The sequence below is a fragment of the Peromyscus eremicus genome, chromosome 6, assembly GCF_949786415.1.
Source record: "Peromyscus eremicus chromosome 6, PerEre_H2_v1, whole genome shotgun sequence".
Taxonomy (NCBI): domain Eukaryota; kingdom Metazoa; phylum Chordata; class Mammalia; order Rodentia; family Cricetidae; genus Peromyscus; species Peromyscus eremicus.
Genome location: NC_081421.1, coordinates 80,686,144 through 80,972,787, shown reverse-complemented (window position 1 = coordinate 80,972,787; position 286,644 = coordinate 80,686,144). Strand labels below are relative to the sequence as shown.

At 46.0% G+C, this 286,644-nt stretch overlaps 6 protein-coding genes and 3 long non-coding RNA genes across 12 annotated transcripts in view; 5 read left to right on the top strand and 4 right to left on the bottom strand.

The window, feature by feature from the left end:
• The window catches only part of LOC131913441 (glutathione S-transferase Mu 2-like), a 5,376-nt gene extending 4,487 nt beyond the window's left edge, over positions 1-889 (top strand). The window contains exon 8 of the mRNA XM_059266074.1: positions 332-889. Coding sequence (XP_059122057.1) covers positions 332-421 — 90 coding nt within the window. The 3' untranslated portion in view covers positions 422-889. The remainder of the gene's footprint in view (positions 1-331) is intronic.
• Positions 890-9,958: 9,069 nt separating this feature from the next.
• Positions 9,959-12,988, bottom strand: Gstm3 (glutathione S-transferase mu 3). Its single transcript, XM_059264957.1, has 8 exons — positions 12,804-12,988; positions 12,375-12,450; positions 12,019-12,083; positions 11,338-11,419; positions 11,146-11,246; positions 10,633-10,728; positions 10,431-10,541; positions 9,959-10,153 (listed from the first exon to the last, which is right to left on the bottom strand). Exons 1-8 carry the CDS (start codon positions 12,849-12,851, stop codon positions 10,055-10,057), a joined length of 678 nt encoding a protein of 225 aa, XP_059120940.1. The 5' UTR covers positions 12,852-12,988; the 3' UTR covers positions 9,959-10,054.
• Positions 12,989-15,751: 2,763 nt separating this feature from the next.
• Positions 15,752-27,114, bottom strand: Eps8l3 (EPS8 like 3). Its single transcript, XM_059266606.1, has 17 exons — positions 27,084-27,114; positions 26,880-26,944; positions 25,222-25,380; positions 24,806-24,955; positions 24,661-24,716; positions 24,142-24,299; positions 23,941-24,059; positions 23,612-23,732; positions 23,469-23,530; positions 23,181-23,255; positions 22,716-22,864; positions 17,914-17,995; positions 17,689-17,723; positions 17,027-17,216; positions 16,721-16,849; positions 16,352-16,425; positions 15,752-15,896 (listed from the first exon to the last, which is right to left on the bottom strand). Exons 1-17 carry the CDS (start codon positions 27,112-27,114, stop codon positions 15,752-15,754), a joined length of 1,800 nt encoding a protein of 599 aa, XP_059122589.1.
• A 62,232-nt stretch (positions 27,115-89,346) lies between these two features.
• On the bottom strand, positions 89,347-212,498 carry LOC131913436 (uncharacterized). Its single transcript, XR_009379891.1, has 6 exons — positions 212,391-212,498; positions 206,557-206,610; positions 203,277-203,311; positions 194,258-194,393; positions 145,050-145,203; positions 89,347-89,545 (listed from the first exon to the last, which is right to left on the bottom strand). It is a non-coding gene; the product is annotated as an uncharacterized LOC131913436 (long non-coding RNA).
• LOC131913437 (uncharacterized) lies at positions 132,962-145,226 on the top strand. Its single transcript, XR_009379892.1, has 3 exons — positions 132,962-133,067; positions 143,829-143,950; positions 145,025-145,226. It is a non-coding gene; the product is annotated as an uncharacterized LOC131913437 (long non-coding RNA).
• Positions 148,450-167,023, top strand: Csf1 (colony stimulating factor 1). The gene is made up of 9 exons (XM_059266068.1): positions 148,450-148,672; positions 151,980-152,102; positions 153,271-153,333; positions 154,769-154,939; positions 158,101-158,248; positions 159,364-160,379; positions 160,995-161,047; positions 161,360-161,418; positions 164,958-167,023. The coding sequence occupies exons 1-8, from the start codon at positions 148,634-148,636 to the stop codon at positions 161,403-161,405; spliced, it is 1,659 nt and encodes a 552-aa protein (XP_059122051.1). The 5' UTR covers positions 148,450-148,633; the 3' UTR covers positions 161,406-161,418; positions 164,958-167,023.
• A 78-nt stretch (positions 212,499-212,576) lies between the features above and the next one.
• On the top strand, positions 212,577-247,557 carry Ahcyl1 (adenosylhomocysteinase like 1). Of its 4 annotated transcripts, none has more exons than XM_059266064.1 (17): positions 212,578-212,960; positions 233,847-233,958; positions 236,364-236,507; positions 237,427-237,527; positions 237,955-238,057; positions 239,424-239,518; positions 240,322-240,428; positions 241,237-241,353; positions 241,597-241,660; positions 242,407-242,495; positions 242,863-242,933; positions 243,272-243,366; positions 243,444-243,542; positions 243,929-243,997; positions 244,418-244,496; positions 246,371-246,491; positions 246,924-247,557. In XM_059266064.1, the coding sequence occupies exons 1-17, from the start codon at positions 212,841-212,843 to the stop codon at positions 246,928-246,930; spliced, it is 1,593 nt and encodes a 530-aa protein (XP_059122047.1). In that variant the 5' UTR covers positions 212,578-212,840; the 3' UTR covers positions 246,931-247,557. The 4 variants fall into 4 exon arrangements, with proteins under 4 accessions (XP_059122048.1, XP_059122047.1, XP_059122049.1 ...); XM_059266066.1 differs by lacking the exon at positions 212,578-212,960 and adding an exon at positions 213,115-213,334; XM_059266065.1 differs by lacking the exon at positions 246,924-247,557 and having other exon boundaries at positions 212,577-212,960; positions 246,371-246,495.
• Positions 247,558-251,473: 3,916 nt separating this feature from the next.
• LOC131912641 (uncharacterized) lies at positions 251,474-264,045 on the bottom strand. Its single transcript, XR_009379661.1, has 3 exons — positions 263,775-264,045; positions 253,468-253,575; positions 251,474-252,483 (listed from the first exon to the last, which is right to left on the bottom strand). It is a non-coding gene; the product is annotated as an uncharacterized LOC131912641 (long non-coding RNA).
• Positions 264,046-282,644: 18,599 nt separating this feature from the next.
• Strip1 (striatin interacting protein 1) overlaps positions 282,645-286,644 on the top strand; it is a 19,687-nt gene continuing 15,687 nt past the window's right edge. The window contains exons 1-2 of the mRNA XM_059266062.1: positions 282,645-282,846; positions 286,312-286,381. Coding sequence (XP_059122045.1) covers positions 282,667-282,846; positions 286,312-286,381 — 250 coding nt within the window. The 5' untranslated portion in view covers positions 282,645-282,666. The remainder of the gene's footprint in view (positions 282,847-286,311; positions 286,382-286,644) is intronic.

Sequence of the window (286,644 nt, the reverse complement as noted above, 5' to 3'; positions counted from 1 at the left end):
GAATAGGAGGGCGCTGCTTAACCTCCCTGGACTTCAGGTTCCCTCCGGATAAATGATCCGTTAGGACTGATTTTGCAGGGTCACTGAGTAGTTTTTCCAAACCCATGAAGTACTGTCTAGAGGACACCAAGCCCCCGGGACAGTGCTGCTTGTCCATCTGAGGTCCCTCTTAAGCAGGACACTAAGGAAAGGAACTTGAAGAGATTCTTTTCCAGCGCTGAGATTGACCGTTCTGCTCTGGATCTTGGGCCTACATGGAGTTCATGGGGTGGAGCTGGTCAGGCCAGCGAAGCTACAGGCCTGAGCTTTGCTCTCTCTTTCCCACTCACAGGCCCTGGAGAAGATCGCTGCCTACATGAAGTCCAGCCGCTTCCTCTCAGGCCCCATATATTTGAAGACAGCCCTGTGGGGTAACAAGTAGGACCCCTTAATACCAGGGCCAGGTGGCGATCTATGGCTACGCTTGCTGACCACTGGCCTGGGGCACATCTGGGTCCCCGCACCTCTGCGTCAGTCTTCCCATTCCTTCCCTTCATCCATTCCCTTCTCTGAAAGGCCTTAGCAACCTCCTTTTCCCACTCAGCCTCTCCCAAGCCAAGCTTTTGTTAACTCCGGCTCCCCATTCCTTCAGAGTCCCTTCCTCTCCTTCCTTGTCTTTGTGCTGGATCCAAGTAGCCCTCGGCTTTGCTGAGGGTAATGAAGGGATGCACTTGGCTCTGTGGCTCCCCAGCACTGCCAAAGAAACCAGTCCTGCCTATGTCCAGGTGCCCACCCTCAGTATGAGGCTGCCCAGCATTGCCCGAAAGACCAGTCCCCTAGTTTGTAGACCCTAGTCTCCCAATATGGGACTGTCCAGCACTAGCTGGTCCTCAGTAAAGTCTGAACCATGTTTGCTCTGTGTCTTCTTGCCTGTGGTTCTCAGGACTGCGTTGACTTGTTTGGGTGGTCATTGTTCTGTTGTTCATAGAAGGGACAGGTGTGTGTGTGTGTGTGTGTGATCTTGATGGTCATACAAAATATAAGATCGTTGAAAGTCCTTGATATTCTGGTCATTAATTCTGTGTTGCTCACCCTGGGGTTCCTATAGAAGGGTGCTTCTCTTCTTCTGTGCTGGGGTTCCTCACTCATTCAGTCGTCACAGTGCCTCCCTCACAGAAATGGGCAGAGAGGTTCTGGGCTGATGGGAGGGGGCTCCATTAGGCTAAGCACCTTTTCTTTCCTTCTCCCAGAAGCTTTTCCTAAACCAGACATCTCTCCTCCTATTCTCAGGATGCTTCCCCATAAACAGTCCCCACCGTTCGCAGTTTGTGTCTGGGGTGTCTTACTGAACTCCATCCTAAGATGATCAATGGGGAGATGCAGGTCCTGTTGGACTTTTCATCTCTGATATGTGTGAGAGAGCCTGGCCCGGCGTCATTGCTCTTGCATTTCGGAAACTGTAAAGCACCGTGCTCAGCAATGCTTGTGCTGAACTATACAGCCAGCGGCATTTGGCACTCTGGGAAGTATTCTCTTAGCCTGAGGAGGTACAGAATGAGATGCAGAAGGGTTTCCACATTCAGGCATTAGTCTGAACCAGAGTCTCTCCCACGCAAGGGTTTAAGAGGCTCCCCGGCCGCCCTTGGAAGAGCATGGTCTGAGATGGGGCAGGCCTAGTTTGCTGGCCCCAGTGCAGCCGTATGTGATCAGCTGTGCCGTGGGTATTTTGTATCAGCTTGTCCACAAAGGAGCTGGACTCACTGGAGAAGCATCTGCTGAACAGGTTCCTGTGACAGCGGCTAGACCATGGATTCTGACCTTGATGAGCACTGCCTGTACTAGGGAGTAGATCTGGAGGAGGTCCCTGCTGGGCATTGTTCCAACTGCCAGAAGTTACTTGCTGCCCTTAGGAAACTAAGGACCACAGGCAACTTGTGAGGGTCATTGTGAAATAAATGAGTCATTAAATGGGGAACTGTCCAGGTGTGGTGGACCTTTAATCCTCACACTCACAAGGCAGAGGCAGGGAAATCTATGTGAGTTTAAGGCCAGCTTTGTCTACATAGTGAATTCTAAACCAGCTTGGGCTGCATGGAGTGATTTGTTCTCTTGGGATCAATAAAAAAATAATAAGATAAAAAATAATTAGTAATATGAAAGCCCAGAGATGCTCAAAATTTGTGAATCTCATAAAATAAAAATTAGGCTAAAGGTTCATTAAACTTTACAGATAAATGAAATTTAAAAAAGGAAACAGGACTAGGGTATAAGGCAGTAGTAGAATGTTTACCTAGGATGCACACGGTAGATTCAATCCCAGAGCTTCAAAAACTAAACTAAACTAAAATGGAAAGAAAGCAATGGAAGTTAGGAGTGAGAGTACAGGAAAAGTTAAGTAGAAAGAATACATCGTTAACCCAGACTGCAGTACACGTAGATTTACAGCAGACTTACAACACTTCCCACAACAGGCTAATATTGTGGGTGGACGAGCAATCCCGTGTCCTTCACACGCTCCGTCTCTGCCTCGTTCCTGTAAAGCAGCCATAGGCCATGCATAATGAATGGTTAGAGCCGAGCCCAGCAGAACTTTCTTTACAAACACGGATGGTCACAACCCCATGAAGAGCAAACATCACCATTCAAAAGTGGACAAGACTGGAACAGCTGTTTCTCTTTAAAAAGACATACAAATGCCGGGGAGCGTTGGGAAAGTCATGAACCATGCATCATTGGAGAAAGGTGCAGCAAAATACAAGCTGAATCCAACAGCATACTAAGAAGATTATCCTCCTAGAGGAAGTGGGATCTATCTGAGGGATGCAACCGTGGGTCAATGAATATAAGTGAATATATAGCCTAGAACACATTTGATCATTTCAATAGATGTAGAAAAAGCATTAAAAAAATCCAACATCCCTTTGGGATTGAAAACGCTCAACAAATTAGGCATAGAAAAAATGCACTTCAACATAATAAGGGACTTATGTAATAGACCAACAGCCAATGCCATACTGAAGGGGGAGAAGCTAAGTGCTTTAATTTTAAGGTCAAAGAAGCCCATTTTCACCTCTTATTTCCCCTGCCATGTGCTCCCTCTGCTCTCTTCACCAACTGCTCTAGTAGCCAGCTTTGCCCAGGGAGGAGGAAATAGTCACTCCTAGTGGGGAGGTAATCTCTTCTATCCCCCTCACACATACGGAATGGCTCTGGCTATGGGAGCTTCTGGAGGACTTTCCCTCGGGAAGAGGCACCCCTGCTGGGCTCAAGACCCAAAGGTTCCCTTTTTCCTTCTTTCATGGTTTATGTTACCTTTTCAGATTAGGTCTCATATACAGCCAAGGTAACCTCAAATTCATAGCGATCTACACCCTCCTTAGATTACAGGTGTGTGCCACCACACCCACTACCAGGTACTCTTTTAAATCCTCTCTGCTTCTTTCCTAAATGATCTGCATAATTGGAAAACTCAGAACCCACCATGCTCTGAAAAACCTGAGACTCTTATTAGCTTTCTAGAACAGTCTTTTATATCCACCAGCTGACCTGGTGTGACTGTCAACAACTCCTGGCTACTTTCTTTGTGGCGGAGGAGCTAGACAGAATCTGGCTTGAGAGTTGAAAAGCCACCTTGGAGTCTTGTGGGGGATAGGTGCCTGACACCCTATTGCTCTCTACCTTATTTTTTGAGAGAGGAGGTCTCTCTGAACCTGAAACGTGCTAACTGTCTAGACTGGATGGCCAGCAAGCTCTAGGGACCCACTTGTCTCTGTGCTCCACAGTGCCCTGCTGGGAGACACTTTTACATGGATGCTGGGGATTTGAACCCAGGTCCTCATACTTGCATGCAAATACTTTACCAACTGAGTCACAGATTCCTATATTACACTTCAAAACAGAACAGGATTTTCTCAACCAAGTCACATCGTGAGGTAGTCCGACAGTCTCCCCAAAAGCATGATCCACCCGAGAGGCCTTAGGGTCCATTACATTACCTGTACCCCCATAGTTCTCTCATGTGAAACATGATTTAGGAAGGAAGCAGAGAGGATTTTAATCTCATTTTAAAAAGAGTACCTGGTAGCAGGTGTGTGGCGGCACACACCTATAATCTGAGGAGGGCGAGGATCGCTATGAATTTGAGGTTACCTTGGCTGTATATGAGACCTAATCTGAAACAACAACCAAAAATAATGTTGCTACAATTGGAAACATTACACCTTAATAAACTATACATACATCTAATAATTCTGATTTGCTTCAAACTTGTAACAATATATAACATTACCCTGTTTGTTCTACTGTTTGATTGAAGACACTTCCTTCTAATAACACAGCAGCATTTACTTAATTAAGAGTCAAATACACACATACACATCTACTTAATCTTTTCTTCCGGATTTAAGTCCCACATAATAAGTCACCTATAATTATTTCCATTGAAAATCTCATAAGCACATTACAAGCCCATCCCTGTCTGTTTTCAAAAGTATTGCATTCCATTTTGCCTAAGCGTGGACTGAGCCAAGCTATGATATCAAATAACCTGTTCTCAGGCCCCAGACTTCTGTCCTCAGGGACCTCCCTGAAGCTGAACTTCTGTCCCAACTCTAAACATTTCTGTCTGAATCACCTCCATTTATTTCAGGAACAAGGAGTCCTGCTCCTCTGTGTTCTGCCTCCAAGCAGAACAGAGAGAGCGTCACAGCACATGGGTAGGAGACTGATTTGGGGACTTAGGCACTGGCTCTTCAAGTTACTCCTTGGGAAGTGTGTAGAATGTCTATTGTGTTTAATAGGCCAAAGTGGGTGACGAGTCTACATTTAGGATTGAGAGGCTCACGGAGCTTTCTCACAGGGAAGCAGTGGCTTCCATAGGCTTCAGCAGATGTCAGTTCTAGGCTTGGAGGAGAAGGTGAATAGCATTGGGCAGGACAAAGGGGCTGCAGAGAAAGCAAAGGACAAAGGTCAGAAGCATGAAAAACAAAAGAAAACGTGTTTCATGGAATTTAGATTTATAAGTCTGTATACTATTTATAATATTGATCTCCTAGTGTTCTAGAAATACTGACTTAATGGTCAGAACAATTTAGGGAACAGTTCACTTATTAAGGAAGACCTGTACACAGGAGGCTACCATTGGTGGGGGACTGGAAGAGTCAGGGTGGGTAACCCAGGCTGCGCTTGTTCCACAGGGAATTTGGTGAGGTTGAACCCAGTACTCCAGGGCACACCCGGGGACGGTGGATGAAAAGATATACTGGAAAAGGAGCAGAGGTCATTAGGAAGGTAAGCTGGAGCAACAGTCGTTTTCCTGAGACCTCAGAAACTTCTAGATAGTTCAGCAGCAGAGATGTGAGCTGATTGGCACATTAGAAGGAGCACTGACTACATTCCTATTCCTTCCTCCGCCCCTTCTCCGTCCAGCTCAGTCATTCTTTCTCAGCATGGTCCTTGAAGAGATCTGCCCTGCAGCGGAGGAAACAGGAATGTGTAATTTCTATACAGAAGCCAGGTGCTCTCATAAGCCCTCTCAAGCTGGCTTTCCAGACAGATCCAAACCTAGGGTGTCAGTGTCTCGGCTCCGCCCACTGCATCAGGAAACAACTCCATCATGAATTGTCTTTTAATCCTGTAAGCAATTTTCCATTTGATTGGGAAATGCTTTAAGCTGGGTGCTAAAGCTTCAACCACAAAACCAACCAGCTTCCCTAACACTTTCGGGGAACTGCTCCACCAAATTGAAGGCTTTGATAATCAGGCCTTTTTACCTATTGCGGCGGCTCGTATAAACTCATCGCTAATTTATCGGTATTGGCACCCCTCTGTCGTTATGAGATAATAGTCTGTTCTTCACCAGAACCAACCAAAAGACGGCCGGTGCCACCGCATTGTTTTCTTGGACCGTGTTAGAATTAAGAGTTCAAAACTGACGGGGGACTGGAGAATCACCTCTCTTCCTTCGGAGGCGCTCACTGCTTTTTGGACCATCAACATAATCCCTAGGGAAAAAAATAGAAGATGCAATTTATCTATAATCTGAATATCTGGAATTCATATTCATCTGTAGACTTGTGCCCTGAAAACTTTTCCCTTACAGTTGTTGCATGGGCTGTGTGTTTTCTTATGTCACCTTTCTTAGAATTTATCCTCAGAAGCTGCAAGGTTCATTTTTGCTTTCCTTGCCTTCTGCCCTGTGGCGAGCAGACTCAGCCGGCTTCTACACCCCCAGTTTATGTTCCTTGGTACTCCCCTCCCCTTGAGTGGCTGATTTCCTTCCAGTGGTCTGTCAGCTTTCGGCCACTGTGACAAATACCCGGGATAAAACGGCTTTGAAGGGGGAGGATTTATTCTGACTCAAAATTTCAGAAACTGCAATCCCTGGTCACCTGGCCCTGCTGTTTTGGAGCTGTAGTGGCACAGTACCTCATGATAAGAGCATGTGGCTGCCTCTTAACTTGTGGCAGCCAGGAAACAAGAGACAAGGGGCAGGGAGGAAGAAGGGAGGGAGAGGGGATGGAGAGAAGGAGAGAGACAGGTTGGGAGAGACACAGAAAGAAGCCAGAGTCCCACTTTCCCCCAAGAGCCCTTTATCTTAAAATGGTCTACCACCCCCCAGAAGCACCATCAGCTGAAAGACAAGCCTTTAAAGTTGGCCTTTGGACGGCATTCAGTGTCCAAACCATAACAGAAAGGACAGAGACACAGGATGTAAGTGTGGTGGTTGTGTTACATACAATTACATCTCTCTTCCTAGGAGACTCTTGTACTGACTTCAGTGGCCATATTTTGGTAAGGCCTTGTTTACAGGACGAATGAATGCTTCTGTGGCAAATGCTCCCCGGGTCAGTGTTGTCTACATTTCTTTGAAAATTGTTTTTATTATTGAAACCATTCAAGATGCTAATGCTCTGCCTCTGGCGATATTATTGAAAGTGTTTATTTTCCATGTTTCATTGTGGGAGCCCGTTCTCGGGTTCCTCGTGGCTTTACCCAGCAGGTCCGAATAGAGGATGATTAGGGCCACGGGCCTGAGTGCAGGTGTCTGAGAGGGTCTGCACTTGGCTGTGCGGGGGAGGGGGGGGGAGGTCTTTTGCTCCACCCCTTGGCGTCTCTATAAAAACCCTGGGGCAGAGACAGTCGGGACCTGTTGGAAAAGGTTCCAGGCCTTCTCGAGGCTATCCTTTATTTTCTATCTGTTTATCTCCGCAAGATTCTCCGCAATAAATCCTTCTATCTAATATTTCCTGCTGCTTACACTCAAGAAAACTCTGGGGAACTGTGGGGGTGGTTGGGTAAACGCCTCATAATTTATGTTCTTTTTTTCTTCTCTGATAAGGAAGAGAAGGTGGCCTCTAGCTGTCACCCATCAAGAAACTGAGGTCTCTGTCTAGCAAGGTAGCAGAAACTGAATTCTATCAACATCACAAGCTTGGATCCTCATTCATTCGGGCCTTGAGATGGGATCACGACCCTCACTGCACATTGAGTACAGCTTTCAGATGGGAACTGATCTGAGTCTCAGGGAGGCTGAGCCCAGACCCCTGGCCCATTAGAAACCATGATACAGGAGGCATGTGCTGTATTAGGCTGATACACTTGTAACAGTGATACACAGCAGTGATAGCACATTTCCATTTGGTTTCTAGTTGTCTTGTCCAGCTAGTCACAGCAGTGCCCTCCACGTCTCCGTCCTTGTCAAATTCCTAAGGTCTTATCAGGGCATACCACACCCTCACACTCCAGAAGTTCATGTCCCCAAGACATTAGCCTCAACACCTAACTGCTGCTGGCAGGAATTCTGAAAGGTGGTAGTGGAGCCATGAACCTAAGATCTTGCATCTACACTGTCCCTCCTGAGGAAGCCCTCCAAATAGCACTGGATTTCAGGTCATTTAGGCCATGTCCCTTACTGGTGAGATCTTTGGTGCCTGGTCTCCAGGTCACTACTCTGGGGATGAAGGCTTCATAAAAATTGTGTTCTGGAATGGAAAATAATGCCAATTCTCTCTCTGTAGGAGTCAATTTTAAGTTGGCTTTCTTTTCTTAAAACTAGTTATGCATGAACACATTCTCATAGTTAAAAAGGGAAATCTTAGCTTATCTCTGAAATCTCCTTTAAGTCCTACTCTGGAAACTGGGTCATTTTTAGCTTTGCCTGAAGTAAGCCTCCTAGTCAGCTTGGTCATGTCCCTCTGTGCTTAGGTGTTCACTTACATAAATGTGTCTGTAGGAAAAGGCATGCCTTTAAACCATAAAAGATGACGTCCTGTGCTTCCTTATTTGTAAACTAATTTTGGAACTCAACAAGTATCTTGGAGATCCTTCCATGTTGGTTCCTACAGTTTATTGTGTGTGCACTCAAGCTGCACATGCATGTGTGTCCACATGTGCATGTGTGTTCACAGACATGTGGAAGCTGAGCAACCTCAGGATGCCATCCACCTTTTTTTTTTTTTTTCTTCCTTTGGATAGAGTTTCTTTCTGGCCAGGAACTCATTATTTGGCTAGACTTTGGGTAGCCCCCCTAACACCGGCATTGCCAGTGTGTGCCACCATACCCACCTTTCACCCTCATTCCTGCATGCCATGGCATACTCCCTAGCACTGCTGGGCATTTATATGGCATCTACTTGTTCCTATATGATACAATATACACATTTTTAGTGAGCTCAGATAGGAAGAACGATTGGGCCACCAGATAGGATTTGACTTTTAAGACTGATTATTTCCTCAGGTACATGTATCCATCTTCAGGTTCACCAGCAGTGTCCGTCGCCTAGCATGAAGTCTGGGGCTCTCTCATTTTTAGTTAGTAACCAACTGTTCCAATTCTATTGACAGGCCCACAGTTTGAAATGCCACCTTTATCACATTAAACTCTCTCCCCTGCCCAACCTGGGTCGTTTCTAAGGTCCAGTTCTGTTGAGTCTATCAGCACCACACAGTTTACTTGGTTATCTTCGCAGCTTCTTAAGAGCTCCACTGTTGGGAGCCATGCAGCCCAGTTTTGGACCAGTATATGAGTGCTCGTCTAACGGATCTCCAGATGAGGCAAAAGCCCATGGGGACAGTCTCACTCCTCAAGGACCAGTTTGGGACAGTGCAGAATACTGCTGGGACCACACAGCCTGCACACTCTCTTCTCTCTGGTAATGTTGATGATTCTCTTGGTGGTTTTTAATGTCATTGTGTCAATCATATATGGGACAGATGTGATTCCTGGAAACCCCATTTTGTCTCAAATAATTTTCCCCTAAAACTCTTTGGGAGCTGATGCTTCTCGGGTTTCTTGTCTGGGGATGCTAGCTGTCACTCCAGACCCTGTTCTGATTCAGTGCTGACAGGACCAGAGGCAGATCACCCCTATTTCTGTAAAGATGCTTTGAATAAGATTGTTGTTCTTGAAAATGTGTGCCTATGTTTATCACCTTTTAGTTTTGTAAAGACAGGATGTGGCTGGCTTGATATTTGGCCAAGCTAGCAAAATGATAAGTGCTGTTTTTGGTTTAAAGATGTCTTGATGTGAAAGTTGGGAGAAAACATATTTGACATACTTGTTTTTGCCGGAGGTTAATGATGGGAAAAACTTGTTTATTAGTATGGAAAAACATGCTTGTTTTCGATGTATAAATAAAGACAGCTGGAACTATTCAGGGTCAGCCACTGTGTGAAACTCATCTCGTGATCGGATTATTAATTTTTTCGTGCTGAAGCCCCTTCCCTGTCTCAGGACCTGAACCTAGGCTGCAGCTGGACCACTGCACTCCATGTCTATTTAAAGTAGCTGCCACCTGACACTGGGCAATGCCTCTACTTCCAATACCCACTCAGGCTTGGGTTAACTTCTGGCCCTTGAACTCAGCTGAGAAGGGAATGTCAACAGTTATGCATGGATTCATATCTCCTTCATCCTCAACATCTCCTCACTCTCCTCCTTTGGTCTTTACCCCTAATAAGAAATCCATCTAGACACCAGTTAACGTAACTGCTGTTTATTAGAAAGAGCAGAAAAGACCGAATGCAGGCCCCTTGGGACAGGACGGGACAAAGTGGGCAGTGCCAGGTTTCTCGCTCAGCATATGCACTTATTGCCCCACTTGGCCATCTTGTTATTGATTGGAATCTTGAAGAATCGGTCACACTGCAGGAATGCAGCAATTTTCTCCAAAGCCTGAAGGAAAAGCACACCAGGCCTTATTAGGACTCTAGCCCCGCCCAGCAGACCCACAACAAACAGAGTCATTCACTTGTCCCCTCCTTCACCCATTTCTTCAGTTGTTGCTTTCAGGGTGTACAAGCCAGGCTCTTCCCAAGACTCAGAAGACTGGAGGTGTCTAACCATTGATCCTTTTAGGCAGAAGTTGGTGTTGGGCACGTACAATGGGGCCCGCAGGGTATAGGGAGTCTGTGCTTATTTCTATGAGAAGGGGATATGGATGGAACATCACCTCAAAACGGCACATGAAAGCCTTCAGATTTGGGAACTCATCCAGGCACTTGGGCTCAAACATACGATTCTGGTCTAAGACATCATAGGTGAGGAAGTCCACAAAGGTAAGCTAGAATAAGGACAGTGAAATGTCAGGCCCGAGGCGTTCAGCAGTAAGGACCTGCAGGGACAGACAGGCTCCTCTCCCTGTGCCTTCTTACCTTTTCTCCTGCAAACCATGAGAATTTCCCCAGGAACAATGAGAACTGTCTCAGCTGTGAAGGTAGCTGTTCCAAGTACTGAGGCTTCAGGCTTTCCTTGGAGGGGAAAAGAGCAATAGCTGTTGTGGGATCCACAAGATGGTTCAACAGAGGTGACCAGAGTTTGATTCCCAGGTCCCACATTAATGCTGTCTTTGGATCTCTGCACACATTGTCCTCTCTTTCTCTTTCTCACACACAGAATAGCTGACAGCTGTAGTCAGGGCCTGGACGAGTGATGGACACAGCAGACCCTTCTCTAGCCAGCTTCTTACTGCCTTCTCTTGGAGGAGGCAGGATGGCGAGCTGGGCTTTGGAAAGGAGGAGAAGCTAACACCAGATTGACATGACAAAAACAAACCATACAATCTGTTTCCAATCCTTACGGATCGAGTTGATGGAAAGATGGCAACCATGGAAGGGGGCAGAACAATTCTTAATCCAACACAGCTGAGTCCAGATAAGGACACTTACGTGCTCGGAATTGTAGCAGAGTCGAACCAGCTGCATGCGGAAGTCCATTATCTGGTTCTCCATGATGTCCACTCGTATCTTTTCTTCTTCAGTGTCGCCACCTGTAGGTCAGAGGGCAACAGCTCAACCTCGGGATTACCCACCTCCAGAGGAGCAAACTGCCCGTCTCTCACACCAGCGTTAACCACTCACACATGTTGTGCTTGCGTGCGATGTATCGCAAGATGGCATTACTCTGGGTGATCTTATTCTTCCCATCCATAAGGTAGGGCAGCTAGAAGGAAAAAGGGAAAAAGTGAAATAGTGAACCTAGCTTGGTCTTGCCTCCTCTACTCTTCTGGAAAAGAGACTTGCAAGGCCGTAAAGATGAGATAATAGAAGCTAGGAGGAAGAACAAAACAAATAGAAATTAGCACTCGGTCCCCACCTGATTCTCAGTGTGAATGTACATGTGTGGCATGTTGACTTTCTCAGAATACTTTCAAAAAACAAACTGTAAATATTTTATATTTTAAAGTAAAACTGTAAGAGTAGTGTGTTTATGGATGCGTTAAAGAGCATTTAATAACCATGACACTTAAGATACTGGAACACATTCAGAAGAATATGATAATACCTGATTTCTGTCAGTGACAAAGTCACAGACCTGGCTAGTAACTAATGTCTCTTATAGCCTGTCTTTGAGAGGAAAATGTCTGGTAGTCGTTAGTGGGAATTACGTTGTTACTCACTCCTGTTCAATGGCCCTTGAATTCTATCCATTCTCTCCACGTGAAGAGCCTCTCTATTCTAGATTCTCCCAAACCAGAGATGAAGTAAAAGATGGATAACTAGAAGGCCTTCCCTTCTGCCCACTCCTCCAAAGCTACCTACATTAGGAAAATCCAGATCTAGCTTGAATTTCACATCCAGCCATTGGCTTTTATCATAATCAGGAGCTGTAAGAGAAAAGGGGGACACAACCTCCTTACCAATCTGGTCGAGAAATGACTTAGTCCTGATACCTCAAGTTCCCAATCCCCAAAACCCAACCCTTGGGCTTCTGCAGTCTACGTATTAAGATGAGCTTGGACAGCAAGAGGGAACCCCATGGATGAGCTTCTCTTGGCACAGTTCCCAGCTGACTGGAGCAGGAGACCCATACGACCTCGGTGTAGTGTTCCTCCCTGGGTGAAAGACTGGGCCACCTTGGCCCAGTGCAGAGGGCCACCGACACCCACAGACGTTACCTTCCCCACATGTGTACCGTTTCTCCTCATAGCTGGTATCAGTATACTCCAAGAGCATGCGGATGGCATGAGCCAGCTAAAGGTAGGGGATGGAGAAGGACCCCGGTCAGCACGCCTGCGCAGTTCCCAATCGCTTCCAACTCCCGCCCGTCAACGTCCCCAGCCCAACGCTGCCAAGCCCCTGCATCCTGTCGGGAGGCGGAGGGTTGAAATGGTCGTTAAGCAGCCCCTTCGCTCTGATCCGGAAACCTCCCGTCCCCTCCTCTCCCCACGGGCCTGGGGACCCCATAGGCTGGTCGGAGGTAGGCCTTAGCTGATGCCGGTCACAGCGGGGAGGCCACCTCTGCACCGGACACAGCCTCTCCGGTCCCTCGCTCAGCTGCCTGCATCTCTCTGTTCCAGCGGCTGGGCTGGCGAGGGGCCACTCACCCCGCGGATATCCCAGTAACCCAGAACCATAGACGACTTAGACGACATGTTGGAGGTCTGAGCCCCTGCTGGGATATGCGAAGGATTGTGGGCGCCCCTTTATACTGGACGCTATGGGCGGGGCCAATGCGATCGGACTGGCTCCTCCTTCCTCGCTCGGTGCTCCACCCGCTCTCCGCGTGGTCACTGGGCACGCGTATGCACGCATGCGCGTGGCTGCGGCTCCTGAATGCTTGGTGCGCACTTCTGCTGCTGCTAATGCATCCATCCACACCCAGGCGGCAGTGGAGACCTGGACCTTAGTTACCTGGGGAGCGTGAGGGTCATGCCGCATAATGAGCTGGCGTTGGTCAGCCTGAGTCGGAATTCTGACCACAAGCGAACAACTGTCTTTGGCTTCCTTGGAGGGACAAGTGAAGGGCTGTGAAGGAACGTAAGATAACAAGAACCAATAAATCGCTTAGACACATAAAACAGTGAAGTAGGAAGTGATTCAGGCATAAGGCAATACCTAAAGTACTTTGGGGGTAGAAATATCCTCCACCCAAGATACTAAGTGGCTCTGAAAAGACTTTGAGGGAGGCCGTGAACACTGAACAGGAGAGCCACTGCAAAAAAGGATAGGTTATGCACATCGGGAATTCCTCAAAGGACAGTTCAGGCAGGAGAAAGGCAGAACAAACGCTGAAAGGTGGGAAATAGATGTGCAAGACACACGGCAGGTGCTGCTGAGTTCCGCTGGTTTGTGAGGTTGTGGTAGAAGGAGACATCGAATGTTTAGTGTCTGGCAGCGGGTTGCAAAGGTTGCAAAGAAAATTTGAGTTTTTTCTCGGCTCTGTGGGGAGTGTATAAAATCTAGGTCGTGATGTCCACTAGAAGTATAACACATGACACAATGCGATTTTTAAATGTTTTACTCTAGTAAAAAAAAAAGGGGGGGGGCGGGGGTGTCTTCTAATCCTGTAGGTTTTCTCTAGTTTTCAGCTCTGAAATGAGCCAAGGCCGATGGGTTAGTGTCTTCTTCCATTCTAAGATCTTAACTTTTCTCTGAAGGTTCCCCGCCCCCGCCCCCCCGCCCCCCCCCCGCTTTTTTTTTGAGGAAAAGGTTTTGGTTTTGTAGTTTGTGTTCCCAGCTATAAGAGATAATTTCATGAGGCCAGGAAGTTGAGTGAATGATAGAGGACGTCTGGAAATAAGGTACTCAGCTCTGGATGATGTTGAGGTCTTGATAAATTCAGCCAAAAGAGATTTCCTGGACCGTCTTGTAACACGAATCTTAAAAGGTCTTATTAATAAAAACAAACCCGGAGCCAGGTATTGAGGTGAACGCTGAAAGATCAGTGAGACAGAACAAGCCACAGCCAACATCACCTTGACAACTCCTCAGCTGATCTGGTTTCCTCAAACTGAAAGCCTCTGAGTCCTCATCCGAAGGGATCTCAGCTCAACTACTGCTAAAAACCTAAAAGCTTAAAAAGGCTCTAGTTCCTAGTCCTCATGCCTTATATACCTTTCTGCTTCCTGCCATCACTTCCTGGGATTAAAGGCGTGTGTCTTTTCCAAGCAAGACATGAGGTCTCAAGTCCTGTGATTAAAGGTGTGTGCCGCCATGCCTAGCTTCTATGTCTATCTAGTGGCTGTTCTGTTCTCTGACCCCAGATAAGTTTATTAAGTTTACTGGGGTGCACAATACATTGGGGGACACAAGATAGCAACCACACCATCTCAATAACCTACAAGGGGCTCTTGAATCCATGAGAACACCAAACCTTCTCCATGGAGCATATCGATGGAGGCATAGCTCCTCTTCTGTGGAGATGAGATCATTTCATGGCTTTTGAGACTGAAAGACAGCAGGACACCACATACAACCCAAATGCTTCATTTGACCAGGCCAGAGGGACAGGGAGTGGACTGACTGGCCTGAGTTCACACAGTGGACCTGACGACCTTCACCTCCCAGTGCAGTCAGTGCTCCTGTGTTCTGCCACTAACGAGGCAGGCGGGAAGACGCTCAAGACTGACTCACCTAACAGACGCTGGCTGGCTGAAGTGTAAGTTCTCAAGGAGAGCAGGTAGCACCCCACTTCCTTGTTCACACTCCTCTGGATCACCAGCCAGTGTGAACAAAGCCCACCGTTGTCAGCAGAGGGTTCTCTGCTGCTGTTGACATGCCATGCCTTCAGCTGGACTAGGAGCCTTGGAGTAGACTGGGAGTCACGTTCATAGAAGGACAGCAGTGGTGAGCATGGCCTCATTTTGGAGTTTATTTAGAGAGGAGAAAGAGAGAATGGACCACAGTCCCCAAAGGCTGATCGCAGCTCCAGGTTGCAGTGAGTTCTCTCTTTAGCTCAGTCAGTCTGACCAGTAATGGTTGTAGGGTTGATGCTGTTTCATACCCAGTATCCCGGCTCCTGGCTCCCTCCCTTTGGTTCCCATCAGGCCCAGAATAAATGGCAAGGAGAGGGGCATATAACAGTCTTAAAGTTGCATTTTATTGGAAAGGAGTGGGACTGAAGGGATTAGGAATAAGCACGCCAAGCTTATGACAGGGGTAAAATAAATAGTAACTGGAGAGGAGTTCCAGCCCAACAAGGGTAGTATTTGCCTCAAAGTCTGGATCTGTTCCTCTTTGCTGTGCCATCTGTGGTTTGCCACAAACTGAAAGAGGACTTCTGGAGGGCTCTAACTGGGTACCAAATATTCCATCTTGGATATGAGAGGTGCTTGGTCTTGGAGGTGTTTGAGCTGGTATCTAATGAGTCATCTAAAGGAAGAAAATAATTCAATTGGAGCTGGTTCCAAGTGAGGGATCATGCCACCAATATGATTAGTGCTTCCAGATACACCTGAGTGGAGAAGCTGAGTCCCCAGAGGAATATCCCACATCTAGTGTTCCCAGCTTTCCCTTTCTTAACCCAAGAAGATTTAAAACCTCTGGGCAGGAGTCAGGACCTCACCCCCAGCATCCTTCTGACAGCATCCAGCCGGGTCTGGATCCTTGGGGCCTCCTGTGGACACAGCATCTGCAGCTCCCCAGGTCTCATGTGAAGTAGCTGATTCCCCATCAGGGACCCAAGGGTCCTTACAGTGCTGTAAATAACAATGGTGGAATCCATCAGAGGTGGGGTGGGGGGATGCTCAGGGTTAGTATTTGTGTAGAGCAGGAAAGTTGGGGTTCCAGGAATTAGGTATCTGCCGGTGCAGGAATAAGTCAGTTACAGAACTCCTAGGCTTGAGGGCACAAGCTCTTTGAAAGAGCATGTTCTGGAAGGGAGGGGTGGTGAAGGTGACAGCCCAGGTTCTTCCAGAATTCACTACCCTTGACTCTTTCACCACATATGGTCTCCTACTTGGTGCCTTACCCTGGGCTCAGCCAAGCAACCTTCTCCTGTCCTTCGTTTAGCAAAGAAAGCCTAAGATGGAGTCATCACGTACAGTGGAAGCTAGGTTCTACGTTTTGGTCTCTGAGGGGGAAGGGGTCTACAGTTCTCACCTGAGCCCTTCACGAGGCTCTCCCCTCCTCCCCCACGGGCCTGGGCACTCACATAGTAGAGAAGTTCTCTGCTTGTAGCCAGGCTGTGACTTCCTCAGGCTTGGAGCTAAGACGAAGCATTGGAGCCTAGACTCAAGGGAAACTTGAAATCAGAGGTCATCCCCTCTGACAGCCATGCACACCCTCCCATATTGGGTCCCGTCTACTGAGCTCCATCAAGCCACTTACCTTCTGTATTTCTGGTTTTCAGGGACCCTGACTTAGTGTTTGCCCAGACCCTACAATGAACGTGGCACCCAGGAAGCATGCAGTGATACTGATTCAATTGAACTATGATCGTCTTCGTTGGTCACCCAATCCTCCCTGCTACCCCCTCTGATTCAGGACTCAGGGCTTCTGGGTGTTCTAGGCTGGGTAGTACCCTAAAGGATGATGGTCTGTGGCTTCCAGGGGCTCCCGCCGGCAGGGGCTCCAGGATGTTGCTGGGAATATAACCAGTCTGTCCTGCCTCATTCTTCACCAGCCACCAACGCTTGCTCTGGTCCAGAACCTGACAAGAGTCACCCGTCATCAGCCCCAGAGTCCCTATCCTCCCATCCCCTCTGTCCCCAAGGCTTTGTCCTTCTCTGGTCTTCACACTTTCCTGTTCTCTCTGTAAGCCACCCACTCCAGGCCACTGGATCTCCCACCAACCACCTCTTTTTCTGGCTTCAAGCATAGGCCTCACCTCCAGAATCTCTCCCTGGGCCACAGTCAGCTCCTGTGCATTCCTTGCTTCAAACTCATACAGGACTTGCATTTTCAGGGTTGGTTTGGCAGGTCTGGGGCTGGAGGGGGGGAGGTGTGAGTCCTCGTGTTCGGAGCTGTGGTTATATGGCTCATCCTGAGGGAAATGCAGGCTGCTCCTCCTAGAAGCTCTGAGTTGAGGTGAGAGACAGAGTCAGGGTGGCTGGCAAAAGGGAACTGTGCCCGGCCACAAGAGCCCTAGAGCCCCTAGGTACGATCTGTTGGTGACTTTTTGGGTTTCCATAGGGTTTTATGGCAATAGCGTTAGGCAGGGATTGGGGTATGAGGTTTTGCATACAGGAGGGGCTCTGAAATGCCGTTTATCTCTCGGAACGTTTCCAGTAGTGGGATTTCCTGGATCTTGATTCTGCTCTGAGCACTTTATACCTGAACTGTGAGGGCTAGAGGCTACATGAAGAAGGATTTCAGAGGCTAGGAGGTAAGAAACTGCATTTTCATTCAAGGTAGAGGAGAGACATCTTGACACATGTCTGTATCTGACTAAGAGAAAGTACAGATGATCTCTGGGATCCACAGGTGTAAAGGCTCTGCCCTCTATCTCCCTTCCTGTGACTGTGAGCATCAACTAAGCATTTGACATACCCGAGGGAAATAGAATCCTGGGTTCTTAGGGGTTCCTGTCAGAAACAAAACCAGAGTGGGTTAGAGTAGAAGGGGTACCAGACCCTAACAGGCCTGCGACAGCTGCCTCTTGTCCATTGTCTACCTCCCCAAAAGGTACCCACATGACCCACCCCTTAATTGTCATGTGGTTTTGATCTGGACTGGAAGAGCTTTGTGTAGGTCTCAGTGCTAAGCAACTCTTACCATGGAGTAGGGCTCCGGAATCTGCCAGCCATCCGAGAATGTGGGTCGGTAGGGTGGTGGTTCATCGCCTGTCCAGTCAACCCTGAGGAGAAAACAAAGTTGGGTTTAGAGCCACTGTGTACCAGGCTGTGGGATGTGGAGAGGGAGTAGATGAGAAGGCCTAGCCTCAGGGATCTGTGGCTAATGGGGATATGGCACATGTATATAAATGAAAAGCTACAGAAAACCCACAAAGAAGCAAATGGTTAAGCAGAAACAAGCCTAACAGTGCAAATATCTGTGGGCAGCCTTACTTGGTCCCCAAGGTACAGCTGTGTTACCTCCCTAGGGGCACAGTGGACACTTGGTCACCCTCATTAGAGTTTAGAATTAAAGCAGTGTAATCTGGAGTATTGGGGCTGAAAGAGCCCTTGTGGGGACTTTCAAAGAGCAACCCCACCCCCTTTGTTTATTATTTATTTTGAACATAGATTTTTTTCCATAAAATACATTCTGATTATGGTTTCTTCTCCCTCAACTCCTCCTAGATCCTTCCCTACTCCCCAAGCACCCAAATCCACACCCTTTCTTTTTCTTTCTCACTAGAATACAAACAGGCATCTAAAAAAATGAAATAAAATTAGATAAAACAAAAACAAATAAACCAGAATAGGAGATAAACAAACAAATAGAAGAAAAAGAGCCAAAGAAAAGGCTCAGGAAACACATATAGATGTAGTGACACATACAGACATCCCACAAAAACACAAAACTGGACGTAATACCTCTAGAGTAAATGAAGAATAAGAATAATAAGAAGAGAGCCCTTATCAAGCATCATGTGACAAAGAACCTTCAAAAATGCCATTGATTTCATTTTGTGTTAGCCAACTACTGCTGGGCATGGGGCTTGGCCTTCAGAGTAGTTTGTATACCCCGTGAGACTCCATTAGAGAAAACTAATGCTTCCTCTGTGAGCAGTTATCAACCAGAGACAGCTTCTAGGTTATGGATGGAGGCTCATGTCCACTTCCCCTCTCAGCACTGGGACCCCATCTGCCACAGACCTGTGCAGGCCTTGTGATGCTGCCCCTGTCCCTGTGCCCCACCCCTTTTAAAACATTTTTGAGACAGGGTTCACTGAGTAGTCCAAGCTGGCCTTGAACTTGCAATCCTCCTGCCCCAGCCTCCAGGGTAGCTGAGATCACAGGTCTGTACCACCATGCCTGGTCCATTCAGTGTTTTTCTAACCTGTTTGCAGTGTCCCCACAGCCCCTCACTTTCCTGCTCACTAAACAGCACAAAGAACTTCATTGTAGAAGATACATCGTAGTGCAACCGCTCTGCCTGATGCCGGGACCTCCCCTTGCCCATAGCCCAGGAACCTGCTGTTCGTCCAGGCTTATCTGCCTGAGAATGCTCACTCACCTCTGAAAGTTCCTCTCCTTGCCTCACTGGGGCAGCTGCAAAAATTCCCTCTAAAGTTAGTATAGCCTCTCACTTGACGGTACACGATTCATACGTGTCTGTTTCTTACTGTGTTGTACTTCCTGGCTGGGGGTGGGGGCGGTTCTTTCTGTCACTATGGCTGAGGCATAGGCAGTAGCTAATATATGCTTATTCAGTAGGGGTAAATTCTTCTTCATTGGTGTTTTCTCTGTGTCCTAGAAACACGCTCAGGTCTTCTGTTGACCAGGTGACAACTTCCTTTAAGCGATGGTCGTGACTGTCTCTTTACCAAGCCTCCTGGGAATGTGCTTTTATGTCGTGCCTACACTTTGCTACATGATTGCAACCTCTACCGCTGCTGTACCGAAACCGGGCCGTTGAAAACCCTGAGAATCAGGCTGGAGATGCTTTCCAGCTGACTGGCGGAGTGCTTGCCTAACATGCTCAAAGCCCTGTGTTTGGTCTCCAGAACCAGGGGATGGGGCGATCCTGATAATCTCCTGGTCACCAAGTCCAGTTGCCAGCGTGTTCCCTATCTTTCTGGATTACCACAACTTTTAGTGTAACTTATAGCTTTGGGTCATTCTATCTAAAATCAAAGCACCCAAAATGTAATTTGACCGAAATTCGGCTCTTCTAAGGACTCTTACATGTCTTTTATTTTCTGTATTTCTTTCACATTAATCTATCCACTTCTAGCTATTTTAAGAAATTAGGAATCCTCTAAGGGCATATCTGACCTGATGGATTATTTATCAAATTTGTGTCATTTTATTAACACTGGGATTGTTTTGCTTCTTCATGGATATTGTTAGAATTGTATCTGCCGACCAAGTTTTCCAATGTTGCAAATGTATGCATGTGCGCGCGTGCGTGCGTGCGTGCGTGCGTGCGTGCGTGTGTGTGTGTGTGTGTGTGTGTGTTATTCGAATCTTGGTGTGGGGTGTGCACATGTGAATGTGTGTGCTTCTGCATATGGAGGCCAGAGGTTGATGCCATCTCCACCTACCTTTTTGAGACACAGTTTCCCATTTAACCTGCTGTGCTTCTCTTCAGCTAGGCTGGCTCTTCCACTCCAGGGACCCTCCTTCCTCTACCCTGACTCCCACACTGGGGTTACAGACTGATGCCAAGCTTGACTTTTATGTGGCTGCTGGGGATTCAAACTCAGATCCTTATGCTTTGTGCAGCAGGCATGTTATAGACTATTTCTCAAGAAAATTTAAATAATACTGGGTTTTGAAATCTAAAATGACATACCTAATGTTGTAGAGTATTTGTAGACTGTGTGAAGATGTGTCGCTATGATTGGCGTAGTGAAAAGATGAATGGCCGATAGCTAGGCAGGAGAGGATAGGCAGGATTTCCGTGGAGAGAGAGGAAGAGGAGGAGGAATCTAGATGCACAGAGTTGCCAGACAGACACAGAGGAAGCAGGATGGGCAGTATGGAGATGAGGTAACGCCACGTGGCAGAATATAGATTAATATAAATGGGTTAATTTAAGTTATAAGAGCTAGTTGAGGACAATCCTAAGTTAAGGCTGAGCTTTCATAATTAATAATAAGTCTCTGTGTCATTATTTGCAGGCTGGTGGTCTTGATGAAGAAGTACTCTACAACCTAACATGGATACTCATTGTTAAAGGGCCTGAATGAAAGCACTCGAGGCCTTGTCTCGGGCCACCGCAGGCCCTGCTCTCCTCTCTTGCTAGGACTGCATGTCAGAGCTGTCCCTATGGGTGATGTAAGCCCAGTGCAGCTCCAGGATCCAGGGTCTAAGACTGTTATAAGAGGTCCAGAATTTATAAATTCCTTCATCTTAGTGACTAGATAAATAAAGCACATAAAATAGATCATCTGAGTATGAGCAACCCAAATGCCCACTGATGAATAAAGACTAGACAAAATGTGGCTTGTCCATACAATGGAATATTAATTAATTACAATTCTGACACATGCTATAACATGGATGGATTTTGAGGACATATTGATAAAATCAGCTGGTCACGAAAGGATGAACCGTGTCTTATTTCACTTATATGAAGGATGTGGACTAGGCAAACTGATACGGACATAGAGCAAAGGTAGCCAGGAGGTGACCACAGGGGAAATGGGGAATTATTCTTTAGCAGGTATAGCCTTTCTGTTTGGGGTGAGAAACTTCTGGAGCTAGAGTGGTGTTGGTACACAGTATCGATAGATACTTAGCGCTACTGAATTATACACTGAAATCTGTACATTATCGTGTTACGTATATTCTACCATCAAAATAAGTAGGTTGCACTGAAACTATTCATGTCTTTAAGCAAACTGGACAGAACTTCACATGGGCCTGAGTTAAAAAGAATTGCTCTTTAGGCAGACACATGGGAGTTTCCTCCCAAGCCCCAGGCTCTACTTGTCTCCTTGCTGATGGCTCTGGGCTCTTGACATGTTTCTCTCTCTCTCTCTCTCTCTCTCTCTCTCTCTCTCTCTCTCTCTCTCTCTCTCTTTCAGTTTGCATCCCTCTGCTCTTTAGGTTCTCTTTTTAGATCTCTCTCTCTCCCTCCCTCCCTCCCTCCCTCTCTCTCTCTCAGACAAGGTTTCTCTGTGTAGCCCTATCTGTTCTGGAACTCGCTTTGTAGATCAGGCTGGCCTTGAACTCACAGAAATCTGCCTGCCTCTGCCTCCTGGGCTTAAAGGCATGCGCCACCATGCCCAGCATTTCTGTGATTTCTTTTTGTCTTCTTCCTACTTTTCTTTCTGCCTTCTTCCTGTAACCATTTCTCAGACCCTACCCTCTGCTACAAATCATGCTTGAGGAAGCTAGGTCAGGGGCTCCCGATGGAACTCCCAGGCCTCTCATTGTGGCCTGCCTGACACTATGATACTGTTCTATCACATAGTCAGGACCTCTCAGCTGGGGACCCAGATGTGTGGCCTCTGTAGACTGTTCCCGTGACATGTTAGCCCAGGTGTCCAAGTGAGTTTCCTTCCCAGTTCCCAGGGAACTCTAACTGGTCCCATGCCCACCTCTCCACCCACAGCAGCTTGGCATCTCTAACTCCTGTCCTGGAGCTTGCTGTTAACTTTCAGATGTTAAATCTGGCATCTCTTACGTCTGCATGCTTTAATTCTGAGCTGGACTGAGACCAAGTTTTCACTTTGTCCCTGGTGAAAACGAGCACACATTTTAGTAGAAGGTGTCATTGCTCTTTTTTTTTTCTTTAAAGTAATGTTTCTTTGCTGGGTAAAGGCAGTGTTTAGTGAAAAGTTGGGAACTCCATGTAGAGTCCCCATATTCTCTGGGTATGTCTCTGGTTTGTGATCGTGTACCACCAGGCTACACATCATGTCCTGCGTTGGGTCCTCCATGCCCCTTGTCTTTACTTACCAGCTGGTGGTCCAGGCTGTGCCTAGTGACTTCCAGAGAGCATTCTCAGGTGGCCTTAGACAGGACTGCAGCAGGTCTATGGCTTTGGGGGTGAGGAGGGGGGAAATCACTTTGGCTGCAAGGCCATCCTCGGGGCACTGGGGCAGGATCTGGAGGAGAGGTAGAGAAGGTATCAGTACATCCAAGTCAGAAGGGAGTGGGAATTGTCCAAGAGCCCCTCAGCTCTGTCTCCTAGCTTCCTGTCTGTCCCCCCCAAAGACTTGGTGTCCATGACTCTGTTGCCGGCCCATCCGGTCTGCTGGGGGTTTTGTCTCAAGTGGTATCCTGGCAGGAAGATGCATGTTGAATAAAGGGCAGGTCCCACAGCTCCCTTTACCCTGGTACTCCCCCTGCCTCTTGTTCCTTCCTCTGCTCCTCCTTGGCTTCAGCTTGTCCCCTTTGCCACCACGTCTGCCCTCCACTCACCAGTTTCAGGGTTTGGAAGATGAGGTCCACGAACTCGGGGGCGCTTGTTTCCTGCAGCCGTAAGGCCAGCTTCCCCTGAAGACACGGAACAGGGTTGGTTCCCATCCAACATTTACCTTCACCAGAACCCTAGCACCCCATAAATGTGTCGTGCCTTGGCTCAGAACCTGGTATCCTTCCAAAATCCCAAGAGAAGGAGGAGCTGGGGAAGGGAAAGGCTTGGGTGGTTGACATCAGAGAGAAGGGGAACTAGGGAGGAAGGGCCCAGAACTGGCCAGAGCCACTGACCAGGAGGTTGAAGCTCAGCTTGATCTTCTGGAAGCAATCAATGTACTGTGCTTCTGTTATCTCTGTGGAAGAAGGAATAAAGGTGGGGCTTCCAGGTCCCCCCAAGACACCCCGGCTCCTCTCCTCTGGCATGGACTACTTACTGTTTTGAGCCTTGGTCTTTTTTCTCCCAAGTTTTCTCTTCTTATGACTGTCCTTCGCCTTGGCCTCCTTCAGCTTTCCAGCGAACAGCTCAATGTCTTTCAGGACATGGTTCAGTACCTCCTGGATGCCCAACAACCCACGGCCTTGAGTGGACAGTCATGAAAACCCTGAAACTCCCCACCCTGTCCCTGCTATCATCCCACCATAAGCCCCAGCCTCAGTCCCAGCCCTGCCCTGTCTACCCTAGGAATCTGGGGTCCTGAGAGTAGGTTCTCCCTTTTCTCAAGCCCAGGAAGCCTCAGCAAGCCTCCAACCACCTTCGGTTTACCTCATCCCTCTCTGGGTCCTCAGGAGATGGAGCACGCCTTGGAGGAGGAGGCAGAGTGAAGACACTTGGTTCTCGGGCACTTGGGTAGTGTGTCAGGGACCTTGGGGATGGTGGGATGCCTGTGACGGATGTGGAGGGACCATGAGCCTAGGACTCCTTTGACTGGATCCTCCTCCACTTGCCCTTCAGACACAAACTTACTGCGTTCTGGGGTCATGTGGTGTGGCTGCTCTAGAGGAAACCTCTGCTCTGGAAGGGACCTCTGCTCCAGAGGGGGTGCCTGATGTATAGGGAGTGGCCTTTCCAGAGGATACCCCTTCCGCCTGTCCTGGCCTGGATGAAGGACTCCAAATCGAGGTCTGCTGGGGGCATGATGGAAGATAGAGCTTTGATAAAGTTCTTGAGACAGATACCTAAGCCCCCAGGGCATCACCATCTGTCTCCAGGAACCCCACTCCTGCCCCTTAGTCCCTACTTGAGCCTTCCCTGACTCCACCATGCCTGGTTTCTGGGCCTTCCTGGGTTCTACAACGGCTTCTGGAGACAGTATACAATGCACTCAATACATTCCCAACACCCTTCGCTGGTCTAAGCCTTTGATAGTTCTTGGCATGTGTTTGTTAGGTCCCAGGATCATGAATTCTCCAAACGTGTAGCCAGGATATGGCCCTCAGGCCTGAGCTAGGAGGCCCTGGATGCTGCTGGGTAGAAACAGCCTACCTTTCTTCTAGTTCTTCCTCCAGGGCCTTCTGCAGGCTTGTCCTCAGCTGCTCTGCCTGGAGGAAGCAGCAATCATTATGTGTGTGAGTGTGTGCGCGTGATGGTCGCCACACTCCACCCCTGATCACAATACCCAGTCGCTCACCCCTACTTCCTGGCATTGGAAGAGTAAAGTGCTGGTGCCCGGAAAGCCAGACTCCTGCACAGTGATGGATAAGATGGAGTTGTAGGAGCAGGTGTTGAGTGCTACATCCATGGCCTTGATGTTGTCCAGGCGGTAAGAATCCAGGTCCTCCTAAGGCAAGTGGAAAGGCCAAATGTGAGGAGATCACTGAGAGCCACTGAGACCCTGAAAAGGTCCCCCCTGCTCTCTGGTGGGCTGGGTAGAGTCTCCACCCTGATTCTTACGCCTCTGTCCCTAGTCCCCATCCTGCCTCTCCCTGGTTTGAGATGCGTACTGGATGTGGACAGGCACTGAGAGGCAGGTGGAGAGCCTAGTGCTTGCTTTTTAGCACGCTGGGTTAGCCAGGGCCCGCAGCGGGGTTTGCTGAGAAGGCTGACCTTAGTCTCAATGTCCAGCAGCTGGAGCCAGCCATCCCTGACCTGCAGGATCAGGTCTTGGCTCCACACTCGACCCTGTGCATCCATCTCCTGAAGCTTCTGTAGGGCATCCTTCGGTTCCCGGACTCTCTGTGTCCCCAGCTTACATGTCATCAGATGCTAAGGGGACAGGGAGAGACTGGTGTGGGAGAAGGTTTGGAGAGAGGGTCCCAGATGGCAGCAGGCAGGGGAAAGGCAGCCGAGGAAGAAGGTGTGTCCTTGGCTCCCCCTGTGGGGAGGTCAAGCTTTTCAAAAAAGCAAGAGCCTATAGAAGTTTGGTTCTTGAAGAGGCTTCCAGGGCTAGGGCTAAGGGGTTCTGGGACTCCAAAGGAGCCATCACATAAGGTGACTAGGTGATCAGGGGTGCGGGTTCCAATCATCCAGCAGAATCATCCGTGTTCCTCTGTGTGGGCTATGGGACCTTTCTGGTCCCTTTGCTGCATTTAGGAACTATTGTCTTAGGGTTGTTCTCCCCCTCACTGACCTCACATGCCTGACCCCTGCCTCTTTCCATACTCTTGCTCATACCCAGATGTCTTTCCAACTGTGCCAACCCAGTGCCACGGGGCTCTCAGGAAGATCGAGTGTCCTCCTTCTGAGTCTTGCACAGACAGAGCTCTGGCCACCTCTGACTCCCAGGTCCTTGCCTTCTGCTGGCCCCATGGTGTGGCACCTTTTCCCTTGGCCACCTTCCTCTAGAGATTCCCGCCTCCCCACAGAAAATGTTGCCTCCCTGAGGCGTCCTCCATTTGCTCTAGGGTTCTGTTGGAGAGGAGCAGTCTACTTCCTGCCCCTGGACCTCAAGGCTCACTCCTGCCCAGGTGCAGGTCCTCTCACTGTGTCCACACTTCCAGCACCCCAGCAGAACCCACAGGCCTGTTATCTTGAATGCACCTCCCCATGCTCTTGCCTGAGGGGCCTCAGTGAAGCCAGTTCCCAGCACCGCTCTACAGAGAAACTGGACAGTGGCTGGGAAGCCCTTTCTCCATGGTACTGTGGGTTCTCTTAGCACCCGAGGCTGCCAGGGTCGGGGTGGGTTCTGTGCCCCCCTGCCATGCACTATGGCCACCTTCGTGTCCCTGGTTAAGCAAGCTCTCTGACCACATCCTTGCATTTTAAAAGCCAATTCAAATGACCAGATCTCGAAGTGCCAGCTATGCACTTGGGTGGGGCCAGTGGCTCAGCCTGGCCTGGGAGTGCAGGATGACTCCCCTCTGTGACACTGTCCCTTATAGCCGCAACCTTCATACCTTCTTCCTCGCTCGCAGCCACATGCAATCCTGAACAATGTACAGGAGGTGGGTTGGACAACAGAGGTTGGTAGGATGGCTTTCTGTGGGTCTTGACTATTTACTCTGTCACTCCTGTCTAGGGACCCAGTAGCCACCCCCACGACCTCCAGCTGGGCCTGCTCTGCCCACCCTGGGACTACTCTCCACTCCCCTGACCCTGGCAGATGTTCAGGCCTCAGGCTTGCTGAATCTGACTCCCAGGAGTTCGGTCAGGTTGAACTGTTGTGTCAGGGTCAGGTGTGTCTGTTTTCGTAAGGCAGTGGACACACGGGAACTCGGAGCTTTACTCAGAAACTGCCTGGGCCCCAGGACCCCAGGGGTACTCACCTCCACCCTGTGCTGCAGGAGGGTAGGTTCTGAGGCCATGCTCTGGGAATATTCCTTCCGGTGCACTGTGGGAACAAAGTCAAGGGCAGGGGCAGCAGAAGTGAGGTGAGGCTCGGACAACTGCAGGGGGCAATGGAGAAGATGGGGTTCAGGGAGCTTGGCCCAGAGGGGGGCTAAGCAGGGTAGGGGAAGCAGGAAGCTTACAGTAGATGGCTCTGCTGCTGGGCCTGGACATGTTGACACTGCTGAGGTCACCCTCCTAGAATCACAATGAACCAGACAGTCATTAGACTAAGGGACAGAAAAACAAGGCCCAGCCGCTGTGGCTCTGACCTGGGGACTCAGACCGGATCTGAAGCCCTTAGCTCCAGGCGACCTATTCAGAATCATCTGCATCTAATACCCTTGTCCAAGAAGCCCATCTTGTTAGCCTTGGAGGCCATGGGCCAGGGAGAAAGGGTCTGGGGCAGGGGCACAACATGGATGGCCTCCCATGATTTGAATCTGGGTTCAGATCTTACTCTGGGATGAGATGTAAAAGATGCCATGAATGAGTTACTTCCGGGGGAAGGGCAGAGGACTCAGTTGCCATAACAAGCCTCTGCACAGCCCTGCTGTAATTCTGCAAACAGGGAGGAAGCTCCCACTAATGACCGTGCCAGGAAGAATGTATGTGAGTATGAGATTCTGTGTGTGTGTGTGTGTGTGTGTGTGTGTGTGTGTGTGTGTGTGTGTGTGTTAGATACAGATCTAGATAAAAGACAGACAGACAGACAGACAGACATATATGGGAGGGGGTGCCGTGTGGAACTTGCCAGGGACCGACAATGGTGTCTGACCCACCACTCCTGCCTCTTTCCTCCTGGTGTTCCAGATTCTCCCCCAGACACCCCTCCCTACTCTAAATCCAGCTCACAGTCAACTGGCCGGTAAAGCCTTTTTTAACCACCGCCTGCCCAGAGCGTTCCCACGTGTCTCAGCACTGACCATTCCTCTCTAACAACAGGAATGGCCATAGCCGCCCCGACAGCACCCTGAGCCCTGCTGCCCCTCCTGAGCCCACCCTGCTTGGGCTTCACCATTGTCCGTCCAGCACCAAATGGTGAGCACCACTCTAAGGAATTTGCCTTCAGACAGCCCCAGAGCTGGAGCCATCTCCCCCACTTCTCAGATGAGGACCCTGATATTCAAAGGGGACAAGAGGCTGGGAGGCACAGTGACTGTTTAACAGGGAAATGAGCCAGAACTGTCTGGTTTACAACTGTGTCCCTGCCACTAGGTGGTGGGCCACAGAGGGGGCCTCGAACACACATCTTTTGAAATGCAGTGGAGTTAAATGTCCTGAATTTGTCCGTGCTGGGTGTATGGAGGAGTCAAGGGAATGTGAATTTGTATGCATTCACCATGGTTTCTGTGCACCTCCACACATCTATCTGCCTGGCGCACCTTGGCTGTAGATCCCGACCAAAGTGTAAGGAAGCACCCACACCTGTTTATTGGGACTGTTATGAAAATGACGGAGATCTATTAAGGTGACTCACAGATGGAAAAATGATTAGCCAGTGAGCGTCATGGGAACATAGAGGAGGCGGCTGATCTCCGTTCCCTTGCTGGGGGAACCCCCTTCCTAGATGACTGCAAATGGTGCTGGAACCCTGACCCTTTCCTCTGCCTCCTCACCTCCCTGGCTGTGGCATTCAACTCCTGCTTCCAAATGGAAGAATAAAAAGCCCTGCTCTGCTCAACTCAGCCCTGCTCTTTCACACCAGTGTGGTTCCTGTAGATCACCACGGGTTCTGGTGGGCTGGTGAAGACAGTTCCACAGTTACTGCTAAAGACCCTGCATCGCAGGACTCAGGTGCTGTTGGACTTGCCTGGCCCCTTCGGTGTCAGGCATCAGCCTTTGCTCTCCCTGGTGTGGGTGTACAGAGCAAGGCAGGGGTATCCACGTGGCTGACCCTGGGGGAAGCCTGGAGCCCCTTGCTCTTCCTGGTCTCCAGCCAGTGGGGAGTCCCTGGGGTTAACCCTTCTTCCTAAATCTGAGAAGAGGCTGCAAAATGTCCCAACCCTGGGGAGCCACAGAGGTGCCCGTGTTGGCCCCAGGATCTCCAATCCTTGCCATTCCCTGGAGATAGGCTCTTACCTGAGTGCTCGTGCAGCCTGGTGCCTGGTTCCCCAAGAAGGCTGGTGGTTGTGCCAGTGGTCCTGTGCTGCTGGAGGGAGTTCAGGTTGGTTCCTCTGCCAGCTGCATCAGGCAGAGACCTACTGATGATCAGGTGGCCTGTCGGTGAGGAAGCAGGCTTTGAGGAAGCCACACCTGTGGTCTTTGGACTCTGGAGGGTGGGGAGGCCTCTCAGGCCACCAACCGCCCAGCTCTGAAGTGGACCTGAGGAAGTGTCTGTGCCGACAGGTGTCAGAGCTTGACCAGAGACCTCTGCTTCCCAGCTTCCTCCTTGTTGACCTCTGGCCTTGGGTGTAACCCTTCCTCTCTCTGCTTTTTATATATCTCCTCTGAGGCCCTGGGTTAGCATTCAGGCACTGGGGTCTCATGGGCATGTGATCATGTGTACCCAGGTCATGCCTGTGAATAGGACGTTGCCTGTCAGAGAAGATGGGGTGGAGCCCAGGGCCACTTGGGCATGACACACAGGGCTGAGGCTTCTTTCAGGGCTCATCCTGGTCATGCCCGTCTTCTGTCCCCTCCCCTCTGGTCACCCTTATTCTTTATTCTTTCTTTCCTCACCTGTCCCATCCCCCAGGCCCTAGTGGATGCCTTCAGTAAAGGTGGGTAACCAAGGCCTCCCTTTGCCACTACTCAAGAACATGCCTAGTTCCTGCAAGTTGCTTTATTTAAAAACCTGTGATACCTGGGGCAGGTCAGACTCCTTGCCTTCTGGGAACTCACAGCTCAATGTAGGACACCAGGAATCAATAGACAACCAAGGCTAAGGCAGAAGGAGAAGGACGGGGCATAGACGGGGATGGTGATGTGGGAGCTGAGTCTCTTGGGACAGAGCCTCAGGTTCTGCTGGGGTTAGGATCTGTGGTGGAGACTTCTTTGGAGCATAGAACTGTGGCCTGCAGTCAGGACTCTGTCTTTAGCTTTCCCAGGACCTACTGAGATATGTTGGCCTGTTCTACACCATTCATCCTACATCATCCTGATGGCCTAGAGTTCAGGAGCTGGACCCAGGGAGGGATCTCTCCCACCTGAATTGGTGTGGGTCCCTAGGAAAGTCCATTGAGCAGCCAGTTTCTGGGGTCTAGAGGTCAAACTGCCTGTTGGATCAGCACCTAGCCATGATTTTGTGTGAACTAGCCCCCTAGACCTCCCTGGACCTTTGGTTTTCTGAGTCTCGGCCACATGGACCTCTTTCAGATTTGAATAGCCCATTTTTCCTTGCCTTCCCAGGCACAGCTCCATCAAGGCCACAGTCATATTCCATTCTCAGCCCTGGACCGGGTGACCATCCAGGACCTCATTCTTTCCAGCTCAGACCAGACCCTGGCCTTCCTGGGGGCCTCTCCTCAAGTCAATGTGATCACATCAGGGATTCCTATAGGAGACCTGGGGCCAGGGCTGGGCAGAGACTCAACCCCTAACAGAGGCCTGGCTGACATCTCCAGGCAGAGAAGGATGAGTCACCAGGCACTCAGCATTGTGAACTGCATGGGATCCTTTGGGTGCCCTTAGGCACTGCAGATCTATCAGACAGGAGCCTGGGGTGGTTAGAGGCGGGGACTGGGGCTTTTTTTCCGTGTCAGGCATTGTGGAAATTGGCTACAGTAGGGGCTCAGGGGAGGAGGGTATTCTGAAGCATGGCTACTGGCCCATTATCCCACCCTTAGGGATGGATAATGGTGCTTCTTCAGGAAGACAGCTCTGGGTCCCAAGCAGTCCTGACTGTGGGATGAGGAGCTGGAGCTTGGGTGGGAAGGAAGCAGAACTCAGGGAGCATCTCCTTGAAATTATGAGGCTACAGAGACTGGGGGACCTCACTTTATTCACTCATCAATTCAATTATTCCTCAGCTTCCTGCCACACAGTGCCAGGTGCTCGAACACACTTGGAGGGGCCCAGCCACCTCAAAATGCACCCTGAGTTCATCACCTCCCCATCATCTCCACCATGCCCTCTGCTACATTCCCACTTCTGTGTGTCCCGGGGGGATCTGGAGTTATTGCTTAGTCCTCCTTCAGTCCCGACATGGGTCCCATCACCTCTTGTGTGGGTCCTCCCTCCTCCATGCATGGCAGGTCCCCTAACTTAGAACCTTGCATCCACCCTTGTTCTTCATCCTCCCTCTTGGCTCTGGGTGGAGGAGGACCTCCCTCGAGTGGGAATCTGATTATCAAGTTTTGAACCCAAACCACTTCAGCTTCAGGATGGAAGCCCAGCTCCATCTCAGCAGGCGAGGCTCTGCCTGAAGTCCAGCTCCTGCTGTAAATACACCTTATCTCCTACCACCAGCTGTCCCTTGCCCTTTACCCTCCACTCTGAGGACATCTTGTAATCCCATTTGAGTCATGCCTCTGCACACGCCTGGGTGCTCTCTCTGCTTGCCATGCCTACTGGGTCTTCAAGTGATGCTTGCCTTCTGAGAAGCCTTCTCCCTGCCGAGGGCTGTGATGAGTCTGGCCCTTGGCTCCCAGATACCTGCTGCATGTGCTAGTCTGTGACTGCCTGTCACACATCAAGGGCCATGTCCCCATCTCCAAGCCTCTGCGAAGACCCAGATGAGAAGAGAAGGACTCATAAACCAGCGTTGTGTGGTAGTATGGAAGGCACCAACGGCCAAGCTCTGTTTGAGTGCATCAGAAAGACACTCTAAGGAGGAATGGATGGGGTCAACCCTTCAGGCCAGGTAGGAGTTCAGTCAAGAGGAAGTGGGAAGGGAATGTGAGGTAGAGGCTGTAGTGATGCTGTAGGATGGAGAGGTGTGCACGGTGAGAAGCTGGGTGTGACCACAGCCCAAACTTACCCCCTCCTCCTCTCCTTCTTCCTCTCTTCCTCCCTCTCTTCCTCCTTCTGTCTCTGTCTCTGTCTCTGTCTCTCTCTCTCTCTCTGTGTGTGTGTGTGTGTGTGTGTGTGCATTCAGTGGCAGATGATGGGGCATGTGTATGTCTTCATCACCTATTAGTGAGTAGAGTCTTTAAGATTTTTACGGAAGTGGATGATGCGGTGACTTGTGCTGCGGTCCTGGAAGGCCTTGACATTTCAGGGTGGTCCTCATACAGAGAGGCTGCTGGTGGGGAAATCAGCATGCACATCGTTTTCAGAATGAAGGGACCAAGGAGCCCCTCTGAGCCATCCTAGCTTTACAGGAAGCAAACCTGGATCCCTTAGAAGAGCCAGAACAGGCTCTGCTCAGAGGTGGAGAACTCCAAGGGCTCTGGGGGAAAGATCTCTTTACTACAGGTGAGGAGAGGAGGCCGGGGCAAATCACTTCTCTGAGCAAACAAAGGAGTGGACGGGAGAGATGAAGTTCCTCCCCCAGGAGCTTACATTTCTGAGGTAGAAGAGACAAATTCACACAGTGATAATAACCAGGGTCTTGGTAAGTGAGGGAAGGCAATAAGGGGCGGGGGGGGGGGGGGGTGGTATGGATGAGAATGTGAGGGTGTGAAGGTTGAGAAGTCACTGGGGTGGGTGACCTCAGAGAAGAGCCTTGGGAAGAGGGAGTAGAGCTTCACGAGACAGAGCAGTGGGCAAGAGTCAGAAAAGGGGATCAGCCAGGCAAAGGTCACATGGCCAGGAAGGAAGCCAGGGCTGTTGTAGACTGGGTAATTGGAGTGGCAGCCTGAGGTGGTAGGCAGTGGCCAGAACACATGGTCCACAGGCCTGGCGGGAGTCTGGCTTCTGTTCAGGATTGTCAGAGGACACTGAAGTCTGAAGTGGAGGAGTGGCGTGTTCTGATCCGTTTTATAGTCCTTGCCTTTGCCTGGGCGGGGGATGATGTGCTGTGATGCGGGGTGGGGGAGGGTAGACCAGGAAAACTGTGAGCACTGGGACCTGGATGGTAAGTGGGCAGTGCAGGTGGAGGTGGGATGCAGGTGCACTGGAGACTAATGTGCTGTGGTAGGCTAGAGGATTGGGAGTGGGGGGAGAGAGCGCCGGGGAACCGGGTGTAGACTTGGAACCCTGGCTGGTTGTGGCACATTTGGTGCAGAGGTTTGGGAGATGGCTGAGCGAAGCAGTCCCGGCTCATCTCAGTGGCACTCACTTCCTCTTCCTGGTCCCTCGGATCCCCAGCTGGGAGTGTAAGGATGGCAGGAGCAAGACTGAGAGGGGATGTGCATAACACAGCCACCCCCAAAACACCTGGTAACAGTAGACACCGAAGGCCTGAGTTCAATCCCTAGAGCCCAGGTGGTGAAGAGAGAGAGAGCTGATTCCTGTAAGTTGTTCTCTGGCCTCCACAGCTCACACAGACTCTCTCTCTCTCTCTCTCTCTCTCTCTCTCTCTCTCTCTCTCACACACACACACACACACACACACCCACAACACACACACACACTGTGTAAAAAAATGCAATAAAAAATTTTAAAGATACCGTTTCAAACAAACAAATGGAGCAAAACAAAACAAAACCCAGGAAATACCTAATACAAATCCCATTAATTTTTGTCAGAGGTCAGACTGCTGATAAATATACTCTGTCTCACACTGATTGCTGTAGATGGTGCCTCAGCCATGAGGGTTGTGATGATGACATTTGCCTTGGTTAGTTTCAGGGACTTGGAAGCAACTTCTGTCAAAAGCATTGACTGGGGCTGAAGATGGCACAGTGGTTAAAAGCACTGGATGCTCTTCCAAAGGACCTGGGTTCGATACCCAGCACCCATCTGGCAGTTCACCACCATCTGTGATCCTCCTCCAGTTTCAGGAGGATCTGGTGCCCTCAGAGGGCACAGACATACATTCAGGGAAACACCCACTCACATAAATAAATAAATCTTTTTTAAAAAGCATTGACCGTCCCCCGGGGCTGGCAGATGTCGGCAGGAGAGTGAAGTAGGGTAAAAGTCTTGACATCTCAGTCTTCACCCCACAACTGAGTCATTTATTACCTAAGCATTGGTGTCTTAGGGTTTCTATTGCTGTGGTGAAACACTGGGACCAAAAAGCAGGTTGGGGAGGAAAGGGTTTATTTGGCTTACACTTCCGTGTATCTGTTTATCATCAAAGGAAGTCAGGACAGGAACTCAAACAGGGCAGGAACCTGGAGGCAGGAGCTGATGCAGAGGCCATGGAGGGGAGCAGCTTACTGGCTTGCTCTTCATGCCTTTTTCAGCCTGCTTTCTTGTAGAACCCAGGACCACCAGCCTAGGGATGGCACCACCCACAATGGGCTGGGCTCCCCCCCATTGATCACTAATTAAGAAAATAACTTACAGGCTTACCTACAGCCCAATCTGAAGGAGGCGTTTTCTCAACTGAAGCTCCCTCCTCTCTGGTGACTCTAGTTTGTGTCAAGTCAACATAAAACTAGCCGGGACAGTTGAGATCAGACTGATTCTGCTCGACTTTGCCCGGAGCCACATTCATCCTTTGGGAATGTTGGTCCAGAATGATATAACTCAGGGTTCTTCTGAAATGTTCCTAATCTGTCTCCCCTGGAGCTGGAGGCTGAGGGTACCAGCATAAGATTTATAGGGCATCAAGCAGTCCACAGTCTCCAATCTCCCTCTCCCCCCCAGATTAGCACCACAAGTGTCTGGTCATCTGTCTTTTCCTAACACAACCCCCTTCCCTCCCCATTGCCTAAGAGCAAAAGGAGCATGCCACAGGCTAAGTGAAGATGGGCCTTCAGGTGTGGAACTCCGTCCTGCTTTGGCCAGTGTGGGAATACACCCTTCTCCTTGCTCTTGACAATCTATCCTATCTAGACATGGGTAAATAGAGTTAGGTTCAGAAACAGGCCTTCAGATGCTCTTAGAAGCCACTGTCTGGGGACAGGAAAGAGAGTTAGGGTCTCAGAGGCACCCCATTTCCTAGTCCACTCTGGGTCCCTAAGTCTCTAAATCCTCAAGCCAGAAGCCATTGCTGAGAACTAGCTCTTACCATGTGGATCATGGGTAGCATGTCTGTGCCTTGCCCCACACATAACCCCTAAGGGCACCTCCCTCCTGCTTCCCAAGGCTCAGTATCCCAACTCTCATCTACACAGGTGATGTATGAGTTCGGAATTCCCCTGACTGCCTCACCCCGACAGCCCTGGAGTTTAGGTCCTCAGAGGCCTGGACCTTGGACTGTGACTCAGTGCAGGCATCTCAGGAGGCCCCGCAGGAGAGGAGGTCCTGCTGGGAAAGGGCCACTTCCGGGAAGGAAAAAAAATGTTCTCAGTGATCCCTGGGGTGGGGTGGTACCCTCTCCACCCGACCTGCGTGGGCCAGGTGGAGAAGGATGATCCCGTAATCACATGGACAGTGGCCTGGCTGCCAGAGCTAGTGACAGTGGAGCATCTGGCTTGTGACCTCTCCCTGGGTATGGTCAGCTTTGGTCATGATTGTGCCCCCACTCCGGGGCTTCAGCTCACCCCCCCCCCCAACTTCTAACTGGTCAGGTCGATGTAATGCAGCCATTCATGTCCCTGTGGTAAAAGAATACTCAAGGATGTGAGGAAAAGTTCATCATGTGACACTAAATGGGAAATGCAGGCTATAAACATAAGAACTGTCTTTTGTAACACAAACATGAGAACAAATAAAAAAAAAACCCAAGTCATATAAATTTGAACATAAAAAAAAAATCAAAACAAAACCCGTAATCAAATAAACCTAAATTGTTGCTGGGCAGTGGTGGCTCACTCATTTAACTCCAGCACCTGGGAGGCAGAGGAAAGTGGATCTCTGTGAGTTTGAGACCCAATCTGAGCTACAGAGTGAGTTCCAGGACAGCCAGAGCTGTTACACCGAAAAACTCTATCTTGAAAAGCAATAAACAAACAAACAAACTCAATTGAACTTTGCAATTATGCAAAATCTAAATTGAAAAAAACAGTAGCCACATGAGAGTTTTATTCAGTGGCTGTTCTGAGACATGCTTCACAGAGGCCTTTTGAAATAGATACAGTGGTACACTTCCTCTTCAACTTACAAACGAAGAAACTGAGGCACAGAAATGTTAGTGACTTGTCCCAGGTTCCAGCCAGTATATACCTGGAGCACAGTTTGATTCTAAGCAATGGGCTTGCCTTTCGGAAGTAACAACATCACCTCAAGATCTCTGAGAGGGAGGGGGGTTACTTGGTTTATGCTTCTTTGTTTTTCCACCCTTTTACCAAGGTCTGTCTTTCTTTCTTTTTTCCTTTCTTTCTTTTTTCCTTTCTTTCTTTTTTCCTTCCTTCCTTCCTTCCTTCCTTCCTTCCTTCCTTCCTCCCTCCCTCCCTCCCTCTCTCTTTCTTTCTTTCTTTTTTAATAATCAGTGCGTCTTTACTCCTATCCCAACACAAACAAAACAAATTTTAAAGTATCAAAATAAGTGTGTGTGTGTGTGTGTGTGTGTGTGTGTGTGTGTGTGTGTGTGTGTTGCTACTGGAGCACTCTCCATGGAAGCTCACCCCCCTTCCCCAGTCAGGGAGGCGGCACCCAGCTCCGGCTGCAGGTATGTGGCCTTGGAACTTCAGTTCCATGTGCCTGAGGTTTGTGGTTGGGCTGATGTAGGTCATGCTCTGGAACAGAAGAAGGGACTCCGCAAATACCCCCCAAAGCTGGTCTCAGAAATTCTTCCCGCTAAGGTCAGCTCTTTCTGTGGAGCCATGGTGGAGCAGACCCACTCACCCTCAGTGTCTCTCCTCCAGGCTCTCTCCCCAGCTCCCTCAGCTGCCCTGCACACAGGCAGGCTGCTATGCCCTGGAGCAGTTTCTCACCGTGGAGAGGCCTGGGTAAAAAGCAAACTGCTGTTTCTTCTCATGAGCAATCTGCCTCAGGGACAGGAAGGAATCTCAGAGTCCAGATGTTTACAGCTGCCTGAGGGTTCCGATGGGAGCGGGTGCTCTATCTCATAGAGTCTCTCCTAAACTTTCCTTCAGAATTAACCACAGCCAGGTTACAGCCTGACTAGCTTAGATCTGTTCTGAGAGGGGTCCTGACCAGTCTCCTGGGATATGCTGGCACCACAGGCATGTGATCACTCCAGGGTTGCTTGCTCTGTGGGACTGTGTTCTGAAGTTAAACAGTGGTGGGTCCAGGAGTCCTGGCCTCCCCAACTCAGTCCTCAGTGGCTTCTGCATCTATAACACTTCCCCATATAGAGGCCTGCGGACAACCTTGCAGGGTTCTTAAAATGAGTATGACAAGCATGGCCTGTGGCGGTTCCTCCATAGTCCGGTGTTATAGATCTCTAAATAGAACACAGAACCTGGGTCATTGAAAACCCTTCCCCGTGAGGCCTCTGCAGGATTTCTAGACAAGGCCTGAAGGAAGGTAACAGGCGTGGAACACAGGGGTGGAGTGCCTCTTGGGCTGTGACCGGGTCCAGAGGTCTGCAGAGAATACTCTGGGGTTTGTCACTCTGAGGCTGAGGTCCTAAGGCTAGAGTGAGCCGCTGTGACACTGAGTGGAGCCCAGCTGCTGGAAGGGTCACGGCCTCTGTGACTCAAAGCCCTGGCCTTTGGGTTATTACTCAGTGTGGCTGTCTGGGCTGGAGAGGGCATCAGGGACCCCACTGCTCATCTGTTTCCGACTCCTCACAACGCTCTCTCAGGGTGCTCACAGACAGCAAAGGTGGGCCCCTGGGTTCGAATGAACTCTCAGAGCCTCTGTCCTCATCTACTGAATGAATGACCTGGCTAGGTTCTGCAACCGAGCTGCTCACACCTGCACAGCCCTGGCACTGTTAGGAGGTGTGGCCTTGTTGGGGTGGGTTTGGGGGTTTCAAATGCCCAAGCCAGCTCTAGTCTCTCCCTCTGTCTCTCTGTCTCTGTCTCTCTGTGTCTCTGTCTCTGTCTCTCTCTCTCTCTGCCTGCTTCCTGCAGATCCAGATGCAGGACTCTCAGCTACTCTCCAGCACCAGGTCTGCCTGCATGCCGCCATGCTCCCCGACATGATGATAATGGACTGAACCTCTGAACTGTAAGCCAGCCCCAATTCAATGTTTTCTTTTATAGGAGTTGCTGTGGTCATGGTGTCTCTCCACAGCAATAGAACTTTGACTAAGATACTTGCTTTAAAAAATCTTTTTTTAAATTTATCAGTTTTATGTGTGAGAGTATTATGCCTGTATACACACACACACACACACACACACACACACACACACACACACACACGATTGAGATATCAGAAGGCAGCATCACACACATCTCCTGAAACTGGAGTTACAGATGGTTGTGAGCGCTAGGGACCAAACTTGGGTTCTCTGAAAGAACAGCAAGTGCTCTTAAGCGCTGAGCCATCTCTCCAGGCCCTCAATCCTCTGCTTTTAAATCCTTCAATTATTCTCTTTTCTTAAAACAAACGCTTTCACTTTGCCCCACATCACTGAGACCTGTCCCTGCCCACACACCAGTCCACATCTTCCCCAACCCAGCTACACAGACCCTCTGAAGCTCCCTGCAGACAGGACCAGCAGACCGATCCCCTCATTTCCTGCTCCCCACCCTTCTTTGCCCATTTCTCCTTTCAATCCGCCTCATTTGGAACCCCTGCACAAAGGCTCCTGGGACCATCCCCTCCCTCCGCTGGATGGGGGCTGATCTGAGACAGTGCGCTTCTGCACCAGCCCCTGGTGGGATACGGGTAGTACCTTCAGTGGTGAACTGCTGTGAAGACAGGGTCTGATGGCTTTTCTGGGTGACAGCTGTGGCCAAGCCAGTGTGACGAGGAAGGCAGAGGGGGAGAAAAGGGGGACGGGAGAGAACAGGGGAGGCTGCATGTCAGGGGATTCACCCCTGCCTCTGACAGCCAGTAACTCTTCTTGTAAGGTCAAGAGGTCTAGGCATGTCCAGAAACCTACCCTACAATCATGCCACCTCTCTCAGAAGGACCCTACCTGGCTGCACAATGAGGCCACTCAGGGGCCAATGGGGTGGGCCTGGAAATGAGCAAAGTGGGAATATGGTTTCCTTTCACAACTAGTCCAGGTTCTACACAAGTGTGCCCTGAGCCTATCTATGCACGCTCCACCGCAACACTAGCCTTTGATCTAGTTGAAATCAAGGCTGGAGGGGAGTTGAAATCTCAAGCAGTCTTGAACGTGGAGTAAAGACCAGCACAGTGTTGGCAGAGAGTTAGCTCGTAGAAGCTGGGATCAGGCTTCATGGACCAGCGTGTGAAGGTCTAGTTCCGGAATGCTCGGAAAGGGACATTGGATCTAGCTCCTGGAGGAATTTTCCAGGCTAGGGAGTTCAAACTTGGCCCAATAGGTTAAAAATGAGAGCCACAAGACAATGTGCTGGGGTTGGGTGGGTTGACTTATTGGACAATCGCAAGAGACCAAGCAGGCGGCCCCATCGCGGCTTTCGTCACTAGGGAAAGGGCAGTTCCAGAAGTGGCCAGCAGAGGGCAGCTCTAACTCACATTTCCTTTGTCCCAAACCCGTCCAACACAGCTAAGGTCCTGTGAGAGGCCTGGCGCTTTTGACAGTGGAGAAAAGTACAAGCGGCAAAGGGAACAGGCCAGCTGTGCACAGCTGGAGAAGAGGGATGCTGGCCATGTATGGCCAGTGTAGTGAGGTCAGGTGATACACCCCACACAGCCTGCTTCCTTCTCAGCTGCGCCTTTGGTATCCTCAGCCACTCTTTCTCAGTAAGGGACCCTCAGCATCCCTCCGGTGTCTGAATTGAGCCTCTGAGGGCCTCTAGCCTCTTTGGAATCACACCAAACCGAGGAACTCATGTGGCTGAGGATAAAGAAGAGCAGGGCCTTTGATCTCTCCTTCCCTAAGAAGGCTGGGGAAATTGTCGGGATGAGGAGAGGGTTTCTGCCCTGTGGGCATTTCACAGGTGCTCATCCAGCCAGCTCTGTGCTAGGGACAGAGAGACAGCATGCCAGGAAAATATCCCCCACCACAGCTCCTGCCCAGACCCTGTGGTCCACAGAGCAAACAGCTCCTGATGCAGCTGGTAAGGGTGGAAGGTGCCGTGGGGGCAGTGGCGAGCAAGAGGAGAAAGGACTGTTCTTCCTCTGGGCAGGGAGATAGAGGTTTTGGCAGAGGAGGACGTGGGAGGGAGGCCTTGGAATGTGAGCAGGGTTTTACCAGCTAGAGGAAGAAGAACAACTCTAAGAGGGACCTGCATGAGCAGAGACTCCAGGCTGACCCTGCCTGTGGACAGCACCGATGACCAGGAGTGGATGCTTTTAAATAACCTTTGGGCTTACGGCCAGTATTCTCACTCTCAAACCACCATCATCCCCACTTCACAGATGACAAGACTGAGGGTCAGAGAAGTAAAATGGCAGTCCTGGTATGGAGCCCAGGAGCTGGTGTCCCAATTCTGGCCCATGTGACCCCATGGTGCTTCTATCAGTCTGAAGTTAGGGAGGGGCATGTGAGATGTGTCTAGAGAACAAAGATGGAAGTCTTTCTGTCCTGGGGGTCTCCATCTTTGGCGACCCCTCTGATGGAGCTGTACGATCTTCTGGCTAGAAACCTGTTCTCAAACATCCACCCATGCATGTATTTCTCTTTTCACTTTTCCTTTACCTTTTTAGAAAATTTCTTGTGTGAATTGTGTTCTTGTGGGCCCGAGTTTTGGGATTCTTGTTTGTTTGTTTGTTTGTTTGTTCCAGGTAATGTCAATGGAGGAATTGCCTCCATCAGATTATCCTGTAAGCAAGTCTGCTGGGCATTTTGTTACTTAATAATTGATATGGGAGGGAGGTCCCATGCCCCGGTGGACAGTGGCATCCCCTAGGCAGGTGGTCCTGGGTTGTATAAAAAGCAAGCTGAGCAAGCCATGAGCCACCAGAGCAAACTGTACGCAGCTTTCCCCCATAGTTCCTGCCTCTGTTCCTGTTTGAGTTCCTGCTCTGACTTCCCCTGATGATGGATTCTGATTTGTAAGCCAAATAAACAAACCCTATCCACTCCAAGTTGCTTTTGATCATAGTGTTTATCATAGCAGAAGAGAACAAACTGATACAGCCTCCTTTCCTGGGAGCCATGTCTGCCTGTTTATTTGTCTGTCTGTCCATCTGTCCATTTGCCTGCTTGTCTTTCTGTCTGTCTAGATGCTGAGAGGACAGATCTCCCTACAAGGCCTCTTCTCTAGGCTTGTTCCTCTGGGGCTTCCCTCCCCTGCAGAACACCTTCTGGGTCCTTTGGTTGTGAGCCTAGCCTTTAAGTGCTGAGCTGTTTCTCTGTCTGCCCCTTCTGGGGTGTGGTATAGCACCTCCACACATTTTAGCTGTCTCATCTTGGTCTGCTCAGGCTTCCATAGCCCTGTAAACAGGAGAGAGATGATTCTCCAGATTTTGGAAACTGAGAAGCTTGCAATCAAGGTGTCGGCAAATTTACTGTTCAGTGAGAGCTTGCTCTCTGGTTCACATGTGGCGCCTCTGTGCTGTGTCCACACACAGACGGTATGCTCTAGTTCCTGGGAGTCTCTTTTATCAAGGCACATGGTCACCTCACAAAAACCCCACTTCCTGATGCCACCACCAGTGGGGCTAGAATTTTAGGATGTAAATTTGGGGATAGTGAAAATAATCAAGCCAGAGCGTTTTGTCTCCCACAAGCCCCTAAATTTATGTCATTCTCATGTACAAAATACATTCATTTTATCCTAATAGCCCAGAACATCTTAACTAATCCCACTAGCAACCTTAAAGTCTAAGCCCCTAAATTTATCCAATCAGATTTAAGTGAGACTGGGCTATAACCAGCCTAAAGCCAACTGCTCTCCAGCTGTGAGCTGTGAAACCAAGCAAGGTCTGTGCCTCTAAGACAGTGGTGGGACAGGCAGGGGACAGACATTTGCGTCACAGAGAGGAATCATGGACACAAAGAAAGCAGGTATAGGTCTCAAGTAATTCCAGAACTGAACATCATTCAATCTCAAGATTTGAGAACAATTTTCCTCAAAAATTGAAACAAAGAAAAAAAGGGGGTTTGGAGAGATGGCTTAGAGGTTAAAAGTGCTTGCTGCTCTCCCAGAGGACACAGATCAGTTCTAAACACTCAGTCCAAGTGTCCCACAACTGCCTTGTTATCCCCAGCTCCAGGGCATCAATACCCTCTTCTGGCATCTGGGGACACTCAATTCACACGGCACACACACACACACACACACACACACACACACACACACACACACACACAAATAGTGTCAAAAGAGATCATCTTCGGCTTGACTGTCTGCTCCTAAATGCATTGGTCTGTTGCTCTGGGGACCTTTCCTTTTCAAGTTGCTGGACACTGCCCATGTTGTGTTCCTGATGAGCTGTAGCTGGAAGGCTGTGGCTCTCCTGGACTTGGATTGCATCTTGATAGGTCACAAGTCTGGGATCTTGAGTGTCGCCCTCAACCTCATGACTCCGGGTAAACAAAAATGATTACAATCACGGTAAATAATGTAACAGCAGAGAGGGGTATGTAAAAACACAGAGCCTCCCTACCCACTCTTTGTCTCTATCCTTTCCTATTCCTCACAATTGTTTATCCTAAGACACATCTCTATGTAAACAAGTATATATAGCTGCTTGTCAGTGCATGTGCTCTTTAAATACACATGAAACATCACCGAAAACAGCCTGTGCTGCAGCTTGTCTCAGTTACCGCCCGGCCATGGCCATGCTGATATCAGTAAATCTGCCCGTTCTTTGTAGTGACTTTGAAGTCTACTGTGGAGCTATGAACGAGCAGATTTTTGTTAGGTTTTGATGGGCATTGAGGTTGTTTAATCAATGCAAACAGGGCTGAGATGACTATATTTGCAGATTAGTCGCCAGCTAACTAACAGTGTTCGGGTTCAAAATTGGAATATATATCCTCAGGTTGCCTTTCAGAGGCACCATGACGGTTTCTAGTACCATCAGAGTGTATACGAAAACCTTGTCCTTATATTTGTGCCAACGCTGATATTATCACATTTTAAAATCTTTGCTCATTTTGGTAGGTTAAAAAATAGGTAATGTTAAAATTTCAAAGGGCTTTAAAACTTAGGTTGAACATTTTTCTACACAGCTGTTCCCCTTAGCCTAAAGAAGTGTGTTCCAAGATCCCAGTGGCTGCATGATACTACAGAGAGTACCGAAATCTCTCTCTATACACGTACACAAATGAATGCCGTTTCTCTCTCTTCCTGCCCCTGACTCTAAGGATTGAATTTAGGGTCTGGCACACCCTGGGAGAGGTGTGCCCACCAGTGAGCACCGATCCAGGCCTGCTGTTTCCACTTTAAGCTAACTTTACCATGCACATGGTTGTAACTTCTGCTGCCTGGGATCCGGCAGCAAAGCTGCACAAATTTCTTTTTCCTTCTTTGCAATGCTGTGTATGACAGATCCATTCTTATTATGGATCTTAGCAGCTCTGGCTAGTGGCTGTTTTCTTCACTTGTTAGGTTGAGAATTTTCACCTTTCAGTTAAAGGGAACACTTTTAGGCCTCCCCCTGCCATACCCTAACTGCCAGCATCATACGTGGGGCACTTTGTGGTCATTATTAGTATACTAAGTTACTAAACAAAAGCACTGTGATACTACAAAGCATTGGTTTGATAACCAAGATGATCACCAAGTGATTAGCAGGTGAGTAGCATATACAGCATGGACATGCACAAAGAGATAAATTATATCCTGGACAGGATGGCTTAGTGGGCGTAGGGCTCCATCGAATAACTTAGAACAGTGTACAATTTAAAACTTCCAGATATTGTTTATTTCTGGAATTCTCCATTTCATACTCTTGGATTGTGGCTGACCGCAGGTAACTAAAACCCTGGAAAGCAAAGCGCACAGATAAGAGAAGACTACTGTGTGTGTGGACTGTCTGAGCTCTGTCCCTGGTCTGTGAATCCCACATTGTTGACCATTTAGGGGATATGTTAGCCTTTTCCTTTTTTTATTCGTAGGGGGTTTAGATTAAGCAAATAAGCCTCTAAAACTGGCTTTACTATTTCCGTCACTACAGAGTCCATGTTTGGAAAGAGTTTGCTGAACTCCAGTTTCAGTTATTGCTGCTTTCTTTATTTCTCCATCTGATCCATGTATACTTCCCTCCAATGTTTATTAGCACAAGATGGCCAGTGTTTCTGCATTGAGTTGTATAATAATTCCAGCCAAAAGCAAAGGCCGGAATTTTTGCTAATCCCAGAAAACTTGCCCTGTCTGAATGCAGAACAACCATTGGCTTTCTCAGAATTTTAAGTGGCTTGAGAAACCCTAGTGGTCTGGGGCCGTTGATTTGACCTTTTGGCTAGGACTGCCTTTGGCCAGCCCAGCTCATGCAAACCAGCAATGTGGACTGCACCTGTGTACATCCCTTTGTCCAGCTGTGGGTCCTTCTGCTCTGGACAGTGGTCCAAATGTTTACATATTTCCCCCTTTGTTTATAGGCACATGTGGGTGTGGGTCCCTCTTGCTGAGGCTGGTCGGAAACTGCTTGTGGCCGCTCAATAGGGCTTTATGGGATTCTGAGCCCTGGGAGCCGACGGGGAGATACAGGTGGAGAGGGGCAGAAAGAAGCTCTCCCTGGGAGGCACAAACTGACCCCCAGCCCTTCTGCTCCCCCATGGTGGTCTTCTTCCTTGGCAGGGGTTGGGGGGATCTCCAGAACTATTCCAGTCCCCTGGACAGAGGGCAAAGGCTTTGGGGCAATACAGGTTTGTAGAGTCCCAGACTGGGGAGAAAGGAGTGGGCAGCAAAAATGGCCCTGCAGAGGTGAGGTGAAAGAGCTGGGCTGGAGGGGGAGCAGGCTGGAGGAGGCGAGGTTTCAGGTTTCTGTCAACCATTTCTCATTCCTGAGGCAATGGGAAGGGCCTGCAGTCCAGACTTGGCTATTGGGTGTGTGACTTCCGCCCGTGGTGGGAGGGGAGGAAGCCACAGGTCCTGAGTGGGGGCTCACTGGGTCACAGGGTGCTACTGTGGTGGCATTCGAGGGATGCCAGAGACAGAGAGACAGAGAGAGCAGTTAGGAAACTGGTAGACAAGCTTCATTCCTTGCCCACTGGTTTGATAAATATTTATTAAGCACGCGCTGTGTGCCAGGCACTATTCTAGGAAGCCTCTATTTTAGGAAGCTCTGCCTCGCTGGTCCTACCTCCAGGACAAGGTCCGGCTCACTCTGCTGCCCCTTCTCAGCATTCTGCCCATTCGCTGTGGTTCCGACACCACACCTCACAGTACCGGTTCAGACCAGCCCTCTGCAGGGCCTCTTGAACCCTGCTGCTGCCTCTTCTCTGGAATTTGCTCTGTTCTGTTCACATCCCTTCCTCTTCTCTTGTGGAGTTATATCCTCTCTCTCTCCTCTCTCGTCTCCCATATACTCACCTCCAGGTCCTGGAACCCATCTCTCAGCTTCCCACGTCTTGCCACCAATAAGAAACCAACAGAGCTTTGGTTCCGGCCTGAGCACTTTGCCAGGGCCTGGGCTAGTCTGGGAGCACCAAAGCATGGATACAAGGGTTCTTGTTCTTAAAGCGATCACAGATCAAAAGGAATAAACATCGTCCACCACCAAAAGCCTCCTGATGTCTGAAAGATGGTTCCTATAAACTAGTGGAGTCCCTGGGAACACACAGAGGCCTGATTCTTAGCACTAGCCACTCAGTCTTCCTGGCAGCCTCACCACAGCCAATCAAGTCCATTTCTGTTATTGTCCATTTCCAGATGAGACCCGTGGCAAAGAGTGATACTTATCTGTCTGGTTGCCTAGTCATCATAAGCAGCACTTGGGGATGACCCCAGGATGGTTGGCTGCCAAGCCTAGTCCTATCAGAGGAGAAACACTCTTCCCCTGGGCTTGGAGGACCCAGTCTGAGGTGATGGTACAGGTGGTGTTCCCTTCCTCCTCCGCTTTCTCCATGTTCATATGTGTTCATTTCAAGAATGGGGTGTGAAAGCTGGGGAAGTACCAGATAGTGGGCATCTGTCTGCCCCCTCCCTGGGGCCAGGATTATTAGAGTTATGGAGACCCTGGCTGCCATGCAGGGTTCTGCAGTATCTGCACCCTCCTCTGGCCCCTCACTCTGCCTTTCTCTCTGGTTTTGGACCCTATAGCACACCCCTCTTCTCTGTCAGCCTGTCCTTCCCTCAGAGGTTGTGAAGAAGTATGGAGCCTGGGACGATGACTCACTCGCAACCCGACTCTGAGCCTGTATAATGAGTGTACACATGCACTTCACCATAAAGATCTGCCGGAGACCAAATGATTGAAGAGGACACATAGGAACTGCCAGAAAATTGACAAAGTGTGGATTATTCATTCATTCCATAAGAATTCATTGGGGATAGACTCTGTGGCATGCTTTGTGAGGGATTCTAGGGGTACCGTCCTGAGGAAGACAGACATACTCCACCTGCGTAGGGCATGCCGTCTAGGGAGAGATGCAGACTGTATGAGGTTGTATCAGTTCTAAACTACAGGGCTAGGGATAGAGCACATGTTAGCAAAGCCCCCGGTTCAATTCCCGACACCAGAAAACAACAACAGCAAACTCCCAAAAAACTAACTACAAGCCGAATTGCATCCAGCAAGACTGTTTAACAGAGAATGAAGGCCGGGTCTGGAGAGGCTCCTGAGGAAGTGGGATTTAAGCTGAACGATGAGGGTTCGTTGAGTAGAGCAGAGAAAAAGCCCCTAGGGTCGGGGTGCCAGGTCCTCAAGGGGGAGCAAGCCAGAGGATTGAAACAGGGCAGGAGGGGGCTGGGGACCTGGCTGGAGCTGTGTCAGTCAGTGCGCTCTCTCTCTACAACAAAGCACTCGCTATAATCGACTTAGGAAGAGAAAAGTTGGGTTTGGGCTCAGTTTTCGAGCCTGGACCCTTTAGCACCCCGATGGTTGTGAACCTGTGGTGGAGTATGGCAGGAGAGTGTGGTGGAGAGGAAACATTCACCTCCTCACATGAGAGGGTGCAAAAAAGAAGGATGGGGCATCAAGGAGGTTTCCAGGGTCCCCACACTCCCTCATGATCTAGACTCCCCGATCAAACCCACTCTTAAAGGTGCACCACCTTCCATGAGCGGCTCTCTGGAATCAAGCCTTCAGCACATGGGGCGTTGGAGGACAGGGCCGGACTGGCTATGTCCTTGCATAAAGAAGTTTTTGAAGAATTGGGTTTAAGTGACTCCACAAGCCTCTCTCAGATCCTTTGCTCTTGGAACTGGTTCCTGGAGGGTCTACCTGTCTTCTTTATCCTCAGCATCCTTTCTGGGTGAAGGGAAGCTGGGCCTGCTGAAGAGGCCTTCCCACCCCGCTTCCAGGGCTGAGGGGCAGCTGATTGGAAGCAGATGGCATGCCCTGGTGGGGCTCCATGGGAGTGGCAGGGCCGCGGTGGGCCTGACTCCCCTGTGCTGACCTCAGACCTGCACCACTGGCATGTCCAGGCCGCAGACTCTCAGTCAGCAAAGCCGCATCCGTCCTGCAGAGAGATGGTCACTGTGGCTGCCCACACCCTGACCCGGCAATTTCCTTGCCATGGTGAGAAACCTCCTGCATTCCAACTGGGTCTTCAGCCTGGTGTGGGGAAGGAGAGATGCCAACTAGGTTCTTGGAAAGTCACAAGGCTAGCACAGGTCTCTGTCGTCTTACCTGGTTCTTCCATGTACCTATACCAGGACAGGGCTACGTAAAGCCACTGGGGTCCCATTTGCCGTGCTGTCCTGGCTGATCGCGGAAGTCTTCCCACTCACTCCTCACTAAGCTCCATGAGCTCCAGCTGTTAGGAAGATGTGCGGCTCAGAGAGGATGCCTTGTCACATGGCCGCTAAGTACAGGACTAGGGGCTGGTCCTCTGTGGTGTCTGCCGCACCTGTCTCTCTCAGATGCTCCCTGTACCCATTACTCCTGAGGGAACTCAGGCTTCTTGTGCCCTGGGGACCCCTGGAAACCTGTGAACAGAGCACCACAGTGGATGCAGAGTGTGGAGCGGTCTCTGGGGGCTGAGCGGGACCGAGAGCTCCGTGAAGTGTGTTGGTTATTGGTTCTCTTTGGCTCTACCCAGGGCCCTACCCAGACAGAGTTATAGTCTGATTGTGGTCTCTGAATATGCTGGGAAGCCAGCTCCCACATGTTACCCCATCTTGAACCATGCTTGCACAAGGCCTTGCCTTCACAGCCTCAAGCCCCACTGGCACCTGGAAGGTCCATCGGCTTCCAGGGTTCATCCCTCCTGCGTCCTTCAGCTGCTCCTCAGGCCACTTCCCTGACCACTCTCTTGGGCTACCCAAGAAGGCATCTTCTGTCCTGGGTTCCTCTTGATTATCCCATCCCTGACTGCTTGTTCAGGAGTCCAGAAATGCACTTCCTGCTTCTAGAAGCATCCAGTGCTTCTGGAGCATAAAGAGAAAAGGCGGATCTCAAGTGCTGGACCCTCCCTCTGCCTTGCCTTCTCCCTGCTATCTAGTTACTGGGAAGAAATCTCTAAGGATGCTGAGGCTGTTGTGTTGTGGGATGTGGAAAGGAGATGCAGCCCCATCTCAGCATGAGGGACAAAAAGGGACCCAAGCCCTAATGCAGTCTGCAGGACTCCTCGCAAGCTCGGCAGTGGGGGAATGGCCACCGATGGCCATGGGCAGTCTTGAATGGGGGTGATGGCCCTGGGAGTGGCCGAGACAATAGGAAACCTCTGTCATCCTTGGCCATCGTTGGAGCTATCTGTAAGGTTCCCACAACTGTGTTGAACACTGGTCGGCACAGGGTCCACTTCCTCCTCTGACCACGTGTGACTCCCTCAGTAAAACCAGACCTCCGTTCCAGCTCTCTAAGCAGAGCTACCAAAGTTAGGCTCTCCACCTCTTTTGAGCACAGAGACCGAGATATTCTTGAGCAATCAAAGAGAAGCAGCTTCTAGAAGAAGGTGCATTCTTTTGAATACATAGATGCCTCTTGACTTACTGTGGGCCTAGGTTGCAATAAGTTTATCCTGCATTGAAAGTATCACTGCAGATGCAGTTCATGCACCCGGCCCTCCCCCCTCAAATCATGGCTTAGCACTTCAATATACTGTAGGGTCTCAGTGTTGCCCCTCCTGATCATGTGGTCCACTGGGAGCTGTGGCTGGCTGTCGCTGCCCCAGCCTCATGAGAGAGGATCAGAGTACATATCCACAGCCACAGAAAAGACCCAAATTCAAAGTGTGGTTTCTTGTTGAGTATGCATTGCTTTCACACCACTAAGCCATACAGCCCTTGTACGTTTGGAACCGTCTGTATTAGATTGAGTAGTTTTTAATTAAGTTACAAGTCAAAGACATGCAAAAATATTCATTTCTCAGATGTCTGCTTCTTCTTACGGCTGCTGGGACAACTGGTCCTGTTGAGCGCATACTACATACCAGGTACTTACAGAATCTTCCATCTCTGTTTCTCTTAATGTTCGTGATGTGGGTGCTTTCTGCTCACCGTTTTAAAGGTGACAAAACCCAAACACAGAGAGGCTAAGCACCTTTCCCAAAGTCAGTCATGAAGCCAGCAAAGCTGGGAAAGGGACTTCCGGTCACATCTCCCTCCTTCCAAAGGCCTTCAACAACACATTCTGCTCTCTTGCAGCATCTGGGGTATACACATGCAGAGCCCAGGATCCAGGCTTACAGGGAGGAGTTCTGGAAGGGCCCAGGCCTCAGCAGATGGTAGCCTCTATCAGATACACTTCTCCTCTCCCAGCCAGGTCCCATGGCAGAGAAGACACTTGGGTAGCAAGCGAGTAGGGTGACCACAGCCCATGAGCCCCAGGGGCCCTTGAGTTTCCACTGCCCACCAGCGGGTTTCACAAGCCTACTGACGTTGACAGGGTGTCCTAAATGGAGAGGGCAGGAAGCTCAGGGCCCTGTGGTCTGCCGGTATTGCTCAGAGTTTCCTGGGCTGAGCCTTTCTGTGGGGCCTCCTCAGGGCTCTGCCAGTGCCCCCATCCTGAGGCTTTGTGGGTCCCATCTGGCTCTGAAAGACATACTGTACTGACTACCAACCAGGAGGCCCTTTGTCTGGGTGCTAATTCCCAGGGGCCCCCAAGACTGCCAGTGGCCTTAGGGTGTCTGATGATTTATAGGGACCAGTTCTACCAGGGACAGGGCTACTTCCAGTCAATAGACCTGAGTCTTTCTCTGGGATTCAGTGCTACTGGCATTGTAGCCATAGGCAGGAAGGAGTCTTATCCCCAAGACTCCTGCCCTCATCCACTTTCCAGGACAATGGCAGAACCCTCAGCAACAGAGAGATGCACCAAGAGCTAGTGGCCCCCACAGAACCCCAGCCTGCCCCCAAACTGCCCCAAGTCAGTCTTCCTCCTGAAAACTTCTAAGAGGCTGGATTTCCAGGTCTCTGCAGAAGAGAGGAAGGGCATTCCAGGGAGGATAGTACCCACCCCCCCCCCCCCCCCCGCAAGTCAGGGGTGGGGGGAGAGAGGCGAGCGGTCAGCGCTTGCACTAAGGAGCTGCACTAAGCTTTCTCTCCTATTAACTCGTGTGCCTCTGTTTCAACCTCTGTGAGGCAGGGACCCCTCCACCTGCCTCACAGATGAGGCAACGGGGTCCAGAGCACTGCAACACCTTGCTCAGTGTTACCAAGCTAGAAAATCTACAGACGAGCGGATGAAAGGAGACGGCCAGGGGGGAACACTGGAAAGGATGGGAGAGGTACCGGGAGCCGGGCACATCCATCCTGCCTACTGCTGCGGGCCAGAGCCTGGTGCGGGGCTGGTACTCAATGGGCACTCTACACTTGTTCCTGAGGTGTTTACTCTGCAGAAGGCGTGTCTCCATTACTGGTCTGGGGACACATTTCACTCAGAAAAGGGATGTTGGGGTTGTTGGCTGGGGGTCAGTATGGGGCTGGAGAGAAGGGTACCTGCACTGCTCTTCTGAGGGGCCGGGCTCTTTCCCAGTGGGGCTCCTGACCCCACAGGCAGGACCCCGGGGGAAAGTCGGGGCTGTTTTGTTTGTTTGTTTTGGGTATGTGTGTGGTGTGTATGGTATATGTGTGTATGTGTGTGGCGTGTATGGTATAGGTGTGTATGTGTGTGGTGTATATGGTATATGTGTGTGGTATGTGGTGTGTATGGTATATGTGTGTGGTGTGTATGGTATATGTGTGTATGTGTATGGTGTGTATGGTATAGGTGTGTGTATGTGTGTGGTGTATATGGTATATGTGTATGTGTGGTGTGTATGGTATATGTGTGTGTGTATGTGTGTGTGTGTATGGTATATGTGTGTGTGTGTGTGTGTGTGTGTGTGTGTGTGTGTGTGTGGTGTGTATGGTATAGGTGTGTATGCTATAGGTGTGTATGCGTGTTCACGGGGAAGGGAGTGCATGCACACATGTATAGACCTATGTGTGGGGGTCAGATGTCTATGTCCGTGTCTTCCTCTATCACTCATCCCCTTATTGTTGGAGACAGTTTCTCACCAGGCCAGAAGACCTCTGATTTGACTAGCTGGCCAGTGGCCTCCAGGGATCCTCCTGTCTCTGCCTCCATCACACCTTTTATTACATGGGTGTCGGGAATCCGAACTCAGGTCCTTGCGAGCACTTTATGAACCAAGCCGTCCCCCAGCCCCAGGCAGGGCTTTTATTTTATTTTTGAATTATGTTTATGTATGCATGTGTGTACACATGTGTATGCCATGACCCAAGTGGGGAGATCAGGGGACAGCTCTCAGGAGTCCTTTCTCTCTTTCTACCACGTGGGTTCCCAGGAATAAACTCAGGTCGTTAGGTTTGGCAGCAAGTGCTCTTACCCGCTCAGCCATCTTGATGCAGGTCCACCCTCACCCTGGCAGGGTTGTAAACAGTTTCCACAGTTCCCTGGGACCCTGCTCCCTACAGGTCAGCCTCTCCTCCCAGAACACTGCCTTAGCTCCCTCTCTCCGCAGGAGATCTGGGTCCCAGAGTGCCAGAGGCTGCAGAACCTAGACAAAACTGAGAAACCGGTTTGTCCCAGGACTGCAGTGCTGGGGGTGGGTAAGGGAGGATGCTTCCGTTCCCTGCCGCATTCAGACCCCGCCAGGAATGTGGCTCTGGGCTAGGATCCCTCTGGACAAGAAAGGATGACTCTGCAGAAACAGTGTCCTGGCCCTGGGGATGAGTGGAGCCGCTATGCTGGAGGCTGGAGCCAACTGGCCTTGGAAGAATTAATGACCTCGGCTCTGCCTTCACCCCATCCTCCCTTCCCCCCTTTAGAAGTGTCCTCTGGGCTGCGGTTTTAAGACCCTCAGTGGCAAGAGCTGATCTCCTCCATTGACTCTGAGACATCTGGGAGGGGCCTAGAGGGGGAGTTGATAATGGTGGGTGGGTGGGTGGGGGAAGCTGCAAGCAGCCCTTAAGACAGTTCAGGCCTGGGCCCAAAGAGCTCAGGAGCCTGAGCCTGGTTGCAGGAGTGGAGGCAACAGGGGGCGTGAGCCTGGGCGGGCTGCTTGTGGGGAATTCCAGCCTTGGCTAGCCACTTGGAAGCACATGTGTTTGGCCAAGCACAGAAACCCGCAAAGCTGCTTCTTCATCCTTCCAGGCCTGCTTCTGAAAACTAGGGATTGGGAACCTTGGGAAATGTCTGTTACCAGAAGCACCTCACACATGGCACCGTGCAGTCACCACCAGGGCTATAATGCCCTTGCAATAAATGGCTCCAGCCTTCTGCACACCTGTAGACCGCTTAGCAGATCCAGACCATCTCATGGCTGGGCTGGCAATGGCTGCTGGCATGTGCTGAGGGTCCCCCACACACTCCTAACCACTGTAACTAATGTCAAGCATTCCTCCCAACGGTCCTATAAGGGAAGTAAGAAACTGCACAGCAGGTGAAGTCGTCTGTCCCAAGTCACCCGGGTAGTGAGTGGCCAGATAAATTCTAAGCCCGCTTGGCATGTGCCCTCCTGCCCCTACCCTAGGAGGAAGGAAGGAGGATAGCATTCCGACAGCCTTGCCCCCTCCTCTGTGCATCACACAGGGACTGAATCAGGTCACCAGGGTCAGTCTATGGAAACTCTGACCCCTTCCTAGGAAGCATTGCAACATGTGAGTTTCCAGTGTCACACGTCACAGGGTACTTGATGCTTTCAAACAGCAAAGACTGGGCCCTAAGGCTAGGTGACATGAACAGGTCTCCTGACTTACTGTCCTGTGACTTAGACTCTCTCTCTCTCTCTCTCTCTCTCTCTCTCTCTCTCTCTCTCTCTCTCTCTCTCTCCCCAGATCTGGGCCCCACCCCTGCAAAAAGAGAGAGGACTGTGAGAGTTCTCTGTCACCTACAAGCTGGAAACGGCACATGAGGCCACTGCAGCCAGGGACCTGACCAGAAAGCTAGCAGAGGGCAGTGGCAGACAGCAGGGCGGTGTGGAGGATGGGAGAACTCAGCAAGTTCAGGGCTGGCACCACGTGATGGGGTGCCAATCCCGGAGAGAGGCCAGCGTGGAAGAGGGGACAGCTCCTTTACTCTAGTCAATCTGTGTGATTGAGACCACTTAGGGGTGACTTAAAAGCCTTTTTTCGGCGAGGCCAAAAGCAGTAGAATGACTGTGTCTTCCCAGGAAAATCGAACGCACCAAGTGTGGTAGACAGGTGTCAGGTGATGGCCCGCAAGTGTCCGGTTTGCTGACATCCTTCTGTTCTGCTCTAACCTGGTTTCTGTTGGTTGACTGGTTCTTTTTTTTTTTTTTTTTTTGGTTTTCCGAGACAGGGTTTCTCTGTGTAGCTTTGCGCCTTTTCCTGGAACTCACTTGGTAGCCCAGGCTGGCCTCGAATTCACAGAGATCCGTCTGGCTCTGCCTCCCGAGTGCTGGGATTAAAGGTGTGCGCCACCACCGTCCGGCGGTTGACTGGTTCTTATTGCCCCAGCAACAGAGCAATAACAGAGGTGGCTGGCAATGGCTGTGCTAAGTCATTTAATTATCACAAACAGGCATGGTGCCAAGCAAGGGTGGTTACAGCTGTGGTAGGACTTAGTCACTCCTGCAACCAAATGTGGCCTCGAGATGGCCATAAATATGCACAAAACAATGGGCTCCTGAAATATGCACCTTGGCTAATCGAAGAACCTTTGAAATAAAGAAGGCATTATATTGTCCTACCACCGAGTTGATTTTATTATACTCTACTGGCAAGCCAGTGATGTGTACAGTTGGGCTACTTCCCAGTTACTCCACTCCCAAACTCTTTATAGAGATTTATCAACAACGCAAGTCCATTCTGTTTGGGCTGCTATTGTGGCTCCAATCTGGAACATCCTGTAGTGGTTTTTCTTTTTTGGAAGGATCGTCTGTCTCATAACCTCTTAGTAACGGGACTTTGAGGGCTAACGGCCGATGTATTATCCCAACAAATTATTATGACTCGTGGGCAAGCAAGCCCGCAGCAGCCAAGCCAGAGCACCCTCTGATTATGGGTTTATTTACTTTAGGTCATTGAACGTCACCAGCAGCCACCACGGGCCACACGTGCTTTGTTAGATGCCTGGGGAGATTTTCAAAGTCACCCAGTCCTCAAGGTTCTCAAAATATTGTTTCCTTTTGGCGGGGGGGGGGGGGGGGGGGGGGGGGGCAGCCCCTGGAGTGTGTTGACTTCATCTTGCTCTGCAGCACCCTGCAAGCTACCTGATTGCACCTTCAGAGTCCCCTTGGGCAGCAGCTGCATGTGAGGTAACAGCAGCTCTGTCAGTGGGATCCTTGGTTGCAGTCCCAGGCTGTCACCAGCAGAGCGGGAATCGAATCCAGACCCGCCGGAGCCTGCAGCCCCTGCTATTCTTACTGGTTGCATTCAAGCAGTGGTGCGGAGACGCAGCTGCATCTTGGAGGGATTTTTGGTCTCCATGAGGTTCTGCTTAGAGCAGAGCACACGAGGGTCATTGACACAGACTGATTCCACAGGTCGAAAGCCACAGAGACAGTATATACATCTGGCGCCACTAAGGCCAGCGCTTACAGGCCGTGTGGGGCTTGCCTGTCCTTCCCTTTGGATCCTAGTTCTTTCTGGTCCTGACGTTGAGACTGCTGGTTCTCCGTCTGTGTGGGGTAGGAATAAAATGTTTAAAAACAGGCATCATTTATTTCTAAGAGTCAGTCAAACATTTTCCATCTATGTCCTTATTCATACCTTAAAAACACAAGACTGTGCTATTGCTCTCGTCTACAAATCAGGAAACTGAGGACTGGCATAATGGCCTCTTGCTCTACACCCCGCAAGTGGGTTCTTACTGACACATAGCTGCCCTCTACGTCCATAGCTCCATTGCTCACAAGGGACTCTGGAGCCTGTGTTGGGAGCCAATACTGGTCCCTTCTAATGGAGATTTCTTCAGATTGTAACATCTTTTCTTAAACTTTGCAAGTATAAGATTTTTAAAATATTCTTTTTCTAAAGGGGAGCTATCCTAGACTGTAGAAACCCCAGAACCCTCTGAGAATCTTGAGCCATCCTACTCAGATGAATGCCCTACCTAAAAATGACTGCTTTCTTCTCTTACCTCCCAACTTTCTCCTTTGATTCTCCACTAATATACCATACACCTTATCTACTAACCACCTTATCTGTTATATACTGCAAGCATTGCTCAACACGTTTTTTTTTTAATTTTGGTGAATAGATGTAGCCATTATCTGTACTCTTATAGCATCCTGTGTAGTAAATGGAACTGTTATTACTTCCATAGTATGGACAAGTGATGTGCTCAAAAGAACCCACCACTTTCTATTTGCTAGGCTGCCTTTGAACTTGGCCCTGGCCAGGCTTCTCTAGCTATAACATCATAATTTACTCATGGAGTAGACATCATCTCATTGATGTCTCATCTTTGACTCTTCTGCCCCTCAGCAACCTTCCCTGTCGACTCAGACTTTACCAATTCCCTTCTTACTATCTCCCGAAATTAATGACTTCCATCACCATAGTCTCATCCAAGGTATCTTTACCAGGAACCTGCCCTAACCCCACTACATCAGTCTCCTGCTGGAACTGGCCTGGGATCTTCACCTCCCATAGATCTGAAGTCTCCAGTCTACCCCACAGTGGTCTCTTTCTTTGGACCCCTCAGTCTCCCCAACTCAAGGTCTTCCTGACCTGAGCCTGATACTTTTACACCCTCTGGTTCCAAAACATTCTTTTCCAAACTCCCTCTCATCCTTCCTGCTTTTCACTCATCTCTCTGGTGTGAACGTGAGCATCATTTCTTTGGGTTCACATTCCATGTCTATTTGGTTTGCATCAGAACCTGTGGCAGACTCCGTCTGTGGATTCTTAGGGGTAGAGAAAAATCCTCTTTTCCCTGTCATAGCATCTAATCAGATTTATTTACAGAACAGGAAACATCAATACATGTTCATTGAAAAGAATACCTCACCCCCTCAGCATCCTGAATTAATTCTTGATGGACTGAAGATTCAAATAGAAAAGACCAAAAGACAAAGGAAAACATAAAATTCTAGGGGGAAGAAGTAGGGACAGACAGTTCACAGAAGATAAACAAAAGGCCAGCAGTGGTACAAGCAGCCATGATCTTGAAGATGTGGGGAGAAAACAAACTTCCCTGTGCTCTAGGTAGGTGTTCAAGTTGGTCATTTTTAGAAGGCAAATTGGCAATTCCTTCAAGATGGCAAATGTTCAGCATACTTTTCTCCAGAAACTCCCCTTCTAGGTATGTATTCTACTGCAAGCAGAATCCCCACGAGTGAGCAGAGTTACAAGGCACAAGTGCTCTGTAGGCTTGTTTAGACTAACGCAGTGACTGGAAACCACCTAAGTGCCTGCCCATGGGAAACATTCAATAAAATGGAACCCCAGGCAGATGTTTAAGAGACTACTGTGCATTTACAAGTATTCACATGGAGAGATGTCAAAAAACATCGATAAGTTGTGAGAAAATGTCAAGTTGAAGAACAGTATGTGTATAGCAATCCTAGTTTTGTTAAGAAAGCAAGATAGTATCTTTCATTAGGATTGAAGCCAGCCTGGGATACATGAGATCTTACAGAGAGAGATGAGAAGAAGTGGGGGAAGGAGAGGGAGAAGGAGGGGGAGAAGAGGGAGGAACTAAAAGAGCTAGATAGCGGGTAATAACATTTCCTGTCATTTTCTGAATTTTTGAGATATTCCACAACTTCTAAAATCTTTTTAAAAAGAAGGATTCACTCAACCTAGCAAGATAAAACAAGTAAAAATGCAATCAATGGAAATACAGACAGTAAAACAAACAACTTCAAGTCCACCCCCACATCAGATGTGGTAGATAACCATCTTGCAAGCCACTCAAAACATTTCATCACAGTCTCGTTGGAGATATGGAAACGGAGTGTTTCCCATTTTCAGCTCTAGGATGCACCTCAGATGCATGAAAGACGAGATGATTGCCCATGGAAGACCCCTGCTCAGAGGCTGCATGGCAGTACGGCAAACCTGGGCGTGGGGTGGAGGTGGGAACAGGTTCAGAAATGAGGCCAGGGCTCTACACCTGAGCAGTTCAGGGACAGAGAGGCTGGGCCACGTCGGCTTCAAGTCCTCTCAGTTTCTCTAGGCAGAGAGGTCACCAGACAAGGGTGAGGTACTAGTTACTGGGCAGGGCAGGCCTCATCAAATATCTTTGAGTGACCCATGGCGTTCCATGCCTGAGAGCAAATCCCCAATACCTACACATATCCTTTGCCTGTCTGCCCTGGGCCAGTGGGCTCGGGGAGAAGGGGTCCCTCTGGCACTCACACCCTTTGTGCAAGCCCTTCTCCCCTCCATAGCTAGGGCCTGAATCTGCTGCACCTGCACCTCTTCTCTCCCTTCTGGTTTCCCTTCTCTTGAAAAAAACAAAACAAAACGCTAACCTCAGTGCAGTTCTGACTCTGAGGTTTTGAAACCCTCTTCCTGTGAACTCTGATGTGGGTGATAAGAAGCAAAGGGAAGAAGCCTGTGGGTCTCACAGAAGGGCCTTTGTTTTGAGCACTGAAAGATTAGAGGTGGGGCAGGTCTGGCGAGACTCTGAGGGTGTTGAACCTCTGCGTTCGAGACCCTAGGTTATCCAGGGCAGGCTGCTGCTTTCTAATAATCAACTGTCCAGCTGCCTCGGGTACCTACGAGGCTGTGAGCTCCTTATTTATATATGTCTGAACCTAGGATGCAGGAGTGTGGGAACCTGAGAGGGACTATGTGCTGCCAAGGGTCCTTATAGCTGAACCCATGCTGGTCTCCATTCCTCCATCCGACTCACAAGTCCCCTCAGGGCCAACCCTGGGTTTCTGAGCATCATGCTGTTCTCTGAGGGGTCGGGAGACAAAGCACCCTCCTTCTGCAGCTTCAGACCTAGGCACACATGTGGAGAGAAGGCCTCTGGCACCAGTCCTGGCAAAGATGCTGAGGCATCTGAGTCAGGCTGTCGTTTGTATGTGGTTGGTTCTCTTGCTGAGAGCTTCTGTGCCTGGTGTCTGGCTTCTCAGTGGTCCAGATCTTGTTTCTTGATGTTGACTCTTAGCAAATGCTCGCAGTCAGCCCTCTGCATTCCAGGGTTCACCTGGGACCCTGGAATAAATGAACTCACATCAAGTATGGAAAGTGAAAATATAAGGACACCCATCATTCCTGTAACAGAGAAGGAAACTGAGGCCTGAGAAGGTTTAGTAGGTGGTCCAGAGTCCTTAATTGAGGACAAAGTTAAGAGTGGATCTCTCCTCCTTTTTTTTTCTCCTCCTTCTCATCTCCGTCCTCCTCCTCCTCCTCCTCCTCCTCCTTTTCCTGTAATAAACCACAAATACATTTAGTTTAAAATAATTTTTGTATACCTATAATTTTACCACATATTGAAGATAAAAAGGAAATTTGCATATTAATGAGCTAGCTGTATCTGCTTGTTTTTTACATAAAATGTAAATCTTGGCTTAATATTTGACTTTTTAGGACATGAGGCATCTTAAATGTTTTTCAGAGTTGACCAATATTTTGTCAGTGCTGAGAATGCCTCTTCACATAACTATGTAGCTCAAAGTGGCAGAGGGATGGGTAAGGGCGTTTTAGAATTTGTTGGAAAATCTGTCTTAATCCCAAGTGGGCTTTCATGGGTTCCTACAACAGGGTCCGTGTGCACTGGTGTCCATCACCTAGGGCAGTGGTTCTCAACCTTCCTAGTGCTGCGATCCTTTAACACAGTTCCTTTAACACAGATCACAGGTGTTGTGATCACCTCCAACCATAACATCATTTTTGTTGCTATTTCAGAACTGTAATTTCACTATTGTTATGAATTGTAATGTAAATATTTTTAGAGATTAGAGGTTTGCTAAAGGGGTTGTGACCCACAGGTTGAGAAGCTCTGGTCTAGGGCATGGACTGAACATCCCAAAAAGAAAAAGATTTTTTTTTTTTTCCTCTCTGGTAGTGCTGGACAAATACTTTGCTACAATCTGCCTCCAACTTTGCTCTCCTCTGTTCCGTAGGAGGCTGCCCTGGGGAGGCTGTGCCAACAGGTGCCTTGCTCTGTTCTGACTCATGGGTGCACTCTCAGCCTGTTGGAGGCAGAAAGCAGGGCAAGGTCAGGACACAGGACACCTCCTTCAGGGTGCCACAGCCTGGCTGTACACCAAGTAGAGCCACAGTCCTGCCTGGTGCCCTATCCACTCAGCTGGGCTCCATGCTGCTCTGCTAACCTCCTGTGTTTGGTGAGGCCTGACGGTGAGCTGGGCTGCTGGTCCGGGTCAAGGTTCTTACAATCTTTTGTATATCCGCCAAGACCTCTAACAATAGTCTCTTTATGAAATGCTCTTCATTTCATAGACAATTTGCATGTGCTGTCTGCTTCCGGCTAGGAACCTGCGTGATCCATACTAGCCAGGCAGCTCATTGGCAAAGACCTCCACAGCTGCTGAGTCATCATCGGCCGAAACTTGGCACATGGAGGTCTCCTAAGGCCTGCTCTTTGCTCTGGCCCTCTTCGTCAGCCTCTGATTCATCTTCCCACTTTGCCTCATATTTCCCTCCACCTGCTATTTTTCCCCTACTAGATGTCTGGAGAATAAGAGTTCAGCCACACAGTCCCATGTCAACTGCAGCCACCTGTGATGCATGCAGAAGTGGTATTCAGTGAATCCTAATGTCTTTGAGCATCACCAGTTAGTCACAGAGGCCTTGGATGCTTGGAGCATGTGTCTTAGAAGCTAATACTTAGTTGGAAGCAGGGTGATCTCACACTGCAGGGAGAGTTCTTTTCTCTGGGGATCTTTGACCAGTAAAGCGTATTCACTTACCTACTCTTTTATACAAAATGTAGAGGGGCCGGCTCCCTACCAGGCCTACCTTCCAAAGAACTGCGTATCCCTTACTCAGGGAGTCTGGCCCTGGCCCTGGGCCAAGGCTGGCTGTCCCACACGCTTCCGTTTTACCCCATCCATTTGTATTTTACAACCTTCATCATATAAATATCCTGTCCATTGTCCGTATTCTCCATTGAGCTCTTTGCCATGTAGACACTGGTGTGTGTCTGTGTGGCATACCATTATTTCTCCTTGACTGGGCGTTGATCCTCAACAAACACTTGTTGGAAAGATGGTATTTCAATCAATGATCACGCAGGCCACTGCTTATCTAAGTGACTACTGAATAACAATGGCCAATTTGTCTGTCAAGCACATCAACATATGTGGTTTAGGGCAGACTCTGGTCCCTGCTGAGCCTCAAATTAAGGGTGGGACTCTTAAGTCTCTGAGCTTTAGGGTTCTCATCTAAAAGACAGATATCATACTTATATCCATGTTCTGTTGTTTCATGATGAATGCTCATAAACTCAGGACCTTAGAACAACATATATTTGTCCCACAGTTTCTATGGGCCAGGAGTCCAGATATGGCTTAGTAGGATGCTCTTGGCTGGATGTAATCAAGGTGTAATCAGGGGTGCATCTTCATCTGGAGGTTCAAATGGAGATGGGCCCACTTGCAGGCTCAGGAGCATTCCCTATGACTTTAGAATTGTGGTAGTCTTCTTGCTAGCCAACAGTTGTTCCTAACTCCCAGAGGTTCCTTGTCAGGAGGACTTCTCTACAAGTCTTTCTCAGATCACTGATGTGGACGTCTTCAGAGTGGGTCTCTGGCACCTGGCTGCTAGCAGGACTAGGGCTTTGACAACATAGTGATGGCAGTGACTATCCCACCTTTTCCTTATTCTATTAGCTATATGTGAGACACAGGTCCTGCTGCACTGGGGGGGGGGGGGGGGGGAGTGGTCACAGGAAGGCACCAATGTGAGAATGCGAGATAACGGTCTTAGCTATCTGACCTTTGCTCCAGATGGCTCGTAAGGGGCCGAGGCATGAGGTGGAAAGATGCCCTTGCACCTAACACTCAATAAAGGCTCCAGAAATGACACAGAAAGCAACAGGGAGCAGCTGCTTTTTCTTTGGCCTATTTTGAAATGCTGGCTGATAGTTAGTCCTGAGGCCCCACTATGCTTGATCATCCCACCAACCTATTTCTGTCATTTCTACTACTTTTCTGGATGTTGGGGTCAGTGGGATTTGTAGTATGGCATTGACCGGGTGATCAATAGACATTTCTTGCTATTGTAAATGACTGTTTTTAGAAGATAAGGCTAGTGGTGTCTTGATCATTTTTCCAGCCTCTCTGTTGACCTTCCCATGGGGAGGATGCTGGTATAGTTCAGCTAGTCCATGAGTGTTGAACTGTAATGCATATCAGGTGGTTTAACTAAGTCCAGAACTGCAGCCCCAGGGGACCTGGAGTAGTTGGAAGGCAGAGGGGGTGGGTGGGTAGACCTGGACTGGGAGGAGAGGATAACTTAGATAACAAAGCTGGAAGGAGTGGGGGAAAGTCTTGGCAGGTACCAGTGTCCAAGACCTGCCATGGGAAGCTCCATAGCCTGGTGGCCATGTTTACCCTTCCCCCACCCCACAGGCTTTCTTCAATTCTTCTTGCCCAGCTGTTTTTCCATCTCCTCTGAGTGGTGTCTCCATGGACTCTGCTGAAGGGGGAAGAAAAAGCTAACTCTTTCAGAGATGCAGACTGCCTGGGCTGGGAAGGAACTTTGCCTTGGAACCAAAGTTGTCTTCAGGTTGCAAGTGGAAGCCACTGAGCTCTCTACAGATTCTTTTCTACCATCTTTTTTTCAGTCTTTGAGGTGGCTAACCTGAGGCCTGGGGGAGGAAATGAGCCTTCCCCACTCATACAGCTTTGAGGTGGTGAGGTAGGATGCTGCTGGTCTAGGAGCTCCTTTCTCCAGGAGCCCTCCACCTGTCTGTGAGTTCACTGGTGTTAGCAGGACAGACCTGCCCTGGCTCCAGTCCGGTCCTTCCCACTGAGTACTCTGACTCGAGACCCCCAGTTTCTTCTTTCCTGCCCTTTGTCTTTCTCAAGGTACTGCAGCCGCCCGTTTGTCCTGTGTTCTCAATGTGTCCAGCGTCAATAGGAGTGACCACAAGGGTTCCCCCCTAGCCAGGACAGAAGCAGTTTGAGGCCTGCATACCTGCACAGCTGAGAGCTTCAGAAGCTAAAGCAGAGGGGAAGTCCTGTCGTTTCTGGGCAAGCTCACAGTCCTGTGAGTCTCCTCAGAGATGCAGAGGACCCCTTAGCTACAGGAAGGAGTGGTGGGGGTTACAGGGAGTTGAGGCTGTGGCTCACCTGTACAGAGGAGGGAGCAGCCAGACTTGGAGCTCTGAGGTGGAAAAGCAGAGGACCAAGGTTCCAGTGCAGCAGCCCCAAAGTCAGGGATATAAACATGCAAACATGGAAAGCACTGGAAATCCCTTGCGGGGGAGGATTTTTGTCAACTCCTGGAAAGTCTGTCTTCCGGGTTGGGAAGTGGGGGAACTAGGTGCCTATGTTTCTTCTGCAGCCAGAAGAGGTATGGGAAGTGTGGACAGAGACGGCCGGGCTGAGAGATAAGGGCTGTGTATCTCTGCAGGGCTGGAGAGCACCCTGGGCCGGGGTGAAGGCTATACTGAGACATTGTGAGCCCAGGGGCCAGTTGCTGTGAGAGCTCAGATGGGCTGGCTTTCCTCTGAAGCTCAGCCTGACTTCCAAGAAAACACTCTAAAAATGGTCAGTGACCCAGGGGAAGAGCATCTTACAGCCTGTTCTAATTCCTTTCATAAGTGGGAATCTTATGGCCTCCTCAGGGATAGGACTTAGAAAAGGAGTGTAACACACACACATACACACACACACACACACACACACACACCTTACCTTCTCTCCCCTACCACAGCATACAGACTGCAGACCCCTGATCTCTTTAGGACTAGGCCTTGGGATATGACGAAGTGCCACCCGCCTACACACAGCTACTTATGGACACATCCACCACATACTGTACTCAGCATCACACAGCCACTAGGAACACATGTAACCACAGACAAGTATTCCTGGGCTGCAGCATGCAATCTCACAAATCATACAGTGAGATGTAACCGTGTACAATCAACCATTTCTTCTGTGTGTAATCAGACCCAGCTGCACACAATTACACGGTGATTCTGAGTCACACATGGACTGGCACCACAGTACCCAACCACAATCACATTTAGCCACACTTGTCAGCACATGGTAAGCACACAGTCACAGGCGATCAAACTAGACTATCTCGGCTGGGGATCGCAGGTAATGATAAGGCTGATGTGAAGCGGGCTTTAATTCAGCATTAGGAGCAGAGGCTGGAGGGACCCCGTTCTCTGAGTGGGGAGGTGGTGAGGACCAGGTTGAGTCAGAGATGGAAAAGTCCACTCTGGCCTCTAGAAAGTCCACTTCCTGATCACCCCTTCAAAGCAGCAGAAACAGGAAGGTTCCTCTCTCTCCTGACAGAGTCCAGGATCCCGATGCAGCTTCCTGTGCTTCCCTCTGGCCCCTGCTGGCCTGCTGCAGGAAGCTGGGATCAGCCAGATTGCGGTGAGTCAGCAGGAATGGGGTCAGGAATGCCAGGCAGTGGGTGACCACAGGGCCTGTCTGGAGTTCTGAGGGTGGGGGTGCTGCTCACTGGCGGTTACCCATCCAGGGACAAGGGAGAGACACAGCAGTGGCCATTTCTAGCCTACCTGCATTCTCAAGGCCCTTGCTCTTGGCAGACTCCTAGGAAGCTGATGGGAGGGGCTACTATGTGGTCCTCAGCTAGACATGAAAAGAGCAGTCTTGTTTCCTAGACCCATGACCCACGCATTCATGTATCTTTGTGGTGCGCCTACCACACCAAGGTGCACGCCTATGCCTTCCGGTGCTTCTAGAACATGGACATGTCGAAACAGGTGTTAGTTTTATGTGGCGCTGTTTACCCTGCGAGAAAAAGTCACGAGGTACAACAAAACCCACTATAAGAGTTTATTAGATGGGGAGGGACAGGAAAGGATGTGCTTAGGCCTATTTGGAAGACATGTGCGGAAGAGAGGGGAGAATGCATGGGATCCGCCTTTTATGAACTCTCCCAACGCATGCGCATAGATTATGTGATCACGCTGCGTGCAAATTACTTGACCATGCAGCGCAGGGATTATGTAGGACTTACGGCCCCAGCACAAGTGCGGTCATGGGGGCATGGCGTGCGGTCATGGGGGCATGGCTAGAATTCCTATCAACAGGTACATGCACTCTGCTACCATGTTGAAGTCGCTAGGGCCAGTGCTTTGTGAGCCCTCCACATCCAGCCCTTGCTGTGGGGTCCGGTTTTTGTCCTTAAGCGGCACCCACTTCTCTAGAGTCCAGAATCACTTTTTTAAAATGATGACCTGCCTTCCCCAGCAGGGCCTCTGCTGTCTCGGGGTCGTGACTGACTTCCGTTATCACTGGGCCACGATATGGTGGTCCTTTCCTGGGCTCAGAGTAGTTGCTCAAAAGAAACTCATGTGCGCTAATGACGCCCCCATGAGGAGGGAGAAACAATGCTCCCTGGTGTCTGGTCCTTCGGTTGACTCCCCCACATCCCTGTCAGGATTCTTCCTAAAGAAGGTGGCTCCTCCACCATTCTTCCTTCTTTGCTGCAGGGCTCAGCCTGTCTCTTTCTCTGGGGCACCGACTTCAGAAGGCTGCATCCCGCTCCACTGAACTCCCTTTTCTGGCTATCCCTGAACTTAAGGAGACACACCAGCTTTCCTTCTAATCCCTCTAGTTAGATGTGGGAAAGCTGCAGAGCTTCTGCAGGTCACAGAGTTCTTCTCTCCTACTCACTAGCCAGGCATCTCGGCCTCCAACTGTAATCCAGTCACTCTCGGATAGAGACGGTGTATAATACAAAAGCCCACAGAAAATACCAACAAAACCAGGAGGCGTTATGTACATTATCATTATTTTTTATTGTTGGTTTTTCGAGACAGTTTTTCTGTGTAGCCTTGGCTATCCTGGAACTCATTCTGTAGACCAGGTTGGCCTCGAACTCAGAGATCTGCCTGCTTCTGCCTCTCGAGTGCTGAGATTAAAGGCGTGTGCCACCACCACCTGGCTCATATTATTTTTTTAATTTAGAGCAGGAAAGACAAGACCTTTCTAAGCAGAAGCCCATGGCAGTCTGACATATTTAAATACATGAAATTAGCCCAGTTTAGGCAACAAAAGCTCTCTCTCCACAAAATTAAAACACAAAGGACAAGCTGGGAGAAATGTCTGTGACAGATGGAACAAAAGGTTTGTGTCCACGAGCTACAAAGAGCTTTCACCAGTCAACAAGAAAAGGAAAAGATAAACAAACCGAGGAGGGAACAAAGGGCGGGGCGAGTGACTCCTAGAAGGTTTGTGATTGGCTGAGGAGTACACGAAGAGATGCCAGACCTTGTAATTTCCAAAAGCCAGGTCAGACTGTGAGGGCAGCAAATATGAAAAAAGATGAAGAATATTTACAATATAGGACAGAACAGACATTTCCAGAGGTTACAATTAGCAATATCTCTTACAAATTGGAAATGTGTGAGCCCTTTGACCTAATGACTCTATATGTAGAAATTTTTTCTAGAATAAAGACACACACATCATATTTTGATGTTCACAGAGCTTTGGGGAGGCAGTGTACATGGGGTTGTATTTAGGATCGCTCTACCCTATAGCACCTGGGGCATGGAATTTCATGGTCCAGAGCTTCTGCTTGGTTCTCCATGAGCCCACATACCCTTGCACCCCACCCTACCTACCCTTTCCCGACAAGGTTTCTCTGGAAAATTCCACTAACTTGAGAAAGCCATCTACTCCTCAACTCCAGATTGGGGTTGGCATGAACCCCGCCCCTCAGGACTTTCCCGTCCTCCCTGGCAGCAATTGATCTAGATGTGGGCACATGATCTAAACCTGTGTTTTTATGACGTATCTCAGGAGTTCAGTGGAAGTCCCAGGTCAGATTTTTTTCCCCTAGAGTGTGGCTAGATGTATGACTCTGACTACTCCAGCTATTTTTAATACAAGAATGAAGTCTGAACCAAGAGACTCTTAGGATCAAACTATACTCAAATTCTACGCAGACCCTGGGCTTTTCTGACCCAGGAGGCAATACATGCTCTCTGAGGTCTGAACTGGCTCGGGAGAAATGTTTGTGTGCTTCCCATGGAAGCTTCTCTGCAAATGCACAATCCCTCTCTCTGGCAGCCAATCGGGTTCCTTGTCTCTAGGAGGCTCAGTCACAGAGAGCAAAGTTTTGTCAGTTCTGAAGAGCTAGGGAGGCCCCCAGTTCCTCCACCCAAGGCTCAGTTGCTTTGGAATAGGTTTGGGATGGTGTGAGGAGAATGCCTCATCTCTTCAAGCCTCCTATAAGCAACGTGAACAAGTCAGCTAGGACTACATTATCTCACTACAGAAGTTTCAATTGAAACCCACCAACAGAGTAATCACTTGTGGTCTATCCATGTAGAGGATTCTCTGAGGCCTTAAAAAGATAGAGACTGGGCATGGAGGTGCACACCTGGAATCCCAGCACTCCCAGCACCCCAAAGGCAGAGACAGGAGGATTGCTATAAGTTTGAGGCTATAAACCTGACATAGAGCCAGTTTCAGGACAACCTGGGATTCATAGCATGACCTGTCTCAAAATATAAAATAAACCAAAAGAGATGGAAAAAATGTCCTTACCTACTGGCCAGAAAATTAGCCCCAAACTACCTCAGAGTTATCGCTAAGGCTGGATCCGTGACTTCACCGCAGAAAGGAATTTTAGGACAAGCCAGTATGAAGCACAGTTGGGGGTTATTACAGGGATTTTTAAACCTCAATAGAAAGAGAGGCCCCCGGGGAAGAGTAATACACATAAGTGCAGTTGACTTCCCTGTCTTCACCACAGCCATATATAGGGTTTTGGTGAGTTTCAAAGTCATTATCTCCAAGGGTTGCTAAGCAGTTGAACTGAGACCGCAGGGTGGTTCCTAGTGTGCCCTGGTCAGGATTACTGTTGATAAGGTTAAAGCCTAGATCACAGGGATGTGGGGAGTTAGGATGTTTTTACTATAAACAATTAACGGTCTCTTTTGTGAGATTCCTAGAAAGTATCCATGAGGAGGAAGGCCACACTGAGGCCATTAGTCCTGAGCATGGTTCATTGCCATTTTAACATTACTATTTAAAAAACAACAACAACAGGACTCTGTATAAAAGAAATGTTGTCTATGGAGGCAGTCTTCACAGTAAATGCTAGCTGGGCAGAAATTTTTGACTTTCAGCTATCCAGAGACTTCAACAGACCCTGGAGTGAGAGGCTTCGGTCCTTGCCCACATCCCTTTAATTTTCTTTTTTTCCCCCTAACTTTCCACTTTTATTTTTTTAAAACCCTGATTCTGGGGCTGCAGAGATGGCCCAGTGAGTAAAGTACCGAGGCCCTGGGTTCACATCCCCACCATCTATGTTAAAAATAAATAATCAAATAAAAAAAAAACCAGGCTAGGAGGCCGAGACAGGGGCTCTGAGGGCTCACTAGCCAGCTAATTCAGCCAAAATGTTAAGCTCCAGGTTTAGTGAGAAAAAACTGTCTCTAAAAATAAGATAGAGAAACAATTGAGGAAGAAATCTTGATGTGAACCTCTGGCGTCCTCAAGCACACATGTACACACATGCACACACATTCACACACACACAGGCACACACATTCACACACACACATGCACACACATTCACACACACAGGCACACACATTCACACATACACATGAAAACACATTCACACACACAGGCACACATATTCACACACACATGCACACACACAGGCACACACATTCACACACACAGGCACACATATTCACACAACATAAACACACACACACACACACACACACACACATAAACCTATGATGCTATCTCAACAGAATAAGATTTGAAGAAAGTTTTCTTTATACAACAAATTTTTTTCTAGCTCTGGAGAATTCTGAAGGATTTATATTTTATACCTTCATTTATTTACTGGTTTAAAATTTTAAGTACTTTTCCTTTATCACTCTTATTTATTTTATGTGTTTGTGTAAGCACAGAGGCTAGAGAACAACTTGTGGTGGTGGGTTCTGACCGTCTACCACGTGGGTCCTAGAGAATCAAACTCAGGTCATCAGGCTTATCGGTGAGCGTTATCACCTGAAGAGCCGTCTCGATGGCCCCTAAGATACAACTTTAAGGAGAGTTATTACACTCCTGGACTCTAGTCCAGGTAACTAGAGGTCTGGAGGGAGCTGCTAGGGGTTGAGTAAGCGTTCCCACACCCAGCCTCTGGAATGCACAGGTCCCAGTTGTTTGAAGGTCCACGCAAGACGACTTCCGGGTGGGTGAAATTCACAGTGGGGCTGTGTGCTCAGTCATGCTGGGCTGCTGTGTGGTGTCCAGCCATGGTGAACTTATTGAACATGCCAGGCAGCTCAGTGATGATCCACTGGTCAACTCTGTTAGACGAGAACAGTGTGTGTGTGTGTGGGGGGGGACTGGAGAGACGGCTCGGCGTTTACTGTTCTTGTAGAGAACCCAGGCTTGGCTTCTAGCACCCAAGTGGTGGCTCACAACCACCTGTGCTCCAGTTACAAGAGGTCTGAGGTCCTCTTCTGATCTCTGCATACAGCAGGCATGCTTACGGTGCACATGCATACATTCTGGAAAATACATTGTTGTTTAGCAGTTTCCTCCTAGAATGAAACATTCCATCTTACAGGGGAGCTAGCTCCTTAAGATAGAAGGTAAACAACTCAGATAGCTTTAGGAAGTCCCTGAAACTGGCCAGACTCACTAGGCCCCTCCCTCCCAAGAGTAACCAATAAAGACTCTTTAGCATCACTTTCAGACAAATTAGGCTGCAAAAAGGCAGACAGGCTTAGCTGCCTAGAAGCAGCAGAGACCAGGCAAGCAGCCTAAAAAGATGGCGACACCAGCTGAACTGCCTGAAGAGGCTTAGTCCAGCTGAGCCATCTGGAAATGACACTTTCAACCTGTTGAGCTGCCTGCAGGCTATGCACTGGGCTCAGAATTTTCAGCTTTTGTGAGGTGTCACCCGTGCTGGTGTTGGGTTTGGTGATGCAACTGTCTTTGAGCTGTTTCTGCTCCTGTAAGTGACCCCTTTCCCACATTCCTGTAAATGACCCCAATCAAACTCATTGGTTCACCGTGTTGAACTTTAGTGGTGTGTGTCCTTCGGTCTGTTGTGGTAGGCTCCCTATGTGGGGAGTAGTCATGTGTGCTGCATCTCTGCAGGGAAAGCCTGCCACACAACACATATACATAAAATAAAAATAAATAAATATTATGAAGAAAAAGAGGAGGAGGAGGAGGAGGAGGAGGAGGAGGAGAAAGAGGAGGAGGAGGAGAAGGAGGAGGAGGAGGAGGAGGAGGAGGAGGAGGAGGAGGAGGAGGAGGAGAACAGCAATGAAGACAGTGGCTGGGACAGTAGGCTGAATAATGATTCCCAAAGACCTGGCCTCCTCATCTTTTGGCATCCATGTAGCAGATGGAACTATTAAGGATCTGGGATGGGCAGAAATGCTTGAATTAACACCACAGTAGGACTATAGGAGGGAGGCAGAGGGAGAAGAGACACAGTAGAGATGTGGGGACTTGAGAGGTTCAGCTGCAAGCCAAAAGTGCCCCAGCTAGTAGACACCTAACATAAGCATCGGCGCACTGCCCCTACTTACCTGATTCAGTGGGCACTTGTGCCCTTTAGAAAGCATGCCTGCAAAAGCCACATGCAGTAGCACACACCTTTATTCCCAACACTTGGAAGGTAGAGGCAAGTGTATCTCTGTGAGTTCGAAGCCAGCCTGGTCTACAGAGTTCTAGGACAGGCAAGGATACATTGAGAGATACTGTCTTGTCTTAAAAAAAAAGAAAAAAAGAAAAAAGAAAAAGAAAAAGAAAAAGAAAGCATGCATGCGGCTGTACAGAAGATGGCTTTGATGCTTTTGGGTCCCACACTGTCAAGGCTGAGAAGAAATCTCAGTCCCTTTCCCTGGATACTTTTGAGAGGGGCTCTGAGCCAGCTAATGAGCTCTGGCTCCTGGGGTGGATAGAGGCATGGCGCCTACCCTGGATCTCTTCTTGCCCCGGCTGGGGAAGGGGAACATGTTGCCTAGCAACCTGGAGGTCTGCTGAGGCTTCCCACTGTGCCCTGATTTCCCTGCAATGGGGCATGCATGCGAAGATTGTTAGAATGCTGGAGGCTATTTTAAAAAACAAAACAAAACAAAGACCAGAAAACACCATGCCTCTGCTCAGAATAACTTTCCGGGTTCTAAAAATGGAATCTGCCTAGTAGTCAAATTTCCCTCTCCAGCAGTAGTAAAATTTGTCATTCCCTCAGGCTCTGGAGGTTTGTGCCTGGCTGCAGGGGAAATTGCTATTAATGGTTATTTTTACCTGATGTAAAGCGCTTGGTAAGCCACCTGTGTGGAAAATGACAGTCTCTTGCACAACAGACTTGACATCTCCCACAGACCTTCCTCGAGGAAGTGAGATTTTTGCCAGCCCTGATATTCATAGTCTCTTGGGTAATATAAAGTAATTATTAAATAAAAATAAGTTAGATATATAGCTCTTATGTCAGGGACTGCCCTAAGTACTTTGTGTGTATGAACATATACACTTATTACAACCATGGGGTAGGTACCATATTATTACCTTTACTTTTGATATTTGAGTTAATGCACTCTATAGCTCAGGCTGATCTCAAACTTGTGATCCTCCTGCTTCAGTCTCCTGTGCTGAGTTCACGGGAGTGAACCACTGTGCCTGGCTGCTGCCTTCATTTTAGAGCTACCTCAGGCACAGAGGCCGAGAACTTGCTCAAAGGCACAACTGCCAAGTGGCTGAGTTGGGATTTGAACCCAGACTGTAGGGCTCTGGGGGTCTGTGTTCTTATCCCCTGCACTATGTTGGCGACTTGTAGTGGGTGCTGGGGAGGCTTTTCCTCTCTCCAAAGTCAGGTACCTAGCCGAGACTTGGCTTTGTTAGTGCATGGGCTCTCCGGCAATCTTGGAACAGGGTTGTGGGAGCCTGGAGAGCCTGGAAGGCTCCCTGAGAAGCACATGGCCAACCTCAGTCCCTCCTTCTCTTATCGTCAGGGCCTTTACAAGTCTGTCTGAGCGAGTGAGCTGCAGCAGGATGCTTCAGCTTCTGCGCTGACTTCAAGCTGTGTCAGGGGGAGAAGAGATCCAAAGTCCCCAAGCCTGAAAGCCTAGGTCCATCCACCGCAGGTAGGAAGGTCAGTAGCCATGTAACCTCAGGGTAGCACAGATGCTGAGACACGGGGTAGCCAAAGAGCCTTCATCCTTTCCCTAGAGACGGGGTGTGACACAGGGAGGAAGAGCACCCCCAGGGCCACGGGCGAAGGGCACACGTGCCTTGCTTTCTCCGAATTTGCTGGCTGGCATGGCGAAGTGAGTCCTGAGGTGAAGGGAGCTTGGAGCTTGTTCCAAGAACACAGGAAAGGCGGTTTGCTGAGTTTCCTCTGTGCAGGGAGGTGAACTCCAGCTCTGGCAGCTCCGCGGCCTTGTCAGCTTGCTTACACTTGCCAGTGAAGGAGGGTTAAAAACCGCACACTTCTCCCAGAGACTGAAGGGCTTGCCGGGGGGAAGCTCGGTGCTGGGGGCCTTCAGAGACGAAGGGAAACCTGTGAAGGGCTGATTGCCAACAGATGACTCTGGTCTGGACAGGCTCACACTGCTGCACCCCCAACTCATAGCAAAAATAGCATACTTAAACATCCTGAGTGTTGCAGATGAGAGAGAATGGCTCTGCCCCCCTCCTCCAGGAGAGCCCACCCTCTCCTCTATCTTGTGCATTGAGGTATTCCAGGCTTGTAAGTACGGTCTGATTCTGCCTTCAAATAGCCAAGATCAGTAGTTCTGGGTGTCCTGAGGGCCAGGATGGTTTCAGCTTCCAGCCCCAGCCCCAACCAGGTCTCAGCAAGCCTGAGTGGGGACCCTGGGGGAGATCAGAAATGAACTACTGCTACCTTATCTGTCACCAGAGATGAGAACTCCAGGTTCAGTCCTGCCTGGGGCTGCTGCCACTTCCTCTGTCCTGGTGTCCTCAAAGCTCTCTTTCGCCAGAGAGGATCAAGGCAGAGGGAGGCAGTGGGTGAGTCTGCTGGGCCTGTGGAGAAGGCTGAAAGCTGGGTGTACCCTGGCCAGGAGCCCAACAAGCCTGAATGTGTTATGAAAAGATACTACCATCCGCCTTTTGGGCAAAAGCTCTTGGTGTTGTCCTTGCCCTGTGACTTCTGCCTGGGCACCGCGTCCCCTGTTGCCTGGCTCTGCTCTCTCTCTCTCTTTAGGTCTGTTCTGAACCCAGGAATTAAGGCCTGGCAACAGCACTCTGCAGGGTGATTGATGGTTATGCCTTCCATTCACAGACCCCGCTGCTGTGGGACAGCAGAGCTGAATTCATCTTTGGGATAGTATCCCAGTTTTATAGGATGAGCAAGCCTCGGGCATAGAACTGCTGTGGGTTGAACTTTGTGCTCCCCCATTCAGCTTCCTCCTGCAGCCAGGCCCAGGGGACCTTGCCATTGGGAGGGGGCAGTGAGACACAGCTCAGTTGGAAGAGAAATCCCTCCCCAATGTTCCTGCTTAGACTATGGGTTTGGGGAACCCGAACTGTTAGAGGACACTGTGACCTTTGCAAGTGAGTCCAGAACACAGGGGCGCTGAGCCGCCTCATGAGCAGCAGCCTTACTAGACAGAAGGAAATGAAGCAGACAAGCGTACTCAGAAGAGAAAGACACCAGCTTCGGGACACCAAGGATCATGAGGGGCAGGAGGGCAGAGGTCAAGGGTCAGGAGCCTGGGTGTCTGGGCAATGGGGAATACTCTCAGGCTGGCCACTGTGAGCTGTCTTTCCTCTTCTCTGCCTGAAGGTGTGCACAGAGGCTGAGTGGGGTGTGCACAGGGGAGCCCCAGCCTAGGAACCCACTGACTTCTGCTGTAGCAGGGGAGAGGGGAGCTTATGTGGGGTCATCTTACCACATAGTCTTCATGGCTGCAGCCTGAGGAGACAACCTGGCCCTGGTCTCCCATGCTGAGGAAGAGGAAGTGACTTTCACTGAACACCTCTCTTCCTAGCTGTGTGCTGTGTGTTTTGAGGACATCACTGTTAGCCTGGTTTACAGTTGAGAAGACTAAGACTCTGGGAGAAGGCCATATCAAGCCAGTGTCAGGAGCTGAAGGGAGTAAAGAACTGCTTTTCCAACTGTTCTTCCCAGCATTTGGGAGAGTTTCTCACTTTTTAGTCCTAGGGGCCATTAGGCTGCTTTTAACCTCTTAATTACAGCCATAGGAACCCAGGGGACTTGTCCTCTGCCTTTGGCCTGAGCCTCTTTACTGCTCTGGGAAGAGGGGCGGGGAGAAGATGAGGGTGGCTGGAGTCTCCTAGGGGAGGGCCTAGAGCGGGTCTCTTACCAGGCTAATCTCCAGGAGCCTTCTACTTTGTGACCCCAGGGAAGGGGGGCAGGTTGAAGAGGGGGAGCTAAATCGGAATATTTCCTGCCCTTTGCATGGCGTGGAGGTGGGAGTTAAAATCCCAAGGACGTGCATGTCCCACAGTCACTCAACCTTCATGCCTCGAGACTTATACAGCCTTGTCTCTGCCATTTCACAGGCCACCAATGGCTGGCCCAGCGGCTTGCCTCGATCTTACAGTGTAAGGCCTGGGGAATCTTGAAATCATGCTGGGATGAAGGTGTCCCCCCTTCCCAAGAGTGGCCTTGCCCTTTGAGGAGTCATGGGAAATGACTTTCTAGAAGGTCAGGGAGAGCCTAGAGAGAACATCCTAGAGAGCAGGAGTGAGTGTAATGCATTATGGAAGTGCGGATGGGACTGGGCAAGGGCAAAGTGCATTCAGGTCCCGATGAGCATTGTGGGCACAGGGCAGAAAAAAGCAGGGGAGGGGTAGATCATATGCCAACCATCTGAATACAGACTACTACAGAGCATGGGCTCCATGCCAGGGCAAAGGGGAACCAGTGAAAGTAGAAGCAACCTGAGCATGGTGGTACATGCTCAAGAGGATAAGGAAGGAAAGTTGTTGAAGTTCAGTCCAGCTAGGGCCACAATACAAGACTGTGGGGGGACGGGACTGTGGCTGTGCTTCAGGATTAAGGCAGGGAGAGCAGCTGGGAGGTACCCGTTGGTGCACACAGTGTCCACCACATTGTGGAAGAATTCTGTGATGAGCACCCTGTGCAACTTTGTCCTGTGGAGCAATAGTTCTGGCCTGGCCACAGCAGTCATCCTCCCGCAGCTGGAGTGAGGCCCGCTGGCTGGAGAAGGGACACACACATGTGCTGGTGTGAGTGCTGTTACAGAGGCCGCCGAGGCCGCCACTGATGAGTCAGTGGCCTGTGTCCCCTGCCAGCACTGCTTCCTGGGACTGGGATTCAGGGAAGAGCAGGGTGTGAGGGAGCAGGAGGGTGCTGCTTCAGCTCTGCTTCCTGCACCAACTTACACCCAGAGGAACAGCTTTGGAAGCTGCTTCTCTACAATGAGCCTGCAACCCAGGTCAGCATCCTGAGGGCACATAATCTCATGCCCAGTCCCCCATGCCCCTTACCCTCTTACTGCAAGCCTTAGCATCCAGGGGTGACTCAGAGGGACTAGGAGATGATGGAGGGACTGGGAGATGGGAGCCCGTGTTTCCTTTCTCTCTGAGGTGAGTGGGTCATAGTCTGCCTGCCAGCTGTCTTGCTTGAAGATCCTAAAGCCCTCTTGGTACCATTGCCCTGCCCTGAAGCCAGAGCCCTCCTGTAGCCTGCATACTCTAGAAGACTCCCTCATTGCCACTGGATCCTCAGAGAAATGTCAGCAATTGACCAATGTCAGTGGTCCTTCTGCTACAGACCTGGGATTCCTCAAAGGAAGGACCTTGGGTAGAGTGTCAAATGTGCAGGTAAGGACTCGATGAGGTTCCTCAGAAGACAGCTCTGAAGCCCAGCGGGTCCAGATCCCAGGTCAAGGGAGCCTTCTTTGGGGAATCCTTTGGCTCTCTTCTAGGAGTCCATGTGGAGTGGGTGGGCTGCTTCCATGGAAGGGAAGGCTGGGCATGATCTCAGCTCTAGAGAAGGAGGGCTGCTGGCACCACAGCCCTTACCCTACACAGGGCCTCAGCTCAGCATGCATCACTGACTCAGGCTTGTTGCCCCATCCCCCCACCCCCGTCCATAGCTGAGGTCTCTGGGAGGTCTGCAGGAGAAGTAAGGCAGGTGCCCTGGGGACACTGATGTGGGGACTGATGTGGTGAACAAGCAGGTGCCCCTAGGGAAATTCCAGAGGGAGGGGAAAAAAAGGATGGAGGCAGGCAGGAATGGTTACTCCATGAGCTGTCCCTTCCCAAAGAGAGTGGGTGGAGCTGAGGACTTGCTGAGTAATGTTCTCAAGAGACCGCCAGAAATGAGGAGGATGTGTGGCCCTTGATGGGCTCAAATGCCAGTGAACTCACTCTCCCGGCCTCAGATTCTCCAGTGGTCAAGATGACAGGGTGCAAACTCCTTCCTAAAGACCTGAGCTCTGACTCTTAAGACTATCCATCCATTCCCTCACTCCTTCACAAACAGCTGAATGCAGGGCTTGGGGAGCCTGGAGGTGAGGGCAGTGCTAATACATAAATGCTTGACACCATTTTAGCATGCAGATGTGGAACACATGCAGATGTGGAACACAGAGAGGACAGGGCTCTGCTGGTGTGGGGAAGGGGCGATACAGAGAAGACAGTCCCGAAGAAACAACGGGAGGGAGCAGAAAAGGTCATTCCAGGCGACGCTGCAGGGTCAGCGCAACTGATGGAGGCAGGAGGCCGGACCCACAAGTGTGAGGCAGCCTGTGACATACAGGCTTTGCCAGCCTTCTTGATGTTGGGTGGAGAAAGAAAGCCTGGTTCATGAAGTCCTGGGCTCGAACCTAGTTTCACAGAGGCTGCTGAGCCGGTTGTTGGTACTTACCCCCATACCTCAGTTCCCTCATCTGTGGAACGGGTGACCATGGCCCTTTAGTTCCTGTGAGAACGCAGTGTGATCCTGCTTTGTAAACTGTGAGGAGCTTTAACGACCCGGAGGCATCATTGGGTAACACTGCGGCAGCAGCCTTCACACCCAGGCGCCCTCAGCTTTGACCTTTTGGAGCACTATTTCCTGAGAAAAGGCCACACAGGCCACTCTCACCCTGTCACGTTAGTTCTCAGGCACTGGATGATGTTGATCTTTTGATCTTTTCCATTCACTCTTTTGGGGTCCCTTTGTTTGAGACAAGGTACAGCTGACCAGAGGTCTTGGAACCTGCTTGGGGAAAGTCGGGGGCAAGAGGCCTGGCCTGGCTCTGAAGGCTATAACTGCGGAGAAGAGCAAGGGGGAAGGTTAGCCCACTCAGAGTGGGGCGGGGGCCTGTGGCAAAGCAGGACGGCGAGGGGCAAGGTTAGCCCACTCAGAGTGGGGCGGGGGCCTGTGGCAAAGCAGGACGGCGAGCAGCTGGGGAGTGGAACCAGGGCAGTTAGCAACCCAGTCAGCTATAAGGATGTGGAGAAATTAAGTCAGGAAGACAGCCTGCCTCCATCCCTCCCCCACTACCAAGCTCAGCATCTCCAGTGTTGACCTTGCTAAGAGTAGGAGGGAGAGGAAAGCACCCTGTGACTCCACCTGACTGCTGAGGCTTCTCTTCAGACCAGCCTGCCCCACGCCACAGTTGTGAGAGCAGATATTGTTCTCGTTAGCCCCCGGAGTCACTGGGCTCTGCCTGGGCATGTCCCCAGTGGTCAATGACTCAGCTATCTTTTTTATTTTATTTTATTTTTTTTCTCTGCTAGAGGGTTGGGTCCACTAGCTGCTGAACTTGGGTTCCCAGGGGGTGGTCGCGCCTCTCCACATGAGGCCAGGTCCTTAGTATCCAGTCTGTCTCCTACAGGTCTTCCGTGGCTTTGTCACTGGCCCAAGTTCCCTTTGCCAGCAGCACCATAGCACCACGACAGAACTGGACCCAGTGACTCTTTGCACTGAGTAGGCGCCATAAATATTTGTTGAATGGAATTCATGCCTCTAGTTGGGATTTTCCACTGTAGCCGAAGGGCTGCTCCCATCCTTGCCATGGCCAGGCCTGTTTTGGAGTCCACCCTATATGTATGTTCATCACGACTTCTCCTCCTTACCACACCCACTCCCCCTCACAGACATCCCTTCAGAATGCTCCTCAGAGCCACAGAACTCTGTCACCCCACCCACTGTGAGCTTCTTGACCTCTGCCTTCTGTTTATCCCTCGTTTTTCCTTCCCTGCACATGTCTCAGTGGCGTGGCTGAAGAAAACAGGCCCAAAGCAGAATCTGTCAGAGCCTTAGGGAACCCAGGCACAGAGAGCTGACAGGTGCGCCCCATTGGCCACAGAATCAGTCCTGTGGGAAGCTTTCAAGGCTAGGGGTTAGGCTCCTATGCATTTAACCTTTGCATTAGAGTTTCCCACATCCAAAGTTTGAGGAACATCCTCACAGAGATTTGGTGAGGACGAGATAAGGTCAAGTACAGGAAGCTGCTTTGTAAACTATAAAAATACTGTGCAAGCATTAATCAGGGGTAAAATACTTTGGAAACAGCCACATTGTGTTAGCTGATAAAGTACTTGCAGTTGATTCTATTGTTTCCAAACTAACCAGGAACTGAAAATTTGCCTTTCTTTTTCTCCTTTTCAGTTGAATACATCAACTGAAATTTTCAGTGAATTTGGATTAGTGGTCATGTTCCCGGTTTATCTCTATGATTATCATTACCACATCCATTCTCCTCTGACTGCGTGGTGTCTCTTCCCTGGAGCACCTCCTTTCTGTTTTCTAGGCTCTTACCCACAGTCAAGGCACCCCCACACACGATGGCTCCCCAGCCACACCACACTGCTTCTTGCTACTCTTCTATCTTGAATCCATCCTTCCCAAAGCTGCTAAAAAATTCAGTTTGGCTATTGCCATTCCACTGAGCACCCCAAGGGCCTATCTTATAGCCAATGGATACAGCAGGAAGTAAAAATAGGAAGTGGGATTACGGGAAAAAGCACTGCCAAATCCGTTGTTATTCACTGATGATACAATCGCATACCTAGCAAACCCGGGAGAATACACTGAAAGGCAAATATAGCTCATGAGTTTTTCAGTTGGCTGCAAAATAACAATTGACACTTATGTAGAATGGAACTCTCGCCAGCCCTGTCCTAAGTGCTCTGTGTGTGCTCCCTTAGCTCCCCTCTGCTCACTGTCTTCATTCTGCAGGCAAAGAAACCGAGACCTGGGCTGCTGGGAGGCTGGACCCGGACCAAGAGGTCCGGCTGTTGTGCCTGTGTGTTCAGTTGCTCTGCCATCAACAGCTGTGCCGGGTGCCAGCAATTCTTCCTCACAAAATGTGTTAGGAAGCAAAGACACGGTCACCGCAGCCATCAGAGATGCTGGCACTTGAGCGGGTGTCCCCAGACAGCAGTGCTCTTCTTACCCCAGAGTCTCGTGAAACCTTTCACAAAGTTGTTATCAATTTCTGGCCTTTGAGCCACTAACAACAAGGGTCCTGGATTCTAGCTAGGAATCACTTGGGAAAGAATGCTACAATAAGCCCCCATGTCTCTTCCCTTCTAAGAGCACATTTTGTGCACAGCAGTCTGAGTTACAAAGGTCAGCTCTGCCTTCAACAGACATCCTTTGACTTACATTTTTGTGTTGAAAGTCCCACCCCTAACTGAGGAATTATTGGCAACTGATAGCTGATGAGAGAGGGGAAGTCCTTTTATTTTTAAGTATTTGGCTCTTGGGAGGTTGGCCACACTCCAGTGGATGGCCCCATAGGAACAGCCTAAATTAGACTTGGTTTAAAAAAAAACAAAAAAAAAAAAACCGAGGACTCAAAGTTGGGTGTGTAGGGAAGAGGGGTATTGGTCTGGGAGAAGCTGGGTGAGGGGGTGTGAATGTGATCAAATTACACTGTATAAAATTCTCAAAGAACAAAACTCTGCAGAGTTCTTGACAGAAGGACAGAGCGCTCTAATGAACACAGCAGCTTCTGTGTCTCGACAAAAAGCAGCTCCTTCCGAGTTTTCATGCATGGAACCTCGTCATCAGCAGACAGGGATGCTTCGACTTCTTCCTTTCCTGTGTGTATCTCCTTTGTCTCCTTCACTTGGCTCACTGGTCTAGCTAAGACTTCAAGTAGAATATTGAGTTCTAAATGAGGTATCTATGTCTATATCCTTCTCCCAAGGCCCAGAGATCACCACAGAAAAAGATTGTCAGAGCCTGAGGTGGTGGAGGACTAGAAATAGTGTTCTCCAGACACAATGGGAGAGCTGTACATATAAACTCACAGAGATCGTGCCATCATACTCAAGACCTGTTCAAGCTCAGCCAGACAAAATCTCAGCATAGAGGCCGAAGGTGGGCACGAAGTCCCACCCCTAAGTGAGGGGTCATTGGCAAGTGATAGCTGATGAGAGAGGGGAAGTCTTTTTGTATTTAAGTATTTGGCCCCTGGGAGGTTGGCCACACTCCAGTGGATGGCCCCATAGGAGCAGTCCAAATTAGACTTGGTTTAAAAAGAAAAGTGGGGAGGGACTCAAATTTGGGTGTGTAGGGAAGAGGGGTGTGGATCTGGAAGGAGTTGGGTGAAGAGGTGTGAATACGATAAAAATATATTATATAAAATCCTCAGGGAACAAAAATCATATAAAAAAAATCATAAAATAGTCAAAGAAAAAAGACTCCCTGCAGCCAGGTGTTCCAGGCAAAGAGCAGCCATCTCTTCTCCCTCTAGTCAATTTCAGGGCATGAAGAGCACACTGAAAGAAGTACAGTGGCTACAGGCCACTCATTGCCTGACTGATTTTAAGTTCTGGCCTGTGACTTTTCTATCCAGCAGGAGTGGAAGAAACATTTATTAAGTGCATTGAACGTGTGCCCAGCATGTTAGGAAGCTCGATAAGTCATCTTAATCCATGCCATAACCTTATGGAGTAAGTGTTATCAAATTCACTTTGAAGGGAGGAAATCGAGGGTTCCAGGCTTGAGGAGCTCTTGGCAGATTGAATGCTGGGCTGGAACACAGTTGGCTCTAACGCCTGTGGTCTTGCTTTTGCATCACTCTTCTCCAAGGTAGAACACCATCAGTGCAGTGTAAATCTGGATGGGGAGCGGAGTAAGGAAAGGGGCTGGGGTGGGGTGCTAATGGCCTGGGGGGTTCTGGGGCCTGGGGCTAGGGAAAGAGTCAGGACTTCTAAGGATAACTGACATCCTCTGGGAGGTCACTAGCCCACTAGTAGGAGTACACCGAATCCCCATCAGACTGAGCAGTTGTAGAACACCTCTGTTCTGGGCCTGTCCTCAGCATGAGTTGGCCCGTTGGGACCCAAACCAGGGACTTCCCTGGCTAAGAGCCTTGGCTGCATCTGAGGACTAAAGCAGAACCTTGGGCCAAGTTAGATGGTAGGGATAGTGATGGAATAAACAGAAAAGAGGGAGTTTGGTCCCCGATGCTGGGCCTGTGGATTCCACCTGTTTCCTCAAGGAAGAGATGTTCGGTAAGGATTCAGATGCAGCCTGGATCCTCTCTTGTCCCAGCCATCTCTGACTCACATGTAAATCCCAGTGGCCTCTTCAAGGATGGAAACTTGGCCAGAGCAGGACTGGGTGAGAAAAGAAGCTAGAAAGAGACACACAGTAGGACTGGAGACATGAGTTCCGTGGGCAACGGACGGAAGGGCTAAAGTAGCCAGCACAACAGCATCGGGATTGTACATGATCCAAGAGTACTATAGAGCGCGTTGTAATTTTTTCTGTTTAATTATGCGATAGGTGTATATATATGTCTGTGTGTGCACGCACACGCACCATTTCAGGGGTAGCTGCTCTTACTGCTCCCACTGCACTGATGAGGAACCAGAGGCTTACGGAAACTTGAGCCTGTATCTTCTGGACCCTAAGCCAGTGTGTCTGCAATATCACAGACTCCGAGAGTCCAGTGACCTCAAGGCAGGCCCGACTGGCTAGTCCAGGATTGAGATTGCCTAGCCCTGGTTTCCCCCATCCCTGTACGGAGTCATTCAACCTGCCATCACAACGACACACACCCCTGTTTGCTGGGCCTGTCCCTGTAGGCAGTCTCCTGCAATGATCTTTTCTTTGCTTTCTAGAAGAGAGCTGGTGGCTTGCACTGAGGTGAAAATGACTCAGGGAGGACCTGAGATGCTCAGAAAGAACCCCTGACATGCACGCTCTAGGTCCTGGTCCTGCCTGGGTCATGGTAGATGGAAGAAGGTAACATGGGAGAAGGAATCCAGAAGATTAATGGACTGATGGATGAGACATTGGCCTCCTTAAATGTCCTCGCAAGGCTCATGTGTTAAAGGCTTGGTCCCCAGATGATGGGATGGTGCCAATGGGGCCTGGTGGAAGGAAGTTAATTCACTGTGGCTATCCTCTTGACATGACCATTGGATCTCAGTCCTTTCTTCTGTCTCTTTGCTTCCTAGCTAGCACAAGGTAAGCAGCTTTCCCCCACCATGTGCTTTCAGCATAATGTGTTTTCTTACCACAGGTCCAAAGGCAGTAGTGTAAAATAGCCATGGACTAAGACCCTGAGGCAAAGTAAATACTTTCTTTCTTGTAAGTCAGTCTCAGGTATTTTCTCATAGCAACAGAAAACTGACTGAAAATGTTCATCAGTAAAACAGTGATCATAACCTTAATGCCCCAGTTTGGCTAAAGTTGGATGGCCATTCTGGATGTGGAAGTTCTTAGGAAATGGTAAAGTTATTTAATTATAGGAGTACTCGTATGATTTCAGGAATGTGTGTTTTATGAGAGAACAAAGCTTTGAGCCAAGAGATGAGGATTTAACTAGCAAGGGCGTCTTCCTGGGCACAAAAAGTCCCTACTGTTTTTCCAGAAACATACCTAACATCCCACAGCTGGCCTCTGGCTGCCTCCCATGAGGCCAGACACCAGAATGAGCTGGTAAAAGACCCTTGTGAGGAAGCTCAAGGCTGGGTCTCGAAGTTTCAGCGGGTTTTTTAAGGGCAGAAAGTCCTGTCTTCAGAGATTGTGGCTGAGACAGTGGTGGCCAGGAGGCTGTCCCCTAAGAGAGGGGCTTCCTGTGATTGACAGAATACTCAGGCCAAGTCACCACAGCTGTACAAGCTGGTCTCCATAGACCAGTGGACAGACAGATGGACTACAACAGTAAAGGGCTGTGCTATACCTGGAAGGTACAGCTTTCTGCTTTGCTGGACACCCAGGTGGCCCTCTTGGCAGCATGGAGACCACAAAGCTCTAAAAGAGGCACAGCAGGGCTTTATATCCAGCTTTGTCAGAGTCATCACACATCTGCATGTGTGTGCACACACATACAAAAAATAGACACATTCAAAGTGTGCACATACATGCCCACCAAGAGTAGACCCAGGAATAGCCTGCCTTTGGACATGTCTCATCATTTTAGTTTTATTTTTTGCTTTGTTTTGTTTGAGGAAAGGTCTGGCTATGTAGTCTTGGCTCACTCTGTAGACCAGTCTAGCCTCAAACTCACAGAGATCTGCCTGCCTCTGCCTCCAGAGTGTTGGGATTAAAGGCCCATGCCACCTTTCCCAGCATCATTTTGTTTTTAAGACGGGCATTGCTACATAGCCCCAAACTTGCAATCTTCCTGCTTCAGTCTCCCAAGTGCTAGGATTACAGGTGTGTCCTGTCATGCCTGCAAAAGCAAATTAACTCTTTTTTCAAACAGGTGTATTTTATTTTTAATGAGTGTTTTGTTGTGTGTATGTGTGTGCACCATGTCTTCCCCATTTCCCGTGGATCTCAGAGAGGGCACTGGATTGCCTGGAGCCGAGAATGGTTGTGAACCACCCTGTGGGTTCTGGGAGTCAAAACTGAGTCCTTTGTAAGAGCAATAGGTGCTCCTAAACCCTGAACCATCTTTCCCAGCCCCAAATTGACTGTTTTATATAACCCTGTTTTCATGAAATAACATCAGATATTTTAAAATTTTTTTATCAGATTAACAGAGTGCTAAAATATAATGGAAATATTTTTAAAGATTATTATTTTTTTTACTGAGTTCCAGTCTATTGAATTAATTAAATTGGCTTGGGACTTAGGCATTTTTAAAATTAGGTTCATTTTTGGAGCTGCCAGGCAATTTTTCTCAGGGCTTAGCCAGTGGTTCTTTGCTATGAGAATAGCTTTTACCATAGGTGTGTTTGTTAGGTAGGACAATGTCCCTCTTGACAAGGATGGCTTATTCTATTCTGATTGAGGGTGGATGTTAGGAGAATTGCAGTACTGAGAAAACAAATGTATTTTATGTTACAATCCAGAACACAGAAACACATATATCTAGCTGCTACAGTTTGGATCTACAATGTCTCCCAAAGGCCCCCGTGTTAGGCTTCTAGCTTGGCACTATTGGGTCACAGTGGAAACTTGAAGAGGTGGATCCTAGTGAGAAGTCTTCCTGTCATTGTAAAGTGACCTCCAAGGGAATTTTAGGACTCCAGTCTGTTTCTGTGGTGATGCATTATTATGAAAATAGTTGCTATGTTCAAAGAGACTGCAATTTTGCTGGACCTCACAGCCAGAGTGATACACACTGAAGTCACTTAAAGCTTAAGACTGCTATCCTACTGTGTTCCTATTTGTTTAACTTGCCTCAAAGAGAACAATTAACAACCAACCTTACTTGCCTGAGTTTCCCATGTGATGAACTTTTACAACCTAAGCCAATGCAGAGCTGCAATTTTAAATTATATACTCTTCCCTGCCTCTGATCCAGAGAGCAATGCGTGTGTGTGTGTGTGTGTGTGTGTGTGTGTGTGTGTGTGTGTGTGTGTTTGAATGTGTGCTATGATAGTTATTGTTGAAAACACATATAAGTTGAAAAGTGACCTTCAAAAACAAATATCCCCCATAAATGATGGATGCAGCATTCGGATATTTCCGTGATAGTGTTTGTTTGTTTATTATCTGGGTTGGTTGGGTTCAGTTGGTGTCAGTGACTTAATACTTGCAAAACTGTGAATGATTTCTGTAAAGTATCCTCATTTCCTTCCCATGTGATGCTTTCTATGTTGCTCAAGAAAAACAGCAAAGCCCTCTGCTGGAGACATACACAGACAGACACAGGGACAGGCAGATTCACAAGACACTTTCTAGCAGACACAGATTCAGACCCATACAACAGACAGATCGGAGACAGCAGAAGACACAGGGGGAGAGAAGCAGAGTCTAAACCTGGGTTTGCACTGGGTTAAATGAAGCCAAGTGGAAATGTTTTAAATTTAATTTCTGTTCCTTAATGTGATACCAACATGTTATTGGTGATTTTGAGTTTACTAATAATAATACATTCAAACTGATGTACCTTTCTCTCTCTTCCTGGCCATGAGGGAAGTGGTCTTACTCCACCACATACTTCCATTGTAGTATGCTGCCTCACCATAAGCCCAAAGGCACTGGGGCTGATCAGCAACAGACTAGAGATTTTCCAACTGTGAATCAGTATGTTCACAGGGCCCAGTAGCCATTACCCCCGTGAATTCCAGAACACTTTTATTGTTCCTGAAACAAACTTTCTACTTATTAGCAATGAATATGCATTTTCCTCCAGGCTACCCCTCCCATCTCTAAATAATCAGTATTCTGCTCTCTGTTTTCATGTCTGTCAAAGTCCAAACAAGCCCTTTCTCTTTATGTTACAGATCTCTAGTACTTGTTATAGTTATGTTACAGATCTCTAGTACTTGTTATAGTGGTGGGAAGCTGACTAACATACCAGCTGAAGCAAAGGCTCATGAACTGTCACGTGACCTTCCTCTGTGTGACACATTCATACTTTCCAGCCACTCTAATGATGGTAGCTAAACTGCCTACAACCAGTGAGGGACGAGACAAGTGGAGAAATGGAAGAGGGGGCGGAGCACATGAATCACTGATCACCAGGGAAATGGAAATCCAAACCACAGTACAGCAAAAAGCTGATAATAACAAGTGTTGACAAAGAAGACAGAGAAATTAGAAAGTCCTACTTGCTGATGGAATGTAAAGTGGTGCAGATTCTGTGGAAACTGGTCTAGCAGTTCCTCTAAAAGATAAACATAGAGTTATCATATGACCCATTGGTTCCACTCCTGAGTGTACACCCAAGGGAAATGAGTCTTTTTTTTTTTTCACCTCAAACCCAGTATGTGAATTCATAGGAACATTACTCCCAATAGCCAACAAGAAAAAACAAATCACACATCCATCAAGCAGATAGACAAAATACGGTGTATCTACACCATGGACTGACGACTAGTCAGCAACAAAAACCAAGGCTGCAGAGGCTGACCACGTGGGTAACACAGTAAGTGGCCTGTGGGCCAGTGAGCCAAGGAAGCAGAGGAGACACTGGACCACGTGAGAAGAGGGGGCCAGTAATCAGAGAAGACTTTAACTCATTAGAAAGATCGATAGACATCTGCAAACTTCTGAGTCCCTGTTCAGACAAAGGAAACCAGAGAAACAGTGGGTGCACCTGCTTAGCCACCAGGAAAAAGCGCCATTAGCCCACAAGAAACTGAACCGGTCATGACCCTGGCTATGGACAGATGTTCATTTGGGGGTGTTGTCTTCACAAGCATCAAGGAGAATTTTCCCTGCCTTGGCTAGCCATGGGCCTTCTCAAACGTGGGCTGAACCTGTTATTTCTCTAACAATCAGCGGAGGCTGGCACCCAGGGCATGTTCAGAGTGAGCTCTAGTGAGCTCCTGGGAGCCTATGCTGCAGTACTTGAGACACATGACTTGGAATCTGAACTCCTTCCTGGCTTCCTGCTGAGCCTTGTTCACAGTATGGGCATCCTCTCTTCTACAGCCCAGTCAAGAGCTTCTGCCCCTTTGACTATGGCACTCGGTGCTTAGCAAATGCTCATGTCAGAATTCCCTCCATCCCTGCCTCCCCTGGTAGGGAACTTGCTTCGCCATCCCCCTCCTATCCCAGCAGTCAGCCTCAACTTCCCTTCTCCTTCCAGGACTGGCCTCTGACACTGCCATGGGTGTGAACGCCAGCTCCTTCTCCACCCCTTGCTCCCATCTTGACCTCGTCTGCCTTCCTTCCTGCATGCCGGTTGCCTGAGCCGCTTCCATGCAGCCGCAGAGCAGTGCCTGCAGAGTCCGGACCGCTGCCTGCAGGACCTGAGCCCCGTCTCTGAGCATGCGCTGAACGTCCGCAGACTGGCTTGGCCCACAGACAGTGCTCTTTGCCTTGCACAATCTGTACTTCACTTATAGTAATTTTATTTTGTTTCAGTTTTTTGAGACAGGGTTTCTCTGTGTAACAGTCCCGGCTGTCTTTGTAGACCAGGCTCCTGTTGAACTCACAGAGATTCTCCTACCTCTGCCTCCTGAGTGCTTAAAGGCGTGCACCAGCACCACCTGGCTATATTAATTTTCTTAAAGGAAAGAATCACTCATTTTCTTGGATAGTGAGCCAGCCCAGCCAGAAAGCTATCCTGGAGGGTCTGGAAAGGGCTGTGTGGCTGACCTGGGCCTGTTGAGTTACCTCCTCGGTGGCAGATGTGAGTAGTCATTTCTGATACGTGTTCATACCCCAGGAATCACTTAGATTACGTGTGCCTTCTAGATTCCTGGGAGCTTTTCTGGAATTTATTGCCAAAGGTTTCAGCCGGCCTTACAGAGCTGAGGCCTCTCCCAGTCCCCAGCAGAGGAGACATTGGGAAACACCTGCCACTTTTGTCTGATTCCCTCTCTGGCATCCTTCTGCTGAAGAGAAGCTTCTCTATCCTGATCACAGACCTTTCATCTTGTGAGAGGGTAGAGAGTAGACCCAGGGCGGCAAGGTCCTGCCATGCAGTTTCCAGGAACCTTGGGAGCTGTCCCCAGACAAGCCGGCCAGTCTTCATTTGTCAGACAGGGGTGGGGGTGGGGGGAAGTGGGGGGGAGGGGGGAGGGGGAGGACAGGAGGGGAGGAAGTTTCTCAGGATTACTTGGGAGCACGGTGGGCAGTTGGCCTACAGTGTTTTTCCTGTGTCTTGGCTGTAACAGGAGCACAGGTTGCCTGTTACCAAAGGCACCACTGAGGCTGAGGTTCCAAAGAGCTGTGTGTGAAGGGAATCCCGATGGAATTCAAGTTGTCTATTGCAGAGTTCTGGCCTGCAGGAGATCACCGTGTGTACGAGGAATAGAGGAAAAGGTGGTGTGAGGCTCTTTTTCTCCTGCCTCCCCTGTGGGAAGTGGTTGACAGTTCCAAATGCACTGAGGATACCAGTGGAAAAGACACGCCCCATGCTCAACACTGCACAGAGACTGCTGGAAGCATTATGGAGCTAAAGCAGGGCCTCACCACATACACCTCTGCTTGAGCTTCTTCAGGAAGTGGGGAGACTTGGGGAAGTCCTGTACATTCAATGCTATCTAGGTTTCACAATTTCAGTAGCCATTTCCAGGCAGTAGAGACCTCCAATCTAGCCTTCATGACTTGGGGCTGGGGTGTGTCAGGAATTTGGTGGTATGGGTGCCAAGTAGTATGCTGAAACTGTCCTGCTCTGCCCACTCACCGACCCTAATGATGGCAATAATTGATTATGTTTTCAGATAGTCAGTTGAACTTCACAATAATTCTGAGAAAGTTCCATTAAGATCTTTGGAAATGGCCCTTACTTGGGATTCATTCCAATTTCTTTCAAGCTCTAAAAAGAATTTACTTGAAATAAAAATTATGCTTAAAAAAAAGTCAGGGAGGCCTGCTCTTTTCTGAAGGGACATGGAGGAGGAATGGTTCTGGGGGAGAGGGGAGGTGTGTGTGTGTGTCTGTGTGTGTGTGTGTGTGTGTGTGTGTGTGTGGACTGGAAGGAGTGGAGGGAGGGGAAACTGAGGCCGGGATGTATGGAAAATAAAAAAAAATAATAAAGATGGGGGGGGCAGTCATAAAAGGCCACACATTGAACTATCCCATTTGTGTGAAGTGTCAAGAACTGACAACTCTATAGAAACAGAAAGTAGGTTAGTGACCCCTAGGGCTTGGAGGATGGGAGCCTGGAGGGAAAGGGAGATTAACTCAGAATGGGTAGCAAGTTTGTTTTAGGAGGAATGGAAATGTTCTAGAATTGATTGTGGTATAATGTATGCATGAATGAATGTACTAAGAATCATTGAATCATAAACACTAGATGGGTGAATTACACAGGATGTTGATTATATCCCAATAAAACTGTTAGAAAACTAAGAATACTTTAAGCACTTAGAGAAATTTAAGACCATTGTAGTATCGAAGTGTGTGATCTTTTCTCTAGTACACTGTTGCTGTTTTATTTTATTTTACAAAAGGATCAGCCCATGACAGACTGGAAGACAAAAAGAAGATCCCCAACCCTACCAAGCCAATGCTCAAGTATATTGAATTATTGAAAAATGTGAATTTTTCATCACTTAAAAGAGAATCTGGTCTTCAGAAACAAAATTGATTTCATTACCTGCTAATGGGTTATGATCTGGATTTCGACAAATATGGCAGCATCCATATCTATAGGTTCTATATCTATGGGTTTAACCAATTGTGAATAAGAGAAAAAAGAAAAAATGCATCTATACTGAACACATGTAGACTTTTAGTCTTGTCACAGCTTCCTAATAATTATCTACATAGCATTTAACCGCCTTGGTATTATAGGTAATGGAGAGGGGACTAAAAGTATTGGGGAGGATGTGCACACATGAAATGAAAATTCTATGTCATTCTATATAAGGAACCTGAGAGACCTGTAGTATTCACTGGGGGTCCTGGAACCTGTGACCCTCAGAGGCTGGGAGGACTGTACTGAAAAATACTGCCCTGGAGCATAGCATCCTAACAGGAGATCTTCACAAACCATCAGGCGCAAGTAGAGCCTCAGGAAAAACTAAATCCTTCACTGGACTCATGCTCTGCCCTGTATCCTCCATCACATGCTCCCCCTCAAGTCCTCCAGTACCATGCCAACATCACACTTTTCCAAACACACCTATCTAGCTCTGCTTCAGCATCCTGCAAATGAAGCTTTCTCTGTCCAGAAGTGATAGCACTCCATGGCCATCCACTTGGAAAACATCACGCTCTTCTCCAAGTTCTAGCTTAGACTGCACCTTCTTGGTGTTGGACTGGCTTCCTCTTTGCTCCTTCAACCCACGTTCCAGCCAAGTCTATAAAAATATGATTAGGCAGCATCACAATCACATGCCTGCCAATCTGTCCCAGGAGACTCATGAACTTCCTGAGACAGCTGTGACCTCATCTCTGCATCCTGGCACTCACCAAGGGAGAAATACATGGCCATTGATTGAAGCAGAAATTCAGTGTAGCTCACCCCAGTTGGGGTGACAACTTGGACACATCCTGTCAGCCAGGCAGGGCCCTCCAAGTAAAATCCAACCCATCTACATCCTTGGCCTGGACTCTCCTGTCCCTTGTGTTTCTGAACCGCATTGCCCAGCATGGTAGGCTTCCATGACAACCTCCATTTCCATGCAGCTCAGTACTTCCATCTTCCACTTTGGTATCAGCTGCCTCCTCTATTTCACACTGATCATCCGGGGTCACAGTATATCATTTCTAAGCTCCTTTTTTTCTGAGAAATTCTTCGCTTCACTATGACTCTTAGGGGTGAAATGTTAGCTTCCAAACATCGTACTCTAAAAGGATCTTTCCTCCTTTGCCATATTTGGCCTAAAATTTTACATCCAGCTGAACTCAAGCTAATATCCATCTATAACACATAGTATTATGTTAATCTGGTCACACACAACCCTTTCTTGCACATGACCATTTAGAGATATTAAATTAAAAGATTAAATTACCTCTGACTTGAAAAGCAGATGGAACTAAGCCCCATCTGGCCATGGTTTTGCCCTAACTAGAGGTAACCTCTGTTTCATTGGGACTGGGTTTGTTTCCATAGAGGTAATGAATCTGTAACCGCACAGCACTTAGGAGCAGGGCCTTCAGGAGTGGACTGTGTGGACTGGAACACTGACTCTGGTGTTTTCCAGCTCTGTGAGTTTATACACCTCTAATCTGTGCCTTCTCCTTTTTGTAAATAGTGCCAGTGTTTGTACATATGCCAGAGAATCCTCTGTAGGATTGAGGAACTCAACCAACTGCCACCAATGAAAAGGACCACAACACAGTGCCTGATTAAAACTAAGTTCTCAGTAAACCTGAGCTGTAGTCTTCACTGTGTTGAATACCTCCCATGCATGCAACCACTAAAGATCTAAGGAAAGGAAGCGGAAACTGATTTCTGTGCCAGGCCTTACTTTTTGGTGATACATGATACCTTATTTAACCCGTTTTTAGAGGGTTTTGTTTGTTTGTTCCTATTTTGTTCTTTTGAGACAAGGTCACACACTGTATATGTTAACCCAGGTTGACTTTAAGCTCCCAGGGATCCTCTGGCCTCAGCCCTCTGAATCCTAGGATTACAGGTGTGAGACATCACACCTGATGCCACTTTGTAAATTTAAGCTCAGAAACATTAGGTTAAAGATAGGTTTTTTTAAGTATCAAACCTAGTGGTGGTGGCACTCGACTTTAATTCCAGCACTGGGGAGGCAGGGGCAGGCATATCTTTGTGAGTTTGAGGCCAGCCTGATCTTCACAGTGAGTTTCAGGACATCCAGAGCTACACAGAGAAACCCTGTCTCAAACAAACAAACAAACAAACAAACAAAAATCAAAGAATGCTACTGTCTAGTACAGGACAAAATAATTGATGACTGATAGTTCTGTCAACAATTTCTCTCGCCCAAGATCAAAGAGCCAGTGAGTAGGAGGTGATGCTTGGCTACCCACCTGAGGCTGTGAAAGCACTGGCTGGCATGGTCTCCTGAACAGGTTCTCCTTCTCATTTATAGAGAGCCTTGTCCCACGTCCACTCATTTTAGCCTTTAAACCTCTGGAGAGCCCTCCTGAGAAAGAAATCTTAATGCCTCCAGATTATAACCTGGAACCTCAACCAAGTCAGGTGGCCAGTGAGGGACAGAGCAATTCCTGGAACTTGGATCCTCTGTGCCCATTGCTGTTGACCTCAGCTGGTCTCTCCCAGCTCTCTGGAGCCATGGTCCTGGACTGTGGACCTATGTGTGGGTCTTGGTGGTTTTCCAAGGGAGGATACTGCCAGGGTGCAGTGTTGAGCTCAGCCCAGAAATCTCCTGCCACGACTCTACACACTTCGTCGTTAGGGCAGCTGGGCTGGGTGATGACAGAAGTCACCCTTTCACACCCCCTTATGTGGGCGAGCTGGTGCCCACAGTTAATCCCAAGCATTCAATAGGCTGAGGCTGCCTGGACTACATAATGAGTTCAGGGTTCAAAATGAGTTCAAAAAATTGTATTAATTGTGTTAAAAAAATAAAAAAGATAGAGCTATGGAGTAGGAAGGAAAGAAAGAAAAAGGAAGAGAAGCATTTTTTTTGAAGGGTGGAGATGTAGCTCAAGTAGCATACTTGCCTATCATGTGCAATGCTCTATTCGAGCCCCAGTGCCATGGGAAAAGAACAGGAACATAAAAAAATAATAACATAAACAATCCCCTCTTTCTTTCCTTCTCTCCTTCTCCCCCTTCCTTCCTTCCTTCCTTCCTTCCTTCCTTCCTTCCTTCCTTCCTTTACTTCACTTCCCTCCCTTTGTGGTTTTGTTGTTGTTTTGTTTTGTTTTGTTTTTTGGCTCTGATGGCTTTCTTCCAGTAGTTCTCAGGCAGAACCATGCTAGTTCATCTAAAAGGATCTTGTAATTTAAGTCCAAAAAAAGGAGAAGGGATGGGCATATTGATCCTTTCCTCTTAACTGATATTCACTATTTATTAGTTTAGTTCCACAGAATCTGATTCTAATCCTAATACTCTCTTACAAGTCATGTGAAATCTGAATATCCATGTAAAACACAAATACTTTTATTTCTTCCTTGATGATATATTAGTCAGCCCTCTGATACTAGAACAAAATAATAGAGACATTTCGTTTTGTTTATTTTTGAGGTTTTATTTTAATCAAGACATCTCTCCCTTCCCTTTTCTTCCTCCAAACCCACTCATAAACCCTCCCACTCTCCTTCAAATTTATGGTCTCTTTTTAATCAAGTGTTACTGCATGCATATATGTATTTGCATACACGTATATACTTCCAAATATAACCTGTCGAGTCCATATAACGTTACTTATAGGTATGTTTTCAGGGCTGACTGTTTGGCACTGGACAATCAATTGGTGTGTTCTTCCTGGGGAGGACCACCTCTCCCACTCCCGGCTTCACTCAGCGTCTGCATTCTTTGTGTCGGGCTGTGGCTTCATGGGCTTTCCCTCTCAGTTTGGTATGTTCGTTGGTGTCCTTGTTCAGCTCATGGGCAGACATGTTGGTGAGACTTTACAGGGATAGCTTCTGATGTTGCTAGGAGACACAACCTCACATCAAAATGATCTTCTGGTTCTCACAGTCTTTCCTCCTGTCTTCTACAATGTTCCCTGAGCCTTAGGTATGGGAGTGTTTTGAAAATGTATCCATTGGGAACGGGCTTCAGAACTTTGTATATTGATTGGTTGTGGTTTTCTTTAGTCGTCTCTGTCTGTTACACAGAACTTTCCTTGATGAGGGATGAAGACTGTGCTTATCTGTGGGTGTAAGGACAAATGTTTATAGATTGTTGTTAGGGATTACACTGGTTTAGTAAATTAGTGTAGATTCTCCTCCAACAGCCATGAACCTTAGTACTTAAAAGTTAGCAAGGTTTCCAGTATCAGGCATGGTATCCCTCTTGTTGAGCGGGTCTTCAGTCCTATTAGCCATTGGTTACTGCCAAGGTATGTGTGCTACTACTGTACCTGTGTGGGGCTTTTGCACTATGCTGGTTGTTAATGTGGTTCATAGGCATCAAAGTTGGGCGGGATTATCAGCTGCCTCCTTTGGAAGCTGGCATGCACATTCTGGTACCATGAAAGCTAGTCTGAAAGGAGGGGACATTCAGGCCACTTCCAGCACAGGGGCTTCTGAGTTGTTTCTGAAGTGTCTTCAACAATAGGGACTGACCTTCTACCTGTGGGAGATGGGGGTAACCAAGGGCAACAGCAATAGGCTGTATGTTTAGGAAGCAGATGCAATAAACTTTAACAAAGTTGGCTCACTATTTCAGATGTATTGATCTGCCCATGGTCCACTGGCATGTTATTCTTGGGCCCGTGGTAAAGCAGCACATCAAGGCAGGAGCACAAGGCAGAAGAAGTCACCTAGCAACTCCCCTGTTTGAAGAGGTGTCCCTGCCCTAGCTGCTGGCTTTTCAACCTTCTTCAAATGACAGTCTGAATCTTCTGCTCTCTGCTCTGAACTGGAAACCCCCCAAGTCATGTGATACTAGAAGGCTGCCCTATTCCTGACCCGCCTCTACCTGGCTTCTTACTCTGAAGGTCTGTCTGTTGATCCTGATCCAGCTGAAAATGGCACAAGGCCAAGAGCACAGATACTCACTTCCAGTTGCAATGTCCTGTCTCGTACCAAGATGAGCTTTTCCTAGGCTACATTTACTCATTTCTTGTGCTTTCAACCACTGAGGAAACATAGAATGAGTCTTCTCCATCTTCTGCATAAAATCATCCAGTGTTGAAGCTGCTTTGAAAACAATGAATGCATCCTTCTAAGGCTTTTCTCCACGCTGGCAAGGTTACCAGTGACTCTCCTGGGTCTTTGCTTTCCAGACGCTCACTACTTAGACATTTCCTGGCTTGATGTATTTACTCTTGAAGAGTTTTTTGTTTTGGTTTGGTTTTCTCCAGAAGATAAATGAGCTATCCTAGGTTGCAGATGCCTAAAAAGATCTGAAAACTAAATGCTACATAAGTGTCTGGGTTAAGATTCTGGGGCAGAAAAGGGTGATTACTGGGACAATTTGAATGCAACCTATAAAGGATCTAACAGTAGTCAAGGTCAAGTCCCTGGTTTTGACCATTGAGCTACAGTTTTGTAAGACATTAACATTTGGGGAAACTCAGTGAAAGGGAAATGTTTGTTCATAAAATAAAACACCTTTCAAAATCTAATATTTAAAAGTGAAAATGTCATGTGCGTGCGTGTGTGTGTGTGTGTGTGTGTGTGTGTGTGTGTGTGTGTGTTTCCGAAGATCAAACTCAAGTAACACATTCACTCTATCACTAAGCCACACCCTGCCCCCCCCTCCAGTGAAGTTTTTTAAAAACTGGTCTTTCAGATGCTGTATTAGATGTAGGCCTAGAGGGGGAGGGTGGGGTTACTGTCACTGTCTTGCTAAATGTTCACGCTATCAAACTGCTTTCTAAATATTTATTTTTATACCTACAGAACTGCGCTGCTCTCAACTTTGGGCAAAGAAACTTCTTTTTGCAGTAGGTAGTGATTAATCCAGAAGCTGATAACCGGTCAAATTGACAAGTATAAATAATTCCAAGTGCTCAGTCACAGATGGGACACCAATACCAACATCCAAGTATCAGGGAACTTTGAGAAAGGGGGGACAGAAAGAATGTAAGAACCAGTAGAAGGGGGAGGAGAGCTGTGAGATGCTGACTTCTGAAAATGATGTGGCTGTTGCAGCCATCGACCCACAGGGCCTAGGGTTCCCTGCACAAGACCTGTACAGGACCAAGCCACTCAAAATTCCAGCATGGATGGGGGTGGGGCCCCTGAGGCCTCACCCTTATCAGATGAGCTACTGGCTGTAGACAACCACTAAAGGGAAAAAGGAGAGCCTCTTCTGGGGACACGGCCACTGATAAGGTTGTTCATGCCCCAGTGGATGGCCATGGAGACATGCACATATCTGAAGCACTGATTGGACTCAAGATGCTATTAATAATAATAACAAAAGAAGACATGAAGTTGAGAGGGAGATGGGATTGTGGTGCTAGGAGCTGGAGGGAGGTAGTGGTGGATGGCTATGATCAATATGTATTATATAAACGTATGAAACTTTCACAGAATAAAAGATATTAGTGGAGCTAGAGCGACAACTCAGCAGTTGAGAACATGTGCTACTCTTGAAGAGGACAGACCTAAATCTGATTTCCAGCACCTATACCAGGGTCTCACACCACCAGGGGATCTGATGCCCTCTTCTTGCCTCCCCAGACACCTGCACTCACATGAATACACACACACACACACACACACACACACACACACACACACACACACATAGAGAATTAAAACTAAAATAAATCTTTATTAAAAATATTTTTAGATGTGTGTCATAGTGCATGCCTTTAATCCCAGCACTTGAGAGTCAGAGATAGGCAAATCTCTGTGAGTTAGAGGCCAGTGTGGTCTATATAGTAAGTTGCAGGAAAGCTGGGATACATAGAGAGACCCTGTCTCAAATACATATATACATATATATGTATACACACACACACACACACACACACACACACACACACATATATATATATATATATATATAAAACTTTTAAAAAACACAATTTCCAGAATTTCTTTCTTTATATAGTCTAGAGTTGACATTTCCCAGCAGAGATCTTTCTGGGAGATTTGGGAGGTAACAGAGTGTTGTTGTGTGGTGGAGCAGGCACCAGGCACTGTTAGTTACAGCTTTGCATAATGTTACTTCTCTGCTAGTTCACCTTGATGTAAAGGTTCATGGCCACTGTACCTGCTGATCCATTTCTGCCTCTCCAACTCCTCCGCTGGTGCATATTTAGCTGTCTCCGTGAGGAAAGGCACTCCTGGGAAGGAACAGTTTGGAAACTTGAGACTCCGCATTCCATATTTAATAGGAGTTAGGCATTTTCCGGGAAACTTCAGTTCACAGTACACTCTGCATCTCTCCTGCACATCAGTACTCATCATATGACTTTCCCATGAAAGACTGGCCTGAATCATGATCCTTCTTCCCAGGGTAAGAAACTTGTTTAGTGAGCCGGGGTTACTAGCGCATCTCTGTCAACAGTTGCCTTGGTTACCTTTTCAGTCACCACAACCTAGCTGAGTTACCATCACCTGCAAAACTCCCAACCTTTCCCCACAGGAGTTGGTCTCAAGCCAAGTCCTCCAGTTCATTCTCACACTGTTGTTTTTTTTTGTTTTTGTTTTTGTTTTTCCAGCTGAAGCTTTAACTTTATATTACTCTCCCTAATATTTTATCTTTGGGCTTCTGGTTCATCATGTCAGCTGTCCTGATAACCTTGAATGTGGGAGTGGATTCCTAACAGACCATTTGGTGCTGCTTGTACACTTGAAAAAAAAAAAACATACTCACTGCCTAATTCAGGTTGGTGTGAAGGACAGAGCCATGCAGTCTGTCAGCCTGACTAGATGTGAAGCTATCTAGAGACCCTCATATTTTGACTGCAGACAAAGTCACGTGTTTTAAGCTGAGCCACAGAAATATGGTAAGATGCCATCAGTTTAGCATTTTCCTGACTCATCAGAAGAAACAAGATACCTGTGTAGTGATCCTAACCAGTGTAACTTGTCTTACAACTTTAGGATTCAGATAAGAGTCATATAATTTATTTTCCAGATTGGTCTCTTTAAATCCACATGTGCTCAAATCAAATAGTTGTTTGGGCTGCTTTACAAAATATCACAGACTTGATTAAAAAACAAAAACCATGAACATATTCTCCTGAAGTCCTGGAAACTGGGGTGTAGGTAGTCACTTCCTTCTGGAGGCTTCAAGCCATGATCTGTCCTCAGCCTCTGCCTTGCTCCTGGGTTGCTGGCATCCCTTGGCATCCCTTGACTTGCAGGCCCCTCACAACGGTCTCTGCCTCTTCTTACCATGGGTACCAGCTGCACTAGACTTGGAGATACATTAACCCTTCCCTCTCCTTGGGTTCGCTTGTACAGCTGGTTCTTGCCTAAGGAATCTGACTCTGTCTGCCCGGTTGCTGCCAGCGGTGTTGCTGTTGAAATCTGAAGGCTTCATCTAGCCTTCTAAACTGATATTAATACTCCCAAGCCCTCAAAGGGCTGGTTAGTGTCCCCAGTGTTGGTGTGAGACAAGAATATTGCATGCTCTCCTGGGCTCCTGGAGCAGATGGGCTGGGAGGATATTTCAGCCTTAGTCACAGGAGCAAGGAACGAGCAAGCCACCATTTCCCATTTCTTCCTCCCAGCTGCCTGGCTTCTCCCTTAGGAGTACAACAGGTATTTAGAAATGTTGTTTAAAAGCACTGATTCCTTACTTGGGCCCACTGGAAATAGGGTCAAATCCTGGCATCTATATATATATATATATATATCCTTTAGTCATATTACTGTTGGCTTTTACAATATCCCACCTCAGAACTCCAGCTTTAGCACTCCAAAATGTGTTCCCATCATCGTCTTAAGCCTGCTGTCACTTTGGGTTCCAGGGACAACAGGACATATTGATAAACACCTCTATGACAAAGGACTGTTTCTCCACCCTGAGCACTGGTGAGCCTGAGCCTCAAGACCACTCCTCAGATGAGGCCAGTTATCTGTGATGATGGAGGCAGCACTCTGCAGAGAACCACCTTAAGAGAAGCCTAAAGACATAAAGAATTTTCTGATCTACCTTGTACAACCTGACCAAATCTTGACCCAGACTGCTTCATTATGCAAGCCTTTTGCCCTCTGCCCCAATTCTTCCTCAATTCAAACTTAAACCTCATGTCAGTCCCCTGAAAATGGACTTTGGGGTAGGTCTGGACACCTCTATCTGTTCTTCTTCCCAGTGCACACATTGATGAAATCTCCTCTCTTTGTCGCCATTATTCATCTTTAATTGGCATATCAGGACAAGTGGCTCCATTGGGATTCCTGAGACAGGCATTCTGCCCCCAAACTCTCATAACACGAGAGCCTATGGTGGAAGCCATGCATGATTCAGGTATGTCCACCTCAATCCATGAGAGATGTGGTAATACTTATTCTACATGAAAATTAGTTCTGATTTCTCCCCCCCCCCCCCGCCAGGCTCCTCCCCCTGTGGAATTTTGCTCAGCTGCTCCCAGCAATCAGCACTTCACACCAAGAAATACAGAGAGCAGCTTCCATCAAGCCAAGCATTAGGAGGAAATGCCAAGTTTCACCCTTCAGGTAGTGGTGCAGTTGCCCACGTTCCCAGGGCTGGAGAAGACCGTTCACTCGATTGTTATCCAAGGAGACTGGCTGTCTTCGTCTCGCTTGCTGGCAAGTTTCAAATGGAAGCGTAGTGAGGCAGAGAATTTTTTAAATTCCACTTTCTAGGCACTCTGTTACAAATCTAGTCCAGATTCATAGCATTAATTAATTTCAAGTTTGGAAGTCAGAGGTCATTAGATTTACTCCATTTGCACATTCTTGTTTTTTTGAAAGCTAACAAACATTTCACACATCCTGGTTATTGGGCTTTTTGCCCAAGTTTCTCAGAAATAGTGGATGATGGCTCTGCAGTCATGTTCCCAAGTTCTAATGAGATTCATCTGAAGCTGGACTGTAATCAGCGTGACCTCCAGTCTGACGTCTTCCCTCTGGAATTGCCTTACTGCTCTCCGGTTGGAGAATTACTCCTCTTGAGGAAGAACAACCCGGTGCATTAAAAATGATGCCTCCTCCAATACGTGCAGGGCCTGGCTTGCCCTGGCTGTTTTCTTGCCTCAATTTCCTAAAAAAGCTTTTCTCTCACTTGTTTGTCTCGGCTCAGCTTGCACATTAGTATTCCTGACACTGGTCTTGCAAGTTTGGTTGCCCTGCTTTGGGAATCACTTTCGGCCCTCTGCCCCGCCCACTGTTGTAGGTGGGCTTTGGAATCCTGTGCTCTCCCTCTCTCCCAGTCCCAACTTCGCCCTAGGCATCCCTCCTTCCCTTAACGGAGTTCCTGCTGTGTGTTAGGGCCGGCACTAGCCTTCTCGGGAGTTAGTAGCCCTTTGCTGCCTGCCCTTACAAGCTCCATTATTCAAATAATTATATGAATATGTATGAGACCACAGCTCCAGACCTGTGCAGACACACTTATCACCCTAAGAGCTCGTAGAAAAACTTCATTTTCTTCAATCAATTTAAAGATGGAGGCAATATTACTGGGATCTAAGAGATGAATGGGACATTTACCGAAGTCGGAAAGGGAGAGAGAACAACCCAGTTAACAAAACGGGCAAAGGAGCCAGGTGGTAGTGGCACATACTTTTAATTCCAGGAGGCAGAAGCAGGTGGATCTCTGAGTTTGAGGCCAGCCTCGTCTACAGAGCAAGTTCCATGACTGCCAGGACTACACAGAAAAACCCTGTCCCAAACAAACAAACAAACAAACAAACAAACAAAGGGAGGGTGGGGGAGGTGCGAATGATCTGAACAGAATTTGAATTGAAGAGGATGCACTGATGGTGTTTATGTGTGAAAAGGTGTTTATGTGTAATCTTTAGAAAATGGCTAGTTAAAACAGTAATGGTGGGGCTGAAGGTGTAGTTCAGCAACAGAGAACTTGACTAGTTAGTATGTAAGGTTCTATTTCTAGACACATAAAGACCACAATGTTATACACAAAGTAGAATGGCTAAACCCAAAACATCGACAACACCATATGCCTGAGAAGATGTGCAGAAACGAGACTCTGACTTTCCGCTGGTGAGAATGAAAGATGTCACAGTCACTTGGAGGGACAGTTTGGTAGTCTCTTACAAAACCAAACACACTCTTGCCAAATGACCCAGCAGGCTCGCTCCCTCTTGGTATTTGCTCAAGGGAGCTGAAAACTTACATCTGTACAAAAATCTACACACAGATGTTTATCGCAGCTGTGTTTATAACAGTCAAGACCTGAAAGCATCAGCGATGTCCTTTAACAAGAGAAAGGATAAACGGATGCATTCCTGCAACGAACTATTATGCAGATGACAAAGAAATGAGTTACTACCCCACAGAGATAAGCAGGAATCTTAGAAGCATATCACTGAGGGAAAGAGGCCAATCTGGAAAGCTATAGAGTATATTTTTCCAGTGATAGACTGCTCTAGAAAAGGCAAAACTGTGGAGGTAGTAAGAAGATCAGTACTCATCAGAGGTCTGAGGAGAAGGAAGGGTACATATGTGGAGAACAAGGAACTTTTAGAACAGTGAAAGATTCTATATGATGCTACAGGGCAGTGGTGCTCAACCTGTGGGTCAAGACCCCTTTGGTTCAAATGACCTTTTCAAAGGGGTCACCTAAGATCATCAGAAAACACAGATATTTACATTACAATTCATAGCAGTAGCAAAATTACAGTTAGGAAGTAGCAACAAAGATAATCTTATGATTGAGGATCACCACAACATGAGGAACTGTATTAAAGGTCGCAGCATGAGGAAGGTTGAGAACCACTGCTATAGGGTGCCTGCCATAGCCCGGTTGTTTAATCCCACAGAATGTAAATACAGTCAGCACTGATGTAAATTAAACTGTGGTGTTCAGGTAGCAACAGTGTGTGAATGTGGGGTCACTGACTTAACAAACTGCAGTGTGACAGTGTGACAGCATCACAGTGTCACAGTGTTGGTGGAGGTAGAGGCTGTGTATGGGGATGGGACTGGGCAAGACGATGTACGCAAACTCTTTGTCTCCCCCCACCCTTTTTATGAAACATGAAAAGTGCTCTAAAAAAACAAAGCCTACTAATTTTTTCAAGGGGTGAAGGAAAGAGAAACAGGTTGCAGAGAGAGAATAATACTTGCAGAGGCCCTCTGGCCTAGGGAAGCTTCGGCACGATGCAGGACTGAAGGAAGGCATCATGAGCATTCCAGAAAGACTTGGTGGGAAGGAGAGACAATTGTGGCCCAGACTCTGCAGGCTCTGGTGAGCTGCTAAGGCTTTACTTTATTCTGGAGGTGTTGAGACCCCGCCCCCCCCCCAAGTAGATTTAAGGTTATGGTGACAAGATATCAGTGGTGAGAATACAACTAGATTTGTATTTCAAACTTTATAAACAGTCATTTATTTACTAGGGGTGGGGTACGTATGAACCGCCAACACGTGTGCAGATTAGAAAAGACTGTGGGGGCTGGGCAGTGGTGGTGCAGGCCTTTGATCCCAGCACTCTGGAGGCAGAGGCAAGCAGGTCTCTGAGTTCAAGGTCAGCCTGGTTTACAGATCGAGTTCCAAGACAACCAGAGCTATACAGAGAAACCCTGTCTCAAAAGAATTAATTAATTAATTTTTTTAAAAAGGCAAAAAGAGAGAAAACATTGTGGGAGTTGTTCCTGCCCTTCTGCCATGCGGGACACACAGACAGAACTCGGGTCATCACTCTTGGTGGCAAGTACGATTGTCTGCTGAGCCACCTCCCTGGCCTACATTTGTATTTCTGGGGCGTGGAGGATACACTGGAATACTGAAGGGGCCAAAGTGGACATGGGAGGGCAGCTAATCGTGGCTCAGTGGGGAAAGGAAGGTGGCCCTGAATGGGAGTGGGTGCTGCGGGAGTGAATGGGAAAGAGGAATAAGATAGATCCAGGGTTTACCAGCACAGAATTCATAGGAAATGGGGAGGAGGAAGGAGCCAGGCCTGTTTCCTTGGTGAATGTGTGATTGTCCAACGAGAATTTCATGTTTTAGAGATTTCTCTCCCTTTTTAGCCATAGTCTCTTTTCAGGTTTTTGACTCATGCAGATTTCTTACCTTCTTAAAAATCCATTTCCTCCAGTGGAACCACCGTCCCTTCTGCACCACAAAGGACTCTAGTCACTAGAATTGCACTCATAAAGCCAATGAAACATTTTTGTGGCATCTGCAGGATGAGGAACTGCCATACTTACCACACAGTCACAGATCTGTGTACTGGGGCAGGAGCTGTTTCCAGAACCCCACACTCCTACCCCTATGCTAAAATCCATGGATGTGGAAGTCCCTTATATTGAAGAGAACAGATAATGTTACCCAGGTAATATAACCCATGTAAAGGCTCCTGTAAACTTTAAATCATCTCTAGATAAATTAGGATGCCTGTGACTGTTAATATTGTCAACTTGACAGGACCTGAAAAGTGTCTTGGAGACAAATCTCTGGGTACCTCTCTGAGGAATTATCATGATTAGGTTAACTGAGGTGAAAAGACTCACCTCAGATATGGGCAGCACCACTCCCTAGGCTTGGGTCTTGAACTGAATAAAAAGGAGAAAGCTAGATGAGTCCCACCAGTGTTCTCTGCTTCCTTACCATGGATGCAATGTGACCAGTGAGCTTGAGCACCTGCCACAGGACTACCCCACCATGATAGACACCCTGGACCTGTAAGTCCAAATAAACCTCCATGGAATATTCCTTTACACTGTGTGAATATATGCCACTGTGATTGGTTTAACAAAGAAGCTGACTGGCCAATAGCTGGATAGGATAAGCTTAGGTGGAAGAGCCAAACTAAGAATGCTGAGAGGAAGAAGGATGGAGTCATGAGAAGTGAGCAGATACAGAGAGAAGCAAGATGGACATGCCGTACTGAGAAAAGGTACCAAGCCACTTGGCAAAGCATAGATAAAAATATGGGTTAATTGAAATGTAAGAATTAGCTAGTAACAAGCCTGAGCTATTCGCTGAGCATTTATAATTAATAGTAAGTCTCTGTGGGATTACTTGGAAGTGGCTTGTGGGACAAAAACTTCCACCTACAAACCATTATGTTGCTTTTGTTGGGATATTTTATCAGAGCAACAAAAAAAGGACTAATTAGATAGCTAATTCAATATAAATGTTATGTAGAGTTGTTATTCTGCATTGCTTAATGGAAAAAAAAAAGGTTTGTGTATCAATGTTGAGTGTGGCTTCAATTTAAAAAGCATTTTTTGATGAGCTAGGAGATGGCTCGACAGGGCAAATGCCTCTGTGCAAGCATGAGGATCTGAGTTCAGATTCCCAGCACCCAACAAAAAACTAGGGGAAAAAGGGCAGGGACAGGCAGATCCCTGGAGCTCATTGGCTAACCAGTCTAGGCAAGTCAGTGAGCTCCAGGTTCAGTAAGATCCTGGCTCAAAAAATAAGGTGGACAATTTAGAAGATACTCAACATTGACCTCAGGCTTCTACATGCACACATCCACATGAACACATATGTACATATCACATGCATACATATCACAAACATACCAATATTTTCTTTTCTTTTGGTTTTTTGACACAGGGTTTCTCTATGTAGTCCTGGCTATTCTGGAGCTCACTGTGTAGAACAGGCTAGTCTGGAACTCACAGAGATCCACCTGCCTCTGCCTCCTGAGTGTTAGGATTAAAGGTATGCACCACCACCACCCTTCAGCCTATATAAATATTTTTAATCCAAGGTTGGTTGAGTTCCTGGACATGGAACCCATAGGTCTAGCCTAGACACTGTTCTAGATAAATCACTATCTCACTGAATCATTCCGAGACCCCAAGGAAAGACTATGGTGATCATCATCCTCACTGACAAATGTGGAAACAGAAGTGCAGAGATCATATGACTTGTCTGTATTTACTCAGCTAGGATTTGAACTCTGGCTCTGGAATCCTGGCTCTTGTCCATTATGCTGATTGTCTCTTAAATATGTTCTTTCTTCAAGACTGTTCTAACTGAAGAGAAATTTTCCTTTATCTCTTGTGTCTAAAAAATGGGGGGTGAGGATCTGAATCATCAAATAGAATACACATAACCCAGTGGGAAAGAGGAAAGGCAAGGAAATGAACGACTCTGGCCTATGGGCTCATCTGAAATAGGGTGGGGTAGGGGTGGACAGAGATAGACAGAGACACAGACAAAGAGAACTAAAGGAGCTACAGGAGTCGCTGAGATCCAGCCGATGCCAACAGCTCTCCAGGGCATCTGGCTGTTTTCCTAACAGTAACAAGGGGAATATCAATCTGCTGGGAAGCATGAGAAAGCAAGATGTGAACACTTGATTCCTGACACAGCATGCTGAAATAATCCCACGAAGACCAAGACAGGGGTGGGCCTTGGCCAGACATCTGATGCTGTGATTCCGAAGGAAGAGAGCTTGTCGTGTCTCAGGGGAATGTTTTAACTCGCCTGACATGGCCTTATGGGATCTTCTGGGGGTGAGCAGGCCCTAGGCATCTGCATTTTTATAAAATTCCTCAAATGAATTCTGGCAGGAGTCCTCAGAAGGCAGACTGTTCCAGAGTCAGACAGCTGGTACTTAGAAGAGTTCTCCCGGTGGAGTGTGTGTATGCGTGTGTGTGTGTGTGTGTGTGTGTGTGTGTGTGTGTGTGTATGGTGTGTGTGTGTGTGTGTATGGTGTGTGTGTGTGTGTGTGTGTGTATGAATGCATATGTACACATGCTGCTACATGTACATGGAGATCAAAATACAACCTCAGGTGTCTATTCTGTTTGAACCAGGTGTCTTATTGCTTACCGCTGTGTGCATAGGCTGAATGGTTCACAAGCTTCTAAAGATTCTATCTCTCCCTTCCACATCTGACCACAGAAGCACTGTGATTACAAATTCTCCCTACCACGTCCAACTTTATGTGAACTTGGGGCCCTAACACCTTTGTGGCAAGTGCTTTGCCCATTGCACCACCTCCCCAGCCCTATCCTAGTGAAACGTTCACCTAGTGTTTAAGAGACAAGAAATCAAACTCACAAACACAAGTCAACCTGGAAGCCCTAGAATTATTAGGACCTAGATGAAGCTTGTGCTAGAGGCCTTGACTTTCTCATCTAGGCTCCAGGTGGGTCCATTGAGTTCTACAAGGAAGCCGTTGTACCATCTTCAGCATCTTCAGATGGACCAGAGGATGAGACCACAGAAAAGGGTCCTGTCCTCAAGGAAGGTCAACATCACTTCATTCCACTTCACCAAGAATGTGAGATGAGACCACATAGGCAGAAACTGAATTACACCCTTGGAACCAACTTTGGATAATATCAAAATAAGTGCAGACAGTGTGACAATTAATATTCACTGTCTTGACTGGATTTGGAACCACCCAGGTGAAACACTTCTGGGTGTGTCTGTGAAGGTGTTTTCCAGAGAAGTTTAGCTGAGGTTGAAGGCCCACTATAGATGGCTCCATGGACTGGAACCTTGAACTGAATAAGAAGGGGAAAGGGGAGGAAGCCAGCTGAGTATCGGCATTCATCTCTCTCTGCTTGCTGACACAATGCAACCATAGGCCTCACATTTCTGTAAGCCGTGCTGTCCTCGCTATGATAGACTGTGCCTTCAAACAGCCAAAAGAAACCCTTCCATCTTAATAAACCCTTCCACCTTAAGTTGCTTTTGTCTGGTATTTTGTCACAATGATTAGAAAAAGCAGCTAATGAAGATGGTTTGAGGATTATTATTATTAGTATTATGCCAATTACTATGATATCGACACTCCCCACTTGAGTCTAGAATAATTCCTTTGGTCTAACACTGAAAACCCTTTCTTCCCACCATTCGTTCCTCAAGTGACCCTCAGTGAAAAGTGAGAGGATTTTACAAGGTATGTATTATATATTCTCATGGTACACAATGAAGCTATACGGAAAGAAAAGCAGAGAAAAGATACACATATAATGGTCATGGTTCTACCTTGAATGTGCAGAGCTGTGGGAGTTAGAACAAGAGTGAACAAATGGTTAGGGATGTGTTTAGGGTGTGGGGTTCTGGGTACTTTATTCCATGATCAAAATAACTAGCAAAGTAACTAATCAATAAATGCAAATGGCCACACTGGACTGGACTGGACGTGTGTCATGATACATGGATTATGACAAACACAATTTGACAATAATTAAAACTATTTTAAAAGGTACACACAGAGAAAAAAATTACCCATAAATAATCCTGCCAGTCATAGCTACCTTCCATGGCTAAACACATTTTCCCTCCCAGGCCTCTCTGTAATTTATTTTATATAGTTGAGCTCATACTGAGACTATGATTATTTTATATTCTTTTTTGTTCTCATAGAGTTTATTTTTATATTTTTTATCTGTTTTATGTTCACAACAAAACTGAGTTGACTTAACATTAGGACATATGTGTATTTTTATTTCATGAATATAATTTTTACTGTCAGCATACTATTTCCTTATATAGGCATGATTTGATTTACTTAGCGTTTCTGAAACTGGACAGTAGGGTTGTTTCCAGTTTTTTGGGGAAAGTGGTAATGAGTAAGGCAATGATGAGCACTTCAGTGTATAACTCACCATACGACCACCCACACTCACAAGCATAGAGTTAGCTTTACTTCTTGAGAATAGAGGATTAGAAACATTGGCTGAACAAATACATTTTACAGCTTATTTTCCAAACCACCAGTTTGCTTCACAGAAGCTTCATGAACTTTATATCCTTCCTGAGAACTGAGAGGTTCCACACAATATACGCCTACCAATGGCAGTAGAGAGACCACTTGCTCCCCGTTCCTACCTACCCCTAAAGACATATTGTGTCAGTAAGTTTTCTGCTGCTGTAACAAAATACTCAACTGTGGTTTATTTTTTCTTAAAGGAGAGGTTATTTAGCTAACAGTTTTAGAGTCTAGAAGTCCAACATTGGGTGACTACATTGATTTGTCCTCTGGTGAGTACCCTTTGACTGGGTGACATCATGATAACACCACGGTGGGAGTTTGTGCAACGGATAGAGACCAATAGTGAGACAGGAAGCCAGAGCAACACCTGGGTCCTATAAGAACTATGCAATCCTCTGTGAAGGCACAACCCAAGCTTCCACCCCTCTCATCGGGTCTTACCTCCGAACAGTCCTATGTCATCTCAACATTGACACTGGAGGTCAAGCTTCCTTCATATGGGGTCACAATGAAATCATATTCAAATCACAGCACCTGTCCACTCCTAACCTCTATGACTAGACCACCATGGCAAGTGGTGAGATAGTTTATCAACAGGCTCTGTCCAGATGGGCCTGTTGTATTCACAAGGGTCTACCAAAGGAGAAGAGGGAGTCTAAAGAGACCCACAGAGACAGCTGTTCGAGAACTCCTCCAACTGAGTAGCTGGTTTTAAAGATGAAAGAAAGGGTCAGAAGTCAAGGAATTTGGAAAACCTTCAAAAGCTAAAAAAAATATCTTAAGAAACTGGATTCTCCCCAAGAGCCTCCAGAAAGCCACCTGTATAACCCCATGAAACCTCTATTGGACTTCTGACCACAGAGCTGGAAAGACATTAAGTTTGTGTTGTCTGAAGCCGGTAGATTGGTAATGGCTTGTTACCACAGCAACAGAGGATAATACACCAGCATTGGGGATTCATTTCATTCCAATAGTATTGATTGTCATTTTAATGTGTATTTTTTATTGGGAATAGAGTATATCTATTGGTTGTCTACTCAGAAAGTAGCTCCTCCTAAGAAATGCTTCTTCTAAGCATATGGACAAAATAAAGCTGGATAAGGAGCCAAACTGAGCCTTACAGAGCATTTCGTGTCATTTAAAATTCTGCAACCAGAGGGAGAAAAATGTCCCCAATCTTGTAGCTCTGTGGGTGCCTGGGGAAGAGGTGAGTCAGTGCAACTTCCAGAAGAGTCACATCGTGCTCTCTGAACCAAGCCTGTCCAGGAACTGGGTGGGATGAGCAGAGGGAAACAAGGATGGAGGTGGGGACACTCTGCTCTTCTGGCTGTGACCCTTTCACTGAACATCTTTTACCAAAAGAAATTCAGTTTTGTTTCTATCACTTACCACTAAGGTTTTCTTGGTTTTTTAGTTTCTGACTATCTCCTGTAGCCTAGACTGGCCTTGAACTTCATGTGTAACTGAAGATGACCTTAGACTTTTGATCCTCCTGCTTCCACCCTCCAAGTGCTGGGATTACAGGTGTGTGTGTGTGTGTGTGTGTGTGTGTGCCATTGTGCCCAGTTTATATAGTGCTAGAGAGCAAACCTAAGGCTTCACGAATGCTGAATAAGCACTCGACACCCCCCCCTCCCGCCCCCAGCCACCTCTGCAGTTCCCACTAGTACATTGGTTTTTAAAAGAAAGATTTTTTACTATTATTATTATCTGTGTGTGTGTGTGTGTGTGTGTGTGTGTGTTTGTGTGTGTGTTTGTGCCCATTGAGGCCAGAGGGGTCCAGTCCTCTAGAACTGGATTTACAGGCAGTTATGAGCCATCCATCATGGGTGTTGGGAACTGGACTTGGGTCCCCTGTAAGAGCAGCAAGAGCTCCTAAGCACCGAGTCACTTCTCCAGCCCCCTTCCTTCCTACTAATATAATCTTAATACAGAAATAGGAGCTTGAGGTGGGGTATGGAAATGGATGAACTCCACAGGACTGAATCACGATAGGGAAAAATGGACTGGCCATGACCATCCCCAGATCCTAAACTATGTGCTTAGGAGATTTGATATAATAATATGAGGGGGACAGAGAGAAAGAAGGAGAAAGACTGTCCCCAGAGAAGCAAGACTCAGTTATCCTCTGGACAGATACAGTATTAAAAGAGGTCTTTTTCTTAGCAGCCAACAGCCATAAATGACTAAGTCATGTCATTTGTTTATAACCATATCTTCTATTGAATAGCCAAAGTCTAATTGCCACCAGACATTGAAGATCTGCACCCATGAAGATGCCATAGAATTCTGGAACTTGGACTAACGACACCTGGTAAAAAATGCAACTGACAAGCACATTATGCTGCACCCTCCCTTTCCGTCAGGGAATTACCATGCTGTCCTCACCCCACCCCACTCCAGAGGAGCAAAAGTCCCAGTCCTGGAGACAGCCCTGCCTTTCCTTGACACTGTTTCCTGCTGATCCCCAGGGAATGGCGGCCACCCTAGAGCGACTGTCACTGGCCTGTGCTGATACAGCTCCCAGGTCAACTGTTCTAGAGTTGGCTACTGGCCAGTAGATCACCCATGACTACCACCAAATCAAAGTCAGTTACATGGTGAAAGATTTAAGGGTTTAGTTCTTCAAAAACTCCCAAGCCTGCCAAACTGAAGTGTGTAGTGCTCACCCTTTGTTATTTCCTAAACTTTCCCAGATAATCATTAAAAATGCAGATGCCAAGGCACCTCCCTTGAACAGTCAGTGGATCTGGACTGTGATCGGAAATCTGTATTTTTATCACACTTCCCAAGAGATTTATATTATGGAGCAAGTTTGGGAAATTCTGCCCTGAGGCAATTTAAAGGTATCCAAACCAACAGGTAGTGGTTTGATTTCTGAGATAGTGCAGCCATGGGCAAGGGAATCTTCACTGTCAACTCATAAGAAGTCTTAAAGATATGAGCAAAGGAAATTATCTCAATAAAAGACACCTGGAGGGCCATTCTGATTGATGCAAGGACTTACTCCTTGTCCAGGATACTGGAATGTGATGGGAATGTCATTCCATATGCTGTGAATGTGTGTTGCTCTAATTTGGTTGATAAATAAAACGCCGATTGTAACTGTAATTTTTGCTTGCTAACTGTTTTGTTATATATAATTTTACTATGTTGAAGTTAAAACCTTCCTTTTAAATAGAAAGAAAAGGGGAAATGATGGGAACGTCATTTTGTATGCTGTGAATGTGTGTTGCTCTGATGTAGTTGATAAATAAAATGCTGATTGGCTAGTAGTCAGGCAGGAAGTATAGTATAGGCAGGATAAGCAGAGAGAATTCTGGGAACAGGAAGGCTGAATCAGGAGTCACCAGCCAGACACAGAGGAAGCAGGATGTGAAGGCAGAAGTGACAAAAGGTATCAAGCCACATGGCTAAACATAGATACGAATTATGGGTTAATTTAAGTGTAAGAGCTAGTCAATAGTTAGCCTGAGCTAATGGCCGAGTAGTTTAATTAATATAAGCTTCTGTGTGTTTACTTGGGTCCAAGCAGCTGCAGGGCTGCAGGAGCCAGGCAGGGCCAGGAAAACTTCAGCTACAGGAATGCTCACAGACTATGACCTCACCATCCCTATCCAGCTGGGTGTGTTTAAAGGTTGGACCAGGAGCCACTGAAAGTAGTTTCCTTTCCACAAATTGTAAAGGCTAGCATGTATGACAACTGCCCTGTTTCTCACCAGCATTGTATACTAGGTGTGTTAGAGTCAGTTGGTAGTTGTAATAGAGAAGCTACACAAAGACTTGACCCAGAGGTCAGACATAACCAGGAATCCTGGACTTGGACTTGTTACCAAACGACCCTCTATGCACATGCTTCAAGCACCCACCACTTCCATACACACCCAAACCCACTCTTTTCTTCCATCTCCTTATTTCATTCACTCAGTCAGTACTGTTCCCCCAACAAAAATATAACCAATAGGTGTTTAGATGAAACTAAAGCTCAAAGAGATGAAGAAAACTGCCAAGAGAGAGGCACAATGCTGCATACCTGTAATCCCAGTACTCGAGAGGCTAAGATGGGCAGGACAATATCAAGCTCAAGGTCAGGCAGAGGTACTTAGTGAATTTAAGACCAGCCTGGCCTAAACAGCAAGATTCTGTTAAAACACACACACACACACACACACACACACACACACACACACGCACACACACGCACACACTCACACACACTCACGCACACGCACACACACAAACTGCACCTATTTAGTCAGAAGTCACACAGCCAAAATTTGAGCACTGGGGAGTTGTAGCTCTGGAACCTGAGCTCCAACCATCACTCTAAGCTGCTTCCCTCATGAAAGAGAAAAGAATCATACTGCCACATTTCACTTCAAAAGAAACAAACATCTCCATGGAAAAGAAACAGGAAAGCGTGAAGCCTGCCAACAAAAGCAACAAGAGAGCTCCCGCCAGATGAAAGGAAAGTTGTAGAGCAACTTGAAAATGGTTATAAAACAGCCAAGAGCCGAGCAAAGGAATTAGGAGAGTGTGTGAACAGAAAGAGAAACGTAAAGAAGCCCGGAAGTGAGGACTGCAGGGTCTGAACAGATGGGAGGCTAAGGATAGGACACAGTTGAACAAATAGTTAGAGCTTTGGAAAATGGAACTGAGGAATTTTCCCGGAGCAGAGCACAAGAAGTTAAAAATAATTATGAAACTAATCACATGAGTTACATACAGGCTCCGTTCTCCTAAATTCTGTCTCCAGAGCCTTTATATTAATACTGGCTAAAAGAAGCCACCCTTGACTGATCTACAGTGAACAATCTTCACAGCTCACCCTCAGGCAACAGCTGATTGATTGAGGTCGATTACAGTCCTTCCCTGAGATTTCTGACCTTAAGTACAAAAACAGGTTTTGGTCAACTTGACAAAAGCTAGAGTCATTTTAGAAGGAGAACCTCAATTAAGAAAATGCCCCCACCAGATTGGCCTGTGGGAAAGCCTGTGGTGCGTTTTCTTGATCCTAGCTCTCTGCCAGTGATGCCACTCCTGGGCTGGTGGTCCTGGTGCTGTAAACAAGCAAGCTGAACAGGCCATGGGGAGCCAGCCAGTAAGCAGCACTCTTCTGTGGTGCGTACTCCAATTCCTGCCTCCGGGTTCCTGCCTTGACTTCCTTTGGTGGTGGACTGTGATATGGAACCAGAAGCCAAAATAAACCCCTTTCTCCCCAAGTTTCTTTGGGTCATGATGTTTTATCACAGCAATAGAAACCCTGACTAAGACACTAACCCTGTGGAGAGGTGCCTGAGTCGTAGCTCTGCACCCCTCACCCCCCGGTTTCCTCCCATATGACAATACCACCGAATAGTGACTTGTAGAGAAAAAAAGATGACAGTGTTGTCAGCCCGTAAGGCTCTTTCTACACTTCTCTTCTTCCAGGCTATATGTGACTCACTCCTAACTCCCCCCTTTAAAATTACAAAAAATTCTGAATTATATTCTTTTTCTTCCAGTAGAATGAATGAAATGCTGAAACTGATATTTTCTTTAACTATTTGCAGGTTTTCTTTGGAGAAGGAAAAAAAAATTTTTTGGCTATTTATCCACTGGGTTTTATGTGGACTTTGCTTTGAATGTGCAGTATTTCCAAAGCCAGTTTCTAGCCTCCTGACCCCAATTCTCTTTCCCCCACTTGAACAACTAAAACATTCCATATCTTAATACACAGTTAAGCAAAGGACCTCAATATCACCAGCCCTGCTTTCTCAAGATCTAATTTCCTACTCCAAAGCAGCCACCTAACCCCATCACTGTCCACTGGCTGAGATCACAAATCCATTCACCGGTTTTAACAGCGAAGAAATGCCTCCCCAGCCCTTGACAGGGCAGCAGGCCACATACTCTCATTAGCTGTAGAGTGCAAATTGGAACAACTTCTCTGGAGGAAATTTTGGAAATACATTTCAATAATATCAAAAACATTTTGCTCTCCCTGGATAAAGGAGTAGGAAAATCAAGGATGAGGACAACTGCTTTTTTTAAGCACTGATATAAAACAGGGCTTTGTGATGCACTCTTGGAATCTCAACACATGGTGGGAGCCTGGAGCCAGAGGACTGAGGGTTTCAGGCCAGCCTAAGCTGTACAGTGAAACCCTGATTCAAATAAGTAAGTAGGTTGTTGTTTGTTTGTTTTTGCTCTTTTTCTCTTTGGGGGTCTGCCAAATAAATCACACACGAAGGCTTATTTTGTTTTGGAGACAGGATTTCTCTGTGTAGTTTTGGCATCTGTCCTGGATCTCACTCTATAGACCAGGCTGGTCTTGAACTCACAGAGATCCACCTGGCTCTGCCTCCCAAGTGCTGGGATTAAAGGCGTGTGCCACTGCCACCGCCCTGCTTGGAGGCTTATTCTTAATTATAAATGCCTGGCCTTAGCTTGGCTTGCTTCTTGCCAGCTTTTCTTAAATTAGTCTGTCTATCTTTGGCCACCATTGCCTAGCCTTGTATTGTACTTTTTATGATAATATAGCCTCATACCTATACTCCAAAGGCTGTTTTTTCTTCCACAATGATATAGCCTCCACACTTACTACAGTTTAGCATTTATCATCATACATATCACATAGCGGAGGATCTCACTATATTTCAAATCTACATAGAAAATAAGTAAACACTAAAATATTAATAGTGGATAGTATGATTTGCTAATTTAAGTATTTCCCATCTTTTTGTATTTTTTAAAATTAAATTGCCAGCTGCTACTTAGCATTCTGGCATGTGGATCAGGAGGATGCACTCTAACTTATTCAATACTTAATTTAATCTTGTTCTCCACTATTTAGATAACTTGCCATTTTCCTCTGTTTTGAACAATGCTGCAGTGAACATGTTGGAATCCAGATCTCTTGCCAACTGGACCCTGTAGGATTTTACAAACATGGACCAAAAAGGGTCCTACTTTCCCTTTTTTCCCTTGGGATAGAGGGGAGACATTTCTAGAAACAGCTACAGTATGCGTCATATTGTAAGAGCCTAGAGGTGCTGACAGATGCATTTCAACCCAGAAAGGGAGCAGGCTTCCTGGAGGAGGAGGCATGTCAGCCAGTATCTGCCAGTATCAAGCAGAGCTGGAGAGAGGGAGCTCATCTGCTTGGCAACCACAGAAGTCTACGCGGGAGTGAGCTACTCCCATGGCTCTTGACAGCTATGAAAACGGCTTTGCAGAGAGCCAGAGAGTCTGGGTTCCCAGTCTCTGACTGGCTTAGGAACATGGCAGCTCCCCCATCGGGAGGGCAAGAACTTCAAATCCCTGCCCTCTTCCTCATCTCCCCCACCCCCCTGGGAGAAGGGCAGAGGGGCTATTCCCCCAACTGTCCTGGCCAGTACTGCAAGGCACACCCACAGGCTCCCATTCCTCAGGCTTTCAATGGCTGCTGCCAAACTCTGCTCCTGGAGTCAAAGGAATGTTGAGCAATCTTTGGAATTTTTTTCTGCAGAGAAACAAGTACTTTCGAATTCCAAATTCCATTCAGGCCTCCTGAGCAGGCACATTGTCTGCAGGAGTCTGCAAAGCCCCAGTCTTCCTCAGCAAGCCTGGAGAGTACTGGGGGACTTTTCCCTGTTTATATTCTTTTCCTGCTGGCAGGGCTGTAAGACACCATTGCAATGAGGTCATGGGGCCCTGCCCTTCTGCGTCCACGGGTGGCTGAGCTGCCAGAACCTTGCTGTCCTGTCCCAGTGGCTCAGTGTATTCAGGGGTATGCTGGGGGATGGGCAGGGTCAGGAGGGTTGAAGAACAGTCCTCAGATTCCTGGAGCCTCAGCCTGGGCTGCACTCTCAGGACATCCCGTCCCCTTACCTGCCCCTTACTTGTGGCCCTGTGTGGCCGAGGGGCTCCAGGTCACACTGTGCAGTTTCTTGGGTACTGCATATGGGGAATCTACTTGGTATCTGGGAAGTTTTAGAATTAACCAATGCCTTGCAAGGCGTTCTCAGCTCAAACGCACCTCCTCAGAAAAGCCCTTTTTTGATGCCCTCCACTAAGACAAGTTCCCCTGATAGGGCCCTTGTCCCCCCTCTAAGCATTGCTTTGTTATTAATAACTGTCTGTGAACTTGCTTTCAGACGGTGTCAGCTTCCACAGTTCCTATTCACTTACAGCCGGGTAGGCAGAAGATCAATGAGTCAATGTTTAACACAGTCAGTGTAAGAATCACAAGCTGGGGCTGGAGAGATGACTCAGTAGGTAAGAGCCTATGCTGCTCTTCCAAAGGACCTAAGTTTATTCTAAGCATCTATGTCAGGTGGTTCAAAAATGCCTGTAACCCCAGTTCCAGAGGATCTGACACCTCGGCTCATGCACACGCACGCACACACACACGCGAGCGCGCACACACACACACACACACACACACACAGGGAGAGAGAGAGAGAGAGAGAGAGAGAGAGAGAGAGAGAGAGAGAGAGAGAGACATAAGTAAAAATGAATCTTAAAAAATATAGTGCTGTCAGGTATATAAAATGCAGGTTTCTGATCCACTCTGGTCCTATTGTAAGTCCCTAGCAAAAGCGACCTACCTCAAGGAAAGTGAGTTTTGCACACACACTGGTCGTATGGCCCCTTTGGTCCTCTAGTTTGGGTTTCTTTGTTATGCTGGCTCTGGATAGGCCCTGATCTCAACTGTACAGCCTCCCATTAATCTTAGGTTTGTGCAAAACTTTGAAAGTTTCAAAGCCCATTTTATCAATTATTCTGTCTATACTTCAAGGCAAAAAGTACTATTTCCATAGAAGAAACTACTGTCCTGAAGAAGTGGACCCCAGGCACATGGTTTCCGGGACCAGGGCAGGAGGAGAAGGTGGGAGATAGAAAGCAGGTGGAAGGTGAAGTCTTGGGGAAGGAGGACAGAAAGGCAGAATAGAGAGCCTGGCCAGGCCTCTGATACAAGAACATAGCCTCTTTAGAAAGGCACTGGAAACAAGACAGAGTGTGTATGCTCTGAGGACTGGACCAGAAACTGTACTTCATAAGCTTTATGCTTGTATTGACTAGGCTGCTTTTCCTTTTTTTTTTTTTTCCCTTCGAGGAAGTGTGTTTGTGTGTGTGTGTGTGTGTGTGTGTGTGTGTGTGTGTGTGTGCAATTGGCCTCAGCTGTGCAGAGTGGACCTAGAGAATGGGTTTGTAGTTAGGTGTGCATCTGGCTCCCAGGTGGCAAAATCTTAAAGAGGAAGACACCAAGGGACAGAAGAGCCATTGTTCACTGCCTCCCCAAGCCTGGCCAAGTACCTGCTGAGATCACACCTTTTCTGGAGAAAAGCTGGGGGGTTTTGCCATTGGGAGAAACAGGTTGCCTAAGCCACTTCCTAGACTTCTTGTGAGATTGCCTCATCCACACAGGGATCCTGGTGAGTTCTAGGAGATGCATCAGACAACACAGAGATCAAATCAGGAAGTCCTGCCTTGTGTGGGAATGTGCTAAGAAGTGTGAGAAAAGCAGGGAATGAGGGTTTCTGGGTTGAGGCAGACAGAAGTAGTAACTGCAGTGGCAAATGCCCAATGTGTAGGGAAGAGGAGACTGAATCAAACTGGCATTGGGAAACATTACCCCATACCAAGGAGACCTGTCTTAAGTGTTGAGGAAGAGCAAACGACAGCAAAGGTGGGACAGAGGAGTTGAGAGATTGTCCTGGAGATGAGCAGTGGGCATGTGGAATGTGGTGGTATTGTGTTCCCCAAAATATTGTGTACCCTAATAAACTTATCTGGGGTCAGAGAACAGAAAAGCCACTAGATACTTAGGATAGGCAGTGGTAGCACACGCCTTTAATCCTAGCATTCCAGAGGCAGAAATCCAAGTGTTCAAGGATACAGCCAAGCATGGTGACTCGAGCCTTTAATCCTAGGGAGTGATGGTAGAAAGCAGAAAGGTATATAAGGCGTGAAGACCAGGAACTAGAAGCATTTGGCTGGCTAAGCATTTGGCTGGTTAAGCTTTCAGGCTTCTAGCAGCAGTTCAGCTGAGATTCATTCTGGATGAGGACTCAGAGGCTTCCAGTCTGAGGAAACAGGACCAGCTGAGGATCCAGCGAGGTGAGGTAGCTGTGGCTTGTTCTGTCTCTCTGATCTTCCAGCGTTCACCCCAATACCTGGTTCAGGTTTGATTTTATTAATAAACTTTTAAGATTCCTGCTACAATGGGCTGTCTTTCCAGATACCGAATAGGCTTTCAAGAAGGAAGTAGGGAGCCACCAGAGGGTTGTAGTCGCCCTGGCTTCTATATTGAGAAAGGACTGACAGGCAATGGGAAATACTATGGGAAGCTTCTATGACAGCTTGGGTGAGGGGTGACAGATTAGGCCTGCCTGGGAGGAGTAACAGCAAGCAGTGAGAAGTGGTGGGGGGTCCTGGGTAGTGGAAAAGAAGGCAGGATTTTTTGTTTTTTTGTTTTGTTTTAAGACCAGGTTTCTCTATGTAGCCCTAGCTGTCCTGGAACTAGCTCTGTAGAGCAGGGTGGCCTTGAACTCAGAGATCGGCTTGCCTCTGCCTCCCAAGTGCTGGAGTTAAAGGCATGTGCCACCATGTCTGAAAGGCAAGATTTGCTGATGGTTTTGATGTGGGATGTGAGGGGAAAGAGGACTCTATGGCTTTTGGGTTTTACTGCTAGAAGGATGGAGACATTATTGGCTTAGATTATGTGTGTCATTACAGCTACTGATCACCAACCTTAGGGCAGGTCCCCAGTCAACACCTCTGCCTTCTCATCTCATTCAAGCCTCACAAGCCCAGGAGATAGGACTTGGTCCCCTCAATCCAGGGAGGACATTGATCTGAACTATGGCCACTAGTATATGAGTGTGGAGCTCAGATGCCCTGGGTGGGTTTGAACCATGAAGCAGATGTGCACGCCTGAATTCAAAGGCCCAGACGTTGGTTCCTTTGCATCACATGAGTGGATTTTCATTTTGCATTACCCTGCCCCAACACTGCACACACTGTCCTCCCCTATATTCAATCTATCGAAAGCTACAAAGGTTTCCCAAGACCCCATGTCTTCCTGGTGTACTGGAACATCTCTCAGCTTATTATTTGGATATTTGAAAATGAATAGGGGAGAATCAGGACCAAAATATTTGGAGTTTGCCTCAAAGGTCTTGAGCAGATAGATGAGCCATGACTCAGGAGTGACAGGTGGGAAAGAATGCAGGGAGGCCCAGCAGCTGACCAGTTTCTACTGGCCTTTGTATGAGCACAGCTGACTCTGGGACAGGTTTCTCCAACGGCAGCAAGCTGGAGCTGCCGCCGCCCGGTCCTCAGAATCACTTTTTCCCTTCTACGTCAGCAAGTCCTACTTTGAAAGCACACAACTTTGAAACTGATCTAATTAAGGTAGGGGTGCAATGCTTGTGGTTTTGTGTGTGTGTGTGTGTGTGTGTGTGTGTGTGTGTGTGTGTGTAAGGTATATAGGAAAAGTAGACATCCATAAACACAGTATGACTTCAGGGGCTGAGTACTATCACTCCAACCCAAAGATGTCCTGAACTTCCTTGAAGAGTGGAAAAGAAGACTGCGACCTGTAGAAGCAGATCTCTGCCCCGCTAGAGCCTGTCTCTAAGCTCAATGTTTAGCACCAGGCTGCTAAGAACTGATGTAGCAATGAGCTCAAATTAGTGAACTGTTCCTAGCCAAATGTACAGCACAGTTGGAAACATGGTCCTGTTCCCTGCTTCAGTCTAGGGTTTAAACACTTATAAGCACTACTCTGGGCTAGGTGCTCTCAACCACTACCTGCTTCGATTTTCATAACTGTCAGGTCCAGACAAAACTGAAGGGCAGAGAGGCTGGGCTTGTCTGGACTTCCCAGTGCTGATGGGCCCCAGATTTGAGATGCAGATGGAGCTATGGAGCTGTGGAGCCTGCCAGAGGCGGGTGTGGGGATAGGGATGGGGGGGGTTGACACACACTTCCTGCCTGACATACTGCTGGGTGTCCCCAGAGTCGCAGTGGGCCCCTCTCTACTCCCTCTTAAGTCATGCTGCCTTCTCTACCTGTCCGAGGGCCGAGTCTGCTCAGATTGCAAGGATGGAGAGCCAGCGCAGAGAGCAGGGGACGTGGATCCATCGAGCCCGTGGAGGCCAGAGATGGAGCCTGTGACAGGGAGGAGCTGCGGTACAGACAGCCTCTGTTGGTCTGGAAGACACAGGAACAGTGTCCTGCGAAAACACTGCTGTTTGCAAACAAACACCACAAGCTGAGGAAACAGCACATCTTTGTCTGCCCTGGCTGCTGCTCACGCGGCTTCTTTGCCGCCACCCCATCCCCCCATCCTGGCTAGGGTCCTTTTCTTCTTTGTCATTGTAGCCTTGGAACTGAGTAAAAAGGGTGGCCGGGTGAGCTGAAGCCTAGGCTTACAGCCTCTCAGGTCTGACTCTCCAAGCCAAAGGTCATGGGGCGAAGATATGTCAGCTGACAGGGACCTTGTCAAGCCTACTGGCCTGGGCCTCTGCTGCTAGGCCAGCAAATGCTCAGAGCACTCCAGCAACAAGGCCACACTGCTGTGTCATATCTGCCCAGAATCCCAGGTTCTCAGAAAACCTCAGTGATAGCGAACCTGAGTCCAGACAGATTAGATGATTTGCCCAAAGTCACACAGCTTTCCCATGTTCTTGGAAGAACCTTCCTTCTAATTCGTCTCTCAGTTTCTTTCTCTGTCTCTCTGTCTCTGTCTGTCTGTCTCTCTGTGAAGGAGAGAGAGAGAGAGAGAGAGAGAGAGAGAGAGAGAGAGAGAGAGAGACAGACAGAGACAGAGAGACAGAGACAGAGAGTGGGGTTGGGGGTTGAAGCTAGGGCTTGTGCATGCTAGGCAAGCACTCTACCACTGAGCCGCATGTGCAGCCCTCTTCTTACTTATGTGGGTCCCTCCCAGACCCCAGCCCACCCAGGCAAAGCCAGACAGGGCTGGGCTGAGCTTTCTCCACACATGTGGTGCTTATCACGCAAGCATTGCCTCGGAGGGTTTCGCAATAAGCCTTGTGTTCTGGTCACCCCAATGGGCTTGGAGCTACAAGAGAGCAGGGGGCCTCTGATGCTTTTCTCAAACTGCTGCCCAGGTCACCACCTCACCCATGCCCAAAGTTGAGGCTCACCAAGTACCCTGCTCAGTGCAGGAGGAGATGCATGAAGGACTTGAGGATGGCCCAGATGTTTTGCCTCTGATGATAGAAAGGCAAGGAGATGTTTGTAGGACCCAGCTCAGGAACGGGACTTATAAAACAGGGAGGTGGCCAAATCACTCACATTGGTCTTGGAACAGGCTCTGTTCACAGAGCCAACTGAAACTCACAGAACTGAAGGCCAACCATGCTCCCTAGAGGCTGCGGGAGCATGGCCGGGAGCATGGCCCAGTCTAGAGCTGGCAGGGGAAGGACCAGGCCAGAGAGGTAATGGGTGCCCCAGATTGGTTGCTGGCTTTCAGAAAGGCGACTCGGGCTTTCCCAGGATGCCCTTCTAGAATCAATTTACCCCTCCTCCTCTCCATTCAGCCACTTAATCAGTCCAGTCACTCCATCGCATCCAGCTTCCCATAAGCCCAGTGAGGTTTGAGGAGCCTGGTGTGGAGCAAGGGAGGCAGACCCTGCAAATGAAAATCAGAGTCTGCCTTCAAAATGCCTGTAAAATAGGAGAGGGAAAACAAACACACAGATCAGACTGTAGCTGAGAACGAGTGCATGGCAAGCCACCGCGGATGGCAAGGGAGGCGGGCAGTCGTTCACTGGACTAAACATCAGACGTGGAGTTTGTATTTCCTGTCTTTCCTCCAACCGTCCCCCACCCCACACGGAGTCCAGTGGAGACAGGGATCACAGCCAGCAGCAGCCACCAGGGGATAACCGCCTAATAAATCAGGGGTCTGAAGCTTCTGCAGCATCGCAGGGACAGTCCTGGATTTATAGCTCTTATAGGACACACTACTTTCAGGGAATTCACTCTGCTCTGGGGACACTCACACTGCTGACATCAGCTCCAGGACACCAACGACATTAGGCTGTAAGTGACTTGACAGGCTAATAATTCTCAGTGGCCGCTAGCACTCATGGTTTCAGGGAAGATGGCACACGGGCGGGAAAGACAGTGTGGGCTGGCTAAGTGAGACGGTGTCGTGCTGGAGGAGCGGAAAGGATTCGGACCGCTGCCCAGTGACATTTTCCAAAGCAGATTCCTTGGTTCTCACTTCTGAACCTTCACACTTTCCTAACAGCTGGAACTCCCCGCCTCCTCTCACCAGAAGCCCCACCCTTATTTTGAAACCAGATTCTAAAGAACCGGTTGCAGGTCTTGCTGTTTGACTCAGCCTAGTGGACTCTGCCTGAAGATGGGCAGTGTGGGCGGCCCAACGGGCAGTGTGCACTAGCAGCATCTGACTCTCTGGTCTATTCTTATGTTCAAAAAAGCTTTTACACCCTGCTGAGTACCCACGCTGGACTCATTTCTATGATACATCATCAGGAGATGGGGTGGTGGAGTGGTTAGTTCTTTGCCACCACACCTTCCCCACCATGGCGGACTGCCTCCCTACAGAGCCAAAATAAAACCTTCCTCTCTTAAGTGGCTTCTTTCAGGAATTTTATCACTGCCACAAGAAAAGTAACTAATCACACATGGAATCACCTGGGAAGAGAGTCTCACTGAGGGATTGTTGGCCCATGGGCAGTCTGGGAGATGATCCTGATTGTTTTCATTGCTGTGGGAAGACCCAGTATCTTAGGGTTCCTATTGCTGTGATTAAAAACACTATGACTTGGAGACAGGAGCTGAAGCAGAAGCCACAGACAAGTGCTGATTTCTGGCTTGCTCCCCATGCTTGTCGGGCTGCTTTCTATAAGACCCTGGACACTTCCCCAGTGGTGGCACCACTCATGGTGATCTGGGCCCTCCAACATCGATCCGTTAATCAGGAAATGCCCCATAGACTTGCCTATAGACAATCTGATTGAGGCATTTTCTCAACTGAGAAAATATCAAGCTAGAGGTTCTTCTAGCTTGTGTCAAATTGACAAAATAACAAACAAACAAAAACAACCAGGACACCCAGGGTCCCTGAAAGTAGGGACCTCATTGCCTGGTTTGGGGTCCTGGACTATGTAAGAGTAGAGAAAGCTAGCTGAGCACTAAGCACACATGAACCCACTTCTCTCTGCTCTTGGATGTGGATGTGATGTGACGAGTTGCTTCAAGTTCATGCCTTGACTTCCCCTAGACAGTACCCTGCAATCTGGAATTGTGCACTAAAGCAAACTCCTTCTCCCTTGTGTTGCTTTTCGTCGGGGTGTGCTATCACAGCCACAGAAAGGAAGTGCTCAGCCTCAGGCCTCACTGCTCCACTCCAAAGCTTCATCAGGAAGGGCAGCCGCACACCCGCCAGGGTGAACTGAACCTCACCAGATGGCCTCCAGTCAAGTCCCAGGAGCACAGGCGTCTACTTCACATGTTTAGCTTGATTTTGTTATCTTTTGTTGATAGAAGCTGTAGTCATAATTTCGGAAAATAGAAACCAGGAAAGTAATTAATATATGGATCATCTGATGTAGTTACTGTCCCACCCTCTGCCCTATAACAAGAATAGCTTTAATAATGCTCCTTAACAAAAAAAGTACTCCAACTTCTTTAAGAATCCAGACTTCAGAACAGTTGGGACAAGTGAAGAAAATAAAGTAAAAGAGGGAATTTCAGAAAGAGGAAATTGCTTCGGTCAAATGTGGAAGGCTGAAAGAGTAAGCCAACGTGAGGCACATATGACATGGCTCTTGTCACACACCACAACTCTTGTCTCTTTCCCACAGCAGACATTGCTAATTGACTGCAGTACCTTTTCCCACTCACTCAGGATGTAGGTTCCTCAATGTAGCCATCCAGATCAATTAAAGCTAACGGTGGGGAAAAGTCCTCTTGCCCCTCTGTCTAGTCTTGAGAAGGCATAAGAAAATGGATCAGGCTGGAGCAAATTTGTGCTTTGGAGGGAGGAAAAGAAAAGGCCAACTGAGAATGGGCCACAGGACCCACTTCCATCATTTTCACTTCAAGAGTGTTAAGTCCGGAGGAAAAAAGTCCTTGTCCAAGGTCCATGGAGGTCAATGGCAGTGGTGTTGGATTCAAGCCTCCCATCCTTTAGGCAATAGGTCGAGGCCAGACATTCAGAAGCTGCAGTTTACAAATGCTTCTGTGTGATATGGGGCTGGCCACACAGGGGCTAGGCTTCACATCAGGTCTTTCGAGCTCTCTGAGTTCATTCTGCACACTAAGACTCTCTCCATCTTGCCCAGATTCCCCTGCTTCATTGACTGGAAGCCTGTGGGGGTGCTGAGTGGGGATATCAAAGAGGGGCACACCCAAGTTCATAGGAACGCTGGGAAGATATAACAGACTTCCTCCCACTTTCTCCAGGACCTAAACCAAGGGAGTAAAGCCCAATGATGGATCCTTTCTCCCCTAGCATCTGGGTACAGGAAGCCACTATGAGTTTTTGGGGATGACAATGTTATGATTTAAAAAATGGTATTTATAAAACATAAGTATGAAAGACTGGTATATCCTGAGTCCTGTCAGTAGAAAATATCTCCTTGTAACCATCTTCGAATACATATGGAACTATGTGGAATGGGGATCTTCTTAGCCTGAGAGCCCCAGGATAGATTACCTACAAATGACAAGGACACTTGAAGGGGACCTTCTCCATGACTGAAATGAGATAAAGAAAAGGAGGAGGTTTTACCAAAAATCCAAAAAGTCAAAGGCCATGAGGCTCCTGGGAGGGGCAGGAACACAGACAAGGAGGTAGACGCAGCTGCAAAACCCTGTCAGGCTCCTCGGGTCCCTGCTGGGGCGGGCTCATGGCTCCTCGGGTCCCTGCTGGGGCGGGCTCATGGCTCCTCGGGTCCCTGCTGGGGCGGGCTCATGGCTCCTCGGGTCCCTGCTGGGGCGGGCTCATGGCTTCTTTGGTCTTTGTTTTCCTAGAGTGGTAAAATGAAGTGGAGAACTGGGGGAGCTGTGGCCCTTTTTGAAGACAGGCTCTGGGGCTCACAGGAGGGGGAGTGGGAGGCAAACTCTATACAGAAGGGCAGAGAGTAGCAAGAGGGCACAGAGGGACAGCGAGATGGCTCAGGGGGCCAAGACATTTGCTGCCAAGCCTGACAACATGGGTTCAATCTCCAGAATCCATATGGTGGAGGAGAAAATGAACTCCCACAGGTTGTTCTCTGACCTCTACACACACGCACGCACACACACACACACACACACACACACACACACACACACACACACACTGAATTAATGTAATAACAATATTTTGAAAACAGAGTACAAAGAATAATGCAGTCTTTAAGAGCTGTCTCGGGACAAGGGATCTTCCCTTAGCTGACAAGGGGCAGAACTGAGCTGTAGACGGGCCAGACACTCCCACTGAATCCCTACCCTATCAAGACGAGAGCCTTATCCCTATCCTCCTCAGAACATAGTTCTATGTTCTGGAGACTAGACAGATAAGCTGTGGCCTAAACCACATGGAATGGACTTTCCCCAAGTCAGAAACCAGTCTTGTAGAACATGATGGGGGTGGGGCAGAAAAAGAGGACCTGATCATAGAGGGTCCAAAGAGTGAGAATAGTGGGGGTGAACCCAAGAAATGAGCTAATGTTCCTCTTTGGGCTACTGCTGACATCCTTTTTTCCAATCCCAGTAGTCACTTCTCAGAGCTCCCCTTTTTGAGGCAGCTGACTGTTGCTCAACCTTTCTTAAACATTGCCCCCTGGTTTCCGGCCTTCATACCTACATAGTTCTCCTCCCACCTCCATGACACCAGTTCCTCTTCAGTTTTTGTTTATTCACTTCTCTTCCTACAGCAAACCATGCATCAGTGTCTAACACATTCTTTCTTTCTTTCTTTTTCGTTTTCCTTCTTTCTTTTAGTGTTTTGAGACAGAGTTTCTTTGTGTAGCCTTGGCTGTCCTGGAACTAGCTCTACAGACCAGGCTTTCCACAAACGCACAGAATTGCCTGATTGTCTAACATGTTCTCATTGGTCATTTCTTGGACATCCCGTGCTCTCCAAGAGCACTCTCACTCTTCACAGAGTTGTGATCACTTGCTTATGGTTAGCCCTGATCAACCCTTAATTCTAGGACACCCCCACCCCTTACAAAAGTTTGCCAAGTGGGTGTCCTAGACACCTTACTTAATCCCCAAATGTAACAAACACCTTGCTGAGCAGTCTTCATGGAAGGAAGGAGAGCCATGCTGGGAGGCCACACACATGGATAGGCCTGGAGACCAAGCTGCTCTGGTGGCTCATTTCTCACTTCCACTCTTTACATCATGCTGCCAGAGGCTACCAGGCCCCTCTGACTGTTCTGCCTCTTTTCTGTGGTTTTGCATGATTCAGACAACACCAGAAAGGGGCTGAGCTATTCATGCTGGACCTGGAAGACCGAGACACTCCACTTGAAGACACATAGGTGTAAAGTCTATCCATCATTTCTTTCTTTTCTTTTCTAGGCAAGAACTTCAATGCACTGGACACTGTTACTGACAGAATCAAAAGACTGCGGGAATGTACACAAAACTATCACTCTATGTTAAAATTTTTCTCATGTTGGCAACAGTATGCATTCTCAGGCAGAATTCTCAGTGGCTGTTAGAGTATATCCACTGTGTGAGGACCCACTGGGAATTTGGTGAACATGTTTATGTCAGTGTAGGGCCTTTTCCCCTGAGAATCCTCAGAAGGAAAAATGATATATCAAAAGCAAAGGGGCGAGGCTGGAAACTGTTCAGGAAACACTCCCTGGGTTCCTGCCCAGGGTTCAAAACTTCAGGGGAACAACAGGCTGCTTTCTGTCACTTTGTTTGTCAATATTCACCTGCATGGCAGCCTCCACAGCAAGGATCTTGGGGGCGCTGTCCTTGTGGACACTTCATATTGCCTGATGATTTACTGGGCCTCCCTGTTGCGGGTTCCATTGACGGGTGGAGCCAATAGTACAAGTCATGGTCCGTGTTCACACAGTCATCCATGTACTCTGCATCCAGCTAATATGGCCACCATCACTCTTGTCTGTGCCTCTTCATCTTCTCGGAGTACTGGCAGAGCTCACCGGTGATTCCATATTGCTCTGGTCATGTTCTCCCTCATTTGGCTTCAACTCCATCTGTTCCCCTTCAGACTGTTTGGTCTTCACTTATGAATGCCTGGGTCCTACTGCTGTCAGGAAAAGGCTGCTCAGATCTTTTGAGATATGAAGACTGTAGTGAGAATCCTTCCAAGCCATACAATGACCCAAGAATGCCCAGCCTTATAGTCAGAGCACTGGGGAAGAACTTCCTGAGAGAAGTACCATGGGAAAACAAACTGGGCTCTCATGGCCTTTCTGTAGGTATTCTGGAGGCTTCACATCCAAGCCTCTGCAGTATGATGATGTTGCCAGTAACATGCATTCACTGAATGACAATATCAGAATGTGCTAGCTCTCCATCTTGACATCCCTGCTACTATCTCTGATGGAGAAAGTCTAAGTGGGCACTCATGGACACACAATATGCCAATCTCAGACAGTGGGCAAGCAGTGGTCTGTTTTTTAAAGCATCCATTTCTTAGGGCTACTTTATGCTAGAACCCACAAGAAGGCAAGAAGAGCCCTCTGAGGATGGATGGGGAAAAGGATCAGACTCTCATTCATTCCTGCAATATGAACTGCACTCCTTGTCTGTGTCAGGAACGATTTTAGAGGTTCGGGATGCAAAGGAGAAGGCAGACAAGGTCCTATTCAAAGAGTACCGGGCATTGGCCAGATCAGTAGAAGATAACTAGTTCTCCAAGAAGGAAGTACAGGACTGAAGGGTAACAAAGGATTAAGGCCTAAAGGTCTATCCTGAGCTAAGAACAAAAAGAGAGGAAAAGGTTGCTCCAGGCAAAGAAATTGTATGTGGGAAGACCCAAGGCCAGAGCACACTGGGAGCTCTTGTGGAACGGCAAGAAAGTTGGAATGGCTGTAGAGGGGAGCGGTGGCTTATAAACATGAGGGAGGGTGAGAAAAGGTTGGGCCATGCAAGACATCAGGGGCCCATAACAGTTTGAGATTTGGGGATCCAAACCAATGAGAGTCATGAGAAAATATGAATTTAAATAAAATCGTTTAGCCATTATGTGATCATCACACAACAAGCATCAGAAGGAACACTGTGGCAGGTAGAAGGTTGGGGTGACCTTGGTGGGATGATTACCTGACTGGACCTTCTGAGGCCTTCTGTGGCCATCACATGACCTGGAGGATTTGCACTACAGTTCTTTGCATTTCATGTTAGGGCTACATAGGAGGGTTTAGCAGTAAAGGAGACCAATGGAGTCAAGAACTCTGTTCACTTGTATAAGCCAGTGGGTGGTGGAAAATGGTCTGTAGGAAGTTCACCTATGGCTCTAATTGTGGAGAGCTACCTGTAAGGTCTCAGAGAAAGATTTCAAGTCACATAGAGTTTCCAGATCAAACAAGGATACTCAGTTAAATTTGAATTTTAGATAAACAACCAGTGGTGTTTAGTATAAATCACTCCTAAATAGTACATGGGGGTATACTCATGGTTTTTAAAACCACTCATTGCTAATCTGAAACTCAAATTTAGCTAGACATTCTAAGTGTTTGTCATCCAAGACTGACAACCCCACAGGCAATTGACTCCGCAGCTCTGAAGGTCAGGAAAGAGGAGCACACAGGACAAGGTCAGCATGGAGGGCACTTGAAGTATCAGATACATGGGGGCAGCTGCCAGTTCATATTTGGAAGATACATAATATTTGCCACAGTAAACTTCTCATTGACTCCAGTGTTTAGTGTGTGAAAGATGAGGAAAACATCACCAAAGCTAAGGTAAGAGAAAGGAGTGACTCACCATGGGGAAAAAAAATCATACATCCAAGAATTAAAGCATTCGCCACATAGAGAAGGTCATTGATGGCACTGGAGACGACAGTTCACTTACATTGTGTCGGAAAGAAAACATCACAGCTAGCTCTCGGGCCAATGGTGGGTTTTGAGATGTTTTTCTAAGAAAAAGGGTGTGGTGATAGGAGGAAGAGGTTGGGTCAAAGGAGGGCCTGATTTGATATTAGAGCTGTAAACTGGTAAATGTTAGTGGGGAGAGAGGAAGTTGTTAGAAAGTAAGGGAAATAGGGGGAAGGTCCCAAGAAACAGGAGTTGGCTATAGAAGAAAAATGGTTAAGGTCAGACAGGGCACACAGCTTCCATTAAAAAGGGTCCAGCAGGTTGGATTATGGGACAATTGGAGGAGTTTCTGTCTCCAGACCCCAACTTTATTTTATTCTATCATTTGTTTTGTGGCACTGGGGATTGAATACAGAGCTTTGAGCATTCCACACAAGTGCTCCGCCACTAAGCTACATTCCCACCTTTTGTTTTTTAGAAACTGGTCTCTATACATAGCCCAGGCTTGCCTGGTGGTGGCATGCACCATCATGGTTGGCCCATTTTATTGTTGGAAGAAGAGTCTATCACCTGCTGAGAATTCAGATGCTGAAGGCTTAAGAACAAGAAATACGATTTGCAAAGGCAATTGTTCAAGGAGCAGAACAGATGTCCCCGAGCAAAGCATAGCGGGCTTTCCTGAGGCTCAGAGCGAAGAGACCATGATGGCCCAGACAACTTTCTCCATCAGAGAAATGGTAGCCACCACTCCACGGAAGAGAAGAGCTGGGTGTCCATGTTTGGGATTGTGTCAGAGGGCGAAACAAAGAACCTGTGTTGTAGAGGAGGTTCTGAGCTATAAGAGAGGAAGATGAATGGAGGAGGGTCTTCAGACACTGAGGAAGAAGAGGGTGAGAACTCAGATAAAGGCAATGAGACTGAATCAGGAAGCTGAGGATCTAGAAGGATGTGGAGATGAGTCACTTCTGAGCTGAGGTACTTCTGGGTAGTGAGTAGGTCTAGAAAGTGTAATGAGAAAGAGTAGCCAGGATGCAGTGGGACAGAGATGGAGACACCAAGTATCTAAAAGGCTAGGGTGTGGGCTGGGCCACCGAGGTCATCCACGATGACAGCAGGGCCTCCCCGTGTCCTCCGCACAATCCCACCTCTCCTGATGACATCACCACCCTGTTGTTCAGTGTAAGAGCTGCCATGGTGGTGGGTGGAAGAGGAGAGGAGGTGGCTAAAACTGGATGAGGTCTGTGAAACATTTTTATGGGCTAAAAAGATGTCATTTGTGTAAGTTTCGAGTTCCTTTGAACACTCATAGGCAGGAGGCATCCAGAGCTTATTATCAAGATGCACTAGAACCAAGGATGGCTTCTAAAACTCTTTCCTCTCCTCTCTGTGGTGTCAGAGTCTAAGAACTACTACCCTAGTAACAACTCAGAATGCTGGGTCTCTCTTCCCCACCTTGGCACCTGCCCTCTGTGCCCCTTTAGCTGCTCAGATTGGACAACACAGTCTCACTTCCCATATCGAGCTACCACTAATTTTGCTTCTGTCTTTCTAGTCTCTCATCTATTTCCTAACATTATGATTCTTTCCTAACTGACTTCTCTGCTAATCCCCACTGGTCTCTTTGTCACTCCCAAGAGGCAGAGGCAAAGGAGATAACTCCACTAATGAATCATCCCCCAAATAGAACTACTACACCACTATCAGTTTAATCTTCCTCAAATTCTGGTTGGTCTGCTTCAGCAAGTCCATTCTTACAACTTCTCAGAGGAGCTCTGAGTCTACAGACCAAAGAGCAGACCCTTGGCATGGTATGAAGACTTCCCTTGACCTGAAGAGGGGCATTCCTTGGCCCCATCTTCCGTTCCTTCTTCTAGGCACTATGTACCAGGTCCTGTAGTAGGCCACATTCCCAATGGCTCTGGGCCTTTGTCCCTGCTGTCCCCTCACCCTGAGGTGCCCTTGTCCTATTGTTCTTTGGGACCTGGATACCCTAACAGGGGCTGCCTGCAATTGCACTTTCTCTTGCCGTTTTTGATCCTCACTATTCAGAATTAATCCAATAAAGCAAATATTCGGCCAGCATCTCTTGTATGTATTACAGTAAGATGTTTCAAAGTCATCATGTTAAACTTATTCTGAAAACGTGTTCAATTGTGTAAGACACCAAGGATATAATAGAGACCAGCTGTTCCCTCTAGATACTCTAGTTCTGATTGGGATATGAAGACAGGGTGAAGGAAGACTGAAAGGTAACAACAAAGCTTTGTAATGTATGCAGTGGTTGAGTGAAGGACAGACACACAGACAGAGCTTCGAGAAGACTTCTTGGAAGGTAGAATGCAAGCCAAGGCTGGAAGGAGGAGCCATCCGATTTTCAGGCACTTTCACCATAGACTGGAGTTACTGGTTTCAATGTCTCTCTCTCCCCAACTACAACCTAAGGTCTTTGAGTTTAGGGACATGTTTTACTTATCACTTAGTCCCCATATTAGAGGAGTGTCAGAGCCACAGGTCAGCTGTCCAGGTCTCTAGGTTCTTCCCAACAGCTAAAAGAGAATTGAACACCCAAGGACCAAGAAAGTAAAGACTCAGAAAAGGTAAAAACAAATGTTTGTTGAAGCTGAAATCCAAGAGTAGAAAGTGTCCTGTTAGGAAGGTTGGGCTCTCCAGAACTGGAGGACAGGTGGACTCAAGGCTGCTCTTTTTAGGAACTCTGGGCTCCCCCCTCTTAATAGCCCTTTTGACCTTTCTCAATTCTCTCCTCCTCTCTCCCATTACTTTGCCTCCTTTGCCTAGATCATCCTTGGCTCAGGGAGATTATAAAGGAAGTGAGGTGGCACCCCATCTTCAAAGTGGAGGTGTTATCACTCTTCATAGTCTAGCTGCTATGTAGGAATGCTATCTTATCTTTCCTTCTAACGTCTTCCCTGGCTGTCTACCCCATGCTAACTCCTCACACTCACACCCCATCCCTGAGGCTGACATGCCATAGAAGCACATCATGTCATTGTTAGAAAGAGCCTGGGAGCTACTGAATGGCAGAAGCTGTGAAGTCCTCATTCTGTTGCTCTTCCCCCATTCAGTACCTTGTTCTGAAGCCTGGCATTGACAACAATTGCTGAAATAAATTAAGAGACTGCTCCTGAGAAGTAGCAGGTGCTCTGAGACCCATGAGTCAACAGCTGGCCTGGGACATGTCTCAGACCAGACACATACTCAAGATTCATGTGGCTACTGTCTAGACCCCAGACACCAGTCAGTTGACGTTTACTTCACTAGGGTCCCTGAGGCCACTGCTTAACCAAGTCTTCCCAGCCTAACTTTGGTGTCATTCCTTCTTGTACAGGGCCAGCAGAAGAAAAAGAACACTTAGAGCAAGCAGAGGCAGCGTGAAGAACTGTGTGACTGTGTTGGAGTGACTCATGTGACAGACAGCAGGAGGCCCCTCTGAGATGCACGAGCAGAGTCTGAGCAAAAGCCTCCTCCCTGTCCGGAAACAGAGACCCTTGAGACTTAGGGGACATAGGGTCAACAGTATGGGAGTGAGAGTGTCAGCAGTTGAGTGACTACCGTAAGGGGCAGTTCTCTAAGTGTGGCCTCCAAGACAGCAGCTTCTGAGGCAATGTGAGGAGAAAATCTGCTCCAGGTGTGTGTGTGTGTGTGTGTGTGTGTGTGTGTGTGTGTGTGTGTGTGTGCATAGCCCCTTCCCACTCCATTTGTGTGTGTGTTTGGGGAGGGAGGGTCAGTATGTGAAAGGTATAGGCATTATAGTAAAAGCTGGAATGTGTCCTAAATTCCAAGGCTGAGGAAAATCCCACCAAGGCTCCATTCTTCCTATCAGGAAGTGGGGAATTCCCAGAAGCTTGAGGAGCAAGCACATTGAGAAGATTCCAAGGGGAGAGTTTCACAGCAAGGGCCCTCCCCTCCTGAGGCAAGTCCCTGCTTTTCCCCTGGAAGTTGAACTTGACTGTTGGGGCGAAGACTGCCCTTTGAAGGTCCAGTACATAGTTCAAGCTTCTCAGTTCTCACCAGGGAGTCCCAGCAACCTCTCTCAGCTCCCACAAACCAGGATTCGCTTCCTGGCTCTTCAGGGTCTTCCATCTCCCCAACAATTTCCTCCTCTGGCTAGTTTCCTTTCACCTCCCTCACCTAAACCAGGAAAAAGTCTGAAAGGAGGGCCAGGGCCCTATTGTGCTTTCTCTGGACTGGGTGAGTCCCCAGAGTGGCAGGAAGAGTCAGGAACAGCTGGCCCATGCTCTCTGCTGCCGCCGCCATGGACTCTGTCTTGGACTAGTCTCCGAACTGTTCAAGCCCAAGCATGCTCCTCTGTACCCTGGGGATGCCCCTTCACAGCTGGTATCATCCAGGCTCTGCCAGCTTGCCATAGATGTTATTACTTATGTACTCAAACATCCCAAAGCACTCTGTTTGGAAAGACTGAAGATGTGGTGGTGGAAAAACTCCATGCCCTCATAGAGCCTCCACCTTGATGGGGAAAACAGGAAACAAACAAGGAAGGAAGTGAGTATGTGATATATAATGAACATAATTTTCTGCCATGCAGAGAGAGTGTAACAAGGTAGGGTGCCAGGAATGAAAGAGCCCTCCCTATCTCAGCAGGTTCAGGGGAAACTTAGAGGAGGTGACTCGAACAGAGACCTAAAAATGGCAATGGAGAGTGAAGGTGACAACATGGGGAGAACTTTCCCAGCAGAAGGATGCTCTCAGACAAGGGTGGCTGTGAGGTTGAAAGGAGCGAGTACAGGAGCTTGGGGAGATGAGGTCAGAGATCCCCTGAGGCCTTGTTTAGCTCTCCAGGGTGCCTGTGTTTTAGTCTAAGTATCAGTCTTGAGCAGGGAAGTAACATAATCTGTTTTACATTTTTGAAAGATATCTCTGTATGGAGAATTCCCTGCCAAAGTGGAGTCAGAAGAACAGTTAGGAAGTTGTGGTTATTACTCATCATCACCAATGGCCATCATTCCAAACTCCAACATCCAAGAGCCTGGCACAAACCCCTGGCCTACATCCTCACCTCTCTTCTTCTAACCCAACCACAGACTACTCCCCTGCGTGTCTAGACTCGGTCCTTGACCTCCAGAAAGCTGTCCTGGGGCCTGCCCTAGGGAGAGATTTCACACTAGAGCTATGAAGCCCATGATGCTACATGTCTACTTCTCAAGAAATATGACACTGTTCTGTAATGGCCAGGGCTCCTGTGAAGGTACAAAATGCAAACTCTTGTCAAGGTGGGGGCCCAAGGACCACCCTCTGAATGGTCCTCCCCTCCCATTCTCCCCCCTTTCTGAAGTGTTGGCATTATGACTCTCACACTCTGCCCCAGGCACCCTCTCCTCCCTCACTGCTGTCTGCTGCCATGCTTCCTCCCACTCCCACACAGCACACACAGCCCTAGCAGCTAAGTTGCTCTAGTCAGCGGTGGACTAGGCATCCTCACGGAGCACTCCTTGGACACCTGCTCACTGAAGGTGAGTAGACCAAAAACGTGCAGAGGGAAGATGGATTCTAGTGTAGGAGACAGAAAAGCACGTCAGAAAACTTTATGATCTGGTGTTTTGGAGTTATAAATGAATACAGGATAAGGGAGAAAGGGCCAACTCTAGCCAGGAACCTGAATTATTGTAACTCCAGATGCTCCTCAGCCCCAGCCCCCAGTGTCCACTGACCCACTGCACTCCCCCAGCTACCAATCTCTCAGATGTCACTAGGAATTTAGTGGGTTTACAACTTAACTCTTCTTGCTCTCTCTTCTTCTTTATCTTTTCTAGTACTGTTTTTGTTTGTTTGTTGTTTTTTTTTGGGGGGGGATGTAGTACCAGAGAATCAACATAGAGCCTTATCCATGCTAAGTAAATGCTCTACCACTGAACTGTATTCTCACCTCATTAACCAATCTCTTAATCTCGAAGCCTGATCCTCTAACTAATCTCTAGTCTACACTGTCGTCCATAATTGTAATCTCTATGTGGCCCTGGCTGTTCCCACTTAACCAGGCACCCGTGGTAACCAGTATCACTCCTAAACACCCCCGTAAAGTGCTTTAAACCTCTGCTCTTCCTGGTCAGGCCCATATCCCCACCATAATGACCATGGATGGCTAGGGTCTCTTCACTAATGAACCTCTGATAGTTCTCTGGTCACAAACATGATCATTCAGGGAAAGTTGAGTAACAAAAGGCAGGATGCAGTGTGCTGGGAAGAGCTGGGCACATCTGTATGGGGACATTTGTCCTGGACTGGCCCTCGGGCAGCTTAAAAGGATACTTCCAAGTTTGTGCTCACCTTCTCTGTAAAGTGCCTGCTTGATCAAAAACCAGGAAGCTCTGCTTGTCCCTCCTCACCACCCACCTCAGCAACCACTAATCCTCTTCACTGGAAAGAGGGTCTCTCCTCTTTGCCTAAGCTCCCCCACATCCCCGGATTAAGCCACCATTGCCTCCACGTACTTCTTTTCATTTGCCTTCTGAAGCACTTTCCAGACCTCTTCCTGTCGGTCCTCTACACTCCAGTTACTCTAGAATTTTCAAGATGTACCTTATCCATTTCCAGTCACTGCTACCAACTCTATATTGGCTTCTTGTGACTCTTAGGATAGCTTACTAACTACAAAGGACCCACTGGGTGACCCAGTCTCTCACCACCCAGCTTATGCCTTCACTCCAGACTGTAACAGTTCTAGGAACCGTATGCAGTTCCTAGAATGCATTGTCTTTCTACTTTCTGTTTCCTCTAGTCCACGCCATGGCTGCCTCCTCCCACCCCAGTTCCCTTGCCTACCCAACCTCTACTCATGCCACAGGAGCTCAGCAGAGGTATTCCTTCCTCTGTCATCTTCTTTGATCTCTCTAGGGTAGGGAAGGGATTCCTCCCACTACGGCATCCTGAGTCACCCTGAGATACTCACTACCTTGCAGTGTGTGTGTGTCAGTTCCTCAGGCCTGGCAGCTCTGAGAATGTTGGCCTCGCATGAATTCAGCAGGAACTTCAGAGCAAGATGCAGGGCTGGCACACACAAGCTCAATGGCAGCCCCCTTCCCTAGAAATAAAGCCTCAGATTTATGATCTTCCTGCCTCAACCTCCTCAGTACTGAGATGACATATTTCATTATGTCTGACCAATAAATATTTTTCCAATAGATGGATGAGTAATGTAAGAGTAGAGAAGGATTGTGAATCCCAGGTGCATTAGGAAAGGAAGAGGCATTCCAGAGTAGGAAGCATTGCAGAAAGGGGGCCTGATAAAGGGGGGCGTGAGGATGGCCATGTGTCACATTCAGAGTGCAAGAGGCCAGCCTACTGGGGCAAAAGCCATAAGGGGACTAAAGGGTGATGAGGACAGATGTTAAAGGCAAGCTAAGGCGTTAGAGTTTTACCACAGAGGCATTGCAGAGCATCACAGCCAGGGTGTGGCACAAGAATAGCCATGTTTAAGGACACAGTTTACAGCAGCCTACAGTCTGACTTGTGTGAGGAGAGAGGAGGAACTTGGAGAGTATCCCCACTCTGGGCGTCAACAGAGAGCCTGTTTGAACTCCTTCAGCCAGAAGTCCTTTCTCCTGGCCACTGCAGCAGTGGGAGGAAGGCAAGTTCCTCTTGACAACACTTGCTTCTTCACTGGGCAGAGGTAGATTGCCCTTCCTGATGACTCACCCTGGAAGGGTCAGCTCCCAGCAGAATGTCATTGTTGACAGGAAGAGGGGTCAGACTTTCCCTTCTCCAGCCAGTTTTCTGGGTACCAAGACAGCAACTCAGGACAACAAAGTGTGGGGACTGGAGAACACACCCACACCATGCCACCCGCTTACATGCTTGGACCCACAGTGCCACGTGTCCGCTGGTCTGACACAGTTGTCGGTGACTCAGGCAGCCGTAGAAACTCTCAGAAAGTATGATGCAAGGGCCCTGAAGGAGAGAGGCAGTGCCTCTTCTCCTCCGTTCCCAGACAAGGGAACAAGGCAGACAAACCAGGCAGTAGTGGTTCTCAGACCCGTATTTAGAAGAGAGCCAGAACCAATAGTGAGACTTAACTGGGACAGCATCTGGTGAGGCTTCTTCAAAAGTGAGAAATGCAGAAAAGGAAAAGGGACATATCCTCCAGAAGAGTAGGGGCCAGGCCCAGGTCAAAAAAGCTGTCACTCTTATGTGGGAGCTGCAAGAATTACCCTAACAGGCTGGCTACAGCTCCAACAGTTCTTGGAGTTCATAATTTGTTCTCTACAGAAGAGCAATGTCACATGGGTGGCCTTCCTGGGCTGGGCCATCCTAGAAGTCTGTCCGAGCAGAAAAGGTAAACCCATGAGAAAAGGCCACAGACCTGAGGCACAAGGAAGAAAGGGGGCTTGGAGCATTTGCAGGCCTCAGCATCCACATGCCCACGTGCATCTCCTCAATCAAGGAGAGGTTAGGAAATGCTGAAACAAGGGACAACAGAAGAAATCTCTTCCGTGTGTGTGTGTGTGTGTGTGTGTGTGTGTGTGTGTGTGTGTGTAATTCATCCTGCCCTGCACAGGAGGCAGTGGGATCCAGGCTTTCCTTACCTGTGGAAGCCAGGAAGGGAAGGCTTTGGCTTAAGGTGGTAGTTAGCTGGCCTTTAGTAAGCCGAGGACTTAAAGATAGATGTGAGGCATGGACATGATTCCATATCTGCTGATGGCTGACACACTGAGAAAAAGAAAGATCCTGGGAGAAGGGCTGAGCGTCAAAAGGAAGGAAGAAGCATTTCCTCCCATAGCCTCCTCTGTGGACGCTGATGCCCAAGACCCCAAGGAACTGGGATGCCTTCCTGTCTGCTGCTCTTCCTCCTTGCCTGCCCCTTCCCCCGTGCATTCCTCCCGGCCTTTCGAGAACCACCATGGCTGCTGGTGCAGAGCTGAGCTGAGGGCACAAATGAGAAGCAGACTAGCTTGTTCCCTGCCGGGAATCCTCTTTTGGCAATGGCCTCCTCAGAGCTGGCTTCTTGTGGTCTTAGCTTACATGTCACGCCCTCCAAGGCCTCGGACTTCTCCTTTGATTTAGCTGGCCCTGGTGTCACCATGGTTTTATTCCCACGGAGCACTTGCTGCTACCTGGTATTTTTCTCTATCTGTTCTGTCAAACTCGAGAATTGTGAGCAGAAAGACCAAATCCACGACTGTTCAATTGGAGCAAGCTGTTTTGGGGTGTACCCGGGACGAGCCAGTTCGGAAAGAAAAGTCCCTGCTTGTCCTGTGCAGGTTAGGGTTTCTGTTTGTAGTTAAAGAGTAAGTTCCTGTTTGTCCTGGGTTAAGTCTTTGCAAGCTAAGATTTCTATTTGTAATTAAGAATAAATGCCTGTCTCTTAGATCTCATGTAATCTGCAAAACATGTTTTTCAACCTCCACTAAACTTGCGACCCCCTTCACATGACGTATATCCTGACCCTTGTTCCTTCCCTTTCATTGTAGTTTTCTAACAATGTCTACCAGCCAACTCTTTTGCCCCTGTGAATACTTTATCTCTCCTATAAAAGGGACCTCAAGAGGCTGGCAGGGGCTGCTCTCTAACCCGACCTAAGGAGAGGCAGCCAGACTGGTCAGTCCCAGATGCACCCCAAAATACAGCTTGCTTCAACTGGGCAGTCATGGTTTGGTCTTTCTCCTCACAGCTCTCGGGTTTAACACTTTCCTCATTTTGTTTTGCTTGGGTCTTCATGCAGAATGGACACTCCTAGAGAGCAGGGACCTCGTCCGTGTTGTACGCAGTTGTCTTCCCGGCACACAGAGCAATGCTTGGTTCCAAGCAGGCGCTCACATGTTTAGTTTATTTGTGAGTAATAACTGCTAGCATTTGTTGAGTGCTCACCACATGCCAAGCCCTTTTTTCATGTGTGACCTCAAGAGTCAGCAAACTGCGGTCTCAAGGCCAATATGGCTCTCTGAAAGTTTTCACAAATAAATCTTAGTGGAACACACCCGTTCATGCATGTGCTGTCTGCAGCTGCTTTTTTGTGACACAATGATAAAACTGAGTAGTTGTTACATGGGCAGTGTGGCCAACAAGCTAAAAATGTTTACGGCCTGGCACCTTGCAGAAAAGGTTTACTGGCCCTATCCATGTTAACTCAGATAATCCCCATCAGCATCACTGAGGCCAGGCTGTTACTGATGCCATTTTACAAAAGTTGGCCGAAGCACAGAGTGTGGCACAGGATACAGAGCTATTAAGTGCACGGCTGGATTTGAACCCGGACAGTTTTGATCTATACTCCTTGCTAGCTACAACGTTTCATGACTTTTCTAGGAATGAAGAGGGGAAAGGGGAATTAAGCTTATCCTAGAATTCTGGAAGTAGCATATAAAAAGGAGGAAATGGAGAATAAAAAACGTATGGCGACAGAGTTCTTAGGACTCCAAGCCATCCGAATTTTTTTATTGTTCCGGGTTTTTGTTGTTATTTAGGTATTTTATGTTTGCTTATTCTTTCATAGACAGGGCTTTGTTATGTAACCCAGGCTGACCTCAAGCTCCCATCCCCCTGCCTCAGTCTCCTAGTGGTAGGATGACCAGTGTGTTCCACCTGAGCTTGGGCCACTGACTTGTTTTATTGGGAGTTTTGCTTGTTTGTTTGTTTTTTAACAAGTACTAGGGATTGAACCCAAGGATTCACACATTCTATTCAAGTGCTCTACCACTGAGTTGCATCCCTCAGCTGTTGGATTATTGTCTTTGAGGCTTGACCCTCCCCTGAAACCCATACCTCTGAGAGTTTGTCTGCTGGAGCGGAAGCCCCACCCCTAAACATAAACAGAAGTGCCCTCTTCCTTCACTGTGAAGACGAAGGGCCAAATATCCTCCACTTAGGACTTGGGATGCCAACGCTTTCCTTAAATCTTCAACTCCTGGTCTGGCCTGCCTACATAAAAAACAAGGTTTGAGTGGTCTCTGATGTGCAGTTTATGTACTATTTTTAAAGCTGTTTTTGTAGCTACACACACACACACACACACACACACACACACACACACACACAGAGGCTTCTAGAAGCCTCACTGTTTGAACATGTTTGAGAACTTCTCATTCCTCCGATGTTGAAATGTGGAGGCAGTTCAACTCTGTGGTTAAAGAAACCCAGAATTAGAGAATCAGTGGATAAATTGCAGTCTTAGAAACACAGCCCCACACAGAAAGCCTCCCAGAACTGCTCAAAGTTTCTCATGGCCTTAAGAAATTCAAGGAAAAGGGCTGGGAGAGAATGAGGTGAACTGGAGGGGGAGCTGAGTCTGGGGTGGCCATCTAAGAGGAGAGTTCTGGAAGGCATAGGAAAGCAGGAAGCAGGGGGAAGCACCTTCCCCAGTTTCTGCCTTTGAAGGCTGCTTTAAGATTTACCAAGCACTTTCACATTTCGTGAAACATTTCCTCATGACAAGGTCCTGAGAGAAGAATGATTTCTAGCCCTATCACCAACATTACACAGTTGGGGGCAGCAGATAGGGATTGACTTCCAACCTTTTGGACAGATTCCTTGATCCTTTGAAGCAACCTCTGAGGACTCTCTCAGAGACCTGATCCAGGGACACCAGGTGGGAGCTTAGCTATTTCAATTCCTTTTGTCCATTTCATTCTCTGCTATATCTGAGTGCCCAAAACCTGGCCCAGAATAGGTCCAGGCACATATGCCATCTCCTGCTCTAGAAGTGGCCCTCACCTTGTGGAGGTGATAGAGCAGGTGCAGACCTAAGCTAAAATAAGCTGAACCATAAGGAGGGCCAAGGAGAAGGTACAGAATGCCTCAGGGCTCCAACAAAGACATTGCCATAGGGGTTGGAGAAATGGAATATTCATGGAGGAAATGGCAGCTGAGAGTCTTCCACTGGGTGGCCTCCACATATGGGGAAGGAGGCATGGGAGCACCTGCGTGGCCAGCCTCTGTCACCTTGATGTTTCCTCCAGCCATCTGTCTTATGCTCAGCCACGCAGAACCTCTTCCTGCTGCCCCTTGTCTCTGTTGCTCACTCTCCCTGCCTTTTTTTCCTCCTTGGTTTACCCAGCTCTAAAAACTTCCATTGCAAACTGTCCCTTATCCATGCCCCCTTAACGATGGAGTGCAGTAATTAACAGCTTGCTTGCCTAATTGCCTGCAGCCCCACAGGACTGTGACCTTCTTGACAGTAGACTGGCTATCTTTATATTTGGGACATTCCAGCAGTTAACCTTGAGTGAACTTCAGCCAAGACATAGTAAACATTTAGTGAGGCTATAGCCAATGGGCAAATAGCCAGCTTACGGGAGGCCTAAGGACATTGTAATAGAAGAAAAGGCTGCGGCTGCAGGTTGGGACCACCCTAAAAGTGCCGACATTGGTGAGTGTGCCGGGCTGCCAGCAGCACTAGCAAGGTACGGTTGGTAGTGCCGACTAACAGGGCGACTCTGCCACATGACGGCTAACAGGGAGCAAAGGCTGACTAAGAGAGAGGGAGGACGATGGTTCCCCAGAATCCTGGTGCACAAACAGATCTCTAGAGCCTTTGGAGGAGCCTGGGTATGCTACCCAGGTTCAACTTGAACACTGGGTCACATATAGTGTGAGTTTCTAGCATGTAGATTTGGTATTCTGCCAGAATTTGTGATTTCAACCAAGTGGTAGGGTGCCTGTGACAAGCATGTGACCCTACAGCCAGCCTGGGACAGGCCACAGTGAGATGGCCAGAACTCTATTTCGAAGCCAGAGAAGAGGAAAAGTCATCTCCAACATTTGGAAATGACTTGAGTTCTTGGACTCTGTTCATTCATGTACTTGACAAAACTCCATTAAACAACAACCAAGTGAGTGAGTTATACGGAAGATAAAAGCTGCCTTGGGGGATGGAGAGATGGCTCCGTAAAGCTGAAAGTGTCATTCCCCAGTCATTCCTCACCATATTGTTTGAGCCAGAATCTAAGGACAGCGTCCTATTCTCAAAAAATATTTGCTGAATGAATGGCTGGATCTGATCCTGCCCATGGCTTCCCAGCAGTCTGCATGTAAAGTCAAACGTCACATGGATGGTCTCTAGGGGCAATTAACGGTGTTGATATGGCCTCTTACTCACTTTCTCTGGTCTCACTCACCAGCTCCAGTTATTCCAGGGTGCTCACAGGACTTAGAGCCCACCACCCTGCCACCACCCGCTCTGACTTCTGTGCATGCTGCTGTCTCTCTTGGGAATGCTTGCTTCCTACTTCCATACTGAGATCACATTTACTCTCCATGTACCTGCAGGATCTCCTCCTCATATAAAGCATTTCTCTCCCTCTTTCCACTCAAGCAACTCTCACTTTGTGAGAACAATGTATTACAAGGTGGCCTCCTCCACTATGAGCTCTCTAGAAATTAGGATGGGTCTGGATTTTTCCCCAGTGTGTAGGGCCTTGCAATGGTTACTCAAGAAATACTTGTTAAGTGAATGTTGTGGATAACACAGGGAGACTGAACACCAACAGTTCCAAAAGCTCACTTTGACAGTCACAGTTCTCTCTTGCAATAAGGGGTGTTGACCTTTGGGGTCACAAAGTATCCAAGTTGACATGAGTCCACAATAGAGAAACACTCCAACTCAGCTCTGGGAAATTCTCCTCTTTGAAGTTGGAGTTTTATGTTTTAACTTCAAAAACTAGCAAATGGGGTGTGTGTGTGTGCATGCCTTTAATCCCAGCACTTGGGAGGCAGAGGCAGGCAGATCTTTGTGAGTTCGAGGCCAGCCTGGCCTACAGAGCGAGATTCAGGAAAGGCACCAAAACTACACAGAGAAACCCTGTCTTGGAAAAACAAAACAAAAAACAAAAAACAAAACAAAAAAAAAAACCCCCAAAAAACTAGCAAATGATCTATAATTTTATTTTTAAAACTCTAGGAAGAACAAGAATATGATTTCTATTGTTGTGTTCTAAAAATACATTTTCTAATCTTCCGTTTTCTTCACAATAAACTAGCTTTGGCATGATACTCCTTGCAAAAATGAAAACACAATTTAATGAACTGGGGTACTTCATAAGCTTTAAGGGAAGCAGATATCTGACCTAAGCTAGGGTGAAGGGAAGCGAGCAGGTCCTCCAGAGGCCATTCTAGCTCCAGTGAAGGCCCAGAGCCAGGCAGGGCTTGAGGCCTCAAAACTACTGGAGTTTTTTAAGAAATCTGGCACCAGAGGCCAGGTGTCAACCGTCCTCAGTCAATCAGGAAATATTTACTGAGTGATTGCATCATGGAGAGTTGTGGCAGAGAGGGCCACAAGGCATGTGCACCCCTCGTTTGTCCTCAGTGGTGCACTCTTCTGGACCACACCATTGCCATGATTTCAAGGAAAGCCTGTAGCTAGCAATCACCGGGGCCCCAGTCTACAAGAAGGGCTCTGCTATACATTGTTTTGACTTTCTATCATGCTCTGAGACAAGTCGTACAGTTCCTACCTAATGAATGAGCAAATGGAAGCACAAAAGGGTTTCACACATTATCCCTGGTCTCACAGCTAGGAAACAGCAGGTCTAGGATCTTAGGGTAGATGGCTCTGATTTCAGAGAACACTGGCACATGGCTTCTGAGGTTAAAGAGCATTTTGGGGTAAATTTCCAATTTGATCTAATCACTAATTATATGAGACTCAGATTATGATGATCCTCATTTTACACATTAAAAACAAAACAAAACAAAAAACCTGAGGCTTGGAAGGTCCAACTCATCAAATGTCCCTAAGAGTAAGTGGATAAAGTTAAGATTTAAGCTAAAGCCAAATCCTCAATCCCTGCTGCTACATTCTAGAAGAGACTAGATTGTTCACTCTGGGTCTCTCAGCTACTTCTAGCACAGACTGCTATGATGGATCCTAGAAGAAATTTAATTCCAAGAATATAGCTCTTACCGAACAATCCCATCCCAAAGGCCTACAGACTATGCAGTGGCTTCTGCCTGGACTTTGCCTCAGGCTTCTGCTCTAGGGTGAATGGCCTGTTGTTCTAGTGGCCAGTAGCCCAAAGCTGAATGCCAGCATGGAAGAGACAAGGAGTGAGAGCTGTTTGGGGTTCCAGCAATCAGGAGGCTTTTTGATGAATGGACAAAATGGTGGTTATGGTTTTGTGGGTCCAGTGTGGTTAGGAAAAAGGAGAAGGTTCTCAAGAAACAGAGCATTCTGCCCCCGTCAGCAACTCTACACCAATGAGTGGGGATATAAGCCATCCCCACTTCTCTTGACTGCAGGAGTAAGCCCATATCCCAGGCCCTGGGTTCCCAAATTAGGGGTTGTCCCCACATGAGATCCAGAAGTGGCATTCCTGACTGCATCCTGCCTTGGTCATATGTTAGCCTATTCCCTGGTGGGGCCACTCCAGAATCCTCCTTTAGGGGAGCCCAGGGTGGCCCTGCTTAGACAGCAGATGTTGTACCCTTTTAGCCTCATCAGCCCGTGAGTAGTGACAGCTCTGCCTTATTGGACTTACTATAGTCCCAGAGATATTGGGACACTGTGCAGATAACTCAGCTGAGCCTCACAGCAGCTTCATAAGAAAGGTGCTATTGGTAATGGGGAAACCGGGACAGAGAAAGGACGTGCACATTCAGGGTCATACAGAGTTAGCGTAGGGTGAGATTTTAACCCAGGCATGCTGACTGCACAGCTAATGGTCTCCCCTGCCAAATTCTACATCTGAGGAATGTTAGGACATTTCCTTTTCATCCGGGGAGAGATGCCCAGCACCAGCAAACAGAATGATTTTTTTTTTCAGCTGGCTGAAGGCCCAAGGGCTGACTGACCAGGGAAACCACAGAGATGAGCAGGTTAGAATGGGGATCTCCTAGCCTTCATATGGGGCAATCCTAAGAAGGTGTCTTCTGTCTCTCATTTCCCCAGTTCCTCTCAGCCCAGGTTCACTTGGGGAATCCTCTTCTTGATTCTCCTACTTAACAATGAGCAAACCAACCTAGCAGAACCAAGGCAAGGAAATCATATAAACAGATAAAAGGGACATGTGTGCCCCTGGCTGTCTCTGGACTTGAACTCTTCCAGGTCTCAGTCTCTGCTCTGTTGCAGGTTTCTGGTTACACTGGATAACTGTGGACACTGGGACGCTTTTCCCACCATCATTGCCTCTTGTGAAACTGCCCCCTTGACACGTCTGTCTCTAGTAGCCTGTAAGCAGGAAGGGCATATAATTCACCTGGTCATGAACAAGCACAGGCCAGCACTCGGCAGGCACTCAGAAATGTTTATTGCATTAGTAGACAAGTTCCTTATGTCCTCATTCCAGGTGATTCTCCGCTTCGTTTGCTCTGAAGCCACCCAAGGCCAGGAATATGAAGCAAGCTTGTTGCATGGCCTCGACACCAGAAAACATGCCTTCCTCTTGGTGATTCTCTTTTTCCAAAGAAGGTTAGAAACTTTCAAGAAGGTTCCTCTGTTGGGGTTTTTGACTTTAAGCTATGAGGAGGGCACTGGATAAACCCAAATAGGACTATAGATAAACTGTGTCTTAATTTTTTGGGTTTAGATTTATCAGCTCTTAGGAGTTCTGGAGACAAATCCAGGCAGGGGCAGGAACCTGCAGCCTCGGGGGAACAGCCAGGCTGATGAACAGACAGCCCTCCTAGAGGGTGCCCTCCTGGGGCAAGGCCCTGCAGCATGAGCTGGAGGCCAGCACAGCCTTCGGCAATGGCAGCTGGTTTTCTCCCAGTGGGGAGGGGTGGGCTAGGCAAACATCGGTAGCTTCCCCAGATATTAACTACTGACTCTTGGTAGTTTTCAAATTCAAAATCTACACTGTAGTCCTAAGCACCAGTTGGAAGCTACCATTCCCATTTAAGTGATGGAGAAACTTGGTCCCAAGGGTCCCTCCATTATAGCTGCTCTGCCCCCTTCCAGCTAACCTCTTATGAAAATGGGAGGTGCCATTTAAAGGGCAGCTGGCAGCACCATAGTCCACATGGGAACTTCCACTTTCCTAACCTGGTTAACCTGGTGGGAAGGGGATTGTCTAACACACTCTGACCTTCATGCAGTACTTTGCCAAGAACACTGAGACACAGAACAGCATTGTACAACCCCAGGTTCTAATACCTACTCTGGTCCACTTCCATGGACCCATTTTTGTAGAAAGGAGGAGGGAGAAAGGATGGAAAAAAGAAGAGAAGTACAGAGATGGGGGGGGGGCACCCTGTATGACAGAAGTCAATTTGCTAGAAAGGTTTCCAGAGGAAATTGCCTGACAAATTGTTTCAGAACAATCTACAAACGAGGTTTCCTCCCATTTCCTGCCATCCATCTCCATTTCTCTTTTCAATCAGCCTCCCTTCCCTTGGCTCATTTCTCTAGCAAGGAGGGTCTCTCCCAAACTCCCTCTGTCCTCCCCCGAGTCATCTGAGTACTGCCTCCTTAGTGATGCTGCATTTTGGAAATTACGGAACCCCAAATCTCAGATAGTGCCAAATTCCTCTCTCCCTCCCCCAGGACCTGGCTCCGGACATGACTCTACCAGTAGTCAGCAGGGAAGACGGCAGATGGTCTGATCAACCGCATGGAGCTTAGAGTCTTCTCATTCCAGACTTCGCCCGCAACGTCCCCATCTCAGACTACAATAATTCTTGTGTGACTCTGGGAGAGGTAGCTTAGCTTGTCTGGGTCTCCATCTAAAACAGCACAGGGATTAAAAAAAAAAAAAGGCTTCAAATTTGTGATTCCATCATTTCCCTTGCATGGATGGGCTCACATTGGCCTGTGTAGATCCACGGGACACATTCCTAAGGGTTTGACCCGGGCAATCAGGCAGAGGAGGAGGTACTTGGAGCAGCCACTTCAAACACATCATCCATTAGCTCTTCCACACGTGACTTGCTTGTGCATGGAGGTAAAGCTTGTCTGGCCACTAGAAGCACAATGTCTTATTTTAAATCAACACAAATAAGGTAGATACAAGTCCTACTGTGGATGTACAGTTATGGATAGTCTTGTTCATCCCTCTACAACTCCACATGAACAGAGATCTTATCATTGCCTTTGGGCAAAAAGAACAGAAAGGAGATGAGACTTGCCTACAGTTACACAGCAAGTGAGTGGTAGAGGTGAGAGAAAATTCTGGCATTGAGATTTCCAAGTCGACAACACCATTGTTGTGTCATTGCTAGAGAATAAACAGAGAATAAAATAACAATAATAAAATGGGAGATGGTGAGATGGTCAGTGGTTAAAGATGTCTGCTGCCAAGGCTGATGACCTTAATTTAATCCCTGGGACCTGCACAGTGGAAAGAGACTCAACTTCCAACAGTTGTCCTCTGACTCCTACACAAATGCTATCACACACACACACACACACACACACACACACACACACACACGGCACTGTCTCTTTCAGTTGTCTAACAATTTGATGAAAGGGAAATCAATGGCTCTATTTTATAAGCATTGAGGCCAAAAGATGTATAGCCACACAGCAAAGGACTGGACAGAGCTGTCAAGAGCAAAGAACGTCTAAGTGGTGGGGTCAGGTTCAAACCCTAATATGTGAAGGGTTTCAGTAGAGTGGGGAGGGGGATTCCATGCCTTGTACTAACATGATGGATGGCTGAGCTTGTCATTGTGCTGATGAAGAAGATGCATACACTCTTCCAGAATCAGCTTAGCTCTAACTCCAAGCTCCATGAGCCTGAGGCAGAACCTAGTTCATAAAGGAGGATGGAACCAGTAAAATTTGACCCTCTTCTCAACAACTCTGCAGGCTTATCATGCTTACACGACTTCCTCTAGCTTCTTGTCTTAAGAAAAGTAGTTAAGTCTTTTTTTGGGGGGGAGTGGGAGGGTGGTTTCAGGACAGGGTTTCTCCATGTAGTTTTGGTGCCTGTCCTGGATCTAGCTCTGTAGACCAGGCTGGCCTCGAACTCACAGAAGTCCACCTGGCTCTGCCTCCCAAGTGCTGGGATTAAAGGTGTGCGCCATCAACACCCAGCCAGAAATGTGGTTAAATCTTTATTGTTCCAGACCACTTAAAAGAACATTCCCCAAGCCTTGACCATGTCTCCTATTCCCCCAAGCCTTGACCATGTCTCTGCATTCCTCCAGGAGGTCCTGAGTACTAGTCACTACCCCAGCCCCTCAGCTTCCAATGGCTCACAAACCCATGAGAATGAGTAGGGGCCATACCGTCATGTTCATTGTTACACCCCCAGGGTCCAGCACGTGGCCTGGCCTGTAGTAGCAGTGAACATTTGTCAGATGACTTATCCTTCATTCCATCTGCCCAGTTAACTGAATTCCTATTATGTGCTATGGCTGTCAGTTCAGAGGTAAGTGAAATGGGGTGCCACCTAGAGGAAGTCTCAGTCTCAGGGTGCAGGCTAAATGTAACAACCAGTATCACCTGAAATACTGCAGTGGTTCTCAATCTTCCTAATACAATTCTCAATCTTCTTTAATAGTTCCTCATGTTGTGGTGACCCCAAACCATAAACTATTCCATTGCTACTTCATAATGTAATTTTGCTACTGTTATGAATCGTAATGTAGATATCTAATATGCAAGATATCTGATATGTGACTCCCCAAGGGGATAGCGACCCACAGGTTGAGAACCACTGGTTTAAAGTAATGTAGAGAATGAATGAATGCCAACTTATGGGGAAGGAATGGGTTGAGTCCAGTGAGAACACGGGAAAAAAGAACTATCCATCGGCCTGGGGCATCCCAGAAGGCTTTGCAAAAGGAGGGTGAGATGTGATTACAACCTTAAAAAATGAGGCATTCACCTTAAGATTGATGGGGGAAAGAAGCCTTCATGTCAGAGGAACTAGCCTGAGAAAAAACCATGTGAGAGTAAAATTATTGCTCGGAACTAGAGAGATATGTGGCCAAGTGACCAAAGATGCCTCTTTGAGACCAGGCCACTCCAGAGATGGGGGGAGATATGGAGGGACTGAAAGACATTGAGTCACAATGAACAGAAGAAGGAAAAAGATCCTGATGTTGGCAGTATAATTAATAGACTCCTCCTGATTCACTTAGATTCATTCTCATGTACAGACAAAATGTGATTAATTGTCTCCATAATGCATTTCCAAAGGCTTGGAGGGAAATCTAGGGCCCGGGTGCACTAGCCTTTCCACCTCAGCTGGGTTTGGCAGTCCAGGAACAGGGGACCAGCCTGCCTTTGCATCATTCATGGGTCAAGCACCTGAAGTAGAGAACCACTGAGCTAGCTGTCACAGAACAGGCCCCTCCTCTCCTGGCCAGGTAGCTGGATTGCCAGGCTGTACCCTGCTTCCCACTTTTCCCCACAACCAGGGGGCAGGAAGTTTAGCAGATTCCTTGAAGCGTGCGTGCGTAGGAAGGAGCAAGCCAACCTGCAAACCCGCTGCCTTGGGCTCCGTGAGGATGTTGAATGAAGCTGCAGCAGAGAGGCCCCAGTCTTCCATGGTTGGGTCATCCCCCTTCAGGTCATTCTCAATGCACCCTGTCCATTTCCTGCTCAGATTTAAGGATTTTCGGGACTGCAGGGAAAGTCCCTAGGGACCAGCATTAGAAAGAAGGCAATCACATGAGATTGACATGAGTGGAGAGCACAGAAGAAAAAGCTGTGTCTTGTCCAGACCTCGAGAAGGGAGGGGGAGGGCGGTGGAGCCCTGGTTACTTTGCTGAAGACTGCGGAGCTAGCACAGCCACGGCGCGACTGGGGAGAGAGAGCTAGCTAGCGGGGACGACCAGGCGGCCCGCTTGGGGGAAGGGAGGCGACGGCTCAGTGGGCCTCCAGGGTGTATGTGTCAGTGCTTGTGAGTGTGAGCGTGTGTTTGTGTGTGTGTGTGTCTGGCGGAGGGCCAGGGTGATTTCCCATAAACCACATGCCCCGCCAGCCCGCCCGCGCTTAAAAGGCTGTGCCGAGAGCTGGCCAGCGAAACTCGGCCAGAGGAAAGTGAAAGTTCGCCTCGGTGCCCTCCGTGTCGCCGCTGCTTTCTGCATCCCGGGACAGCGGCGTGGCCCTCGCCGGGGCGCAGGCTCTCCAGCCAGCAGTGAGCGAGGGAGCGAGCGAACTAGGGCGGCCAACACGCCGGGCCGGGACCCAGCTGCCCGTATGACCGCGCGGGGCGCCGCGGGGCGCTGCCCTTCATCGGTAAGCTGCGACCGCGCTGCGGGGCCCGGGCGGGCTAGGGCGGGAGCTCTGCAGCAGCAGCAGGCAGCTCGGCGCGGCCCCTCGAGCGAGCGAGCGGACAGCCCCTGCACGCCAGCCGCTCAGGCGTCTCGGCCCTGGGCTCCGGCTTCCTAACAGCTTCTGCGCTAGGGTTGAGGCCCGCTGTAGTTCAGCAGCTGCTCCTGGGGCTTATGGCGCTTTGCAGGGTAAAGGGAAGGCTGCTCACCCCCATTGAACGGAGGAGAAAATTGAGCCACCCACAGGCAGGAGAGAGAGGTTCACAGCAATTGGCACAGGCCCAGTGTCTGCCAGGATGATCAACTGGTTTCCAGGTACCGAGTGACAGAGACCCGAGTGTGGCATCATTCCCAGTAGGCATCTTCCTTTGACTGTTGCACATGTTTCTAGGCCCTAATTGGGAGTGGGCCTTCTGGGTAGGGAAAATTTAGGGTCACTCAGCTTTAGAATGCCAGGACCTGTGCTGAGCAACCTGTTGTCAGAAGAAAAGAGAAGGGCATGCTGCTACTTGCTCCAGCCTACGGGCAGGAGCTGTTAGGGACTTGGGTGGCTGTTTGAGGGGAATGGGACCCCAGGGATGGCCTGAAGCTAACCCTGAATCTTCTTTTCTTGGAGAATTTGGTTCAATGGGAAGGGGCTATTCTGGGCTCAGCTGCTAACTGAGGAGAGTAGAATGGGAGTTCACAGCTGCAGAGCTGCTGGTGGGGTGGGTTGCTAGAAGTTTCCCCCAAAGTGGCAGCAGATGATGCTGTGGCTCCTAAGGAGTGCAGGGTGGCACTTTCAATGAACAGCAAGTGGGTTTGCTCCTGAGGAGAATGAGAGGAAAAGTCTAGAGATCAGGAGCAGAACATTTGATGGGCAGGAGAGAGTTGCAGGTGTTTGAGAGAGAAAAGTAGATCCACAGGGAGGGAGGGCCCAGCTGAGGGAGGCGATGGGGTTAGGAGGAGAAGGAAAGAAGAGTTATAACCGAATCAACAGGCAAAAAGAAGGCTAACAAGTTGGGAAAACAAGAGGAAAGAAGGCCAGAATCAGACAAGATCAGTCGGAGGGTCCAGTCATGCCAGGTTTCTGCTTACTGATTGGGAAATGGAACGTGATGTCTTGAAGCATTCTGAGACTGCAGCGGTTTCCTTCCAGGGCTGCTCCCATAGTCAGAGGCTGAGGCAGTAGGCGGGAGGAAGAAGCAAGCCAGGAAGAGCCTGTCCAGCCAGATGTAAGCTAGAGCATTAACCCTTTATAGCACTAGGGTTACAGATCAAGGAGTGGTCCCCTTTGGTCATCTTTGAAGTTAGCCTCTCATCTGGTAGCTGTACATTATTTCTGTGAATGCTTGAAATGCCACCAAAAGCCAGATATCCCTGAGGTAATGTCTTCACCTTACTATCTTCAAACATCAATGCCTTGAAGTGCCAGGATTGAGGTCTTCCTGAACATCTCCATGCCCAGGTCCTTCCCTGCATACCATACACACCATTAGCTGGCAGCCTGGGTGACAACCAGCTTGGGCCTGTTATCTTCTGCACACTCATTTCCTTTACCAGGTCCTAAGTGTGAAGTTCTAAAGAGCTGGGATGCTATTCAGGGCTAATTTTCCAATCACCCAACAGTGCCCAGCACAGTATCATCCCATGGCTGTGTGCACCTTCTTCCACACTCTCCCTCTGAGGTCAGGCCAGGACCCTGTGCATCTCTGTCTGCCACCCTTTAAGGCCTCACTGGAGTCCCTCTTCCCTTCTCACTGCCTGGCCAATGCTGCTTTTCCTCCCTGGTGTGAACTGACGAGGCTTTGGGATTTGAGATGTAAACCAGTGTTGTTGTGGACTGGTTCATAGCCTCCCTGTGTTTTTTCAATGTGCTCCTATTTACAGCATTTGTCTCATCATCTGGACTATTGGGGCAGAGCCCAGATCTAGGAAGGTGCCAGCCATCACTCCACCCTGCCAGCATTTCCCTGAATTGGGGGACAGCAGCTGCCAGGATGCTCAGGAGCTCCTGGGAGGCAGTCTTAGACCAGGGAAGGGAAGCCCAAGAGCCCCTCTGCCTCAGACTGGCATCTCCTGGGATGCCCTGTTGGAACCATAGGGATGAAAGGATCTTGGGGAGAAGAAAGGAGAAAGAAAGGACCAAGTCAGGTGTCGGGAGCCAACTCTGTTTCTCTAGGAATGAGCCACTGCTGGGCCAGGTGGGTGTGGACAAAAAGGAGAGAGCTTTGCGGTGTCAAGAGTTTGTTGACTAGATGAACTAACTGCCTGATGGGTCTCAGACAGGCAGATGTCAGCAGTCAAACACACCACTGTCTCTGATTAGTCAGTTGGACTCTTCTCGAAATGCAAATCCAAGGCTCCAGGAGGTCTCCACTTGGGTTGAGTTCCCAGTGAAGTGGAGTTTGGTCCCAGGGTTTCCCTCGGTCGAGCCAGACCTGTGGACCCAGGTGGGAAGGCAGGCTGGACCCAGGGACAATGTTTCTTCCTGTAGTCTGAATATTAGCGTTTGACCACAAACCTGAAGCCAGCATACAAGGGATTTGTCTCAGTGTTAAAGCTGAAAGGACAGAAAACCCTACCCTCGAGGAGTTTCCCAGTCACTTAACTTACACAGATTGGCACAGCACTAGTTAGAAGTTCATTAGAAGTTCTCTGTAGGCTAGAGAGATGGCTCGGCATTTAAGAACACTTGCTGCTCTTGCAGTGGCCCCAGGTTCAATTCCCAGCACCCACATGGTGGCTCACAACCATTCATACCTCCAGTTCCAGGGGATTCCAAGAAGCATGCATATGGTAGGCATACATGCATGCATGTAAAACATTCAAAAAACACAGAACAGAACTAAATAAGCCTTTCTAAATTGTTAAAAAAAAAAAAAAAGTTCTGTGAGCTGGACAGTGGTGGCGTATGCCTTTAATCCCAGCAGAGGCAGAGGCAGGTGGATCTCTGTGAGTTTGAAGCCAGCCTGGCCTACAGATTGAGTTCCAGGACAGGCAAGGCTACACAGAGAAACCCTGTTTCAACGCCCGCCCCCACTAAGGTTCTGTGTTGTTGGGCTGGCCTGGGTTAACCTGGGAAGACTACTTGGGGAAGATGGCAGCATTTGGTTTATTATCAAGGGAAGAGCAAGGCGGTGCCCTGGCTGATGAGAAATCTAAGTTGGAGAGTGTTGCATCTTGAGGTGTGAGGTATTATGGGAATAGGGTTTTGTTTTCTGTCCTTTGTGGGACATGGGGGTAGCTGAGGAGAAGCAGCACTGGAGAGACATGACTCCCCTCTGTCATAGACATGGCTGGGCCCCCGGCTGCTGCTGGTCTGTCTCCTGGTGAGCAGGAGCATTGCCAAGGACGTGTCGGAACACTGTAGCCACATGATTGGGAATGGACACCTGCAGGTCCTGCAGCAGCTGGTGAGTATGAGACCATTCCTTCTCCTCACTGAGGAAACTGAGGTAGCAGCCGGAAGGCTGAGTCAAAGAGAAGGTTTGCAGGAAATAAAGCTATCTGGATCATCGCTATCCTGATACTTCTCTCACTGATCTTCTCAAGGTGGGGACCTTGGGTTTCCCACTAACCCTGAAGCCTTGGGTCCCCTATAGGCAGTGGGTAGGGTGGGCTTCCGATTGGTTGCCTGAGTTAATGGTAGTCCAGGAATGTCCACTATGGATTCTAAAAGGCTCCGTAACCCTGCTCTGACTCAGAGAACGCCTCCTTTGGGAAGTCAGCCCGGTCTCCCTGCTGGGTCCAGATGGTTTATCCAGCTCCTGAATAGCCAGATCCCCTGACAGCCTGGCACCAGGGCCCCACCCAAATTTAGATGGGAGGCTCCAGCCTAACTCCCAGCCTTCTACCTTCACTTCCTGACCCTTGCCCCTGGGGTTGGGGTGTCCTGCTCATCTGGGCCATGAAGAAACCCAGCTCTGATTCTAATAGGGTCAACCGAACCATCAACAATTCTAAATGCCATCCATCCAGTCAGGATCCAGTTGTTGTCATGGCCTCTGCCCCTCTCAGTAAAGAATTTATCTAGTTCCAGTCTAGTGGGGCACCAATGGGTAAAGCCAGCTCAGAACCCTGAACTTGGCCCCGGAGCTGAAGTTTCCAATCTCCCTCCTCAATACCACTCTTTTTTATATGCAGCTCCCATGGCAGGCCAAGGTGCATGAGTGCCATGGTGTTCTCCGAGATTTAGAACTTGCTCCAGGGAGAGGCTGAGGCTAGAGATCCAGACTCCCCAGAGCTTGGCTGGACTCCACTTGAGCTCTTTTCACGATAGGGTGCTGACCCCCTCCCAGAAAAGATTACATCCTATATTTTCCTAAAGATAATTCTTCCTTATAACAGACTGGATGTGTGATTTTATAGATCAAAGTATAAGGGGTTTTGTTTGTTTGTTTTGTTTTAATCCCTCTGGACATTTGGAAGACACAGTTTCCCCCTAGCTGTGGCTGTCTTTCCAACATTGTCTTAGGGAGGTAGATAAAATTAAAACCTCACTCACCCCCAAACCAGGGTCCCATTCTGAAGCTGAGCTGACTTATAGGTACCATTTAATCATTGGTCTGTTCTGTCTCACAGATCGACAGCCAAATGGAAACCTCATGCCAGATTGCCTATGAATTTGTAGACCAGGAACAGCTGGTAAGTAGCAAGTGTTTGCAAGGCCAGGTGTGTAGTGAGCACTCACTGCCTGGCCCCAGGGTGGTCGCATGGGGCAGCATGAAGACAGCAGAAAACCTAGAGCAGGACAGTATCAGAGTATGAGGGGCCCTGGGCACTCAAGTGCCAAGTGCCAGTGGGCAGGGGCCAGAGTTTAAGGCCTTTGCTGATTCCTTCCTTTGACCTGACATCTATCAGGCGCTTGCTAAATGTTAGGCACGTTCCCCAGTTAATTCTAACAGTATCATTCTGAGGTCCACAAATATGTCTTATCACCCACACAGAGATTAAGGAGCATAGCTAGTTAAGTGATAGAGGACTAATTTGAACCCAGGAATGTTATACCATGTTTTGTTTTAAAGAAGATCACTCCTCCATCCACTAACCACAGACAGGAAGGCAGTCTAGCCTAGCTTTCTACCCCACACCTGACCAACCAGCCACCTAGTGCAGCTAAAGCTGGCAGCACCTTAGGGTGCTGTCCTCATCCTCCCAATCCGTCCTTCAAGGGCTTCCTAACGGGACTTCCCGGATTCTAGGGCACTCTTCATCTTACCACTAGGGGGAGCTCTCTGAAACCCCAAGGCCTTCACTTCTGTCAGGAACCCCGTGGCTCCAAGAGAGAGCCCAAGGCAGTCTAGTTCCAAATCTCCAGTCCCTACCCACACCATATTCTCACCTCCCTTCTCTGCTTCATTCTGCTTCCCAGCTTTAGCATAAGTTCTTCGTGATGTCTGTCATACCTTTCCATGCCCCCCACTGTCCCCTGTGCCACACCTTTCTGGAGATCTGTGTGCCTCAAGAAGAACAACCAGTCTGTCCAGAATTGCTTCCATCTCTGAGCTCTCATGCACTAGACCCACGCACCTCTGTGAAAACACCATGGCCTGCATCGCCACAGGGCCTCAGTCATTCACTCTCTTACTCCTGCACTTGAACAATGACACCTATTTACTGGATTGAACCAACTACTGTATCCTTGGAGGATACAGCCCCTTCAAGTCCTCAGTATCTCTATATTCTGGAGGACTTGAGGGGTCTATATGGCAAAGGACTTTTGTGAAAGTAAGCTGAAAGAAAAAGAGAAAAAGCTGAGGGCCAGAGAGGCTAAAACTCACCCTTCCTGTGTGTATCCATCCTGACCAAAGCCTCATTTAGGAAATCCAAAGCTCTCTCTAATCAGAACCCACCTTTCCTTCACTCTAGCCCAAGTCTCAGTTACGGCTGGTTTAAAGCAAGAGATAAAAGACAAGCCAAGGGTGTTATTATCCTCCCACCAGGGAGGTGTGTCCCTCCTCACAAGCACAGGATGGCAGACTGCAGCCCTCCATCTGCCTAGGGTGGTGGTCTTCTCATAGAAAGCATGGGTTCCCAGGCCACTTCAGCCAGGCCCTAAGCCCTGTTTCCTGTATTCCAGGATGATCACGTTTGCTACCTTAAGAAGGCTTTTTTTCTGGTGAAAGAAATAATTGAGGACACCATGCGCTTTAAAGACAACACCCCCAATGCCAATGCCACCGAGCGGCTCCAGGAACTCTCTCTGAGACTGAAGAGCTGCTTCACCATGGATTATGAAGAGCAGAACAAGGTAGGGTGCTTCTGGGGCTAGAGCGCCAGGGAAGAGGCAGAGGGAGGCTGTGGAGGTCCCACCCTGCCCTCATATGCTTGCCTTGCCTGACTCTCACTCATTACTCTCTGACCCATTCATTCCTTTATTCCATCCACCTTCGCCAAGCACTCATTAGACAGAAGGCACAGTGCTGGACTCTGATGACATCCTTGGAGCAAGAAATTCCTGGTCCCCACTCTTACAAAGCTTATAGTCAAGTGAGGTAGGCAGCTGTGAATGATGGACAGCACTGTGAATATAACCAGAAGGACTGTCCATCCGTTTAGCAAAACCTTATCGAGTGACCACTGTGTATCAAGCACGCTTCTGGACAACAGGAAGTAGCTGTGATCAAAGAAGGCAAAGATCCCCACAATCATGGAGACACAGGGGAGGGGAGGGGAGGGGAGGGGAGGGGAGGGGAGGGGAGGGGAGGGGAGGGTACTGCGACAGTTAAAATACAAGCATGTGAATGGATGGTGGTGATAACGGCACTGGAGAAGAGTAGAGCAGGGGAGGGGAGAGCTGAGTAGATGGCTGAGAGGAACAGGAACCTGAGACAGAGTGCAGAGGGAATGCCAACTTTACAAGGATGCAGAGGGGAAGAGAGAAGGCAGGGGCTAAGACAGACAAGTTCGGAGCTCAGGCACAGGTAAGAGCAGTAAGAGCCACAGCTGGTGGGTGATCAGAAGCCCTAGGGTGATCAGAAAGGATTCAAAGGGACTCAGCATGGCCCGGGCATGGGATGTGGAGGGCAGAGAGGAAAGTCAGGAAGCATATCATTCAGGATGTCAAAGATGTGGGCTTTTTGTCTTAAATCTCAAAGAAGCCACCATGAACTAGTGAATGGTACAATGTCACTTATGACGTAAGACTGTTCTGGTGACGGGCTGGAGAGTAGGCTATGGAGAGCAAGAATGGAGATCAGGAGAGCAGCAGGGGCTCAACCAAGCTAGCAATGGCAGTGGCTTGATTCAGAGTGGTGCAGGAAAACTGGAGGTGACTGGACGCTGTCCCCCCAGACAGAAGGACTGGTGCTTTCCGGGAGAGAAAGGGAAAGAGTGAGTCACGATACGTTCACCTTGAGTCCCTGGAGAGTTCACTGATGTCAAAATAAGGATGACCCCCCGCAGAGGAGCTCAGTTTAGTGTGGGGCACATCGGACGGACAGCTACAGGAGGTTATGATTGTGACTGCTGGATACATAGATGCTGATTGTGGAAGCCACAGAACCGAACAACGGAGAAGAGGTCCAGGACCCTGGATGAAGAGCGCCTGAAGTAGGAGGGAAACAGAGGGCAGCACCTCAGGGTTTCCAGACGGAAGGAGCCAGCACTTTATCAAATGAGGCTGAGAAGTCAAACACAATGAGGGGTGAAAAGTGTCCATTGGTCCGTTTGATTTGGCAACATGGAGACTGCTGTTGGAGGCAGATTAGGAAGAAAAGAAAGAGAGGAAACAGAGACCACCTGGTGGAGGAACTTGTCCCCAAAAGGGAACAGAAAACCAGATTATCTGGACTGGCTGTTTGGCTGAGGAAGGGGTGGTTCTTTACTATGTAGCATTAAATCTAGGCTTTCCCAACATTAAAATACAGAGTCCCAGCATACACCCTTAGAGACTCTACTTCCCTGGGCCCACAGGCCTGGGAATCTGCATTTTGAGAAGCTGCCCCCACCAGTGGTTGAAATGGAAGGCCTCAGACTCTCTTGGATTGGTGACTATTCACCCAGTGCATGCTGGGGGGTGCCTCAGGGAGAAGGCAGGGTGTAAGCTCAAGGAGCCAGGCCCAGCCTCACCACTCAGAAAAGGATTCTGAGCTCCCAACCCAGCAGGCACTTCCATTTTGAGAAAGCTGGGGTGTCAGGGTTCCAGGTAAGAATGCCTGGTTTCTTTTACAGCATATAAGGTCAGGTTTGAGACACAGAGCTTTATAAAGATACATGCAGGACTGAGCCAGCTGGCCTGCCATACCAGCTCCTGGGAGAGGCTGGGGTATTGTCCTGACGTCACAGACAAGATGAATCTAAACAAAGCAGTGCCTAGCTGCTGAGTGGAGAAGCTGAGCCCGGGTCTTTTCATTCATTTGTCTAGTAACTGTTTACTACAAGCCTGCTATCGGCAGGCTGGGAAGACACAGTGATGTAATCAAGGACTTTATAGTAGCCTTGGAAAACCTATTGTTCTTCCCTGAATAGCTGGCTCAGAAAGTTTAAGGGAAACTTGGCATTCTGGAAATAGGCTGTAGGTGATACTGTCATCACACACAGCACGGCTTTCTGTGAAGGTGAGGTGAGCCCAGAGCAGAACCCTGAGGCACTGCAGTATTTAGAAGGAACAGCCTGGCACAGGGCCTGAAGGAGCAGCCGGTGAGGTGGGACGAACCCAAGAGGGTGTGGCTTCTCAGAGCTGCAGTGCATGTGAGCACCTGGACACACCACAGAAGAGAAAAACCACTCAGTAGGCAGACCAGGGCATCCTTGGCACTTCCTCCAAAATGTGGCACCGGCCAAGGAGCTCCTCTCCTCTGGCTTCCCCAGGTCTGTTCTCTATACCACAACAAGATGATTTTTCTAAAATTCAAGTCTTATATATACCATGATCCAGCTTCTGAGCAAATTTTCAGTTTCCTATTGGCTCAAGAGATAAAACTACAAGTTCCTGGCAGGGTCAACAAGTCCCTGGCCTTGGCAGAACTGTCTGCAACTGCATCTCTTGCCAATTTCCTCCTAGGTGGCGGTACTGAAGCCACTCCAGCCTTCTTTCAGTCTTTCGGCATTTCGTGCTTTCCTGCCCCGGACCTTTGCGTGGTCTGTCCTCCCTAACCCCAGCTCCTTCTCTTCCCTTGCTCACCTTTATCTGTCCCTTTGGCAATCTTCTCCCTGGGCTCTCATTTAGCGCTCTTTTGTTACACACCTTCAGATGGCTCAGGACACTCCTGTAACAATGTGTTTAGTGCTAGTTTCTGCTGCACTCAGTGCCCGGCTTGGCCAGGAACCACTTCTCTTTTGTTTGTTGCATGATGCCCAGGTAAATTACCTCACGTGTGGCACTTGAATGTGTGTCAGATGGATCTAACAGGTAACAGTGAGAGGAGGCCCATGCTCGGGCTTACCTAACGGGCTCTGCTCTTCTTCTAGGCCTGTGTCCGAACTTTCCATGAGACTCCTCTCCAGCTGCTGGAGAAAATCAAGAACGTCTTCAATGAAACAAAAAATCTCCTTGAAAAGGACTGGAATATTTTTAGCAAGAACTGCAACAACAGCTTTGCTAAGTGCCCCAGCCCAGGTAAGCACAGGGGCCAGCTACAGGGAGGGTGAGATAAGGGGCTAGGGAATCCCAGAGGCAGCCTGGCTGCTAACTGTGTTTCTGTGTGTTTTATGTACTTACGTGGCTTCATGTACCTCAGGGTCCCGGGCACATGTCTTTGCTGACATGTGTGTGCATGTACACTGACTCATGCCTGCATGTACTGTCTCACTGCCTTTTACTTGATGTGGCAGCATCAAGAAGGCTCATGCTGGTGGCTGTGATGGTAGTGAGAGGGAAGGGGACCTTTCTCAGAAAGCCATGTAGGCATGGTGGCTTCCCGCCTTGGCTCCGCAGACTGGCTGGATAAATGGGGATTCCGTGGAAAGAGCAGGTGCTCCATCTGGCAGTCAGGGTCCTTGCTCCAGGAGCCCTGCTGCAAAACACCAGGACACCCTGGCTCCAGAAGTCCCCAGGATGCCTTGGATGTCCCCTCAAGGGATAAGGCTGAACTTGAAGTCTGAACATCGTTCAAACTCTCTCTACCTGTGCATTCTGCGTGTCCTCATCTCTGCGTCCTGTGCCACATGTGTCCTCCATTCAGCCTCACTCCCCAAAGCAGGGGCTGAGGTCCTGCAACAGGACAATACTCAAGTCCGGCCTTAGTGCTTCAGTCCCAAAGTCCCAAACTTTGACTGCTTCCCGGCCGCAGCCTTCTGCCTGTGGCTGTGGCTGTGGTGGTTAGCTCCTGGCTGTGCATGAAGCCATTGTCTTGGGGGCTTCCAAGTGTCCTGGGTTAATCCAGGAGCTTTTGCTCAGTCCCCTGGCCCGGCTGCTGCTTACCCTTGGCTCACACTGTCCTGCGGTCTTCCTCCAGCCCTCTTCTGTTTGTCTGTGCCTTGCTGTTGGTTCCTGTCCATGATACCCTGCTCCCTCCTTGTCCATATCGCTCCCTCCTGCCTGAGTTCTGTGTCGTGATCATTTATTGCTGTCTTGCCCTCTCTCCAGCCCCAGGGCTGGGTTAGAAAAAGAGGGTCCCCTTCCCATGCCCCAGGGCCTTACCCCCTCTTACCCCTCTGGGGGAGCTGTGCTAGAGGCTGGTGACTCTATCTCCTCCCCATCTTTCTCTCTCCCCTTCTCTGTGGTTCTTTCAGATGTGGTGACCAAGCCTGATTGCAACTGCCTGTACCCTAAAGCCACCCCTAGCAGTGACCTGGCCTCTGCCTCCCCTCACCAGCCCCCTGTCCCCTCCATGGCCCCTCTGGCTGGCTTGGCTTGGGATGATTCTCAGAGGAGAGAGGGCAATTCCCTCTTGCCCAGTGAGCAGCCCCTTCGCACAGAGGACCCAGCCAGTGCCAAGCAGCGACCACCCAGAAGCACCTGCCAGAGCCTTGAGTCACCAGAGACCCCGAACCATGAGGACAGACTCACTAAGGGTTCAGAGCCTCATCCTTCTGCAGAGGCTCCTATGCCTGGTGTGGAAGACATCCTCGACTCGTCACCGGGCACTAACTGGGTCCTAGAAGAAGCTTCTGGAGAGGCTAGTGAGGGTTTTTTGACCCAGGAAGCAAAGCTCTCTCCCTCCAAGCCTGTAGAAGACAGCATCCAGGCAGAGACGGACAGATCCAGCGACCTCTCAGCATCTTCTCTACTCCATAAATCAATAGAGGACAAAGAGCCAGCAGAAACAGGCACCCCATTGCCAGAGGTGAACACTGTGAGACCCACTGGCCAGACGCAGAATCACGCTCCTGAGAAGACAGACAGTTCATCTATGCCGCCTGGAGACCACCAGGAGCCAGCATCTCCCCACATTTCGACACTGGGTCCCCAGGGCCTCAGCAACCCAGCCACCCCCTTTGCTCAGGCACTGCTTCCCAGAAGCCACTCTTGGGGCATTGTGCAGCCCCTTGGGGAGCTTGAGGGCAAGAGAAGTACCAGGGATCGAAGGAGCCCCACAGAGCTGGAAGGAGGACCAGCAAGTGAGGGGGCAGCCAGGCCTGTGGCCCATTTTAACTCCATTCCTTTGACTGACACAGGCCATGAGAAGCTGCCTAGGGGATCCTCTGACCCCCAGATCTCTGGGTTTGTCTTCCATCTGCTGGTGCCGGGCATCATCCTGGTCTTGCTGGCTGTTGGGGGCCTCCTGTTCTACAGGTGGAAGCGGAGGGTAAGGAGAACCCCAGGAGACGGAGACATCCTATGGGGCAGGTTCCAACAGGTTCTACAGTTGCTGGGAGGTGGAAATGACAACCCATATGGTAGACAGTGGTAATGGAGTGTTGCTTCAATCAGGAGGTGCCAGGTGTAGTGATGGCATGAGCCTTTAACCCCAGCAGTCCAGAGGCAGAGGCAGGAACATCTCTGTGAGTTTAAGGCCAGCCTGATCTACATAGCAAGTTCTAGGCCAGCCAGAGCTATATAGAGAGATCTTGTCTCAAAAACAAATGAACAAACACGTAAGTAAATAATAAAATCAAGAGGTCTCCAGCCTCAAGATCATTGAGAGGGGACGAGAACAGAAAGATGTAGAAAAGAGAACTCCTGAACAACCAGGTGGGAGAGGGAAGGAAGAGGAGGAGAATGTTGTTCTGGGAGCTTGGGGGCCCATAGGTTGTTTTCTGCATGGGAGGGGACAGGAGAAGGAGCACTCATCCTCAAGAGGTCCAGGAGTCTCCCTCAGCTGTGCATGCCTTGGGGTAGCTAGAGGAATTCTTGCAACTCTCTCAGTAATGCTTGGGGAGCATGCCAGCACCTCAATGAGATATCTCTTTCTTGTCACCAGAGCCATCGAGAGTCTCCAACATTGGATTCTTCTGTGGGGCGACCAGAGGGCAGGTGAGAAGTTGGAGTGGGGCTGTGGGAGGCACTGGATGTCTGTCTTGGGACCTGTTTCTCCTCTAGATTGGAGGAGGGGCTTCTCTCCCTTGCCCTAATGAACTAGAGCTGCAGAGCAGGGTGGGTACCAAAAAAGAAGAGCCTCTCTTCTTTCCACAACAGCTGGGCTTTCTCCTGATTTCTTCATAGAGTTGGGCAGTTCTAAATCTCACGGAGATGGAACCCGTGTGCAGGGTTTGGGATAAGCTAGGAAGTCCCCTCAGTCCCATGCTCCTGCCAAAGTCTTATGTCAGCCCTGTGTTCTGCCTGCAGCCCCCTGACCCAGGATGAGGACAGACAGGTGGAACTGCCAGTATAGAAAGGATTCCAAGGTAAGGCTCTGATTTTGACATCTCTCTATTCCTTAAAGAGAACTATCTCTAGTCACCCTCCCCTGCTGCAGAAGCCACCAACTCCCAGGAGGCCCACACATTTGACTTCCTCTCCTCTATCCCACTCCCATTTTCATTCATTCTAGATAGGCCCCTCCCTTCCAGGCCTCAGGTCTCCCCTTGCTCCTGCACCCCCTCCCCCACGGAGACTAGTTTCTGCTACCTCTGCTTTATGTTTCTATCTTGCTGTTGACACATTCAATCCCAAAGCAACCACATTCCTCCTCCTCTAATGAGGCTTTTACAAGGTCTTTACCACCCTGGGGAATTTTCATTAGCCTTTGCATGGCCGCCAGCCCCTTTAAACACAAGTACGTACTCCCAGCTTGGTGCTGAGCCCTGAACTTCTCAGCATCCACTTCTTGCCAGACTGTGTCTCATCTGGTCCTGCTCCCCAGCTAAGGTTATTGCTGCCTTCCTGTTTTAGAATCATGGTGCCATAGAGATTTAGTTTTGGGAGAGCTGTCAAGAGGTCATTTGGCCCAGTGTCCCAGCCTAAAAGGGCCCACTCTGCATCCCCAACAGGGAGTCAGCCAGCTTCCGGTCACACATTCCCAGTTCTATGCAGTCAGTTCCACCTGCATACCCAGGATTCCTTCCTTATGCAGGCAATGCTGCCTTCCCTTCTCCCCTTCTCCCCTTCCCCAGCCAGTCCGCTCATCCCATGAGGCTTGATATTTAAGGTTCATGTCCCCTTTAAGAATTCTCTGTGTTAAGTGTGGCCAAGCCCTTCAAATATTCATTATATGATATGGTTTTCAGACCCCTCACCATCCTGGACACACTCGTTTGTCAATGTCCCTCTGAAAATGTGGCGCCCAGCCCTGGACACAGTACTCCAGATGTTGTCTGCCCAGCTCAGAGTACAGTGGGACTGTTGCCTTCCTTGATCTGGACAGTACTCTTCTACTCGTGCAGATTAAGATCACATTAGTTTTAACAGCTGCATCATATACTGTCATATGTTGAGCTTGTGGTCTATTAAAAACCCCAGTTCTATTTCCCGTGAGCCTCTATCCAGCAGACCTTCACCATTCCATACTCGGACAACTTAACCTTTTTAGCCAAAGTGTAGTTTATGCTCACCTTTGTCAAAACCACTTATTGCTTTCTACTCATGCCCTGAGCCTACTGAGAGTGTTTAACTCCTAATTTGGTCGCTTTAGAACTCCTGGTTGTGTCCCCTGCATATTGATGAGTGTCATTTGTTGTCCATGCCCACAATGTTGATGAAGATGTGACCTATATTCTTCCTCTCTGAACCCTGCCTACACCAGCCTATCGGGAAGCTTTCCTTCCTGAAGTCTCCACATCCCTCTAGTTGTTCTTTTAATTCATATCCCTTCTGCTCTTTTGTATATGGCTAATACTATATCAATTTGCACACATTTGGATGTTGTTTTTATGTATTTTAAAGTCATATTTCATGCGTATATATACACTTTGGCACTACTAAGATTGTAAGCCCCTAGAGGGCAGGAACTATCTTCCACTTTTTCTGTACCTGGACTCAAGTACAGACAGGGACTCTCCATCCTTGTCAAAAATTCAGTAAATGCTGCCTGGCTGGTGATTCAAGTCTGAATTACCAACTAACCCCGGCTAGATTTCTCTAACTGACCAGCCTTCTGGCTGACCAATTAACCAGTTAACTAGTCAACTCACCTTGTCAGCTGGTTGGCTGATTTGACTACTCAACCAACTAGCTGGTAACTGTTAACTGACTAGTTCTTCATTGGTGAGCTGACTGGATAACTGGTTGGCAGAATGCTTAGTTGATTTGCTGACTGATTGGATGACAAACTAGTTGTGTGACCCATTTAAATTTCCAGTTACACCCATTGCCACACGTGAGCAAACTGTCCCATGCATAGGATGATGAGTCTGGACCCCTTCTCCAGACAGGAAATCTGACAGATGCTCAGAACCAGGGAAATTTATTTGGATAAAGGCAAGCAGCAACCCATATCTAGAATCCTGGGGTCCCACTTGGCAGTATGGTGGATAGAGATGGGTGAAATGAATTAGCTGGCTCATTTGAACGGCTCAGAGGAGGACCCAGAGCCTGTCAGAACTGAATCAGAGAGTAAAGGTTGCTGGGGACTTTGGGGCTCAGTGCTGTGCCACCTTATCAAGGGCCACCAGTTTTCCTCCTCCCTGCCATCTGTATGGACTTGCCCTCTGCCCTGAGCTCTCTGTACTCCAATTGTCCTTTTCCTGACTCCTAACTCTCAGACCTGCTCAAGATTTCAAGTTTTCCACGTCAAGATTTCAAGATTTTGTTCAATGGGTCTAGATCTATTGGTCCCTAATGCCAGGCTCCAGGAGCCTATGGGAACTGAGTGCCTGTGTCCAGATTGAGCGGTACTCTGTGGAGATGAGTGGAACACACAGAAGAGGAGACTGAGGGAGGGACACAGAGCTGCAGAAAACTCAGGCCCTCAGCCCCAGGAAGCTGGGAGCTGGGTCACAGGCTAGGGCATGCCCTCTATGGCCTTCTTCCCTAATGGCCCTGGCAGAGCCTGTGGCTTGGCTGTACCAGCATGGCTCATGTCCAGTTTATAGTTCCCCCTTGTTTCCTCTCCAGAGCATGGGAATGGGCTGGGAGCCAGAGGCTGTAGGTCTCATCTTCCTTCCTTACCCAACATAGGCTTGACCAGTGGGGGTATGGACATTAGCGGGAGGCACCACAGAGGGTCCAAAGTCAAACTGTTGGATGGAGTCCAGGGGATTTCTGCTGTGGAACAAAGCGTTCTGAGGATGCTGGGCAAGGGGACAAAGATGGGGGTGGGGTGGGGAGAGGGCAGGGCCTTGGCTCCCATGGATGATAAGAGGCAAGTCCCTTATCCATCTGGGAGGAGGCTGGGCTACTCAGGGTGAGCATGCCTGTTGACAGGGTGAGCATGCCTCCCTTTTCCTGGCATTGCCTCTAGCCTCTGTCCCTCAAGCCCAAGTTCTTTCTATTCATTTGCCTTTGCCCAAATATCTTCTGTGCAGACCCCCTCTGAGGAATGGTGTGGAGATGTCTATGAGAAATTCTTTGTTAGAGTTGGCAGCAATCACCCTTAGTTCATTGGTCTAAGACTAGTGAGATGATGGCCTCACCTGAAGAGGGGCCCAGGAGGAACATTCAAGAGCTTATTCCCTGCTCCCATATGCTTAAGCAATAACCCCTCTACCTCTTGGCCTAGACTTCCTCCAGTCCTATTCCCTCATTTTGTGGTTACTGGTCCCCCAAGGAGGAGAGGTAGGAGGTGAGGCCAGTCTGGCCAGAGGCTTGGACTGCTGCCAGGCAAAGCTGCCTGGTTTCTCTGTGGTGTCTGGGGTGGCCTAGAAGGCCAGGGAAAGGACCAGAGGAAGTCTTGCCTGAAGCCAGCCAACAGCCCACAGGAATGTCAAACCTCCCCCAACCATGTCCTCAGCGACCCTCCCCACACTCGCAATTGCTGACCAGCCTTCTTCCCTTCTCTTCTCTACAGCTGGGCACACAGGACTATCTCTTTATGGAAGGAGACATTATGGGAATGTCCACCACCACCCTCTCCTGCCACCTTCCTGGAAATGTGGCCTGCCACTACCAGAGCTCCTGCCTACCAAGACTGGACAAGAGCAGCCTTGATGGGGTCTTTCTGTTTTAACCCTTAGACTCTCAACTAACTGAGAGAGGGCTGGAGGATGCCCCCTAAACTGTCACTATTTATTGTGGGCCCTGGAGGCTCTCTGCACTCGAGGAAGGCCAGCGAGCTAGCTCAGGACCCTTTCCCTCAGGAGCTGTACCCTCCTCTCAAAGCCAGAAGTTGGCAAGGGACCTGCCTGCCTGTATGGCACATGAGAGACCAGGGCACACAAGAAGGAGCAGAAGAGCCTGTGCCCAGAAGACCCACTGGTGCCAAGGAATCCAACAAGGACAGGCAGGGACCTGTTTCCCAAGAGGGAAGCCTGAGATTCACAGGGCGGGACAGCATCTGCCTGATTTCCCGTAAAGGCATAAAGGCATGCAGCTTAAAAGACGGGAAGAGGAGGCCTTTGGCTGTTTGTGCTGACAGCTTAAAGGGGTCTACACCCTCCACTTGCCTAAGTGCCCTCAGCTGATAGCCAGGAAGGAGGGGAGACCAGCCCTGCCTCAGGACCTGTCTGACCTGGCGCATGATGCCAAGAGGAGGACCAAGCTCTAGCCTCGTCTCCTCCTACCCACAGCCCCTGCCAGAGTTCTTTTGCCCAGCAGAGGCACCCCTCATGAAGGAAGCCATTGCACTGTGAATATTGAACCTGCCTGCTGAACAGCCTGTCCCGTCCATCCCCATGAGCGACCATCCGTCCGAATGTTCTCCCATCCTCTTCATCCTCTCCTCAGCTTCCTGCACTGAGCTGGCCTCATCTATCGACTGAGGGAGCACCTAAGCCCTGACCTTCCCCTGCCTAGCCTTTGATTGCCGGGTGGAGCTGTGGGAGAACTGCCTGGGCTACCAGCCAGAGCTGGTCTTTGGCCTGTGTTCCTTGCCCAGGTTTCTGCATCTTGCACTTTGACATTCCCAGGAGGGAAGTGACTAGTGGAAAGGAGAAAGGAAGGGGACGCAGAGGCAGAAGGGCCACAGGCAGAGCTCTGAATGGAAATGGGTCTTGAAAATATGTGTGTGCCCACGGTTAAAGTTGATGCCCATACTCTAACCTGTCAGCCAGCCTCTGTGCCCATTGCTTCCAGCCTGGAGCTGGGCAGGTTGTCCTGTCATGAGCTCCTGGGACTGAGCTCCATGCTCCAGCCCCACCCTCTTCGGGCCTTTTTTCTCCAGACCTGACCCAGGTAGGCAGGGACACCCTCCCAGTCTCACCCACCCCACCCTGCCATCTCTAGCCAAGCCAGGCAGCTCTAGAGAGTAATCAAGAAATGGGCTGTCTACTTCTAGCTCTGTTGTGTGGTCCTGTTCCCTGCGCCAGGCCTTGTCTGTGGCTCTGAGGCCTGGGCACGGGTGGCAGGGCTCTCCCTTGCCCTTGGTCTCTTTATGCTGCTGTGTCCCCCTTTCCTGCCCTCCTTGGCTACTGGGTCCGTAACCTTTCAGGCAAGGTGGGGAGGGGGGGGTCCGTAGGCCCCACCGCCCTGTCCTGAGACAGCAGAGGGAAGGACACTGGAGACTTTCTTGTGGGGCTTACTTAGCCTTCTAGTTACAGACTATTTCCATGCTAGAAAAAATACATATTTTAAAATAGAAGGAAAAACACAGAAAAAAAAAAAAGGCATTCTCCTACCCCTCTACCTTAAACATGTATTATTAAAAACAGAAGAGCAAATCCAACCCATTGCAAGAAGCTCTTTGTGGGCACCTGGTTCCATTGGAGCAGGAGGAGCTCCAAACCCACCTTGGGAGCCTCCGCTGCACGGGAACCCCTTCTTTCCTCTAAGAGAGCCCGGAGAGAACATCGGCTCACAGACTGTGAGACTGCATTTTTTTATACTTGGAAGTGAATTATTTTATATAAGGTCATTTAAATATCTATTTAAAAAATAGGAAGCTGCTTTTATATTTAATAATAAAAGAAGTGCACAAGCTGCCACGTGTGAGTCATGGGAAAAGTTGCTTCTGGGGTGTGGGTGGCAACAGCAGCGGGGAGGGGAGTAACTGCTGGGTGAACCTCCACTCTGAGATTTTTCCAAGGTGCATGGAGAAGGATTTCTGTCTTGTTACTAAAACCCTCTGTATTATTGGTGTCCAAAGGCGTTCATCTGCATATCTGTTTAATAGGAAAAGGGCAGAAAGCAGCCAAACCTCAGGCCGGGCTACTACCCCCCACCCTGCCGCCTCAAGCCCAGCCCAGCCTGGGAAAATGACTGGTTGGGCTCTTTCCAAGGGCCCAAGGGGTCTGCAAGGAGGAATCTCCTGGACCACTGATCCCTGCTGTCCAAGGGCAAGAGAATTGGCAGGTCCAGTGGGGTGCTGAGGTATGTAGATGCTGTACGCTGGAAAGTGGACAAGCCTAGCACGGAGGGAACCTGCAGTTTGTGTGCAAAGCCTCAGACCTGTTCTTACTAGAAGTGGAGGGAAACCCAAAGATGTGGACTTCCACGGAGAAAGGTCTGCAGGACAGACCAGAGCAAGCGAAGGTCCTGGCGGTCCTGGTGGGCACAAATAGCCACCCGCTTGGCAAAACTGAGGCAGCGGGCCTTCCTGTTGCCAGCAGTGTGAGGAAGTTTTAGAAGAGAGGTGCTCAACGCTGCCTTAGTGCGGAATCATGTGGGTGTTTCCACAATCCTGATATTCAAGCCCTGCCCTATATCAACACAACCAGAATCTCAGGGTGAGGCTCAGGCACCGGGTGCCAGAATTATTAAGACACTTCTGACTTAAGTGTGACCTGCTGGGCACATACTGGGTCATCAGGGCCTGGCTGTTCACCCAGTTATGTGGCAGAGCTGGGGTTCTACTGGTGGAGATGAGTAGTCTTATGTTGTGTAACTCAAGATTTATGGCTGGAGGGCGGGACCAAGTAGAATGCTAGAGGGTAAGATGTCCTTCATTGTGGCTATTGCTGTTTCACAGGCAAGGTCAGGAACTCTGGCTTAGAGATCTGCCTAGCAGGGCCCAGCCAAACCTCTAAACCTCTATCCGGCCAGAGACAGGAAAGTGAATCAGAAGCAACTAGGAAGAAACCTGAGGTTAACCTCTTGCAGACTGTGGGCCTCAGCAAGGGGGTAGAGGGGACAATGGTGGGTGTCCCATGACCCCTTATACAGGTTCTGAAGTCAGTGGCGGTGGGCAGTGACTGTGCAGGTCTGGAGGAAAGTCCCTATTTCCAGAGGGTGGGCCCCTGTGCCAGTGTAGCACATTTGTTCCTTGGTTTTCCTTTTCAGTTTCTTGGGGGTTGGGGGTGACCAGACTCTGCTGTCCTGGAGGCTGGAACTGCTGAGGGAGCAGAGTCGCTCATGCCAGCTACTGAACAGAGTGGCTGGCTCCCCCCACCCCCAGATGCCACAGAGCACACACAATCCCACAGGCTGACCCCCATGGCTCTGTCTGGAACTCAGACTCTCGGCTCCGTGACTGGAAGTCAGAAGGGGTTATGGATGACACCGCTGAGGACACTAAGTTCCGTGGAGACAGCGCTGCTGTAAGGCAGGAGTGGGCTCAGTGCCTTCTCCATGAAGAAGCAACACAGACAAGGAACCCTACAAAGCAAGGGCAGAATGTCACAATGCAAAGTTGCCAAGGGGAGTGCAAGAAGAAACCCCCCATGCTTTGTCCCCAGTGTGTGAGCCATGTCCTCCAAAGACAGGAAAGGTCTGAAGACATAGATAGCAAAGGCCACTGGGAAAGAGACGTGAAAACTGGATCTGGGCATGGGGACACATGCCTGTAATCCCAGCGCTGGAGAATCCGAGTCAGGAGGAGCACAAATTCAAGGCCAGCCTAGGCTATATTAGTGAGTTCAAAACATTGAAGAGAGAGGGGAGAAGGGAAATAGGAAAGAGAGGGAGAGAGAGAGAGAGAGAGAGAGAGAGAGAGAGAGAGAGAGAGAAGGGGGGATAAGAAGGGAGGGAGGGAGAGAAGGGAGAGATGGGGGACCTATATCCCCCTACATGGGAAGGCTAAGGTTGTGAGTCAGTGGTAAAACACCTGCCTAGCATGCACAAGGCCCTGGGTTTGGTCTCCAGTATCGCAAAAAGAAAAAGTTTAAGGATCCCAATATATTCAAGGAGCCTCCTCCTTCAGCCTTCTTCTTTTCTGTTCTGAGTCCAATTCTGAAATGAACGAACACCCCAGCCCATCTATTGGTGTGATGCTGCAAAAAGCTGGAAAGACGTGGAAGAACTCTGCCCTGATGACAAGAAGCCTCCTGAACAGAAGGCTGTCGAGCCGAAGGAAAAAAAACACAGCGCAGAATGCTGTAGACTAAAACCTGATGCTGCAGAAAAGAGCATCCTCAAGCATCCTTGCTGGAAACAGTAAGAAGAGGGATGTGGGGTGAGATGAAGGGGATGGTGATGAACAAGTTGCTTCTCTCAGTCTTTCTTGCGTGCAAGGCATTGAATCCATCTATACACAACTTATTCCTTTTAAGGGAAAACTGAAATATAAAGAAAGCCAAGATGTGGGTTAGTGAGACGGTTCAGTGGGTAAAGGCATTTTCTGCTAAAGCTGACAGTCTGCACTGGATCCCTGGGAACCAACTCCTGCATGTTGTCCTCTGACTTCTCCCCCCCCACCTCTCTCTCTCTCTCTCTCTCTCTCTCTCTCTCTCTCTCTCTCTCTCACACACACACACACACACACACACACACACACACACACACACACACTGAAAATTTAAGTTTCTAAAAGAAGAGCTTTTAAAAGGCATGTATTTTTTAAAAGTCACTCCAGGATCAAGCAACCATACAGCTAAGTCTCTAGTTATCAAATATCAATGAGGCAGGAAGATATAGGTGCTAGGACTACTTACAATAAGGACCCTAAGCCAGGCTCTCAGGAAGATGAAGCCGGAGAAGGCTGTAGACAAAGGTTACATGCAGTGAGGAAGTGATTTATTTTTCCTCCTTTTCCAAGGCTGCCAAAAAGATGAACCAGAAAAGTACTTAGTAATTACCAGGTATGTGTGGCACACTCTATAAAAACACAATCTCATTCTCTACTATAGTCCTGCAAGCCAAATGCTAATATCTTCTTTGACAAATATAGAAACTAAGGCTCAAGGAACCTTAATAACTCAGCTAACTCACCACAGTGGTTAACTGGCAAAGCCAATACTCTTGTCACAACACTATACCCAAGTAGCCATTTCACAGGTGCTTCTTGTGCACATGGACAGCCTGGAACAGCTTGGGGGGCGAGAGGGTCCCCAGGGCCTTAGCCTTGTCTTTCTGTTCCCCTCGAAAGAACTGTCTGGAAATGGCAGGAGGAACCTAGGGCAGAATCCTTCTGTCTTCCTTACTGACAACCCTAAATTCACCAAGAAAGGAACAGGAGCCTCCTAGGTGGTGTGCTACTTCCTGGCAGAGCTCTCTTTTGACCATCAGTCCCTCCTCCTGGCTTCTTTTGGAGCTCCTTACCCAGCACAGGCACCTCTCACACCCCTAGCTTTCCCTGTCCCAGGGAACATCTGGCACTGATCACTAGGACTACTTACAATAAGGACCCTAAGCCAGGCTCTCAGGAAGATGAAGATGGAGAAGGCTGTAGACAAAGGTTACATGCAGTGAGGAAGTGGTTTATTTTTCCTCCTTTTCCAAGGTTTGCATCAGGTTTGCCATCATCCTTGTTTTATCTGATCGTGACCTTCTTGTATTAAGAGGCTAGAAATCGTTTTAATTTGCCTAGCCAGGTCTCCAGAGAAGGTTGCCCAGGCCTGGACTAGGATCCCTGCACTTGACATCTGTAGCTCAATGTGCTCTAGCGAGTCTGAGGAAATAAGCCCAAAGCTGTAGATTGCAGGACCTTGGGGTAGGAGCAGAGCTTATGGTATTTGGGGACCCTTAAAGGGCATCATTATCTCATTATCGAAATGTACTGGGGCCTCAAACCATTGGCTTTTCTGAGATGAGTTCCACATCGACATGCAGGAAGTCCTCTCTGAAGAACTTTGGGCTTGAAGGCCCTTAGCTCAAGTCCTGTGCTATGCTTAGAGTATTTTATACAGCAGCAATAACAACAAACTTTGATTTCCTCCATCATATCAAGTGTCTGGTTTGGGAGCTGGGGAGATGGCTTAGTGGGTAAATGTACCTGTTCCCTAAGACTCTTACTTCCATTCCTGGAACACCCACATGGTGGGATGAGAGAACCAACTCACAGAAGTTGTTCTGTGACCTCTATATTAGCACTTCAGCAAATGAATACCTGTGTGCACACACATAATACATGTAAAAAAAAAAGAGAGAGAGAGAGAAAAGTCTAGTTTTCAGCAACAAAAAAGAGCCAAGACATGTAAAAATGTAATAGAGTATGCCTACACACAGGAGCAAAAGCAAACAGTTGAAACTGGCCCCAAGGAAGTCTGGGCATGGCCTTACTAAACAAAACTTTAAATCAGCACTTCAAATGTGTTCAAAGCCTAAAGGAAAACATGTCTAAATGACTAAAGGAAAACATGAGTATTGTAAATATAAAATACATTATACAATTCTTATTTAACTTAAAAAAGAAAATTTCCTGGCTCTGCACCACCACCAAGAAACCGTGGGAGGTGGGGACATGGCGGGAGGTGAGGGGGAGCTACAAGGGAGCAAAGTTTTTGTATACTAGCAAAACGCATTGGGTGTGAATTTGAGCTGAACTGGATTGTTGTAAAGTGTTAATAGTAACTGCCAGACAATCATCTTGAGCTCATTTCTGGATCTATGGACTTCCTGAGACCTAACAGTAACCACTAGGTAAAACAACTCATGAATATAAAATGAATGAAACGACAAAGAAACCCAAGAGTGTGGCAGAGTAGTTTTTCGGTGCAAACCTTACTCTCTAGCAATCCACAAAAGCCGAGGGGCCAGCCAGGTGTAGTGGTGCACACATTAAATCCCAGCACTCGTGAGGCAGAGGCAGGTGGAGCTCCGAGTTCCAGGACAGCTAGGGACGGGCTGCAGTAGGGAGAAGGAGGTGAGGTACATATCTCTGTCCCCGCCCCCTCCTCCATGCATACCTTAAACACCCAGGTTCCTCCAAGTTCCCTAGTACTTTTGCAGACAGCATCATGTCTCCTCCTCACAGCAACCGTGTGGGCTTTATAGCCGTGTGAGGGCACTGGGCAGCAGGGAGAGAGCTCAGTGGGTAGGAGAGCTCACCGCGCAAGCATGGGGATCTGGGTTTGGATCCCCAGCACACACGTAAAAAGCCTGGCATGTCCGTCCTTTTGCCCGAAACCCCAGCACTGTGGGAAGCTGGGGCTTGCTGACCAGACAGTCTAGCTAAAACAGCAAAGTCCAGTTCCAGGGAGAGACCCTGGATTAAGGGAATTAAGACAAGAACGAAGGAGAAGGACATTCAATACCCTCCCCTGGTTACTCTACACACATGCTCACTAACACACACACACACACACACACACACACACACACACACACACACACACCAGAAAAAAAAATGAGAAGTGAATGAAAACTCTGAAGTTCAGAGGTCAAGCAGCCTAGAGACATTAGTAACTGTGAGAGCTGAGGCTAAGGTAAGTTCTGTCTTATTCAGGGATCTTTCCCACAGAGCATATCAGCACCTGGCCCCAGAGATGCTGACTTCCTTTTTGTTTCAGCCTTTTTCTAACTTTCAATTATGGAAAACATCAAACCTACAGCAAAGTAAAGAGAGAGAAAAAATAAACCTTCATGGACCCATGATTTGTCCTCAGTGTGTGGCCAGTCATGATGGAGCCTTTCCCACAAACAAGCTCCTGTGTCTCACCAATTATATTTTGAATCAGACCCTGAATACATCCACTCAAATGAAACTTTTGGTATTTGTCTTGAAAAGATATTCATCTAGAAAAGCATACCCACAATGCTCTTATCACTTTTAAAGAGATTAACAACGCATTAATGTAATAACCAAATTTCTAAGTATTTCAATTTCTTGAAAACATTTTTTAAAGAGTTTAAGTGTGAACCCAAATATTATTCATATCCACAACTGGCTGGAGCCTTTCAAACTTCTCTTCATTCACAAGTTTTATGCATTTCTTTGTCCCTGATAGTGTATTTGCTAAACAAAGTAAAACAAAAATATATTCTATTTGTTTTGTAGAGTCTCCCAGAGTCTGCAGCTCCCTGGTGTCACTAACATGCCTGTCTGCTACCTGCATTTCCTATCATACTAATTGGAAGTTAGATTTAAGACTCAAGCATATTCATATTCATTTTTCACACCAGAACATTTCATAGATGCTGTTTGTCCTCTAGTCCGGGGTATATAAGGGCTGGTCTCCCCCGTACACACAATGTTTAAATTTTTCTAACTAGGAAATAGCTTAAATGTCTGATGCTGGAAGAATTGTTACAGAAGGCTGGTTCATCATTACGTAGGAATTTTTTTGCATCATTACATAGGAATTTTATGCGGTCATTACTGATCAGGGTTTTCAAAGAAGATTTGAGCGACACGAGGGACAAAATGTTTACAATGTTAAGAAAAGAGTGGGAATCAACAATGCATAAGGGGCTGGTGAGAAGGCTCTTGCTGCAGCTGGGAACTTGAGTTTGATCCCAGGAACCCATGTAAAAATGGAAGGAGAGAGCAAACTCCACAAACCTGCCTGGGACTTCCACATGTATACCATACACACACGCATACACACACACTAATAAAAATACATAAGTGTACTGAATATTTATACATAGAAGTTGGGCATGATGGTTCACACCTATAATCCCACCACTTGGGGAACGAAGGTAAGAGGATTTACATTTGTTCAAAAATCCATCCTGGTGAATTCCAGGTCAAGCAGGACCTGTCTTAGTTTTTAAAAAAAATGCACATAGAAAAAAGATTAGAAGGAACTACAAAATTTCAAGGAAAAAAAGTGTGTTAGTAGAGACAGTTACCAAGATTTAAAATTATGGGTGTTTTTATTTATTTATTCTTCCTTGTTTTCCAACTTATAATAATACATTTATGACCGGGCGGTGGTGGCGCACACCTTTAATCCCAGCACTCAGGAGGCAGAGGCAGGCGGATCTCTGTGAGTTCGAGGCCAGTCTGGTCTACAGAGCGAGATCCAGGAAAGGCACAAAGCTACACAGAGAAACCCTGTCTCGAAAAAACAAAAATAATAATAATAATAATAATAATAATAATAATAATAATACATTTCTATTACTTTCACAATCAATAAAGCTATTTTGTAAATCTCCTATTTCTGTGAGCGAAGTTGTGAGTTCTCTGAAGTCATCCACAGGACCACAGAATGAAACCTTGATGTAAGATTTAAGGATACTGAGCAGTGTGACAATAGGAACAAATTGCTAGTTTCTGGACGGTTGCTGGTTGCTTGATTCCTCTGAATGGTCATTTTGTTCATAGAAAAGTGCTGGTCACAAGGGCCTAGCAGGAGTGGGGACAATTCATCAGAAAAACCAGAAGAGGACTAGGGAGATGTCTTGGGGGCTAAAGTATTTACCTCACAAGTTTGAGGACTGCAGTTCGAATCACTAGAATCCACATAAATGCTAGATCAGTGTGGACACCCATCTGAGATCCCACAAGAGGGTGCAAAATCATACTAGCCATATGGTCAAACTCTGGGTTCAACTGAGAAATCCTTCTTCAATGAATAAGGTAGAAAGCAATTGGGAAAGAATCTCAACATCAACCTGGGGCCTCCACATACATTCATGCACACCTTCATGCTCACATGCCTTTTTTGCACATATGCAAACATGCACAGACACAGACACACACATACACACAGAGGGGGGGGGGAGAAAAACATAAAATAAGTAAGAAAGGACAGAAAAGCAGACCCAATGGCACAAGAGTATGGCCTAAGGACTTGACTCTTCAGAAAGCTCAGTCTTGCTGCCCCAGATTCTCCTTCAAAAACCTATCAAGAGGCATCACACACAGTCACTGAGACATCAGCCTTCCAGCAGCAATTAGGAGCTGCTCCACCAGAATAGCAGCCTACCACAGGAGCATGCTGAGGGGCCCTCTACCACAGCAATTCTCAACTTGTGGGTCATGACCCCTTTGGGGGTCAAACAACCCTTTCACCGGGGTCACCTAAGACCATCAGAAAACACAGATGTTTACATCACAATTCATAACAGTAGCAAAATTACAGTTATGAAGTAGCAATGAAAGTAATTTTATGGTCGGGGGTCACCACAACACAAACTGTATTAAAGGGTCTCAGCATTAGGAAGGTGGAGAACCACTGCTCTATCAGGACAGCAGGCTCAGCCTTCTGGTTTGACCTGGACAGAGAAAGCATTGAGATTTCCTTTCTGATTTCCACCTTTATCTCCTTCCTGGTCTAGGTTAACCTAGATTGATACCTTACATACAGGGTGTACCAATTATTGATCAAGGAAAGATTCAGTTTTAATGTCATAAATAATCTTTCCTGGGACCACTTTCCTCCAAAGTCCAAGAATTCTTGGAACCATAAGACTTTTGTTTCCCTACTCAAAAGCATCTTCAAACATATGTCACCACTTATACACCATTCAAAGCAGCAACAAAGTCTCATTTACAAATTCCATTCAAGCAACTCAGCCTGTAAGAGAACCTCGGATGCCTTAGGACTACCCTTCTATCAGCCAGTTTCCACCTTGGAAGGTTCTTTAAAGAGATGCTTTATTTTAAAATATTATAGTTTTGTCTCTAAATTTAACATAAGGTGATAACAGGTATATTGAATAGGAACATAAAAAATATCAATTAAAAAATTAATCTTTTTCTTTCTTTTGTTCAGTCCTGAGGTTCAAACCTGGGGCCTTGTATGTGTTACACAAGCCTTCTTTTACTATTCCTAGCTAGTAAAAGAAAATCTTAACTCCACCATTCAGAAGGAATTAATGTCAACTGTTGTATTTCCTTACTGTATTAGTATGTCAGTGTTTTTACATAGTTAATACCATAATGTATGTACAGTTTTACTTAATGTTAGTTATAATTATGAGCAGTTTTCAAATCTTTCCAGTTTTTTATAGCTGTCTTTCTGTTCTTATCTGCCTATGCTTCTCTAGACTAATAAGCTAATCCATGATTACATACTGGAATTCTATGTAGGAGATGTGACCATGACTGCTTCTATCCATTAGTATAAAACAGACATGGGCAAAGTTTTCAGAAAACAAATCATGTACATTTGAGGAGTGGAGGAGACATGATGGCTAATTTTGAGGACCATATCTTTTGAATCAAAACCTGGACTTTAAGTCATTTAACATCATGTCATACCTGTTTCCTCCTCCTTGTTTAAATGGGAGGGAGTGTGGATGATACTATGTAAGCAGTTGCTGTTTATATTACACAGAGAACACAAAGACATTTCAAAGTTGTTGCTTGTTTATCAAAATATTTGCATTTCTTGTACAATTTGAGAATGGAAGGCAAAACATTTGAAATTTGAACTGTTCTTGGACATACAGAATAAAAGATTACCCTTACAGCAGAGAAGAGTATAGAAGGGGAAGAAGGAGGAAGGATGAAGGAAGGAAGGACAGGAGGAAGCAGAGGAGGAGAAGCAGGAGGAGGAGGCTAACTTCTAGCCAGGAGGAGAAGCAGGAGGAGGAGGCTAACTTCTTCTAGCCAATGGTCAGGAAAAATACAAAAAGGAGGATAAGTGGGGTTTACAATTTTCCCTAAAAATCATAACCTTTAATTTCCAAGTTCAAATATCAAGGGGAAGGAACTTCACCTGAACCCCAGCACTCCCTAGACGGTCGCACTGTGCACAGGGGCTGCCCACGACCCAGCATACATGGTACAGAGAAGACATTCAATGACTGCCTAGGACCTTGGAGAAGGAGAATACAACTTGCAGATCAATTATTTCCCTCTTTATTTATTTTTTAACCAGGAACCAAATTCTGAACAGAGCCTTTTATTCCAGTAAAAATATTCTCCAGTAACTTCTCAACATAGTGTAACATGATATGGCAGTATTAGCAGAGGTCAAGTAGAACATAGTTTAAACAGCATTTGACTTCTGGGCTAAAATGATAGCCCTGTCTTCCTAACAACTATTCTTGTCATCTTTCATGTGGCCTGACAAGGAACAATTTTCTCAGGAATACAACAACAACAACAACAACAAAACTATTTTCTTAAGTAAAGCGGGGTGTTTTAAAGAGAAGAGCAAGGAGCGGCTGGAACTGACGTTCAGCTCTTAGTTCCAGCCTGGTGTTAAAAGACTGCCGACTGGAGTCACGCCGCCGGGGTTCTCGGCAGGCATTGTGGTGAGCAGCCAGGAGACACTTTTGGGGGGACATGGTAGAAACTGGTAAGCCAAGGACAATTTAAGGGCTGAGGATGAAGATGCCAGCCACTATACTACTTCATACCAGGAGATGTTAAGGACACCTATGAACGTGGCAGGCAGTTTCCCACGGGTCCTGCCTCCCATCGAATTACACCCCCATTTCTGTGATGATTCTCTCTCTTGACCTTCCTCAGACTCTCTCCACTTGCTCATGCCTCTCCATGGCCTGCTAAATCATGGCTCAGGAAGCATTCCTGATGTCCCTGGCTGAGATGGTCTCATCTGTCACTTTTGTTACTCCCCAGGAATCTTATGTCATTTATCGATTTTTCATGTGCCTTGAAGCTATTTAGATGCAAGTCTTATTTTTTTCTCATACCTAATTTCTACAATACTTTTTACTTTTATAATGCTTTACAGTTATAAAATCATTTCCCATGTATTATATCACTCAATCCTCATAATATCCTGTGAAACACTTCTTCTTATGATTGGCATAAAGGAACTTGAACCTAAAGAGTTTAACTGGACCAGTATAACAATAAGCCAGGAGTTTTATGACAAATCTCCTAACTTGACAGTCAGTTCCTTGAAGACATGAACTCTGCCTTCCTTGTCTTCAATCCTAGTAAACCTAATGCAGCATCTAATTTAGAACAGATGTTCAAAAATGTTGGCTCAATGAACATGCATGCATGACCTTGCACAATGCTTCAGTTCCCCTTCTGCAGACAGCCTCTTTTATTGAAAGAGTTAATGGCATCACTTCTCTGAATTCCCTTCTGACATCTGCCTACAGCGTATGACATCTTCCTACATTGTGATTGCTGGAGCACCCATTCCATTCTATGACCTTATTCACTAGGGCTGCTGTAACAAAGTATCACAAAATTCGTGGCTTAACATGCTATAGTTCTGGGAGCCAGAAGTCTGACTGGGAAAAATCAAGGTGTCTAAGGATAGTTACTCTAGGGAGGCTGTGGGAAAATGTTTCCTTGTCTGTTATTTCTAGAAGCCTACAGAATCCTTTGTTGTGAGGCCTCTTCCATTATCTCCAACGTGCACCATTCCAATTGCTTTGTCTTTAACAACATCATTTTCTCTCTGTGGTCAAATATCCCCCTGATAAAGTCTCTTGAGATCATATTTAGTGTCCACAGGGTATGCTATCATTCTCAGGTTCCAGGGACTAGGACCTAGACTTTTTTATGGCAGTTAGTCTACCACAGTGATAATACACACAGAATTTCCCTTTCTGTGTGTATCTGCCTGTGTCTCCAGTACTGTTCCTTAACTATCCCTACATCCCCATCTCTTATTGTGGTTCTTCAATACGGGGGGAGGGGAGGCATGTACCACATTATTATTACACAAGAAACAAGTGTGATATTCAGCAGGTAAAAATGCTTGTCATATAAGCCTAATGACTATCCTAGGAACTTGCATAAAGATGGAAAGAGAGAATCAACCACACAAAGTTGTCCTCTGACCTTTACACATGAGCCATAGCACACACGCACCCCCCACACTTCATACACACACACACAAATAATAATAATAATAATAATAATAATAATAATAATAATAATAAAGTTTCAGGGGATCTGGTGCCCTCTTCTGGCTTCTTCAGGCACTAGGCACACACAGAATGTGCATATATACATACAGTCAAAACATACACACAAAATAAAAATTTTAGGTTATTATATGAACAAAGAACTCTATACCCATGGACTGCTATTGTGTCTGCATTGAGGACTGCAACATTCCATGTAGCACAACATTCCAAATAACTCTGAATCTGACTTCCAAAAGAGATCTTAAAATAAATGGCAGTCTTTACTGAGACTCTCTTGAGAACATGGAGGAGGAAGTTACACAGAACATTATACAGCAGAGCTTCCTAAAAAAAATGCCCAGGAGACACTTCTCACTCCCCTCCGGCCCCTTCACTCAGTCTGTATATTTGCTAGCCCATACACCACCCAGACAGCCAAGTTTCTAGTTGTTCCCAGGAAAAATGCAAGCACATCAGGGTTTAATTTTGACACCACCCACTCTCAGCCAATGGGCAAGCCTGGGAAGGGGATAAAAAGCACTAGCCACTTCCTAAATTCTTGAATGTGTTTCTGAACCTACCTCCCACACAGTGGGGTCCACGAGGCCCCATGGTCCAGTACCCAGTGGTCTCATGACTCTATTAAGAACAGTCCTGCTTCACTAGAACCAATTCAAGAGGAAGTGTCCCTGCCAGGGCCTATTGTCAGACTTCTGGCAAAGGGAGACAGTGGCCAGGCAGCCCATGTGATACTTGCAGGCTCAGGATGCACCCCAGCATCTCCAGAATGTCTTAAAGGCCTTCCTTTTCCCTTCTCCCAAGTTTAGAGTCTGAATAAAACCTCAGCTGTTTCAGTAATGCTAGGTTATAAATTCCTGACAGGTAGTTGGGAGGCAGTAGTGCACCACCTTTAATCCCAGCATTCAGGAGGCAGAGGTAGATGGATCTCCATGAGTTCAAGACCAGCCTGGTCTAAAGAGCCAGTTCCAGGACAGCCAGAGCTACACAGAGAGACCCTCTCTTGAAAAAGCAAAGCAAACAAACAAACAAAAAATCCCAAAAGATCTAATATACCCCTTTCTGAATCTCCAAGATACGTTTCTGGTCACTCTACTGGGTGTGTAATAATGACAACAGCTCACAGGTAATGGGAGTTCCAGGCATCCAGTCCTCCCAGAAACATGATAAAATAGGTATAGTGTTGATCCAAGTTGTTCTGGAGGGAAAGTGAGTCACAGCAAGACTAACTGACTTGCTTGAGGTTATACAGCTAATAAGTGGTAGAGTAAGAATTCAAATCTAAGCATTCAGGAACACACACAAGCAATACATTTGTCCTTCCAAGCATCTAGAATATGAGTGATATGGTGGTTCAAATGATTATGACCCCCATAGGCCCATATACTTGAATGCTTCCACTTGGTGGAACTATTTGGGAAGGATTGGGAGGTGTGGCCTTGTTGGAGGAGGTGTGTCACTGGGGGTGTACTTTGATGTTTAAAAAGTCTACCCTATTCCAAGTTGGCTGTCTGCCTCCTACTTGCAGATAAGGATATAAGCTCTCAGTTACTGCTCTAGCACCAAGCCTGCCTGCCTGCTGCCATGATCCCCAGCATACGGTCATGGACTCAGCCTCTGAAACTGTAAGTCCCAATAAACTCTTCTACAAGTTGCCTTGGTTGTGGCATCTAAAACTAATCATAGCAATAGAAGAGTAACTGAGATAGTAGGACAAATAAATCACAGCTGCTCTTCAACTTACCATGTTCTCACTAGGATCTTCAGACATCCTAGCCCCTATGAAGAGGGCTCTGGGGTCACACCTACACAGAATTCCCCAGCACTGGATGGCTATTCTGGTATCCATCACTTCCAATGCCTGCTACTCCTGATACTCTCAGGGTACTTCCTTAGCTGAATGCTCCCTAGCTCTACCCCTAAGACTAAAGCCTCACCAACGGTTTTCTTAGAACTTTCAGTCTAGAAAATGGTTATGAGCCAATGTAACATAATTTTTTTATCTGCAAAATAAGTTATGGATAGTGTATTCTCCCAAATATTGATATATCCCAAGGGTGACCTCTTTTGGCTTTGTTACAGGAAGATTACATTTCAGCTCAACATCTCCTATAGAAGGTTTACTATGTTGACATTCACATTCCCTCAGATTAAAAAGTCCCCACACTGTCATTTTGAATGGTCCAATATGTTTTGAAAATAAATTTTACTTAAAAATTCCTCTATTACTTGGAGCTTTCGCTGTTTCTAATTCTTCACCTTTCTGCATGGCATAAAATAGATTGACGCTTTATTAGCTTAATTTTTGGTTTATTTACTTCCTTTTAGATAAGTTTCTTAAAGTTAGATAGATTGACGCTTTATTGGTTTAATTTTTAGTTTATTTACTTCCTTGTAGATAAGTTTCTTAAAGTTAGATAAGTCCAAAAGATAGGGCATTTTTAATGGCTTTTTGTTTGTTTAGAAGGTTCCACAACATCTGCCAATGTGAGGTTTATCATTTTTATTTTGCTTTCTACTGGCTTGATAGTTCTAAAATCACACCCGAATGGTGGTTTGTTTTTTTGTTTTTTGCCTTTTTTTTACATTTATTTATTTACTTGCATGTGCAGAGGGGTGCATGTGTGGATATCAGAGGATAACTTTCAGGAGTCTGTTCTTTCCTTCCACCATGTGGATCCCAGAGAAGAAATTCAGGTTGTCAGGCTTGGTAGCAGGAGTCTTCATCTGTTAAGCCATGTTGCTGGCTTCTCAACGGTGTTTTAATATGAATTATTTTCAAGCTATATGCTTTCATGTAATCATCAGACTTTCCCTTTATTAGAGAATAAATTATTTGCCTCTTTTGGCAATGTATGGAGTGGAATATAGACACAGGTTGCTTATATATATCAATATCTATATATTCTTTTTTAGAATAACTTTCTAGCAATTATATATTTCACATAGTTTGTATTTTTATAGCTTTTGTTGACTATATCATCTGTAAATTTCATAATAATCTACATATATTGTATTTGTTTTTAATATATTTTATACAATTCTTTGAAAATTTCATACATACACACCATATTAATTTTTAAATTGTTCATTTAAAAATATTGTGAATCCTTCAAACATGAGATGTTCATGTTATATTTTTTCATTTTTAAAAATTCAGGCATATTAAAAACTGTACTTTCGAATGTTTTCCTCTGACTCACCTTTTGACCTGTATTATTAAACATGATATGATGCCTTGCTTGCTCTAAGGCAGTGGCTCTCAACTTGTGGGTCACAACCCCTTTGAGGGTCACATGTCAGATATTTACATTATGATTTATAACAGTAGCAAAATTATAGTTATAAAGGAGCACTGTAATAATCTTATGGTTGGGGGTCACCACAGCATGAGGAACTGTATTAAAGAGTCACAGCATTAGGAAGGTTGAGAACCACTGCTCAAAGGTATAAACTACCTTTCTGCTATAACGTTCACAAAACAATCAGCAAGCTGTGAAATCTTTCCACAACATCTGTTGTTTCCACCTAGTTGTAAAGTCACTTTAGAAAACAAGGCAGCTGTGCTAGAAAAGGTTTCAGTCTATTTCATTTGATACAAATACGTATCAAACCCCTTAAGGTGCCAGGCACTATTCTAGGCATTAAAGATAAGCTGTAAACAAAACACATAGCCTCATAGAAATAATAGCATGCTAGCAGGAGAGAAAGAAGTTTAAAGAGAGGTAAGTAAACAACAAGTAAAACAGGAAAGAGTCATCAGAGCTAGCAAAAAAGTGAAAAGTAGAACTCTCCTGTGGAAGAAGTTCAGGAGGATTTTGCTGAGGTGACATCTGCATAAAACCTGAAGAAGGGGAGACAGCAAACATACAAACATCTGGGAGAAAGAAGACTCCAACAGAGAAAACAAGTACCCAGGATTGAGTGTGAAGTTCCAAAGCCAAGAAGAGGTCTAATCCACAGAATGAGTAAGGGGTGAATGAGAAGAGGCTATCCAACAGGAAAGGGAAGTGTTTACCAGAGAGAGGTGGAAGCCTCTAGATGGTTTTGCACAAAAGAAAGGCAGTATCTGACTTAAGAGCTTACCAAGGTCACTCTGGCTATAGTGAAGCAAAAAGCCATAGGAGACCAATGATAGAGGCAGGAAGATCTGTTAGAGGGCCTGACTGGCATGGGCAAAAGCCTATGATAGCTTAGGCCAGGGTGATGCAAAGTGGTAGATTCTCCATCTCTAGCTCTTATAGCAGAAAGTCAAGGAAGAAGATCAAGGATGGCTCCATAAGTCTTGGCCAGAGCATTTATTGGAAAGATGGTTGTATAAGCCAGCTTTTTGTCAGTATAATGAAATACCTCAGCTTAACTTTATAAAGAAGTTTATTTAACTCACAGTTTTGAGCTTCAAGGACATAGTCACCTGCATCAGCCCAGTTCTAGCGAGGGCCCTTTTAGTTGTATCAAACATGAGGATGGCAAGATCAGAAACATGTGTGTCCAAATGATCACACTGGTAAACAGGAAACCAGAGAGCCACTTCAAGCATGGACTTTCACATGAGTGCCTTCTTTGCAAATTAGCAAGTAATCACAGAGGAATGGCCTTTACCCCTTCCCAAGGATAGCAGATACAATGATGTAGGTTCCACCACTTCAAGATCTATCAACTCAACACCACTGCACTACAGGCATGCAAAGTCACCAACACAATGGACCTTATTAGGGGGAAGCATACCGTAGTAGTTTGCCATAGAAGTGGTTTTACTGGGATGGACCTGTCTGTAGGAAGAACAGAATTTGGTGTTGGTTCTATTAAGCTTAAAATGCTATCCTAAATACATCTATCAAATAATCCCACATCTAAGGCTTATGCAACACTGCAGAAGAGGGGGCAAAAAGATTGTCAGAGCCAGAGGATTCGGGAGTTTTCTGTGAGGTTGTATCAACTAGTAATATTGGAAGCTGCACCCATAAAGTCTCACCAACATGACGGCCAAACATGAACTGGACAACAATGACACCAATGGACATGCCTAAGTGGATGGGGAAAAGTCCATGACGCCTGAGTCCTACTCAAAGAACTATAGGTAACTGAGGAAAGCTGGGAGCAGGAAAGATGATCTTCCCCAGGGAGAGCACAGCAATTTGTTATCCAATACCAAACATACATACAATAGCATTATACAGACTAAGCAGGTTGTACTTAGGAATATATGTGTATATACATATAAACACATGCATGCAGTTGGTGAAAAAGAGGCCATGAATTTAAAGGAGAACAGGGAGGAGTATATGGGAAGGTTTGGATGGAGGAGACAGGAGAAATGTTGTAATTACATTATAATCTCAGAAGCGATGTTTTAAAGGGCTATCCTACATAGACAGGTTAAGCTGACCCCTCCTCCTGTTTAGAAACTGATTATTTTGACAAGTGTGGGTTCATTTATCAGTCTTAATATATTTTAAATCCTATGTTAGAGTTATATTTTTCCTGTTCTCTAGGATTGGTGTCCATTATTCAGCTTCTATAATCATTGCGTAAAGCCTTAAACTGTTTTCCATTCAATCTAGTAACTGAAACACTGTCACATTCACATTAATTGTTTTTCCAATAATGATCTGGTATTATCTCTCCATCTGTTCACATCCTCCTTTACTTTTCCTGTTATGGTTTAGTTATTTTCTTGAGTAAATCTTGTGTCTCAAAGAAAATCCTCAAGTAACTTATTTTTGGTTCATGGTTATGAATGGAATCTCTTTTATGCTTTTATTAATAAGTAGCTATTTTTCACTGACAGAAACACAATGGTTCTGTGTGGGTTTCCTTTGGCTTGAGTCTTTGCTGAACTCATTCATTATTTATAGCAGTTTAGAGGATGCTTTTCTTGGAACATTTAGGCCTATCATCATGTCCAGTGGATTATTACTTTTTACCCTTATATATTTTATGTCTTTCCCAAATAATTATTACCAGCATTTCTGATACCATGCCGAGAACAACCCTGAGGGATCTTCTGCTGGGCTTTCGAGGAGAGGACTTCTGCATCTCTTAGTGCGTGTGATGTGGTGCCGCAGATGGAGTCTGCAGTTCTTCCTGCAGTTCTTCCTGCAGCTACCTGTGAAGCTCAGTGAGGGAGACAATGGCACTTCACTGACTATAAAAATGACTAAAATGGCTGTTTGTTGAAAATTTGCTTATCTTTTTCATTTGTGATTATTTCATTCATTTTCCCCTTTTGAAAATGAACATTTGCTAGTTAATGAAATGCCAAGGAATTCAAATGTAGCTTTCTTTTTCTTAGATTTTTGCATGCCTTTAATATCAGTTGGTGCCTAAAATTTGAGAATTGATCATTATTCTTTGTATCCAATGTATGTTTCCATTATACATGCTCATGACTGTAAAATCTCTTGTATTTGATATCATATTTTGATATTTTCATTAGAGAACTCAGGATACTCTTACCAAACTAGTCTCTATTTTTAGAAAAGTCGTGTTTTAATTATTTTTCTTGCGGGTAATGGGTAATTATACTTCTTTTCTAACTCAGTCTTTAAGTTTATTGTGTTTTCTAAGGGAAGTTTATCTCCTTGACATGTAGTATAAGTCCAGTCTTTCACTGCCCCTTATAGGCACCTCCTCTGTGTCATTCTTGACCCTTTATTTTCTCTCCCTGTCCCTGTCAGGAGGAGAAACACTTGTGTTTTGCCTTTGTGTTTATATTTTGATGTTATAGAACTCTTTTTGAATTCTATATTAGATTGTTAGATGGGATTTGACAGATATTTGAATTGCAGTCCTAGTTCTTGCCCAAGATGTCATTTATATGGAGTAATGAATTCGGCAGTGGACATCGTATTCATTTGTAAACTCTGGGGACCAGGGAGGTTAAGTGTCTTGTCAGTGTTTTGCATCTTGTAAATGTTAGAACTGTTGTTAAAACTTTACTTTTATATTACCAATGGCTTTACTTTGATTTGCTAACCTTGCCTTTCAGCAACTTTATAGGATGACTTTCTCTTCAAATGCATCTGAAATAGTAACTATTTGCTGATGAAGAGATTCCTGAGCTCCACCTCAGACATTCTGACCAAACGTAGTGATGCATACCTTTCAGCCTTGCACTCAGAAGGCAAGAAGTGTCACAAGTTCAAGGCCAGTCAGGGCTGTGCTGGCTAATTTTATATCAACTTAACATAGGGTAGAGTCATCTGAGAGAAGGGAACCCCAAATGAGAAAATACCTCCATGAGATTGGGCTGTAGACTAGCCTATAGCACATTTTCTTAACTAGTGATTGATGAGGGAGGGCCCAGCCCAATGTGGGTGGTGCTATTCCTGGGCTGGTGGTCCTGGGTTCTATAAGAAAGAAGGTTGAGCAAACCATGAGGAACAAACCAGTAAGTATCACTCCTCCATGGCCTCTATATCAGCTCCTATCTCCAGTTTTTCTACCCTGCTTGAATTCCTGCCCTAACTGCCCTCAGTGATGGACTGTGACCTGGAAGTATAAGCAAAATAAACCCTTTCTCCCAAGTTGCTTTTGGTCATGGTGTCTCATCACAGTAACAGTAACCCTAATTAAGACAGGGAAACATAGTAAGACCCTTCTAAGAAAAGAAAAGAAAAAATAAGGTATGGGGACAAGTCCCAGGAACCTTAACAATTAGTGGGCTCACAGGCAACCCTGATGAAAACTACTGTGCAAGTTTGACAGAGTTGTCTTCCTCTGTCAGATATACCCAAGGATGACCCTTTGTTCCCTTGAGTACAGGCAGAATCAGTGATTTTTGTCTAACAATACAAAATAGTAATGATGGGCATGGGATTAATAGTCCATGTCATGTCATGAGATATTATGTCACCTGATGTAAGACTTTATCTGGAGGAACTAGAGAAGGAGCTTTTCTTGCTGGCCTTGAGAAAGTAAGTTGTGAAAGGGACACAATCCAGGGAAAGCAGGTGACCTTTAGAGGTTAATGGGCCCTAGATGGCAGCCATAAGAAAAAAAAAGGCCACAGTCTCCCAACCACAAGAATCAAATTCTGTTAAGAGCCGTGTGAACTAGAAGTGGATGCTGAGCTTTATGAAGAGTGTAGCTGTAGGGCTGAGGATGTAATTCAGTTGGTAAAGTGCTTGCCTATTCCATGAGCCATGGGTTCAATCCTCAGCAACACATCAAACTGGACATGTGACACAGTCTACAATCCCAGCACTCAGGAGGTAGAAGCAGGAGGATCAAAAGCTCCAGTCATAGGGCTGGAGAGATGGCTCAACAGCTAAGAGCACTTCCTGCTCCTCCACAGGACCCACATCTGGTTTCCAACACCCATGTTAGGTGGTTCACAGCCACCCATAACTCAAGCTCTAGAGGATCTGATGCCCTCTTCTCGCCTCCGCAAGGCACCTGCATTCACATGAACATACCCACACAAAGATACACACACACACACACACACACACACACACACACACACACAATTTAAAATACAATAAAATATTTCTTTAGTTCAAATAAGCTATATTGAAAGTTCAAGGCCAATCTGGGATACATGAGATCCTGACTCAAAAGGATTAAAAAATGAAGAACTCAACAAGACCTTGTCACCTTGCAGAACCCTAAACAGAATAGAGTGCCAGCAAAAAGCAGGACCTAGACTTCTGATCAACAGATAAGGTCAGATGATAAATGTGTGGTACTTCATTGTGGTACAAGCTGCTAAATTGTTGTAATTTGATACATAGCAACAGAAATTTAAAATACTTTCTGCTACACTTTGGATCTAGACTTCTCCCCCAAAGACCCATGTAGCTTGGGACTCTTAATGGTGCTACTAGAAAGTAGTGAAAAATTTTAAGACATAGGGCCTAGTGGGAGTTTTAAGGTCATGGGGAGAATGCCCTTGAAGAAGATTACAGGATACTGATCCCTTCCTCTCTTTCTTAGTCTTCTTAACACTCTGAGGTGAGCAGCTTGTACCATACCCTCCTACCATAAAGTTCTGCTTTGCCACAGGCCCCAAACAACCAGCCATGGATTGAAACTCCTAAAATTGACAACCAAAGTGAACTTTTTCTTTTTGACTTAATTACCTCAGGCATATTGTTACAGTAATCTAAAGTAACACACCTCCCTACTCAAATTCCAGTACTCAACCTTTTCACAGTATTATTTCCAAACTTGAGGGAAGAAATTATAGTAATATCTTATTTATCTGTTTTTACTTTTATATGTATCTTTCAAAGTCATTAATACATCACCACATACTCATTATAACACTTTAAAAACTAACAGAGCCAAAAATTGATAAGGATGTGTAACAGTTGTAATTCTCATATTAGGGGTGGAAAATGGCATGATCATTCTAGAAAACTGACATTTCTCTCAAAATTAGCATACACCTACCATAGAATCTAGCAATTGTACTCCTAAATATTTATGCCCCCTCAAAAAAATTTTTAGAATGTATTTCCGTTCAGACTTGTACACAAATGTTCCTAAGAGCTTTATTTACATAGTCCGCATCTGTAAACAACTCAAATATTCCTCAACAGTTGGCTAGGTAAATAAAATGTGGTACATTCAAAGAACAGAACAGAGCTTAATACATATAAAACATAAATAAATCTTAAAATGACACACTAAATACAGATGCAAGATACAAGAGAGTACTCATTGTGTGATTCCATTTATATAAGATGAAAATGAGCCTTTCATGACAGAAAGCAGATCAGTGGTTTCTGGGGACCAAGACCCATTGGGATGAAGGCACAAGGATTCTTCTAAAGATCACATACACATTACGTTTTGAGGGTGGTGGTGGTTTTGCAGGAGCACACAATTTTTAAAAGTCATTGCATTGTTCACTTTCAATGGCTGTGATTTAATTGTATGTAAATGATTCCTCAGTGAAGCTGAAAACAGGTAATTCAGCTTCATAGTACACAAAAAGTCAATGCAGAATACGTCTGCTCAGAGGCCACTAGTATTGCTAGTTTCCTGCATATATTTCTAGAGACATTTTTACTTAATATAAATTTTATATTTTTATATATCAGTACTTTCAAGTCACTTTTTTAAAAGACTACATAATGGTCCATTTATTAATGTGCCATAATTTACTGAGCCCCAGTCTCTAATTGATGTGTGATAGACTATTTCATTGTTTTTATAAACAATGAACATAGAATTGCTGGGCTCAAGACAACACATGTTCTGAAGATACTGTTAAATCACTGTCCACTGAAGCTACGTCAGTGTATATCTCCACCAGCAACGAGAGTGTCTATTGATATAGCATGTTATGAAAGTGCTCCAATAGTACACACGACTCTAATTTTTCTCTACAGTTCTTATTATGATGTCATTGGACATCTTTTCCCAGTTTTAAGAGTCATTTACATTCATGGTTAGGTTTTTTTTTTTTTAATGAACTGCTCATCTCTTCCAGTTTTTTTTTTTTAGAGTTGCTGGTCTTTCTATCTGGTTTTATGATAGTTCTTTATTTATGGTCTTGGTCAGACTCTCTAGGAAACAAAGCATAGATGCTAATAGTTTATTGAATGAGTACAATCCCAAGATAACAAGAGCGAAATAAAAGTAAAGCCAAGAAAGGAGGAAAATCACAGTTGTCACCTCATCAAGTGGACAAGTGTCATGAACCAGAAGTTGCTCAGTGAAGTGAACGTCAAAGGGGAGCAAATGTGGTGATGGAGTTAAGAACAATACACCCCAAAATATGCTGGACTGGTACATTGGTTACTTCAGGCTGATGCCAGTGGACAAAGTGTCATTGTGGAAAGTACTAAGCAACCCTCCTTTTCATACTTGTAGCAGGCTATAAAGATTCCTTTGGGAGAGGTGTCATCTCTGTTCCCAGACCAAACAAACAAGCATAGTTTACTATCAGACTGGGAATGATGCAGCAATAAACTAATAAACAAACTCAGTCAAGTAACTTTTACTTTCATTAGCTTCATACCTCCCTAGCACAGTTCTCTTAGCAACCACCCTAGAAGTCACTGTCTTTAGCCCAGGTCATTCAGTCCTGCAATTTCTTTATAAACAAACAAACAAACAAACAAAGCCTTAGAGCTTTCTGCTTTGTCCATCTCTTTGGATTTTTACTTCTTTATGAGAAAACACTTGTGCATTCCACCAGACAATCTGTCTTGTGTTCATTTGATTGTTAGACCCTAATGAAGAGTCTACCTAAGATCTGAGATGAGTAGAGGCAATGATCAGTCCTTACTGCCATAGGAATGGGGAGGAGAGGATTTCATTGCAGTCTCTTGTCAACATGTGTCCCATAGGACAATAGCTTTGTTACCCTTGTGAGCCACATTGCCCTGCTCAGCTGGTGAGGAAGCCAGATCTCATGTTCAGTGACAATCATCAGTGCAGCTGTGGTCCTCACTTAACCTTCACCCTTAGTGCAGTGCAAAATGATGATAAAAATACAGATGCAGCAATGTATGGTTAGTATGTATAATACTCATTTGCTGTATTCTAAGTTTCTGACCCCTTACTAAACCTACTGTTACCTACTTAGTCTGAGGTTTGCGAAGCCTGAAAAGTGTTTTCTAGAGAGAGTCATGCAATTGGAAAGCTAGACTTGGTGCTAAGCTATTGTCCACTTCATAGAGGGTGATGGTGGTCAAGTAATATACAGTTCAAATGTGATTAGAAATATACTCATCTCCCTAGTTTACCAAGATGTTGTTAATTATGGAGATATCATCCTATCTTGATGTATTATGGTTTAAATTATAGCTTCTTTCTCAGGAAAATGTTGTAAAATACAACGTAGCTTTAAATGTGCTATTTTTACTTGGCATAGTCTGTGGGATATCCTCAGAGGTATTTAAAGAAGAAAAAAAGTCCAGCAAGACAGGAATGAATAGACAACAGTATATTAAAAGTAAACTGGACTTCCAAAACAACCTTTGCCCTATAGAATTAACCACTTCCTCAATGGCTATCCATCCACCCAACCACCCTCACCACCAAAGTAGCTCCTACATTCTTCCGGCAAAATCCCCATACAATTTTAATGGCGTTTGACTAATTATGGTCCTTCTTTCCTGGCTGGACTGTAAATCCTGAGGGCATAGAGTGGAAGAGACTATGTCTCAGTTTAGGCCTAGGGCTTTGACTAGAACCTAAAACAGAAAAGCTGCTTAAACTTAAAGCACATTTCTAGATGATTGATATAAAGAGCAACACAATGAATCAACTCAGCTACCTCCTTTGAAAGCCTTACCTTTTACTGCCACACCTCCCTTCAACCCCACCATTCGGAACTCTGGCTTCCCTAGTTCCTGATTCCCCCACTTCCTTATATCTGTGGCTATATTTTCCACAAGAGAATGAGTTATTTGAAGACACAGGCTGTCTTAACCATTTTAAGATCCCAGCACCTAATACACATCCAGTAAACATTTGCTGAGCAAGTGAACAAATGAATGAATGAAGTGCATTTACAGTGGCAGACGAAGGGAAAAGGTCTAAACATCTTAGGAAGCAACTTGTGTGTCTGATCATTGTGTTCAGAAAAGAGAGAGCTCTCTTCTCTGAGGTTAAACAAACAAACAAACAAACAAACAAAAAAAGTAGGCAAACAGAAGCTGGGTGGTGGTGGTGCATGCCTTTAATCCCAGCACTCTGGAGGCAGAGTCAGGTATATCTCTGTGAGTTCAAGGCCAGCCTGGTCTACAAACTGAGTTCCAGGACATCCAGGGCAGTTACACAGAGAAGCCCTGTCTTGGGGGGTGGGGAAGGGGGAAGTAGGTAAATAGAAAGAGCATGTGCTTTGGAGATCAATGACCTAAGTTGTGATCCCAACTCTGCCCTTGCTCTGTGCAAGTCCCTTATCTTTTTTGAGCATCGGTTTCTTACATTGCAAGTCAGAAATACACACGAGGGTGATAGTAATTGGAAGGTCCCACCACAGGACATGGGATGAGGCTACAGCTGAGCTCCACACTATGATTCTTCATAGTTACTGTTATTATTCATAATAACATAGTTATTATGAGGTAGTGAGTAGAAGTTGAAGCACTGTTACATTTATAGTTGAATGGCCTTGAAGAAGATAATTTGGACAGAGAATGGAGTGACATGGTGACCTTCAGAAATCATGGTGGCAATAGTCATTCACACTGACTGCCAACTCTGCCAGGTGCGCCACACACATTTTACATTAGATATTTACAACTAACCTTACCATCGTACTGTCACCCCACTTAACAAAACCAGGAAACTGAACTACAGAGTGTCTCCGGGTTCCAAGGTCACAGAGCTAGCAAGTAGTTGAGACAATTTCAAAGCACAATCCAATCTGATTTCAGAGTGCACCCACTGCTTAACACATGGCTTTCTCTGAACAAATGAGAAGTAGAGCATACTGTGGGAATTAAACCCGATTAAAGCCTTTTTAACAACTTAGATGGTAAGTTAAGATAGGCTAAGATGCTGATAACGTCCAAGGCTGTGGAAGCCTGTTTGTCATCTCCTACGCTTACCCCTCCTACTGTTGTAAACATGTCTTAGCATTTTCAACAAGCCCTGTTCTGAACCAGGTGTACTTCACTGGATGAGAACCCAGTGCTCAGAGAAGTCTTTCCCTAACCACCGAGTCAGTAGTAGTGGTAGAACCCTACCCTCTAAACATAATACAACTACAATCTTAATCAAAGTAGCCCCGACCACTTGCAAGAGATCCTCAAGATGAGGCCTGTTGACATTCCCTCCTAGAAGAAGGGTCTGAGGGTCCTAAGCCCCTCACCTGAGACCCCAGCCATGTTCTGTCCCTCCCTGATGTTATATATTTCTTGCTGTATGTTCTTCTGCCCATCTTTCCTTGCTGTATGTCCTTCTGCCCATCTTTCCCTGCTGTATGTATTTCTGCCCATCTTTCCTTGCTGTATGTTCTTCTGCCCGTCTTTCCCTGCTGTATGTTCTTCTGCCCATCTTTCCCTGCTGTATGTCCTTCTGTGCATCTTTCCCTGCTGTATGTTCTTCTGCCCATCTTTACAAACTTTCAGAAGGTTCTTTGAGTACACAGAGGATGAAAGGTTCACAGAAGGAGAGAACCCCATCTAACTATTCATGGGGAAACCATCATCCACACTGGGGTGAGAAGCTTTGGTGATGTGGCTGTTTTGTGGTTACTCACACTCCTGTAAATCACCCATCACCTATGCTTCTTTAAGTAGCTCAGTAAGTTCTTGGTTCACCAAGCTAGACTAGGGTGGAACTGTTTCTCTGCTCTGCCGTTGGTGCTCCATCTAGAGGGAGTAGACACACGTTCATATTCTCCCAAGAAAAAGGCCCACCAGTAGAAAGCCCTCCGTGTCTTTGGGAAGCTGCCTTTAGAGGACTTTGTTAGGCCCAGGTTTCATGTAAACAGAGAATTCCACTGGTTTGCCTTTTCCTAGCTCCTGTCAGATATTTACTTTCTCATACCATACATTCTCAAAACACAAGAGAAATGGAGATCCCCCCCCGCCCCAGGCACCATTGGCCAGGGCTTCATCCTGCGGCAGGCAGCCCCTTCATCCTTTCTCCTCGTGTACAGACTCATCTTAGTCATACTTTTTTTTCTACTATAGCAAAATTTAGAAGCTGACTCTGAATTCCTGAGCAATGTTTGCTGATGCTGCAGCTGTCCTCCACTCCAGCCAGAGTATCTGAAATATGCTCTGATCACCAGTGTACCCCGGACTGAGCGGTCACTTGACACAGCAGAATCTAGCAGCATCACTTCTTGGCATCGACATGATATGGTCTTGGTATTCAGGAGGAGGTGGCAGAACAGGAAAGATTTCTCTAAAAGTCCTTCCTTTGTATACATGCGTCCCCTACAGAGAGTCTGGCCAGAAATAAACATAACTTTCCCTGTGTGTCTCCATCACAGGAGGAGCATATGGTTGGATGCAATTGGCTTCTCTGAAAGCCTTTCCAAAGAACACAATCTAGTTACTCAGCAAATATTTACCGAGCACCATGGAAGGAGGAAGAGCATTCCAGGGAGAGGCCAGTGAAAGGGGAGAGACTGAATAAACTAAAGAGGGATAAAACAACACAAGGCTATGTAGAGGGTACAGTGAGCAGTGACAGTCAAGAGGAAAGCGAAGAACCAGGTCCAGCTTTGGATGCCTGGGGAAGGACTTTGAGCTTACTTCAACAGGTAAGAGCGACTCAAGAAAGTTCAGAACAAGCGAGGGCCATGCTCAAAATGATCGGTAGAATTAAATGGGACCAAGGTAAAGAATAATCGTATAAAGCAGCCATCAAAAGCTAAGTTCTTACTTCGCACCAGCAGACTATCAAGGTCTTGACACAGATTGTCTTGCTTAGGACACACTGCTGCCCCAGGTGTCTTCAGTCCTCACAGTCATCTCCTGAGCTGAGTTGAGTGTTACTGTCTCAATTTGGCACATGATGCCTGCGGTTGAAAGATAAATGTATTATACTCAAGGTCAGACGGCTACAGTGGCAGAGCCAAGATTTAATTTCGGGTTATTCTGACTCCAAAGCTGACTAAAAGATGTTAAAAAGCAATTGCAAGATTCTGGCAAGTGGTGAAGAACTATAAAAGGGGCAAGAGGGACACAGACGGGAAAATAGATATGCAACTAAGTTATGGATGCATAATAGGCATGTCATGGCAACTGATAAAACTTCAGATAGTGGTGAAAGATGAGCCAAGGTTTTGAACATAGGTAGCTAACAGAAAGATAGATGTACACTAAAACTCAAGAACACAGGAAGCGCCGAGCAGTGGTGGTGCAGGCCTTTAATCCCAGCACTAGGGAGGCCGAGGCAGGCAGATCTCTGTGAGTTCCAGAACAGCCAGGTTTACACATGAAACCCTGTCTTGAAAACAAAACAACAACAACAAAGAACACAGGAGCCAGCTAAGTGCTGTGGTTGAAATGAGATGTCCTTCATAGGCTCATAACTGGGTGTTCACTCCCCAAGTGCACTGTTTTGGGATGCTGTGGAACCTTAGCAGGGAGGGCATGGCTAGCTGAACTAGGTCAATAGGAATGGGCCTTTGAAGGTTATACCTGACTAACTCTCTCTCTATGCTCTCTGGCTAGTGTAGTGCTGTTTCAGCTTTGACCTAGAAGTACTACCCCCATTGAGGCTTCCGGTAACTGTCATGTCTACGAGGCAGGGCCAAGACAGGAGCACTTAAGACCTGAGATCCAGAAGTGCCGGCTCTCTTGGTTCCTGGATCCTGGACGCTGGAGGTAGACTGAGCGGTGTTCTCTGGACTGCGAGTCACCTCTCCCTGATCCTGTTACCTATCCCTTTACTTGTAAGTTACCCCACAAATAAACCTCCCTTTTAACTACGTGGAGTTGCCTTAATATTTCAACCAATAGGCTAGCAATGATATGAAAGTCTCTGCCCCATGTTCCTGTTACCACGCCTTCCTTACCACAGTCTGAAACCCTCTAAAACCATAACAAATAAAACAAATCCTAACCTAAAATGTTTCTGGCAGATGTTATGGTCACAGTAATGCAGACACAACTAATACAGTAGGTTAAAGGATTCCAAATATGTTGAATTTGACATAATGGTGGCATAAATAAGAAGAGGTATTCTGTAAACATTTGGAAAAATCATCTTCCTCCTTATATCTGTTCCTCATTTATCAACTCCTTATTTACCTATTTAAAAATTTTAAAAACACGATAAAATTTAACATTTTAACCACTTAAATTATTTTGATTAGCAGTTTCTTATCCAGTGTGTGAGGAACTGGAAGGTCATCTCAGCAAATAAAAATCTGAACAACCTGAAAAATCAGCAACATGAAAACTTGCTTTGGATCTCTCAAAGCTATGGGGTCCCAGGGGAAACTCTCCCCTGCCCCATCAGAAATGTAGATACAGAGAATTACAACGTAGTGCAGAACTGGAGTCGAAAGCTCCCTGGGAAGCAGGGAAGAAACCTAGACTGTCATGAGGACTCGCTAGCACTCAGTGTAGAACCAGCTGGAGCACCGAAGGCTGAAGCAGTCCCGGTCAGGGGCAGAGTGGGGAAATCGTCACTAGCCCTAGTCTAGGAGCGCGTCTACTTTCTCCCAGTACCCCTTTGGGGCTCAAACGACCCTTTCACAGGGGTCACCTAAGACCGTTGGAAAACACAGATATTTACATTATGATTCTAATAGTAGCAAAATTATAGTTAAGAAGTACTAATAAAAATAATTTTAGGGCTGGGGGTCACCACAACATGAGGAACTATATTAAAGGGTCACAGCATTAGGAAGGTTGAGAACCACCGCTATACAGGAAAAAAAAATCTGACATTTCTGGTGACGAGCAGCCTTGAAATACCAAGGCCAGAACACTGTGTTTAAGGACTGCCCTCCAGAGTCTCACCTAATAAAGTTTTACCAGTGTCTAATAACATAGAGAAGGGAAATACTCAGCTACGAGCAGTGAGGAGTATGTGAGCAGAGACTAGGAAGCACTGTATGATCATAGCTCATTGACCAGACTGCTTCTGAATATTTGCTCCCAATATATACACATCTGCACACATGAATGGCCTCTTTCCCAGAGTTCCTTTCACCAGAACATCCCATCTGAGATAGAAAGGGGAATGAACGGTAATGAATAAACAAACATCGACAGTAACAAAAACTACACCTAGTATATTTAAACTTCAGAAAATTAAAAAAAAAAAGAAAAAGAAAAAAAACCTTGAAAGCCAGAGGATAAAGAGGATAAAGAGCCTTATCTATTCAGGAGCAAAGACAGGAATTATTATATTGAATTTCTCTGAAACCATGCAAATGAGAAGAGAGTGGAATGAAATGCTTACTATGTTGAAAGGGAGAGGAAAAACCAGTCTAGATTCTGAGAAAGGAGCCTTTAAAAGTGAAGCAAGTGGTCATTGAGGCATATTCCTGGAGACCTGGCTATAGAAAGCTCGGTGAAGGATAACTTGAGCCCAGGAGTACAAGACCAACCAGCCTGGGCAACACTCAAGATTCCATTTTTTAAAGAGGGGTGAAGAAGTAGTAAAGGTTTCTCAGATGAACAAAAACTGAGGAAATTTGTTGACTGCCTTCAGAGAGAAGAAAATCACCAGAGAGCACAGACAGACCGACCTGAAGAAAGAAGAGTGTCAGAGAAGATGGCACTTCTCTGTCATGTGTGTACGACTAAAGTGTGTCATTAGAGTAATTAAAGTGAAGGTAATTAAAACTTCAATTCCAAAAATCTTAGTTAATTTACAGTTTGTTCAAAATAATAGCAATAATATATTATGTATGTTTCCAAGTATAAACTTATGAATCAAAGGATAGGAGGGAGAAATTAGGGATATTTTGTTATTATGAGATATTTACAATATGAAAAAAATTTAAAGAGAAAAAAGTAATAAAACAAAAATGTTTAAAATGAAGAAAAATAAAAAATGAAAGAGATATATATACGGATTTGGATTAGTTGTAAATGTATATTGCAAACTCTAGAGCAACTACTAAAAATACATTTTGTTTGTTTGTTTTGTTTTCTGACATAGGGTTTCTCTGTGAAACATTCTTGGCTGTCCTGGAACTCACTCTGTAGACCAGGCTGGCCTCGAACTCACAGAGATCCACCTGCCTCTGCCTCCTGAGTGTTGGGATTAAATGTGTGCACCATCTCTGCCTGGCTAAAAGTACATTTGTAGCTAGAGTTTTCCTGCCTGGCCCACAGTCAGGACAAATCTCTGTCACCCCCCAGTCCCACAGCCGCTCAGACCCAACCAAGTAAACACAGAGACTTATATTGCTTACAAACTGTATGGCCGTAGCAGGCTTCTTGCTAACTGTCCTTATATCTTAAATTAATCCATTTCTATAAATCTATACCTTGCCACGTGGCTCGTGGCTTACCAGCATCTTCACATGCTGCTTGTCATGGCGGCAGCTGGCAGTGTCTCTCTGACTCAGCCTTCCACTTCCCAGAATTCTTCTCCTCCTTGTCCCGCCTATACTTCCTCCTGCCTGACTACTGGCCAATCAGTGTTTTATTTACTAACCAATCAGAGCAAAACATTTGCCAGACAGAACATCCCACAGCATACATTTTTTTAAGGGAAAGGTAAAAAAATATTCTTTAAAATGTAATTGATACAAGAAAAAGGAAGGAAATTTGGGGGAACATGGTCTAGGGATATAGTTCAGTTGATAGTGTGCCTACCTAGCATGCCCTGGATTCAATTATTGGCACCATATCAACCAGGTATAATAGCACATACCTGTAATCCCATCATTACATCGGAGGTAGAGGCAGGAGGATCAAGGTTATCCGAGGCTACATAGAGTTCAAATGAGGTCATGAGGGCAAAGCATCCACAATGATCATTGTCCTTATAAGAAGAGGCACCCACGCTTTCTCCACCACGTGAGGCTATTGCAAGAAGGAAAGAAAGCAAGTGAAAGCCAGGAAGAGGACCCTCAGGAGAATCCACCAATGAGAGCATCCTGACCTTGAACTTCCCAGTCTCCAAAACTGTGAAAAATCAATGTACATTGTTTAAGTCACTCCATTGATGGTATTTTAGCCTAAATTGGCCAAGACAATAAGTTTTCACCCTGGGAAACTAAAAAATATCAAATTAAATATAGAGTAAGCAGATAAAGAGACATAGTAAAAATGAGAGGGTAAGTCAATGAAATTGAAAACAGAAAATAAACTTGGAGAAATAAATGAAATTAAGAGCTGATTGTTTAAAAAGACCATAAAACTCACACACTCATCATATGGGTAACGGGAGGAAAGAAAAGAAAGATAGGAAGAAGGAAAAGGAGAAAGGTGGAGGAAATGGAAAAGAAGGGAAAATGGAGAAGGTAGAAACTATTAATCGAAGAAATAAAAGAGGTGACATGACTATTAGATTGATAGGATAGTAAAATGATTATAAAAGAATGCATGAACAACTCTATGCCCACAATTTTTTTGTTTTGATTTTTGGTTTGAGTGCTCGAATCAAAGGTGTGCATGCACCATGCCTGGCTAAGCCCATGGATTTGATAATCTAGATGTAATGGACCAGTTACTGGAAAAACACAGTCTTCCATAACTCATACAGGAAAAAAAAAGAAAAATTGAATAAGCCTATCTATGAAAGAAATTAAATCAATAATTAATAACATTGCAAAACAGAAAACCTCAAGCCCAGAAGTGAATACTGCAAACATTGAAGGGGTAAAATTCATCAGATCTCTACAATCCCTTTTAGAAGACAAAAGTGAAGAGAATGTGCTTCCTCATCTCATGAGACCAGCATACTCTAACGCCCAAACCAGACAGACATTACAAGAAAACAAAGTTACAAACTAATACATCTCCTGAACACAGATATAAAGGTCCTCAACAAAATATAGACAAGTTGAATCCTACAGTGCATTAAAAGAACTACAAGACTGGTTCAGCATACAAAGTTAACATACTGATTCAAAAACCCAGTTGATGTGGGCCATTACATACATAGGCTAAATAATAAAATCATATCAATATTTGCAGACAAAAGTCAACACTTATTCTTGGTAAAGTATGATCATAAACTAGCAATAAAGGAGAACTTTCTCAGCTTGATAGAGATTGAACAATTACAAAAACCCTAGAGTTATAATAATTAAAGTGAGGAACTAGAAGCTTCCACTAAAATGAGAAGCAAGCTAGGACGTCCTCTCTCATCCTTTTTCAACATTAGACTGCAAGTGCTAGCTAGAGAAAAAAGACAAGAAAAACACCAAAGGTATTTATATTAGGAAGGAGAAGGTGAAACTGTCTTTGTTCATAGATGGCATAATTGTATATAAAATTATGAAAGGATCAAAAACAGACAAAACCTTCAAGTGGGGAATGGTTGTAGTAAAGCTGCAGAATACAAGGCTATGTAAAAGTCAGCAGCTCTCCTACACACAAGCAATGAAAAGTGAATATGAAATACAGAACAATTCCACTTTCTTTTGCTTCTGTCAGAACGAAATACTTTGGTACAAATCTAATAAAATATGTGTAAGATCTAAATGAGGAAAACTACAAAGCCCACATGAAATAAAGGGCTCAATAGAAGTGACGTTTGGGCAAAATACAAAAATTTTTCAGGGCAAGAAGTGTATTCTGTGTGACAATGGCATATACATGTCACCATGCATTTTTGAGAACCCATATACAACAACAAAAGTGAGTCCTAATTTAAGCTGTAGACTTAAAATGATAGTGGTATGCTAATGTGGGTTCACTGTACGAGTTACTCTTCTCACTCCTGTGACAGAAATACCTTACAAGAAGACAGACTTATTTGAACATATGGTTTCAGAGGGCTGGAGAGCACGTGACAGTACCACCTTACCTTATGGAGGAAGCAGAGACACAGAAAGGGGGCAAGAGTGCACCTAAGGACCCCCACCCCCAGTGACACATTTCTTCTAGTTAGGACTTACTTCCTAACATTTCCAGAACCTTCCAGAATGGGTTGACACATGAACTTGTGGGGGACATCTTATATTCAAAACAAAAACTCATCAACTGGAACAAATGTACCACTCTGGTGGGTCACCGTTGAAGAGGCTGCATACAGGAGGGCAGTGGCTTTATAAGAAATCTCCTGTCTTCTCCAGTTGTCCCCGCCCCCAGCCCATGCCTCACCAATGTGGGAGTTCGTTCTCTCCTTCCACTATGTGGGTTTGGAGGATTAAACTCAGGTTGTCAGGCTTGGCAGCAAGTGCTCTTTCCTACTGAGCCATCTTGTCTGCTCCTGTTCTATTCTTCTGTGGCCCAAAAGCTGCTCTGGGAATGAATCTGTTTTTGAATTTAGCATTAAGTTAAATTGATGTGCATGTAAATAATTATGAGATCTGTGTAAGCATCATCATAATCACTCTATAGAACATTGTCATCACTTCTGGGATTTCTTTGTGCCTCCCTTTGGAATTACATTTCTCCCTATCTCTAACACTTGACAGAAACTGCTATGCTCTCTATCACTGGAGAATGTCATTATCACTGGAATCAGACATTATGCAACTTTTAGGACTGGCTTCTTGTGCTCAGCTTAATGCCTTTGGGATACATCAAATTTATTTCATGTGTCAGTCGTTTATTCCTCTTTAATGCATGGATGAGCCAATCTGTTTGTCTACTTGATTGGGATTGTAACAATTTGGGCAATTATGAATAGTTGTTATGTTCTTGTACAGGTTTTTGTGTGAATATAAATTTTCATTTATTTGGGATAGTTACCTGCCAATGCAATTGCTGGGTTATATTGTATATTTTATTTAATTAAAAAGTTATCCAACGTTTCCAGTAGCTGAGCCATGTTTGTGTTCCCACCAGCAGTGTGTAAGGGTTTTAGTATATGAATGCATGTTTGTCATCATTTGGCATTTTATTTTAGTCATTCTAATATTTGTGTCATTATCTCGAGGTTTTATTTTGTATTTTCCTAATGACTAATGATGCTGAACATTTTTGTTTTTCATATCCTCTTTAGTCAAGTGTCTGCTTATTTCTGAGTCAGTTTTTATGGGATTGTTCGCTTTCCTACTGTCTAATTTTGAGAATCTTTCCACATTCATTTAAAGGCAAGCCTACACTATATAAAGAGGCCGCATTCATTTATTTGTTTGTATGTGTGTGTGCCTATGTGCATTTATGTGCATCACATGTTAGCAGGAGCCTGTGGGGGCCAGAGAAGGGTTTCAAATCTCTGGAATTAGAGTTACAGATTATTGTAAGCTGCCATTTGGGTGCTAAGAGCCAAACTCAGATCTTCTGCAAAAGCAGTGCTTTTATCTTTGGTCTGGTTGGTAGATTTGGGTGTGGGGGTGGCATTACAACAGACAGAAAACAGCTATTCTCAATCTTCTGTGCATCTGCATATTTTTTAGGTTGAGTGGGTCTTTTAAAGGGTTTTGATTGAAACCACTGTAGTGAATAAGAATGGCCCCCATAGGCTCATATAGTTAAATGTTTACTCATCAGAGAGTGGCACTATTTGAGAAGGATTAGGATGTATTATGCCTTGTTGGAGTAAGTGTGGACTTATTAGAGGAAATGTGTCACTGGGGATGGGCTTTTAGGTTTCTACAGCCCATGCCAGGCCCAGTTCTCTCTCCTAGTGAAGCTTGCAGATCAGGATGTAGCTCTCCAGTACCATGTGTGTAGCCGTGCTCCCTGCCATGATGATAATGGACTAAACCTCTGAAACTGTAAGCCAGCCTCCAATTAAATGTTTTCTTTTATAAGAATTGCCTTCCTCGTGGTTTATCTTCACAATAATAGAACAGTGACTAATACAACAAAGTTAAATTTAGTTAGCAATTTGGAAAACAATCTATTGAGTCTTCAAATCTTCAGCATGTTATTTGGATCTTACATGATTTTTTTTTACCAGTGCTTTATAGTTTTCAGTATGTATTCCTGGACTTGTTTTAGGAGCTCTCTATGGAAATATTGCATTATCTGCTATTTTAAATGGCACTACTTTTTTGACTTTTATTGCCAATACATAAAAAATATGATTGATGACAAGGATTCTGCAAATATTTCAGATAATATGTTTCCTGGATTCTGGGTTGGTCACATTTGCTGGTCTGTAAATTAGATATGGCTTTATAGTTTGCTTCTGAATCTAATGGAAACAGACTTTTGTCCTTTGTCGTTTTGCTGACAGTAAAAACTAGTCTTCCCAGATGACACATTTCAATGATTGATGCAGCAGATGTTTACATTTTCCTACAGCTTCACTATCAATCTGTTTGTCTTCTGCTTTGCTGCCACACCTATGCCAAAATCTACAAACCAAGACAGCCAAGACTCTCAAGCAGTTCACAACTGTGAAGAGTTCCAGAGAGCTCCATGCATACCTGTTTGCTTTGTCTCCAGAAAAATACAAAATGCAGCCTGGCATGTGGCATATGCTAGTAATTCCAGTACTTGAAAGGCTGAGGCAGGATTGCTAGGAATTTAAGGCAAGCCTACATTATATAAAGAGGCAGCATCTCAAAACCTATCTCACAAAACAAAACAAAAATTGAAAAATCACTACTACCACCATCACCACAAAACAAACAAACAAATAAACTGAACAAGAAACAGCATGGCCTGTGGCTGGTCCCTTCAGGGTAAGGCTGGCCCCAGTCATCAGCCGAGACAGAGGAAAGTGGAAAAAGGAGAACTCTCCACAAGGAAGTCCTGGACAGAAAGTTAGTTGTTCACTTATCCCATTGTAGAGTACTACTGTCTATTCAATAGAGTGAGAGAGAAATAAATAAGTTAAAATTCATGTAGAGCTTTTTACTTACCAAAAAGAGGTCATGCAGAATCATTGCAGAAATTTCTAGAATATGGAAAAAAGTAAAAATGAGAAAAATGTGTGACCTGTAACTTCACCAGAGGAGACAGGTATTTTTATTTTTACCTTTTAGCTCTTGCTTCTCCTTTATATAAACATGTAATTTTATGTTTACTCAAAAAGTAGGCTATACTGTGATGCTGTTTTAAAAGTTAAAAATTTTCAGGTAGTAAAAGTATCACACATGTCATTAATTACCCTTCTATCTGGCTGCACAGTGTCATCTGTCACAAATTTTTATTCACTTGAATTTTTCTTTTCCTTTTGGAAGTGTAACAGAGTGGTTAATTACACACTTAATGCGGTAGAAAAACCTGATTGAGAAATCAACCATATCTAGTTTTCTTGGCTGTGGACTCTTCAGAAAGGAATGTGAAGTATTTCCCCCACATCCTCCCAAGAGAGGCCAGGACTTCAAGTCTTATAGGTAAAAGAGGTTGAGCAGTGGCTTGTTAGTTGGGAAGCTGGCTTACCCAGGGCAGTGGCTTCTAGCACCTGAGGAGAGGGTCAGAGATCATGAGTGACCAAGGACAGCAGCAGACACTGAGACCCAGATAGGTCCCCTTCCCCTCCCTGAAGCTGGCAACCCTGGTATGCAGATGGCTATGAGAAACTGGAAGACAGACTTTTCCGTGGCTGGCCACTGGGAAAGGGCATGCAGTGTGGTGAGTGGGCAGCTCAGCAGTCTACCCGGTGAAGCAGTGCCCACAAAAAGGAAAGGCCAGCATCCCACAGGTAGCCACGGAGCAGCCAGTAACTGTCCAAGCTCCTTCAGGACCAGCTGTCCAGTTCTACTTTAATTTGCCTGCTTAGGGATTTTGCTTTAGTTTACTTTTAGAAAAATCAAATGAGTCATGGGGAAGATCACTTAATAATTCTATTAGACCTCTAACTAACTGTGAATCTGGTTTGGAACCAGATTGAAATAAATTTCAAGAAAATAAAGAATATGGTCATTTCTTTCCTGCCAAGTGTCATGAAGCTATTCATTCCTTGCTACATGCCACTCCATGCCACTCTGATTCAATGTTCATCTATGACCACTGATTGTTCACCTCTGATGTCTTCTTGACCCCTGAGGAGTGGTAAGGTCTGTTGGGTCAGCCAACCCTGTGGCCTAAGCCCCTGGACTAAGGAACTTGAATTGGGCCAAGGCAGAAATGGCAAGATAATCTGAGTCTGGCCTCACTCCCTCTCAAACATGCTTTATAGTTCAGAGAAAGTTTCTTCACACGCCGCACCGCGCCCCCCCCTCTCCGCCCCCATCCTCCATCTTCTGATCGGCAAAGCTCAATCTACATAAAATCTAGACAGACACACACATCCACAGATGGTATATGCAGCTCGTAGTCTCCCATGTGTTTCAGTCAAACCAGGTATTACTGACCTGTTCCTAGACAAATCATCAATTTGGTACTACCCTTGCTATTCCCTCCATCCAGCATGGGTATGCCTCACTGCCTTTTCAAGTCCTATTCATCCTTTAAGATTCAACAAAATGACTCCCTTTCACAAGGCTGCCTCTATTTCTCCATGGGAAGCCATCTTTCTGTCCTCTTCAACAGGCATCTAAGACCGGTGAGCAGTCATCTAGGTACATTTTGCAAGCTCCCTGAAGGCAGGGGCTGTGCTTCGTTTATCTGTGCATTCCCCCACAGGACTTAGCTCAAGATTCTGGGAGTTATTATCAGCCAAATGTTTGTGGAACTAAAATTGGGACCTAGGTTTAGGTTTGGATGCAGTTCTAAGCTATTTCAGGCCCTGGAATGGGTGGAGTAACAAAGGGAATTCTGGGACTGGGAGATAAGAGTTCTGAACATGAATGTGACCTGGGCTTCAGTGCTTGGAACAAGCCCCAGCAGCTTAATCCCTCCTTGTCTAGCCCCTACAGGAACAAGGAAACACTGTGTCCTCAGGACTCTCTTCAAGATGACCCTTGGGCCTTTTAGGGACCTTACTTCGCCCATCCCTTCCCTATGACCTACCAAGTCAAAGGCCTGAGTACATCTGTTGAAAATGGTTGGAGGGATTTTGGTCTCTGGCTTGAGTTACATACTTGCTCTTAGCCCAAAACGTTGTTGACCCTTTGTCGGGACTCGGGAGTGTGGAAGTGGCATGAGCTCATGCTGGAGGTCCGGGAGCTCTGTTCTCACCACTACAGAATGGGACAAATTATTAGGGTGGGGATGAGGGAGGTTAACTCTTCTCCCAGAGAAGAGACCAGGGTTGCATTGGTATGATGGAGCCTGCAATTGTTCAAAAGCTGCACAGGCAGAGCTTCTGGTGATCATGGGGCATGACGAGGATTATCACCCTCAGGGCTGAGAGGTATGAAGGCTAACCTTGGAAATGCAGACTGGCATAATGACAGTTAGGACGGTGAAATAGTTAATGGCTTGTTGAAAAACAGGGAGAGTCCCTCCTCTAGGGGCCCAGCTGGCTGCAAAGCCAGGAGCAGAGGCTCCAAGGGTGATGCAATGGGGCCCGCCCTGCACACCAGAGAGGGTAAGGAAGGCTGACTCCCACCTAGCAGCAGCCTCCGCACCACCGGCTGACGACCACTCTCCCCTCTGGTCCCAACAAACCAGCCACAGGGTGGGTGGGACCTGGCAGGTAAAAAAGACCCTGTCTGCTTGAGCTGGAGCTTCTGGCTACCCTATTCCATCCAGCCTCCGAGCCTTTCCAGTCAAGCAAACCTTTCCATTAGCCCTCCTTCACATGTTCTGGAGTGTATCCATCAGGGTACCTAACTGGTCTAGCCAGCCATTCTCTATTTTGACTCCAAGACTACTTTCAGTCTTAGGGACAGGTGGCAGGCAGAGGGTGGAGGAGTCAGGACTGTGGGAGGCACAGACAATCTCTAATCCTTCCACCCTGTTAGCCCACTTAGAGGGTATATCCTGGAATAGAAACCCCCAGAAGCTTCTTTAAAAAAAAAAAAATACCAGCTTCAAGGACGGGCAAGCATCTTTGAACTCTTGAGTTAGACTGCTGTCCCCTTCCCACCTTTGAAACTGACACAGTCTCCTGTGAACTATTTCTCAGCATGGGGAACACAGAAAGACAGGAGAATCTGAGCTCTCTGAAAATATATTGGGGGACCCAGATTTTCTGACAAAGTTCTGATCTTAACTCTAAGCCCCATGAAGACAGGGCTGTGGCTGGTCTGTTTTCTATGGGATCCCTAGCACATCTCCTGTCACAAGTCATGGGTTATTAAAGTGACTTACCAGGCAGAGGCTGAAGTCCAAGGCCAATTTCACAATTTCTGCTATTATGGTAAACTGCTCAACACACACACACATACGGGGGGGGGGGGTGGAGAGAAAGAGAGAGAGAGAGAGAGAGAGAGAGAGAGAGAGAGAGAGAGAGAGAGAGAGAGAGAGAGAGATTGAGAATTTAGAATTCTGTCAGCAGCTCCTTTAAAGCCTCCAGCTTTTTTTGCTGGAACTTACATCTTGGTAACTTATGTTTGTGTGAATTACTTTTTGCAACTTGCTCCAAGCTCCCTTGTATTTGTTATCTGATTGGATTAAGTCATCACAAGCCCTAGATGGAGAGCTATTTCTTGTTTTGCATGGGAAACAGATCCAGAAAGATCTAAGATCACTGTGGCCAAGTTGGGAGCACAGTCAAAATCTGAGTCCTCATCTCCATCCACCTAGAAACCTGGCACATGTGTGCGAGCGTGCATGAGCGTGCACGCACGCGCGCGCGCACACACACACACACACACACAGAGGGAGACAGACAGACAGACAGACATCAGAAGTTCTCAAGTCCCCAGCACAGAATCTCAGAAGCCCGAAGGAAAAAGGTACTTGACCCGGCACCTTTGGATCAACTCTAATTGTTGACAAGAACAACTGCCCCTGCCACTTACATTTTGTTCCCTTCCTCTGTGCTGTGACCCAACTTTGTCCGTTTTGCTTGAAAGCCAATCACACCCATTCCTACTCCTCACTCCCAAACATGAAATTCAATTGCAGTGAGTTGGAAATGACTCAAAATGCCCAATAACAGGGGAAAGCAGTTACCCTCAGAAGGTAAATGAGGAATGCTTGGGTAACATAAGCCATGGCCAGTATGGAAGCCATCTTTGTGCATGGTAAGATTTTTAGAATACTGTGTTTTGAACAGAGCAGACCCCACAATGGCAGGCACCTACCAACCACAGGTAGTGTACAAATGAGCATCTGCAAATTAATAAGAAGCAACGGAGGAAGATGAATGAAAGATTTTTTTCTCTGTAGGTTTTCCATGTAATATTCAAATAATAACTTGTAAAAACAATTTCCTAATGCATATGACAAATGTTATTATCATAATAAGCAGAGGGAACTGTGAAGGAGGAAGAATTCATGCTAGAGCTGCTGAAATGGAAGAAGCCGTTTGGGAAGAGCAGGAGGCTCAGAGAGCCCCTCGAGAAGCAGGAAGCAGAATTCTTACATAGCCCTGGCCGAGGTGACCTGGAGTTCTGCTCCAAGGGGACCCTTCACATCGATAACTATGTCAGTGGTGCCTCTAAGAGCTGTGCAGCACAGCTTTCTTTCAGGTCAGAAAAAGGATGGGGGCAGGAAGGGTTTCTAGTACTACCCATGTCACTACAATTATGGGGCACTTAAAGTGAGGTCTGGCTGACAAGAGGCAAAAGGCCTGTAGAACAAGTCTAGACTTTGAGGCCATCTGGGAGTACAGAGGAAAAACTAGGCTTCCCTAAGACTCAGGGACTGTGCTCTCCACAAACACATTAAATTCAATGCGTTTCAAGATGATCCCATATCTCACCAGCCTCTCCATGAAGGAGTGTTTTTCTTCCCTTCTCCAAATTGGTGATTACCACTACTGCTCACCCATGGTACACAAGGTCCTATTGGCTATGTCTCCAACTTCAGCCTTAGCTCTGTGCTACTATACCTTATGCCCTAAACACACCAAAATAGTGACACACCATGACATGCCAAGCTGTCTCAATTGTCATGCCTTTCCTCAGGCTGTGGCTTCAGCCTGGATTTTCTCAACTTTATCCAACTATTTACTGTCAAGGCAGTACATGTAGCATCTCCATCAGTGAAACCCCTTTTGTTCATCCCCGGAACCCCACAGCACCTATACCCAGCTAGAGGCCAGTGCCTCATCTTATTAGTCTTTCAAGACACATCTAGCACTGTTCCTCGTACATCTTCAGCATTCATTATAGTCATGGAACTTATCCCTAGTGTTACATTCTGAGAACTGCATCATTGGGCAGTTTCAACTCTGTTTAACACCATACAGTATATGTTTGTGGATTGTAGGTCATATAGCCCAATATATAAGTTATATAGTACACCCATTGCATCTAGCTGTACAGCATGTTACTGTGCTGAATATATCAGGTAGTTGTAGTACAATGCTAAGTACTTAAAACCTTAAACATATCACAAAGGTATGTTTATATCTGTAGCACCATGAACATTTGAAAAAAATACGTGGTGCTAAAAACACTACAATGGCTGCTTTGTCATAAAATTATAGAAATGTTTCAATACCATTGTGATCTTCATTTGTTTCTGGTTTTTGTCTTGGTTTGCTTTCTATTGCTGTAATAAAGAATATGACCAAAAAGAAAGTTGGGGAGGGAAGGATTTCATCTTACATATTGTGATCACAGCTTACTATAAAACAACCAAGACAGGAACCTAGAGGCAGGAACAGAAGCGGAGGCTATAGACTAACGTTGCTTCCTGGCTTGCTACTTGCTCAGCCAGCATTCTTATACCACCCAGGACTTCCTGCTCAGTTGTGTGACTGCCTCCATTGGGCTAGGCCCTCCCATATCAACCATTAATTAAGAAAATGCCCCATAGACATGCCTACAGGCCATCTGATGCAGGCATTTGCTCAAATGAAGTTCCTCTCCCAGATAACTTCAGTTTGTTTCAAGTTGATAAAAATCTAACCAGGAGAGTTTCATTGTTGTGTTTGTTGAGATGGGGTCTCACTATATATCCCAGGCTAACTGCAAACTCACACTGTAGCCTTGAACTCTTGGTGATCCTCCTGCCTCAGCCTCTTGACTACTTGGACTACAGGTATGTGCTACATGTGGCTCCATAATAATCCTATGGAACCACTGTTGCATAGTGTCTGCATTGACTGAATCATCATGCACTGTATGACTATGCTTTATGAATAAAAAAATAACATGGGTTTTGGGGCAGACTAAGTATATTAGACTAGTCATAACAAGCCCATGTGAAAAGCTGCAATGCTATTACACTTTTAGTAAGATGAGCTTCTGATTTACCTTTGTCCTCCAGCCACCCCTTTAGAGAACAGGGTCCCCTCTGATCCCCAGACCTTTTGAAAACTTTCTACCACCACATAACAAGCAGCATTATCCTTAGGTCCCTCCTCTTCTCAAACACTGGCATAGGGATATGTCTAGTCTATGTGCCTTGTGAAGTTCTGAGGAGCTAACTTGCTTGCTGATGAAGGTAGTGCCAAGTGAGGAAGCAAAGACAAGCCATTTCTTGGCATCCAGAAGTGGCAGTCTCTTCAACTGAACCGTGTGAGGCTGTCTTGGGGTTGGGCATGAGGTAGGCAGCATGCAATGGTTCTCACGGATGTTATGTTGTCACACTCCCTGGCTGGGTAAGCACTTTGATCTCCAGCCTACACCTTGTATGGCAGCCACCGCTGCCTTCTACAGTGGCTGGTTTTCAGGAATGCCCAGGCCTTGGGCTGGAATGAACCACAGAGACCTACTGCCTCTCCAGCATCACAGGGCTGCCCTTCTCACCTTTCGACTAAGCATCCTTGCTCATGCCCCCTAAGGCCAAATCATCAGCCTCCCTTCCAGTTAGGCACTCGGGTAGGTGGCATCACGTGCTGGCCTCCATCTTGGCCCACTCAACCAAGTTCTACCCCCTGTAGGTCTGGTCCTGCCTTGCAGCACCAGCACTGGCTCTGTGACCTTGGAACGAGAACAATCCTCTGTCTCCTGGAGGAGGGTAAGAGAGGTACTCGTCAATCTCTAGGAAGCTCACGGCCTGGAGGCTAAAATACACAGAGAAAATGCAAAGCACTTGGACAATAAAAGTTAAAAAAAAAAAATCAAATCCAAAATACAGATACACAAGTGCTTGTTAAAAATAATTTGTCTCAAGACACATATTTTTCTATTCAAGGGACTTAGAGTTTCATAGCTGATTTCTAATGACTCTGCTGAACCCAAGGGCTCTGATAACAGTTTGGACAAACCCTAAAAGATGAAAGCTCCTGAGTGGGCCAGGTGTGGTTTCCAGGCCCCAACTCTAAGGAGAAAGGGGCCTGCCTGGCCCTGTGTGGATGTGCCTAGTGTTCTGATTTCATCTCTCTGACCAATGGCCATAGGATTCCCCAATAGAGAAGTCTGAACACTCAGAAGAGATGGGAGAATCCTCATGTTCTAAGACATAGGGGTACTTTCCGGCACTTCAATGGCCTTCTTCAAACATCCACACAGCTATTAGTCTGAGTAGTTAGGACACAGGCTTCTCATAGGAAGAATTCAGTGGTTCCAGAAGTAACTATTTCACACCTTCCCCAACCCTGAACATAAACCAGGAAGGAGGATATCTTTTAAGATCACAACTTTTTTCTTAATAGAGTTGATTCTTATAAACCTGGTAAGACCAGGCATAATGGCACAGGGTAAGAGTTCGAGGCCAGCCTGGGCTACATAGTGAACCTCTATCACAAACAAATAAACCACAACCCAGTGAGATGCGGGATATAAAAGAGTAGACATGGACAGGAATTTAGGGAAAAAGTCTCTGGGAAGACTTACTCTCAGCACAGTAGAGAAGAGTCTGGCTTCTCAGAGTCCACCGAAGAGAGAAGGGTGAAGGAAAGGGATGAAAAGGGAGTCGCAGGAGGCAGCTAAATATGTAGTTTACTAGTGAGTTTTGTGGGATATTGTGGCCATTGAGAAATCCCAAGTTGGTGAGATGGCTGAAATAACTTTTCGGAACATTTCAGAAATGTGATTGAAGACTGTTTGCTATGTGATGTAACCTCTCCCCTGGGATCCACAAACCTTCACTAAAAGTTCTGCTACATGTTATAGCCTCATTTTTGTGGTTTAGGGGTGGGATTTGGAAAGAGAATGGGCTGATGTGACAGCAAGAGCTAAAGAAACAGTCATAAGGCTGGAATAGTGAATAACATTTCAGATTAGGCAACCAACTAGAGCCAGAGGTGACCATGAAAACCTAAGTCCCCACAGTAATTCACAGAAATCCTGGGGATAACATTGTACTTTCCACAGGACATAGGAATTGGAGCCAATGTCATTTGAATGACTTTCAAAGGACAAACTACCCCAGCTGACACCAGCTTACAAACAAATGAACAAATTCTTGGAAAATATAAATGTGCCGCATGCACCTCTGTCATCCAGGGCCTTACATGGGGATTGTACACAGTAGAATCCAGAAACTGTGAGAGTGCTACATGAACACCCTGCATGCTCACTGTGAGCATTAGGGGGAGACTAATGCCTAGAGAGAGCACGCAGCAGTAGGATCACTTGGCAGGAGCTTTTTCTCAATCTGCCTCTAGTTCTCTACCCTCTGACCCATCAACCTTATCTTAATGACCTCTTCACATCAGCACTGCGGCCTGAAGGTCTCGTAAACAGACAAGGCCCAGGAGGAGATAGTGGCGGAGGTCATAAAGGGCTGTGTAGAAACCAGACTGCTCTCAGCTTGTTCTGCCCCCTATGAAGTCAAAAGCAAACACTGTCCCTTGGAAATGGGCTTCTGGTCCAAAGGGTCCAGCCATGGCGTGGGCTGTGAGTGAGTAGGCTGTCCCAGGAAGCGCCATAAGATATGTCCTGTGGGGCTCTGGCCTATGCTCCCAAGTATCGCTCTTTATACGTCCCCCATTCCCCGCCTCGTCCCCGTCCCCCTCCCTACCCCTGGTCCCCTGGGGAACTCGGTAGTCCAAGGCCCCTCAGTCCTGTGGTTTCCTTATAGGAACCACACACGGCTCAATAGGGCTGATGGCACCACCTGGCGGTGTACATGGTACAACTCACCCTGGGAAGCTCATCGCCCAGGAGCAGGAAAGAAGGAAGGACCGTCCTTGCGGCCCGGCCCAGCGTGGTGACGTCACCAGAGCGCGCCATTTCTCTCCGCCTCTTTCCCCACCCTCCTTGGGCCTGCCAGTACTTGACGTGGCGTCTCCGCCCTCTACCCTTACTTTGCGTGCGTGCTTGCGTGCGGCGGAGGTTGCTGCGCGGGCAGGTCGGAGCTGCGCGCTGCTGCTTCTGGTTCTTCTGTGGTCGCGGTCCCCTGTCCGGCAGTCTGGGACTGCGGAGCCGGCGAGGCGCGCGGGTCACAGCCCTTCGGAAGCCCAAGCAGCTCGGCGCGGGGCCTGGCGGGAAGGCGGGCGAGCGCGTGGCCGAGGGTGCCGCGCGGACGGGCGGGCGCCCGTGAGGGAGAGAGGCGGGGGCGGCGGGTTAGCCGCGGGCCGGGCCGGCCGGGGGATGTCGATGCCTGACGCGATGCCGCTGCCCGGTGTCGGGGAGGAGCTGAAACAGGCCAAGGAGATCGAGGACGCTGAGAAGTACTCCTTCATGGCCACAGTCACCAAGGCTCCCAAGAAGGTGCGGGGCTCTGGGTGGCGGCGGGGGCCCTCGCGGAAGGGGCGCGAGCAAGCCCCGGGCCCGGGCTCGGGTAGTTCGGGACTTCGGGCTAAGGTTTGGGGTGCTCAGGGACCACTGACACGATGTAAGGGGTGGCCGGTGAGCGGCCATGGGCCTATCTCGGGCCGAAGAGGCCGCTCTGACCTCGCTTTTCTTTGTCCCTCGGCCGGAGTCCTCCTGGATCTTTCTGAAGCCCGACAGGGCCAGGCCTTACGTTTGCGGCTGACTTTTTCTGGATGGAAGGCCTTGAGGAAGAGATTGGGAGGGGGTGAACGGCTCATCTGACCCCTGTGACCTCTCCAGGGGATGAGGGTGTGCAGGAAATCTCCCCTCAAGTGAGTGGGGAAATCAGCGCCCTTTCAAGGCATCTCTTGGGGAGCGTTGGCCGTTTAACCAACAACTGCGTGATAGCTTAGAGGCAAGAGGAAAGACTGTATAAACTGGCTTTTTTTATGCAGCTGAAGGCAACAAGAGATTGAGAGTCAAAATGATTTTCGCCTTCCAGGCTTCCAGTTGCTTGGAAGTATGCGAGAAAGGGAAATTTAGGGGTTGGTGACAGTAGACACTGTCAGAGATGCAGGTTGATCCCAGCCATGCGAATAGATCATTTAGACATCCCTCCAGAAAGAAGCTTGGGTGGGTTGGAGAGGTGGGTGGTAAGAAATGATTGCTCATTCTCTACTGCACTTACTGAAGCAGAACAAGGTCGGCCTATTGTGCTGTGGGTTGAGCTCAAAAGACATCCTTCTATTGCTCTTGGAAAAGGTGATCTATGGAGGGCTGAGTCTAGCTCTCAGTGGTGGGATTGAGATCCCCAGTGCTTTCTGTCAAACACTCCTTGACCTTCCACATATCTGGCACTCAATTAACAGTAGACCAAAGAACCTTTGCAAAGAGGTGACCTTTCTGAAGCCAGTGAAAACCAGGACAAATATTGCCCTCTTGTATAAAGTCATTTCAAAGCTAGTCCTGCCTACAGTATTTGTTGGGATTCAGGGCTGGTATAAATTCAGTAGAGCAAGGTTTGCAGGGGTAGTTAATCCCTGAGGTTCCTGCACCTGAACTAGTTAAGCTGTTCTAAGTGCCTGAGAGGGCTTTTTCCCCCTCCTCCAGGAAACTGATTGACAGACAGGTTTAGAAAAGAGAAGTCACCACTTTTCAGCTTCAGCTCTGTTTTCTCACAAAATTGGGATTGTTACCAGTAGTGCCTTTAAAAGGCTGTGGAAGATCCCTCGATCCTAAGGGATACAGTTGACCTCATTTTCAGTGCTCTCGTTCCTCTGACTGCTTTGTTGGAGAAGTGACCTTTTACAATCTGCACTGTTTGGATATGCAGTTAGAGTTTTTTTTCTTTTTTTGTTTTTTTTGTTTTTCGAGACAGGGTTTCTCTGTGTAGCTTTGCGCCTTTCCTGGAACTCACTCTGTAGCCCAGGCTGGCCTCAAACTCACAGAGATCCGCCTGGCTCTGCCTCCCGAGTGCTGGGATTAAAGGCGTGCGCCACCACCGCCCGGCTGGAGTTAGAGTTCTTACAAGCAAAATGCTTAAGCATAGTACCTCAGATGAGTTCAGGGAAAGAGTAGGCAAACCCTGACAGCCCAGTCTCTCTGACTCTTATCTCTAACCATAAGCCCATCTTCTTTTGTCTAGGTACTTGAGAGTATTTTTATTGTTCCTTTCCTTTATTTCAGTATAACTATATTTTTGCAAGCCAATACTGATAAGCCAAAGTCTGTATTATACATTGTAAACTCCTCGAGGCAAGGACTCATATTTACCATTATATCTATGGAACCTAGCTCTATACCTTGCATTAGTACTCAATTGTTAATTGCCAGTCTAGCTAACCAGTAACTGAAATGCTGAATGCCAGCAGCAGTAAAGATCCCTTTTCCTTTCTTCTTCCTGTAAGGAATATCACAAATGAGTATTATTGTGAAGCCAAGTGCTAATGACTTTAGAGACTCCCATTAGCTAAAATAAGCAAGTCTGCCAGGAGTGTGGGAAGACCCTGTTGTAAGTTTCCATTTGCTAGGATATGTGTCCCCAGGTTATTAATCTTGTTCTTTGAACTTTATTGTGTGGCATTTACATTGTACTTGTATTAAAATGCATTACGATGACTAATTACCCTTCCCTTAATGATGATAAAAGGCATTTATTTAGTTAATGGACCAGTTAAGGACTAGTCAAGGTCATGTAGTAAATTCTAGGTAATCTGGTTTTGGATTTTTTTATTCCCCCTGAGGATTTCAGCTGGACTTAACAACTTAGGTCACTTTTGTACCTCTTCCGTGTGATAATGTGACAAAGTATGGGAAAGGTTAGGGTGGAAGAGAGCTTGGCATAGTACAGAATTTGTGAGAAAAAGGCCTCTTTCAAATGGTGTAATCCTTCACCCATGAGGATTCCAGCTTGACTCTAAACCAAGTAACCCTTGGATCACTCCCATTCCTGAGGCCCCTCTGGAATTGAGGACATTCCTGGGGCCACAGAAGATAGGGGACTTCAGTGCTTCTCAATAAGATCAGACCCTAGTGGACTTTCCTTGCCAGCTTTTATTTATTGTTTGCTTTGTTTGAGATACAGTTTATGCCCATCAAGTAAAAGCATATGTATCTTATTCTTCAACTATAATGATACCCAGTGTGTATCCTTGAGTGTCTACCCCAGCGCTATGGATATTACAGGGCTTGTTGGTTTAAGACTTGAAATAGTTGGCGGTCAAGAAGCCAAGTACTGTTAATTGTATTCCCTTAAGTGAATAACTTGTGTGCCTCAGTTTCCTCATTTGCCTAAAAAGTGCCTGTTTGGAATAGGTGAAGCTAGAGACATTTGGAAGTTAAGATAGCAACAGTAATTTTTTAAAGTATATTTTATTCCCTCTTTAAAAATTTTTTACTACATTAATTTATGGAGAAGAGGACACATATGCCACAGCATGTAGGGAGTCAGAGGATAATTTCCAGGAGTCTGTTCTCTTCTCCTTCTACCTTGTGGGTGCCGGGGATCAAACTCAAGTTGTCCGGCTTAGTAGCAGATGTCTTTACCTGCTGAGCATCTTCTTGGGCCTTTTCCCTCTTTTCAGTGAGCATTTGAGGTAGCTTGTAGGGAGTCATAAATATGATACAATAGGGAAGACAAAACTTAAGAAATGATGGGAAAAATTGTTAACCTTGAAGGCTAAGATAATTAATGTGATTGACTATCACAAGCAACTCCATATAAACATCCTAACATCCCTAAGAACATGTCCTTCAGTAGACATGAGAAATAATGGAAGACTCCCCCCCCCCCCCCCCCCCCCGACCCAGAATTACAAAGGCAGTTTTCATTGATTGCTATGGTATAACTCACATGGTAAAACTTACTCACAACTTACAGTGTTTTCAGGTAGTATGGTCAGGAAAGCTTGAAGTGAGAAAGGAGTCCTTGAGTTGTAAGAAGTGTTAGCAGTTATTCGAATTTAATAAATCTGCTACATTGTTGCAGAGACAGTAACTGTTTTCCGACCTTCAGAAATTGACTTTGTGCCAGGTTATTGTTTTTCCATAGAATAAACCCAAATCTCCAATTTATTGATGAAATCTCCTTTGATGGATATGTTTCTCTAAATACCTCTCAGAATATTAATCATTCTCTGCATTTCTGAAATCTGAGGAAGAAGGACACAGGTTTCTGCTGAGTGGTGTATTAAACGACTTTTGTGCAGAGTTGTTGATCTGGGTAAAGTGTATGTAGTTGTATGTAATGCTAGTTCATCGGGAGCCATGAAGAAGCACACCAGGCAGAGCCCAGTGAGTACTGCTTAGGAATAAACATAAGAGGGAAAGTCCAGGTGCTCCTTTTCTCTTTAATTATCTCATGGTACAGTCTTCATGCTGTTCTGTAGCTTTTTATACCAGTGCCTCAAAGTCATCAAGAAGAAATTAGATTGGTTGCCATTTCTCAGCTTTATGGTTTGTTGGTTTGTTTTGTTGTTGTTTTGTTGTTGTTTTGTTTTTTGAGATAGAGTTTCCCTTTGTAGTCCTGGCCATTATCTCTAGACCAGGCTGGCCTGGAACTCAGAGCTCTGCCTACCTCTGCCTCCAGAGTGCTGGGATTGAATCTCATCTTTATGTTGTTAAGTGTCTCTATTCTCTTTAAAGCAGCTGCTTTGTTAGTAGGAGTCAGGAGAATAAGATTTTTTATTTTTATTTTTGAAGTCCAAGGGCTCGAACCCAGGACCTTAGATATGCTAGACAAGTTGCCACAGAGCTATAGCCCAAAAGACTTTCCCCTCCCCCCAGTTTCTCCACAGGCAATGGTTCCTCCTCTTACTTGGTTTGATTTCCTTAGATACACTCTAATTTCTAAATGAATTTGTTCTGACCTTTAGACATTTAACTTCTAATAGGTTCATTGTTTACATCTTTGGCTGGCAAAATTATAAATATGGTTGAGTGTACACTTATAATCCTAGCACTCAAAAGGCTAAGAGAGGATCATAAATTCAGGGCCAGCCTGCATGGACTGCAGAAAGGTCCTGTCTCTAAAAACAAAAGCAAATAGAAAGTAAATGTGTTTTGGATCCACCAGAAGGGTGTCACCTGGATCCAATATGTTACCCATTATATATTCTTGTCCAGTTACCTTAAAAAACATGTTTGAACCATAATCACGGCAGGCATGTTAAACCCATCTGTGGTAGCTATGAATGCGGTACAACTTGTGATTCTCAAGTATACAATTTGTGCAAGCACTGGCTAGCAAGGGTCTGGGAGGGGATCTTTTTCTTTTATTTTCTTTTTTTAATTGTAATGATTTAGGGGTCTTTCCAAAGTAGAATCCTTGAATCACATGAAACAGAAAGACTTCTGAACTGTAATTTTGAGTTTTTCCACAGAAATGTGTGCCCTTCACTCCACAACACCTACAGAACTAGGTGGAACACCCACACTTCTGTTGAGACTCAGACTGGATTTGTTTGTTTCTATCTCTGATCAGTTTTTTCTAAAGATAGAAGCTCAATACTTTAATCTCAGGATGCATGCAAGTTATTGGTACTGTCTAGTGGTATATAGTGGGACTTAATCATTTACTACCCAAAGCAGACACAAAGTTAAAAAGTGTGATAGACTACTAGTAATAGGTAGTATTTGGGATTCTAGAGTAGAGATTGGAAAAGAACTTTCACAAAACCATGTTTGTGGAACTCTCCAGGTACACTTCTGCCTTCTTGCCATGAAAAGTCTCAAATACCTGTTAATGTGACTATATATGTAATTTGTGGGACTTTCTGGGTTGAATGTGCTCCCTTCTGCACAAGCCAGTTTTCCTCTTTTAAAATGGACAACTAGTACTCACTTTTGTTATCATAAGGTAGCTTCATATGTAGGAGGGGTTGAATGGCTTGCTATTTATACTGTTGTCTTGGACCTGCCTCAGGCTTAATTCTTTATGATCTGAGGGATGATGGTGTAGTTAGTAACGCATGCTCTGTTACCTGCTTTTCTCTCCTGCCCTGTACCTGCAAGGCTACAGTGGTGTAGGCATTGACATCCCAACAAGCCTGTGGTTCTCAAAGTGCCAAGGAGAACGCTCTTGTGCTAACCCACAGTGATGCACTGTTGTTTGTGACCTAAATGTGAAATGGCAGAGTAAAGGAATTGAAGGACTGGAGGAGATTACAGTAACTTCCATTGACTTTGACCTGAATGAAGCTGTTCATACTAGATTTGGAGCAATGACAAGATTTATAAAGTTCTGTTTTTAATAATTGGCTCTAACTCTTCTAGTACTTACTAATTGCATTACAGTGTACCTTCAAGGCACAGGTTTCCATAGATATTATGGGAATTACTTTATCCTTACTCCCACAACTGGCTTGACCTTAAGTCCAGGCTTTTGGGCTGTGACCTGTTTTTCTTATAGCCCTAGGAGCCCAAATTTAATATATATCCTCTCCCACCCCGCCCCCCACCAGCCATACCTCATCTCCTTCCTTAGCAGACCATAGGGAAAACTCATTTGGACTCCCTTGTTAACGTTATCTTGAAGATGTAGAAGAGAAGTTTATTTTGTATTTTCGGAATGGAACCCCTCACCTCTGTCTCTAAGTCTAGAAGAGGTAACTACCTTCAGAGTGTAGACAGCAGAGAGTTGAAACCCGTCTCCTTGGGCCTGTCTGAGGAATTGCCTTTAGTCGTTGGTGCATTAGCAATTGTGCATAATTGTTGTTAATCTTGTGAGTTTTAATCTTTGAAGAATTTCATGAAATCATAATTTCTGACCTTAGGAAAGTTCAGAGGAGCACAGAAACACATGTTTGCTTCTAGAGGTTTTAATAGGACTGCCTGGAACTCATTCAACTCCTTCATAGACCCTGACTTTAAAAAACCCTGCTTTAACTAGGCAGGCTTCTCCGCTTCGTTATCTCCTTTCTTTACAGATCTAGAATCTGCTTTTTTAAAAAGATGTCTAACTTGTGCTTTGTCCTTGTGGTTTGGAATAAAGCTGAGGCTGGTGGTATTGTCACCCTCCTCTTTGGGAGGCTCCTTGCCTTTCCAAGGGACTCAGAGTATAACTCAGAGACTTTTCACACAGAAACCAACATTTCAGCAACTTTGGGTGAGTACCATCTCAACCCTACTACTCTTCATATGAAACTGTACTTTTCAAACTATTTTTAAGACTGAGCTGATGAAATCTGAATTTTACCATTTGATTTCTTTAGATAGAGCTTATTGAGATCAAGGACCATGTTTTACACATAATGTCTTATGTGTAGTGTTTGAATGTTTATTGAATCAAATACTGTGAAATGATTGTCCCCAGGAGAAAGTAAGTTGGACTCCTGTGGTGACTGACTTGCTTTCCCTTTGTTCTGGCTTGACCTTTTTTTTTTTTTTCACTAACTTACACCTCCCTTATGAATGGATAAGGCAGTAACTAGGGACAGCAGGGGAGAACTTAATGAGAATTTCCACTCATTTAGTAGAGCTCTTTCTAATGCCAGAAATGGAAGGTAAGGGAGGAAAAAGAGAATACACAGTACATGGCCTCCTCACTTACTGGCTTAATAGCATGGAAACATATCTTTAGATGTAATGAGGGGTGCAATTTGAAATTCTCACAACTTTAAGTCTTTAGCACTGGAGGACCCTCTGCTCAAAGTTCAAACTGGTATCCTGGATTTAAGGGACAGGGACTTTGAGAGGCCTAGGGAGTTGCAAGTTTGAAGAATAATGAAGAGTTGAACAGTTGGATTTGGAAGGTATGTTAGGCTCTGAAAGTATTAGCAAGCAGCCTTGCTGGCAGTGCTGAGCAAATTTCCCAGCTTTCTTCCTCTACAATGCTGGCTGTCCATTATGCTGAATCAAAGGTGAACTTGATACTTAAGGCCTGATGTGCACTTGTCTTTGAAACACACCTTTAGAATTACAGTCTTCTGGGAATGGAGCCAGTGCTGTCTTAATCATGAGCTCTGGTTCTGGTTGGCATTAAATTTTGTGATGTTTCTATAAAGTGTGTGACTTTGGCAAGATTTGGGGGAGAGGGAGACTTTCAAAATTCCTTGTTTTGGAAGATGAAATAAGTGCTTTGTAGAGATGGCAGATATGTGCGGTTGCTCTGGTAACAGATTCAGTTTCCTGTCGGTGTCCAGGTGGTTCCAGCTTCTAATTCAGTACTTGAGTTTTTAGTGCCAGCATCAGTACCGGACTTCTTAGCAAGCAAGACAGGAAGATTCCCAGTGTTGGCTTGTTATGAAGAGAGTGACCCAGCTGGCTTCTTGTGCTGGTCTTGATGAATTGTGAATCTTAATTACACTGATCAATACAGTGGCCTTGGTAACAGCCTTGTAGCTGCTGTAGAATCTGTTTGCTTCAGGGTTGTAACAGAAAGAGACTAAGTTGGTCGAGGACATTATGTTCCCACTGTAATAAGCTGTAGGCTAAGTCCAAGGAAAAACAAATCCTGGAGGGGCTGACCTCACTACACCCCTTCTCAAGTATTTCCCAGGAGGAAACGTTACTCTGGAGGTGGTTTCTGTTCTTATTTGCTTGCCAGTTGGGAGTAAATTGAGGTTGACAAAGAAGACTTGGTTTTTAATGTTGTGGGGTAAAGGATGCTTCCAGGTTATAAAGGATAGGTGGAAAGCATCTGTGATGAGAAGGCCTCTGTCTGCCGGTTTGTCATAGGGAATGGATGATTGTCGAAATTAATCTCAGCCCTTGATTTTTTCCTATTTGGAGAATATGGAACTCATAATTATGCACATTCCTTTCTGATTCCATAGAGAGGGGATTAGCTGAGTGCTGGGCATGATTGGAATGAGAGCATATTGCCAGTTTTTACTAAATCTGAACTAAACCATATTTAAAAATAAATAAAAAGAAAACAAAAACAGTCTCTGTCTTGTTTAGATAGACTGTAGTGTTCTCCTAACCTCTTATGGATCCATCAGATGCATTGTTTGTACTGACAAGTATAGTTGGTATTAAAGTAGCTTCTCCAGCCTGGCAGCGGTGGTGCACACCTTTAATCCCAGCAATCGGGAAACAGAGGCAGGTGGATCTCTGTGAGTTCGAGGCCAGCCTGGGCTACAGAGCGAGATCCAGGATAGCCAGGACTACACACACACACACACACACACACACACACACACACACACACACACAGACACACACACACACACACACACAAAAAAAAAAAAAAACCTCAAAAAAATAAACAGAAACAAAAAAAATAACCTACTGCTGCTTTTCTCACATATTTGGAGTAGGTCTGGAGCAGAACTCAAGGAGCCTGTGGAGTCAACTTTGAGTAACCCCATCATCTGTCCTATAGAGTTTAGATTCCCATGAGACTATTTAGGTCATTGGAAGCTACTCTAGGCTCCCTTAACCATTGGAGTTTAGAGCACTCTTAGAGCTGTGTACATACTCCATGTAGAAAAGCAAATACAGTAAACAGAATAATTTGAAGATAGGATATGTGTCAACCTGAAGCCTGTCCATGGACCCAGGCTAAGCACCTGGAATGATTGCTTATCTAGAATTAAGGATGTGTTAGGTCAAAGGAAGCCCTGAGCTGTGCTCTTTGGACTTTATCTCCTAGTCTTCATCAAAACAGGAAGACCATTTACGAAAGAGTGCTAGGAGGTAGCTATGGAAAAACAGGGAACACCAGTCTTCTCTAAGCCAGTACCATTTCTTCAGTTTAAATTCTTTTTGAAATGCTAAGATAATTCTAACACTTTGTACATACCTTTACCTCTAGTTTCTGCATGGTCAAGTCAGAATGAGAATTTAAACTTGTTAGTTTATATTATGAATTCCTAGACTGAAAACAATAGTATTTAAAGATTTTGAGAAACATTTTGGTGAAATTCTGATTTAAGAAAAAAAGCACAGAAAGATGTAATTGATTATTGAGGAGTTGCAGAGATAAGAAGAAAGATGAGAAGCATGTGCTAGGGAAAAAAGGCAGACTTTAGGAAGATGGTTGAGTAAGCCATGAGCCATGGTACCAGCTAAGCCATCGTTAATATGCCCTGGTGTTTGACCTGAGCAAATGGCCAGGCCTGCCTCAGGATAAGTGCTGCAGGAGCGAGGGTGGAACTCCTTTGGGGCACTGAGAAAGAACACAATAGGAAGACATGTCCATTTGAGGCTTTTCCTGCCTCCTCTTCTCTGAAAGCTGCCCTTAGGGTCACCACAGCCCATGATGTCCTTTACTTGAGGGATCCTTACAGGATTATTTTTTTTCTTTATGATCTTGAGAACGTTCTACGCCCATACTGAAAGACTACTGAATAAGGGGGTATTATCAGGGTATTCGAAGCTAACTTGGTGTATAGACTCGGGTCCCATTAACAAAGTCCCATTTCTCCCCAGAGAAGTCAGGCGACTCTACCTGGTACCAGTTCTAAATGCTTTTCTGTGGGAAAACAGGAAGCCTGCTGTTAACACAAGGCTATTTCATGGTTTGCTTAGTGAAGCATTAAAGCTGAGGGGGTATAATAAATACCAGTTGTCTTTCCTTACCAGCTGGAGTGGTGGCTCAGCAGTCATGAGCAATCGTTTCCTGTTCTTCCAGAGGACAGGAGTTCCATTCCCAGTGCCTAAGTCAGGCAGCTCACAACTACCAGGGACTGCAGCTCCAGGGAATGGAGCCAAGGCCCGCATCTATTCACACACATAAAAATAAATCTTCTTTTTTCATGACCAAAGGATTTTTAAGCCTCACTTCCTAGGGCTTTAAAAATCTATTTTACATTTCTATGCAGCCTGTAAAGGTATATAGTTAAACCTTACATTCAGTTTTATTTTTCTTCATCAATTTTTTTCAGCTTTTTAAAGATATAATTGACAAAATTGTATGTACCCAAGGGCTATAATGTGATACTTTGATATTTGTACACATTGTCAAGAGATTACTATGATCAAGCCAGTTTACATAACCATTTCCTCAGTTACCTTTTGTGAAAATTTCCAGCACACTGCTTAGCTGTTTTGTTGAGACAGTACAGCTGAGCACTCTCCAGGAAGTGCTCCTAGAACTGGGTCGAAACCCCTTTGGGGGTCAAACGACCCTTTCACAGGGGTCGCCTGTGACCATTGGAAAACACAGATATTTACATTACGATCATAACAGTAGCAAAATTACAGTTTTGAAGTAGCAACGAAAATAATTTTATGGTTGGGGGTCACCACAACATGAGGAACTACAGTGGTTTTTTATTTTATTTTATTAGTTTTCCAAGACAAGTTTTCTCTATATAATAGTCCTGGCTGTCCTGGAACTCTCTGTAGACCAGGCCGGCCTCAAACTCACAGAGATCTGCCTGCCTCTGCCTCTGCCTCCCGAGTGCTGGGATTAAAAGCATGCACCACCACTGCCTGCTGGATAGTTCTTTGTTTAAAAACTACATTTGAAATATACATCTGATGCATATATTAAAGTATGGTACCTCCTCCTGGAAAATACTCGGTGAGTTTCTCAGGTAAACCCTCTCCCCATAGACACACAAATCAGTAGTCAGTTTTAACCATACCAAATTGGAATCCTCCCTGTACAAAGACAGGTGGTTGTGATATAAATATGAAATTACTTAGTAAGTAGTCAGTATTGGATTGCCCATCCATTGTCCTTCACTCTGTAACAATAAATCAAAGGAAGCGGGAATCAGAGCAGAGCTTTTTGCCTCTATAGAGTTTAAACCCTGCTGGTCTGCACAGTAGTGTCTAAACAGCAGGGCATTGACAACTTAGAACATCATATATATTTTGTCCCTATCCTTTCATTTATTTCAAAATGTGGGTCCTGAAAGAACTTTTTGCCTTCTGCAGAGGTCACAGTTGTTCTTTATTATTCTCCACAAGCCTTCCTGAAACCACAGTCTTGAGTAGACTAGCCCCTGAGACCGCAGGAGGCTGCTTTCCCCACTGGGTTCCCAAGGCAGGGAAATGCTACTGAGCTTGTGGCTTGGTTGGGGGTTTTGTTTTTGTTTGTATGTATGTGAGTGAATGTGCATGTAGAGGTTAAAGGACAACTTGCAGGAATTGGTTCCGACCTCCGTGTTTGTCCCAGGATTGAACTTAGCTGTCAGTCGTGGTGGCAATCACCATTACCCACTGAACCATCTCACCAGCCCAATATTCAGGATTTTATTGTTTAACATACTAGTACATGTAGATTTTAAACTTCCTTTCTCATCAACTTTTAAGTAAAAATTCTAATCTAATGTTCTAGCTAGTGTTCTTTGTGTATCAAGAGTTTTGTTTTTTAATGAAAATTATTCAGATTATTGATACCCTGGCAGTGTTGCTTATTGAAAAAATAGCTCTTCTTAAGCAAAATCTAATTTTGATTTTGTTTTGCTGTGTGGTGTTAGCAAGAAAACTTGATCTTTGTGTTCCTGTGCCCTTCACTGGTTTGAAATGACTGCAGAAAGCCAGGGCTCAGGAAACCCAAAACTTGCATATGCTGATTTTGAAGGTAGACTGGGTGGAAAATGCACATTGTTCATCCTGGAGTGATAGGCAACCCTTGTTTAAACAACTCCAGAGAAGCCACAACTGACGACCCTTTTCAGCTCTCTCCGTTTTTGGGAGCCACGTAGGTAGTAGTTTCATGCTAAGATTTTTATGTAAACTTGAAGAATGGAAACTAAAATCGAGTGAAGCTGATTTTGTAGACAGAGTTTCACTTTATCCTTTCAATTTAAAAACATGTAACCCAACTGCAGGATAGATTGTGAAAGGTCCCATTGACTCCTTTAGAAGTAATTGCTGTTGCTACATAGTTACTATTTAACATGGGATCCTGGAAGTCAGATTTATCTTGTTTTGATAGCTTTTTTCCTTTCTTGAGCCTATGAGCTTATGGGAAGCAACTTTAAAAAAAAAAAAAAAAAAGTGATATAGGTCCTGTCTGTTAGCCCAGGATTAAAACACCAGTTCCCCTAGACTTGCCTGCCACATGTTGGTAGCTGCTTATAGTTCTGTACTTGGCAAAGACTTTGCATTTCTTTCTTCTCCAGTTAGACATAGTCTAGCCTTCCCGAATGCTGAGCTTACTCACAGCGTGATTCATTTATTCACTGAACAAATGCATAAATTTAAAGTGTAATTGGTTTTTAAACCTCACATAAGCTGTACTTCCAGACCAAGGAAGGAAATTTTGTTTTTCGGTATTACTTATCTTCTTGTTAAGTTGCCACATCACCCGATGGTGCCAGAGAACTACGTGGGCAATCCTTTCAACCCACCCACTAGTTGTTTTGTGTTCAATTGTCTTCCATAGACATTTGTCTGAAGTGTACAGATAGGCCTGTTTGTAAGCAATTGACAAGTTTTCCTCCTCTTAAAACAAAAAAGCATCTCCACATACCTTGCAGTTTAACTTTTGAAAAAGTAAGGGAAGGAAAATAAGAATATAAATATGTATTTGCTGGAAGAAAGCCAACATGAAAACATACAGAAGCCACTGAAAATAGTGTGGACGGAGGCGAGACCCTGGATACACATGTAAAGCTTGAGTTATGTCTGTTTTATACACCAGTAAGATTAAATGGAAGAGGAAAGAAATGAAACATAACAAATCTTTAGAAACACAAATGAGCCCAACTAAAACAGCACATCTAAGCTCGTGTATCCAATTGGTTGTGCAGGCTCCCAGTAAACAGTACTTGGACTGTACATCCTTCATGAAATGTACTGTAAGGACAAAAAGAATTGCAAGGAGATCTCTTTACTTTTGTGTGTGTGTTTGTGTGCACTGTGGCACAGGTGTGGAAGTCACTGGACAGCCACGGGTGTCAGTCCTTACTTTGCACCTTGTTTGAGACAATAGTATTTGTTCACTGCTGCATGTGCCAAGCTACTTGGCCTGCTAGCCTCACCTACCCCTAACTCTCACAGAGGTGAAAGGAGAAAAAATGAGCTCCATAAGTATCCACTGTGTTCTATGGCATAGGAATGCCCGCTCCCCATGCACATCATACACAATAGTAATAAAGAAAATGTTTCTAAATTTGTAGAATTGCTATTAATATTCTTTTGGGTTTTTGTTTTGTTTTGTTGAGATAAAGTCTCACTATATAGCTCTGGCTGGTCTGAAACTCACTATGTAGACCAGGCTGAAACTCATAAGAGATCCATCTGCCTCAGCCTCTCAAATGCCTGAATTAAGGATGGGCGCCACTACATCTGGTTTATTATTCTTAAGTTTTATAATGACATTGAGATTTGATAGGAGAGTGTCTTTATTCTTTATTCTTGAATGAATTCCAAAGAACGTATTGGAATTTTCATGTTTGTAACCTTTTTTTGTTTTTACCTTAGTATGTGAAAGTATGCATGTGAATGTGTGTGTGTGTGTGTGTGTGTGTGTGTGTGTGTGTGTGTGTGTGTACCACATGAAAAATTTAAAGATTCATTCTAGGTCAAGAGTATTCAAATATTTATTATACTGTTCTTTTGACTTCTTTTCTGTGTTAAAAATGGTAACAAATTTGGAGAAATAAAAGATACAGCAGTGGTGCTGGGAGAGGTGGGTAAACAGAGCTTTTTAACATGTTATTTAAGTAATGGATACGTTCTAAGGAACCAGGATTCTTAGTCACCTGTGCTAATTTCCCCTTAAAATATAGAAGTGCCAGTAGTTGAGGGTGAGGAGAGGGTAGGGTAGCATGGTATGAGAGTAAGGCAGTTCGGCAGTAACAGGCTAAGTATACATAGAACCTTAGTTTGGATGTGTTTTACAGTATGTTGTAAATTGTGTTTTTAGAAGATTAGGAAGCCCTGCCCTGTGCTTATTATCTCCTTCAAAAACACAAAATAAAAAGCCATCGACTTGCTACTTTGACCTTCCATTGGCAATTCATTCGTTGACTGCAGCTCTTAGGGAGATAGTAGAGGCCAGTGGAGAAAAGAGGTAGTGGCCAGTGGTGAAACCACTTGTGCTCTGGGACTTTTTCTTTATGATTTCAGCGACTTGGCTGTATGGGCCTGCTAGTACCTCCTCCTTCCTTACACCAACCAGCCTTGACAGCATCACATTGAGGCCCAGTTGGAATGGGATATTTTGTCTGACTGTGCAATTAGATTCTAGTAGTGTGTGACTGTTGAGACACAGACGGGTAAGTGAAGGAAGGAGATGTGTTTTGTGATTCGTCAGCCTGCCCACCCACTCCCTCCTAGAAACTCAGACCCCATCTGGGGAGACTGAGAACTTAAGAAACTTGAGAAGAGGGAAGACAGGGAACAGCAAAAAACCTGCTGAGTCTCAGAAAACTGGTTTCTGCAGCAGGAAATCAAAGAGGAGGCTGGAGGTATCTAGTTTGGCTCTGTGGCCCAAGATAATCTTTTTTAGATCCTTATTCTCTATCAGGTGTGTTTGAGGGCAGGATTGGAAAGAAAAGACCCTTCTTTAGGAGACTACTCTTATCTAATTGAAGTAGATTTGGGTACTTCTTGTTTCACAATATTGATGTTTATTGTTGTTTCTTTGGATGCATCTACAATGGGGATCAGACTGACCTCTGCTAAGAAAACGTGCTGCATCTGTCTGGGCTGACTGTCATGATCTCTTGTCTTTCCTCTGAGAAGGCAGAGGCTGGGAGTAGAATCTTAAAGAATTAGTGAGAGGATGTGGAAAAGGGCTTAGAAAAGATGTAGGAGACTTAGAAGGTGTTTTAATGCACATCTTAGTAATTACCTTGTTAAATTTTCTAGTTTCTGATTAGCCTTTTTGGCTCAGTGCTGTTACCTAAGAAATATGTTACCCATAATTTCTAAACAGCAAAATTCTGTGCACAATATGCCAGAGAAGACAATGGGATAGAATATATGTGTTTAAATGTCTCAGCAAACCAGAAGAGGATACTGCCCTCTCAAATAATCTCAGTAGTAAGAAAGACTGGTCCTTCCATGCACATCTCTCTTTTTTTTTTTCTTTCTTTTTTCTTTTTTTGTTTTGTTTTGTTTTTCAAGACAGGGTTTCTCTGTGTAGCTTTGCGCCTTTCCTGGAACTCGCTTTGTAGACCAGGCTGGCCTCGAACTCACAGAGATCCGCCTGCCTCTGCCTCCTGAGTGCTGGGATTAAAGGCGTGCACCACCACTGCCCGGCTCAGGTATGCTTTCTTAATGATTTGTTTTCCTAGTATTTGCTGTTTACCTTTGAGTCTAGTTTTTTGCCCTTAGGAGGGAACCTTTCTGAGGAAATTAAAAGCTGTTAGGTAGGCATGTGAAATAACAAGGTTAATAAGGAATCTGGCCTGACCTCTAATTTTTGGAGGACCCACATTAAACAATATGACATAGAAGAGAATCACCATTCCTACTAAGCTATTTGAAAAGCTGCTTTAAAGTAGCACCTCAAACTAGCCTGAAATTGAATTGGATTTTTTTTTTTTTCAGAGCTGAGGACCGAACCCAGGGCCTCGCGCTTACTAGGCAGGCGCTCTACCACTGAGCTAAATCCCCAACCCCTTGAATTGGATTTTAAAGATACAACAAATAGACTAAAGTCTGTGTATCACAGTAGCCAGCATGTTCCTAGAGGAGTAGCAGAAGTTCATGACAAGGCCGTCTGTTAGCATTGCATGGTGAGTCAGGGCCATCTACAGATTTTAGAGGGCCTTCTTTCTCACATAGATAGCTCTCTCCTAGGACGACGCGAGTACTTCGTGGCAAGTGAACATGTTGAGTAAAAGAATATAATGCACTGTGTATATTGTCCTGATCATTGTCACTTAACCATAGGGTCATAGTAGGGTTCTGGTAGCTTAATTTCTTTTAATTCAACAGAGAGAAGGAAAATTTGAGTAAGGTATGGGAAGGAGGGAGGGTAGCTGAGCTATCTGCTTGAGTGTGTAGGCCATACATTTTCAGAAGTAAACTCAACTTCTGATGGTAAAAAATATTAAGATCATTTAAACAAACACCATTATTTTTCTCTTGAGGTTTATAACTTTGGGGGTTGCCTGTGTTCCCTTTGTCTTGGTAAGTTCTGTACCATTCTTGTAGCTTACTTTGTCACCACACCCCCCTCTAAGTGGAATACATAAAGTACCCAAATTATTAGGTGGAGCTTTTCCTAAACGAGCCTCAGTATTAGACAGAAGTCAGTCAACCATCATTAGTAGGGCTTTAAAATAGCTATACTGGCCTGATATTGAATAGGGTTTTTAAGACACAGCAAGTAGACATCTGTATTTGGGTGTGATATTTGGAGACTGGATCGATCTAACCTAGCCTTTCTCAGATGTGCTGTTAGTGTAAGAGTGGAACTGTATAGTACTTTGGGCTCTTTGTCTATTTTTCCTTCTACCCCTCTCTATACTTACTACCTTATGTTTGAATTAGTAGTTCCTAAAGTTTTAGATTTGGAGAAACAACAGCGAAGTCATGTTGATAAGAAGTAATATAAACCACACTTTTGCAGTTGTCTTTGGATTTTCTTTTATCCAAATTACCTTTTTTTTTTTTCCACTTAAATACCTTGAATCTAGCCCAAACAGAAAGCTGCTATTAGATCTGGTTTCGCTAGAAATTATGACATCCAGAAATCGCTTTTGGCAGTAGTATCCTTATTTACAGTATAAAGGTGAGCAGCATGCAAGGATTCTTTCCACCAAGGGGGAAGGAGCTGCTAGCTGGAAAGAATCTGTAGAGTTAGACTCGTGGATGAAGCTGGCAGAGCCACAGCACTCTGTAGCAGCTGCTCGGAAGCAAGTCTCTGCAGCTTGTAGTTCAGGGTGGCAGAGAGGACAGGGTTAATGTGAATCTGCGTGCTGCTGGGCCACCGTATAGACAGCTGTCCACTGTGCCATGGCTTAAGCTAACACTGCCTACTTTGGATGTGGATCCCATCTAGTATTGGAGAGATGGGTGTTAGGAGCACTGCACAGAGTAGTAAGCTGCTTGCCACAGTCTCATATTTTTAGATGGGAAAGATCTTGCTAAGCTTTAGGCTGCTGATAAGCTTTATTAATACAAGGCGAGATTATACCTATTAATTCAGTTCTTAGGTTGCTGAAGAAATATTTCTAGCTTGCTACACTGCTTCTCTATATTCTTTATCTAAAAATCTGCAAATGTTACCGAAGTTCCCTCCTCCATCTCACCACCATGTAGGTGGTATCTGGAAACATGCCCAGAACCCTTTGAAAAAAGATGAACAGGAGAGGGACTCTACCAGCCTGGAGAAGGGAGGAGCACTTCCGAACAGGCTGCCCCTGCCAGCCACAGGGAGCTGGTGAAGGCAGTGCTGCCGCTGCCGCTGGAAGCTGTTAAGAGCGAGCCACTGATGGGCTCTTGATATCTTTCTTACTCCTGCCAAAGGAACTGCAGATGAGGTTGAAATTCACTGCTGTGGTCCACTCGCCTTGCCTTGCGTCCTACTGACTGGAGAAGTCATGTGAACATGTAATTAGAAATCCTATTTGGAAGGCAAATGCTGAGTGTGGCCATGTCAGCAAGTTGAGGGTTTAGTTTTTTTGTTTGTTTTTCCTTTTGAAAAGCAGTTGTACATTTGATATTTAAAGTACTTAAAATTAAGGTTTTAATACAAAAGTAAAAAATGTCTTGGGCCGGGCGGTGGTGGCGCACGCCTTTAATCCCAGCACTCGGGAGGCAGAGCCAGGCGGATCTCTGTGAGTTCGAGGCCAGCCTGGGCTACCAAGTGAGTTCCAGGAGAGGCGCAAAGCTACACAGAGAAACCCTGTCTCGAAAAACCAAAAAAAAAAATCTTGGGCTGCAGATACTTGTCAATCATATTCTGGCATAGTATATGTGGCTCGGCTTGATTTGTGATTGTCATTTATCTTTGAAGCTTGACTGATAGTACGTGAGAAAGGAGTTTTAAAGATTCACTCACTCTGCAGATGTTCATTAAATGCCTTCTACGTGTGTGGGGCCCTGACTTGTTCTGGATGTGTAGCTCTTATACCTTCAGTATCTTTTTAGGCTTAGAAAGCAGACTGTGTACTCTCCTTTCCTTGTGTCAGAGTTGCCTAAAGAAAACACTTCCCCTGTTAGATGTTGAACCAAGATGAGTTCGAAACAAATACACCAGGTTTCTGTCATGCTAGTTAGAAAGTTGAAAACACACACACACACACACACACACACACACACCACACAAAGAAAGTTGAAAACACAAACCAGTGTTCCTTTGTTTGCTACTTTGTGACTGTAGGGTCCTACCAGTTCTGTTTTCCATTTGTTCATACTAACTGCCTGTGCCAAGGCCACAGACCAAAGTTTGGTTCTTTTTTCTTTTTTCTTTTTTTTTTTTTTTTTTAAGATTTATTTTGTATACAGTGTTCTGCATGCATGTATGCCTGCAGGCCAGAAGAGGGCACCAGATCTCATTATAGATGGTTGTGAGCCACCATGTGGTTGCTGGGAATTGAACTCAATACCTCTGGAAGAGCAGTCAGTGTTCTTAACCTCTGAGCCATCTCTCCAGCCCCAAAGTTTGGTTCTTACACTGCAGCCTGCTGCTACCCCAGCAGAGAATGGATGTGTCAGGAGAGAAAGATTGTGCAGCTTTAACTAATGTAGATGTTACTCTTTTAAATGTATTATTTTGTGTATATGAGTGTTTTGCCTGTCTGCATGTATGAACATGAGGTGAATTCAATGCCTTCAGAGGCCAGAAAGGGGAGTCAGATCACCCTAGGTGGAGTTGTGAGCTGCCATGCGGGTGCTGGGGATCGAACCAGGTCCTCTGGAAGAGCAGCCAGTGCTTTGAACTACCGAGTCATTGCTCTAGTTCTTGGTTTAGTCTTTCTAGCTTAAAAGTGGCGATGTGATGATCAGACTGTTTATATTGTGTAGGAAAGATTTTCACCTATAAAAGTATATACATTTCCTGCCAGGCAGTGGTGGCGCATGCCTTTAATCCATGCATTCTGGAGGCAGAAGCAGGTTGTAGCATTAGGAAGGTTGAGAACCACTGGTTTAAGCCATATAATTCCATATTTTCACACATTGTTTTGTTTATAAATAATAATGATTGCAAACTTTTCAATTTATTAAAGCCAGTGGTCCATGTGTTCTACAGTGTTGATATGCTGACACATACATATAACCCTAACCAGGCTAATGGCTGGTGCAGAATTGTGAGTTCTGAGGTAGCCTAGGTCTTTTAAAAGACCCTGTCTTAAATTTAAAAAAAAAAAAAAAAAAAAAAAAGTACTCTGAAATCTTCTAGTTCTGATTTATTCTACTTACAGAGACCTTTAAAACTTGCCATTCTTTTCTTCTTCCTTTAAATTGATCCTGATTAGAAATTAGTTAATAGAGGATTTAGTATTTGTTTTTAAACTTCTCTCTCTCTCTCTCTCTCTCTCTCTCTCTCTCTCTCTCTCTTTGGTTTTGGTTTTGGTTTTGGTTTTTGCTTTTTTTGTTTGTTTGTTTGTTTTGTTTTTGCGACAGGGTCTCTCTGTGAAACAGTCCTGGCTGTCCTGAAACTCACTCTGTAGACCAGGCTGGCCTCGAACTCACAAAGATCCGCCTGGCTCTGCCTCCCGAGTGCTGGGATTAAAGGCATGCACCACCACTGCCCGGCTTAAACTTCTCTTTCATCAGTACACTCTGATATTTTAAATTTTTACTGGGTGTAGAAAATTCTGGCATACTACATTGGTTTTGTAGAATACAGATACATAGCTGGGCTGAGATGCTAACACTGTAATGTGTTTTGCCATTGCTAGGCTTTATATTCAAAAGCAAGGCCACTGCCCAAAATCAGAAGAAGAATATGCTACAAGAGAGTATGCTACAAGTTTTGGAGCAAAAAACAGATGCAGGATTGTATCTGTTTTCTGATAGGATTGGGCGGAAGGGTAGAGTTTAGTATGTTAAACAGGTTATATAAAAGGGAAGGGAGCAACTTGATGAAATGAAGAAAATTTGGTAAAATTGTATAGTTACTAAAATAAATTGGCTTTTCAGAATTACTCTCCTCCCCTGCCAACCCAAGTCTTACTGAAATGATTGGGAAGCGACAGTAGCTGGTCTTTTAAAAGGGGTCAGAAAGCAGCCTGTTCCCCACCTCCTTTCTAATGAGGATTACTGCTGTAGTAGGAACTACATGGTAATATTGACTTCTGGGAAATTAGTGTATGGCCTTGGAAAATGAAATACGTTAGACTAACAAGATGGCTCAGAAGGTAAAGATGCCTACCATCAAACCTGACAACTTAAGTTCTATCCCCAGGACCCACATGGTAGAAGGAGAGAACTGACTCCCACAGTTTGTCTTCTGATTCCATGTGTGTGCACACACATGATAAATAAAATCCATAGAATTCCCTTGTACTAAGTTTTCGGCTGTTTACCTTTCTCTTCTAGCAAATCCAGTTTGCTGATGACATGCAGGAGTTCACCAAATTCCCTACTAAGACTGGCCGGAGATCTTTGTCTCGCTCCATCTCACAGTCCTCCACAGACAGCTACAGTTCGGGTAGGTATGAACTTGATGTCTTCTCTGTCTCTTCCTTTCACTACCTAGTGCTCTTCACTTATCTAGAATGTGAAAATCCATCATAGTAAGACTTGTAGCTAAGGATGCTTTTGTTGAGACTTTCTTTCCCAGGCAGTTTCTGTGTGGTCTGTGACCATTATCCAGTTGGTGGTATTGGGAAGTTCCTGTGTCCACATTAGCAAGGGGGAGAATCAGTGGAATTTTGACTTTCAAAACCACCATTTAAAAAGAAATACACCGGGCGATGGTGGTGCACGCCTTTAATCCCAGCACTCGGGAGGCAGAGCCAGGCAGATCTCTGTGAGTTCGAGGCTAGCCTGGGCTACAGAGTGAGTTCCAGAACAGGCTCCAAAGCTACACAGAGAAACCCTGTCTCGAAAAACCAAAAAAAAAAAAAAAAAAAAAAATACACTTTTAAACGTAATTGTATAAAATATATTCTTCCTCTTGGGTTTTTCTTCTTGTCACTAAGACTGCTTGAATTATGATAGTAAAACTAGTATTTTGTCTCCTTTTATTTACAAGATTACCCTTTATGTTGACATGTCTTCCCCTGTTAACTCCTGGAGTGGAGATATAAATAAAGTACTGTGATGTGGTTCCAGCTGTTTCCCTCCCCTCCTGTCTTAGCCATCTGGAGAAAGTCTTCGTTCTGGTCTAACTGTGCCTGTCTCAGCTACAGAGAAGGTATTAGAAAGTAACTGGAAGGGCTGCTGAGAGGCTGGGGAGACGGCTCAGTGAAAGACTGACTGTGCAGGTGTGAGGACCTGAGTTCACCCTCAGCGCACACCTAAAAAGCCAGGTGTGGTGATGCACTCTTGTAACCACGGGCTGGCCAGCTGCCTGTCCTCACCTAGTCAGTGAGCTCCAGTTCCCAGTGAGGGACCCTTAAAAAAAAAAGATGAGTGGCACCACGATGAAATAACTGAGGTTGATGTCTCTGCACACACATACATTCCCAAAAGCTTTTGAATTGTAGAAAATGAGTCTGGAGGAGACATTAAAGGCATCATCTAATACTACTACTTCATCATTCAACAAGAGAAATAGTTAAAAGATTAGGAGACTTGCCCAAGGTCCAGATTGCTATTAGAGTTAATGAAGGATTTGTATGAAAAGCCCTTCATTGTTTCTTACCAGTATTGCTTGCATTGTATTATTAACTTTAAGAGCTGGATGTGAGGTTTAAGAAATGTAAAAAAGCAATTATCAAAGAAAATGTATCTCTTCACTGTGCCACTGATAACCCAACCAGTATAGTCAGGACAGGCAAAGAAGAACAAATAAATGTAGGTATACAGGTTATATGTTGTAATAATGGTTGTGTGGATCCTATAGGGGCTAAAACACACAAGAAACAATCCCAAATATAATGGCTGTCATAAATGAAAAAGGTATCTTGAAGTGTCAGACAAAATTAGTGTGGTAAGCAGAGCAGTTGCAGCTAAACAGACAAGGAAATCTTATGTGGAAAAATTGAGTTCTGGAAGGAATAGAGATGAAATGAGTGATGTTTTCAGAGGTCTTGATGGTCATCTTATAGAAACCCATTGGAACAGAGCTGAATTTATAGGGCGGAGAAAATGGCCTTTAGTAGTGTTTGTGTTGCCCGGACTTCTATCAGTAAGAGAGCATTATTAGTCCAGTGGCCAGAACGTTGACCAGGAAAACATTCAGTTCAGAGAGGAAAGACGTGACTGGAGAAGTAATGAGTTGTTGTAGATCCTATTGCATATCTGTCTAAAGGATGGGTTTCAATTTTATGTGAAGCTTTTATCTCAGATTTATCTTCTTGACAGACTTTTTCTCAAAGCTGTCAGAAAGATCTGCTTGTTTTCCGTCATTGTCTGTATTCCGTGAGCACAACCTGGTATAAAATCCCTTAAGAATTACTTTCATCTACATCAGTAGTTCTCAGAAGCAGCACCTAGGAACTTGTTGGGAATGTCGTCTCCTGAGTACCTCCCGAAACCTACCAGGGGAAACATTCGCCAGGAAACTGGCAATCTGGACTTTTAAGAAGCAGGTCATTCTGATAGATGTGTGAGAACCAGTGACCTAGAGAAATAGCATGCTTTATCCCTGTTACCCCATTTTTGTGGGATCTGGTTACAGTCACTGTTATGTGGGGTCACCACAGGTGGTATAGGCTTAGGCTCTGTAGTTCTTTATCACAGACATGGTGGCACACTGTCATTGGGATGGGTGGGAGAGATGCAGTTTCATTCACACCAGCTGTTAGAGCCTGGAGGAGCAGAACTGATGATGTAAGAGGACTTGCAATTAAAAGTGTTCTCTTCACTTAATGAGAGTCCCTGGGGGGCTGCACTCAGTGGAATTTGGACCAATAGGTTTTTCTCTCCCTGTGTCTTTGCTGGCTCTAGCTGCATCCTACACAGACAGCTCTGATGATGAGGTTTCCCCCCGAGAGAAGCAGCAAACCAACTCGAAGGGCAGCAGCAATTTCTGTGTGAAGAACATCAAGCAGGCAGAGTTTGGACGCCGGGAGATTGAGATTGCAGAGCAAGGTAAAGAAGGGAGTGGGTGGAGGACCAGAAGCACCCTTCGTACCTCTTCTCAGGACCTGGGCAATAAGTGTCCTGGAAACAATCGTTTCTCAGCCTTTGGATAAACACTTCTCCCTATATGGAAACCGAGCCTTAGGATTCTTACATTTGTTTTCCTTTTTCCCTTTTCCCAGTGTATGGTAATTACAGAGTGGTTTCTGTTTTCCTCATCATGACACCATATTCACAGATCTACAGTGCGTAGTCAGCAAATGTTGGATCACAACATAGTGGTTAGTTATGTGGGATATTCTTGTAGCTGCCAATACCAGAGAGCCAGCTTTCCCAGAAGTTGCTGATGTGGCAGGGTTCTAAGTTAAGGTTGTGGTAGCCTGGGGTCTCCTTAAGTCTTAGGCACCCTCTACTAGACTGGCAGTCAGCTGAATCTTGGTTTCTCTGTTCCACTACACTACCCCCAAGGGTCTCTGCTCTTGTTTTTAATGTTGAAGGTGTGTTCCGTACTGCGAGCTTGACAGGCTAGGGTAAGACAGCAGAGAAAAATAGCTGCAAGTGTCTTCCACTGAAGTCACAGTCATTCCTCGTGGTTTTATGAGGACATTCGGAAGTCTGTCCATAACTGCTTCCCTCTCCTCTTAATGACCAGGGAGACTCACCATGTATACTCTGGCCAGTTTTGAAAGTTTAGTCCATTCTCTACTCAGTCCTTTGTATATATGAAGCAGAAACAAGACCTGCCAATTGCTTACATTATAGCTCTCCAGTTACTCCATTGGTGAAGCCTCTAGTCATCAGGGAAATGCACTTGGCGTGTTCTACCCCATCTCACCATGTCTCAGCAGACCCGACCCTGACTGTGGCTGGGCAGGATCGAATGGTGTTGGTAGTGTGGACCTGGCTCAGATCCTTTGTTCTTCCACAGACATGTCTGCTCTGATTTCACTCAGGAAACGTGCTCAGGGAGAGAAGCCTTTGGCTGGTGCTAAAATAGTGGGCTGTACACACATCACGGCCCAGACAGCGGTGAGTTTGTTGGAAGAAAACAGAGGGACTTCTGATATAAAAGGGAAGAAAATGTTTTTTTTTATTAAAAATAAATACACCTTTTCTTCCTACCTAGCCAATCCAAATGCTATTACATAGAAGGGGACCTCCCTGTCCAATGATGTAGCATATTTTACTTTTGTTCATATACTAAACCCATTTTTAGCATACCCGACTTAGGAGGATGTAAAATGATTGTTATAAAAATGTTTTAAGACTTTTAGGAACATAACCTTTCGGATATAGTTAAGTAATTTTGTGCCACACAGCTGAATTGTACCTTTGTGTAACTGCAGTGTAGGGCCAACTGCTGTGAGTTACAGATACTGTGTTCTTGCTGAGGTTTGGCCCCTGCTCCTGGATAGCCCTGCTCTTCCTCACCCAGTCTTTCTGTACATCCATATAGGTCTTGATTGAGACACTTTGTGCCCTGGGGGCCCAGTGCCGCTGGTCTGCTTGCAACATCTATTCAACTCAGAATGAAGTAGCCGCAGCACTGGCTGAAGCTGGTAAGTTCCACTTTTGTTTTTTTCAAACCAGCTTTGCCTCAAGTAATTAATATATGCCAAAATTGCCATTACCATGTGTGCCTGAGAACTATACATTTGGGCACTCTCTCTCTTTTTTTTTTCCCCCCTTTTGGTTTTTTGGGTTTTTTTGTTTTTTGTTTTTTGTTTTGTTTTGTTTTGTTTTGTTTTCCAGGACAGGGTTTCTCTGTAGCTGTGGAGCCTGTCCTGGAACTCACTCTGTAGACCAGGCTGGCCTCGAACTCACAGAGATCCACCTGCTTCTGCCTCCCAGAGTGCTGGGATTAAAGGTGTGTGCCACCACCGCCCAGCTAAATTTGGGCAGTCTTAAAATAATAGAGCTGGAGATGAAGCTCAGTGATGGACTGTTTCCCTGGCATGCAGTACAACAGTGAATTACATCCCCAACACCACCAGTGGGGTGGAAAGAACAGGAAGAAATTTATGCTAAAATCAAGGTATACTTTAAAAAAAAAAAAACCACAAAGAAATGCTTAATTCTAATGTGAAATGGATGAGGGAAAAAAATATTAAACTTGTGAGTTTAGTTGGTCTCTTCTCCCCAAAAGTTTTATCAATTTTGAGAGAACACTGTGAACAGTGTCTTTTATATTAATAGTTAATTATTTATTTGGTATTCAGTAGTGCACTAAAATGTATGTGCTGATGAGTTTAATTAATTAAAAATAAAAATTTTTATTCTTAAAATAGAACATCACCATGAAGTTTATCTGAGGAACTTCCACCTTCCTAGGATCTTTAGAAACTCACATTATAAGACTTTGTCTAATTTTTTTCTGTGATAAGTGTTTATTGTAGAAGATTTAGGAAATTCAAAATAACAAGATTTGACAAGCTGCTCCCTATGCATTATATTGATGAACCAAATCTTAGTATGTTTACATTTTTATAACCTAAACATTGCATTTTCAGAAGTGTTTTTTTTTTTCATACTACTAAAAACTGACCACATCATTCATTTATATGGCCACATGATTTTACTCCCTCATTTCCCTAGAATTGAACATTTAAATTATTTTGAGATGTCTGCTGATGAATAATGCTCTAGAAGGAGCTTTTTCGTATTTCATTTTACCTCCTTAAGATACAGTATAAAGTGCAAAATTGGCCTTTATGGCTTCAAGATACTTTTAAAACAAAAATCTCTTAATTTCTCAGCTAAAGTAATTTCTGAACTGAAAGTCCTATTTGACTTTTACTTTTAAGTTTTTCCTCTTCAGAATTGTTCCTTTTGCCTTCCGTTCTCATGTAGATCTTAGAAAGTGGTACTGATGGATGTAGGGTACCCCTCAAAGGAAAATGAGCTGATTGATTTCTGTCTCCGTAGGAGTTGCAGTGTTCGCTTGGAAGGGCGAGTCCGAAGATGATTTCTGGTGGTGCATTGACCGCTGTGTCAACATGGATGGGTGGCAAGCCAACATGGTAATGATTCATGTCCATTCCATACTTTTGACTATGGATTTATTTCCTTTTCTCCCTTAAAGCATGGTTCCCTACATATATTTTTGTATGTTTGGTCTTATTTACTGATTCTGTTGCTAAAGTGTTTATAACACAATACCTACTCAGTATGGGTCTGAGACGCACAAGACCCTGGATTCAATCTCCAGCACCAAGAGAAAAAAAAAGAAAGAAAGAAAAGAAAGGAAAAAAAGGCTCTGAGTACTGAATGGAAAGGTGGGGGAAGGGTAAGCTTAGGTGGACACATGGCTCAAAACACAGCAAAATAAACAGAAGGAAGTGATGTGGTCCCTCTTTGGAGTAGGAGTTGTATTTCTTACCTTCCTGCTCCAGCTCTCCTTTTGCATTCAAAGGAGCTTTATATTTCAACTAAACTGAAAATGAGTCCGTGATTTGTAAAATTTGTTTACTGTCGCTGGGCGTGGTTGTGCATGCCTGTAATCCCAGCATTTGAGAGGCTGAAGCAGGAGGAGAGTACTTGATCGCTCAGGAGTTTTAGACCAGCCTGAGCAACATAGCAAAATTCAATCTTTAAAAAAAAAAAAAAGCTTTCCACTGTAGCCTAGAACACATTCAGGAATTCTTTTAACCACTTTACACCAACAGATTTAACTATATTTCCACTGTCTAAGCCTACTCTGTGGAGCTTTAAGAAGTGCTTCCAAAACATACAGGGCTCTCTCACTAGTGTAGAAAGTGGGCTCAAAGTTCCCCCTAGCTCTAGCAGCCTGAATGCCCATAGAAGTCTTCTGGCTGTTCTGTAGATCCTGGATGATGGGGGAGACTTAACCCACTGGGTTTATAAGAAGTATCCAAACGTGTTTAAGAAGATCCGAGGCATTGTGGAAGAGAGCGTGACTGGTGTTCACAGGTAACAGATTCTGGAGTAGCTGCCCCTTGTGTCCTTGCCTCATCAGATTCTTCTGGTCTCTCCTAGGCTTCAGGGCTGTGTTTCAGACTTAGAAGAACTAAGTGGGAGTGTCTTCCTTAGATCAAACTGAGTTTTCACTTTTGAAAATCAAAGTGACCTTAGAAGGAATTTTTTCCAGATTCTAATTCACATGTTTTTATCTCCCGTTTACTCCACTGAGTAATTAATTATTAATTACTTGGGGAAAGGGGTGTAGGGAGGATTGTGTCTTGGAAAGATTGTACTCAATGTTGTATTATAATCTTATATTTTAAATATGGAGGGAAAGCCTATTGAAAAACCACATGTGATGCAACAAAAAGTAAAACTGGAGACGTACTCTTGGCTTGGTGGAAATAACTAAATGATGTCTAGGAGTATTACTCTGCTGGGGGCACGTTGCACGTGATGGCTCTCACAGACACAGTAACCACATCAAAATCATCATAATCTTTGTTTACCAGAAGTAGGCATGAGTGTTTAAAGTTAGAAAAATGCTGGCCTAAGGATATCATGTTCTCTTTGTGGAAGTGCAGTAAATTACTTCAACTGTAAAATGTTTACTTTCCTTCCAAAATTAAAGGATAAAGATAGAAGAAAATGAGTTGAGGAGAGATGACAAGAAAATAATCATGTTTCCAAATAAGACTTGGGCGATAAATAACACTGAGGAGGGAGGGCAGCATAGCACTTGAAGCAGATTTTGCTGTGTACTGTTTTATCACCTAACTTGGTGTGTGTTTGTTTTTGTGGCTTCTTCTCCCTTTAGGCTGTATCAGCTCTCCAAAGCTGGGAAGCTCTGTGTTCCAGCCATGAATGTCAATGATTCTGTTACCAAACAGAAGTTTGATAACTTGTACTGCTGCCGAGAATCCATTTTGGATGGGTATGTTGAAATGTGTATATACAGACTTACAGGGGACCAGTGGGATTTGTTTGACATAGTCTCATACCTACAGCTTGCCTCTGTGGTCTCCCTCCTTTACATGTTATTAAAGTGGCCCGTTTCCGACTGACCTCAGCCATCTTCCAAATGAATTTCTCTTGGGCATTGCCCTACACTTTAATTTGGTACAAAGGGATTGAGTTGCTAATAATATTTGAGTTGAGCCATTGTCTGTTTCCACAGCCTGAAGAGGACCACAGATGTGATGTTTGGTGGGAAACAAGTGGTGGTGTGTGGTTATGGTGAGGTAAATAGCTGGGCCCCCGTGTCTCTGTTTTTCTTATTAAAAGGGCTTAGTAGAAACGTTGGATGAAGGAGACAGTCTAGAAACATTGATGAATTGGTCAAAGTATGTTTTCGATACTGTGCTTGAAAATAGTGTCAGAAGTCAATTTTGTATTCATGAATTAAAGGTATAGCATGTATTGAATTTTCTTATTTCACTAGTTTGTCTTGACTGATGTCAGCATTATTGCCCCCCTACTTATAACTTTTTTTGAAATACAATTCAAGTGAATAAGTAGCATTATTTTATCCCCATTTTCTGACTTGTATTAGAATGGAGAAACTGACGTGACCTTATAGTTGAATGTCTCTAAACTGGAATAGGTTCTAGGAAGTTTTATTGTCTTCAGCAATGATCCACTCAAGTTCTTGTGCTGCTGGCTGTCAGTGGACACATTGCAAGCAAGTTTACCAGGTTTTTGTGGAGCAAGAACTCAGAGTTGTTCTTGTTTGATCTTGTTTCCATAATGGTAACTGTTACCCAAAGCCTCCCTCTCCCCAACTCTTGTTACAACATGTCTTTTAAATTATCCCTAATTGAAGTTTACAACCTGGTTTGGGTTTCTCTCTGCTCCAGCTGGGGTTGAAGTGTTCACTAAATGATGAGTAATTTAAAGGAGGCTAATTCCTACCTCCTCAAGAGTTTGTCTGCCCCCAGTGACCAAGTCTTATTAGACCTGGCAACTTTGCCTTTCCTGTGTTCTGCAGGTAGGAAAGGGCTGCTGTGCTGCTCTCAAGGCCCTTGGAGCAATTGTCTACATCACAGAAATTGACCCCATCTGTGCTCTGCAGGCCTGGTAAGGCTAGAGTAATGACAGTCTATTAGATTTGATTTAGGTGCTTGATGTTTCTGAGAGTTTTTGTAGAAGTCTCCCAGGAAGAGAAGAGTAATATGGCTTTGGTCCCTTCACACTTATTCTAGGGCCTTCATGCTTTTCTAGGGCCTCTTGACATTTTTTTCTTCTTATGTAGAATCTTGGGACTCTGCAGAAGCACTTCTGGGAGATAGCATTAGCTTTTACTTCAGAAGAGGATTTTGTTGTCTAATTTTGTGATTGTTTCAGAAAGTTTTATCAGTGTCACACACACACACACACACACACACACACACACACACACACACTCTCTTTTCTTTGCTCACAGTGCTGCTTTCTTTCCTTCCAGCATGGATGGCTTCAGGGTCGTGAAGCTAAATGAGGTCATCCGGCAGGTGGATGTTGTAATAACTTGCACAGGTGAGTAGCAGTGCTTTAGTACATGTAGAGAGAGCAATGTTAACTCTCAAGCTAAATCTCAAAAGGGACACAGAAGGTCAGACCTGTGCTCAGTGTGAAGTCTCAGAGTAAGTTCTCAGAACTTTTAACGTTTTCCAAAAGAAAGAGCTTTTCCCTTGGTGATTTTTCATATTACTTGGTCTTAAATCCAAATAATTGCACTCAAGCTTTTGCTGTACATTTTTCTCACAGTGTGTGCAAGATCTTTGATGGTAGCAAATGTCTCCCAGGTTTTAGTTGGAAATAGCTGGTACTATTGTGCCAGCACCTTTTTCTTCAGCCATTCTTCTTTACTTTAGGAAATAAGAATGTAGTGACACGGGAGCACTTGGACCGAATGAAAAATAGTTGCATTGTATGCAATATGGGCCACTCCAACACGGAAATCGATGTGGTGAGGTTCTCTCCATTAGTTACGCTTTCCTCTGCATTTCACTAGAGTCACAACAAACTGACTGTTCTTCCTTCCAGACTAGCCTCCGCACTCCAGAGCTAACATGGGAGCGAGTACGTTCTCAGGTGGACCATGTCATTTGGCCTGATGGCAAACGGGTCGTCCTTCTTGCAGAGGTAATACACACCAAAGACTATGGCAGGATACTAGATCCACAGAGTGAGGAAGGGGAGGCAGTGGGAAATACTGGGGCCTGTGTTCCCCTGAATTCTGTCTTCGGATAGAGGTGTATTTCCCCAGTTGTCTATCCCCAAAAAGAGAAGCACTCCAGGAAAACCTTTTTGCTAAGTACACACACAGTTTCCTGCCCTTGGCTGAGTTCAGCCTTCACACAGATTTGTAAAGCAGGTAAAGCCTGGAGTCCTGACCTGAAACTATAATTCTTCCTCTCCAAGTGGAGTGCGTAGAGGTGTAAAGCCTTTCCTGTGTCTGCTTGACTCGGGTACCATGAGAACCTGAAAGAAAGGCAGCAGCTCATCCCATCCCTCTCTTCCCTTCCCAGGGTCGTTTACTCAATTTGAGCTGCTCCACAGTTCCTACCTTTGTTCTCTCCATCACAGCTACAACACAGGTATGTGACAAGATGCCTGCTTTTCCTACACTGAGATGTGTGGAGCTGGGCACAGCACAGAGCAGGATTCTGATGCGTGTACTGTACATTCTTAGTGACCTGTAACCTTTTTCTGTATCCTAAGTTGTTGATGCTTACACTTTCTCCTCTGAAGAGCATTAGTGATTGTGTCTGAATTGACTGCGCAACTGAAATTTTAGTGTTCCAGCTTAATTATGTTTAGTTTGCTCTTTTGTTAGAAGCTAAACAGAAACATCACTTCCTCTTACATTAGCTAGCCTATATCTCAGGGCAGAGTCGTGGGTGCTCTCAGGATGATCAGTTACTGTCATGCTTATCCTAAAGCACTGTTAAACCTAGTTTTATATTATGTCCCTGTCTAAGAAGTGCTTTGTTCTCTGGCCCTCTTTCCCACCTTAGGCTTTGGCACTGATAGAACTCTATAATGCACCAGAGGGACGTTACAAACAGGATGTGTACTTACTTCCTAAGAAAATGGGTGAGTGAAAAACTGACACCTGCATTGATCCTGGTTGGCTGCATGGTTTTGTAAAATGACTTTCCTAAAAAGATGTAGAGTCGGGGTTCTGATTGCTCTTCTAGTGCTTACTAGATGTTTGGCCTCGGGAGATGATCTGTTAGCACCAGGAGCCTCCGTTTTTGTGAGTAATAACATGAGAATAATATTGTGTATTTTACAGAATTTAGTAAGAATCTGAGCTAAATAAGGAAGATGTTCTTATCCTCAGGTACCCTTCCAAAGCTCAGCAGATTTCCCAGTGCAGCTAAGTACAGCCTAGACCAAAGTGAGAGAAACAGAAACAAGTTGTATTACCCATCCTCTTTCTCAACCTTCTGCACCTCCATAGGAGCACTTACACTTTGCTCATGTGGTGTGAACCATCTCTAGTCCTTTGCCTTTCTGCATAGTGGTACCCAACCCATAACTTACAGCCAGTCCAAATGCCTGGCTTTAAGCTAAAAAAACAACTTGCTAGCTGGAGAGATGCTACTTTTGCAGAGGACCCAGGCTCAGGTCCCAGCAGGTGGCTCTCAACCATCTGTAACTTCAGTTCCAACGGACCCAGTGCCCTCTTCTGGGCTCGATGAGCACCAGGCACACATGTGGTCCAAACATGCAGGTAAAGATGGATACACATAAAAAACTTTTTAATTCTTACTCTGTTTTCTTCAAATGGCTTACCTCAAGTTGCTTGTGGATTTGTTATCATTTAATTTTTTTTTTATGTGTATGGGTATTTTGCCTATATGTATATCTGACCACAGGCATGACTGTTGCTTGTCAAAGCCAGAAAAGGGTATCAGATTGCCTAGAACTGGAGTTACAGATGGTTTGAGCTGCCACATGGATGCTGGGAATCAAACCTGAGTCTAGAAAGAACAGCCAGTGCCTTAACTGCTGAGCCATATCTGTAGCCTCTAGTTTTGTTTTGTTTTGTTTTTTAAGAAATTGTATTCATAAAAGTTAGGAAAGTTCATCTATGGAACAGCACTAAACATGTGCCTTAGAAATCCATGAGCCTAAGCCGGGCGGTGGTGGCGCACACCTTTAATCCCAGCACTTGGGAGGCAGAGCCAGGCGGATCTCTGTGAGTTCGAGGCCAGCTTGGGCTACCAAGTGAGTCCCAGGAAAGGCGCAAAGCTACACAGAGAAACCCTGTCTCAAAAAAACCAAAAAAAAAAAAAAAAAAAAAAAAAAAAAAAAAAAAAAAATCCATGAGCCTAAAATTTGTGGCTTTAGGACTTCTATCCTAAATAAATGTCAGTGACAGTAGACTCTTTTGAGCCTGCTGGAATCATCTTTGTGACTCATGATTTGATAGTTTTAATCTAGTTAAGGAAGTTGCCACAGGAAGCTGAGTGCAGTATATGACATGGTAACCACTCAGGTGAAGCCAAAATCTGACAGAGAAGGATGGGGAAGTAGAAGACACCCCATTTACTGAACTGGCAGATGGCGCTTTACTTGCTCTTTGTAGGTGCTAAAAGTAATTTCCCAGAAGTGCAGCTTTGAAAGTTTTCTTAATGAAGCAAATATTTCAAGTTGTGAATTTTTTCAGGGTTATTCCATTCCCGTCCTCTTCCTGAGTATCTTTGAGAACTGAAAATAGCCGGGTGGTGGTGGCGCACACCTTTAATCCCAGCACTCAGGAGGCAGAGGCAGGTGGATCTTTGTGGCCAGCCTGGGCTACAGAGCAAGATCCAGGAAAAGGCGCAAAGCTACACAGAGAAACCCTGTCTCGAAAAACAAAAACAAAAACAAAAACAAAAACAAAAAAAAGCACTGAAAATAGAGGGAGGCTGTATCGTAGGAGGCGTGTCTGACAAGTCTCCTGCTGCTTCCTTTCCTAGATGAGTATGTTGCCAGCCTGCACCTGCCGTCATTCGATGCCCACCTGACAGAGCTGACAGACGACCAAGCCAAGTATCTGGGACTCAACAAAAATGGGCCATTCAAACCTAATTATTACAGGTAACTTGGGAGAAAGCAATGAAAAGCCCTTTCCCCAATGTTAGATCAGCCAGTAGAGCCACCTTTCTTCAGTAAAGATGTGTCGGGCCTGATAATGAAGAGAATAAGGCCACCACTGCAGATTAGCAGGGAGTGAATGACCAGGTGGTTCCGTATTGGCATGTTTGCCTGGCACAGGGAGATGCTCCCTGGGTTCCGTCCCCAGCCCTGCAGAATACCAAATTAACAAGGTAGAGAAGTCATGTGTACCAGTAAGTGTAAAGAACTAAGAGGAGTCTACAGTTTTAGAAGGGGAGGGAGCCTCATCCCAGGAGGAACCCATGTAGGAATCCCCCCAGTCTGGGCTGGGAGGAAGCTTGGAGAAGATGCTGTAGCTAATCTCTTGGTTCTCATATAGAAAGCATGTTAACTAGTCTATCTCTCTCTTTTCAGATACTAATGGATGTATTACAGTGACCAGTCCACATAAACCATCCAACTCAAATAGAATATTTTTTAAGATAACTTTTCTTTTCTTCTTATTACTTTCCTTTTGATTTTTTTTCTATAATTTCATTTTTGTTTTCTCATCTGTCATTCAAGTTTTGCAGACCACACAGGAACTTGCCCCATGGCTCTGTAGGTGAAACTGAGGTTGAAGGTTTCTCACCCTAGTCACTAAAGAAGGGTAACTCTGCAGCCCAGAAAGTTGATTCTTGAACTACTTCTGGGGACTTTGGTTATATTTAATTACCATATTAACAAAAAATGCTAAGGTATCTTCTATGTGGAACAGTGTCTAAATTGCCTTCAGAGAGCCAGTTTCCTAGCTGCTGGAACTAGTGCTCTTCCACTCCTTCAGAAGAGCCAGGATGGTACTTCCCAGCCAGGTAGGTTAGATGGAGGTGGTGCATGTCGACTTCCCCAGACACTCTGAGCTGTTTCCTGTGTGAGGTGGCGTGTCTGGCGCAGAGCTGTGCTGTGAACTCCGTAGGGTCACTTGGATTTGTAGTTCAGCCCTGCCTTCCTTCCACCTTCCTTCTCTCATGTTCTAGTTCTTAACTAAACTGCATTCTGTCAAGTTGAATTTTGTCCCTTAGCATTTATTTCTGTTGTATTTCTTTTAATTAAGGAAAAATTTTAGTGTTAACACTGAGGAACAGCTCAGGTGGTTACCAATATCTCTTTGAACCTTTGAAACAAAGTGTGAAGAGTTGAGGCTAGAAAAATACTAGTCTCAGACTCTGATGAGCCCCTCATGTTTCCAGCCCATAGTTTATAGCATCAGTGAACTGGAGCCATAAGCAGAATTTCTTAGCTCTGCCTCATGCAGCTTATGCTGACGGCCAATTTCTTGAGCCATTACTCAGTATAAAACACTGAGCCCTGTCTTTAGGGTTTATCCTTTAAGAGCAAACTTGTGGGCAGCTGTGCTTCTGCAACCTGAACATTTGAAGGGAAATCTGTACAGATGGGGAAAAAAAAATGATATATTGGGCCAAGGTGAAACATATACAACTATATAATCTGTCCAGAGCTGTAGGCCTTGTCTCGTGTTAGTTTTATAGACATGGTGCCACTTTTGATTGACACTTGCCACAAAAAATAAATAAATAAAAATTGTAAGCTGAGATCTTAAGGAAGAGTTGGTAGAGGAAGTACAATCCTGATTCATGCTCCAAGATAACTTTAGGAGGCCCTCTAACCATCAGGGAGATTGATTCCCAGGCCACTCACCCCGCTTGCCAGCATCTCTGCATGGTCAAATGAGCTTTAAGTATATAATTATCCAGGATGTTAAGTCCTCAACATGTTCTAGCCTGTGATCCTTTAAAGATGGGTTATTTGTCAATTCTAGGTACTAGAAATATTTACTTCTCTCTCTTCACTGATCAGAGAAACAGGTGTCAAAGACAGAAATACAAGAAAGGAAAGCTTTTACCCTGTACCTTTCTATCAGGGAACAATTAGCTTGCCAAAACTTCTTTGTCTTTCCTCTCCCGTTCCTCCCTACCCAGTCCCTTCCCACTCCTTGCCAATGTGATCATGCTTTCTTCTCTATGTATGCTAACATTTAAAGACCCTTTCCTAGGGCACTTAACCAGCCAGTCAGAACACCACATTCAGTAGGGACTTATCTTGGCCAACAACAGTATATCCATCTGGTCAGCTCTGCTGGAGGGAAGGGGCCCAGTTCTTGCTGCCCTCTGGTCCTGTGTCTGTTACTTTGTCCATAGGAATAATAGGTAAGGGCTCGTCTCTGTCAAGCCATGTAACAAAGGACACTGGAAAATGTCTGGCATCAGAGGGAACATGTGGAGACCAACTTGGGAGGAAAATATTCATTTTGTATTGAATGATTTTTAATGAATGCAATATTAATCCTTGCAGATGAGCAATAATCATTAAAGTCAATTAAAAATACAAGATTTACTGGTAGTCTTGTGCCTTTTTTGGTTAAATAGCAAAATCCCATTAGACCCTGTTTTCTAAGATGAGACAAGTCATTTGAAGACAAGGTCTGTCTTACATAAGCTGGTCTCAGACTTCTTGGCTCAAGTCATCCTGACTCAGTCTTCCCAGTAGCTGGAACTATAGGCTTAAACCACCACACCCTACTGTCATTAATGTCTTAAGTTGCTATGACCTAGATGTTGAATATCCTCCTAAAAGTCTGTGCATTAAGACAGACGTCACTATTGAGAGGTGCACTGGAACCTTTAGGAGGTAGGTCATAATGGAAGGTGCTTGGGTTATTGAAAGGATCCAGGTGTGCCCTTGGAAGGAATGGGTGTGACAAAGAATGGGTGATGTCACACCCATTCCTTTTGCTTCCTGGCTAGTGAGATGAGCAGTTTTATTTCCACCTTAAAATTTTCATCTTACTGTTAGACCCAAAGCAATGTGGCCAGTCAGTCATGATCTCAAACCTGCTTTCAGAACTTGTAAACCAAAATAATGTTTTGTTTTTAATAATTTATTTTTATTTTATGTGCATTGGTGTTTTGCCTGCATGTATGTCTATGTGAGGGTGTCAGATTCCCTGGAACTGGACTTTCCAGACAGTTGTGAAGCTGGAGAGATGGGTGCTGAGAATTGAACCTGGGTCCTCTGGGAGAGCAGTCGGTGCTCTTAAACATTGAGCCGTCTCTCCAGCTTCCAAAAAAAAAAAACTTTTTATAAGTTGGTTATCTCAGGTATTCACAATAGTGATAAAAAGCTAACTAATGCACATGGATGTCTACCTTAGTTCTTGCTGCTGTAAAAGAACATGTGATAACTCAGTTGGTAAAGTTCTTGCCTTACAAGTATGAGGGCCTGTGGGGTGTGCTGGCACATACTTGTAATCCCAGCACAGGAGACAGAGGAGAATTCCTGGGGCTCACTAGCCAGGCAATCTAGCCCAGTTGTTGAGCTTCTGGCCAACAAATGCACACATGTGCATATAGACCTTCACACATACACACACAAAACAATTCGTGAAACTTGGGTGTTTTGTAAAGGATAGAAATTTACTCTCAGCATTTCTGGAGGCTCATTTGTCCAGGATGAAGCAAGCGGCAGACTAGACTGGTGTCAGAAACAGACAGTTCTCTGCTTCTAAGATGGTGCCTCTTGCATCCTCACAGTAAAAATCCAAACAGGACCTAACAGTTTCCCTCCAGTCCGTTCATATGGTCTCTGACCCAAATAGTGTAATCACTATGTAAAAGCCCCACCCATAATATCACATTGGTGAATCAGTTTCAACTGATGAATTTGAGGGCATATATTCAGACCACAGAATTCTGCCCCAGCCTCCAGGGGAAAACTTTTTATTTTTTCTTACCTAGAAAATAATCTAATAGCTCTAAAATTCTTACTCCAGCACCAGTTCAAAAGTCTAAATTCAGAGGCTCGTGTAAGTCAGATACAGGTGATAAGATAGAATTAATCCTGAGACCAGTGGCTATCCATGTATGAGCCTGCAAAACTAAACAAATTATATTTCCAAAATGCAAAGATAGTATAGGTATTGGATAGAAATGCAAAAAATAGTAACAGGTCCTAACTAAAACCTATCTCCTGAACGAACCTCCCTAATTTTAAACATCATTCACCTCGTGTTGCTAAGAGGCAAGGGATTGTCCTCATCATGCCAACCCCCAAATTGGAAGACAATGGGCTGTGGCATGTTTCTGTAGCATCCTTCCACTTCTAGTTGAAAGGCTTCTAAGCTGACTTTGGGACAGCCTCTGCAGGTTCAGACCCCTCAGCCAATATAAGGGATCTTAGAGGTTGAAGACCAGCAGTGACTAACTGGAGAATGCCTAGCCAGATGTCAGGCTCTAGGGGCCTGACTCCCAGAAGTTATCCTTACAATCTGTCAGATCTTAACTCTGTCTAGCCTCATGCCTGCCCAGGACAACAACAGATTAGCTCACCCATGTAGAAACAAGACGTTACTTAAGAGATGAGCTGTTAGAAGAAGAATGGGGTTTGTTTTTTGTTTTGTTGGTTTGGTTTGGTTTTTTGATACAGGTTTCTCTGTGTAGCCCTAGCTGCCCTGGAACTTGCTCTGTAGACTAGACTGACCTCAAACTCACAGAGTTCCACCTGCCTCTGCCTCCTGAGTACTGGGATTAAAGGCATGCACCACCATCACTACCACCCCCATGGAAGAATGGTTTATTAACAGTAGCAGCTTTATAAAAGATGACACCCAACCTGACATTTAAAGGAATCATTCTTTTGGGTTACCAAGGTCCCTATAGAGTAGGGACTTCCTTTACAGCAAATTAACCCAACAGGTCTCTTCTGTACTGGAGAATCACCAATCACTTTCATGTAATATATGCTATCATATCAAAAATGCTAATCATAGGGGCTGGCAAAATGGCTCATCAGTTAAGAGCAGTGGCTGCTCTTCCAAAGGACTCAGGTTCAATTCCCAACACTCACAGGGTGGCTCACAACTGTCTGTAACTCCAGTTCCAGGGAATACGACACCCTCACATAGACATACGGGCAAAACACCAATGCACATAAAAATAAATTTTTTTAAATGTTAATCATAGACAAAAATATCCTGGTTCATTTATTTCAGAGAACTCAGTCCTGACTAGAACTGCTACCCACATGCCTTCTTGGGGTATGAAGAGCTCCTAATTCCTTAAAATTTAGTTCTTGTGAGCTGCTTTACAGTTGTTCTTGTTTATGGACATCTTACCAGCTCCTGAGCCATAGCTCTCTAACTAGTTAGTCCTGGGAGATACAGCCCTGCTAAAACCTTGAAGGATCACCCCCTGATCAGTCTGAACGGGAGGGTGGCCCAAGCCCTATTCACTATTGTGAATCTCTTCAGGGCTCACAGGAAACAAAGGTGGCAGACTGACTGGACCTGCAGCTCTAGGGAAGGCTTCTCTTCGAAGGGCCTGTAAAAGCCAGTTGTCAGTCTCAAGTAATATGATTAAAGGCTTCTGCCTAGGAGTCCCTCTTGGAAGTAGGTTTCTTACCAATAGTTTTTCTGCAAATCGAAAGTTTTCTGTTAGTTTTTTCCTATAAGTTGCTGTGTGTTTCCAGAGGGGGCTTTTCTGTTGCAGGTCGTCCTAGCCCACTTCACCCCGATTGTTCAGCTAATGTCTTTCCAAGTCATGTTATCCCAGTTCTCCTAACACACAAATAATGAAATAATACTCACATCCTCCTAACACACAATAATGGAATAATAATCCTTATATCCTCCTAACAAACAGATAATGAAATAATACTTAAATCCCCCTCACCTGTTACAGAGGGTTTGTCTTGTCCCCACAGGCTTCCGTGTCTGGCACTGTAGAGAGGTCGTGGGATCTTTGGGGACTTGAGCTCTACCATTGTCAGTGGGTCACTGGGGGCCAGCCTGTCTCTGTTCACGTCTGCTAAGATGGCGGGCATTTCTGTGGTGTGCTCCTGTCGCATGTGTTCCGACGATGTGCCTCCAACAGTGTTGGGCTGAACTGTGAATCGGCCCTTCCTCTCGTGTTGCTGCTGTCTGGTGTTTAGTCACAGAATGGAGAGAAAAGGAAACAATGAATCACATAAGCTTTAGGGGCCAAAGTCTGGCCAGTTGCTGGATTTTTCACTACCAACCACATCTGGAAATTAGGCTCTTTTTACTTGGAATCCCTCCAAACATAAAAGATGTCTCTAGACAGATTCTTCTGAGCTAAGTTTACAAACCACCCTAACCCTACACTGCCCCTAGCTAACAAACAAAAATTTATTTTCTTTCATTTCCTTTTTTTTTTTTTTTTTTTTTTTTTTTTTTTGGAGGAGGAGGGAGGGTGTTGGGTTTTTTCTAGACAGATTTTCCCTACAAGAAAACTTTGGAGCCTGTCCTTGAACTCTGTAGACCAGACCGGCCTTGAACTCACAGAGACCCACCTGCCTCTGCCTCCCGAGTGCTGGGATTAAAGGCATGCACAAGTGCCCAGCCTCTTTCATTTCTAATCCAAATCTGTGGTCTGGCTTACTAATATTGTGACAGACTTCAGTTTTATCAGAGGCCCCTCCTTATGTGAAGTAACTCATGCCTTGAGAAGGAGCCCAGGAGATCCCCAAGCCATGTTATCAAGTACTCAGGGATGGAATTTTATTTGCCTTTACAATCAATCCTCTGGGGGACAGAAAAAAGAAAAAAAACACGGGACCCTCCAGCTCTGTGCTACTTCCTTCACATGGCCTCAGATAAAGACAGTCACCACCGAGTCTGATGACCTGAGTTCTGTCCCTGGAACCCACGTGGTAGGAGGAGAGAACCAACTCCCCTAAATTGTCAACTGACCTCCATAAGCATGCTATGCCATACACACTAAACAAATGTAGTTTTTAAAGAGGTTTTTGGAACCACAGCAGAAAGGCAAGTAACAGGTGAGTCACCAGACTAAGGACACAATGCCCAAAGGAGAGTACTCTCAGCAGCTGATGTCCTGGATGGGGCTCTCTCCCCTCCTCTCTTCCCCTCTCAAAATCCTACCTTAGAAAAGTCCTAATGTAAACCAGAGAATAGCCTTCTTGCCCTTGGCTCTGGCATGATGTTTCTTGCCCAGTTCCAGGATAAGGGTTAGTGTAGGCTATGTGTCAGCTGAAACCAAATGGCAGAACATTGATTTTAGACAAAACTATAACTGTCTCTAACCACGCCTTTCCCCTGAATACCACTTTTTCATCCTCTTGACCATCAGGGAATAATTGCCAAAGGAACTCTATTATTATGGAAGCCATTGTTTTACCTCTGGTATTTGGTCCCTGTATTTTTCACCTTGGGTCCTAATTGGCCTTCTGTTGTTACAATAAACGCCGTGACCAAAAGCAACCTGGGGAGGAGAGGATTTATCTAGCTTATATACCATATACCCTGATCATGGTCTATGACTGAAGGAAGTCAGGCCAAGAACCTAGAGGCAGAAACTGAAGCTGAGACCTTGGAGGATTGCTGCTTACTGGTTTGTTCCTCATGGCTTGCTCAGCCTGTTTTCTCCAGCCCAGGACCACCCAGGTTGGGCTGGGCTCTCCCACATCAGTCATTAAACAAGAAAATGCTGCATACACTTGTCCACAGGCCAATCTGATGAAGCATTTTCTCAGTTGAGACCCTCTCTTCCCAGATGACTCTAGCTTCTGTTAAGTCGACAAAGATCTAACCAGCACACCTTGTGAAGTTGGAACCTTGGAAGGTTCAACATTTCTGGGCTAAAATGATGATTCTGCCAAGTTTTGAGATCATCCCAACTTGAAAACTGCCTGTGGTGCTTCTGGCTATCCTAGACAACCAGAAATTTCTACTCTCACAGCAAGCAAAGTCAGCCACCTTAACGTCGGCAGGAAGAAGTTCTGAGTGCCAGATGTCTGCCCTTCTACAGCCTTTAAATCTGAAGGGATGGAAGTGGCTGAAGCAGCAGTTTTCAACCTGGGGGTTAATGACCCTTTCCCAGGGATCACCTAAGACCATTGGAAAACACAGATGTTTACATTACAATTCCTAACAGTAGCAAAATTACCGTTACGAAGTAGCAAGAAAAATAATTGTATGGTTGGGGGTCACCACAACATGAGGAATTTTATTAAAGCATCACGGCATTTGGAAGGTTGGGAATCACCACTCTGAAGTGAGAGGAGACAGGATGTCATAATCAACTTCAAAATGCCTAAAAGCTATGCAGCAGCAAAGAACATTACATCAGGGCACCATGTGACAGCTTATTAAAAAAACAAGACTTCGCCAGAACCAGCAGAGAGAGACCAACTTGGTCAACAGACAAGCTCTAACTGTTCTTTACTTTTTTATGACATTTCCATATTATTAGCACTGTGGTTTTAACCATTCCCATCATACATTTAATGCCATGACACATCTAAAAACCACATATAAGGGACAGAAAAGCAGGAGGGGGGTGCGGGACTCCTATTCTGGTAAAATTACAGCCCATTCTGGAAACTCCCTGTCTTAGTCCATGAATAATCCTTCCATAAAATGTATTGTCCAGGGGCTGGAGAGATGGCTCAGTGATTAAGAAGAGCATTTGTTATTCTTGAAGAGGACCTGGATTTGGTTTCCAGCACCCACATGCTGGCTCACAACTGCCTGTAACTCCAGTTCCAATGGACCTGATGCCTCTTCTGAACTCCACAAGCTCCTGCACACGCACGATGCACATAATACAGTCAGGGGCATACCTATAAACACAAAATAAATGCTTTTAAAATGTATTATCTAGGGCCAGCAAGATTGCTCAGATGGTAAGGGCACCTGCCACCATGGCTAACAACATGGGTTTGATCAATGGAACCCACATGGGTGAAAGGAGAGAACCAACTCTCCGAAGTTGTCCTCTGACCTCCACATGCACATGCCATGCTACATAAATACCCAGTTTTTTTTTTAAATGTACTGTCTGTAGCCCTTGAGTGTGTCTTTTGTTTTTGTGGTGCTGGTGATTGACCCCAAGCCTTCACACAGGCTGAGCAAGCTTGTGATTTATTTTTGTATCAGTGTGACCAAAATACCTGATGGAAACAGCTCCAGAAGGAGGCTATTTTGTCTCAGTTTCCGAGGTTTTGGTCCATACTCTGGGGAAGGCATGCTGGCATGGCTCAGTCCTTGGCATCAGGAGCGTGTGGCAGCAGCTGTTTACAGGGTAGGGAACCAGGGGACACAGTGAACAGCTAGAGCCAGGGGCTTAGGTGGAGCTTGGTAGTAGAGTGCTTGCCTAAAATGCCCAAGATCCTGTGCCTGAGTCTTAGTTCCATTGTGGGAATCTGTGGGAGTCTAGCTCCAACCTGATCCCATCTTTTGAAGAGTTCTTGGGTGGAAGAGAGATTAATTAGGAAGTATTAGGTAGAAAGATAGAAGACGAGGAGAAAGACGGACACAGGATAGCTTTGGGAGGGCCCTGGATCAATACCCAACTGCCCAGAGCTTTATTCAAAATGGCTTTTTATAATAGGCCAAGGGGAGAGGCAAAAGATCTCACCCTTGCAAGATCAAAGCATACCATACAGCCAAGTGTAGACCCTTCCAAACACCTGATAACCTCGCTGTAGGTCAAATCATCCCATTATGCGTCCTGCTGGGTAAAGCAAGCTAAGATTCTCTGACCTTCAATAAGATCTCACTAGAGCCGGGCGGTGGTGGCGCACGCCTTTAATCCCAGCACTTGGGAGGCAGAGCCAGGCGAATCTCTGTGAGTTCGAGGCCAGCCTGGGCTACCAAGTGAGTTCCAGGAGAGGCGCAAAGCTACACAGAGAAACCCTGTCTCGAAAAACCAAAAAAAAAAAAAAAAAAAAAAGATCTCACTAGAGAGCATCTGTGGGCCACCACATTCCATGAAAATGGCATGAACTCCTAGAGCCTATTCCAGGCCTACTGAAACAATATTTGTTTGTTTTGTTTTGTTTTTTGAGACAGTGTTTCTCTGTGTAGCCCTGGCTGTCCTGGAACTCACTCTGTCGACCAGGCTGGCCTTCCTCTGAGTGCTGGGATTAAAGACATACACTACCACTACCCAGCATCTGAAACAAATTTTCAAAGCCATGAAATTTTTAGAGGCAATGTCTCTTCAGATTGAACATGTGTTTGATGGTGAGAGCTAGGATTTAATCCCTATCTATCTCTTGGGCTCCCCCTGACCTTTTCATGCTGCTTTGTATCTGTGAATTTTATCCCCTACTCCCTTTGGTATTAGACCTGTGTTCTGTATTGACAGTTTGAGTACCTAATATGGGGCCCAAGAATGATCCACATTCACCAGATGAGTCACCCAGATTGGTATTAAGTACCAACATGAGTCTGTGTGCCCAACCACCCATGTTGTCTTGTCAGGCAAATGCGTCTCTAAATTATTTGTTGAAACCTGGTATTTGGCCCGGGCAATGGTGCCACACACCTTTAATCCCAGCACTCAGGAGGCAGAGCCAGGCGGTCGAGGCCAGCCTGGGCTACAGAGTGAGTTCCAGGACAGACACTAAAGCTACACAGAGAAACCCTGTCTCAAACAAATAAACAAACAAACAAACAAACAAAAGAACCTGGTATTTGCCTCAGAACATTTGTTTACTTCAGGGCGTTTTGGTCAAGGCATTTCTTTGATAACATTGCCCCTCCCCCCTTTTTTCCTCACGCCGCACCTGTCACATCTAACTTCATGGTTTTCCTACATCCTTTCATGCTTATTGCAAATGTCTCTTTTAGTTTAGAAATTCTATGGTGAGGAATCATAAAGGTGATGACGACGATAAGAGGCACATGTAGGTCAGTGTCAGGGGAAACTCCTCAGGACATACAGCGCCCTCACAGGGAAACCCGAGACAACATACAGTATTCCTGCATTGGCAGAAACCTTATTCCCTCAGCTAGGAAGACACAAGCATTGCTTAGCCAGTGTCGTGAGCTTTCGTGTCCCCATGACTGTGAGGGATAAACCCAAAGTGCAATAGAGAGGCCAACCTTGTAGCAGCGACACCTATGGGAGCTACATGAACAGTCTATAAATCCCATCCAAAATACAAATCGTGATTGCTAACAAGGCTGCAATTTTCAGGAGAAAACAAAACTAAAATTAAAACAGGAAACAGAAGTTCAGGGAAGAAGGAAATGTTTGGAGAAAAACTGCCATTTTGTTCTTCAGCTGGTTTTATTTCTGATAATTATGGTAACTTAACTTGCAAGTATTTGAACAAAAATGGGGAATATTCCCAGATAGTGTGTGTGCACATGTACACACACACACACATACACACACACTTGCACTAAATTAGAAGTTCTGGGCAATAGAATTAAATATTATGAAAGGGTAGCCTACTCAAATAACATCTAAGGAAAATATAATAAAATTGCTAATTTGTGAGGAATTTTGAGAGACAGAGAAAGAGGAGGACTGCCACGTGTTCCAGGTCATCGAAGGCTCCATGTTATGACCTTATGACAGAAACAAAACCAAATGAACAAAGACAAATTTGGAAATCACATCAAGTGTTTTAAAGAGGGCTGTTAAAGAATAACAGATTAACAAAAAAAAAAAAAGTTAGAGACTGTGTGTGTCCTAACTAAAAACGACTTCTGAGGAACCTTCTCTCCTCTGGTCCTGTCTCCCCCTCCTTCTGCTCTGTGCTCTAACATCCTGGGGAGAATGAAGCACTGAGTCAAAGAGAAAAGTCGTGGGTGGGGCTGGTGAGATGACCGACTGAGCCGGCAAAGGCTCCACCAAGCCTGATGACCCGAATCCAATCCCCAGGACCCACGTGATAGAAGACAAGAACTGACGTCTGCAGGCTGTCCTCAGACATCATAACATGGGCATGTGTGTGCACACATGGACTCATAAATAAACAAATGCCACTTTTAAAAGGGAAACATGTTGTAGCATTTTTATAGTTCAATCCTGGAGGGACTGGAGAGATGACTCATTGGATAAGAGCACTGGCTGCTCTTCCAGAGAACCAGGTTCAATTCCCAGCACCCACTCAATACCCTGTAACCGGTTTTGAGGTATCAGGCGCCGCTCTTCTGGCTTCCGTGGATACCTGACATACATATGGTACTCAGACACACATGTAGGCAAGACACTTGTCATAGGGTTTCTACTGCTGTGATGAAACACCATGACCAAAAATAACTTGGGTGGAAAGAGTTTATTTGACTCACACTTCTGGGTAATAATCCATCACCTGAGGGAAGTCAGGACAGGAACTCAAACAGGGCAGGAACCTGGAGGCAGGAGCTGATGCAGAGGCCATGGAGGGTGCTACTTATTGGCTTGCTCAGCCTGCTTTCTTATAAAACCCAGGACCACCAACCCAGGGATTGGCACCACCCACAACAGGCTGGGCCCTCCCCCATCAATCACTAATTAAGAAGATGCCCTACAGGTTTCCTACAGCCAGATCTTATGGAGGCATTTTCTCACTCAAGACTCCCTCCTCTCTGGTGACTCACACTTATGTCAAGTTGACATAAAACTAGCTAGTACAACACCCATATGTGCATAATATAAAATTTAAATTAAAAAATTTTCATAAGATTAGGTATGGAGGGAGAAAGGTGATCCTGATACTATTTATGCACTTGGGTTATATTATCTACATGCCAATTTTTAGATACGTTTTATGTAGCATGCTTATATAATAAAAGTCTTCTCCAAAAAAGCTTCAATTAAAAATGGCTCATATGTAATCAGTCATGTAAATTCAGTACAAATGCCTTTTTAATTGATAGGACTTGTGACAGTTTATATCAGTCGTCAACTTGGTAGACTCTAGAACCGCCTGAGAGATGAGCCTGTGGACGTTGTCTTGATGACATTGATAAGGACGGGAAGAGCTGCCTACTATAGGTGTCCCCATCGCCTGACTGGGCTCCTGCCTGATACTAGGGAGAAGGGGTGCCGAGGGGCAGCATCCTCTCACCCTCTCCATTCTGTGGATGTGACTATGATCTGACAAGACTACAAACCCTTGCCTCCTTGACTTCCTGCCATGGCGGGCTGTACCTTCAACTGTGAGCCAGAATAAGCCCTTGCTCCCTCAGGCGACTTTTGTCAAAGCATTTATCAGAGCATCAGAAAAAGAAATTAAGACAGGACTTAAACAAATCTAAAAATTAGTTCACTAGTACTTGTTGATAAGAAAAAAATAGACGTTGATAAGAAGAAAGAAAAAATAGACTCAGGCAAAACTAAAAGTTTATAGTATGTCATAAGAAAGTTTGTGAAAGATAAAACATTTACATATTAAGGTAATATGTAAATTATTAACTTCATTATAATTAAAGTTATTAAAATTACTGAGGCTGAAGAAGTGACTCAGTGGTTAAGAGTGCTTCCTGTTCTTCCAGATGATCCACATTTGATTCCCAGCTCATGTTCTGAGTGACTCACAATGTCTCCAGCTCCATGGGGATGCAGTGCCCTCTTGTGGCCTCTAAGGGCATCTGCACAATCATGGCATACACTCGCACAGACACATCAACAAAAAATTTTTTTTAATATTTTTAAAGTTAGCATTTTCTGCTTTAAAAAAATCCTAAGGTCAAAATTAAACACAGATATAAAACTAAAACCTAATTTTCAACTTAAAGCAATAAGTCTTTACATTTACAAAAACCTACACAAAGAACAGGGATTTTATGTTTTATCTCTATATTGATTGGGCCATTTAAAACCTAGCAATTAGATTTTAATCCAGATTTCTCTGAAAGGAGGATATCAATATGTGTGTGTTTTCTCATTGGGTTGACTCTTCCCTTGTCAGAAGGCCACTATCAGAGAAGTATGAAAAACAATTTACTAGAAATAATTGTTCCTACTTGGGGCATTTCTGCTAAATTACATAAGTATGGAAATCATTTTAGTGGGTGAATGTTTAAATCTTTTTGTAAAGTTTGGGCTGTTGACACATTGTCATTGTGTCTACAATGGTCTTTAGTCCTCTGGATTGGTGGTTAAATGAACATGTGGCAATGTAAAAAATCAGTTGCTAAAATAATTTTAATCTCTCATCTTCCTTAGCCAAAACATTCCCACTAATTCTAAATCTAATATTTACTTATTTTGGGAAAACATCAATTGTCTTCTTGTAAAACCATTAATGGGTGTACTGGTTAGTTTTTATTGTCAACTTGACGTGAACTAGAGACACCTGGAAGAGGGAAACCTCAATTGAAGAATTGCATGAATCAGAATCTCCTGTGGACAGGTCTATGGGGCATCTTTCTTGACTGCTAATGGATGTAGGAGGGCCCAGCCCACTGCAGGCGGTACCATCCCTAGGCAAGTAGATCTGTATAGAGCTGTACAGATCTGTAGACAGTATAAGAAAACTAGTAGAGCAGGAGCCAGAGAGCTAGCCGGTAAGTAGCACTCCTCTGTGGCCTCTGCTTCGGTGCTGACTTCCCTGACATCCCTGATTGTAACTGTCAGAATAAGATGAAATAAACTCCTTCCTCCCTGAAGTTGCTCTTGCTGTTGGTGTTTATCAAAGAAACAGAAAGAACAACGGACAAAGGACTGAACCATTACCCAAAGAGAAACATTGCACGCTATTGTAAGAGACTTCTAAAATAATAACTATGGGCTGAAGAGAGGGTTCAGTGATTAAGAGCACTGGCTGCTCTTCCAGAGGTCCTAAGTTCAATTCCCAGCAACTACATGATGGTTCATAACCATCTATAATAGGATCTAATGCCCTCTTCTAACATGGAGGTATATATGCAGATATATGTATATGCATTCTTACATATAAAATACATAAATAAATAGTCTTTAAAATAATAGCTACAATTCAAAATTGGTTACAGAGTCTTTCCAGAGTGAGCTCCCAGTAGGTGACCATCTATAGGAAAGAACTAAAGCCAGATGATGTTGCCAGTTTAAAAAGACACCACATCCAAGACTCCAGTCAGCCAGAATAGAAAAGTCCCTACTGGGCACTCCTTACAATCTTTGTGACCTAAAACTTCGGGTTTTGTATTATAACTTGCTTCTAACTTGTGCCGACCTCTTCTAAGGACACATCCAGGTGGACTTGAGAAAAGCTGGCATATCTTCAACTACCTTAGCAATTAAGTGTCCCAAGAACCAAATTCAAAAGTCCCCAACAGCTCTACCAAGTCTCTCCTTTATAGCATAGTTCTTAAGCACTTTCACATTTAGATCTTCTTTATAAAAGATTTATTAATTTATTTTATGTGTATAGATGTTTGCTTGCATGTATATCTGTGCACCTTGTGCCTGTAGTGCCCTTGAAGGCCACAGGGTGTTGGGTCCCCTGGAACTGGAGTCAGTTGTGAGCCACCATGTGGGTGCTGGGAATGGAACCCAGATCCTCTAGAAGGGCATCAATTGCTCTTAACCACTGAGCTATCTCTTTAGCCTCCTAGAGTGCCTCTATTTTTAGATGCAAATTCCTAGAGCCAAAGCAATAAACTCTTTCCACACCCCTACAAAAACAAAAACAAAAACAAAACAAGCAAACAACAACAAAACCCCTTCCAAATAGAAGGGGTTTATTATTAATTGGATCTAATCTATGCTGTTATTGACATGGAAAATGTTAAGATACAACAAATTCCTATTGGTCAGTGTGTTATAGCTTGCATGCACTTCCTGTCACAGCATGACCTATCCTGATTACCATCTGGATAATTGTAAAAGTGGCTACATACCCCATAGTATGGGTCCTAACTTTACCTATCAACCACACAAACTCTAATTTATAAGAGTGATTTGGTGAACTCAAATTCTAGATGCTCTAAATACTACCATCAGGCTTGGTAGGTTCTGGAAGCCCCCTGCCATACTAGACTTTGTGGTTGGTTAGGACGCCTGCTTCCTTCATCTGCTGCCTTTACTTCCTTAGGCCATAGAACATTCTTGATGATTTTAATTTCCTGTATAATAACTCCTATCACATATCCATGTTCATGTTAAGCCAGATACAAAGGACAGAAGAAAAAAAAAATGGGACCCAGATCATGGTGACTAATGGTGTTAAGACAATTCAGCCGCTTTAGGCTTTATACCTCCTCAAGGCTTTAACACTATTTCCTTTTCCTAAAGGCCTCCTTCTTGCCTACTCTGCATGATTTTTGTCAGAGCCCAGGAAGGGGCCTTCAGAGCTCTGTAGGGTGTGAAAAAAACAATGGGCTTCTGCAGGTAGGAAGTGTGGTGAAACACCAGGAACTGACTGCCCCCTGCCCCCAGTCCCTCCCACAAGCCCAAAGGATGTTAAAAACCCTAGAGGGGGACTGAATGATTCCAACTTTGTTATAGATGGTTAAAATGTTACAGATCCTGAGCCAATTTGTCTTAGACTATCTTTAGCTCCTTTAACCCTTAAGTGACTCCATATTCAGGTGAAACCTGTTGTGGAATATTTATTTTCACTGTGTGAAGACGTGTCACTGGGATTAGTTTAATAAAAAGCAAAACAGCCAATAGCTAGGCAGGATTTTCCAGGCAGAAAGAATTCTGGGAAGAAGGTCAGAGAAGCCAGACAGACACAGAACAAGTTGGACACAGAAAATGAGATAGAGGTAAAAGCCATGTGGTAGAATGACGATCAATAAAAATATAGGTTAATTTAAGTTATAAGAGCTAGTTAGGAACAAGCCTAAGCTATTGCCAAGCTTTCATAATTGATAAGAAGTCTCCGTGTGGTTATTTGGGAGCTGGCAGGCAGGACAGAAAAATGCACCTACAGGAACCTATCAGGTGAAACCTGCAACATATGTTCTCTTAAAAGACCACAGACTTGCACTAACCCAAAAGCTAAGAACATCAGGTAGCATCTGAGACCTATGGCAGGGGTTTCCCCGTTTTCTATAACCCATCTGCCTACTGTCTCTGCTAATATATTTAGTCAATTCCTTAATTTATGGCTTTCTTACTATATGTTTTCTCTCAGATACAGAACCAGACTTTAAAGTAATCTGTGTATACATATACATATGTTTAAGTTATCCTTTATTTTGTTCTGTGACTATAAAAAGTTCATGTAACCAGAGCCAGAGAAGTTAAGGGGTCATACTGCTCTTGGAGACAACCCGAGTCTGATTCCCAGCACCCATGTCAGGCTGCTCACAACTGCCTGGAACTCCAGATCCCAGGGATCCAACACCCTCTTCTGGACTTAGCAGTCTCTGCATCACATGCACAATGCCTTCCCCACTCCTCCACATAATTTTAAAAATATTCATGTAACCACTTTTACCACGGAGCACATTTTCAAGACAAGCTGAATCTGAGTTTCCAGACAGTGAGAACTCATATTTGGCTGAGAACAAAGTACCTCTTATTTGAGGGTGGTTGCTGTGTTTTCCATTGGTACTGGATTCAGAGTTGAGTCGGTACTCTCTCTGGAAGTTACAACATCCTTTCTCACCTGTTGCAACTGTCCTTAACGCCTTCCTTGTGGTTGTAACACGTGTAACAACTGTCCTTAACGCCTTCCTTGTGGTTGTAACACGTGTAACAACTGTCCTTAACGCCTTCCTTGTGGTTGTCACACGTGTAACAACTGTCCTTACCGCCTTCTTTGTGGTTGTAACACGTGTAACAAGCATCAGCATGTTTTTCATCAAGAAGGTTGAGTTAGAGGCATCCAAACAAGACATCCTCAGATTCTTGACTAATAGAAACTATGAGGTAATGTTTGTTGTTTTAACATGTTAGGGTTATTGACTTCTTCTTCTTCTTCTTCTTCTTCTTCTTCTTCTTCTTCTTCTTCTTCTTCTTTTTGTTTTTTTTTTTGTTGTTGTTTTTGGGGTTTTTGTTTGTTTGTTTGTTTTTTTGGTTTTTTTGAGACAGGGTTTCTTTGTGTAGCTTTGCGCCTGTCCTGGAACTCACTCTGTAGACCAGGCTGGCCTCAAACTCACAGAGATCCCCCTGGCTCTGCCTCCCGAGTGCTGGGATTAAAGGCGTGCGCCACCACCACCCTGCGGTTACTGACTTCTTACTGACACCAGAGGTTAGGATGTCAGTAAAAAGTCAGGGTATGCTGGCTGGTGGGCCCATGGCCAAGCTCCCCTCCAGCACTACGGCTGCTCTCCTGCTGCCACGACTAACTTGCAGTCTTTCTTCAGTTATTGGCTCTAGTAAAGGAGCTACCCGACCCCTCCTCCAAGGACTTCTACCAAGGACAAGTCCATGCAGGAGAATAAAGACCCTCACTTAACTTCTGGTGTCGACAGACCTGAGGGTGATTTCATTGCAACACTGTCATGGTTTGACCCATCATCCCTTCACCGTTATACCATTGGCATGACTGCTGACGACAATCCCAACACACCTACTAAGCACAGATGCCTGCCCCTGAGCCTGCTGCTCTCTGGGAAACCTGACCGAGACAGTAGTGTGACAGTAAGCAAATACTTCATGTCTTGGTTTCTTCTGTCTGCAAAGGGAGCCACGCCAGTGCCCAGCTCATCACTTTGTTGTGAGGACTGAGTGAGCTTAGGTCCTTGACAGCGTGTCTGCCACACTGACAGCCTACATCAATATTCACCATTGCTATTATTATTTTTTTTAAGATTTATTTATTATGTATATAGTGTTCTGCCTACATGCATGCTTGCAGGCCAGAAGAGGGCACCAGATCTCATTATGGATGGTTGTGAGCTACCATGTGGGTGCTGGGAATTGAACTCAGGACCTCTGGAAGAACAGCCAGTGCTCTTAACCACTGAGCCATCTCTCCAGCCCTTGTTATTGTTAGTATCTAGAAAATGGCAAGCCAACCCTCCCTGAACAGCCATCCCCTAAAAGGCAGTGTGTGCAATTGCAGCAAGCATGGCCTGGGAGAAAATGGCCATGGAGGTTCAAGGAGCATGGGAGATGAGCTGACAGGTGTAAGCAGAGCCCTGAAAGGCCCACAGACCATCTGAACTCAGTGCCAGAGTGGTTGGCAGGTTAGATACAAAGGGTGAAGAACAGACAGTTAAACAGGTAGCTAAGTTTGGGTTTAGGAGAAATAGGTATTTGGCAACATTAGCTGTTGAAATAAGGAAGAGTAGTGTCTTAGTTAAGGTTTCTATTGCTGTGAGGAGACACCATGACCACAGCAACTCCTATAAAGGAAAACATTTCATTGGGGCCGCCTTACAGATTCAGAGGTTTAGTCCATTATAATCATGGTGAGAATCATGGCAGTGTGCAGGCAGACATGTGCTGGACAAGGAGCTGTGAGTTCTACAACTTAATCCACAGGCAGCACAAGGAGACTGTGTCCCACACTGGGCATAGTTTGAGCATATGAGACCACAAAGCCCACCCCTACAGTGACATACATCCTCCAGTAAGGCCACACCTAATAGTGCCACTCCTTATGGTCCAAGCATTCGAATACTTGAGTCTACAGGGGCCTATTCAAACCACCACAAGCAGGTTTAGAATGAGAGCTAGAACTTAGGAATAAGCCACATTTGAAATATCCATGACATCTGAGAAACCAAATTAGTCATTGGATGTGTATGTAGATTCCCTTGATTATTTCATAGGGCATGAAAAAAAAATCAGGAGGCTGTAACTCACTCTGGCCTAGGTTAAGGAAGCAGCTGAGTCGGTGGAGTGTTTACTTAAGTATGCAAGAAGCACTAGTTCAACTCCCAGTACTGCATAAAACCAGGCCTGGGGGTGTATCACTGCAATCCCATCACTTGAGAGGTAGATGCAGGGAGGTCAAAGTTCAAGGCCATCTCTCAGCTACATAGCAAGTTTATCTCATTAAAATATTATTACTCTTTTACTCTTCTCATAGCTACTAATGGAAAGATGTAGACAAATTTCTAAGAGGTCTTACTAAATAAAGAACATGGAGCTAAATATAGGGGTGAAAGCCTTAGAGGTCAGGGAAATAGTGAGAGCCACCAACCACCTTACCTCACTAGCTCTGTAGCTTCCAAAATGCAAGCTACTTCCTGTCTAACCTGCGCCCTTCTTGCCTTGCTTTTCTGCCCTCTCGTTGGCTCTTAGCCCAGCTTTCTCACTTCCTTGTTACTGCCTGTCTGTACAGACCTCCAGGTCTCTATGGTTGGTACTGGGATTAAAGGCGTGTGTCACCACACTTGGCTCTGTTCCCTAGTATGACCTTGAATACACAGAGACCCTGCCTGCCAAGTCATTGGATTAAGGGCGTGTGCTATCACTGCCTGACTTTTGTGTTGATGGCTTGCTATTTCCTCTGATCTCCAAGCAAACTTTATTTATTAACATACAAATAAAATATCACCACATTTCAGCACAAATAAAATATCACCACAGAAAGAATTGCATGCACCACCATGAGAGAGTACAAGACCAGATCCATAGATGCTCCATGGCTCATGAGTTGTATTGTGTATTTCAGTGAGCAGGAACATCTTAGCCAGGGCATAGGGTGGAAATTGCCAGAAACAAGCATACTCTGTCTTCTGGCATGTACTTAGGCAGCAGTGGCTTTGTAGCACGTTGTCCAGCACCTGACACCCTATACATTCATACCCCGGGCCGGTGTCCTTCTACAAAACTCAAGTGGGATGACCACCAGGTTTGGGCAGCTTCCATGATGCTGTGAAGGCTCCATTATGAACTTGTGCTTCCTCCAGGCTCTGAAACAGGATTCCTTGTGCTGGTAAAGCTTCTTGTCTTTGGCATCCTTTCTTCATAACAATAATCACTCTTCCACTTAAAAACGGTGTCTGCCATTTTCAGAATAATTTCAAGGGTCTGTCTGATTTGACCCATAGCTTCTGAGGGTAGGTGTGATTGTCCTCATTGTTCAGACCAGGCAAAAAGAGAAATACTTGAAGACACTCTGCAGCTTCTGTTCTCCTCTAGGTTGTACCTTCCTGGGAGTTTCCTTAGAAATCAGTGACATGAGCCCTGCAGATCGTACTGTAACTCCTTCATGTCTGCAAGCCCTCACTGGTTTGTATTAGCCTATTTTCTGATGCTAAAAACAAAACACCACTAAGTTATAAAGGAAATACACGATTTTCGTCCCATAGTTCTTTCTTGCTGGGTATCCCACGGCAAAACAAATAAACAAAAAACTTGTTACTGAAATGCCATCCTAGAGTTGAATGTGGTGGTGCATACCTACAATCCTAGCACTTAGGAGGCTGAGACAGGAGGATTACCACAAGTTCAAGGCCAGGCTGGCCTACATAGTGAGTTCTGGTACAGCCTGGCTTATAGAGTAAAAACCTGTTTGAAACAAACAAGCATTCATGTTAATATTAAATACAAATGCTAAAAGCTTCTTCATATTCTAGTTTGCATATGCTCCACGTGGCTACTTTCTTCCTGTTTCTCGTATTAGGTATGGCCTTAATTTATACCTTCAAGAATACCCTGCCTGGAACATTTTCATCTTTATGAAAATCTCTGATGTTTCCTTAGGCTCCATAATATTACTAGGAAGTGAGTTATTGAGCCAAATCTAGTATATGATAGTAGTATAGTGTAGTGGATTCTGAATCTGCTATTCTGTTAATTGAAACAGTCATGTGTGTTTTCAAGGTTTAAGATGTTTTCCCCCATTAACAGAAATTCAGTCTTAGAAATTGACCAGGGGCCGGGTGGTGGTGGTGGTGGTGGTGGCGGTGGCGGCGGCGGCGGCGGCACACACCTTCAATCCCAGCACTTGGGAGGTAGAGCCAGGCAGATCTCTGTGAGTTCGAGGCCAGCCTGGTCTACAGAGCGAGTTCCAGGACAGGCACCAAAACTACACAGAGAAACCCTGTCTTGGGGGGAAAAAAAAAAAACAACAAGAAATTGACCAGGGGCTGGAGAGATGGCTCAGTGGTGAAGAGCACTGGTAGCTCTTTCAGAGGGCCGTGAGTTCAATTCCCAGCAACCACATGGTGGCTCACAGCCATCTATAATGGGATCTGATGCCCTCTTCTGATGTGCAGTCATACATGCAAATAGAGCACTCATACAAAAAAAAACAAACAAAAAACAAAAAACAAAACAAAACAACAAAAACAAAACAAAACAAACTAAAAAAAAGGGGGACTGGAGAGATGGCTCAGAGGCTAAGAACACTGGCTGTTCTTCCAGAGGCCTTGAGTTCAATTCCCAGTACCCATATGATGGCTCACAACCATCTGTAATGAGATCTGTTTTTTTTTTTTTTTTTTTTTTTTGGTTTTTCGAGACAGGGTTTTTCTGTGTAGCTTTGCGCCTTTCTGGGACTCACTTGGTAGTCCAGGCCGGCCTCGAACTCACAGAGATCCGCCTGGCTCTGCCTCCCGAGTGCTGGGATTAAAGGCGTGCGCCACCACCGCCCGGCTGTAATGAGATCTGGCTCCTTCTTCTAGCCTGCAGGGATACATGCAGACAGAACACTGTATACATAATAAATAAATAAATCTTAAAACAAACAAACAAACAAAAAATTATTTTGGGGGTTGGGGATTTAGCTCAGTTGTAGAGCGCTTGCCTAGCAAGCGCAAGGCCCTAGGTTCCGTCCTCAGCTCTGAAAAAAAAAAAAAAAAAAAAGACAAAATAACAAAAAAGAAATTGACCAAGATATGGGCACTAAAATGATGTTGTCTGTGTGTTGGATCTGTGTGATTTGCTGCTGCTGCTGCTGTGTGTGTGCGTGTGTGTGTGTGTGTGTGTGTGTGTGAGAGAGAGAGAGAGAGAGAGAGAGAGAGAGAGAGAGAGAGAGAGAGAGAGAGAGAGAGAGGCCTCTAGATACTGACACATGTCCTTCAGGTCTCACCTGTTTGGCTTAACCCCAGATGGGTGAAATGCTATTTAGAGATGTGTTACTGGGTATGAAGGAGCACGACAAAGTAGAGGACAGCAGGAAGGAGGAAGCAGCAAATGGCAGCTTGGGATGGATTCATTAATTTACAGCAGAGACTTTAAAAGCTCCTACTCGGTGAGACCCTATGGGAAATCACACAAGAGTTCCATGGCAGGAACTTGAAGAGGCTTCAGCCTGAGGTGTGGAGCAATGAAGATGCAGCACTGGGGAGACAAAGATGGATGAGATGCCTGTGAGGAGTTCACTGCATAGCAAGAGGTGACCGTGGCCGATAGTTATTAGCCAGTTCCTCTAGACATGCAATGGCCACCTCGGCGTGACACTTCCAAACAGAAGCCTCGCCCTCCCCCTGGACCTGTTCCCTCTCTTCTGCCTCCTTGTTTGTTAAAGAGAAAGAAGGAATGCATGAGTGCCTACTGCTCAGCTCCTTTCAACTCTTGCACAACTCATGATTCAGACCCAGGGAAGGGTGTCCCCTGTCTTTAAGTCAGGTCAGTCCCCCACAGACTTGCCCACAGGCCAATTTTGATCTAGACACCTCGTAATTGAGACTCTCTTCCCAGGGTGATTCTAGATTATGTCGAGTTGACAATTAAAGCTAACCATCGTGTTGCCTACACAGGATAGGAATAGCATGTCAAGCCAATCTTCCACCCTGGTATGAGTGCTGTTCCCTCTGCCTACAGTCTCCTACCCTCACCCACACTTGCAGGGCCTCTCATTCTTTCTTCCCAAAGCAGCCAGATTGAGTTGTAAATATCAGACCATGATGTTTGCTTAGTTAACACTTAGATTAAAATAAAAGGCCTATCTTTTAGGGCCATGCATTTTACAGTCTCTATATCCTCTGAGCATCATGAGCCTCAGGGCTACTGCACTTAGCTGGTCCCTCTGCCCATGTTCTCTTCCTGGATCTTGGCAAAGTTCTCCTATAATCTTTCAGGATGCCTGCAAAATTTCATGCTCAGGCCTGCCTTCTCTGGGCAGCCTACCCTGACCCGTAACCACGCACACTGCCATTTTCTAATCTCTTACACTTCTTATTTCTTCTGACAAAAATCTCTCTTTTGACCAAAACTTTGTTCTATGTGATGGCTAATCTTGGTTGTTAAATTGGCTACATCTGGAATCAACTAAAACCCAAGCAGCTGGGTGTATCTGTGAGGGATTTTTTTTTTTATGTTTTTTTGTTTTGTTTTGTTTTGAGACAGGTTCTCTCTTTACAGTCTTAGCTGACCTGGAGCTTGCTATGTAAACCAGGCTGTCCTCAAATTCACAGATTTCCCCCTGCCTCTGCCTCCTGAGTGCTGGGATTGAAGGTGTGTGCCACCGTGGCTGGCTTTTGATTGGATCATTTGAGGTGAGACCCATCTGGGCCTTCTGGTGGCAGCCCACATCTGTGTTTTCCCTGCTAGCCCTCACTCTTGGTGGCAAGTTCATCTATCCTCTTCCCAAGGCATTCCTTTGCTGATGTTAGCACCTACTTATTTGGGATTCCAACACAGACTAAAGACTGGCTGCTCTCTAGGACTTCCCTGGAACTCTGGCACCAGATTGAGACATTCGGTCTCATGGACTGAACAACTACCAGATCCTTGGCCTTTCCATCAGGAGACAGCCATTGTTGGTCTACTTGAACCACAGCCCATAGGCCACTCTAATAGATGCCCTTTTAATATACATAAATATAGTCATTCTATCTGTTTGTTCCTTTAATGAACCCTGACTGACACAGTCAGGCTCCTCCAAGTCCTCTGCTTGATTAAGCCCTTCCTTTCTCTCCTTTAGTCCAATTTGAGTAGTCTGTTAAGTGTTCTGGGTTTTGTTTGTTTGTATTTTTCAGGATTTTGAAATTCATGTTTTTTATTTCACAGAGTCAAAATTTTCAGTCAGTGGCTGTTAATAGAAAGCAAGGACTCTGCAGTTAAGATTACCAGTCGTATTTAGAGCACTGACACTAAGAGATGTTTATGCGGTGTGTATAGAGCCAGGAAAGGCAGCATTCAGGTGCAGTAGAAATATTAAGACAAGAGCTGCTACAGGGCAGATGTACAGTATGATTCAGATGATGAACAGCAATGTCTGTGCACACTCATTTTAGAATAATAGTGCATACAGAAAGGCTTTGCCTGTAGCTGGAGTTTTCTCCAGTCCTGCCCGGGCCCACAGCCACTCAGATCCAAGTAAACACACAGAGACTTATATTACTTATAAACTGTATAGCCATGGCAGGCTTTTTGCTATCTAGTTCTTATATCTTAAATCAATCCATTTCTATTAATCTATAAGTTGCCACATAGCTTGTGGCTTACCAGTACTCTTACATCTTGCTTCCTCTGTGTCCGGCTGGTGACTCCTGACTCAGCCTTCCTATTCCCAGAATTCTCTTCTCTCTTTGTCCCACCTATAGTTCCTGCTGGGCTACTGGCCAATCAGCACTTTATTTATCAACCAAATCAGAGCAACACATTCACAGCATGCAGAGCAATATCCACAGCATTTGCCTGTGAGACTTTCAGGAAGTTGTTGGATGGTTTGATACATAGATAAAGACTTGAGTTTTTTTAATTATTTCTTCTACATACTTCTGTTGCTATATGTGTCTGTGTGTTATGTTGTGTTAGTGTGGGTGTGTGCACATGTGTGTGCAAGTATGTATGCACATGTGTTGCTCATGCAAGTGGAGGCCAGAAATCAATGTCATGTCTTCCTCTATTGCTACCCACTTCTACTTTTCGAGACAGAGTCTCTCCCTGAAGTGAAGCTCATTGATTCTGCTAGGCTGGCTGACTAATGAGCTTCAGAGACCCACTTGTTGTTCTTTGACCCAGTTCTGGGGTTACAGGTCCATACTGGCATCTCTGAACTTCTCTTTTCTTTCTTTCTTTCTTTCTTTCTTTCTTTCTTTCTTTCTTTCTTTTTTTTTAATTTTATGTGGTGTTTTGACTGCATGTAGGTCTGTGTGAGGGTGTTGGGTCCTCTGGAACTGAAGTTACAGACATTTGTGAGCTGCCATGTGGGTGCTGGGAATTGAACCTAAGTCTTCTGGAAGAACAGTCAATGCTCTTAAGCACTGAACCATCTCTCCAGCTCCTTCTTTTTCTCTTTTGAAAGTAGGTGCTGGGGATACAAATTCAGGTCCTCACACTTGCACAGCAGGTACTTTATGCTTGAGACATCTCTTCATCCCCTTTCTTTTTTTCTTTTCTCTTTTTATATAGTTTCATGTAGCTCAAGGCTCACTAGGTAACTGTGGGTGACCTTTAGCTCTTGATCCTCCTGTTTTGACTTCCTGAGTGCCAACATACCTGGTTTATTGAAGTCTTTCAATGTATACTGCTGATAATAGAATTCTAAAAACGGGGTTGGGGATTTAGCTCAGTGGTAGAGCACTTGCCTAGCAAGTGCAAGGCCCTGGGTTCAGTCCTCAGCTCTGGGGAAAAAAAAAAAAAAGAATTCTAAAAATAAGGAATGCCTTGCTGGGCACTGTGGCCTGGACATGTGATCCTAGTAATTCGAAGGTAGAGGCGGGGGGGGGGGGGGGGGGGGGGAGACTCAGCTGTAGTTGAGACCAACCAGAACTGTGTGAGAACCTGTCTCCAAAACAATGTATGTAGATAACCGTAGTACAGAAATAACTGCTAAATGCCTTAAGAGACAAAGCACTATGGTTGTTAAAGAGAATATTGAGAGAAATTCAGCCCATCAGTAAAAATATAGTGTACCTCCAGTTTTCACAAAAACAGTTTGTTTTGCTAAGAATGGCATATACTTATTGGCCTATGTGGTTTTATTTATCAGTAATGATATATTTTATAGTTATAGACAATTGAAGTACTATTGTTGGAAATAAATTGTACTATGATTTTTCATTTTTTAAATAAAAATAATTATTAGTGATTGAAAATGAGTCAATGCTGTTAAAGTTTACTGCTTCATGTCTAGAAAAAAGCTAAAGAAAATCAAAATTTTCAGCAGTTGTATTGGGAATATGTTATTGCTATAACAAAAATATGAGTCAAATAATCCTTAACAACATTAAGAAAATCCTGATTTCTATGCACCTGAAAAAAATGAAGTCAGGTGTGGTAGCTCACACCTGTAATCCTCCCCCTCCCGCATCGGGATACTGAAGCAGAAGGATTTCTGTGAGTTTGAGGTTAGCTGAGCTACAACAAACTAACAGGAACAAACAAACAAACAAACAAATGCTTTATTTTAAAAAGGAACTTGTTTTAAAAATGCTTTATTCAGAAGGTTTTAGGATTTTCTGAAACTGTAATCTTGGGAAAAAATAAAGAATAACTTTGTGATTCACAGAGGTCTCAGGAAAAAAGAACCCATGGAGACATTATCGTATCCTAACTGTGGGTCATTGAGAGAAAGTGTATTAGACTGTGTCCTAGCTTTCTATTGCTGTGATAAAAGCACCAGGACCAAAGGCGGCTTGAAGAGGACAGGGTTTATTTGGCTTACACTTCCACATCACAGTCCATCATCACAGGAAGTCGGGGCAGAAACTGCAGCAGAGACCACTGCTGCGGGCTTGCTCCCCATGTCTAACTCAGCCTGCTTCCTTACACACCCTGTCTAACTCAGCCTGCTTCCTTACACACCCTGTCTAACTCAGCCTGCTTCCTTACACACCCTGGACCACCTGCCCAAAGGTGGCATTGCCAGCAGTGGGATGGCCCCTCCCACACCAATCCTTAATAAAGAAAATGACTCATAGACTTGCCTATAAGCCAATCTAATGGAGACGTTTCCTCAGTCGGGACTCATCTTCCCAGACAGCTAGCTCTTGCTATTATTTTGGCAAGCTGACAAAAAAACTAACCAGGACAGACTGCAACATGCTATTTGTAGGTATCTTGTCAGCCTCAATCTATTAGCACCCTGGCTGCTACTGTCATAAACTGCAAACACTGAATAATCTTATCAATCACATCATTCAGAAATCCCTATCCTTGATGTTCCCACTGATCTCCACACTGAGCCTTCATCAGAGATCCCCACTTTTCTTTTTTTTGACTCAGAGTTAAGTCCACTCTCCCTCTCCCTCCATGGCAAAACACAATCATAGTGACTCCTACATGTACTATTGCCATGACCCCACCTTGAATAAAATCTCTTGCCGTTTTTTTTGAGTTTTAAAAATAATTTTTAAAAACTTTGAAATTATACTTTATCATTTTCCTCTTGTAGATGTAACCAACCATCTTATTAAATAAGAAACACAGAACCAATGCAAAGAAGAAAGCCAAGAGGTCAGAGCCAAGAGCTAAAACCTTACCCTTCCTCCTGCGGTGGTCCTGCGGTGGTCCTACCTCTCCGAAAGAGAGCTACTTCCTGTGTTAAAGTCTTTATATAGACTTTCTGTTCTGCCTTCTCATTGGTTGTAAACCACATGACCGCCTCATCACTGCCTGTCTGTATAGACCTCCAGGTCTTCTATGGTTGGTATTGAGATTAAAGGCGTGTGTATCCAATGCTGGCTGTATCCCTGGACACACAGAGACTTACCTAGCTCTGCCTACCAAGTGCTGGGATTACAAGCATACGCCACCACTGTCCGGCTTTCCTTTGGCTTGCTAATAGCTCTGACCCCGGGCAATTTTATTTATTAACATACAAATAACATTTTAGTACAAAATAAAATATCGACCATACCCTCTTCTCTTTCTTCCCGTCCAAACCCTCTCATGCATCCCTCTCTTTCAAATTCATAGCCTCTTTTTTAATTGTTACATGTGTATATAATGTATATATATATATATATATATATAATTCCTAAATATGTAACTACAACCTACCTCAGTTCATATATTGTTACTTTTATGTGTGTGTTTTCAAAGCTGACCATTTGGTATTGAATAGATTGGTGTGCTCTTCTCTGGGGGAAAACTATTTCTCCTGTTCTTAGCATCCCTTTGTTGCCTGAAGTTCTTTGTCTGGGGTTAGCATGTCTATTGCTGTTGTTCTTGTCCAGGCGGTCATGTTGGTGAGACTTCATAGGTGCAGCTTCGGACATTTCTAGGAGACACAATCTCATCGCAAACTGTTCTGGTTCTTACAATCTTCCCACCCCCTCTTCTACAGCAATCCCTGGCCCTTAGGTAGAGGAGTTGTGTGTAGATGTATAGGTTTCGATTGCTGCTTGCCATCTTTGAAACATTTCTTTGGTAATTTCATACACATATACAATGTTATTTCGATCAGATCCTTCACCACCTCTGTGGCTTACCATCTTTAACAAGTGGCATAGATAATTTTTAACAATTATGTTGCTGTGGCTTAGACAAGATCTGATTTATCATTCAATCCCAGGACCCCAGCTGTGAGAGTTTGAAGCTTTTTGTCTTGTTCCTTCCTGATGGACTGATTGGTATAATGGTTCATTTACTTGACTGAACTTAGGATCACTTGGGAGGCAACCCCCTGGGCATGTCTGTCAAGGCATTTCCAGAGAGGATTAACTGACATGGGAAGACCTTCCTCAAATTGGGCAGTGCCATCCTGGAGACAGGGGCGAGGGGCGGGGGGAGAGCCAGCTAAGTTCCAGGAGTCCTTTGTCTCTGCTTCTTGACTGTTGATGCAATATGACCAGCTGACACACCCCTGTCACCAAATCCCTGCCGCCCTAGACTGTACCCTCCGACTGTGAATCAAAACACATTCTTCTTTCCTTAAGTTGATTCTGTTAGGTATTTGTCACAGCGGGAAGAAGAGTGGCGATCAAGAATTTAACGACGCGTCCAGCTCGTGCCCATCGTCAGATTATGAGTCTTAAGATTCTGAGCACAGTTTCTGAAGCAGCGGTGGGGTACCAAGCTTCCTGTGAGAGGCACCTGCAGGTTGGGCAGTCTTCCTGAGTGGGAATTACTCCCTGCCGCCTTGGCCTGGAAGTCCTTACTGGCTCTGTGGGAGGTCTTTCTGTTCTCTCCATTATCCTTTAGCTCCCACGGGAACTTCTCGGTTGGCTGAATGACCTTCTTAGATCCCTTCATGTTCAGTTCTTCTGTGCACTGCCAGACTTCTCCCTTTCCCAGTCCAGAACTCACTGCTTTTAAAAGACCCAGGAATCCCCAGGAGACTAATTACAAATGGAAAGACTCTTTTATCTGTTCAACGAGGCTTTGGGAACACTCAAAACAGCCCCTGCCTCACTCCAGCCACTCACCTGAATCCAAAGCCTCCATTAAACTCACCTCTAAAAGACAAGTCGGACTTAAAACTGCTTCCTAAAAACAAAACTCCAAAACTGAAAAATAAATTAAAAAAGCAAGTGAACAAAATAAAACACAAGTTTAGAAAGCAAACAGGGGTCTGGAAACATATCTCAGCTGTCGAGTGCGGGCTGGGCATGACTGAAGCCCTTAGCTTAGTGTTCACTACCTCAAGACAAACCAACAAGGAGCATAAAAACCAATGACACCACACATACACACACATACACACAGCAAAAGAAAAACAACCTACTTCTGTGTTTCAAGACATGACTCTTCCACTTCGCCATCTCTAGGACCCGAGGGACAGCCTCAAGAACTGAGAGAGTTCAGGAAGAGCAGAAGGGGTAAGAAAGAGGGCCTTCCCACACAGAGCAAACGGTTTTAAATCTTCGAAGTTCTCCCCACAGATCCTGGTAAGAAAACTCTCTTCTGTGGCATGGATAACGTACCCCACCAGTCAGGAGCATAGCTGTGATCTACCTGTAGATCTTGTAGTGAGTTTGGTACAATTACTCCTGCCTACAGGCTGGAGTTTTTGAGTAAGAGCTTTAGGACTTCTGTTGGCATCTGTCAATAGGTTTGTATCCGCCAGATGTGTCATAAGTATGACATCCTCCTATCTCCAAACATAACTTACAAAAGAGTTCTACTTAATTAGCTTAAAACAAATAAGCTCTTATGTAATCAAGTATTCCTAAAATTCACAGGAAACAAGAACTGATCCAGACACTTAAGATTTTGAGTATCTTCGTTAAATAAAAACGCTGTTGGATTAGGGGAGAGATTTTGAGGTTGGGTGTGGTGGTGCATTCCTGGTCCCAGCTCTCAGGAGGTTAAAACAAGAGAATCACAAGTTCAAGTGTAGCCTGGAGCACATAGTGAATTCCAAGCCAACCTGAACTACCAGCAGGATCTTATCTCTAAAACCAACCAACCAAACAAACAAACAAAAAACAGTAAAACGGGAAAAAAGGATGACCTCTCAAAGCTGCCAGCATCACAAATAATCCAGACACAGGACTTGGACTGCACGTAGGTTTACCAAGTAAGCTCATATAATAATCTCTATCACCAAATTTATAAGAAAAAGATGACATTTAAGTGACTAATATCTCATGAGATTTTTATTAGTAAACCAACTGCAATCATTACAAACAAATGAATTATTAGACAAAAACAACATATATAAATAAATTGCTCAACTCTGTTTTATTTATTATTTATTTATTTATTTATTTTTTGGTTTTTGAGACAGGGTTTCTCTGTGTAGCTTTGTGCCTTTCCTGGAACTCACTTTGTAGACCAAGCTGGCCTCGAACTCACAGAGATCCGCCTGGCTCTGCCTCCCGAGTGCTGGGATTCAAGGCGTGCGCCACCACTGTCCGGCATTTTTTTTTTTTTTTTTTTTTAAAGATTTATTCTGCCTACATGTGTCCCTGCAGGCCAGAAGAGGGCACCAGGTCTTATTACAGATGGTTGAGAGCCACCTTGTGGTTGCTGGGAATTGAACCCAGGACCTCTGGAAGAGCAGCCAGTGCTCTTAACCACTGAGCCATCTCTCCAGCCTGATTGTTTTGTATTATGTATGTATTATAAATACTTAAAATAACTTTCCTAAGCTGGGTGTGGTGGTTCACTCTACAGGCTGTTTCATAATGAAAAGAAGGCTGAAGGGCGCAAACTAAAAAAACAAACAAACAAAACCTAAAATGACGTAGGAAGCTATAGAGAGAAAAAAGATAAATCAAATTGTCTAAACTTGAATGCTTTTATTATAATGTTTTAAAATAAGCTGTAATATAAAAACACATTGATACAAAAGTAGACTTTTGTCTCATCTCTGTTAAGATGGCAAAGTTTCCCTGGAGATTGAAGGTACAAAGCTTGCATAATATCAGAAGAAACTGGCCTGATATTTTGCTTTAAAATGTTCCCAGCCACGGGGTGGTGGTGGCATACTCCTTTAATCCCAGTACTTGGGAGGCAGAGGCAAGTGGATCTTTGTGAGTTAGAGGCCAGTCTGGTCTACAGAGTGAGTTCCAGGACAGCCAGGAGCCAGGGCTGTTATACAGAGAAACACTGTCTCAAAAAAAAAAAAAAAATTGTTCCCAGCCTTATTCCCAGCCTTACATACGAATGTTTGGGAAATTCCCAAAAGTAGAAGAATTAACCAAATCAAAGTCTAACATGGGTGTTGGCCTTTCTATCCTTCAGATCAAGGGGGTTTTAAAAGTACCTTCTGTGATGTGGGAGATTGCTCAGTTAAAAGAGACTTTGTCTTGCCCGACGATGCCCTGGATTCACACACACACACACACACCCTTCATATGAAGAGTTCCAGCAAAGAATACTTAAAATGAACCAGTGCGTGGGTTGCTATTCTTGATGCACTTCTGTAAACAATCAGGCCACATTTAGCCTTACTCTGATTATCTTTAGTAGAAATAAGGGTGACTGTAGAGAGAAAGATTGTGTTTTAGTAGAAAACTAAAGCATAACCATTATGAGCATGTTCATTGTCCCCAAGCTTTTGTTACCTGCATGTTACCTGAGTCCTGTCAGCTTCCCTCAACATCTGGCTAGGAAGACCTTCAAACTGCAGTTTTGCTCTCGCCCTCCTGGCTTTCTATCACTGGAAACTAAATCTTCTTGAAAACTGATGCTAAGACTTGATATAATCTTTTAAAAACTCACCGTAATAGGTCAAGCATGAATCACCTCACAGCACTGTTATATGGGTTATTCAGAAAGCTCACCTAAATACCCAATGCCATAACCAGAGACACTCACAGTGCAAACCAGGAAAATCAGCAGAGCGCAGCTGCCATCCGCATCCCACTAATTAAAGACGCTTAGTGCTCATTCTAGAAATCCTGACTAACTGTCCTCTGGATCCAGAGACTTCGTTCTAACTGTTAAACTTCCCTCTTTTTATTTTCATAGAAATTCCCCTCATCAGCCGGGCAGTGGTGGCGCATGCCTTTAATCCCAGCACTCGGGAGGCAGAGGCAGGCGGATCTTTGTGAGTTCAAGGCCAGCCTGGTCTACAGAGCGAGATCCAGGAAAGGCGCAAAGCTACACAGAGAAACCCTTCTCGAAAAACCAAAAAAAAAAAAAAAAAAAAAACCCAAACAAAAAAAGAAATTCCCCCCATCAAATGCCTGGCTGCTTCTACAATCAAGAAAACACTCATGTTTACCAAACACCTAACTAAGCGAGTCCTTAGGGAACAGCATGGTTGTTTAAAGGAGATCACCTCTTCCTTCAGTGACTCAGGAAACTGGTGACTCAGCTTTGACTTTCCTCGGTGAGGCTCCCTTGAATTCCCTCCTTGACCAGGTTCAGCTGTGGTGTTCTTTCTCCGTCCTCATTGAATCTGATTTGAGCAAGAATTCTGATAAAGGGCTGGAGAGATGGCTCAGAGGTTAAGAGCACCGACTGCTCTTCCAGAGGTCCTGAGTTCAATTCCCAGCACCCACATGGTGGCTCACAACCATCTGTAATGAGATCTGGTGCCCTCTTCTGTATACATAATAAATAAATCTTAAAAAAAAAAAAAAAAACGAATTCTGATAAAGCCAGGCATAATAGCTCATGCCTGCAATCCCAGCACTTGGGAAGCTGAGACAGGAGGATTGCTACAAGTATGAGACCAACCTTGAGTACATTGCAAAATCTAGGCCCTCTGCCCTTGGTGCCCTGGCTTATTTGGGGAACAATCCTGAGAACAGTTCAGCCCGAAACCCTTATCTTCAATGTCACTGACCAGCAATTTTCCACCCACAGTCCCCCCTGTCCCCCCAACTCCTGCTGTCAGCACTCCCGTACCCCCTCCCCACCATGCTGAAAAAAGAGTTAGGTCCAGTCTCCCTCTACCAAAGACCTGGTTGGAATACTTCCTATACCAGCTGCCATGGCTCCTTGTGAATAAAGTCTGCCTTGCCATCTTTAACAAGTATCATTAAAAGTCCAATTTTTTCTATAATGATTCTGAATGTGTATCAACATTTTACATAACAAACACATTTTAAATTAATGTATATGGTACATATTTACAGTGTGGTATTTCAATAGATGTATGCTTTGTGTGATGATCAAATCAAATTAATTTGCTTATCTATCATTTCAGATATTTATCATTTCTTGGCATTGAGAACACTCAAAATTCTTTCTATAAATCTACTTGAAATCCGTTGTCAACCAGAGTTATCCTACTGTGTTAAAGAAAACACTAGAAGTAACTTTGTTCTGAAGTCACAGCTTCATGGTAGGGCCCTTGCTAAGCATGTGCATGGCTCTGGATTCAATCTCACTTCCCAGTAACACACACAGAATTATTCCATCAAACTGCACTGCTGTCTGTACCGTAACCAAAGTTTTAGGGCCCAAGTGCTGGTTTCGCAGCTCCACTAACTCAAGCTCTGTCACTGTCCCCAAATGCCCACTGAAAAGGACAGATGTCGGTGAAAAGCAGCGATTTTATCAACGTGCACATTGTAAAGAGGAGCCGATAAAGGGTCTACTGACCCCAACTCTGTCTTTGGGGAACTTACAACAGCTTTAGATTTAGAGGAAGAATTGAGGTTCGGGGCAAGAGGCAGGAATTATCAAGCAGACGTGGTCACGTGTGGTCTAGTCGCTCATTGTCTCGGCGCCAGTTCTACTTTTAGGTACCTCTTGGAGAGAAAGGTTTCTGGAGGGACACTGTCAACAGTGACCGTACAATGTCTTGGTTACTACTCCTCTGTGTTTGACCTTCGGACTTGAAGGAAAATGAGGTTAGACACCAGAGGTTTTAGACAGCTGTTCCTCGAGCTCAGCGCAGAGGTGAGCAGGTAACCCAAAGTAAATGGGACAGCTGCGAAGTGAAGACAGAGGGGCCAGGCTTTTCTGCTTTGGGTTACCTTCGGGCCCACATAAGGAGTTAAGGCTTTTTAGCAAGAGGCGTTTCTAAGCGACTGTAACATACATCCCCCCTTCCCCACGATTTCTCTACTGTTACATGTATTTTCATTTTCAGTTTTATTTACTCATTTGTTTATCTCCCCCATGTGAATGTAAACCCCACGGAAGATCGGAATTCTAGCTATTTTGTTCACTATTATAGTCCTAAAGTCTCTGTCAGTGGTTCGGGGACAGAGAGACAGTTCCACACTATCACCCTCAGCAGCCCAAGGAGTTCCCCCAATCTTTCAGGGACATCAACTCAGGCCAATGAAGGATTGCGATTTATTTTTAATGTGTATGTTTTTTTTTTTTTTTTTTTTTTTTTTTTTTTTTTTTTTTTTTTTTTGCCTAATATAGACTTTAGGCATGAGGGTTAGGAGAAAGAAAGGAGTTAAAGGAAAGGAAGTAAGACATACCCAAATGTGGGCGTGTCTTCCTCAAGGAAGAGTTTTCATTGGGTGTCTTAGTATTAGCCATAGGTACCATTTTGGTGGCTCTCAAGTTACATGGCTAAGAAATCCCCCACTCCAGCCAGGTAGTGGTGGCGGCGCACTCCTTTAATTCCAGCACTCTGGAGGCAGGGGCAGGTGGATCTCTGAGTTCAAGGCCAGCCTGGTCTACAGCGTGAGTTCCAAGATAGCCACGGCAACACAGAGAAACCCTGTCTTAAAAAAGAAAACAAAAAAGAGACCCTCCACCCCTGTGCATTTTCCCCTCTCTTTTGATAAGATTATAACGAGGCTCCAGAGGTGCCTTGGGTGGATAGTCTGACAAAGCAAAACCAGGAGTCCCTAGGGTCGCACGCACAAGGGGTTTCTTGCAGAGTCCTACAAACTTGCAGGTTTTCCAGCTTGGGCTGGGGAGCCATAACCAGTTGTTAATTGTACTGAAATTGCTCTCTGCTAGTAAGAGGCTTCAGCTAGACCTATGGGTAAGGGATTCCTTTGTTTACTGATGTCTCCCTAGTTTTCCCTTTCATCATGCAGAAAGGAAGAGACAACTAAATTAACCGAAGGTGTTAAATCTCACGGATCAAAAGGCACCTAAAGGGATTCCTGCGAGCCCAATGGAAGGAGGGAAGAGAAACTAAATGACGAAGAGAAAGACCTGAAGATGATTGACAGTTACGGCTTTCAACACACGCCGCCACACTGCATATGGCGATTGGGGAAATTTCCTGGAGGAAATCACGCGAGAGTTGCCTGACGGAGCCCGTCCGAGAATTGAGCCGGGGGTGTGGAGCAGCCAAGATGGAGCCGGCCGCCGCCGGTCCCGGCCCTCTGATTGTGAACAACAAGCAGCCCCAGCCGCCACCTCCTCCGCCGCCCACCACCGCACAGCCTCCTCCCGGGGCGCCGAGGGCCGCTGGAGGACTCCTGCCGGGGGGCAAAGCTCGCGAGTTTAACCGCAACCAGCGCAAAGACTCGGAGGTCAGAGCTGCAGGGGGGCGAGGCTGCCCCTGGTCGGGTGGCAGAGGGGGTCGCGGGGCCGGGGCAGCTTCCGGGCCCAGGCGGGCTTCCGGGTGGCTTGACAGGCGGGCTGGGGGGCTGGCTGTCACTTTACCGAGAACCGTGCTGCTGGAGAAACTGGAAGCCCGGAGCCCTGCCCCGAACTCCTCTGCGGCCCGGGGGAAGGTCCTGGGGACAGCCGGTCTGCCCCTGGGGGCGTGGCCTGAGGCACAGCCCAGGGGTACAGAGTAGGGGGTCTGCATGAGTTCTTAGCCCCTCATCATTTCCGGCCTCTAATCTTGGGCGGGCGGTGGGCGACGCCAGTTGTCAGCGAAGGGACCCCGGAGAGTTTTGTGGGCGCTTAGAACAGAGCTTGTATCTCTAGTGCTGCTTGGCCCCAGGGTGTGAGCGTAGCAGAGAGAGCATACTAAGTTCCCTCCGAACTTTAGTCAGTGCAGGATCAGGCCGTGGGCAGACACTGACAAGTATTTTTGGATGCCCAGTGAACCCAGTGCTGACCTGTTAAGGATCAGAAGTACACAAAGGGCGCAGGATTCTCCTTGCTAGTGAGCTGTGCTTCCCTTTGCCTGAGCAGTATCGAGCTATTCACCTCGCCCCAAGTTAAAATTCCTCCCACTGCTTCCGTTTGCAGAATTCATGAATGAACACACACCCATGGCAGCATTTTAGGGCGTCTTAATCAGCACATTCATTCCCAGAGCACTTACTATGCAATCTCCACCTGAGACAACTCCCAGTGTGATGAGCAGTCAGGCACTTACTGAGAGGGAATCCCTCATTATCCAAATTTGATGCTCCAGCTCGAACCAGAGACTAATGATACTGTCTTTAGAGCTCTGAAATCAGTTCCTTTCAAACATTTTTGTTGCAGGCTCAAACCCTGCTAAAACACGTTGTAAATGAACAAGCCCAGAGTAGAGAGGTTGAGCTTTGAGTGGCCTTTTTGAAAAGAACAGAAGATGGACCCTTCAGGAATCTTTTATTGTGGAACAATGGATCATCAGTGGCTACTTCTCAGTGATCTTTCAAGTATGAAGGAGTATGAAAGTTTTAAGTTTGGAGCCTACTTTTTTGGGGGAGGGAGCGTTGAGACAGGATTTCTCTGTGTAGCTTTGGAGCCTGTCCCGGAACTCACTCGGGAGACCAGGCTAGCCTCGAACTCACAGAGATCTAACTGCCTCTGCCTCCCCAGTGCTGGGGTTAAAGGTGTGCGCCACCACCACCCGGCAAGAGCACACCTTCTTTAATGACCAGACTAGTTCAGTTTTTCTGAAGAGGATGCTGAGAATCGAACTATACTCCCAGACTTTCTTTTCTTTTAATGTTTTAAGGGGCTGGAGAGATGGTTCAGTGGTTAAAAGCAGTTGCTGCTCTCTCGGAGGACCTGAGTTTGGATTCCAGCACCCATATTGGGCGGCTCACAACTGCCTATTACTCTAGCTCCTAGGGATCCAGTACCCTCCTTCTAACCCATATGGGAACTTGTATGCACACATGCACTTACACTCACAGATAGAGGCATAAATAAAATCAGTCTTTTTAAGAAATATTTTAGGGCTGGCAAGATGGCTCAGCAGGTAAAGAAGTTTTACATTTTCCTAACTAGCTGAAAAATAGTCAGATAAATACATTTTTATGCTTTTTTTTTTTTTTTTTTTTTTTTTTTTTGGGTTTTTCGAGACAGGGTTTCTCTGTATAGCTTTGCGCCTTTTCCTGGAACTCACTTGGTAGCCCAGGCTGGCCTCGAACTCATAGAGATCCGCCTGGCTCTGCCTCCCGAGTGCTGGGATTCAAGGCGTGTGCCACCACCGCCCGGCTTTTTATGCATTTTTTTATTATTCTGTGATGCTGAGAATCAAATTCTGAGCCTTGTGCAAGCTAGGCCAACACTGTCCTGCCAAGCTACATCCTCAACCTCTATTATACATTTTAATTCCTCTTTCTATCCTTGAATTTCACCAGAGTCAACATCTGGAAGGCCCATCAAATAGAAAGATCTGTCTCCTTGCATTAGAGATGTTGATGCTGCACACTTCCTCTATTGACAGCTTAAGTCAGTAGTTTGGGAGTCTGATCAGTGTCTAGAGGACAGGGAGGCTGACATTGGAGGAGCGCTCTAATGTGTGCTACGTAAATTTTATTAGTCCTCAAAGATAGCCAAGGCAGCCAAGCATGCTTCTAGTCTCAACACACAGATGAGAAAGTAGGATCAGAGTTCAAGGCCAGCCTGGGCTGCACAGTAAAACTTGGTCTCTACATAAGTACATTGGGAGGGGATAAGAAAGAATAATGGATTTGGTGGTGAATGTGGTCACAATGCATTATGTATACAACATGTATGAAATTGTCAAAAAAATAAGTCATAAGAAAAGTTCTAAGCAGATTTTTGTCATTCCTGTTCTGTAAATGAAAAACTCAGTAATGTGTGCTGCTGTCAATTTTAATTGTGTTTTGGTGGTACTGGGACGTGAGCCCAGGACCCTACACGTTAGGTAATCATTCTACCACTGAACTGTATCCCTAGCCTAGAAACTCAGTAGCTTGTGAAAGTGTCCACTATTGTCCATTAATAAGGAGTAGAGTTATTGTTTGAGGGATGTCATTTTGTCAGTGGTCGTTATCTGTTATAAGGTTCTCCCTGACCCCGCCTTCCATCTTACTTGCTTCTCCCCCAGCCCCCAATGCTGAAGATTAAACCCAGGGTAGCACATACTAGGTACCCTACACTGAAATGTACTCTGGTCTTCCAAGTACATTTTAATCAAGACTGCCTTCATTCGTTTTTTTTCTTGCTGCTTCTCTCTTCCTAGTACAAGTCTTCCAAGATGGCGCGTTCTCAGGAATCACCTACCTCTAACAGATTGTCATTGCATTCTCTCCTGTGTGTGGGAGGGAGGCCAATCTGTTCCATTTCTGCTTTCTCTGTCTGTCAGTTCTCACTAAAAATTGAGATAAGAACAGGGTACTGTGGGTTTCAATACTCATTTTGTCCTTAGCTGTTTATAGCCCACAGTCCAGAAAGAAGTGAAACGTCTAGATATTTAGTACTGTATGGACTGGTCAGTCGCTGCACAAAATAGAAATTCTGTGTTTATATTGAACAGCTATGTAATGGATATCATTGGTCAGCAAAACAGAGTTTCTGTTTCAGGGAACTTGCGGTCTCATGGAGAGGAAGATGATTAAAAAAGAAATCCATCGAATTATTATAGTTTATAGTAGGTGCTTTGAAGGTGAAATACAGGGCGTTGGAGAGGGCTTAAAGAGGACTTCATCTAGTCTAAGAGACCAAATACTGTGATAAAACATCAAAAAAGTAGAGGCAGTGATGTCATGTAGTGCCACAGTGTCTCTGAGGCTTTTATGTTTATCCCTTTGTAAAACACTCAGGAGGATCTTTTATGCGAAGTTCTTTCCATTCATCAGGGCTATTCTGAGTCTCCAGACCTGGAGTTTGAGTATGCTGACACAGACAAGTGGGCAGCAGAGCTTGCAGGTAAGGTCTAGACCTTTGTGTCCTTTGCAGGAGTTTTGACTGGGGTCTTAAGAAAATTAAGACTGGATATCATTTTCCCCTAGTTATTCCTATCAATGGTATATAAAACATCAATTAGCTATTTAGCTTGGACACATGTCTTGTAATTTTTTAGTTGTCCTTTATCTCCATGAAGGATCTTGTTTGGAGTCAGCTCAATTGGTTATTGCCCAGTCTCCGGGTAAGGCAGTTAGTGGTGCTCCTTACCGTACACCAACTGGACA

What these genes read in the sequence shown, in the direction of transcription:
- Ahcyl1 (XM_059266064.1), top strand. Translation starts at nt 212,841, where the DNA reads ATGTCGATGCCTGACGCGATGCCGCTGCCCGGTGTCGGGGAGGAGCTG. An exon ending in GATTGAGATTGCAGAGCAAG is followed by an intron (nt 236,508 to 237,426) that starts GTAAAGAAGGGA and finishes GTTCTTCCACAG; the next exon opens with ACATGTCTGCTCTGATTTCA. An exon ending in CCAACACGGAAATCGATGTG is followed by an intron (nt 243,367 to 243,443) that starts GTGAGGTTCTCT and finishes TCTTCCTTCCAG; the next exon opens with ACTAGCCTCCGCACTCCAGA.
- Csf1 (XM_059266068.1), top strand. Translation starts at nt 148,634, where the DNA reads ATGACCGCGCGGGGCGCCGCGGGGCGCTGCCCTTCATCG. An exon ending in CGGGGCGCTGCCCTTCATCG is followed by an intron (nt 148,673 to 151,979) that starts GTAAGCTGCGAC and finishes CCTCTGTCATAG; the next exon opens with ACATGGCTGGGCCCCCGGCT. An exon ending in TGCAGGTCCTGCAGCAGCTG is followed by an intron (nt 152,103 to 153,270) that starts GTGAGTATGAGA and finishes TCTGTCTCACAG; the next exon opens with ATCGACAGCCAAATGGAAAC.
- Gstm3 (XM_059264957.1), bottom strand. Translation starts at nt 12,851, where the DNA reads ATGTCGTCTAAGTCGTCTATGGTTCTGGGTTACTGGGATATCCGCGGG. An exon ending in TAGATCTGGATTTTCCTAAT is followed by an intron (nt 11,420 to 12,018) that starts GTAGGTAGCTTT and finishes TTTTCCTTCTAG; the next exon opens with CTGCCCTACCTTATGGATGG. An exon ending in CATGGTTTGCAGGAGAAAAG is followed by an intron (nt 10,542 to 10,632) that starts GTAAGAAGGCAC and finishes TCCTTATTCTAG; the next exon opens with CTTACCTTTGTGGACTTCCT.
- Eps8l3 (XM_059266606.1), bottom strand. Translation starts at nt 27,114, where the DNA reads ATGTCCAGGCCCAGCAGCAGAGCCATCTACT. An exon ending in ACAGCCTGGACCACCAGCTG is followed by an intron (nt 17,996 to 22,715) that starts GTAAGTAAAGAC and finishes TTTTCTCCTCAG; the next exon opens with GGTTGACTGGACAGGCGATG. An exon ending in GCAGAGAACTTCTCTACTAT is followed by an intron (nt 15,897 to 16,351) that starts GTGAGTGCCCAG and finishes TGTTATTTACAG; the next exon opens with CACTGTAAGGACCCTTGGGT.